The sequence below is a fragment of the Crassostrea angulata genome, chromosome 2, assembly GCF_025612915.1.
Source record: "Crassostrea angulata isolate pt1a10 chromosome 2, ASM2561291v2, whole genome shotgun sequence".
Classification (NCBI taxonomy): Eukaryota; Metazoa; Mollusca; class Bivalvia; order Ostreida; family Ostreidae; genus Magallana; species Magallana angulata.
The window spans coordinates 66,285,713-66,574,070 of record NC_069112.1 but is presented as its reverse complement, the minus strand read 5'-3'; the positions used below and the strand labels follow the sequence as shown (position 1 = coordinate 66,574,070).

General features: G+C 33.3%; 10 protein-coding genes, 3 long non-coding RNA genes and 8 pseudogenes across 13 annotated transcripts; 10 read left to right on the top strand and 11 right to left on the bottom strand.

The window, feature by feature from the left end:
• Nucleotides 1-4,634: 4,634 nt before the first annotated feature.
• On the top strand, nt 4,635-7,002 carry LOC128174754 (fucolectin-like). The gene is made up of 4 exons (XM_052840221.1): nt 4,635-4,638; nt 4,746-4,916; nt 5,512-5,736; nt 6,063-7,002. Exons 1-4 carry the CDS (start codon nt 4,635-4,637, stop codon nt 6,275-6,277), a joined length of 615 nt encoding a protein of 204 aa, XP_052696181.1. The 3' UTR covers nt 6,278-7,002.
• Nucleotides 7,003-11,650: 4,648 nt separating this feature from the next.
• On the bottom strand, nt 11,651-14,761 carry LOC128174753 (uncharacterized). Its single transcript, XM_052840220.1, has 2 exons — nt 14,721-14,761; nt 11,651-13,391 (listed from the first exon to the last, which is right to left on the bottom strand). The coding sequence occupies exons 1-2, from the start codon at nt 14,759-14,761 to the stop codon at nt 12,374-12,376; spliced, it is 1,059 nt and encodes a 352-aa protein (XP_052696180.1). The 3' UTR covers nt 11,651-12,373.
• Nucleotides 14,762-16,385: 1,624 nt separating this feature from the next.
• On the bottom strand, nt 16,386-24,014 carry LOC128174752 (uncharacterized). Its single transcript, XM_052840219.1, has 2 exons — nt 23,947-24,014; nt 16,386-18,126 (listed from the first exon to the last, which is right to left on the bottom strand). The coding sequence occupies exons 1-2, from the start codon at nt 24,012-24,014 to the stop codon at nt 17,109-17,111; spliced, it is 1,086 nt and encodes a 361-aa protein (XP_052696179.1). The 3' UTR covers nt 16,386-17,108.
• A 10,374-nt stretch (nt 24,015-34,388) lies between these two features.
• On the top strand, nt 34,389-37,929 carry LOC128174751 (uncharacterized; annotated as a pseudogene).
• Nucleotides 37,930-41,443: 3,514 nt separating this feature from the next.
• On the bottom strand, nt 41,444-53,402 carry LOC128174750 (uncharacterized; annotated as a pseudogene).
• Nucleotides 53,403-64,614: 11,212 nt separating this feature from the next.
• Nucleotides 64,615-65,911, top strand: LOC128174749 (uncharacterized; annotated as a pseudogene).
• A 12,026-nt stretch (nt 65,912-77,937) lies between these two features.
• On the top strand, nt 77,938-82,916 carry LOC128172640 (uncharacterized). The gene is made up of 6 exons (XM_052838416.1): nt 77,938-77,994; nt 78,312-78,779; nt 79,472-79,945; nt 80,327-80,453; nt 80,616-80,746; nt 80,914-82,916. Exons 1-6 carry the CDS (start codon nt 77,977-77,979, stop codon nt 81,466-81,468), a joined length of 1,773 nt encoding a protein of 590 aa, XP_052694376.1. The 5' UTR covers nt 77,938-77,976; the 3' UTR covers nt 81,469-82,916.
• Nucleotides 82,917-83,033: 117 nt separating this feature from the next.
• On the bottom strand, nt 83,034-86,620 carry LOC128174748 (uncharacterized; annotated as a pseudogene).
• Nucleotides 86,621-87,917: 1,297 nt separating this feature from the next.
• On the top strand, nt 87,918-88,590 carry LOC128172786 (uncharacterized). Its single transcript, XM_052838533.1, has 2 exons — nt 87,918-88,095; nt 88,284-88,590. The coding sequence occupies exons 1-2, from the start codon at nt 88,079-88,081 to the stop codon at nt 88,582-88,584; spliced, it is 318 nt and encodes a 105-aa protein (XP_052694493.1). The 5' UTR covers nt 87,918-88,078; the 3' UTR covers nt 88,585-88,590.
• Nucleotides 88,591-95,480: 6,890 nt separating this feature from the next.
• LOC128174747 (uncharacterized) lies at nt 95,481-96,359 on the bottom strand (annotated as a pseudogene).
• A 138-nt stretch (nt 96,360-96,497) lies between these two features.
• On the top strand, nt 96,498-105,691 carry LOC128172829 (uncharacterized). Its single transcript, XR_008242337.1, has 3 exons — nt 96,498-96,849; nt 101,426-101,595; nt 105,217-105,691. It is a non-coding gene; the product is annotated as an uncharacterized LOC128172829 (long non-coding RNA).
• A 19,907-nt stretch (nt 105,692-125,598) lies between these two features.
• LOC128172810 (uncharacterized) lies at nt 125,599-129,473 on the top strand. Its single transcript, XM_052838556.1, has 4 exons — nt 125,599-125,904; nt 126,700-126,796; nt 128,749-128,994; nt 129,259-129,473. Exons 1-4 carry the CDS (start codon nt 125,605-125,607, stop codon nt 129,471-129,473), a joined length of 858 nt encoding a protein of 285 aa, XP_052694516.1. The 5' UTR covers nt 125,599-125,604.
• A 5,091-nt stretch (nt 129,474-134,564) lies between these two features.
• Nucleotides 134,565-136,558, bottom strand: LOC128172847 (uncharacterized). Its single transcript, XR_008242359.1, has 4 exons — nt 136,215-136,558; nt 136,081-136,125; nt 135,048-135,168; nt 134,565-134,901 (listed from the first exon to the last, which is right to left on the bottom strand). It is a non-coding gene; the product is annotated as an uncharacterized LOC128172847 (long non-coding RNA).
• Nucleotides 136,559-151,187: 14,629 nt separating this feature from the next.
• Nucleotides 151,188-152,303, top strand: LOC128174746 (uncharacterized protein F54H12.2-like). The gene has a single exon (XM_052840217.1). It carries the CDS (start codon nt 151,188-151,190, stop codon nt 152,301-152,303), a length of 1,116 nt encoding a protein of 371 aa, XP_052696177.1.
• Nucleotides 152,304-155,150: 2,847 nt separating this feature from the next.
• Nucleotides 155,151-157,344, bottom strand: LOC128174744 (uncharacterized). The gene is made up of 2 exons (XM_052840216.1): nt 155,700-157,344; nt 155,151-155,314 (listed from the first exon to the last, which is right to left on the bottom strand). Exons 1-2 carry the CDS (start codon nt 157,342-157,344, stop codon nt 155,151-155,153), a joined length of 1,809 nt encoding a protein of 602 aa, XP_052696176.1.
• A 1,091-nt stretch (nt 157,345-158,435) lies between these two features.
• Nucleotides 158,436-161,088, bottom strand: LOC128174743 (uncharacterized). The gene is made up of 5 exons (XM_052840215.1): nt 161,032-161,088; nt 160,619-160,746; nt 160,388-160,394; nt 159,434-159,939; nt 158,436-158,457 (listed from the first exon to the last, which is right to left on the bottom strand). The coding sequence occupies exons 1-5, from the start codon at nt 161,086-161,088 to the stop codon at nt 158,436-158,438; spliced, it is 720 nt and encodes a 239-aa protein (XP_052696175.1).
• A 3,539-nt stretch (nt 161,089-164,627) lies between these two features.
• On the bottom strand, nt 164,628-166,575 carry LOC128174742 (putative nuclease HARBI1; annotated as a pseudogene).
• A 4,276-nt stretch (nt 166,576-170,851) lies between these two features.
• Nucleotides 170,852-223,084, top strand: LOC128172708 (fucolectin-like). The gene is made up of 4 exons (XM_052838471.1): nt 170,852-171,206; nt 208,747-208,801; nt 218,301-218,528; nt 222,597-223,084. Exons 1-4 carry the CDS (start codon nt 170,895-170,897, stop codon nt 222,809-222,811), a joined length of 810 nt encoding a protein of 269 aa, XP_052694431.1. The 5' UTR covers nt 170,852-170,894; the 3' UTR covers nt 222,812-223,084.
• Nucleotides 223,085-228,777: 5,693 nt separating this feature from the next.
• LOC128174741 (uncharacterized) lies at nt 228,778-249,536 on the bottom strand (annotated as a pseudogene).
• A 15,001-nt stretch (nt 249,537-264,537) lies between these two features.
• LOC128172848 (uncharacterized) lies at nt 264,538-265,424 on the top strand. The gene is made up of 2 exons (XR_008242360.1): nt 264,538-264,890; nt 265,124-265,424. It is a non-coding gene; the product is annotated as an uncharacterized LOC128172848 (long non-coding RNA).
• An 18,995-nt stretch (nt 265,425-284,419) lies between these two features.
• Nucleotides 284,420-285,490, bottom strand: LOC128174740 (uncharacterized; annotated as a pseudogene).
• Between the last annotated feature and the right edge of the window lie 2,868 nt (nt 285,491-288,358).

Genomic DNA, 288,358 nt, shown 5'->3' with positions numbered 1-288,358 from the left:
TCGGCTGTCTCCGTAAATCTGCGACAAGCAGAGAGGGGACTCTCTTACTTGTCGGATATTTACGGAGACAGCCGAGCGTCTAGTTAAACGAGACAAGAGTTCGATATCAATAGTGCTTGGATGCATACAGTTTTTAAAATTGTTTCGATAACTATGTCAAACTGTTGTATTAAGAATCAGACGAAAAGCCGCCTCAACAGGCCTGTCTATGAGTTTTAGTACTAACACTGCTCTCTGTAAAGACTATGTAGTCTATTCTTTATTGAAATCACGGCCGATCACTATTATGTCCATATAACACACCTCACAGCCTTATTAGCATAATCGGAGCCTTTCTGATTTTTATATTAACGAAAAAGTTAAAAAAAACCGGGAACGCCTAAATACGCCAATTAACGGGATTTTAACGAGACCAGTTGAAGACTTGCTAATCGCGAGAGGAGTTTAGATCGAAAAAGTAAGTAAAAGTTAATGTTTATTCCAGCGGCAAGCTTTTTAAATTATTTAAAGCTGCAGAACAATTGTTTATTAATGTGAAATCGAAGTTTGGGGTGATTAGTCTTATCTCGTTAAATATTGCTCAGCATTAAACCGCATGAAGAGCAGTTTTCGATTTTGTCAACAATCTGAAACGTGCTAGGGGGTAGCCATGTATCGGTAAGAACATACTTACTTACAATGTTAAACTAGATAAACAACTTTTTAAAAACCTGCAGTGCAATAATTCCACTGCATGTGTTACCAAAATGTAAATAATTAATGGTCGTTGTGAAATGTGACTTGAAAGACATGTTTTAGTATGAAATGTGTATGCAGGTGTATTATAGTCAGTTTTTACACATACTGGTACCTAGTATACGTTAAAAAAATAGTGTATGTTATTCCTAGAATATTGTGTTTGCGTCAATCATGCCTTCACTGGCTTCAGTCATTTCCATACAGAATTTCCTCGACACGTACATGTATAGTTTTGATACACGTATATCTCTTTCAACCTGTTAACTTTATGTCTTATTTATCTATTAACGATGAGAGTATTTATTAATCAAGGGTTTGTATTTGTTATGTAAATATAACTTATGCAATTGAGAGAATGGGAGAGAAATAGAGATAGACTGTGGTGTGTGTGTGTGTGAGAGAGAGAGAGAGAGAGAGGGAGGAGTATAAAATGACAAATTTAATAGTTACATATATATGTCATTTCCCACTCAATGAGTTGGTATGGCTGTTACTAGGGTAATGTTTTGACCCATGTCTCAGATACTGCATGTGCCCATAAAAAGTGTAATCTTGGACACACCTGTTGTTTTGATAATGACAGCATTTAGCTTTGTTATGATAGTGTGTCTTTTTTCTTCTAATCAACAGGTTTACCTGTGGCCTCCAGATGATCTGAAGATCTGAAGATCAGGAATATAGAAGATATTGTCAATTTGATATTGCTTATGACCCAGTCAAGTCTTCTGAAGCCCAGAAGGTACTTTCAACTTGTACTCATTATGTAGATATATATTTAGTTTAAGCTGATTAAAAGCCAAGCAAGGTCCTCTAAATAGCCACCATGTCTTGTGTAAAAGAAAAAGGTTTGTTTTGGCATCTTGTTGCAACACTGCATGATTATTGGTATTTGAAGTGGTGGGAAATTTTACCTCTGAAAGGAATACAAGGAGTTTGAAAATGTTATTTAAGCTTAAAGAAATGTCTTTCACACTCTCTGAGAGAATGGGATTTGCAGAAATCACATGAATTTCTTATGTTGTAAATATTTTTTTCAGATTAGTTTTTGTTATTGACACAATCTTTTTTTTGGTGTACATAGAATGTTGATAGTTGCAACTCATACAGACATTAATTTGTAACATAAGAGTTTATGACTGATCTTTGTTCAACATCTTTCTGTCCACTGGAAATCTAAATATCTTTGAAATTACACCAGTTGTTAACAAAGGCAGATGGTTTCTGGTGATTCTGTTTTAAATATTTGATTCATTACATTTTTCACATGTGTGCAGACTTGAATGACCCAAGTTTCCTGATTTTGTTGTACAAGTGATATTGCTTTAAAATGTATATCACTTGTGACTTTAATACTGGTATATTAGTACATATTTGATTTGTTTATACAAAATTTGAAAAATTAAAAGTGTTTTGTAGGACTAAAATGTTTTTATGGCTTTTAAAATTTCTGAAAGTACATGCACATGATGCAACTATCTTTTGACATTATATATATAATAAAAAGATAAAGAAACTGTCAGCTGGGTTTTTAATTAGCGGCAAAATGATGTAATACATGTATGTACAATATTAGAAAAGATTATATTGTCAGTATCACTTTATAGCACATTCTTGAAATAACTGCATTGAATATTTAAGTATTTGATGAGTACACAATGTTTGCAAAAATTAATTCTTTTAACAATTTGTTTATTCTATTTTAGTTTCCAGACCATGACATTAATGAATATTTCTAGAATGGAATACATGAAGATTAGAATGGGACCTTATTCTGCCTGTTTACCAACTAACACCACCTTTTCAAGATTCATGGAGCCAACCACAGAAGAATTTGTTCTATACACATCATTCATAACATTCTTATTTATGTTACATAAAAAAGGCATGGGCACTTTACATGTTACTGGACGAATTGTTTCAACAGTAAGAGTTCACATAATGAATACCAACAAACTTTTTATCGAGTGCACTTATTTTGTATTTTTCCTATACATCTAACATATGTTTTTATATAACATATTCATATAGTACATGTAACATTTTTGGAAACAGCTTTCTTTATTTAATTTAAATTTGGCATTACTATTTAATATAAGTTTTCTAATATACTCTTTTGTATACAAACAGAACAAAAATACTCAGTTACAATTGGAAATGGACATAATATACATAAAAATTGTCTGATAAATGTATAGGTCTTGTTCATGAACAGAAGAAATTGACAGAAAAATATTAAGTTATAGCCATCAAATACAAATATTAATATTTTTTAGAATATTATTTAATATAAGATGAAAAAGAATTAAAATATAATTTTTTCCCCCTTTAATCATATGTTTGGAAACAAAACCACTGTGTATTTTTTTTTCTCAATTTACATAATACAGTGTATTACTAGTACTACATTTGATAACGTACTTCTTTCATGCATTGTTCATGCCTTATACTCATTGTAATATGTATTATGTATAAATACCCTGAAAACTTTTCTGAATTTGTTTATTTTAATAAGATAAAGAAACAGACTATAGTCAATGCACGTTTTCAAGAGATGTCTCTCTTGGGGACAATAATGAATGCTCCCAAGGGTTCATGACCCTGAATATTGAGTAGGCTGTGAGGTGTGTATAAGGCATCCGGCAAATGCTTCCACGTGCGCACACATTCCGCTTGCATTAGTAGTTCTTATACAATTTGAAGCTTTGGTTTAGTATTTATATACCATTTACTCAGTTTATTCCCATTCATTTACCTTAAGTGATGCAAACAAACATTAAATACAGTTCTACCTGTTAATTCAAGAATGCACATTTTGTCTCACTCGTAAGAATTTCGATCGAAAGATTCATTCAGTAATGCAGTTGACCTCGATGAACTGACCTCGATCATAAGAAGATGCTCTATGAACTGACCTCGATCTATTGATGTTCCGTAATAGTAGCTAGGAAGACGGCTTGATTTATAAACAAGGGTACGTTATAATGCGACCTCAATAGCAAGTTATGATGGCATTCAATGTTTTTCAGTCGCATTAAATAATTTGAATACAACTCTTTCTTAGTATACGTGTTAATGCTCTTTAGAGAGCCCTACCTAGTGTTCTGAAGAAAAAGGTACATTAACATTTAATAATTACGTTAAAAATATGAAACAAGACAAGGAGTTTACGAACGGCTTTCCCAAAATTTATTTCAAAATTAAATTTGTTTACGGTTTATTATGATGGAAATATGGTGTACAGATTCAGAATATTCTATATGTTGTAAAAATACAGTTGTTTGAAGTATTTTACATCAAACTGCAAAACTGTTGATTGCTTCTAGCTATCTATAGATCATCATTGCCGATCATTCTTTTAAGAGGAGTACTTGTTTAATCTTGTCCATTTTGTACATTTCATCAGTTCAATTAAGCATAAACGTTACATTAAAAATATATTCGCTTTTAAAGTCACCCAAAAAAACTTAAGGCACGCAACGATTGCATGTGTAAAACAAAGAGGGAATGTTAATTTTAAAACAAAAGATTAGATAAAATATTTTTTCAGTGCAGATTTGTTTTTTGATTCAGGTTGCTTTGATCATAACAGTTGCATATGCAGGAAATCAAAGAAGCAAATGTAAAGGTATGACTGCAAACGTTTTTGCCATTCCTGGCTCTTCAGATAGTTTTGTACAAATGAGTTATATGTTACGTAGTAACGTCAATAGGTTAAAGTTCGGATTCGAAATTATGTTTGAAATATATATTTCAAAATATCATTTCTCGACCTTTGAGGTTATTCTGCAACATTCACGAAAACACTTTATTTCTTAAGAATTAACCTTTTAATGTTCTTTTTTCCGTTTTTACAAAGTCGCTGAAAAAACTGTCGAAAATAAATAAAAAAAGAAAACATGGGTCTGTTTTACCTATTATCGAGAAGCCCGTATTTCAAATTTAAACTTTTTGGTATTTGGAAATAAATAATAGGACACTGACTATCAAACAACCCTACTATTTTGGAGTTAAATGTTGCCCTCATCTCTTATCAAACACTTTATATTATCTTTTTATATTTTTAGACAAGAATCAATGTCTGGACAATCCATGTCAAAACGGAGGAACTTTCACACAAAACGACGAATGTTTCACGTGTTCGTGTACAGATGGATTTGTAGGGGCATACTGTACTGAAGGTAAACATATAATTATCTTTCCCCCTCTATTAAAGCAGATATCTTGCTCTTGTGTTTCTCTTTTTCATTGAATTATGAATTGATTTTTAATGTTTAAATATAATCTAAACAACAGTGACTTTCTTAATTTTAAAATATACTTATAATTTCCTAGTACTCGTCATACATCAGTATTCATCGCTAGCATTTCCCAAGACGTAACAGTTTTTCGGTACATTATGATTATGATGTTTCAGCAACCCCTTTTTATACGTTGAATTGACATTTTTGAATGAGAGTGACGAATCATGATTTTTGTAAGAATCACTAACAGTGAATTTGTTTTGGTTTGTGACCCCTTTCTCAGAACTCAGAATAATGTGTTTGGTAAAATGTTATGGATACAGGATCATAGAACGATAATTTTAAAAGTAGCAAAATTGCATTAAGTATTTTTTTAACATGAACAGAACGACAATTAGCAAACCGCCTACACATAGTAAAAATAATTTTTTGAATTATCAGCTTTTAATATAATTTCTATGTCTTTTATTTAAAAATATACGATAACTGTATTATATTGTATTTCTGAACCGTTTTGAAATATCATTCACAGTTCCGGTGGAACTTGCAAAAGGTAAACCTGCCGAACAGTCGTCAACGTATTTAACATATTCGGCCACACTTGCAGTAGATGGTAACAGAGGTACAAACGTCATCGCAGGCCTTTGTGCTTCCACGGGAGGGGGAGATATAAATCCTTGGTGGAGGGTGGATCTGCAGGCTGTCTATTCCATCACATCTGTCAGAATACTCAATAGAGGACCGGATCAGTATGCAGGTAAGCTTAAAAAGTGACGACAATGTAAATTGAAACACTGGATGGACACAAAAAGCTAAAATTTGCTGTAAATTTCAAAAATTTTGACTGAATTTTTCACACAAATCAAACGTTTTCAATAGCTACGGATTTCTTTTCAAGTACAATTTTACAATTATCAATATGATTTGATCGCAGATGGTTTCGTTGTGAAATGATTCATATTTAAATAAATAAAACATAGTAAGAGTAGTATTATGAAGACATAAAGTCAAATTTGAAAGTAACGCAGTTCTTTAAATGTCATTGTTATTTATTTCTAACAAATGTCATTTGACTGATTCTAGATGTGTCAAACCGACTGCGGGATGTTACCGTCACTGTTGGTCTGACAGAATCAGATGTCAACACTCCCTGTGGTGTCTTTGCTGGTCCTGGTACTCTGTCACAGCTGGTCGTCATCGACTGTCCGTCTGTACCAAAGGGGAGATTTGTCAAGATCTCCAAGACAACCGAGTATCTTACAATGTGTGAAGTTGAAGTGTTTGGATTCTCTGGTTGATATTATCATAACTAATGTCTTGGCTTTCGCGATACTGTTTACTGAGGGGTTAAAGTTTTAGTTTTCTGTAACAATTAAGTGGCAAATTTTCAATGTTTTTCATAATATTGAATTTTTGGAATGTATCATCGCTTAACATCACTTGCTGAAATGTGAAAGAAAGTTATTCAAATCAGTTCAAAATAAGATTTCACAAAAAGTTATTGATTGTCATTGTTTTATTTCAATACCAAAATATAGACAAAAAGGTTTAGACTGTTAATGGTCAGGTTACTTTTAGTCAAGTTTTGTACTATTTGATAAAAAAATAGGATGTAGAAAAAAGTTAAATTTAAACTTTGATGTCCCTTTAAAAATCTTTTTTGAAAAGTATTTGATTATCAAAGATTATATATTTTACTGTTTCAGAATCTCCAAATCTTTGCCTTATTTTGGACAGTTTGAAAATAAACAAATATTTTGACATTCAAAGGTTACTAGAATGAAAATTACGTATTTAGCCTAATTTTTTGAAAGTAAATAATAGTACTATTATAGTTGAACAAAATGTACTATGAGTCGTTTTCTTGTTTCTAATTGTTGAATTTCATCGACCCTGAGTAAACGTTATCCTTAAAATAGTTTCTAACATGAAATGGCTTAAGACAATAAAATTTCAATGAGCACGTGTTTTTTCATATTGACTTTATTTCTGACAATTGATTAGAAGTAAATTATTCACAGAATTAAAACAAAAAATGCAATCAAACAAATATACAATTATTTCAGGATTCTGATAGATATATGAAGATTTTCTCCCATGAAAAATCATACTTCCTGAGGGCAAATGACATTTTAGAATTTTTGCATTTGAGGAATTGAGCGCGTTGAGGTACACTTTTCTTCTTAACATCTAAGGAATTTCTTTAACAAAATCAATAGCTTTTATAATATATTTTGTTAAAAAAAAATACAATAACTAGTGAGTAGGTGAGTAAGAAAATATACCTATTATGCTCTCATATACTTTGGTCACTTTATAAAGTGGAGGAGGAGGGGGGAGGGGCGGCAGAACGAAAATATAGGGAATTGGAAGTTAACAGTGCTCCCCTACCAAATGTTTAGTTTGATATCTATTATTTTCTTATTCTTGGTTAAGGTGGCTTTATACATCCACAGTTTATTCCAATTTTCAAAAAAAGACCACAAACATATACTTATCAAATATTAAATTGACGATGGGGATACGATAAGTATTTTTTAAGGATTTTTAAGTTTTTTCGTATTTTTGAAAAATAATTTTTGAAAAATTAACTTTTAACTGAGAGAAAGTTTTTGGTCATATAATGGATATTTCCTTCGGACATCTAAAAAAACATACATCACTTCTTAACATTAAAAAACATTTTTTTTTAGTATTTTCCCAAAACATTATTGTTCTTATTTTCTTAATCATCTTAATCATCTGAAAAAGCTGTTTGATGTTATAAATGAATGCGACATCAAAAAAATTAATGAAAACTATTGCAAATAAACACAGAAAATATTTGAAAGTGCACTTAAGCTATAGAGAATGGGCCCTTTTTCAGTGCCGTTTATATGTAGAAAATATCAACAAATTCCTTTTTTCTCGTAATAGTTAAGCACTCATGGATATTTCTGATGTATATGCACGCTTAAAATTACCACAATTAGCATACAATTTAAAAAAATTGAGGATTTTTAAATGCCTATAAATAACCTAAATCCGGAACAACAAACCGAACCTACTTGAATTGTGTCTATTTAAATCAGAGGGAGGATACATTTAAATCAACATTGCTCTGTTGGTGGATCAATTGGCGCGTTTGCTGAATTATACTTTATGCCCATGCATTGATCTTAACAGTTACCAATAAAGCTTATTCCATTAATAGACTTAAATCTTTTTGTTCCATCTATGAACTGCAGCTTGTTAATTTTTTACCTTAAAAAACAACTAAATGGTCATTGACGAAATAATGTCATTTATTAATGACGAATCAAAAACTTGTACAAATAAACCACATCACAAACAGGGAGATCCCTGACAAAGTCAATACTTAAACTTATTAAAATGACTTATGTAACAGGTACTGTGGGATCTCCCTTATTAGTTAAAAAACACCTGAACAAATATTGAGATCACCCGGTAAAATATAACCAAAAATAGTAAACAACAATGGCAGGGTGATCTCCCTTAATATAAACATGTAAAAAATTAAGGTGGCATATACAAAGTTCTGCCATAAATCTAATAAAACCATGATGCACACAATGTAAACATTAGAATGGATTTCTGATATTGGCACAAGCTATTATGACTGTTTTAAATTATAAAATTATTTGGACGGTTAGATGGGGATGGTGGTGGGTTAAACTTTACAAAGCGATCAATATCTTAGATTACGGAAACACGTCTTTCTCACACTTGAGTTTAAAACAAAAGTTATATACACGTGATCGAAATACTCTCATTTCATTGGCTAATGACAAGGTACAAGCACAGGCATTTATAAATAGATACATGATGGACAAAGTAGCTAAAAATAACCAATAAAAACCGGAACTTAAATTAGAATTTCTAAAAATAGAATTAACCATACAATGATGACATAAAACATATTATTTGGCAATAATATTTCATTATGCCCATGCATTGATCTTAACAGTTACCAATAAAGCTTATTCCATTAATAGACTTAAATCTTTTTGTTCCATCTATGAACTGCAGCTTGTTAATTTTTTACCTTAAAAAACAACTAAATGGTCATTGACGAAATAATGTCATTTATTAATGACGAATCAAAAACTTGTACAAATAAACCACATCACAAACAGGGAGATCCCTGACAAAGTCAATACTTAAACTTATTAAAATGACTTATGTAACAGGTACTGTGGGATCTCCCTTATTAGTTAAAAAACACCTGAACAAATATTGAGATCACCCGGTAAAATATAACCAAAAATAGTAAACAACAATGGCAGGGTGATCTCCCTTAATATAAACATGTAAAAAATTAAGGTGGCATATACAAAGTTCTGCCATAAATCCAATACCCATTGGATTCCCGCCACCCAAAGGAAATAGATGGAACTGGAGACTTTAATAACTATATTATACATTGTTTTAGTAAAACTTAGAACAATGTGTAATAGTATGGCCTTCTGAAGATGTAATTATAATAATTGACATTTTTGATATGAAATATGATTAACTGATTTTGACGGATGGCCAGCAACATACCCTATTAAAACAAACACTAAAATACAATACTAAAAAACAAAACTATGTTTTCTAAGGACAGGGTGGTAGCAGACATTTCATCTGAACTACATGCAACAAAAAAAAGGGGGGGGGGGGGGTTACACTAACATATCTAATCTAGAACAATGAAAGCAGTGGGGAAAAGTAAATGCCATGATCTAATTCCAAGATGACAGACATAGTAGCAGACCTGATCTGAACTACTATCAATGTAAGTTGTATATATCATAATTATGGTAGCAGACTTGATCTGAACTCCAAACAATCCTACCACTTTGAAGAGGTAGTAATAAAAATCACTCACAGGCAAACAACAGAGCAGATCTATAGCAGACATCATCTGAACTAGTTATATAACGTTATTTTGCTGATAACAACTTATACCCAGGAATGATATAGATTAATTTTCTTAGTCAAGTGCAACATTAAATGAACCCAACCGAATGTATCGTTTAACAGCATCAGACTTCCATCTACCCATATTCTGAATCGCATTTTCCGAGAAACCAACCTTAGATGCATGAGTTGCAGCACCAATTCTGAAGCTGTGACCCTTATAATGTTTTGGATCCAAACCAATATTTTTGATCACTTCATTTAACTTTTTTGCCACAAAGGAATAAGGCACCGGACAACCATCTAAAAACTGGAAAAGGGGGCCACCAGAATGGCGATAATGTTTTAAATAGTAAAACAATGCATGTACTGGACATGACTTAGTGTTTTTTGATACTTCTAATGTAATAATCTTTGACTGTCCATAACTGACTGTTTTAAAATGTTTCAACACCACTTGCACCTGCTTTAGCTTTCCACGACCTGTCTCAAAATGGACATCCGATCTCTGAATGACCTTATCTGACTGAGTCTTTGATTTTATTACCAATTCCCCTAACCTGAAAAAACCATGAAATGCCATCAAAAACAATGCCTTAAGTAACAATGAATGTGCCCTAGTTGAGACAGATTGATCTAGTGAATTCACAAGTTTTTTTCAAAATTTCACCTGTAATTGGAAGACGGGTATCTACCGATGGATCTAATTTGTAACAACCTCTTAGCAGCTTTTGTACTAGGAAACACTGAGCGGGATCTTGCAATTTTAACATCTTATGAATATATGTTAAAGCCGAAATGTGGGATGCTATTGAGCTTGGTGAATAACCAATTTCGAATAAATGACCTATAAAATTACATATTGTAATGTAATGTACAGGTAAGGATATGGAGCCTACCCATTCAAGGAAAATATGCCATGAATGTAGATATGCTTTCCTTGTTGCAGGGGCTAAGGAAGCCTGTAGAATTCTTTTTGCAGAGTTTGTCAAATGTAAAGAAGATCCACTGGGATTTTTGTTTGTTGTCTGTGTAAATGAGGTGTTTCTTGAAAAGCTTCCTGAAATTTAAAACGGGATAATCTGTCAGCTGTTACATTCAACTTCCCAGGTATATGCTTTGCACGGAAATGAATATTAAAACGTAAGGACACTAAAACAAGACGACGTAACAATTTCATGAGAGCTTTATCTCGACACGATTTTTTATTGAGAACCTCAACGACAGCCATATTGTCTGATAAGAATAATACCTTTTTATTTTGAAAATGGCATGACCATAATTCCAATGCAAGGACAATTGGAAACAATTCTTTAATACAAATTTGATAATCTTCTAATTCCAATGGCCATTCCCTTGCAAACCAATCAGACCCTAAAACAGCTGAAAATCCCATTGAGCCAGAAGCATCTGTGTATAAACTAAGATGGTCTGATGACACCCAAACTCTACCCAGAAAAACTGACTTGCCATTGAAATGGTCAATAAAAGTAGCCCAAGTTTCTAAATCAGCCCTTGAGTCTTTATTCAATCTTATGTAGAATTTTGGGTTAGACAAACCACATCTTAGGTTGATCAAACGACAAAGAAATGTTCGACCTGGGACAACCACAGAACAATCAAAATTCAAAAGGCCTATGATTGACTGCATTTCTTTTAAAGTGACCTTTTTACACCTTTTGAACAAGTTAAGTTTGTCCTTTATTTTTTGGATCTTATCTACTGGAAGCCGACACTCCATTTTCACTGAATCAACTTCTATACCATAAATGACAATCTTTATTGGCACCCCAATTTTTTTACATAGAAATAAAAAAACTAGCAAGATCGTTTCTACAGGTTATTGAATTTGGGGGTCCCACAAAGAAAAAATCATCTAAAATATGGGACATACCCGAAGCATTGAAGACATTTTCCATGACCCATTGGAGAGCAGAACTAAATGATTCAAAGATTTGACAGCTACTACTCGCTCCCATAGGAAGACATTTGTCATAATAGTATTGACCTTCCCAAGTAAACCCTAGCAGGTAGTAATCAGCTGGATGAATAGGTATGATCCGGAAAGCATCTTCAATGTCAGTCTTTTCCATTAAACATTCACGCCCAAACTTTTGAACTAAATCAACCACCTGATCTATGGAATCGTACTGAACAGCTGAATTTTCTCTTGGTATATTGGAATTTACTGATTGATTTTAGGGAATGAAAGATCATGAATTACCCTAAATTTTCCTGTACTGCCTTTTGGCACTAAACCTAATGGGGATACCACAAATTGTTCAAAAGGTTTGTTTGAAAATGGACCTGCGATTCTTCCTTTGTTTAACCCTGTTTGTATATAGTCTTCTATAATGTCTGGGTGATCTAATGTGGATTTATGGTTTTGAGGTACACATGATGAAGGAGCAGAAGTACAACCTAATCTAAAACCATGAGTAAAGCCATTTATCAAGTACGAAGCCTGATCACTGTCATAATCAACTAAAAATTCACCTAAACTTTTTGGGTTGACTGGGGAAGGTAGTTGGCTGGGTGATTGTTGAGGACTTGGTGTCAGTGTTGGTATTTGTTGGTTTTTGTTTACGAAATCTACAATTGGCTCTTGCATGTGATCCTGAGCATGATTGACACCTGTGGGCAAATGAGCAGGGGTTATGAGTGCATTGTTCTCTATTGTTAAAGGCATAGCAGAATCTAATAGGCTTATTGCCTGTGTTTGCTCGAAAGGGCTGCTGAAATTGATAATTGCTAGAAGCAGCCTTGATTCTTAATTCTTTAACCGGTTTTTGCCACGGTAATTCAACAGTCTCTTTCAACATCCGAAAATTCTCATCATAGATTCTCCAGGCCTTATCTCCTAACATTTTGTTCATTTCCCTAACAAAATAGCAGTACTTTAGGAGATGGGGAGCCTGTTCTGGATATTTTTCAATAAAAATTCCCATAAAAATCAAAAAAGCATCAGTCCAATGCTGAATTGACATTGGCAATTTGGGCTTTGATGACCCTTGCTGTACAATAAGGGACCCAGAAGATATGTTTAACGAAATAGGATCCTCTCGACGCTGCAACAGCAAACCTAAATCAATAAATTGATTTGCCCAGATCTTAGCTTTTAATCGATGAGGTGTTGCAGCCCCAAGAGGAATCCCATCAGATAAATCAATAACATTTTTAAGATTGGCAGTTGCTGGCTCACCTTGACCGTCTTGTTGTAATAACGCACTAACTAAGTCTGCAATATTTTGCTGAGGCTGGTTGTCACTAACTGTTGATATTGTTGTTTGCTGACTTGCCATTGGATGAGCGTGGGCTTCGATATCACCCTGGTTTTGAACACGTGGCTGCAGGATATCCATGGTGGTATCACTCGAATTTGTCTGGTTTTGGGACAAAGTTTGGGATTGTCTTAAGATTGCTGCAGCTAATAGGTCGTAATTAATAGCATCACTCGACACTGGTTCTGCACGAGACACTGGTTCATCAGACACTGGTTCTGCTTGAAGACTTTACAAAGCGATCAATATCTTAGATTACGGAAACACGTCTTTCTCACACTTGAGTTTAAAACAAAAGTTATATACACGTGATCGAAATACTCTCATTTCATTGGCTAATGACAAGGTACAAGCACAGGCATTTATAAATAGATACATGATGGACAAAGTAGCTAAAAATAACCAATAAAAACCGGAACTTAAATTAGAATTTCTAAAAATAGAATTAACCATACAATGATGACATAAAACATATTATTTGGCAATAATATTTCATTATGCCCATGCATTGATCTTAACAGTTACCAATAAAGCTTATTCCATTAATAGACTTAAATCTTTTTGTTCCATCTATGAACTGCAGCTTGTTAATTTTTTACCTTAAAAAACAACTAAATGGTCATTGACGAAATAATGTCATTTATTAATGACGAATCAAAAACTTGTACAAATAAACCACATCACAAACAGGGAGATCCCTGACAAAGTCAATACTTAAACTTATTAAAATGACTTATGTAACAGGTACTGTGGGATCTCCCTTATTAGTTAAAAAACACCTGAACAAATATTGAGATCACCCGGTAAAATATAACCAAAAATAGTAAACAACAATGGCAGGGTGATCTCCCTTAATATAAACATGTAAAAAATTAAGGTGGCATATACAAAGTTCTGCCATAAATCCAATACCCATTGGATTCCCGCCACCCAAAGGAAATAGATGGAACTGGAGACTTTAATAACTATATTATACATTGTTTTAGTAAAACTTAGAACAATGTGTAATAGTATGGCCTTCTGAAGATGTAATTATAATAATTGACATTTTTGATATGAAATATGATTAACTGATTTTGACGGATGGCCAGCAACATACCCTATTAAAACAAACACTAAAATACAATACTAAAAAACAAAACTATGTTTTCTAAGGACAGGGTGGTAGCAGACATTTCATCTGAACTACATGCAACAAAAAAAAGGGGGGGGGGGGTTACACTAACATATCTAATCTAGAACAATGAAAGCAGTGGGGAAAAGTAAATGCCATGATCTAATTCCAAGATGACAGACATAGTAGCAGACCTGATCTGAACTACTATCAATGTAAGTTGTATATATCATAATTATGGTAGCAGACTTGATCTGAACTCCAAACAATCCTACCACTTTGAAGAGGTAGTAATAAAAATCACTCACAGGCAAACAACAGAGCAGATCTATAGCAGACATCATCTGAACTAGTTATATAACGTTATTTTGCTGATAACAACTTATACCCAGGAATGATATAGATTAATTTTCTTAGTCAAGTGCAACATTAAATGAACCCAACCGAATGTATCGTTTAACAGCATCAGACTTCCATCTACCCATATTCTGAATCGCATTTTCCGAGAAACCAACCTTAGATGCATGAGTTGCAGCACCAATTCTGAAGCTGTGACCCTTATAATGTTTTGGATCCAAACCAATATTTTTGATCACTTCATTTAACTTTTTTGCCACAAAGGAATAAGGCACCGGACAACCATCTAAAAACTGGAAAAGGGGGCCACCAGAATGGCGATAATGTTTTAAATAGTAAAACAATGCATGTACTGGACATGACTTAGTGTTTTTTGATACTTCTAATGTAATAATCTTTGACTGTCCATAACTGACTGTTTTAAAATGTTTCAACACCACTTGCACCTGCTTTAGCTTTCCACGACCTGTCTCAAAATGGACATCCGATCTCTGAATGACCTTATCTGACTGAGTCTTTGATTTTATTACCAATTCCCCTAACCTGAAAAAACCATGAAATGCCATCAAAAACAATGCCTTAAGTAACAATGAATGTGCCCTAGTTGAGACAGATTGATCTAGTGAATTCACAAGTTTTTTTCAAAATTTCACCTGTAATTGGAAGACGGGTATCTACCGATGGATCTAATTTGTAACAACCTCTTAGCAGCTTTTGTACTAGGAAACACTGAGCGGGATCTTGCAATTTTAACATCTTATGAATATATGTTAAAGCCGAAATGTGGGATGCTATTGAGCTTGGTGAATAACCAATTTCGAATAAATGACCTATAAAATTACATATTGTAATGTAATGTACAGGTAAGGATATGGAGCCTACCCATTCAAGGAAAATATGCCATGAATGTAGATATGCTTTCCTTGTTGCAGGGGCTAAGGAAGCCTGTAGAATTCTTTTTGCAGAGTTTGTCAAATGTAAAGAAGATCCACTGGGATTTTTGTTTGTTGTCTGTGTAAATGAGGTGTTTCTTGAAAAGCTTCCTGAAATTTAAAACGGGATAATCTGTCAGCTGTTACATTCAACTTCCCAGGTATATGCTTTGCACGGAAATGAATATTAAAACGTAAGGACACTAAAACAAGACGACGTAACAATTTCATGAGAGCTTTATCTCGACACGATTTTTTATTGAGAACCTCAACGACAGCCATATTGTCTGATAAGAATAATACCTTTTTATTTTGAAAATGGCATGACCATAATTCCAATGCAAGGACAATTGGAAACAATTCTTTAATACAAATTTGATAATCTTCTAATTCCAATGGCCATTCCCTTGCAAACCAATCAGACCCTAAAACAGCTGAAAATCCCATTGAGCCAGAAGCATCTGTGTATAAACTAAGATGGTCTGATGACACCCAAACTCTACCCAGAAAAACTGACTTGCCATTGAAATGGTCAATAAAAGTAGCCCAAGTTTCTAAATCAGCCCTTGAGTCTTTATTCAATCTTATGTAGAATTTTGGGTTAGACAAACCACATCTTAGGTTGATCAAACGACAAAGAAATGTTCGACCTGGGACAACCACAGAACAATCAAAATTCAAAAGGCCTATGATTGACTGCATTTCTTTTAAAGTGACCTTTTTACACCTTTTGAACAAGTTAAGTTTGTCCTTTATTTTTTGGATCTTATCTACTGGAAGCCGACACTCCATTTTCACTGAATCAACTTCTATACCATAAATGACAATCTTTATTGGCACCCCAATTTTTTTACATAGAAATAAAAAAACTAGCAAGATCGTTTCTACAGGTTATTGAATTTGGGGGTCCCACAAAGAAAAAATCATCTAAAATATGGGACATACCCGAAGCATTGAAGACATTTTCCATGACCCATTGGAGAGCAGAACTAAATGATTCAAAGATTTGACAGCTACTACTCGCTCCCATAGGAAGACATTTGTCATAATAGTATTGACCTTCCCAAGTAAACCCTAGCAGGTAGTAATCAGCTGGATGAATAGGTATGATCCGGAAAGCATCTTCAATGTCAGTCTTTTCCATTAAACATTCACGCCCAAACTTTTGAACTAAATCAACCACCTGATCTATGGAATCGTACTGAACAGCTGAATTTTCTCTTGGTATATTGGAATTTACTGATTGATTTTAGGGAATGAAAGATCATGAATTACCCTAAATTTTCCTGTACTGCCTTTTGGCACTAAACCTAATGGGGATACCACAAATTGTTCAAAAGGTTTGTTTGAAAATGGACCTGCGATTCTTCCTTTGTTTAACCCTGTTTGTATATAGTCTTCTATAATGTCTGGGTGATCTAATGTGGATTTATGGTTTTGAGGTACACATGATGAAGGAGCAGAAGTACAACCTAATCTAAAACCATGAGTAAAGCCATTTATCAAGTACGAAGCCTGATCACTGTCATAATCAACTAAAAATTCACCTAAACTTTTTGGGTTGACTGGGGAAGGTAGTTGGCTGGGTGATTGTTGAGGACTTGGTGTCAGTGTTGGTATTTGTTGGTTTTTGTTTACGAAATCTACAATTGGCTCTTGCATGTGATCCTGAGCATGATTGACACCTGTGGGCAAATGAGCAGGGGTTATGAGTGCATTGTTCTCTATTGTTAAAGGCATAGCAGAATCTAATAGGCTTATTGCCTGTGTTTGCTCGAAAGGGCTGCTGAAATTGATAATTGCTAGAAGCAGCCTTGATTCTTAATTCTTTAACCGGTTTTTGCCACGGTAATTCAACAGTCTCTTTCAACATCCGAAAATTCTCATCATAGATTCTCCAGGCCTTATCTCCTAACATTTTGTTCATTTCCCTAACAAAATAGCAGTACTTTAGGAGATGGGGAGCCTGTTCTGGATATTTTTCAATAAAAATTCCCATAAAAATCAAAAAAGCATCAGTCCAATGCTGAATTGACATTGGCAATTTGGGCTTTGATGACCCTTGCTGTACAATAAGGGACCCAGAAGATATGTTTAACGAAATAGGATCCTCTCGACGCTGCAACAGCAAACCTAAATCAATAAATTGATTTGCCCAGATCTTAGCTTTTAATCGATGAGGTGTTGCAGCCCCAAGAGGAATCCCATCAGATAAATCAATAACATTTTTAAGATTGGCAGTTGCTGGCTCACCTTGACCGTCTTGTTGTAATAACGCACTAACTAAGTCTGCAATATTTTGCTGAGGCTGGTTGTCACTAACTGTTGATATTGTTGTTTGCTGACTTGCCATTGGATGAGCGTGGGCTTCGATATCACCCTGGTTTTGAACACGTGGCTGCAGGATATCCATGGTGGTATCACTCGAATTTGTCTGGTTTTGGGACAAAGTTTGGGATTGTCTTAAGATTGCTGCAGCTAATAGGTCGTAATTAATAGCATCACTCGACACTGGTTCTGCACGAGACACTGGTTCATCAGACACTGGTTCTGCTTGAAGACTTTACAAAGCGATCAATATCTTAGATTACGGAAACACGTCTTTCTCACACTTGAGTTTAAAACAAAAGTTATATACACGTGATCGAAATACTCTCATTTCATTGGCTAATGACAAGGTACAAGCACAGGCATTTATAAATAGATACATGATGGACAAATTAGCTAAAAATGACCAATAAAAACCGGAACTTAAATTAGAATTTCTAAAAATAGAATTAACGATACAATGATGACATAAAACATATTATTTGGCAATAATATTTCATTATGCATTATTTTACGTCTGGAAAAAAAATCGAATGAAGCTTTGAAGTTGCATATTACCTTAGTGACAAAAAAACATTCCTGACCATACAAATATGATGGAAAGCGATCAAAACGTGTCAATGTTTTACAGTGAGCACATTTGACAAACGTTTACCTGGATAGAAACCACGTGCACGTGATTGTTTAAAATAATTTATTCCATGCGTGAGTTCAAACATGGGTCACGCAGGTAATAGCTTTCGCTTGCTATAGGAAAAACCTTGAAATTTTCATACGTTTTTTATTTTTTAGGTACCAGCCTAACCAAGTACAAACTTCTTACTTTCACAGGAGTTTACTAAATGTATAATGTGTATTTTGTCTTTTCCACAAGTTTGTACTCGGTTAGGCTGACAGTAAACAAAAGCTTTAAAATGAATGCCCGTCCTCGATTTACTATACAAAATCACGAATGTCTGCTGACCCCTACTATGTTTTAAAGCTTCGTGCTTTTTATAAACAATAAATTCAGCGATAAAACTTGTTAATTCTTATGGAATAGATATCAATAGATTATGTTAGGGGAAAAAATATGCTTAATTTGATTCTTCATTTTTTCACTTTTTACCGGGGCCCATAAGTGCACTCGTCCTTTATTGAAATAAAAGTTCTTCAGGTAAGAGTTATCGCTCCTGAGTCTCAAGCCCCAAACACCTTGGGGAATTTTTATTTCTGAGTTGAAGAAAATTTCCTAAATATTATGTTGGAATGATAAATACGTACCAATTTCACTTTAGTCCTATGTAAATGGTTATATTCGCTTAAATAAAAAAACTAAGTCAAATAAATAATGGGGAAAATAAACTAATAGGATTTATGTATCCTAACCTTAGATAAACTCAAAGCCACCCTTCCATCCCCTTAAGGTGGTAAGGAACATCTGTCGACATTAATTTGGATTAAAGAATATTATAATTGAAATACTTTCACAGGTGTAGAGTTTTCTTAAACAGTATTCAACCAAAAAATACGTTTTAGAACATTTTGGAAAATTAAAAATTTAGTCTTCAACTAGATTTTTTTTAAATTGATAATATGTCAAATCATGATATGAGAAAAATAGACAAAGTGGTTAAAAAAAGCAAAATTTTACTATCGCAGCATAAAATTAAAAATATTAAATTTAAATGAAAATAATATATGGTTAAATACCATGTCAATTCATATTACAAAACATAGTGAAGTGCTGCTTTTTAGATCAGAATAGCATTTTATTGTATAGGTTTGTAACAAAAATTCCTTAGAGCAGCTACAGTTACTTTTCTTTATCATAGACTATTGAAGGTTTTACATACACATTTTACATACAGTACATGATAATTTGCCACAGGTTCTAATTTTTCAGAATAGATTTTCTGTTTTTAAGTTTGGATAACATAATAGTAAATGAATCCATATCATTATGTTTTAAAAATGCTAAAAATGTAAACCGAAGCATTTTGTTATAACACAAAAGGAGATCAAATGAATGGTCTTCCAGTAATTGGTATCATCTCAATATAATGTTTGCATTTGTCTTGGTCACACTTTTCCCAATTATAATTCATTCACCTTTGTGAACAAGCTATAAATAAAGAAATAAAATTTTTCCATCCAAAATCTCCCAGGCCTAAAACAAATATGTACTGTTTATGTAGTGAACTAGATAAGAAAATTGAGTTATATTTTTAAATAAATTAATCCATTGTGGGAAGGGAGTAGGGATATACATGTTTATATTGCCTCATAAAAATTTGATCAATATGATTCGCTTCTTGCAATGTTTTGTGAAGATTTCCATACTTGTTTGCCCCCTGCTAAAAGTTGGAGTACAGTTCGTTCCGTTAATTTTTTTTCTTTATTGGAATTTAAATAAATATCGCATTCAAACATAAATTAGGGCCCAGCACCGCCTCCCTTGTTGCTACATGCTTTAATAATTGTGAGTTAACAGAAACAAAGTGAGCTATTTTTTCTAAAGGAGTTATCTCTCTTATCAGAGGGACATTACACCTTAAGTAGACATAAGAAGGAGGAAAATCGTACCAAGCTCAAAAATATTTATAGCCACCTAATCCTTGTCTTTTTGCATTTCATTTGTCAATAAGAAAGGTCTTTCAAATCAATTGCAATATCTTTTTTATACGCATAAGTGATCGCAAAAGGGGAGATGACTCTTTAATCAATATTTTTTTTAATTAGGCGCGGTGTCATTTTAGCATCTAACCCGGTTGTATTTTGAGATATATTTCATCACGGAAGTATTAAAATAATTATTTAAACATAGCGGTTCTGTTTTAAGTATTTAATGAGGAACAATATACTTACAATGCATGGCCCGCATTTCCTCTGCCGTATTTATAGATGTAAACAAAAACAGGTGTGAATCATATTTAGATACTGCGTGCGCAGAATTGGTGATTTCTTAATTTTTAGCTCACCTGAACCGAAGGTTCAAGTGAGCTTTTCTGATCATCCGTTGTCCGTCGTCCGTCCGTCCGTCTGTAAACTTTTCACATTTTCGACTTCTTCTTAAAAACTACTGAGCCAAATTTAACTAAATTTGGTACAAAGGGGATTATAAATTGGTAAAATAACGGGCACAGCCCTTTTCAAAAGGGAGATAATTGCGAAACAGTGAATATAGGGTGCGTGTCTTTACAAATCTTCTTCTTAAGAACCACTGCATCAGAAATGCCAATTTTTACACAAAAGCGTTAATATATAGTGAAGATTCTAAATTGTAAAAAATGAGACCCTCGGATTTAAACTAGGGCCCCAGGCGGGGTTCAAAACTTATCATAGAAATACATAGGAAAATGTTTTAAAAATCTTCTTCTCGAGAACCACTGTACCAGAAATGCAAATAATAACACAAAAGCTTGTATGTATAGTGAAGATTCTAAATTGTAACAATTGTGACCCCCGAACCCAAATTGAGCCCCAGGCGGGGTTCAAAGTTTAACATAGAAATACACAGGAAAATGTTTTAAAAATCTTCTCAAGAGCCACTGTGCCAGAAATGCCAATAATAACACAAAAGCTTGTATATATAGTGAAGATTCTAAATTGTAAAAATCGTGATCCCCGGACCAAAATTGGAGCCCAAGGCGGGGTTCAAAGTTTAACATAAAAATACGTAGGAAAAATGTTTACATGACTTTTGTTCCATTTATTCAACTAAATTGTGCACCAAAAAACCAAACTGTGTCACCCTGATCATTGACAAATCACTGCATAAGTATATAAGGTTGTTTAATCAAGAAATGACTGATGAAAACGATAAGGTGTAAAAAATCACTAAATATTATTTTAGTTCATCGCTTACATTTTATTTGGATACCGTGCCCGATAAAAATAAAAATTAATATATAAATTTATTTGTTATCGGGCACGGTCTCCAAGATAAATATAAGCAACCTTGGATAATGTAGGTTTGATATTTTTAAATTAGTGACCCCTGGACTAATACTGGGGACCCAAGCTGGACTAAAAATGAAATGTAGAAGTACGAGAGTTGTCCCAAAATAGGGTAGACAAGTGGCGTAATTCAGTTCATCGAAGACAAAGGAAGATAACATTTGTGCCTCAAAGGGTTTTAAGAAATTTGCATTCAAATAATGTTTAAAAATCTAATATTGTTTGAGATTAAATTAGTGAAATGGAAGCATGTTAGATCAGAAATTCGTCATGCGGCGCAATGTCAAAAACACAAATTTAAAATAAACATAATGAAATGAAAATTGCGAGGAAAAGTGTGAAAATTCAAATAAAACATACATTGATATTTGATAATAATTCTACTATTTAGTCAGAAAATGTTTTGGCTATAACAAAGCTTTTAAATATTTTATAGCGCGTATTGTGACAGGTTGAAAAGTTAACTCGTAATATAATGACGATATCAGCGTTTAAGGCGGCACAGCAGTAACTGATACAATTTTGTAAAGACCATGAAATAAATCTTAAGCGGCTTTGGAAGTTAATGAAATTAACAACATCGATGAGAAATGCGTTTTTTGAATAAGTAGTTAACCAAAAATATTTGAACAAGTATAATGAAAGGAACAAAAGAAACTCCGAACGATGTCAATGGACGTCAAAATGCTGAACGACACATTTCGGCAAGACGGACGTTACACAACAAGTAATACAGTGCAAGTTTGAAGCCGACAGATCGTTTGTACTTAGAAAATATTTTTTAAAAACCCAAAAACTATAAATTTATGTTGACTGTGCACTCAGGGTACATGTTCAAAGATAATATCTTTTCTAAGACATTTTCGGAAATAAAACGTAAATGTTATCGTAAACGATGTGGGGGGTTTAGCAACAATGTAAAACTGGAAATTTTCGAAGTTGCACATTGCGCCGCCTGACAAAACTTGGTTGTTACTAATTATTCATTTTCTCGAGAAATTGATAAAGTACAGATTTGAACTTTTCAGCATTGTTTGCCAAAGGGTCATTGAAGAAAACATAGAAGTCTAATGGAATTGCAGTGAACAGATTATAAATTATGTGTCTTATCTACATTATTTTGGGACATCCCTCGTATTTCTGAATGAAATTATTAGCAATGCCAGAAAATTTTACTTTCAACATTTGCTTGAAAGAATTGTTGATGACTTTATTTAGGCCCTAGCATTGCATAGCAATGTTCAATAGTTACGAAATTTTCTGTTTGCGTACTAAAATCACACATTTTTAGTTTGCATGTATTTGGACATCGCTGCTCTGTGGAATGACATAACACAGCGTCCGTTTGTGTCTCACGTTTTGTAGATTTGATCATTTCATAATTTGTTGACGGGTAGCTTAGATGGTGAATTAAGTTCTTCTGTAACAATCAAACATGTATTATCATTTGTTGCTGTTGGACCCAAATTCATCCGAATAACTTAACGGCGTCCGGGCTTGACATCTTTGTTGTATTCTAAATGTAGGAAAGAATCTTTGTGGGCCGCCCATCAAGAAAGTGAAAAGAGCATACCAATAAAATTAATATTTATTTGTAATTTCAATTCAAATGTGTTTCAGGTACTGAAGTCATATTCTGCCTGTCATGCTGTGATTATTGTGTCATACAGTAAAAACTTAAATTTTCTACATAATACTACAATTATTTATATTTACGCATTTTTATGAACACATTTTCAGAATATACTGGCTGTTATTTTGTCAGTAAACATTCCAGCGCGAAACAGTGTCGCGCATTGACCCCATAAACTGGTGAATACGATGTGTAAACTATGTATAGAGTACATATAATACAGGTCGGTGCTTTTTTTTTTTACTTCTCACTCAATTCAAATCAAACCTAACACCACTTCACAACTGTGTATAAATTGAACTCATAGAATACCTGATCTTTGGTTTTTGGATCGAAGTCTTTCCTGTTAATGGCAGGAATCCTTGCCCGGCGTCTCTCCTCGTCTTTTGGAATGTAATGCATTGAGAACAGTTGTAAACAAGGACAGTCTTCGTGTTTAAGTCCAGCATATTCATCTCAAAGGGCTTTTTTCCAGTCATACAGCCTTTTTTGGTTGTTGTGACACCCCACAATCACACGCCTTTTGCCCCCACCATTCTCATACGGCATTTTTATACCTGACTTGTCACAATCGTACCTACTCGGCCATTTCCGTACCGCAAACTCCTGACGAGGCGGGCTTAATACAATTCTGGAATGACATGTGCTATTTATACCGCCGAAACACTCTTAACTAGCTATGACATATAAGCAATTGACCAAATGTTTCATTAAGAATGTCGGGTTCTAGTAAGTTTAAGACATGTCTGGATGTTTGGATGCCGTCGGTTTTTTTGCACAAGCTTCTAATTGATTAATATAAACTATAGTTAAGGAAAACAAGAAAGCAAGTCGCGGAACTCCTGGGCTAGGGGGTGCAGCAATTCATCCAGTTTTTCATGTTTTCTGATATTTGGAAGGCGTGTCTGTATCTGTTTGAATTAAAACAAAAATTACATGGGGAGAAAACAACCCTGTATACAGAATACAGAATGTTCAAATAACAACAGTCTATATTTTCAATTTTCCTTACGAAAGATAATTACATTGGGTACCTCAAGTTTAATATTAGGACGGTCTGGATTTACAGTTATGGCAGTAGTGTCTGTGAAATGTAGGTCATCTACAAGTTCTTTGATAGCTGTTGGTGTCGCTGTTGCTGTCATAGCAAGATGCACAGTATCTGGTGTTGGAAAAATACATAACAACTCAGACAATATCTTGAATGAATTGCGAAATGACAGTCCCCTTAAAAAAAAAATTGTGGTATACATGAAAATTGGATTTTCTTTGCATGACATACTTATAAATTGTAATGCTTAAAATGTCAATTCCTTTAAAAAAAATAATTGTCCACTGCACAAAAAATTGCGTTTTATTCAAAATTAAGTCCCAGTTATAACCCAATTAAACGTCAGATTTAAACATATAATACGAATTTTATACAGACTTAAACGTAAAATTTAATTGGAGTTTACTTAAGTGTAAAATTTGTTGTAAACTCCAACGTTTAATGAGATTTATACTTAATTAAATCTCAATTATATATCACATAAAACTTCCAAAGTTTATTATTTTATGTGGAGTTTCATTATAAACCATAATTGTATATCAATTTTAGATGACGATTAATCATTTTATACATCAAATTTCTGATTTTATGTGGAATTTCACGTATAATCCTCTTATTACATTTCAACTTTTCATGACACCTAATTTTTTTATACACCAAGTTTTAATATTTTTTATGAAATTTCACGTAAAATTCATTATTTTATTTCACTTATACCTGACAATAAATATCTTTAAACACCAAGTTTACGTGGAATTTATGGTACCGTGTACTTTCCACTTGTTTACCTTTTCGTATTGTTTTTTATCATGTTTGTGATTTTAATTACTTTTCTGGAATTATTTATATATACGTCATTTCATTTGAAGATTCGATCCATACCAATTAATAATAAACATCTTATATCTCCATTTCACAGAGGTAACATTGTATATTCTTCTCTTGTTCATTCCTCTTGGCCAAGTGGTTGGTCATTAAGGCAACAGTGATCATCAGAGATCAGCATTGTTTATTAAATATGAACAACCAAAAAATTACAGAAAATCAGAGTCTTTTACTTTGATTAGTGTCATCTTAATGCTGGTTTATAATGCAACATTAACAATTCATAACAAAATACAATAAAGCAAATAAAATATGTATACAGCAAATTAAGATACATGAAGTGCTTTCCTGTATATACTGTATACATGTACATGTATGTGATAACTTACATGGATGCAGCAAAGCAAAGAATGGATGTTTTCGAATGCCATCATAATTATGCAAGTTATTTTTCTATGCATTTGAGTTTAAATGCAATGTTAATTTTGTGCAGGAAGGCATAAATCCAAAATACTGCTGGCTATACTAGATGTTGTTTCATTAAACTACCAAAGTTTAAATAACTGAACTTGTCTGCATTTATTTTTCCATTCTAAGTGAGTAAAGGTGATTTTAATTATTTAATAATTTATTGTTTTAGAGCATGTTTTTTCTAATTCTTAAATTTTACATACTCAAGATTTCTTTCACATGCCAAGTGTAAAGAGAGCCCTAAAAATATTAAAGTCTTTACATAATGCTAAAAAAAAACATCAGTAGTTAACACAGGTAAAAATCAAAGTACTGAGAGTACTGAAAGACGGGGTCTTGAAAGTGTCCTGGATTTTCTCGAATATGCTTCCAAAAATTATGAGTTTGAATTAGTTGTTTCAATCTAGTATGTTAAATTGGCTTTTTTGCAATTGTATGATACTTTGTCTAAATTTTACCCAATCCCAGCCTTCATAATTGTATAAAATTGACACAACGGTATTTTATGTAAAATAAGACCCCAAGGAAAATTTTTAAAAATTACTACTAAACGGGAAAATCAAAACAACCATATCAAGGTAGATAATTTAAATCATTAGATTTATTCAATTTTGTGATCCAAGAGAAAATTTACAAGTCGGACGGTATCCGTTATACAAGGTTTATGAAAACCCCGAACACTCTCAAACTGCTGAATTAATAAACAAAGTTTATATTTGTATACCGATAACAAACACAGGCACCTTACGTTAGAAATATTTCTTTTTACAATAATATTCCAAGTACTCTAACAATAAAAAGGTTTGTCACGGTCGTCATTTTGATTTTTCAGACCGACTAATCTGACACGATTTTCTTGCAGCAATTCATGCAAAATTTATAGATAAAAATGAATCCGATCGCCGATTACTACTTTTTTGTATAAACTCGCGCATCACCTACACGAATTACGATAAAACCGTTCCGTTCATTAAAAATCATACTCCGAAAATCAGAGACATAAATAACAGAGATTGGTATCTCCGCCATTAGCGTGTAAATGTTACAGGAGAACTACAAGTGCAACAGCAATCATGTATAAGTCATTAAATTTGAACCTGATAGTGAACATGACCCTGTAAATATGTTTAAGCATGTTTTATTTATAAAACATCTACAAAAAGTTTAACTCTTGATTTAGCTTTTGAATTACTTTTTTAAAACTTATTTACTTTTCACAAAGTAATGGTGATGGTAATGCATTACTTTACTCATGTAATGGTAATGTAATGCATTACGCAGCATTGTTAAGGCGTCCCGATGCTAAAATACGGCTGGAAAACGATATTATTTGAATCATGGCAAAATAATTTTACCGGGAGTATTTCTTTAAATCTATGTTACATTTATTGACATCGATGTTAAACATTATATTTGATGCATTTTTGTGACGTCATAGGTACTTCGTAATCACGTGACAGGCGAATCCTAATATTGCAAATGATCTAGTTAAAACGCATCGGCGCAGGTGATTAATGACATTAAATCATGCATATTTTTAAGAAAAATCATTTGTTAAGTCATAAACTTTGAAGTTCTTGCTTGGGAAAGAAATAGATATTTCGTTTATAAAAGATATTGTTGAAACATTCCACAAAATCATCAAAATAATGCACATTTTTACTAATCAAAAGCGATTTACACAAAATTGGGGTAAATCCGTAGGTTTCCGCAGCACGATTCACATTGGTACTTATATTCTCTACCAATTTTACGTAAAATATTCTAAAATTGTGTTGATCTTTCACCTGCGCCAAGCTGGTTTTTCATGCATTAAAATTTCTTCATTCAGTTGTTTACACGTAGCAGGGAGAGTCTCCAAACCACTAGTTTATAAATAGTCTTTTACTTAAAACGAAGCTTTAAAACTGCCGACTATTCGATACTGGTTTTTAATATGAATGAATTCTGTACGTCTAGAATTAACTGCAGCATCTATATAAAGGAAACATGCGGTATTATACTGGTTTGATATAATTCACTTTTAACGTTAAGATACATTCCCTGAGAACTATCGACAGGAATGCAGATCGTGACGTCAAAGTTAATTATGACGTCATATCGTATGAAGTACAGACAAGTGACTTTCTACATATCGCATCGGGAAGCCTTAACATGCCCGCGTACTTCAAGAAAATTAAGTAATGGTAATGGTAATTTAATGCCCTAATTCATGAAGAAATGATAATGTAATGCATTGCTTTACAATACAATTCACCCCAAGCCTGATTCCAACTAAGCAGGACAACATGAACATTAACATTTAACTTGGTTCTTTAATCGATAGGATTTGATCTATTGGTCACCCAAAATGTATCATCTATATAGAGTTTGCTTACAATGCATTGTTCAAAATTTAATTCAGTTTAATTGATTAAAGAGTCAATAAACGAGAAGGCAGATTCAGACTTTTTTATTTTCTATGCAAAAGAATTCCTTTAGAGACGAACAGCAGTCATACCGCAAGTAGACTGAAAGCCAATGAAACACCTATTTTTATGTAAGACATCTGTGTATAATCCGTCCTTTTTTTAACTTCGGCTTGCGCATAAAGTTCTGAAGTATTCAGGTGAAAGATTGTCAAATAAAATTAACAACTTCTTAAAAATGGCACATTGCGTTTGGGAACATTACATTTGATTCAACCGTTAAACTCTACTATTGATTAATGAGCTCGAACACCAACTGAAACGTCAACGGCGTTGTGCATTCAGTTACGTTACTCATTCCACATTTGAACCCGAGCAGGAATATTTTGATCAATAAAACTATTTGTTGATTTTCTAAATAGAATTTAGTTTATACACAGAGGACTTAAATAAGATTTAATGCGTGTTTTTATAATATATATTTACTGATATGCATGAAAACATTCTGCACTATTTTCTTACGCGTAGACTCAATTCATGTGTTCTACGTTTTCTTGCTTGGAAAGTCAAAAAAGTGTAAAAATTTGATAATTTCATTGCAACCCAATATGGCGGCAATGTAAGATGTACGTCCACACAAGTGAAAACTTTGTAGTGAAATAATTTGAACTGTTAAGAGGTCTGAGGCTTAAGTAGGGGTTGAAGGGATATTGGTGATGAAAGAATAATATGGCAGATAATGCCTTTTATGAGTGGTGTTCAGCTTTATGGAGCAAAAACCCATTCATGCTCCTTTTTCACGAGTGGTTTTGGTCTCCTTGATGGCTTATCCCCCTTAACTCTCTTCAATACCTGTCGTTTTGATCTGTTGGACCTATTTTGATCTATTTTGTGTCCAGTTCGTGTAATATTTTGGTATATTCTTCGGACCTCCAAATCAATGGTTTGGTCTTAAGAAATGTTTCATCATCAGAATTATTTTCCTCCTCCGAGGACATATAACTTAGCTCTAAAGCATTTGAGATGCGTCGTTTTTTTGCTTCGTCCCATCCCGTCTTTTTCTCGACCACTGCCATTCTCCATTGCAATTTCTATAAGCATTAAAAAAATGAAAAAATCATCATACAAAAGTACATAAACTGAGCAATATCTTTGAATGTTAACATTGTTGAATAAAAAAAAATCCTATTGAATATCAATTCATGCTTATACATCATAATATGTACCCTCATTCTCCTGCTGTAGTGGAGCATTTTTGCCTTGTGCTGCTAAATTATTCCCGTTTTTTCTTTGTGCTCCTTTTGAGCTCCTTTTGAGCTTTCAAACAAAAAAACCCAAATCTTCTCAATACATATATATTGAACTACTTAGTCAAAGCATCTGACAATGTAAGGTATTAAAATGATGGATATCATATTATTTTCATTGCAAACTGAATTTTGATTTACCCAGAATCATATTGTTTAGTTTGGATCTTATAACTGCTTTGAGCATTTCTGACATCGGCTGTTTTTATATTGGACTTTGACTGTATCTGTATACCAGTATTCATTTCTGTGAAGCTTTCATAAGGGTTGCTAAGCTGGTGTTGGAATGTAGCTGAAGATGGTGGATTGCTCACAGTTGTGTCTTGCTTTTTCTGGAGTTGAATGAATTGGTACCAATGTTTGAATGGCATTTCTTCGATTCATAGTGTCCAGTCTTGAAGCCTTAAATTTGAGTACATCACTACTGGCTCTAAAAAGTACTGAAAGTGCCATTTTTTACTGATAATTTCTGATATTTACTGATATTGTACTGTTTGTGCTGAGAATTGCTGATATTTACTGATAATTTTACTGCTGTTACTGATAATTGCTGTTGGTTCTGATATTTACTGATATTTACTGATGCTTTTGCTGTGAGCTCTGATAATTACTGAGATTTACTGAGATTTACTGTTGGTACTGAGAATTGCTGATAATTACTGAGAATTACAGGCAGGGGATTTTTAAGAGATTAATTTTTATTACTGTAACATGCAAATTATATTTATTTAAAATTATTGGTAAACAAATACCGGGCATTTTTTAAAAAGAAATATGTAAGATCTAACTAAAGTTTTATCAACAGTAACTTCTTTTTTACAACCACAAAAATTATATTTGATTATTCTTCTTATAATCTGCTTATTTATTTCAATGCATATTTTTTCTGTTTGTTCTTGTTCTAAGTTTTATTTTAGCTGATTAACACAATTCAGCACATAAATAAATGAATGTAGAAATTGCAGAAATGCTATATATCCCATCCCCGTGCGCCAATCCACTCGATACTACAGTGTTACATTGTATATATAGAACAATCCATAGTAAAGAAAATAATTATAAAGATTTTAACCACTTTATGTAATTGATAAACATCTATTTAATGATTCTTAATTTTGAGCGATCAACTCTTTAATTGAACCGTGTTAAATATTTATAATTATAAACTTAAGATGTTTTTATTCCGGCCATAATCACTAATTTTGTTTTCAAAATAAATTCAAACACTTTTGTTTCACATTGTATTTCCCGGCCATTTATATTTGTTTATTCTGAGGCTGCAAGACATATATACAGGTGGACAATTTTCACACCTTGTTACGGTCACTCTGTCGTGTATATATTTTGAGCGCTGTCTGTTAGTTCTGAGGGTTTCTTGATCCCAGACATACAAAAGAATCTTTTCAGCGACTGCCAGACATATACACAGGTGGTCAATTTTCACACCTTGCCGTGGTCACCCTGTCGTGTGTATAGTCTGAGTGCTCTCTGTTAGTTCTGAGGTTTTTCTTAATCCCAGACATACAAAATATTTGTTTCTGCTTGCTTTTAGGCGTGGAGATTAAATAATATCTAAGCGTTCATAGATTAAGGAAAATCAGTTAAATTGTGTGTCTTCTTTTCAAAATTATATAGCCGCTGGTCATATAACCGCATACAAGTGCATGAATAAAGTATTAATGAGAGAGAGAGAGAGAGAGAGAGAGAGAGAGAGAGAGGTTTTCAATCAAATCGATGTTGCAATCGGTGGTTATGATACTGTAATGGGACATAATCATACTTATGCCTTTCTGCATTGACGCCTCAAAATACGTTATAATAGATTATCTGAGAGAGAGAGAGAGAGAGAGAGAGAGAGAGAGAGAGAGAGAGAGGAGAGAGAGAGAGAATGAAAGCATGATAAGCCGTAACACTTTTTCACTATATTAAGCTGGTGTTCTTTGTAGTCTTAGAATAGTTTACACTCGAAATCTGTGTTTGAAATGGCGGTTGTGATGCTGAAATAGAACTTTATCGTGCTAATGCCGTTATGCCATTTTGACTCGGAAACTCAAATTTTAGGACTAGATAATATATGCGAGCAAGAGAGACAGAGAGAGAGAGAGAGAGAGAGAGAAGGGTGGGCAGATTTACAATACTAGAACTAGATCATGACAACATTACTTAGCCGTGCAACAGAAGATATATAACATATGTATTAAAAGAGAAAGAGTGAAAGGTCGGACAATAAAAATTATTCTTCGCCGATTGTTACCTATTTTGATTTCAGCAAATGGTAGGAGAGAGAGAGAGAGAGAGAGAAAGAGAGAGAGAGAGAGAGATTATTTATCCAACTTTTTTTTAATCAATTGAATGCGGAACAAATAAGATGATGAATATGAAAATCATTCTAATACGTTATTTATATTGTTGTCAATAAAAATAATACTTTTCTCTTTGAATAAATATTCTCAAGATCATGGATTCCTGTATACGGATATTACGTAATGTCATACACAAGGTGCCAGACTGACAATTTACAAGGTTGAATTGCGACATTCAAACCTCTTGATCTGCTGAAAGTATGTATACTATACACAGATACTGCCTCGCTAATCTTTCTGTGAAGTAAAACCTCAAAGACATTATAAAGTCCTGACCGGGTATCTCTCTATTTTGAAAAGAAAAATAATCATGTTAAGAATTATGGGGTTTTTCATTGTTGAAAAAAAAATGTCCACCGCATTAAGAAATTAAAATTTTTGTGGAGTCTGCCTTAAGTTTAAGTACCAATTTTTGACCGGCTTTGTAATATTGTCTAAAATGTGATCTGTGAGTTTCCGAAGTTCAAAAGAAGCTAAATATCAAATAAATAAAACTGAAGAATATATTATAATAATCAAATAAATTGTGTTAAATCTGAAATATGTGTTATTTAATGATTAAAAGACAATGTTTTGGGCCTTAAAATATTCTCAGTAATTATTAGCAATTCTCAGTACCAACAGTAAATCTCAGTAAATATCAGTAATTATCAGAGCTCACAGCAAAAGCATCAGTAAATATCAGTAAATATCAGAACCAACAGCAATTATCAGTAACAGCAGTAAAATTATCAGTAAATATCAGCAATTCTCAGCACTAACAGTACAATATCAGTAAATATCAGAAATTATCAGTAAAAAATGGCACTTTCAGTACTTTTTAGCGCTAGTAGTGCATATTGTGTGTATAAGTTTTCAATGTAAGGTGTCTCTTTAAACTTATAGAAATTAATAGATTTATTTATTGAAGTAAGACTTACATGTTTCTCCATCAATCTAGTGGATCTCCTAATAGAAGAGAATGGGACAGGCAAGATGGTTTTTCTCTTTGATGGGGTAAAGGGAGTTTCACGACATCTTGTTGAAAACGGCAAAAAAAATAAATACATGTAATGCATTTAGTTAAAAAAGCACTACATTATGATTACTTGATAATATGTTATATTATTTTTAACAACTACGGTAATTAATTTCAAACATAAACTCTTTCCTCAAGTCAACTAAAAAACAATAACATTGCTGGTATTATTTTTTCATGCATTTATAGTAAAAGGAACCATTTTCTTATATTTTTTAGAGGTGCCCCTCCCCCCCCCAAAGAAAACGACAACAAAAAACAAACATTTTGAATTGTTGTGGATTTGGAGACAATAGATCCTGATGTTGTGACATGTATGAAATTTGCAGCAGTAGACAAAATGTTGATAGAATAACTTCGTGTTGCTTCCTCGTGTTCATGCTGAAAACAGTTGATAAAAACAGTAGACAACCTATTCTTTCATGGTATCCATGCCTCTGTCCATGTTAAGTTTAGTTTAGTTTATTAGCTCAAAACCACATATACAAGTATTAACAAAGATATGCTAGCCGAAATATAATTTTCTTACACTTTTTTCCACAATAACCGTATCTTCATCTGGACCACTAAATGAAGGGCTTAATGATATGGTATGCTATGCTATGGTATGCTATGAGATTTGAACAAAAACGCCTCCATACACAGAAGAGTTCCACACATTTCGAAGTAAAATAACAAGAAGCCAAAGTTTGCCACAAATCTATTATGTAAACATTTATATTTTTTCATATAAAAACATTTAAAACCGAGTTAAAAGAATGTTGTATGCTATGCTATGGTATGATATGACAAATACGATTCTATAAGACTGTATGCTATGGTATGAGATTCCAATGCTATGCTATGAGATTTCAATGCTATGATATGAGATTTCAATGCTATGCTATGCTATGGTGTATGTTGTAAAAGATATGCTTGAACCGACTGTATGTCTGTGCATATTAATAATGAAAGTCTATCGAATCATTTGTGGTCTAAATTGTAAAAGTCAATTTGAAGCAAAAATAAGAAACATAAATGTTTTAAATTTAACACAATAAAATCGGGCTCGAAATTCGGAATTTTTAAACCACGCATTGTGTAAGAATTGCAAGCAAGCGCGGAAAATTATATTCAATTTGTTTTCACTGTTTAATTGGCAAAGCGCTTTTAATGACACATGCACTGGCCATGAGCAAAGATGTTGCTTGTGATTGCGATGCAGATGCATTTGGCGCGGCAGAGGTTGGTATAGGGGCTGTGTCAAGGACACCCCGTCCTCACCTTTGACCAGTTTACCGTGAAGGTGTTCTAGACCTTCGATGCGAGAACAGTCACACACGTGCTATTGACATCTTCGCTAACCAAGTTCCCAATTCGTTTTTTTCATCTCCCCCTTGTCATATTTAGCCGAATTTTAAAGCTTTTAAATCATCGCGCTTTGACTTTCCAAGGCATCCTATCAAATTGCGCCATACAAATATGTTCGGTAAGAGCAATGGCGGCGCCCAGTGACAATCCGTGTTGTCGACTTTGTCACGGTGTTTTGCCTAAAAACAAAGAAGAACAATTTTTGGTGAGACGTTCGGGGTTTATGATCAGCTGCTAGAGGTAATAGATTGTGTTCCACACCCAGGCGCCGATGGGAGTAACTATGTTTGCGGTAAGTGTTGGAATAAACTGAACAAACTGTCGAAACCTGAGCACGACATCAAAACAAAACTTGAATCCTTAAAAGCAGATAGGTTGGAATTAATTCGGACTTTAAGGCAGAAAAACCAAGGGGACTTTTCTTTGCATCAGCCTAGAATGTGGACACCAAAGTCCAAAAAACACAACATTAACCATTCGCCAACGCCTAGAAAAGTGAAACAACTGTTCGTTCCATCTAGTCAGTCAGATTTAACAGGGTCAAAAACAATCTCAAATAGCCAAGCGTCGTGCTCGAAGAAAACCCCAGAACACAGGAAAAGAAGGAAAAAAGAGCCAAAATTCAGTTGTTTTCCCACAGTAAAATCAAGGTATATAGATACATAATTACACCATAAACATATTCATAAAATAATGTACGAAGGTCAATCAAAATACGAAGACAATGTGGCTGTCTCTCATATTTTTCATGAAAGTCATACTTAACAAATTAATCTGTGCACAAACACTTATGTTATTGATATGCGAAGTTTTAGTCCATTTGATGAAACGGTATTTTTGTTATCCCTTTTTAAAAACAACATGTTTTGTCAACACGGCGCACGATACGTTCAAAACATGACGTCAAGCTTAAACATGCACAGTTTATAGATATACCCTATCTTTATATCACACTTAGTCTCTTGTGCCTTTCTCCTTACAATTTAAAATTGCACTGAACCACTTAACATATTATTTGCTAACATTTGTTCGGGAATCATAAGTGAGTTCTTCAAAGTTTTTATTTTCTAACCGTGTATCTCGTAGTTTACAGTAAGGAGAACCCTGAACGTCGGTTGACGCTACTTATTTTTGACCCAATACTTACAGATATTTTACTCTCTTTCGGACTGTTTTATATTCAAAATACAATCACCACCACCCCCACAAAATTTATTACAGCTAAACACAAATAATTGTTGACTTATTTTTTGCACCATTTAGCATTTTCCCATCATTATTTGGATCATAGAATACCAAGACAAAACTTAATTTGAGGTTTTAATATTATTTGGTTTTAAGCCCAATTTATAGAGATACATGTATTACTTTCAACATTATATGGTTTATTGTTGACATAACACAAATTTTGACCGTGCGCCGTGACCTCATATTTGCAGGATTAGATTCTAAATAATTCTTAGAAATAAAAGAATTTAACTTTTTTTCTTGCAAATTGTTTGAAACTATTGCTAAATTATGTCTACCAAATTATTAATGATATGACGTTAAGTAGCATAGTTATGACAAAAGTATTTTTATTTTTTGATTGACCCTCGTACACTATATAGAATTGCAAAGGTAACTGAGGTTGAAAGATTACTTTACTGAGACATCTACATTTTCGAGAGTGAAATTAAAAAGAATTTAATTAATTATTGAACCAACTTTTGAGTGTCATAACATTTAATACATCATATATTTCCGTCATATTTGTGGAAGCTGTTAGAAAGACGGGGAGAACAAATTTTCTGCTAATTTCGTCATTTTACTAAGTGATAAAAGTGTGGATTTTCAATTATGTTAGAAATGGTTTTTTATTTCCTAAACAAATGTTCACAGAAAAATACAATATAATATGTTGAACACAAGAATCACTCTATTTAGCTAGCTAATACCACCTCCAATATTATTTTTTTTTATATTTTTTTCCCCCTTCACCTGCAGGTTGTATTTAGAGGTAAAAGGAATCTGTTAAATCTAAAGTGATTCCAGCTTGGGTGTACCAGGACATCATAAGGGGAATGTCAAGAGGTGAATCCCACCAGAGAGTATCACAGCTTCTCTACAGTTCCAGTTTGAAAGAAAATATCTTCAACTCTGTTCTCAAAGATCTAAGAAAAGAGCTATCCAAACTTTCATCAACTAAGACTGGTTTATATCTAAGAAGAACATCAAGTAATGATTTGGCCACAGTGAACTTTGATACATGGAATTTATAGTTCCAACTGTTCTCTCCTTTCCTTTTCAAGATAATTTCTGGTGTCTTTGATGATCAAAAATATGAAGCCGTTGCTGTGATTTCTGCTATTATTCAGAAAAATATGCACATGTCTGCATTTCATCATGCAGTATCTCAAGTTTTAGATAATGGTGGTGCAACAGATGAGGTATTTACCAATAAAATTGTTACAGAATATTTGTGAAATGAGTTAAGAATTACATTATTATAAATTACATCAGATATTTAAAGTGCATGACATCCTGCTTTGTAACGTTGGAAAACAAAGTGAGTTTTGGTATAATTTGCTATATTTTGATTGCATGTATTATCTTCAGTGCATGTTTATGTTTCTTGTTTATTTCTTTAAATTAATATTTCAGTGCATAAATCTTCTGAACAAGCTTGGTCTTTGTGTGTCATCATCTGCTGCTGCAAAGAAGAAGACAGACTTCATATCAGAGAAGATAGTCCTTGAACAAAATACAGGTGATGATAAAGTACTATCTGATAAAATAGGAGATAATAGGAGTCCCTCTCATATGAGCAAAGATAAGCAACGACAAAGCTGGCATTGGTTCTTGTTGGTTGGTTTAAAACGGAGAGTTACAAACTTAGATTTAATCATTTATCTTTTTGTTGTGAATATTTATTTTAAAAAAGTACTAACACGAGTTGGTTTTATTAACTATCATTTATTTTAGGGTGATATTGGACACCTCCATATTGTTACGTACTTCATGTAAAAAATTAAAAATAGAACTAGAATAAAATTTTAAAATTCTTTCTTTCCTAGAACTGCGCGGAAACTGCATTCATTTATACAGTTTGGGGTCAGACGACATGTTCCTCGAACATATTTTTAGTATCTCCTCGTAATAAAGAGTTATACTATAATTTTTATAATTATTTTTAAAATGATTAAAATTTACTTGTAATTGGACCTGTGCCTAAATGGCCGAGTGGTAAGAGTCGTGGCAGCTCACTGCCAGGTGCGTAAGTTCTGCAGGTCGTACGTTCAAAGCCCGGGCGAGATAGAGCTACAATATAGTGGATTTTACTTTATTGTATATTTATTTTTATATCAGCAATTCAAATGCATTTTCAAAAAGATTATATAGGAAACTGCATACTCTAGTATTTTGCAGAAATGCCTGGTAAGTTATCCTAATTTTTTGCAAGAAAGTTGTTAACTATTAACAAATTCCTGGAAAAAGTTATAAAAAATTGAGAAACGTGTCGTCTGACTTTAATCAACCATGGGGATTTGAAATACTACTATTATATATTTAAACATGTGACCTGTTCCTAAACACTAAACCTCATTCAGGAACGGAAACGTTTGGTTCAGATTCAGCATCAACACACCTGGAACATGGCCTTGTTGAACTTTCTCTCTCGGCACATCTGATAGCGGACCCGCCTTACAAAATTTTTGACTTGTAAGTGTTAACAATAATGTTAATGTCCTATTCTGAGCTGATAGTACATCTAACACCTTTAACAATCTAACAAGTATTTTCTTTCCATCAAACCGTCCATTACAATTTATTATACCCCCCGCAAACAAAGTTTTTTTTTTTTTTTGGGGGGGGGGGGGTATAGGAATCACCCTGTCCGTCCGTCTGTCTGTGCAATCGTGTCCGGTCCATATCTTTCTTATGGAAAAACATTGGAAGTTCTTACCTCACACAAAGATTGCTTATGACCTAAGGGTGTGTCATGACCTTGACCCAAGGTCATTTGGGAAAGGTCAAGGTCACTGGCAGAAATAGTGCAAAATTCGTGTCTGGTCCATATCTTCCTTATGGAAAAGCATTAAATGTTCTTACCTCACACAAAGATTTCTAATGACCTAAGGGTGTGTCATGACCTTGAACCAAGGTCATTTGGGAAAGGTCAAGGTAACTGGCAGAAAAAAAAAATTCGTGTCCGGTCCATTTCTTTCTTATGGGGAAAGATTGGAAGTTTTTACTTCACACAAAGATTGCTTATGACTTAAGGGTGTGTCATGACATTGACCCAAGGTTATTTGAGGAAGTTCAAGGTCATTGTTTCAAAAATGCTTAATTCTGTCTGTATCATGTCTTGTATTAATGGAAATATTAGATGCTAAAATTTGACACAAAGCTTGCCTGTCTCAGGCCACATAAAACTACTTTAAGACTCTCATCCCCGTTTCTCTGAAAATGGCCTGCCCCGATGAATTTTTGTTTAGAAAAAAAAATATGTAGGAAAAATATTTCAGAAAAAATCCGGCTTAGTATACCAAGAATTCAAAATGTTTAAATATTAAATTTTTCTTAGCGGGGGGTATCAATTGTGAGCTTGCTCACAGTACCTCTAGTTATGCCTCCTGTCAGTTTGTTGCTATATATTCAGTACTCATCTACTTTCGCATAGTATACAAAGGATTTATATAGCGTAAGCATACTATTCCGAAAAAGAGCACGGCAAATATTTTCAACGAAAATCTTCTCACGACGCTAAAATCATTTCCGCTTAAAGCCCAATACCGCTACGCTTCATTAGCCGTTAATGTAGTTGTATATATATATATATATATATATATATATATATATATATATATATATATATATATATGTATATATATATATATATATTTATATATATGTATATATGTAATATATATTTAACGTTGATATATACGACTGGCATCAAGCAACTAAAATTATTAATCTTTTCAAAAACACTTCATTATTGACGGTAATTTTAAAAGTTACAGTTTCTGATAAACTTTTTAACAAATTGAATGAATTTTTTTTCACAGAAATTCCACAAAAACGCTTGTTTAAATGACGCTTCATAAAGAAGTACAAGAAAAAATTTCAATGAGATTTTGTCTGCTAAACATTTCGATTTTTCTCGGTAAGGGCAAACGTCTCTCATTTCTTAAAAAAAACATAAACCTTTGTTGACTTTTTATTGTACAACATTTTCAACTTGTTGATTAAATAAACAATCAAATAAATTTATTAATTTAAAAAAAAAACACCAAACGCTTGTTTTTCCATGGATTATTTTTAGGGACTAGTCGCCACTCAAACGTCACAGCTACTTATAGCTAGGCACGTAAGTATATTCAGCAGTCGGCATAAAAATAACAAAAGTGTTGTGTTGTGCATGTACTATGCCTAAATAGTAGTCAGGGTTTGATTACTCTTTAGGCCTAGTACATGCACAACACAACACTATTACATAATTAAAGCACCAAATTAACTCTACTCGGATGCAACTCAGTCTGAACAGACCCCTTTGATGCCCAAATGTTAAATGAAGTTGAGGCAGACACTATAATGCCAAAGGTTGTCAAGGAAGTTTAGACAGAAACAAAAGGTTAGTAACCGAGAATGGCCTTTTTTTTTACTGTCATAAACATGTAAAACATCTGCCTGATTTAAATTAATTTTGCAATTTTGCAACAGAAATGAGTATTACAATATAATATTATTTATATATTACAGCACCAAAATAACTCTGATTGCTATGGGTACATATTCTTCAACTGGGAGGTTTCTGATGCCTTTTTTACGTGATGAACGCGTACATTTAATTTTCAGTAGTATAGAAATGAATAACAAGCACTTTTATTTTGTTGTCATTAATATTTGTGGTGATCAGCGAAAGGAATTTATAATGAGTATATATCTGATTAACGTTACAATGTTATCAATACAGGTGTATGTACATTACTATTTTATGTAACCTCATCAGCACACACACAAAAAGCTTCAAAATGTCTTAATTTTGCAATCTAAACGACACAATCAGAAAAAAAATATATATGTATCTCTACTGTTCTATTCAAAAATAAAAAAACAAACCTTATTTGTTAATTAAAGTGGTATGAGACACCTCCATGCTATTACGTAGTGTTTATCACAATAAATAATAAAATGAAGTGTAATTATATAAGTTGTTTCTTTCCAAATATAGTCACCTGACAGCGTAGCACAGTTGGTTAGAGGGTTTAATGCGAATCTGTAAATCATGAGTTCGAATCCCGCTGTGGGTTTTAGATTTTTTACCTCTGTTATTTGCCTCTTATATTTTTATAAGCTATGTTTTGATTAATTATTGTAAATTTTGAAAATTCTAAACCGGTAAAAGTATTGTAATTATGATACACTCTTATCTACATTAATATCAATAGATGTCCGATACCATCTTAATGACTGCATAGTTATAAAACAAAATTTTATTGCAGATATGCTACATGCTAATTAGAATGTGTTTTTTTTCTCAAACGCTGTATAAAAATAAAGGTACACAGTTAAAATATATACTGCATGGACTATTACAAATGAAAAATACCAAAAGAAAGGAAATTCAATGAGCAACTTTTCAAAAATAATTGTCAATATTAAGACACAACTAGAACAATTAAATCTGACGCGATAAGAACATTTAATGGGGCAATGCCATAGTCTTCAGGATGCGCAAATTATAGAGATATACGGTAACATTAAGTATACGGTATCACACCGATAGGCGATCAATCAAAATGAACTTAGTCAATAGTAAATTCATATATACTTAAGAATTATTTTTTTACTTGACTAAATTTATAGATCTTACTTTACTCAATTTTAGAAAAATATGTTGTACCTCTGAGAAGGATATTTGCTGTATTTTGTTAAATGATGATCATTTCCAAAGGGACTACTTTTAACACAGGAAATCAGCTTTCTTTGGAGTGTAACGTCTGTTACAAACATACGGAAAGTAAGTCGTTTTGAGGTTTTTAGTCAGTTATTTTGAGAAAGTGCCGTTTTTTATGCCTCTTGTTTGGTGTCAGATGATGTGATACATGTAGGTAGCAAATAATATTTCCTATGAACATCTTTTCAAGAAAATACAAACTGATTTTAAAGACTTTTTTACCTTTATAGTGTTACATGTATATAGAGAAAACAATTACAGGTGTGTACCTTGAAACATAAATAATTATGATAGTTATACAGATACACCGAACACGTCAACTTCACACAGAGTGAGAATCGAGGTTGTCTTGGATATCTTTACGAATCTCCCCTGTGGTGACATCGGACAGTTGATGACGACCAGCTGTGACGCAGTACCGGGGCCAGCAAAGACACCACAGAGAGTGTTGACGTCTGATTCAATCAGCCCTACAGTGACGGTAACATCTTGTAGCCGGTTTGAAAAATCTAGAATATTGAAAAAACATCATAAAAATAAATACCAGAAATAACGTTTCAAGAAATGCATTTTTAGCTCACCTGAACCGAAGGTTCAAGTGAGCTTTTCTGATCACCCGTTGTCCGTCGTCCGTCTGTCTGTAAACTTTTTTTACATTTTTTACTTCTTCTCAAAAACAACTGAGCAAAATTTAACCAAATTCGGTACAAAGCATCCTGATGGAAAGGGGATTATAAATTGTAAAAAAAAGGGCACAACCCTTTTCAAAAGGGAGACAATTGCGAAACTGAGTTTAAGGTGCGTGTCTTTAAAAATCTTTCTCTCAGGAACCACTGCTCCAGAAATGTCAATTTTTATAAATAAGCTTGTATATATAGTGAAGATTCTAATTTTTAAAAATCGTGACCCTCGCATTAAAACTGGGGCCCCAGGCGGGGTTCAAAGTTTAACAAAGAAATACATAGGGAAAATGTTTACATGACTCTTGTTCCATTTATTCAACTAAATTGTGCATAAAAAAAAACCCAACTGTGTCTCTCTGATTATTGACAACTCCCTGCATAAGTATATAAGGTTGTTTTATAAAAAAAAATGACGGATGAATATGATAAGGTGTAAAAATTCACTAAGTATTATTTTAGTTCATCGCTTACATTTTATTTGGATACCGTGCCCGATAAAAATAAAAAATTAATATATAAATTTATTTGTTATCGGGCACGGTCTCCAAGATAAATATAAGCGATACATTTATCTTGTGATTTTGTTGCAAGATTGCAGCAAGTTTGGTTGAGCATTATAGATACGGCCGATCAACGCACGTGGTGTGGATTTATTTGCAAACAACCATACCATAGATAATCTTGTATAACACGGGAATTAAATTTGAAAATAAGTATGTTTTATTATAATTAGGGAAACACTGTTTATGTGTTACCCTCGTATACAAATGATGAACCCGTAAAATTTGTTCAAAGAGTGTTTAAAGCAGAAAGAAGATATTTTATTTATGAACTTTGAAATTTCTTCGATTTTTGTAACCATGATGAGTTATGATTCATTGTATTACAAATGCATCATTACGTATTTTATAAGGAAATATACTGAGTATACAATCACATGGTGATGTTAAAATTGCATATAAAAATATAGATGCATATTGTGGTATGTATGGACTTATTGTACGTACGACCTAACTCAGACAGCGCGTGCAGTTGTCAAATACCAGTATTTCACTGAAGGTTTACGTCAAAACATGGCTGAGGCAAAATAATTCCCGAATTTTCCTTTGAATTCGGGGCGTGTCCGCACGCGTCAGGGGCTGAATTTTTTATGAGATGAAAAACAATTTGTAAGAGGTCTAACTATTTCAGTTTTGTAATGCGAGGTCATTTGAATTTTTGATGCGTGTTGTTTCCGGAGGGGGGGGGGGGTAAAGACCCGGGCTTGATTTTCAGGCACATGTGTAACTTGGAGGTCTCACGCCTTGCTGGATGCACGTGTGTATTTTGCTAAAAATTTGTAAATGAAGCGTTGTTTAAAAAGATGTCAAGAGGATTTTTTCCAGAAGTTCGTTTTGAATTTGTAATCTGTATGTAAAGTTGTGCAATTTTGGTAAGAATATATAGTAAAATTTAATGCTGTAGTGACACCTACACGGATCTCCGCGGGCTCCTTGGGCGAGAACGGATGTGTCCCGGTGCACGGCGAGGGCTATTGTGAACTATTGTTGATGAACCCATGTTTTATGTGTATTTGTAAGTTGTCTGCTTGACAATAAATACTATAATATGTAAGAATTTAGTTACACAAAATATTTTTATTCTGATATTATATGATATACGACTATTGGTACAGCAATTTGAATTAATGAAACCTATCTCAAAGAAAATGTCAGCTCGAGGCCTTTAAGAGCGTTCCGGCAGTTGGTATGTATAGTAAAGACTCTAAATTTTAGAAATCATTACCCTCGACCAAAACTAGAGCCCCAGGCGGGGTTCAAAGTTTTTAGTGAAGATTCTAAATTGTGAAAATCGTGACCCCCGGACAAAAAGTGGGGCCCCAGGAGGGGTTTAAATTTTAACATATATAGGAAAATGTTTTAAAATCTTCTTCTCAAGAACTATAAACAGTTTGGGATAATACTATGCATACATGTACATCCTTAAATAATGTAGATTCTAATTTGTAAAAATCGTGACTCCCGGACAAATAATGGGGCACCAAAAGGGGTTCAAAATTTAAACATTTTAAAAAATATAAAGGAAACGTTTAAAAATGCTCTTCTCAAGAACTACAATGTTATATAGTTTTTGGAATTACTATGCATGCATCCCTGGCTTATGTAAATTTTTAATCGGTAAAACCGTGACCCCCCGGACCGATACTGGTGCCCCAAGAGGAGGTCAAAGTTTATTATAGAAATATAAATGTAACATGTTAAAAAATCTTCTCAAGAATTACAATGTTTCAATTTGTGAGATTACTAGCATGCATACAACCTTGGATAATGTAGGTTTGATAGTATAAAATAGTGACCCCTGGACTAATACTGGGGACCCAAGCTGGATTGAAAATTAAATGTAGAAGTATATATGGAAAATGTTTTAAAATCTTCTTCTCGAGAACTACAATGCCTCAATTTGTCAGATAACTATGTAAGCATTCTCAAATAGTTTAGATTCGAAATTGTAAAAGCCGTGACCCTCGATCTAATACTGGGCCTCAAGAGGTGTTCAGAGTTTAGCATAGAAGTATAGAGGAAAAACGTTTAAAAATCTTTTTCTAGGGAACTATAATGCTTCAGCTTGTGAGATTACTATGCAAGCATCGTTAGAGAATGTAGATTCCAAATAAATTAAGCTTTGGCACTGGACTTATACTGGGGCCCCAAGAGGGGTTCAAAGTTTAACATGAAAAGATATATTGAAAATGTTTTAAAAAGTTTTTCTCGAGAACTATTATGCTACAGTTTGCGAGATTACTATGCAAGGATCCTCGGATTGTGTAAACTCTAATGTAGTGGAACCAAGATTTTTTTTTCTTGATGTTGTTCTGTTTAGTCTGGAACCAAGAGTTATCTTTCTTGATATTGTTCTGTATAGTCTGAGAGTTATTCCTCTTGATATGGAACTCTTCTACGTTCAGTTTTTCAGGCTGTGTTCGTGCGGTCCCACCGCATTGCTTCCCATTTTCATTCCTATGTTACGATTTATGTCGTTAAAGCCAACTATAAACCTCGGACCAAACTGGGGCCCCAGAAAGGGGTTTAATGTTTAAAATAGAAAAAGCATATGCTACGAAATAGAATGTCACAAGGAACTGCTGTTCAAGTGAGCGATGTGGCCCATGGGCCTCTTGTTCAATTTTAATAATATTTTTTCTCATAATATTACTCTCATGCATGTTATATTAGAATAAGAATGACTTTACAACGAACATATTTGAAAACAAAATAAACTTGATAATAGAATCCTTCCTGCAAAGAAAACAAGAAAAAAAATAATAACATTTACTTTTAGGCTATAGATTCAATGATTTTGTCGAAATGATAGACCTTATGATTACTGCATAACTAATAAAACCACATTGTATCCATCCATTATACTTCTTTTTTACTATGCTGAGACTTTGTACCCTTACCTTCACTATGGTTTATTCCTCTGTCTATTCCTTTGTTAAGTATTCTGACAGTTGTGATGTTATACATGTACATATAAAAGGTATGGACATAAAAAGTAAAACCAAGACTTGCAATGTTGTTATTTTTTACACTTACCTAATCCGTATTTATCTATTCCTCTGTTAAGTATTCGGACAGATTTGATGGAATATACAGTCAGTAGATCCACCCTCCACCAGGGTTTTGTGTCGGCATCCTCTGTGTGTGTACACTTGTCTTGGAATATGTCTGTACCTCAGTTTCCGTCTACTGCATATTCAGCCCAATAAGACGAATATGTTGACGACTGTTCCGTATGTTTACCCAATGCAAGACCTAGCAGAACTGTCAAAGATATTACAGATATGTGGGAGTAGACATATGATTTTAAAATATTCGATGTATTAACACTATACATCCACCCCCACCCCAAAAGTCAAAACCCATACTTTGGTGGACATGAAATATACAATTTTGGTAGTGAGCTTCCTGGTCTACATAATTATAAATTTAGTAATTAGGTCTTTCCAACCTTTCATGTGAAAGACCTTTTGTATTTCTTTTTTACCCTATTGTTTCTGGGACAGCTTTTTTATTTCTAGATATATTGTAACATTTTTTTTTTCTTTATATCATTGACCATTAAATGTTATGGTACTAAATTACCCTTTGCTTGATTACTCCAATAACTTACAAAGGTATTGCCCTTGTGTACTAAAAGCTTGTTATTGCTACTCTTCTGAAACCATAAGTGATAGAGTCTTGGAAGACCAATATCTTCAGTACACTTAGAGGGTTCTTCAATCCTCATATCGGAAAAGATCTGAGACCCCCTTCTAGTAGTTAATGCCCCTGAAAGTATTTAGATTTCCATTTAATCACTTCTAACTTTTTTACTATCAATCATAGAGACTTCGGACCAGTAAAATGGAAGTGTCTTTCCCCGGCTGAAATAATGACATAAAAGTCAAGGTCATTGTTAAATATTTTAACTAATGAGTTTTTATATCTCCTGTGTATAGGTGATACAGAAAAACTTTTCGGTTGATGTAGTAGGACCTCCTTTGGCTCCTTCCTTAAATATAATTAGAGAGTTATCGGCTCTAATGTACGAAATTATTGTTATCGCTACTCCCCTGAAACCTAGCTGCAAAAATGTAGCCCTCTCCGATTTTTTTATATCTGATGTTTACCGGAGAGGGCTACAATTCCACAGGATCTCCGTAATGGTGCAAAATTATTTTTTTTAATGCGGCTGACTTCGGTCAGAAAAGATCGATTTTATATTTGACTTCCTTTAGATAATAGATTTTTTAATTCAGGTTGAACAAATTAACCGTACAAAAATCAAAACCAGATAAAACACATAAACATGTTTACCAGTCGTCTTCTTCAGCAGCCATGACCGTTCTCGCGTGATTGTATAGGATTTACGCTTGGAGTTTTGATGGGCTTGATAACGTGAATGACAGTGTAAATAATCGATCTTACCTCGTTCTTTCACTAGAATATCGTTTCAGGAAATGGTATATAATGGTAAATTCATATTTACCGCGTTAAGTATGTTTAAAATAGGAGAATTCCTATATTTAGTTCAAGATCCGCTCGTGAATTCTCATTGGCTGTCCCAAAATAAAACCGGTCAAGGTCAGTAAACATGGCGGACAAATTAAACTTGTGTTTTTGACATACACGACAAATAAGTGATATATGGGCTATACTTGATATTTGTGGATTAATTTATGCCATATACATCTACAATGTTTGAGTTCAGGTAAGAAATGCAAATGTTATTGTCATTTATATACGACTCGAGACGAAGTCGTTGCGGGAGTGAATCGATCCCGCACTTGCACCATTACGGAGATCCTATGGAGTTGTAGCCCTCTCCCCCAAAAAAGAAATCGGGAGAGTGCTACATTATTGCAGCTAGGGGGCACAGTGGGGGGGGGGGGGGGTCAAAGTTTTACATAGGAATATATAGAGTAAATCTTTGAAAATCTTTTTCTCAGAAACTAATCAGCCAGGAAAGCTAAAACTTGTGTGGAGGCATCCTCAGGAAGTGTAGATTCAAAGTTGTTAAAATCATGACCCCCGGATATAGGGTGGGGCCACAATGGGTGGGGTCAAAATCCTCTTTTCATAACAGCCAGATGATTTTTTATAATTTTTAAGACTTTGGCTCCAGGACAATTCTTCGGCCTCACAAGAAGGTTCGGAGTTTGATGTAGCTTTATATCCCATATATAAACAATTGTTAAGGATCTTTTTTAAAAACTGCAATACTCAACATGTGATTTGACCATAAAATTATCCTGTTAGAAAAGAGACGAATGATTATAAACATAAGAATATCCAGGGGGAAAATGGATTTTATTTATACAGGATCTACATGTATTATTGTACAATGTCCAGATAGTTTGAATTATGACTCCATTAAGGAGGCTGGGGGGTCAAAACAAAATTTCTCCAAAATTCACCAAATTTGCAGAAATGTTTCATATAATCTTAATTTACATTTTGATGTGAAAGACCAGATCACAATCGTCGTTAATTTTATCATTTATTGTATCTGAAAAAATTGCACATTATGCAAAAAAAAAATTATGAAAAATATATGAAATATTAATAAAGGCAAAAAACATACCAATACATCACAAAAAGTTAACACAATAACAAAAACTTAACATTATTTGTTATAAAGAAAAATATCACAATTTTACCAAAAATAAATTTGTCACACAAATGCAAATATGCGAAGAGGAAAAAAAAGTAGCCACAAAATTATTTCCAAATGTTAACATGATAATACGCGGCTATGTTAAGGCTGTCCGAAGCTAAATATATATCGAAAAATGATACTATTTTAATTATTGAAAAATGCTTTAACCGAGTGAGTTTCTTTAAACTTTTATTACATAAGTTAACAGTTGCATCCAACACTATATTTGATGTATTTTTGTGACGTCATATATTTTTCTTAAGCACGTGACGGGTGTATTCTAACACGGTAAATAATCTATAAAAATCGCATCGGCACAAGTGAATAATGACATTAAATCAAAAATATTTTTATAAAAAATTCTTCGATAAGTAATCTATTTTGCAGTTCTTGCTGGGGGGTCATATAAATATTTCGTTTATTTGAAATATTGTCAAAACATTTCGCACCGCCATCGAAATTAGACACATTTTTACCTTTTAGGCTCGATTTACACAAAATCGGGTCAATCGGTAGGTTTCCCCCAGCAAGATTCACAGTGGTACTTATTTTCTCTCCCGATTTCACGTAAAATATACAAAGATTGTTTTTATCTTTCACTTGTGCCAAGCCGTTTTTTATATGCACATACATATCACCATTCATTAGATTACACGTAGCAGGGGGAGTCTCAAAACCATTAGTTTATGAATAGTTATTTACCTATTACGAAGCTTTAAAACTCTTGATTTTTTTATACTCCATATCGGTGATATTGAATTAAGTATCACTAGTATTTACAACAGTCTATGTAAAGGAATGAAGCGGTTTTATTATGCACAATGAATATCACTTATTACGTTACGATACATTCCCTAAGAACGATCGAAAGGAATGCAGATCGTGACGTCAAAGTTAACTATGACGTCATATCTTATGAAGTACAGACAAGTGACTTTCTACATATCGCTGTGAAATTAATCGGGCAGCCTTAACATAGCCGCGTAATCAATACATGTGTAATAAAGATTAAGCATTAAAAAAGATTTTCGATGGTGAAATTTAAAAAAAAAAAAAAGAAAGAAAGAAAATATTTGAACAAAATATTTGGAGTTTTACAAGTTACCTCCCTTTGAAAAGTAAAAAAGGTGCTGAAAAACAGCTAAAATGATTTTTTGGCATCTTGTACCCCTTGGTCACCATCAATTGACTCTTTAAATAATGCTTCAATGCCATCATCTCCATTTTTTCAAAAGACAATTTCAGTACAATGTAAGAGTTATAGAACCTTAAAGTGAAAATCTTTTTTGTGTAGAGATCAAAACGCTTTAATATGGCAGCCACCCCCCCAGCCTCGTTAAGCTGATTTTATCATACCTATTGTTCCTCAGGTGAGCGATGTGGCCCATGGGCCTCTTGTTAATACATGTAATTTACTTTAGTGAGAAGTATGTCTCTTGTTCAAATTGATATGCAATATGTAGGTCCCTAATGAACATGAGAATCAGAGGTGAAATGCGAAACTTGCAGCAATGGCTACACAGTGAAATTGGAAGTGAAAGACGGAAGGTGAAATAAAACGAAAAGTTAGTGGATGGGACAAAGTATACTATACACCGGTAAATTTCTGACATGTGATGGTGCAACATGCACATGTTACCGAAGGTCAACTCTTTGCAGTGAATAAGCTTCATGAGGTCTATAAAGCTGACATGTCATAAAAAATGGGCAAACTATGAAAAGGCAGTAAACTCAAAGAAACCACTATGTAGAAAAACTTTTCTCATGCTAACTAGGTATTTTTCTCAGAAATTGGTGTTTGAGTGAATTAAGGTATTTCGATTGTTGCATGACGTCATCGGGAGCATTCCGGACTATTTTAACGTTATCGGCTTTATTATTAGTAAAATGTGAATATTGGTTTTGACAATATTTAATCATATTAGATATTTTTTATTAAATTTTAGGTTATATTTAATAATTTAAATAGTTGTTTTAGATGTAATCGCGGAATTCAATGAAAAACTGACAAAACCGTATGAAGCAGTCATCTTTGATCGGATATATAATAACTTACAAATGTAGCAATTTTGAGTGGGTTTGAACCATTATTAAAAAAAATTATAGAGATGCCAACATGTATTTTTCAAGGTTGAAAAATTGGTTTGAAATGCACTGCAAATGCCTAATATAAAAACTTGCAAGTTTTAATGGCCTTAAATTCATTATAAAAATACGAAAAAGGATTGTGATTAACTTCAGTAGGATTTGCTGTTATACATGTATATGGAAATCAGACAAAAGATCAGTTAAGTTGGGGAGCAGTTGTCGCAATAATTATTCTAATAGTGTTCCTGTATTGGCTCCCACAACATGGAAATTATATTTGCAACATATCCATATTTTAGTTCAATTGGATTGTTTACATATAACTCTTCAATTTTAAACAACAATTGCAAAGATTCAACCATAAAACATCAAGGGTGGAGAAACCTTAAATGTATTTGTGCTGAATTAAACAGATGAAATTCTAGTTATAGAGTTCCGAAGACACACATTCCCTGGCTACAGTGAATTGTATAATAAACTGGTTTCTGTATCAAATGATACAATTACTAAGTACTCTGACAAATATCTCTTATTATTGTACTTAACATAAATGTATTAAAACAGCTATATAGTAGTGTTATAAATATAATGTATTGATGGACAACTACTCAACCTACCTCGAATACAATGGACTTTCCTACTGGAGAGCGTCACACACAGATCGTCAGTAGAGCATGACAGGCATTCATCTGGAATTTGGCCAGTCTACAAGAGAATCACGGTGGATGATTTTTGGGGGGGAATGGATAAGAGAGGGACCTTGTTCAGATAGGCAGGTGCACTAAATATATCGTAAATATGTGCGAGCGCTCTCGAACATTTGCTCTACTGAGCTAGCCTTAGGTGTACATCATATACATGACATTGTTTGCTTTTGTTTAAGGCAGGAGCAGATCCAGGATTTTAAGCGAGAAGGGTGCCAGTTTTAGGAAGAGGGTTTTTGTAGGGTAAAAAAGGAGTATTCGGTGATATATCTTCTCGTGATTATACTTTAAATGTATAATAAAATCTATAATCTTTCAAGGTTTGTAGATAACAGACAACCAGTAATCCCTTCAAAACTCTGTGCCTTGCAGAAATATAAGATTTATTTTCTTGTTTTCGTCTTACATGTACGAGTAGCTGTACATGTACACTAGTCAGTAAAGAAACCGTTCAATGAGATGATTTTTAAGAAAGAAAAAAAAAAAACGCTAACTTGTACTTTAAAAAATGGAGGCGTCGTTAATAATGCTAGCTAGTATAGCCAATATTACTTAGAGGTGATTGAAAGGTCACATTTTAACCAAATGAAAGAAAACCATAACTTGATTGGGTTCATTTCACCGCTGAACATGTCTTATGTAAAGAAAATCACTGAGTGCATGCGTTCCCCTTCTTGGGTCCGCCATTATATTGTGTGTTTTTAATGACAACATCACTTAAAAATTGTAACATTTATTATATATATATATGACAACATCACTTAAAAACTGTTATATATATATATATATATATATATATATATATATATATATATATATATATATATATATATATATATATATATATATATGGGAATCTAGTCTATGCCTTTAGAGCTACTTTGTACTTTGTAATGATGACATAAACAAAAGGACTAAGTGCGATTTTATGCATTTTTTGCCCCCAAAATTAAAGTTTGAGAAAGAGCTTAAAAAATAAGGTGAAAGATAGTTAAAATCATGTTGGAAAAAAATGTGTAAAAGGTTATCACCACAGTGACGTCATAATGTAGTAATGATGTCATGAAGGTTGCATTATTTTGACAAATTGATGATTTGTGGCAAAATATAGGTGTTTTCCGATGGTTTTTCGACTAGGAAACATCGAGCGCAGGCTTGCTCAAGTACCATTTTTTAGTATAATGTGTATAACTATCTGAAGAAAAACATATGTTAAAATCGCACTTGAGCAGAACTGCGCTCTATACTTCCGAATGCAAAATATAGAGCAAAAATGAGAATATTTTCATTTGTTTGCAAATTTGCGGGAATTGGGTCATTTAGGTTACGTCATAGATAAACAGCGAATGAGCAATGATGACTAAAATCAACATCAAAGTTATAGGAATCCTCTATACAATGATTTGTGAAAATTTTATTTTTATACGATACAATTTAAAAATTGGTTGAAATCGGGGGCAGATATTTGACCATACCGCACATAGTCCTTTGTATAATCACAATAATTCCCATTTCCTTAACTAAATCAGAGACAGATACATAAGGGATAAAAACAATTTTTTGCAGATTAATTGAGCAAATAATGTGTAAAACTCCGGTTTGTTTAATGTGTTAAAGACTCTTTTAATAGAAGATTAAGAAAGAGAGAGAGAGAGAGAGAGAGAGAGAGATGTAAAGAATGAATTGCATGTACCTGATCGAGTTTAATTCTAACATAGTCAGATTTTGATTCCGTTTCGTTGATGGCCGACACGAGATCACACAGTAGTTCCTGTTTCTGGTAGTTGACTCCTCGACATAGCTTGGGTCTGTGTTTACATTCCCGGACACACTGCTGTTGTCCATTGATTCCAACCACCCGTACAAAAGGACCACGGTACCTCTCACCATGAACAACGGCAGCTGTCGCTCTTTCGTATAATGATACCAAACAAAGCAGTACTGTAGTAAATGTCACTTCATTCAAAGATTTACTAATCAGAGAGCTAACCATTATGTGCTTGTTCTAAAGAATGAAAACAGTTAAATAATATTTCTGTTTTCTTTGCTGACGAATTACAAAATTTGGTAAAAACCAAACGCGTATTGTCTTATAACTGGTAACTGTTATTGATTTTTTTCTTCGTGGCTTCTTATACAATTAATTATATATATATTAGGACGTTTTCTAAAGTTCATTGTAACTGTCGTTAAACGGTTCGGAATATCAGATCAGGAAGCCCATGACCGGAAATTTTCTTTAAGAATGATCAACGTTGTCAACAGGATGTGATACTTCATTCACTTGATTCATAGTCCTCTATTTCTTCTATGGGGATATTTTTCATTATATTATAATCCCTTTCTTTTAATCTAAACTCTTACATGTACCAAAGTACCTGCTTAATATTTGACTTTTGTGACTTGAACAGCAGCACTGGTGTTATATATATACTTTTAATCACTTGCTTTCCAGCTGGTCATCCATTTCCAAACCATTGCAGGTTCTACTCTAGACAACAATTTTGTATGCAACATACCACCATTTAAAAGCGAATTTGTTTTCATTTTCCGTTGCATATGCCAATTTTTATATACATTTACATAGATGGAGTTCAGAATATAAAATCAGAAGGAAAGACACATCTGTAACATCAAACATTAAAGCCCATGCGATGGTAAACACTTTAGCACATTAACAACAAATACTACTCTAGACATTATTAAACCAGTTGTTGGATTGTTATAACACTCTAAATAAGATATTTTTTCTCTCTTTTTCTTAAAAACATTTTTATGAACTGGTAAAAAGTGTTTTAAAAAATCATTTTACACCTTGCATTATTGACAAATGATAATAGCTATTGAGATATGACAAGAAAGAACATGCGAAATCATTAACAAATCAACAGATATAAATATAAGTGAACCACTTATATTGTCCCCATACCCCCCCCCCCCCCCCCCCGGGCATCCCACCCACCCCTTAATTACGAGGAATTAAGAGAACATTATCCTTCAACAAACCAGTTATAGTGCCGTCCATAGAAAAGTAGCCACAGCTGTATATCTTTGGTATAACAGCTAATTTATTTTGGTTGTCGAACAAATTACGTACGTGAACTTCAAATAAGTATTTACATAAGTTGGTATTTATATGTTCATCAGTTCAATTTTCTCTCTTATATATATATATATATATATATATATATATATATATATATATATATATATATATATATCTATATTAACAGTGATTGGGAAGGACCTGCGCCACGCGCCATAGTCGCATTTAAGAGAAAAATGGCGCATTAAATCAATTACTCTACGCGCCGAAGTGCGCATTCAAATTTCTCATCGGTTATAAAAGTTTTAGCGATGTCCGCTGGAAATTTACTCTGTACGACTTAGCTAATCGTCTTTTAATACATTTGTTTTAAAACATCAAATTTCATTGGTCGTGTTTGGTAAAACAGAAATAAACAACCAATAAAAACGTTTCCACTCTTTTATGCGTGGTAGATTATTCCAGAATTTCCTCCGAAAGAGAAGTTGAAGTCACCCAGTATTCTGAGTTCTCAATTATGTAAACTAACCCCAAATGCAGTAAAATGATGATTATCTAATTGAAAAGACGTTTTCACAGCCTCAATTAATCCCTGTTGTGATTATTAAAACTCATGACTGTCTTACCATGCTTATCGTTACTGTAGGGGTTATAAATACGGGTGATGCAACCACACTGCATTGAAAATTACAACCGATGTTTATTTATTTCAGTGTCGATACTACAATTAGTTGTAACTTGTAATTATTTAATAACTCGCAAAATTAATATTTAAATAATAAGAAAAACCGTTCCCTACAGTTATCTTCAAAGTTTGAAAGATTCTCTACATAACGGTAATAATTGGGTCAAAGGGTTTGACTAATACCTCCAAAAAACACAGAAGTACAGAGACTGATTTTATTTATCATTAAGCAAACACCATAACAAAAAATTGCATCAGTGAAATGTATAAACACATCAAATAAATGAAATTTAACCAGTTGGTTAAGTTTTTTTTAAATTTTATAGAAGTTGTTTTGCTCTAGGTTGGTCCTTGATAATTTCAATTTTACAGAATGGCCCCAATGAATAAATAGATGGCCCTTTCATTATGAAAATGGCCCATTAAAATTAATAACTGTGGGGCCATAGTCCCATTGACATTTTTGGCCTTCCCAATCACTGTATATATATATATATATATATATATATATATATATATATATATATATATATATATATATATATATATATATATATATATATATAAACACAGCAATTCTATAATACGAATATAACATGTTCTAAAATTCATATAATAATTACAAACCATAAACCGAGCTTATCATTGGTATAAAAACTATAATGTCTTTCATTCAGGTTATACTCTAAACTCAAACATAATATAATATCTTCATGAACAAATCATTTTGAAGCAGTCACATAAAAGAATATTTCTATTACTCCGAGTTCATTTTCTACTTTTCTTTTAGTCAAGCCAATAAGGCTATTCAATGAGAGAGAGAATACACCGCGGACTCGGGAAATGGCAATATTTACTTAATGCTTTAATTTTTGATCGTGACTTTTCAGTATGCAGAGAACATAACTTTTTTAAACGCGGCTATGTTGACGCTGCCCGATTAATTTCACAGCGATATTTAGAAAGTCACTTGTCTGTACTTCATAAGATATGACGTCATAGTTAACTTTCACGTCACGATCTGCATTCCTTTCTATCGTTCTTAGGGAATGTATCGTAACGTAATAAGTGATATTCATTGTGCATAATAAAACCGCTTCATTCCTTTACATAGACACTGTTGTAATTACTAGGGATACTAAATTCAATATCACCGATATGGAGTATAAAAAAAATCAACAGTTTTAAAGCTTCGTAATAGGTAAATAACTATTCATAAACTAATGGTTTTGAGACTCCCCCTGCTACGTGTAATTTAATGAATGGTGATATGTATGTGCATATAAAAAACGGCTTTGCACAAATGAAAAATAATAACAATCTTAGTATATTTAACGTGAAATCGGGAGAGAAAATAAGTACCACTGTGAATCTTGCTGGGGGAAACCTACCGATTGACCCGATTTTGAGTAAATCGAGCCTAAAAGGTAAAAATATGCCTAATTTCGATGGCGGTGCGAAATGTTTTGACAATATTTCAAATAAACGAAATATTTATATGAACCCCCAGCAAGAAGTGCAAAATACATTACTTATCGAAGGATTTTTCATAAAAATATTTTTGATTTAATGTCATTATTCACTTGTGCCGATGCGATTTTTATAGATTATTTACCGTGTTAGAATACACCCGTCACGTGCTTAAGAAAAATATATGACGTCACAAAAATACATCAAATATAGTGTTGGATGCCATTGTTAACTTATGTAATAAAAGTTTAAAGAAACTCACTCGGTTAAAGCATTTTTCGATAATTAAAATAGTATCATTTTTCGATATATATTTAGCTTCGGACAGCCTTAACATAGCCGCGAAATCTAAATTCAGGGTTTTTTTTCATGATAGTCATCTGCATCTTTATTGATTTTATTTAATTACATGAAAGAGTATTCTATGAGTAGATTATTTTAACCCCCATCAATCAAAAACACATCGGTTTACCAAACAAATTAGTTTCAGTGCAATTACTTGAACTAATCACTTTTCTTTACGGTAAAACATAACTTTTGCAAAGTTTTGATTGATGTACAAGTAATAACGTTTATAAATCAATATTGAAACCTATTAGTTTCATATATAATTCGTGGCTGCGGTGAACAAAATAATTTACGCCCACATTATTGAATGGTAATTTATCACCAACTAATCAATGATTTATTGTAATGGCTGGAAAATATAATTATGAGAATTGAAATATTTGTAAAAAAAATAGTTTTATGTCAATTTTGTTCTTTAAAGATCAATTTACGAGGCTGTGAATATTTAAGACTTTGTCGTAAATCCATTTGTGAAATTCAACCCAAGGCTTCTTTAATTACAACCAAAGCCGTGCTTCAGGGTGATTTATTTTATTGGATATACAGTCAGTTCAAGCATATCTTTTACAACATAGCATAGCATTGAAAGTTTATAGCATAGCAATGAAATATCATAGCATTGTAATCTCACTCCATCGCATACAATCTCATTCGTCATATCATACCATGGCATACCATAGCATAGCACACAACATGAATTTAACTAAGTTTTAAATGTTGTTTTTTTTTTTTTCGAAAGGATGAATGTTTAACTAAATTTTTAATGTTTTTATTTGAAAGAATAAATGTTCACATTGCAGATAAGTGGTACACATGTAAACTTCAGCTTTTCATCATTTCAATTCCAAATGTGTTGAACTCTTCTATGTATAGAGGGGTTTTTGTTCAAATCTTATAGCACACCATAGCATACAATATCATCAAGCCCTTTAATTTTAGTTTCTCATAGCAAAACATACAAATTTCATAGCATTGCATTGAAATTTTATAGCATATCATTAAAACCTCTTATCATAGCATAGCATACAATTGTAAAAGATAGGCATGAAATCACTGTACGGAAATAGTTACATTTTAAACAGTAGACAAATCATCTCTTGGAATATGTTTTAGGGTATCCTATAGATGCGCAATAAGGTTTCGGGATTTTCAATTTTGTCCTGGGGGTCAATTAATTGCTAAAAAAATGACGTTTTTTTCTACAAAAAACTGGTTTAAAAAATGTCATTTTCTTTTTGCAGTAGCCAAATGATCTTTTAGAATAGGATTTGGGGTGTCATATTGAAGTGTACATTTATTAAGGGGATCAGTGAGCAACAAAAAATGACGTTTTTTTGCAAAAAAAGTATGGTTCCCAGAATTCCTCTTACAACCTTTAGGGTAACTACGTCATCTCTTGGGATACAATTGGGGCTGTCTTATAGATGTGCAATAAGATTTTAAAAATCTAAATTTCATCCAGGGAGTCAAATAGTAGTAGAAAATTGACGTTTATCACTAAAAAAAAACCCACCATAGATCCCAGAACTACTCTTATGATTTAATGGATAGACACAGCATATCTTGGGATATGATAGGGACTGTCCTATAGATGTGCATTAAGGTTTTAGAAATTTAAATGTCAACTAGGGAGTCAAAAAGTAGCAGAAAATTGACGTTTATCACTTCAAAAAAAAGTAGATCCTAGAACTCCTTTTATGATTGAATGGATAGAAACATCGTATCTTGGGATGTGATGGGGACTAAATTTAACCCTGAGGCCCATTACCTACAAACCTTAATTTTGATGCCCTTTAAGGATCAAGAATATATATGGTTAAGGGGTGGGGATCTCAACCGTTTTCGAGATATTCGAGCACTTCCTGTTCGAGGTGGGTCATGAACACCCCTGGAGCCTATGACTTACATACAGTTTGATGCCCCTTGACACAAGAAACAAGAATATATATGGTTTAAGGTAGTCCTATACTCGGCACTAAATGGGCTCAATCATTAAAAGCTTAGCTTTAAATGATAAATATACATTCTAGCAATACATATACAAAAGAAAATATGTATGTTTACATGCTAGTTTGTTTGTTATCACCTCTCAGACGGGTGTACCCCCTTGCGAAAATTATTGACAATTATGAAATTTGGCAGACGTTCGTTTTTCCTAAAAATAATTACCAATTTTGGGAAAATTAGAACTGAACATACAAAATAGAGTATAAATATTTATTTAAGCCATATCTCATCAATAATTTTGCGTAAGTTATTGTAAGTAAGTACGCTTTATGGACCTGATGTATCAAAAGGGAATACAAAAAAATGCAATGCTAGTATCGCGTTTGGTAATTTTTTACTATTTTATGGACTCAAACTTAAGTTCATGGTGTTTATTCCCTAGATTGACATCTTAGAAAAAGATTTGGTAAAATAAATCATATGTTGACGGATTACTTTTCACGCTATAAGCTCTAAACCAAGTAGACCCTGACGAAAAAATCCGTAAAAATCACATTTTGCTACAGTTTTCTGCCTAAATCTGTCAGCAATGTTAGATATCATTGAAACATTAATTAATTGACAATTGATTAAATTCGAAATAGCTTCTGTCTCTAAATTTAAACCGGTTTTAGTAAAAGAAAAAGAAAAATTCTGGAGGGGGGGGGGGGGGGGTCAAAACAAAGAAGATATAAGCATACCTGAGATCCAGGTTAATCAGAAACTTCGTTTTTCATTTTACTTTAACAGAATCGAGTTTCTCAACATACATCATTTCTATCTCTCATAGAATACATATATTACCGTTCTAATTGCTTATTATTGCCATTGTTTACAACAGCGATGTAGAGCAAAATCAATACCGGGTATCTAAAACGCTTTGTAAAAGTCGAACCAATATTGTAAAATCCGTATTATGACGTAGTGCGATACTCGGACTACTTTAAGGGTGGGGATCTCAACTGTTTTGAAGATATTCAGGGACTTGCTGTTTGAGGGGGTCAGGACCACCCACAGGACCCATGACCTACATAACATTTGATGCCCCTTGACATCAGAAACATGAATATATATGGTTTAGGGATCATGATTATAACAGAGATATATGGTAATTTCAAATTCCTGGGGGTGGGGATGACCCCAGGGGTCAAATCTAATAAACCCTATATATTGCCAGTAACAGTCAATATATGATTATGAAAACCCTATATCATTATCTTTGTTCGTTTTCAAGTTACCATTCACAATAGAGTCTACGATTCTTCCTACAAGGTTCAATGTTAGATCCCACACCCTTTTAACCAACCCCCCCCCCCCCCCCCCCCCCCCCGAAAAGTGGTTGTCTAACCCAAAATGAGAAAAATCAAACCAGGGTGCACAACTAGATATGCAGGCCTATCATATCCTAGAGTTTTGTACAATTCTGTTCAGCCATCTCTGAGAAACAAATTCAGAGCAGGAAAGAAGAAAAAGAAGATGGAGAATAATAATACATGTATTAAGAACCGTACAAAAACTATAAGTCTCCAAATTTCATTCGAGAGACTTAATAATAAAGATTAAATAGAGATAGGATCATCAAACATCAATTATTTAAAGATAATTGACAATTTCTGATTCTAAGGGGGTCAGGATGACCCCTTAGGGTCATGACTTACATGCCATAATGATCTGATGCGCCTGCATGACCTAAGGAGGAATAATATCTGTGGATTAAGGTGGGGATTTCAATGGTTTTTATGATATTAAATAATTTCAGGAAGAGCACTTGGGATCATGACCTACATACCATCTTAAATGCCTTGAACAAAGAAACAATAATCATACCATCTTAAATGTCTTGAACAAAGAAACAATAACATAATATGTACATGATATATGATTCAATTTAAGAATCAGATATAGATATAGATCAATCATCTGTTTTATAATACTTCCTATGTACATATGTACATGTATTAGTTTGTGTTTTGTTCTATACTATTCATGTTCATGACTGTAGTATGGCTTAGTCTTATTTTAAGTACATTAAAAAATTGTCAAATATATGACTTGGAACCCCCATTCCCAAACAAACTCAAATATAAACTGTCCCCCACCCCCCCTATCGAATGATCTATTAAAATCAAAATATAATTTGGGTGTCTAAAAACTTTTATAAACTGGTAAAAAATGTTATTCTTAAAAAAAATTATATTACACCTTGCATACATTTGACAAATGATCTATTGAGATATGATCAGAGGTCATATTTCTAACTTGGGATCAATAAGTAGTATTCATTGACAAGTTAAAATTAATAACAATAAATGATTTAAATTATAAATAATTATACTCCACATTCACCCCCCCCCCCCAAATCTAACATGGTTATAAAGATTTAGTCTTCTTAATACATTCTTACATGTGTACAGTAGCAAATTTCAAATCATTTCTTGATTGCTTTTTCTCTCGTGATTCACATTAACATTTTGGAAATTGCTTAATTCAATTTTTAAGATTTATAAACAAAATGTTATATGCATCACTTCCATGCGTATTCGCCAATTTGGGGCAATTGTAAAGTCTCCTAAACAAAGCAGTGACATCATTAGGCTAAGAATTACTCACATGGATCAAACACTACTGTATAACATATGAATAAGATAAAATTCATTATTATTTCTAGTTCTAAAATGTCAGGGTGTCTCCAAGGGGGCATAATCTATATACAATTTTACGCGCAATGACACAAAGAGCAAAAATAAATTATATGGTTTAGGGATGAGGATCTCAGATCTCAGAAGTTAACAAAATATACAGTATATCATATATCATTTCCTATTTCATAAAGGCGGGGGGGGGGGGGGGGGGGTTAAAGACAACACCTGGGGGTCATTAATGTACTTTACACAATTTGATGCATCATACTGACATTAGAAGATATTTTGTATTTTACTGTTTCGTGGGGTCAGAACAGTCCCATAAGGTCATGACCTACATTGTATTTGATGCATTATAATACATTAAGAAAGAAATACTCCTTCCTTCCTATTATAACTCATATAAAAATGATAAGTGTCTACACCTACTTACATGTAATACACAAATTTAATAAGAAATTGTTTATACAGGGTCAATATGGGGTCAACTCAATAGTGCATGCAGTCTGACAAATGAAAAAAATAACTTTTGCAACTAAAATGACAGAAACTTTACAAATGCGATAGGATAGGTAACGATGATAAACTTATTTAAATATTGAAAGATGATGATACAGTATGCTGTTATCACATTTAGAAAGTAAAAGTAGAACTTATATTTGTATGCTGGCATCTCATTATATTGTGCTACTGCTACTACATGTATTATGCTTACCTAAATTGGTCAACATCATAATGATAATCCAAATAAAACACAATAATGAATTCCTTTAGCTGTTCTTAACTAATCCTTTTCTGCATACGGAAAACACAGACATGTATGTATGGGTGTTGCTAAAACGCGGAACGGAAAATGGAACGGAAAGCGGAACGGAATGGAAAATATCATCACGTTTATCGCTTAAAAAGGTATAGACTGGCCAGAAACGATTTACTTTGTATCTTTTATTTATATCTAATGAATGATTATTAACATGTTGTTATCTTATTAATATTCATATGAATGTCTATCAATTATAGCATTGTATTCATTCAGCTTTAATTGAGTACGAAACGGAAAAATCAAATGTATATGAATTATGAAACATTAACATGAATAAACGAGCAAATTAGCTATAACTTTTTACTTATTTTTCTTATATGGTATTGCTTGTATATCAGCGTAACGTACGCAGTTAGTGAAAGCGTTTTATGCTTGTTTTGAGTATTTTTATACATGTATATACTTACATCAAAATTGAAGTTTCGGTGTTCTAGACGATCTTTTATCATACAGACGATACAGTATCATTGAGATGAAAGAAAAAAACCCGTAGGACTGACGACATTAAAAATTAAAATACAGTAAACATTAAAATACCCGGTAATTTGTGAAACTAGTAATTTGTGAAACTAGTATTTTTAGCAATGCAATTTTGTTTACGTTTGCATTACTAAGCACTTGTTTTTTACAGCAGCTATATACATATGATCCGAATAGAGAGCTCTAGACGTTGCCTGGTTTGATTTTCCGATTATATAATGGGACTATAGTCCGTCGATCCCAAAATATTCATGCAGCACATTTGGACGATTTATAATGGAAACTTTTGACATCTTTTCTCCATTTGGAAGTCACTCAGAAGACCTTGCACAATTTTTCAACACTATCATCCGGGTCTGTTGAAATGCAAACCCCGTAGACTTCATTATTTTTAGCCGTGTATTTATACCAGCTGATAAGCTAGAGAGGACGTTTTAAAGAAAGAATAATGAGAATGTATAATGCTTCTAAAAGAGAATCGCTTGAACCCTGATGTATATATAAATATACAGCAAAAAGTGAATCGAGGATATTTTGGATCAGAATATAGTGGTCAATGCATGTACTGTTAATTTTGAGGAAATAAATATTCTTGAATAAATAATCTAATATTGCTAATCTTTCAAAAAAAAAAATTAAAAAGGTACATAAAGTATATCGTTTAAGCATGATTAACAAATCTATGAGGTAAATAACATTATTTGTATGACCTATTCTTCAAATCCACTTGCACTATTTAATTAGGTAAATGACAGCTTTAAGGTGGTGCAGGACACCTGCATATTGTGACGTACATGTATACTTTCTATTGAGATAAACAATAAAGTATATAAAATATTGATTAAATATTTACCCCCCAAATAATGTTACCTAACATTGAAGCGCAATGGGTTAGAGCGTTTACATGTCTGTAAGAGCATTGCATGGGGTCCAAAGTGTATTTTTGGTAATTTTACAATTGATATAAATGCAATTTCATGGGGAGAGGGGGGGGGGGGGTCTGGACCCCTCACTCCCACCCCTTCTCTAAATCTTTGCACACGATGATGTTCATGTAGGCACACAGAAGCAAATCTAAAACCGGCAACCGCCACGGGGAGGAGGCATAATTTAAATTTTAATTTTGTTTGTAATAATTATACAGACCATTATACTTTATATGACATAAACTGTTAAGATTATTGATTAACTGGAAATTCACTGCAAACAGTTCTACCCCAAATTGCACATAGAGTGTTGCTCATGTCACGATGTGTATTATCATATGGGTAGGGGTCTCATCCTTCAGTTATGAAAATTATAAATTTTAATTGCATTACCGGAGCTTGCATGTAGCCTTCATTTTTAATTAAACTGGTACAAAACAGTGTTATTTAGGAGCAAACACATGGTGCGGGTATTACTGTCTAATGACAGCATCTAGTTGATTTTAAACTTTATCTTCATTAATTGGTGGATAAAATGTGTTCTAGTAATAAATGTAACAATACAAAAAAGGTTTTTTTTCTGCTGTTGCGACAATAAACATGCGTAGTAGAGATCACCCCTTAGAATTAATTTCGATCCGCGCCTGACCTAGTAATAACATCAATAGTGGAACAGACTGTTCTATTCAATGCAGAATGTTCATTGAAAATGGCTCGATATACTAAGTTTTTATGCAAAAAATTCACCCATTATTTAAAAAAAAACATGGTATTGCACACCACAAGCATCAAACATGGCTATGATTTTATTAAGCTACCCAATGTTTATATTATCAACCACTTTTCACCTGGTTTAAACGAACGATAACTCTGTTCTGAATATCATCGTTTAATTTAAAAAACCGCTAGATGGTGATATAAGACATAAATCGTAAAATATGTTGATGTTTTAGCATAAATCCCAATAGGATATGATAAGAAAATCGACCAGTACTTACGTAATTTGAGAATATTTTCCGAACACTTATACTTCCGCTCGAAATATCACAGGAACTGAACAAATCTCGGTGAAGTCTCGTGAACTTTCATTCGAGCACCTCTAGATTTATTACATACTTGCAACGATAAAGAAAACATTCCGAACACATTTGCAGGGGTGAGTTTTGTAGAAATCATACCACGGGGTGGTTTGAGTCGGTCTTTTGCATGTTGTTTCGGTGTAAAACTTTCAAAGAAAATAAAAAAAAATATTAGTCTTATATACCTAGGCTTGTTTCTTTAAGGTCATATAAATGACTAGATGATAGCACTGGCAAAATTCACAAATTCCGATGAAGCTGTTAGAAAAACAAATGAGTTATAAATGCGTTATGTTTTTTTCCACTTTAATTATCCCGGATTATCATGAGTTTATACTCAATAAAGAACAACAATTAATTATTCCGATGTTAAAATGACTTTGATTCATTGTTTCATTCTCGGTTTGCCAGAGTGACTGCATAGGAGAGTTGATTAAAATCAACTCCCAAAAAATCGCAAAAATGTACTGATCTCCTTCAGAAGAAAAACGTTTTAAAAAGTATAGGAAGATGTCCATTTTTAATCAATTTGGATGCAATATACATACAGATTGGATTCTGGTGTAACGTAATGTACCAGAATGTGTTATATGTATATTTAATAACTTTTAAAAAAAATCTTTAGTCATTACATTTTCATATTGTTTAATTTCTAAACTATTAGCTAACTGATTTTTATGAAGTTAAATTAAATCTTTTGAACTTCAGAAAAAGCAGATTTAAATAATTTCGATAATTTAGTATGAACATAATAAAAAGTAAGTAAGTGTCTTTCACACTCTCTGGATCTCTTTAGACCCCTAAGTCCTACAGCAGAGAGCCAGGGTAACTGCGACACCTTTGCACCAGCTACTCGCCGGCACTCGATTCAAACTGCAGTGCTTTTGCGCCAGTTACATGTACCAGTAACTCCGAAAATAATAAGGGTCGATTTAGTCAGGCGGAAGTCTCCATTCTGACTACTTTGAGGTGATGAATGTTTAAACACATTAATTACAGGGTAATATTGAATCATCATCTTACTGATTACCATCGATGTTAATTCATTTACAAAAGGGTTATGAAAAAAATGTAATTGAATTACTTTTGCTAATTTCTATGTTATTAAAGGCATGGGTTCTTAAAACTGGCAAACCAATAATCACCAAATGTGGGATATAAATTAATTGAATATGGAATCTGACACTCTGTAACTAAGGTTGATTCTGATTCATTAACAGGCGAACAAATCCAGACGAGATGTGTAAATTGGAGAAGAGGATGAAGGAACAGAGCAAGCAATATGTCTTAGAACAAGTCGAAGTCTTAAAAGCCCTCCTGGCCAGAGTGACCTTGGATTGCAAGCAAATTAAAATTATCTTAAACTTTATAGAAGATAAGTTGTCTAAAGTAGATAGCGGTACCTCGGCTAAAAGGGTCAAGTTTACAACGCTCTAGTTGTTTGATTTGTTGTACACCATTTAGTGAAAGCCCGTGAGTATCCGTGTGAAATGTACATAATCCAATAATACTACCCTGAGCTCGCGATGATTGTGAACAGATCAAAATAATAACTTACTTAATTGTTTTAAAAAGTAAAGTTAATGTAACAAATTTTTTACAAGACATTGAGGGACATTTTGCTTTTAAAATTGATAAATGGTTAAATCCATTTTATATGTACTTGTAAACTTTGTTAACACTATACCACGCAATACTTTGTAACAGAAAATGTTATTTAAAACTTATGATTTGTACTATCTCTGTTGTCTTTGGATCTCCTGAGGCTTATAATAAAATTACTGTTTGTTTGGAATTGCCGCCCGCCTCATCTAAATAACCCCCGCTGAAAAAATTTTATTGGCAAAATATAAAGAACATTTTTTTTATTGTTTTGTTTCGTTGTACCAACAGGTTAATAAATAGTTCGTTCGTCAAACGTTTTTTTTTAAATCGGGTTCGATCTCCTCATAATATTCATTAACACTCTTGATCAATAAAACGTTTTCTTTGAAGTATTTCAAATATTGAGATTCGAAGGTTCTCGCAAATGCGCCGAAATGTCAAACCAGTGGTGGAAAACGTTCGAGTCCTGAAGACTCATCAACCATTCCGTTGTGCGTATCCATACAGTTGAACGGTGAACTTAAATTAATCAACAGAATATACCGTTTTGACAGCGATGACACGAGGAACAGAGGTTGCATTGGAGATGGACAAGACCGACATGTCACGATTGAAAACGGCCACGCGGGGGGATATATCAGTCCAGTTGTCATTAAAACTACATGGGTCAGAGATTTTTTATCCTGATATAGAAGAAGAAATAAACGTGGTCCGTCAGTTCGATAAATCCTTAAAATACGTCACATATAAAATCAATAGCAATACTGTTGATCCGGTACCCCCTCAACGTGCCAACGCATTCCACAACATCATGCAAACTCAGACATTGTGAACAAAATCAACTCCAAAGAAAGACACAAATGAAAAGATGTTTACAGGTGTGTACATTTACACATGAACACATAATATTAGAAACGTCTGACATATTGAATTCATATATCTTGACAACACAGACACTTAGTAAGAGACATAAATGTTATTTTTGTCTCTGACTTCGTGTAGAAACATTTAGACATATATTTTAATTGCTTTAACACTTATGACAGTTTTGGTTCACTGAATGTTATTTTTGAGCACTCTTTTGTGTGTGTTTTTCTTGTTGGACATGAACAAAGAAAAGTAATAAACGTTTCACTGTTTTTAATTGACATTTTAATTCTTCAACAATTATAAAATAAATTTCCAATTTGAAAAAAAAATAATAATTTACCTCCCTCCCTCCTGGGTCTGAAAACACCCAGGCGGCAATTCCAATCAAACATTTTTTTAAGGATGGCCTGATAACAAAAACGATTAAGAATCTTAAAACTTTGTTAAAGGATAATGACAGTTTACTTACTGTATATAGTTGATGAATGGTTCTTCTTCTGATGCAAAAAGAGTGAAGTAAAGAAATACTTCGAAATGTGCACTTTTTATACTGAATTTTGCCTTCTTATTAAAGGAGTGGTCCTACGAAAAAACCGCGTTTTTTAAACCATGCCTGGATACAATAGTTTGTTAGTTCTAAATTTAGCAATACTTTACACTGTAGCTATGGTTACAAATGACTAAGGAGACCCTGATAGTAGATATTTATGGTATCATCCTTCAACTGTTGCTTTGCTCTTCGTCATAAATCTACCCCCTGACGTCATTAACTGTGAATTACCCCCTGACTGTAGACTCCCCCCTGACTGTAGAATCCCACCTTGACCTCGTGTGACCTTTATGGGAAAAACTCATGACGTCATACTGACTGCAGAGTGACTGCTCTCTCCCCCTTACTACTCCTACAAATACTTACAATTTCACATTGATCTTTGCACACAGACAAATGATTTCTGAGCAAGACAACTAGAATTTTCTTTCCACAACCTTTGCACAATTCTTTTGGACAAAATTCTGATGGCTATGGAATATTAACAATTCAGATAGATAGTTTCAACATTTTAATAGCACAAATCCTCACCAGGTTTGCTTTTTTCATTGTTGTTTAGAACTTTAGAAATAAAATAAAAACATTTTTTAACTTCCAGCTTGCATCCACATCTTTTACCTCAATTGATCTATGACATTTTATATGTTATTTATGAATCAAAATTGTAAATGAAAAATCAGTTGAGACATTAGAGTTAAGATAACTTATTAAGGAACCTCACTTCTGTCTTCTACATCCACGGACAGTTGTCCTTGCAATGGTCTTATGTAGCATATTGCGGAGCCAAGTCCACTCTCATCGGACAAATAGTGAGTCGTATACCCATAACTTGGAATAGGAATCGTTTCCAATAGAGTTCTTGATGATGAACGCATCAACTCATATCCCCCAGCATCCTTTAGTTTTGGGTAATGCTCCAACAATGCATCTCTAAGATTTTCAGCATCCTTGTTCTTTGCTAGAACCAGTCTTTTTTCCCCGAGCCCTGCTTCAATAAGAATTCTCTTCATTGTTTGTCTGGTACCTCATCCCAAAAAAAATATTTAATACATTTAAAAGGGAAAAAAACAAAACAAATTCCATATTTTAATTGGTGTTATGAAATATCTCTGAATCTTGTTTTTTTATTTACACTTGGTAAGTAGAGTGCTGTACAGATGATTTGGAATCTATCTTAAAACATGTTTGATCCGACTCTATTGTAGGGGAAGGGGGAAAAATACTAAAATACTTTAAAAGGATCGAGGTTCAAGACTGATTTTGTTCATAATTCATAAATTTACCTCATCAGGACGTCCAAGACAACAACATTTGTGAGTCCAAGTGGTGTTTAACGCATGTCTTTGGAATTTCATATGCGGCCTTCTTAGTGCAATCAAGTTCATATTGTATGGGGCAAACATTGTTCGTATTGTGGTTGTTCAGATCCTGAACTCTTAATCTGTTACAACTGCAATATTTCGAGCCTTTCAGACAGAGCTCGAAAAAACAATTTAAATGTATTACCATATTAGAGGCTTACCCAATGTTGAACAGGTCCAGCACAATCTCTTGATTTAGCTATATAACTTAAAGGGGCATGGCCACGATTTTAGTCAAGTTTTATTTTTCTGTTTTTATTATTTACAATGCTTTAGGAATGCATTCCTAATGATCAAATGAAATTTGGGTGCCAGTGGATGATTTTTAAGCAAGATACAGGTCTCAAAATTCTTAGTCATGTAAACAAGGCTCATGCCCTGTAAAAAAAAAAATACATGTATAATGTCTGTATATTCACTGTGAGAGGTACATGTACTGAAATAAATTTATTTTTATACAGGAAAACTGTTCGTCAACAATCACGCCGCTGACAGTGAACGAGAAATCACGCTTCTGAAATCCAGTATCAGTCCAGAAGACATAACAGCAGGGTCAGTGATGCCCGACATTCTACCTCCCGGCGGGATGACCTCATAGAGGCAACGTTACATGTTCCGTGTTGTTCGCTCTTTCGTACGAGGTCCTTTTAAGGACACTACCTGTCCAGAGGCTGAAGAGTGATAATGATGATGATAAAATGAACGGTTTTAAATGCAAACATAATAATGTATTGTTAGGATTCATTTAATGACATTGAAAGTGTATTTATTTTTGTTTTCCAACACGTTTGAATTTTGTTTTATTGAATACTAACATTTTAAACAGTTAAAAATGTCAATTAGTTTAGTGAAATATATTTCTTCAGGACAAGAAATGACGTTGTTTCATTTTTTATGACATTGATATTCTATGCCGTTATGCAACGTTTTAATGACGTTATCTTGCATTAGTTAGTGCATTTCAAATACATTTTATCCAGTCTTTAATTGAGTATTTGATTGAACATTTGGCATCAAAATACGCAGAAAGACTTGCTTATTAATAAACCAGCAAAAATCCATTTTCCAAAATTTTGTCACGACGGCCTCTTTTCGTTTGACGCAACTCAAATACTTTTGTAATTAAATTATGTTCATCCACTAATATGAAAGTGTCCAGATTATCTCTTTTGAAACCTCCCCTCTACCGCTTTAGGTTTCAATACACATCCCGAAATTGAAAGTCTAAAGGGATTTTGCATTGCATCAGCCATTAATAAGCCCGGATAATAACGTTGAAAATTGTTCGAGGTGTCCCGAGTACTTCCGAATGGAGAAAAGATGTAAACATTCACCATTATAAATCTCCGTAAGATTTTTTTTTTCGTCCCTGTAAACTTTTATGAGAGAAAAGGGATAATTTGCCAATGAAAATATCCTCGATATTTTCCATTTCATTAATTACAACTGTACTTCTTTTACAGGTATGTGTATGTGTAAAAATCACGAACAAGTGATTGAAGCAAATTGGGACAGACTATAGCAATTGTATTTTATTTTTAAAAAATCCTATATATGAAAGAAGAAAAGTGTACCTCAATGCACCAGAATGAATGCGCTAAATTCCTCAAATTAAAAACATTGAAAAATGTAATAGGCCTTTTCCATTATAAACGATTATCGTGTACCAGGCATGAATAATTCGTATGACGTTTCATATCATTTAATATTTAATCGTTTGATGAGATATTGGCGCTTCTGATTGATCGAAAAATTTCTTTGATACCTGCATCAATAAAATTTTGCCGGATCTACTTTTCTAAACTGTTCTGATCTAACACTATTTATAGAACGGGAATTTCCAAAAAAAACACTGTCAATAAAATGTTAAGTTATGTCTGTTTTATTGTCAGCAGACAAAATAAAATTAGACAAAATACAATTTTATAAACATAAAAACATGAAAGTTTAACCTTCAAAAATAAACAAAACACATTATTTGATTCACGAAATAGAAAATTAAGCGTCTTCCCACGATTTCGTCTGCTTGAGATCAATCAACATTACTGCGAGGCTGGCTGTTCCTTTTCCAGAATATTTACAAAGAACATATAGGCCTATACACTTTCACGGTAACACTGCTGTTCAAATTTGGTAACGATGATTTTTAAATTTACACACGTACATGATTGGTCACCAGAATAAGCATCGTAAAGCAAAGCTAAGAGTAATGCATCAACTCCTCCGGCGCATTCCAAGCGGCAAATATACCATTTAAGTACATCACTGGCTAGCTAGTTACCACAACGTTTACGAAATGCGCTTATACATACTATTCTTTGTCGACATATCAACTATTTTCGTCCACGATCGCTTCTCCTTGGATGGTTATGTCCAGTTGCATATTGCAACGATCACAAATGAAATCTAGTTTTATTACGAATTTTTCAGCACAGTGAATGATATCACAAGCTATCGCATGTATTTTCCTTTTGTTTTCAATTCATCGGGTTCATATTTTAACTCACTATTTGTGTTTAATCGCACAAACGGTTTCTACATAATATAAAATCAAACTAGTTAATAAATGATAATAAACTTTTTCAACGATAATAAATTAGAATAAATTATATCGTATCTTTTCATAAATATAATATGTTTTAAGACTAGGAGATAATTTGAGAACTATTACTCTCAACTGTGTATATTCAAAGTCAATTTCCTGAAGAGGTAGTAGGTCTTCTCCAGTGTCTATGTTCTCATGTTGAATTCTAAAATTGATAGCAAAATTGTGTGCATTGAAATGGCAAACTTATTCTTTGCAACTGATAAAAAAAATTTGACATCAATATCATGATGGGAATTTACCTTGTTTTCCTTATACGCTGATACTGAAAATTTGTTTTGTTCTAATTTCTATTATTAATTCCTTTCAATGCCGTTATACATGTACAGTACTACATAGTGCTGTAAAACTATTAACCCGGTGAAGTCAATATTTAACTCTCGCAAACTAATTAGCTCTGTCTGGCTTTTTTCTTTAAAACTGCCTCAGTTTATTTCTCTTCAAATTTCTTTTTTCTCGGTTCATCCTATGGATATTTCTTTTCAGTTGGATTTCCTTGTTCTTGTTTCTTCTTAGTTGCTTCCTTTGACTTCATGCTCTTTATCTTGAGGTATGCTGTAATATAAATAGAAAATTTACAATATTGCTCAGAGCTAAAATCATTATGTACAACAGATTTTGAGAACTATTACTCACAACTGTGAATATTAAAAGTCAATGTCCTTAAAAGGTAGTAGGTATTATCCAGTTTCTATGTTCTCATTTTGAATCTTGACGATATCGACTTTGCAACACGCTATCCTGAAGCAGTGGCATTGTCTGGCAGAGAGACTGAGCGAGTAGCAGAAGCTCTATTTGACGTATTCAATCGTGTTGAAGTACCAAGAGAAACCTTAACAGACCAGGCAACACAGTTTACATCAGATGTAATGAAAGAAGTCAGCAGGCTACTGCCATGGAAACAAATTACGACAAATCCCTACCACCCTATGTGTAATGGTCTGGTGGAAAAATTCAACGGCACTCTTAAACGAATGATGGCAGGTGCCAATGAAAAGACAAAGTAAACAGCTCACGGCATTTACAACACAAGTCGGTTTATTCCAGTTTACAACCATGCCGTTTGGGTCGGTAAATGCCCCAGCAACATTCAGCAGACTTATGAGAAAGCTACTTCAAGACATGGATGTCGTAGACAACTTCATTGATGATATTATGGTGTTCACCGACACTTGTACGAATAAAATCCAAAAAGAGAACAGAATTACAAAATGCATTTTGAAGAAAAAAAATTAGAAGTCAATCCTATCCTATCCTATCTGGTTTATCCAAAAATGAGATTCAAAAGAATAAAACGACATGTTCACAGAATTTCCTCTTTGGAGAATAATAATACATATATATTGCTTATAATATACAAAAAAAAATAAAAGATAATCAAATGCCTCTTTTTCAAACAATTTAAGTCGAGTTCGGGCTGAAAAAAATTATTAAATCTAAACTCCGCACGCTTCTATTTTAAAGATGGCGCCGATGAGACAGGACGTAAAGGCGATTGCAGTGAAATTCAAACAAGAAGGACGCTCTATCGCGGAAATCCAGAAACTTCTCAGGACACATCATGGATGAAAAGTATCAATACAAGGACTCTATAAATTTTTGCAGCATGGGAGTATAAAAGGAGGAATTCGATGCAAAACCGTGGGAAAATTCGACATCTGCATCGGCGCTGTATTCATATGTCAATGTGTGAAAGCAATGAACTGACTACTTCCGAAATAAAGATGAAATTAAGGAATGTGTTTGGTTTAGATGTGTCCTTGTCGACAATCAACACCGTGTTGCGCATGTACTTTTCCCCGAGTGATTTGTGAAGTTGCCCTTTCAGCCTCCGGGTGCACACATCTCCTTTTTCATTGACTTCAATTTGTTTATTCCAAGTGCTTGGGTACCACATCTAATCTCAGGTCAAGGTAGAGGTCGTCGGTAAAAGATTCCAGTGTTGCCAAATGCTGTTAGGTACAGGTCGAATATAGTATATAAGCTTCTTTCACCTGTAATTAAACATTATAAATTGGGGAAAAGATAATTGATACCATAAAAAATACACAAACCATGCGCTGATCTAGAGATTTAGAGGGGGATGTAAGTAGTATAGGGAATAGCATTTCGTGCTGATCCTGAATGATCCTGAGCCGTTTAAAGATCCTGATCATACAGGTGATTTAAAGGGCTAGCATGAGAAGATCTGAAATAATCAGGATCCTGACTGCGATTTGTTCAAGGGGCGAACAGGTGAATCGGTCGGGTCCGAACAGGTGCGTGAAAGTCATTTACCAATTATGGGGAGAAGTTATTTGATTAAGAAATCGACATGCATCAATTATAATTAACTGTGTAAATGAGTTAAAACTAGTTCTGACATATTAAAGGCGTAATTAACTAACAACATATCGTTACTGATTAAGGGGGAGAACCATTTAAAAGGACGACAGTTTTAAGGTACGATTATTCTATGTTAAGAGACTACATCAAAATGTTGTCTACAGCTTTTTTATTCCACGCAGAGGAAGAAATTATGAAGATGTCCTTGAGAGCCCTAAATACTGTGGAGTCCGTTAAATATATACCATACTTTGTCTCGGGATTTTGCTTCCACCACTTTTTGCTTGATATTTCGATAATAATAAATACCTTTATGCTCAAACAAAGTTAATCAACTAATATGAGAGATGTCCATATTATCTGTTTTAAACGCCCCTCTACCGCTGCAGGTTTCAATACACAGACTACTGAGATTTTGAATTGCATCAGCCATAAATAAGCCCGGATGATAATGTTAAATTGCACGAGGTGTCTCTAGTACTTCCGACTGGAGAACAGATGTAAACATTTCCCATTATAAATATTTGTAAGAAATTTGCTTTCGTTCCTGTAAACTTTTATGAGTGAAAAAAATAATTTGTCAATGAAGTTGTCTTGGATATTTTCCATTTCATCGATCGATTTCAACTGTACTTCTTTCACAGGTATGTTTATTTTTAATAAAAATCATCAAAAAGCGATGTTAGCAATAACTTTGGACAGATTGGCTTTGTTACTTTATCGAATCCATTTTGCTAAAAATAGGATGTACACTTTGCTCATATAAAGTAGATTCAACATATACCGGTTATACCGAATTTAAACATTTCCATTAGCTTGTCATTGTAATAAGATTTTTTAAATTATCATAGAGTAAGGCAGTTTCCCAGCGTTTCCAGACAAGTGGATAAATGACTTAGAATATTTTCCTGCTACGAAGGACAACACCACTTACTTAAAGGACCAGCTTTGTACTTTTGATTTGAATGGTTGACGGGAAGAATAGAAACATTCGTTGAGAATATGAAGGTATCATTAACTGTATATTTTTTTCTTTTCCAAACAGTTTTCTTTGCTGTGTGGAGCGGACCTAAAAGTAGAGGTGTTTGTTTCTAAAAAGAACCGTAGCATGTAAATCATAGAAACGAACAGGAAACACAACCTGATTTCACATTTAAGATGTTTACATTGATAAACCCCATAAAAAGAAATCTAAAGGGTTGAGATAAGGTGAATGTGGTGGCCATTCAAACCTAGATATTATGCAATTATACAAAAGTTGTAGTCGCAAACATACCTGTAACAATGTAGTTGCACAGAAGAACAGTAATGAGGATATGCAGACAATGTTCCACAAATACGAAGTTACACCATTTGCATGGCAGCACTAAACATACACTATATGTAATTTCGGATCCAGATAAGGAAAATCAAACATTTCCGGAAAATACTTAAACGTAATTAACATATAAAGGGGAACTAACTATGATTAATAGCACACTTGTGCACACACACACACATATATATATAGGGGGGGTTATAGTGTTCATGCATTGACTGTTTAAAATCTTCTTCTCTATTCTCACACATCTATATGAACAGGCACGTAGCATCAAGGGGGGCCGGCCCCCCCCCCCCCGCCCCCCCCCCCCCCCCCACTTTTTCTCGCAGCAACTAATTTTTTAGAATATACATATAAAAAATTGAAGTATCATGGAGTTTGCCCCCCCACTTTTTTTGGTATGAAAAGAAGGAAAGTAGGATTGAAATTGAAGTTATATATTACGCCAGCGTAATTGGGGCGAAATTAAGAAATGTTGTCAGGACATGTTTTCTTAAACTCGCTTCCACGTTGACATTTAGGTATACAACTTTCACATACATACATACTATGAAACAGAGATAATTCTAGAGTCTACTCGGTGAATTGCTGAATTTCGTGTGCATAATCTTCTATAATAGCTTTAAATTTGGTCAGTTTTAATATCTTACTTTTAATTTTTTTACCATAAGCAAAAACTCCCAATTTTAAGTTTCGACGATAGTTTTGACCGCTGTAATGTGCCCCGCCATCATTTTCAAAATGGAGTCTAAATATGGTGAAATTCGTAACACAGCCGAGATAGATGAGGTACGAATATGCGGAGGTGTGCCGAATGACATAATTTTAAAATAAATTTTGGGAAAGCCGTTCGTAAACTCCTAATTTAGTTTTACATTTTTAACGTAATTATTAAATGTTTATGTATCTTCTTCTTCTTTTTCAGAATACTTGATAGGGGTCTTCAAAGAGCGTGAACACGTTTACAAAGAAAGAGTTGTATTAAAATAATTTAATATTCGACTGAAAAACATTGAATGCCATCAAAACTTGCTATTTAGGTCGCATTATAACGTAACCTTGTTTACAGTCTGATTAAAATCAAACCTTCCACTAGCTCCTTTATTTTGATGGTCGCGTGGAAGGTCTGAAGAAGCTGCATAAGGGTTCACATGCGAGTGACCTTAGGCTGTCAATTTTTTAAACCAATCAGGTATGCGTTTTCAAGATCCTGAAAATGAAGCGCCCTCTAAATATATTCACGATGCTTGAACATCATGGGTTATCTGCGCTTGTCGGAAGTTATCGGTTTTGTCGGGGTTCTTCGATAAAGCGAGCGTAAACTGGTTAGACTGGTTCACTGTCAATGATTATGGTGGGTAGCGAAAATGTTTTCAACCGATTTCACTGAGATATGTTATTAGCAACTGCATTTGAAGCGAGAATGGCGTCCACCGATATCCCCAACCCTTTGACACCAAGACGGGTGTACTATAATTCGAATATATGCACATTATGTGGATTTTCATTTATACAGACAGAAATAAGCGCCACGGGGAAAATGGAAGTGAAAAAGAATCTAAATAAGAAATTAAAACTTAACAAAGATCGCATAGAAAATATAAGACAAGTTGTGTATTGCTTTGAAACTGAAGTAACTTCTAGCAATAATGGTGTGTGCATTAAATGCTACAGAACTATAGAAAAGGTTATTCAAATGCAAAGTGACATGGTAAAAATCAAGTCCGATATAAATTCAGCCAGAAATGCTGTTTGTGAAAATTATAAATTGACATGCAGTATATCGGCAGAAAAAAGAAAAACAGAGAAGAGACTTCTTTATTCTCCATCATTGACGAAGCCTATGAAACATCAGAAACTATTTTCATCAGAAGTCTCTGTTGTGCATTTAGTTAATCTTCCAACTTTCCACGACATAATAGCCAAGAGTTCTTCTCCAGCACCACCAAATATGCCATTGGAAAAAACTGCTAGAAGATCCCTGGGTTTTTCTGAGACCAGTACAGCCAAACTTGGCAAAGAAACACCTCAAACACAAGGTTCTGATCTTGTAGGTGAAGTGAAGGTATGCTTATGATGAATTCATTGTCATTATGTTTAATTGTTATGATGTTATGAAATTTTGAGAATGTTAAACAAGGAGTGTTTTTTAGTTGTAAGTCCAGACCATAGATTGCTGTTATCCCTCCAAGCTTGCCTAAAAAAATATTCACATTTTTGACCCAAGCACAAATATCTCATTTATATTTCAAGATAGTAAACATGTATTTTGTTTATCCTGCAATATTATGTCCCAATTTACGACACAAACAAGTTATTTCTGATAAATTTTGGTACATATCTGGCATTAGCTGCAGTTGAAACCAAAAGGCTATGGCATAATTAAAGCAAAAAAGAAGTCACATTGAATTTGAACGTCGGATAAAATCCACAAGGCTATATTGGAGCATATACCAAATATAGCTTTTTTTAAGTATTTTAAAAAATGTTATGAACAAAAGTATAATTGTTGTAAATGAATGATTGAGGAAAACTGGTTTCTGTTTTTTATGCAAAATATACTACCTTGTTCAAACATTCTCATGAAATTGTTGAGTTAATATTTTTCTGTTCATACTAACAAAATAAGTATAACAGGATTGTATGGGATTTAATCTAATTCTGTGAATGAAAAGTTAGATGTAGTGGAGCAGATTATATACAATTATAATAACAATCTTTGAAACCTCACTCAGTGAATTTTACTGTAGAACAAAAATCTTCATAATAATTACTTTTTAAATAATTCATCAAAATGAAGAATAAATTCTACATGATCATATTGATTTCCTTAATAATTCAATCTTGTTCAGATAAATTAGGCATATAGAATGTTGGTATATATTAACAATGTTTTGTTGTTCTGTTACATTTAAAGTTGATTTTTATTTATTTCCACGTTTGTTTCTTTTTCTTACAGGACTTAAGTTTTTAGTTGATGTCTTTAATGATGCAGGTAATTGTTTAAAGTATTTTCACACTAACTTTTTACCAACTTTTGATTTAACACAAATAAAATGATCTGGAAAAAGAAATTTCATGTGTAATGTTTTCTGTGATTTGTACAACAAAGAGATTTTTAATCAGAAATTTATGACTATCAGATTATATGAACTATAAGCTTACAATGAAATGTACTAATAGCTTACAATGAGATGTACTGATATGTTAAATTTCCATGGGCTTTATTCCAATTTGAAAACACTGTGACATATATATGTAATACATGTATTGATCTTGTTAAATAAATGTTATATTTTCTGTTTTGAATAGCTATCCGTGTACTACAGTCATGGTGAAAGATCTGTATTTATTTCAAATGAATCTCACAAGAAAATTTGCCGTGTATTGTGTCGAGGACAAAATGTTGACAAGTGCATTCTAGACATTTTAAGCAATTCTGTTCCTGAGCTGGTTTCCTCTGCAGCCTCAAAGATTGTATCTAAAGAGTGCCAAAGACTTTGTAAGCGTGGATCGGGATCAATTTTACAGACAAAATCATATGACTCCATATTCAGGTTCACATGGGATGAGCTTAACAAAGAAATACAAATTAGAGCTCCAAACATGCTCCAGATAGTTTCATCTATTATCAGCGATACAGTCATTCCTCCTACAGAAAAGAAGTATGTGCACTTAATGAATACTGTTGCAACTGCTCTCCATGGCCGAAGTGACCAGATGTCATGCTTACAATATCAGGTCGGATTCATCTTGACTCACGGAGCTTGTAAACAAAGAGTAAGATTCGTTTAAAATATTTTACAAATTACATGTAATTTTCAGCTTTTTTCAAAACTGTCATTGTATTTTGGGGTACAGGGTGTTCTTAGATTTTGTGCTTTGATGTTATTGTGCATTTTGTTTCTGAAAATGAAACTGAATTATAGAAACAAATGTCAAGTTAAATGAATCTCCTTCAATTATTGTAACAAAATTGGAATTTATTAATAAGTAAATTGGGAAAATTTGGTTTATTTTTGAAATGGGGGTCCGTTTCTTAGACACAAACCAGGGAGATTGAGCTCTCTTTTGGCCTATCTGTCCCTCTGTCAGTGGATTCAGCAGGGTTCTTCAGTTAGTAGACCAAATGCTGTCTGATCATTATCTTTAATGTAAGAATGGGAATACATCATAATGTTATGATATCCTATTGAAAGTAAATGACTTCTATTGATTTTGAGGTCACAATATGAAGGGTCAAATTATTGTCCAGTGCCCTTTGCTTGACAAACATCAAACCTGATACACTGGCACCCACTTAGCAGTTGATGACCTAATAAATACATGTATTGATTTTGAGAGATTACAAAAAATCAAGAGTCAACTACTGGTACTCTGGATTTAAAAAGATGCTGTATATGTAACATGTTTGTAAAACATTTCTTATTTGAAATATTTAAACCTAAATAACATTTTGTTTATATTTACAGGATATTGACAGATTGGCTAAACTTGGATTGTGTACGACTTCAAAGTCCATTTCTAAGAAACTTTCATCATGGGAAGCGTTTCTAGATTCAGAAATACTTGATATCAAGAAGAATTGGAGTGAAGGCGGAGAATTGAAATACCAATTGATAGGTGATAATTGGGACAAGAATATTATCCCCACATACCGCACCTCCCAAAGCAAAACTATTTCATTACATCTCTTCAATGTGATAGCGGTTGTAGATAGGGTGATTCCAAGCACTTCATTGGAGGCTGATGAGGTGGCCCAGATGTCTGCAGTCAACTTTATTCCATCTTTAGATGATCAGGCTTTGCTCTTGGAAGAATTGACATTCCTAATGGCCACATCAGTAATTCAAAACTTGGACCAAATGCATGACATCTTTGAGCATATCTATCCAAAGCATTTGAAACATAGATACAGTGACTTTTCTGGCATTAAAACAAAGCAGGTGTGTCTTAAAATCTTTACCATTTTTATTTGCTTACTTGAACAGAAAGCTTAATCAAATTTAAATCACATGTGACTGTCACTAATATTCTGTTTACAAACTTGTCAGATTTTTATTTGTTTCTACAACTACTGTGTCAACTTTAATAATTCTATTTTGGCACAAATATTCTTGATTGGGGTTTCAAGTTTATTGCAGACACCATGCCCTATTACATGAACATGAATTTTAAGAAGCGATTGCAAATTAGCGAAAATATGGTGGGGTCATACAAATTTACATACTATTTACTTTTAGATCTTGAAAAGCTTAAAGTTTCCCTCTTGTCCAGTTCTCATTTTATTTTTATGAAGATATATCATAAGGTTTCTTATATTGCAGTACTCCATAGGATTGTTCGACTGCAACGAGAATAAGACTCAAGATGTTATCCAGTTATTGAAAGGCTTGACCGAGAAATATGTTCCCATGAAAGATGGAGAAATAGCAGAGGAAGTGTTTTTTGGAGGTTTGTTCAACTTTTTAGCAATTTTTTTTTATATATAATAATATACAACATCAATTAGTTTATATCTAATTCATGTACATGTGCCACTATGTATACCCAATAAATAATCCACAGATGTAATTGTGAAATTAATTATTTTAATGCATATTCTCATTCTTTTAGGAGATAGATTAACTGATGAGCGCATTCAAGGCGCACAGAATGCCATGTCAAATGCCGGGTCTGCAAAAGAAAGTCTCAAAGGATTCATTTCCAAAATAGAAGACTGGCACAGAATGATGAACTTTTTAGAGGTAGGTAACATATAATACATCATGGACTACAATTCTAATTTTAGGTGTTAATTACATCTATGTTTTACTTTGAAATGTGTATTATATATATATATATATATATATATATATATATATATATATATATATATATATATATATATATATATATATATATTGTTTTTCAGGCCATAGCAAAGCTAACCTATAGTACAGCATCACAAACGGACAGAGGAACATTGTATTATTTTCGGAATTTATTGAATGCTAGGAACGTGAAACATGATGTGAAAAACTCATTCCGAGCATATAAAATGCTTTACTATTCAGTATTTGATGCCATATGCTGCACCATGTTTTTGAAAGAATTTGGCAAGAGTGAATTTGATTCACAAATTGATTTACCAGAAGGGTTTCAAGATGAAAGTGACGACAAGAAAATAACGTGGATGAACGACTTGTGCCAAACGATAGTGAAAAAATGGTTTTTTGACAACAAAGATGACATATTTGAAGAGTTAAGAGCGATTTTGGAAGACCCTAATCACCCTGAGAACTATTGGTTAGATACTGATGAAGATGGTCATTTCAAATGTCACTTTTGTGACAAATCGTATGCATCTGTGGGAAGCTTGAAAGCTCATGAGACTATCAAACACCAGCATGTTGTCCCCACCCAAAAAAAAAGTCTTCACCAGCACCATGTAAAGATACAGATGAATTATTTAACTACATTGTATTAGTGTTTAAACTTACAGCTTTACTAAAGAATCTTGATACAGCAATTGACATGGGAGATGGAGCAAGATCTGTGCGATCAGCTAAATATGAAATGCCGATATTTAATAAAACAAACAAACTGAAATATGTTATTGGATGTGTACAATTGGTCGACATGAGTGAAAATCCCCATACTCTTACCAGTCAACAGAGGGAGCGCTTTATTGCCAACCGAACAATTAACCTGCAGGGAGGAAAAAACAACAATATCGCTTTGGACGAATATATTGAAATGATCAATCGTGACAGTAAGAACATTGTTTCAGGCCATCAAACCAAAGAGAACATTATTGAACGTTCCAAGCAATTTCCACATTTAATCAACTACGTTAAAAACTTCGATGTGATTTCTGAAATAAAAGGCCGAAAAGGGTTCCACAAACTTCCAAATTATAAAGTGGATGTTTCAAAGATAGCAAAAGAACTCTTGGAAATTAGATGTTTAGAATATCAGCCAAAGAGACAATTGCATTGTCGAGACCTTTCTGTGGACAAGGACCCGTACTCTAATTCGATCAAAGGATTGCCAATCATGATTCACAGACACAAACCGTCAACTCCATTTAGTCGTTTGCGCAATAGAAAGTACTAACTGCTTCCTTTTTAGGAAAATGCAACATTCCTTGATAATATATCAATTTTCTAATCTGTGATTTAATGTCCTTTCATCTGCACTTGCAAACAGTAATTGATTTATATTTCGAGACCAGATTTCAAGTTGGAATAAATTTTTGAACTTCTTCATAAACATGGGCTCAAACTTTACTTGAATATACAGTGTATAACGGTATTCTTTAAATATTAATTACAGGAATGGAAATGCATTCAATAATATTTCATTCTATATGCTCGGATATTTGTTTATATTTATTTTAATGTTTAAATACCATTCAAACGTATACAGTAAAGCATAATCAAAACAAAGCTATTTTCATTCCTATATTGCAAACTTGACATATAGAAGAAAACAAGCAAAATTGTCCAACCTTGGCACTTCATTGTAAATGTGTTTGTGAATGGAACAGTTCTTATCAGTCCTATTAAAATCAAACCTTTTATAATGTTGAATTAATGAGAAAATAAACAGATATGTTTTTTATTCATTAACAGTAAAAACTTTTCAATCAGACTATATAAGTTACTGTTCTTTCAAAGGAATTTTAAAGAAGTCCATATTATAAAAAAAAAAAACCTGATAGATTCCTGTATCTTGTATTATCAGTTTCATTTAAAGTCTTTTTTGGGGAGTTGATTTTAATCAGCTCTCCTATGCAGTTACTCCGGCAAACCGGAAGTGAAACAGTGTTTCCACTTAAGCACAAATCATAACCGCTGGCAAGACTTAGTACTTTAAAATAATTGATAAAATTAGTTAAATACCTTGAAAATAGTCAGATTTTAAAAGGTACGAACAATTCAGGTGATTTTGTAGTAGTATGATTCAGAATACAAGACTATATTGAACTCTGGCATAGGAATTATTCCTACGCCAGAGTTCATTTTAGTCTCGTTCAACCAGACGCTCGGCTCACTGCTTGTCGGAGATTTGTCCGTAAATCTCTGACAAGCAGAGAGACTCTCTGCTTGTCGGATATTTATGGAGACAGCCGAGCGTCTGGTTAAACAAGACAAGAGTTTATTATTGCTAGGATCCTTAAATAATCAAGAATTATTTCAATTACTGATACACGAGTACATAGCTTGAAAAAATTAATTTTATCTACACATATGAACACACACAACATGATTCATATGGGGTATTTTTGTTGGAAAAACCCTGAAATTCATGCCGGTATTAGAAAAATATGTGCGTAATTCTAATGGTGCCAAGAAACTACTTGCCATTCGAAATTACATATCATTGATTTTAAATCAAATAGTAATCCATAAAATCAACTCCCATCCGTACTTACGTACTTTGATTTTTTACTGTCACTGTATACAATGTTCAATTAATTTGGAGTTGTAAGAAAGAAATGAACATTAAAAATTGTAATTCTTTAATCAATAAATAAGATTTCAAAAACAGCTGCTGTCTTATAAACATTTTTAACTATCAGACAAACTAAAATCCATGTCTAGTTCATCAACATTCCAATCATAATCAATAGTATCATCACTGTCACTTGAGCAATTCAAACATTCATTATTAAACAATTTTTCAATATCTTACACAGAACAATGATTGCATTTGCACAATTCAGCACATAAATCACAGCATGTATGACATGTTTCGTCAGTAAATTTAAGTAAGTCAGTGTCGGATATGAAATTTTTCAACAATTCTTTTCGGCGGCAATTTTGACAAGAAATAAAAGATTTCACTTCTTTGTCTACATTTCGCAAATGGTGGGAATTGTAAATAATTAAAGCAACCGATGGTAAACCATCCCTTCCAACTCTGCCAACTGCTTGCACGAGATCTACAACTGATCGTGGAGGTCCATACAGAACTACTGAATTGCAATTCAGAACATCTACTCCCATTCCAAGAGCTGAAGTAGCAATCACTATTCGTACACAACTGTCTTTATTTCGTAATGCTGACACTATTTTCTCTTGTTTGTCCTCAGGAGTCTCTGAATGAAACATTTCAACTAGATTTGTACAGTTCTCAAGTTCTTTAACAACATGATTGTATAACTTAGAAACGTCTGATATGGAGTTGCAGTAAACAAGAGTTCTTGGAAATGATTCCCCAAGTAAACCAAGTGCATCTACTAGCCAGTAAATTGCAGTTTCAATTTCACTACTCACTTTCTTCACTACCAATTTGATATTTGGCTTATTTGGGGAAATAGAGATCTGGGTAGTATCATTTTCTCTTAATCCCATGACTTTCATGACACGTTTTTTTATCTTGTTGGTGCATGTAGCACTGAGGGCCAGAACTGGTGCCGATGGAAACAGGGATCTCAGTTCTCCTACATGACGGAACCACTTCCTAAAAACAAGATATTCATCGGAGTCGTCGTTCCCTCCCCTAAAAAAAAAATAGAACAAATCTTACTTAAAGAAACTATGATCCTTACCAGTCCTGTCTGTGTGACAAAGTCTCCCTCTATTATTGATAATGAATAGAAACTGTTAATATAGGAGGGGTAAGGTTTAAGGATAAGGTTTTTCACAATATATTAAATACATGTACTTTTAAGAAGGGTTTTCCACTCTTCTTTCATCTATTTACATTTTTAATAAATTGAAAACTGTTTCATTCACTGAAAGTAGACTTTCCTAGTAATTTGTGTATTCTTTCATATTTTTGCACAATTTTAATTTTTTACAATAATAAGATTGTTGGCAAATAATAATAAGGTTTCTTTATAAACACCAGCCATATTTATGGCTTTTTGTCTAGTATCAAACTGCTTTTTTTGAGAATAAATGATAAATCTATAAATACTTATTGGAAGAAACAACACAAGTAAAAATAAAAAGTAAAGGTAATTTAAATTCATATGATAAGTATTTGATTGCAAATTACCTAATATGAGTGTGGTAGAACTAGGCGAAACATCAGGTGGTGTTGAACCAGTAGAGGAGGGGTGGGTAGAATTACCTATTCTACCTGTAGACCTCGCCCCCGCCTCTACTGGTGTCGTGGCCTCCTCCTCCCGGCCTGGGTAGCGGTGGCGGCCCCCGGTGGTCTCCACACCGGCCTCCTCCTGTGGGCTGGAACTCCCTGGGGTGGTGGTGGTGGGCGTACCACTACTGGGTGTGGGGGTCCTCTGGAGGCCGGTGTGGAAGTGGCGGCCCCCGGTGGCCGCCACGCTCGTCGCTGAGGCCTCGCTGGTGGCTGGGGCCTCGCTGGTGGCTGGGGCCTCGCTCCTCTCTGAGGGCTCACTGGCATTCTGAATGGGGAGGGCGGTGGAGACAGGCTCACCGGAGGGGACGGGGTCCTCGGAGGGAGATGAACTACGATCATCCCCTCCGGTGGCGCTGGTCTCACTGGCTGTCGCCTCATAGGTCGCACGATGGCTATTTGACGGTTCTTCAAAACAAAAAAAATATATACATATTAAATATGCATTGCTTTAATATTTTTGCTCTTTTAAGTGAAATTGTTTTTTAATCATAAAAAATCTAAATATTCTGACATAGTGTGTGAAAATCATGGTGTGAATGTTTTTTATCGAAATTTGGCCCCCACGTGCGTAATCATGTTACCAAAAAAATCGATGATGAAATTCGAATGGTAAATCGAGTTGAGAAAAAATATGTAGGTATTTTTTATGACAAAACACAAGGTATTCTCTTCTTTATCTGTTAACTTTCTTCAGTCTATTCCTTTTCCCCACCCTTCAATGATGCAATGCATCAACTATAAAAAATGTGACCTCGTGTTCCGTAAATTAAATCGCGGGGTATGACAATTTGACAGGTAACCGTCGTCTGCAATCCGATCTTTTAATGGGAAAATAAATGGGTCGTGAGTTAAGTACATTAAACACCTTTCACAATCTAACAAGTATTTTCATTCCATCAAGCCCCCCATATTAAAATATAAAATTCTAAGTGTCGGGATGACAATCCACATGTCATATACCTACCATTTTGCTTCGAAGAATGCGCGCTCAATAAAGTTCAATAGTTGAAGAGGGATGACGTAAAACCCGACATTTTTCCGAAATAGTCTTCTCACCCCATAATTATTTTTTTTACTTATAAAATAGCATAGGTTTTTTTTGATTTTATACTTAATTTTAACATTTCTTTTATTTCAGATTTTTATTTGAGTCTTTTTGTAAACAGTTACAAATTCATAATCCTCACCCCCCCCCCCCTTTTTTTTGTAACTATTTTTTTTACATAAAAAATATGATGTCTTTGAATAAATATTGTCAAAAACATACCTTGACATGGCATCCTTGTAAAGACTGTGGAGCTCTGCTGATGGACAATTATTTTCTCTGAAGCAAATATTCTGTGGGTAGCGCGGCCAATGTCCACAATCTTGTTGTCTGCCACCCCGCACAGAGAAATACAGGAACATGGATCCCTCTTCAAGGCGCAATCAAACCCGCGAGCGGTTTCCCGACAACAACGGTTCACATTATTACATTGTTGGACCGACAGTCCAATAATTCCGAACAGGAGAAAAACAGCAAATTGCATTTTTACAATTCAACACGTAATAAAAGATACTCGGTGTGAAATGAAGTCAAAGTGCGGTACTGATAAAATTTTTACCTTTACTTATATAGTTTAATTGTGACCCTCATAACATTAGCGGGTCAAAAACGATAATGGAGAATCGGGTGTAGCAATTGATCCTATAATTGAAGAACCCCCAAAGTTTCAAAACTTGAAGAGAGCTGACCTATACATGATGACATAAAATGTGCCCTTTTTTTAGCAACAGTTCCTTGTATTAAGTGAAGTGTAGTAAATCTGTGTTAAAATAAATTGAACTAGCACAATTATTTGTCAACCGAAATCACTAATACAAAAATATTGAATAAAAGTAGAAATTAACTTGACCCATTAGGTCAAAAAAGTTTCTAATCGAGCTGGTTTTATTGTAAATGCAATTACTTTTATTAGGTCAAACCTTTCCAAAAGAAGTGAAAAAATACAAAGTCAGCAGCTTTGTGTCCTTTTACCAGAGTCAAAGCATATCACATCCATGGGTTGATTCATTCTTACAATTAATTGCAAAAAAGGGGGGGGTGAGGGGTGATTTGCACTTCTCATTCAATAATGTCATCCTATTTAAAAAGTATTTTACTTATTCAGCATTTTCTTAAATATACGCAAAAAAATTTAAACTAATGTTACAAAACCCATTACCAATGTATCAAGTATTGTATTCAATTTTTGAAAACTATGCGCTTCTCTTTCAATTTTTGAAATCGATGTCATCTTAACAAAAAAAAATTTTTCTCGTCACGTTACACATCATTATAAGTACAATCTTATCAAACTTTGAAAGGGTTACGGTATCAATTTTATCTACACCCGTAGGATAATATACATATCATTAACCTGTTTCAATACACTGTACCAGCTGCAAAGAACTCATTTTCTGCATCCAATCAGAAAAAGTAAAATAGTTTTTGGAGGGAAATTTAACATTTACAATGTATAACAAGACAGCGCTAATATCCAATCAGATAATCTTACGCTGTACTAATTGCAAAAAATTTGTTTTTTGTATCCAATGAGTAGGAGTAAAATAGGTTTTGGAGGGAAATTCAACATTCACAATATATAACAAAACCAAACCAATATCCAATCAGAAAAAACTTAAACAGTACTAAAAATTGGAGGGAAAATACATCTCTTTTTTATAAAAATCAAATTAAATTTTAAGAAAATCACCTTGCAATCTTAAACCCAATAGGACAAGTTCATTTTTTTCTGACCAGATCTGAACAATTCAATTCACCCTCCAAAAAAAAAATGGAAGTAATTATTATGTAAGTAGTTTTTTTTTAAATCTATGCAGATTTTATTTTATTTATTTTTGTCTTTATTCATCCTTTTAAATTTTTAATATTCATTTCTTCATTTTTTTTTAGAAATGACTTGACAGCTAATAACAGCATTACCATACAGTTTACAGAAAATACCATGCATTTCACATTCAGGTATGCATTTTATTTAAAACAAATGAAAAAAAGGATAATTTAATATAGAAAAAAATATTTAAAAAAACTTTTTATATAAAACAATTTTTTTTCTACCGAATGTTTTTCTTTGTTTAATTTTCACTTATTTTAAGCACAAAATATAAACTTATGTAACATTGACCCTCCTCTTTTTTATATAATTACAGTAACTCCAATCTCCCCTTAAAATCAACCAAAGAAGTAGGTACTTCTTGTGAAGGCCTACGGCAATTCAGAAATAAAGAAACACAACATCAAGAAACAGAAGAAAAAGAAGAAGAAGAAGAAGAGCAAACGGCAGAACAAATGGAAATTGACATTGACAGTGTTATATTGGAGAGGATGATTCATAGACAAGAAGAGTTAAAAGAAGAGAAAGAAGAAATTGAAAGACGCTTAACAGACTTACAATCGAGAGTTGATAACATTGAACAAGAACTTGAGGATATCATGTATTTAATGGATTAGCGGGAAATTTTCGCAGTGCTTGTATAGTTTGTAGAGTTACCTCTCTTTTCTCATCATTAAGTAATTTATCATGATTTAAAAACTTACCTTTTCCACTGATGTCTAGATGTGAAATGAAAAATACCTATATCTCAAAAAAGAATTTTGTCTTATATATATATATGTCTGTATTTATCATTTCTAAAAATATTCTTTGTAAAAAATACGTATAAGGGCATTATTATTTCATCACGTTTATGCAATACCATTCACTTATTTTTTTTTAGACATTATAACAAATGATAGCAATTATGTTCTATATATAAAACCTATTCTTATAAAAATTATGTTTTTTTTAAAAAAAAATGTTATATAAAAAATATTGAACATAATTTTAATTTGTTTTCTTCTTAAAAAGCATATAATTTCCGTTATTTTTTTTTCAATTTTCTTGCTTCCTACAGTTATTTATCACAAACTTAACTGATTAAGCATATGAAAAAATTAACTGTAGGTTGTCAAGAAAAAATCTTTCATTATACAGTACATTCGGTGGGAAAAAAAAACCTTTTCACCTACTGTACTCGAATAATACTTTTCCTCTAATGCACACGTTTCATTGTATTAGATACATCTTTTCGAAAAATTTGGTGGCCGTTAAAACGACCGTTGAAATATTTGAGTTTCAAAGAAGCTACTGTTCTTTTCTCTTGTCTTCTTCTTCCTTCTTCTCCTTTACTTCTTCTTTCTCTTCTACTTCTTCTTCTTCTTCTGCTACTTCTTCTTTTTCTTCTTCTTCTTCTTCTTTTCTTCTTTTTCTTCTTTTTGGTCTTGTAGATTTTGTAAGTACTGTTCGTACTTATAATCAAACATATACACTAGTCTGCCATCAATGTCTCTTAACCTCCCAGAAGGATAGGGATCCATTGCTATTTCCCAATCCCAGTCTTCATGCTCAGGGATTGGTAAAGCAGTATCCAGCCCGTTTGGTGTTAAGGGCATTTTGAAAAATGATAAAAAATTGTTTTTTCATGTAATTTTTTTTATTAAAATATCTCTCTCTGTGCACAGGTAAGTACACCTTATTTTCACTGTTTGCTCAAAATAGGTCATCCAAATCGATCTATTTTTTCTAAATAAAATTCACGTATTGCTTAATATCATCTATTTTACGTTATCGATACTACAGCGCATGCTCTCAAACCATAGAATCATCTTATGGTTTCGTCATAACCTAAAACCTCCTACTTTTTTTACACATGCTCACTAAATCTGTATATTCAACCTCCCTTTCTAAAAGCAACCAATGAGAACACGACCTCTATAAATTTACTGTTCTAAAAAGTCCCCCTCTATAGGGCCTCAATAGTAACTACGTCATCACCTCTATATCCAGTCCACCAATGAGAACACGACCTCTATATTGCTACCTTTTCTAAAAATACCCTCTAGGTGACCCTAATAATTACGTCATCGCCTATACCTCCACCTCTATATCACTATATATGCTGCTAATAAATATTGACAAATTTTTAACTTTTTTAATATTTAGTTTTTAAGATCTGTGTACAAACATAGAATTGTGAGCATATCTCTGTATCTTGCTTATAATTCGAAGCTTAACACTCAAATATGGTTAGTAAATAGAAATTGTAAACAATTAAACACAAGAAACATGCACAATAACAAATAAAGAACACAATTTATTTTTTCGAAATTAATCATATATACATGTATATACCTACATATTTCTGTCAGCGAACTCAAACTCTATTTAAACTGAATAAACTCGAGAAAATGCCGAGTATCTCAACAAAACCTATTGCATTAATCTACCATTACGCAAAAGATAATGCCGAATGACCGATAGAATGAATTGTATTTCAGTACTTTTTTGATACATCAGATTTTGCTTAATTTGCGCAGGTAAACAGTTAACTGTTTGATTTACCGAAGTCTCTGTTTGATTTGATACGTAAAAATCACGAAATACAGACGATAGTTCCCAGGTTACAAAGCATAAATAATGAAAACGAAACGAAAATCAGAACAAGCTAACACCAACGTCATGTGTGAAAACGCAATGAAATATTTAGGCTCAATTTACTTCACAAAATCGGCACCAATATATTTTACATGTTTCAAAAAAAAATTCCCTTCATACGCGAACTGTTGCATAACAAGCAAATTCATCATAGTCAGATCGACCCTTTTTCGTGTAATGTCATGGCTGCTTTAAACAAAGAACCTCGTTTTAGAAGTATGGAATACGAGTCTAGGTAAAATGGGCATGCAAACCCGGGCCGTGGCAAAATAAAAGCCGGGGCAGATCGGCAATCGTCAATTTCAATTACGCATTATTTTGCAGCAATATTTACAGCGAATACAAATATACTGGTCCATCAAATATCCAGAAATTTTAATCAGATTGGCAGATTAATAACTGCCAATCTTTTGTTTTGCCAAGGCCAAGTCTTGCCTACCCATTTTACCGGATGCCGAAGCTGAAACACGCCTTTCCTTTATTATTATTTTCATAATAACTCAGGTTTGAAACAGTATTAGCCCTTAATTTTTGCAATTTATATTTTCCTTCCCATAAGGATGATTTATGCTAAACTACGTTGAATTGGACTCAGTAGTTCTTGAGAAGACGGTTTTTTTTATGCACCCCTCTTTTTCTACAGTTTCAAGGTTTTCTCCGCTTTGAATACAGATTGGACCTTTATTTCTGCAATTTATATTTGCCCTCCCATAAGGATGCTTTGTGCCAAATTTGGTTGAAATTGGATAAGCGGTTTTAGAGAAGAAGTTCAAAATGTAAAAAGTTTACAGACGGACGGACGGACGGACAGACAGACGGACGACGGACAAAATGTGATCAGAATAGCTCACTTGAGCTTTCAGCTAAAAAAAAAACATAAATAGGGCGAAGCGATGAATAGGGCGAGGTCCACGTGCCATGAAAAAAAGTATCGACCTGATTTCCGAAAAATACAAAGTTTGCATCTTACATTATGCACATGAATTACGTGCCCAAGATTTGTTTTAAACCTTCATTTGAATATGCATGCACTTGTCATGCTTCTAAGTAATGTTTTCATCATTTACACAAGCATTGCAACACAAGTTTGCTCTCATATCAGCCTTTTACGTTGTGTAGACACAGTTATCCAAGGTATTCCTTAATTACGAACAAGGACAACATTTCGCGCAATAAATGTTGCACAATTGCCACAACAATTATGTGTGTCTGTGTTTTTGTTTGTTTGGTTTTTTTTAAATTCAAATGTATAGAGAAAACTTGTTTTAGTTCAATTATACATTTATACAAAAACAACGCAGATTTGAATTTTTTATTTATTTTTTATCACAAAGTTGAATTAACACAACAAATTTAAGAATGAAGCAATTATAATACATTAAATCATATGCAGTCATTTGTTAAAAACTTTAATTTATCGTCTTATTAAAAACACACACACTCAACAATGTTCAACACGTCAGATCACAGGTGCTTGTGGACTGGACCGTGCACTACCCCCCCCCCCCCTTTTTCAATTTTTTTTTCAATTTTTTTTTAATTTCTTTTATTAATTATCATTAACAACCCCTTATATATGTCTCCAGCCGAAAAATAAAAGAAATATCACGACTTGGTAGCATTTTATAATCACACTCGTTTCCCCTATATATATAAAGAGAGAAGGTAAGCAACTCCCGTTTGTTTACATTGAGGTACCACCTGGGAAATTCAAACGATTACTATATCAAAAATCGCTATACCTTTGGTGTCATCTATTTTTCTCACTTCCACACATATCCTTCTATCTGAAAACTTATATAAATTAGCACGCTGAACCGTAATCTATCCAATTAATAATCATTTGTCACTCGCGACCACGATAATTTGAAACGTTCCAAGTAGAAGCTACGGAAGTTAGCTGCAAAGCGACATCTATGCTAAGAACGATAACTCGTCTCGTGTTCCGAATGTCATTGACTTAATGGTAACGCACGAGAGGCCCGAAAAAAAGTTCGGGAAAAGTTTTAGATTAAATGCAAAATTTCAGCATTTGAATATCTGCCGTCTTCTATGCCAGCCCACCTATGAAGTGTCTGGGCTTTCAAATCCTGGTAATGTGTTGCTGCAATGCCTGTAGAGCAAACTATTGATACCTTCTTTTTTTTTAGTATACCTAATGTGTTTTGCAATTTTTTTGTTATGTATGTTTTGCCTGTCCCAGCTTGGCCAGTGATGACCAAGTTATGGCCATTAATTACTGCTTGAAAGGTAAACAATTGATCTACATCCATTTTCTTAAATATTGCGCTAAAACTTTTCCCGAACTTTTTTTGGCCTCTCGTGCGTTACCGTTAAGTCAATGACATTCGGAACACGAGACGAGTTATCGTTCTTAGCATAGATGTCGCTTTGCAGCTAACTTCCGTAGCTTCTAATTGGAACGTTTCAAATTATCGTGGTCGCGAGTGACAAATGTTTATTAATTGGATAGATTACGGTTCAGCGTGCTAATTTATATGTGTCTTCAAGTAGAAGGATATGTGTGGAAGTGAGAAAAATAGAAGACACCAAAGGTATAGCGATTTTTGATATAGTAATCGTTTGAATTTCCCAGGTGGTACCTTAATGTAAACAAACGGGAGTTGCTTACCTTCTCTCTTTATATATAAAGGGGAAACGAGTGTGATTATAAAATGCTACCAAGTCGTGATATTTCTTTTATTTTTCGACTGGAGACATATATAAGGGGTTGTTAATGATAATTAATAAAAGAAATAAAAAAAAATTTTGAAAAAAAAATATAAAAAAAGGGGGGGGGGGGTAGTGCACGGTCCAGTCCACAAGCACCTGTGGTCAGATGAGTTTATAATGCCGTTGTGGGGATTCCATTTCCTTTATGAAACTCGCAAGTACGTACATTTCTATTCATGCTAAAGTCGAAAGGAAACAAACAAACGCCGGACTCGATAAAAGTATCTCTTCATTCCCGATGCACTATCTAATCCGACCGTTCCCAAATGCACTAAATCGCCATGGAAATCCCGTGGATACTTAATGTCTTTGAAGACCACGGATTGATGACCAAGTTGACTCTTCAGGAGGGTGTTGATTTTTTTTCTTTTCTTATCGAATATGACCTTGGTCAAATCCTTGTCAGGAGATCGGCTAAAATCACCTCTTGTCAGAAGCTCATAATTACGATCTATTATTTAAATAACTCATTAATTACAGGTTTTTATCGTAGTGAAATTATATATTTCCATTGCGATTAAATTTTCGCTTTGATACTGTTTAATGAAAACATATTCAGTGTTTTAAGAAGCTAAAACTGTGTTTAATTATTAATAATAAATATTAACAGTCAGATGTAATAAAAGAGTCAATTTATTTAATACAAAAACTCAGTATTGTACAAAGCAGAGTGAAACTACGGTACCAAGGATTGTAAAGTTTCTATTGACCAAATAATGTATTTCTTCTCATATTTCTTGTAAACATCGGGCGGATATTTAAATAAAAAACGACAAGAAATATAATTTAGAAATTTAGAAAAATTTGAAACATAAACTCAGTTTATTTCATTGTCGCTGGGAATATATACACATCGGGCTCGGTATATTCATAATTTCGAATCAGGAACTTTTAATTCTGACTGAGTTACATGTAGCAATTCGATTAAACGTTTACTATGCGACCCCCTAATGTCATGAATAAAGAAACCGTACAACGGTTTACCTCTTCAAGCTTTATTATGCCGTATATCTACAAGAAAAGCTTTAATATGGTATGCATGACGAGCATAATTTTCCGGTATATCAAATTCAAATTCATTTGGTTCTGCTTATCTACATGCTACAAAGCTGCAAAGAAAACGTCGGTGATATTGCAAACTCATTTATGGCCAAATACTGTATTTAAGCAAACAATACCAGAGTTTATGTGTTAAAAAAAGAATTAGTTACAAAATACAAATTAAGGTCTTTTGACTATTGTTAGCACTTAGTGTATTCACAAACAATGATATACCACAGATTGTGTTAGATAAATGTTCTATCGTTAAAATTGCGATGTCCTACAGAGACATCTAAAAACAAAGACACCTCGGTCCATGGAAGTTGAACCTCAACCGTGACAGGTCGGCCCAAATTTATTGACACATCCTCCCATGTATTAGACATTTCGCCCAAATGAAAATTTCCTGTTAATACATTTATTCATGTGTATATAATATATAATGTAGTCTTAAGCATTTTTTTTAGTTCAAATACACCATTTGTAGCTTTCAAGATAGCCGGTCCATCCATAATAACTATCATATTTCATATCTAATAGATTGCAAAATTGATGAATAAAATCTCAGTGTGATTTTGAGGTGTTTATGAATTGATAAAATTTCACCTTTGAATTTTGTTGGTAATTTCAGCGTTCATGATCATTGGAAGGGAATGTATATACATCAGTGATTATCGCCTCATAATTAAGCCTGCTCGTAATTAAATCCTTATTGTCACCAGTGACACTAGTTTGAGAGTTTGTTTGTTTAACTATTGAGTACTTGATTATTGATTTTTCATAATTTACTTTCTTGTTCCTTTAATTTAACATCAAGAACTTAATTGTCTTCCATTTTTCCATTAATTCAGTTTTTATATACTGATTTATTTTAGTTGCAAAAAAAGTGATTTGACTGAAATTTTATTTTCGGAAAAATATTAAACTCAAGGCTTTGTTAAGTCGTATCAAGAATCATTCGGATTATAAGGTTTAAGGTTCTTCAAATGGTTGTTTAAAAGTTTCAAACATAAAATGATTTACAATCTAATTGACGGTAATATTTTTTAGGAACGGTTAATGTCTTAGGATATGATCATCTTTTCTTATTTATAATTCATTACCTTTCAAAAGATACGCTCTCTACCACTCCTTCGAAGTCCTGAACTTCGAGGGCTTCTTCAATGATCTAAAGGAAGTAAATCATGTTGAATATTATTAAAAATATCATGTTGAAATAAAATGATTAAAAAATATTAATGAGTTTTCATGGGAGAAATAATGAATAAGATGTTAGATATATACATTTGTTTAAATATACAGATTAATGTATTATAAACCTACCAAACATAATGACAAATCAAAGAGAAATCTTATAATCTCAAAGAATGCTATAAATACTGCATGTAAACAGTTGAAACAAATACTAAGGGTTTATTCATTAGCGTGCCAGCTAGTTTTCAATAAATACTATTTAAGTTGTCTTCGATTTTATTTTCGACTGATTTTTTTTAGACACAGAATTCTTAGATAATGAATTGTGAATCAAAAAGGTCATGTATATTTAGAATTAACTTTCCTGATTAAATATTAACTGTTTATAACAGTAGTAACATTCAAAATTTGAATTACTTCAAAGGTGGTGTCCGGTGTGGAATTGTAACAGCGTTGATGGTTAAATTCGTGTGTGGGGACGATGCATTTTATTGTGTAGAGTTTCTGAGGCTAAAATTGATGGCCTTGTCTCCCCATAACGTTAAGACACACGTCCGTTTCTCATAGGAGAGACGGAGCTCTCTCCGCTGAGCCCCGTAGGATGTTGTTGACGCCTCTCCCACCTGAGGATGCACAAAGGTTTACGTTTAATAATGAAATGCAATATTATAAGTCTTATAAACAGCAAAAAAAAATGTAATGCAATTACAGTCGTTATGGCAACTGGAGAGAGTGCTATTCGTATCCCATTTGATATCGAGGCGGTGTCCTCCATGCTCAGCATGGGTGGGTTTGTAAAGCTATTGCGGAGGGCCTCCTCTGCCTCAGAGAGAGAAAAGTTTGTGTCCATAATCTACAATATATATATATATATATATATATATATATATATATATGTGTGTGTGTGTGTGTGTTTGTAAGCCCTGTGAAGTTGGCCGAATACCAAGTTTACACACCAATCAACTTATCACCTGAAAATCAAATGGACACCCGAACTCAGGTGTTCAGTTGAAATAACGTCATTTTCGTGTTCCTCTCACTAAATTTCATCAGAAAAAATAAAAAAAATATGAGTGTTTCTTTGACACCAATTTCCTAATTTTTTTTACACAGTGTGTGTGAAATTTTATGCTCCATTTTCCCCCTTTACACAGAAAAATCTGCGCATGCGCAAATGTCATATCGGATGTTGTTTATAATGGCGGAAGTGAAATATGTTGTGACTTACAAGTGACCTCTTCCTTGAATATTTGATGTCACAGTGCTGTTTAAAGGTAAGTTTTTGAATTCTATGATTTAGTTTCGAATGATGGCTTTAAGAAATCAATTAATGATACACGTGTATCGCTTCTAAAGTCGTTTTAACAACAAATCACGAATGCATTTCCTTTTCTAAACTACGAGCTGGATAGATTCTATCTATTAACAAAATATTTACATTGTAAAACATTTATAATAGATAACTTTTGTACTAAAATCTTCATCATTTATTCCCACTTGCTTAAAACAACGACTTTACTTATATTGTAATATCGATAATGTGCTTTCATTATATCGTGTTTGTTTATTTAGACGATGTTAATAATTATCTACATTTAGATATATAAACATTGAAAAAAATGGGGATTATATAAGACCAAGGCGAAAGATAAAAATATATATATAAATACATGTATAACACTAGATCTAGACTCATTTGTTTATATTCATATGATTAACTTCTTCGGTTTCCAATGGAAACTTTCTACGGTCTGAAAGTAAGGAGAAAAAATTAAATTAGGAAAATATATACTAGGTATGTTTTAACAATGAGTTACAGGATTATTCTCGTAAAACTATGCTTCAATATAAAGTGTAAGTGTACGGTGATTTTGCCTGGTCAACCTATACAGCAAAACCATTCTATTGAAGTAATGTAATAATTATTCTATTTTGCATTTGTGTTTTCTTTTATGAACACCGCTTTACTATATGTCTAGTTCTTGAAGAAAATGAGCAATGTAGATATTTTTTTAAACAATGGATGAAAATCGATAGAGTACTTTCAAAATAGGTAACGGGTGCTTTCGTCCCTTGTGAATTTGCTACTAACTATTTTTGTTACAATACAATGTGCTTGTTTATTGGTCAAAAGAAGTTTTGGTGAACGTGTTCAAAGATCAGACAATTATAGAATATGAAAAATAAACAATGATATAAACATGAGACAGATACAAACAAGACAATGTTGTTATTTAATATAATCATTTTGAAGCAATGGATTCACTCACTCTGACTCTAAGTCTCGCTGATTATAAATCATATACATGCTGTGGAAACATGTAACACCAAATTTGTACATGTATCTCCACGTCATTCATAACAATTCATCAGCTTTATCTTTGAATAATGTAGTTCATATAGTAAATAGTATTTTTTTTTTTTTGGGAGTGGGGTGGGGCTGAAGTTGTTGTTGTTAAAACACAAATAATGATAAGAATTTAAATTTTAGCATTTCATTAATCATATTTTTGAAGAAGGCAGAAGCTGTATTGCTTTAATATAAAAACAAAATTTTAAAGAAGCTCTAGAACAAAGTTATAGTAAACACGGTCAAATTGATATGTGTAGGTTTATTCATAGAGATATATATGCTAACACATGTACATACATGCCAGATTTACATGTAATTAACTACATCTGGACATGTCATACTAAGTTTTACTTTCTTGTTGTTTGACTACAAGTTTACTTTGTAAATTAAACAAAATTTAAAACGGAACAAAAAATTTAAATAGATATATATACACATATACATTGTACTTGTATATAAATTATAAACATCAAATGCAATGTTGTGTAACAATATACCAAGTTTTATCTCAACTTTACTTCTAAACAGCACTAAAATTGCAAAATATGAGAACAGAAGCTATTTTCCTCATCTAGTGTTTAATTTTATGGAATAAATATCATATTCGCTCTGAATAGAGACATAACTAACATAATATTATGCCTCTGTGTACATGTACAATTCTTCCATGCACTCTTAGAAAAAGGTAAGATGTAAAACGAAATTCTGAGCGTATATGAATAAATCACATCACGAAACTGATACCACCGCGATAATGTACAAGTAAGTATACATCAAAATAGTTAGGACAAAATGACCCGGGGCGAATCAGCCATTGGTCAAGACACCGTAAAACCTATATTTTCGAAGGAAGTCATGTGTTCGGAGATCATATATCAAATTAAGAGTCTGAGACAGTTGTTTTTCAGTGGTGAGTACATGATTCCTATTATAAGGGGGTCGTTCGTGTTTATAAATGTACAACACGTTGACAAAATTGCCTACAGCTGTTATTGTTAATTGTTCGAATTTTCTCCACAAGCTGTCACTTTGTTGTGGAACTCAAAGGATATAATTCTTATGTAATCTTGACCATGTTGACAAGATGCTACTTTTGTATGTTTAATATACGTGTAAATCATGCTAGGCCCGATAATTAAATGTAATTTAGTCTTTAATTTATTCAGTTAATAGTTTGTTTATACACGCAGGTGTTCTTGAAAATCCAATCTGTGGAAAGATGCATCTTTTGTTGATTATTAAAACAAGCACTGTCGCAGATACTGCTCAGTATTTTTCATCCTGATCCTATAAGTTGTGATATATTTTACATGTACCTTTTAGGACATTTAGGAAATAATTTCATGCATCTTTACATATAATTGATAAATAAATAAATAAATAATACTTTTCACTATCTTTACAGAAATAACTTGTGAAATTTTTTAAAAACTCTACTGACGTGCAACCAGTTCTTGCCAGTACATTGTGATGTTATTTTTCGTATATGATTTTATATGTTGATAAAGGACATCACAATGTAATGGCAAGAAATGATACTCGATGAGAACTGGTTGCACGCCAGTATACATGTATTTGCCGATATCAGAGAAATAAATCTAAACATGCAGTGTCACTGACATACCAGTATGTCGTAGCATAACAAATATCTTCCCTCTTCCAGTCAAATAAAATCAGTCAGTACTAGTAGAATAAGGAGCACTCCAAATCAGTTATGCATTGGATTAGATAATTGTATAATCATTTTAGTATAATTAATGTATTAATCATATCAGTATATTCATCTCACATCTTCGCAAGCCAAGGATTTATGATAAACCATTGCCTTGTGAAAAGGAGTAGAGACTGGATCACAAATCCTTGACTTGAGAAGATGTCATCTCAAGGCATTTGTTTTTTTAATAATTATAATCTTTGATTGGCATGGGACAATGACATAACATGAAACAGGTAACATTTGATTTGCCTAAGATGATATGGACAGACCTCAATTATGTATAAGCATCAGATTTAAAAAAAGGTATAAAGAGCTATGACATTTGCTAATGAATATTTTCATAACAATAACTTTTCAACTTATTTGAAATCATGCATCCGATGCGAATCTGCGAATAAGCAGAGTTTTTATAATTAATGCTTTTGAGTTTATTACATGGTGTTACTGTATGTGACATATATTACGCCTCCTGTCAGTTTGTCGCTATATATATATGACATTTATTTTCGCTTAGTATACAAAAGATTTATACAGCGTCAACATACTATTCCAAAATAGAGTACGGTATTGAACGCCATCGCTGCCTTATAGCATTAAACTTTAGGTGCATTATGGCGTTCCATAGCACGACAAATGTTTTCAATGAAAAATTTTCAAGCGCGACAGCAGATTTCGAAACACAACGCTGCAATCATTCCAGCTTGAAGTCCAACGCATCACCGCCACGCTATATTAGCCGATAATGAATGGACGGTGTCTATATATATAAAACGTAGATATATACGACTGACATCAAGCAATTAAAATTGTTAATCTTTCTAAAAACACTTCATTATTGACAGTAATTTTATAGTTAAAGTTTCTGATAAACTTTTGAACAAATTGATTGAACATTTGTCAAAGAAATTCTACATAGGGATCCCAAAAACGCTTTTTTAGATGACGCTTGATAATGAATGTATAAGAAAAAAATTCAATGAGATTTCGTCTGCTAAACATTTCGAGTTTTTTTTACTAAGGTCAACTGCTCTCATTTCTTGAAAAGAACATATTAACCTTGGTTGACTTTTAATTGTACAACAACTTGTTGATTAAATAAACATTAATTGTACAACAACTTGTTGATTAAATAAACAATCAAATCAATTGATTAATTTGAAAAAACAAACGCTTACTTTTCCGGTGATTATTTTTAGGGACTAGTCAACACTCAAACGTCACAGCTACTTATAGCAAAGCACGTCGGTACATTTAACAGTCGGCATAATAATAACAATATAAGTATTGTGTTGTGCATGTATATACTTTGCCTAAAGAGTAATCAGGGTTTGATAGATAGTGCACGAGCCGGAGTCTACTTATTATATAAGTAGCATTATTTGATTTGAAAAGAGCCCACACAGTTTCAAATAAATATACGAGTACTTAACCATTGCTCGACTTAATTGCTCCAATGAATCAACTAAGCCAACCGAGTAAAATGAACATCCCTAAGACATATAAATCATTTATTACCTTTACCTGCATTTTACATTTTTAGAATTCTACCCTCAAAATCTGTATAACATATACCCGGTACTACAAAATAAGACATTCTGAAAAATACTTCAATATAAGTTAATTACTTACACATTTATTTTGAAGTTAATGTTTCAAATATGTTTGAAATAGGAATTACACAAAAAATCTGTTTTAATTTAATTATTTTTTTAAAAATTTAATTAAATGGTAAGGGAAAAAGTTTCAATGTTGACATGTATCCATTTATTTATTTGAACAGATTCATCAGTATGTGATATTTGCCCAAAGATGGATCTTAATACCCACATACTTGGACAAAGAATAGAGATTTTCATGGGATTTATCTCCAGAGGTCTAATGCAGAATAAAAATTAAGAGTCTGGACAGAAGCGAATATGTGTATCAATGGACTAAACCTATCTTGAGCTGGTAAGTCAATTTCCAGAAATAGATTAAAACAAAGTTTTGATTAGAGTATTAATAGACATATATTATATGTAAGTACCGGTAAAGCAATATGTAGTCTTACTCTCTCAGTTTGTATGTCTGTCTGTCCATTAATGGCTCCCCCCCTCTCTCTCTCTCTCTCTCTCTCTCTCTCTCTCTCTCTCTCTCTCTCGTTAGCTTCCAATCAGAGAGCTTCAAAGCATTTCAATTTGTATAGCAGGTTTATGTAAACACTTTGAAAGTAATTTTCAACCAGTTACCTATAACTAGCATTTCAATTACAAACAGACTGATTAAGGAATTTTGAATTTCTCAGCATGCAACATTTTAATTAGTTTTCATATTTTTGATGCCCCCCCCCCCCCCCAAAAAAAAAAAAAAACTTTAATAAAGTACTTGTTAATTTTTATCAGCTAGATCAGCCTTATTTGAGTGCACCCAAGTGAACCCTGCAAGTTTTGTTTGCTATGACATGTACTTTTGTAAATTTTAAAAGAACTCTAAGATTTGGTATTTATATAAAATAATTAAAAATCAAAACTAATCTTAACTATAATTTTTTTTTTCAAACTCATTTAAAATGTGGCAATCTTTTGTACACTACCTGTCCCCAACATTGATTTTTTTTTCAAAATAAACAATTTGAATTGGAAGTGAGAGGAAAAAATAGATTGATAATAAAGTAAGATAGGGAATATGCATAAATGGATAAAATAGCTTTTCAGAGTAAAATAATAAACATGTCATTTTGTTAAATTATTCTTAAAATTAATCACATTAATGCATTAAATTTAATTACTGTAACAGTCAAACTTCGTTATCTCAAACTAGATGGGACTGTTTAGATAGTTCTAGATATCCGAGTATTTGAGATATCGAGGGTGAAATACTTCAAAAAGTGGTTGGGACTTAAAAATTACTTCGACATATCCATTGTATTTGAAATATCAGTGTTTGACATACAGAAGTTTAACTGTATTAGCAAAATATACAAAGCTGAATTTTGATAAACACATGCACCTTTTTTATAATGTGATTATTTATTGAATGATTGATGATAAATTGATGATTTTGAGCAATCAAACTATAAGCATTGCATGTATAATATAAGTATTTGACAGAAGAAAACAACCTGTTAAAATAAAAAATTGTTATCAGCTTAAATGCTCAACCAATCACAGAACAGCTTGGTTTAACATCAGTTGTGTATGTACATGTATGTTTAATTATCAATGCTATGAAATCCACATATTGTCCAAAATTTGAAATGCTGCTTCCTAACATAATTCCCAAGAGAGAGAGAGAGAGAGAGAGAGAGAGAGAGAGAGAGAGAGAGAGAGAATATGACTGACATGTACAAAAACAGATAGGGGACTATAAACGCAGGTATGTTAAGGCTTCCGGATTTAACGTAGCTCTCGGGTTTGCTGATGTCACAATAGAATTTAACGTAAAGTGTTGACCATCAATCGGTCATAGCAAACCCATACATTTTTTTTTTTAAATGACAAATGATCCTTAAAAACATAAAAGGAAATATCTCAAAAAGCTTTCATGTAGTTCATATAAACATTTATAATTATCACATGCTAACAATTTAAAGAGGTGACATACATTGTTACATTTTGTTTAATAAGGTATAACTCTTCTATTTAAAATCATATTTTATAGACAAGAAAATAAATTGAATCATATGCATAAGCTTCGCTTCTTTTACAAGTATAACTTCTGTATTTTCAACCACTGATCTAACTAGAGGTTCTATTAAAATTTATTTGGCTTTAGCTAATTAATGTATGCGATTACAAACTGATTATGACAAGAGTTGTATGGTAATTAATTTTGCATTTATTGACTCGGAGTATTATGAAAAGAAAAATAGCCATTGTTGATTTGTTCTTCTCTTCACAACCTTACATCATATATAATTGCATATGTGCATTCAATAAAATCATAGTAATGTCCAATTAGTATTTATATGTTCTGATGATGAGTAAATAAGTTAGTCTTTTCAATCAACTCATTTTTATTTTTTGGTTCTCGGACGTAAGAAAATGATGACTTCGGGCTTACGTTATGATGATAATATAGGGTTTTGCGAAATCTTTTCAATCTTTGAAGTTGTTTTGCAAAAAATTGGCCGAGATCACATATTGATTATTGTTTATGAATTGATTCAACATTATCTCTTCTGTTGTTGGGTTGAGAAAAATTAAGTTTGTCTAAACCGTTTAAAAGTTTGAATCGTAGTTCTGAAATGTGTTTTCTGTTTAAGATATGCAATTTACTATATATTTCATTGAAATGACATTGCTTGATTTTATCACGGACACTGTGTTTGAAACATTATAACCATGCAGGCAAATCTTAGATAAATTTTAGAAATTAAAAATTATGAAACCAATGGATCATGCAGACAAATTTTTAGGGAAGGCTTTCTCACAAGCAGTAAACCTGCGAGCTACGTACCTGAAGTCACTTGTATGTACTTCATACGATATGATGTCATAGTTAACTTTTAAACGTCACGATCTGCATTCCTTTTGATAGTTCTCATGGATTTAATGTATTAATAGTTACAAACTTATAATAGAATCATATATTATTAAGTGAAATATATTGTGACAATAATAAAACCACTGATTTCCTTTACACAGACGCTGTTGTTGATACTGATGATATTATCAATATTTATTATGCATGATTTTTATTGATTTCACATGTAGAAATGCACAAAAAGTGTATCATACAATCCACAGCAGTCAACTATAGCCTCTGCATTCTTATTCATTCACAACAAAATTTATGACAACCTTATGATAAATAATATTTCACAATATTTAACCAGAAAACAATTTTTTAAAATTTTGGAAATGTTTAAAATTTAAAAGCCACAGAAAGATTTGAACTCATGACTTACAGGTTAGTAGTTAATGCTCTAACTAATTGCACTATGCTGTTAGATAACAATTTCGGGGGGGAAGAATCTTACTTAATTTATTGTTCATTTTGATCAGAAATATGCCAGATTAAAGGAGGTGTCCCATACCACCTTACGGTGTTATTGGACATCTGTCAGTATTAAAAGTATATAATTATAATACTTTCACCGGTTTAGAATTTTCAAATTTTATGATATTTAACCAAAATATATGTTTTAAAAAAGTTAACCATCTAACCGCCCACTACGCTATGCTGTTAGGTGGCAATTTGGGAAAAAACTATATAAAAAGTACATCACAACATGAAAGTGTCCCATACCACCTTAAGTCTTGATTTACATCGGATGTAGAGTAAATACTACATGTACAAGTGTACAGCTTTTTTATGAAAGAGGCTGCTTATACCTCTAGCTATTTTAAAAGTTGGCAGTTCTGTACTGATTTGTATGCAGCTTGGTATATACATATAGTCTTATATTTACTTGTATATATATAACATGTTATAAAGCAAATTTAAGTGTACTGTCTTTCATGTACATGTACCACTTAGTACATAAAAATAACATTTTAAGAACTATTAAATGCATGTACAATAATGCAATATGTTTGTGAAATACTGATTGATTATAATATTGATTTTTGTAATTTTTTTATGTTCTAGGTACCGGTTTTCTAAGCAACAATGTTGGTAGGCGACATTGGCCCACTGTCTCAGTTTTGCCACAGTCCAGGGTCAGCACCAAGCTACATGTATAGGACTCCTACCTAATTACTAAAATTATCTTTATGAAGAAAATTTACAAGACTTCTTGATGACTGGGAAGACATATTAAATCTGATTGAATTTACACACTTGATTGATTAGCTTTGTCAACACAATAGCCAAATATAAACTAGTATACTATTTTAGCATTATTTAACAAGTATAAGTCAGACAGTTTAGAATTTTATGATCCTATAGTAAAGGAAAAATTACAGTGTTTAGATATATTCAATTCATCTCAGTTGTTCTTAATGCATATGCATGTACATGTATAAATACATGTATATGACTTTTTTTAATAAAGTATACATATATAGCTGATGTAATGACATTGATATAATCAGAATTGATATGTGTATAGGTATTCTGTATTGCTTTATCTAGGTTGGATCTTGAAAGCATGTGTATGGTACACTGTATCATAAAGATGATTTTTTCATTCTTTGTTTACAGTTATTGTCATAAAGGGCATATGAACAGATTTTTTTCTTTGACTCCTTTTACTTATATATATATATATATATATATATATATATATATATATATATATATATATATATATATATATATATATATATATTGTAGTCTCCTGGGGCCATAATACAAACACCTAGTAACAATATTGTTTGAATTATATATACCGTAGATGGGTTTCTGTGTGCACTGATTTACTTGTACTCATCCATGTACATGTACAAATACAATTGCATTTTGTATATGTTTGTGCATTTGCTGATAATTTCAAGCACCATAAAATCTGTTGTATTAATTCATTTTGTAAACTGCAGCATATTTTGACAGGTGGGGTATCGTTACATAATTATGTACTAGAAAAATGTAAATGTATACGGTATATCCCATTTCATTTTCTTGAGCGGAAGGGGGGGGGGGTCAGTGCCTATATGCACATAACTATTCTACGTTAATAAGTTTGCATTTTACACTTACCCTACAGACTACCACCCCTCTGTAATTATTTTTGTTCATGATCGAATATTAATTCATATACATGTACCAATTGATTCAATAAATGTAAATGATACTTGCTATCTTTGTTATTGCTATACATGTGTATATATAGGAGGTAGTTTGCTCTGTGGTCCTGGATACAAAGCAAAGGTTGAGAGGTGTACATGGAAGCATTTGAAAAAAAGAAGGAGGCACTAATCAAATAGTTTACTAATGTTTTGCAAAAAGATACTAGTGGATTAACGATAAACTCTCTGAGTTTACATGGACTATAGTATAGGATAGATTTGATGTGAGAGACTGAGAGATGACACGAAGCAAATTTATAAAAAATTCAAGCTTCCTTTTATCGCAAAAAAACCCAGAACGGAATAGAGGGGGTGAAAATACTTAATATCGTAGACTCTTTTCGTTAAGAATTAAAAATCAAAGGGGATTCAACATTTCGCATTGAAAAAATAGTTTGTATCTCCTCTCTTATAGGATATAAAAAGTAGAAGGTTCTCGATATATCGCAAACATAATTTTTTCAAAAGACATTCTACAGCAGGAATTGAATCCTACATGTAAAACGGACATTTTTTTTAAATCTCAAAATTCAATATTTGATTTGATGGTTCAATATTTCAAGCGATATTACTGTTGGATTCATATGCAATGTATATGCCACTAGCAGTGCGTTCCTTATGTGTAGGTCTCAAACGTACATGTACATATCCAGTGAAGGGGGCACATGTAGCGGTAAATATCACAACCTCTGAAACAAATCGGCAGTACATGTATCAAGGTTGCATATTGTTTGGAGCATTATCCTGTCTGAATATGTCCTGTTAAATATTAAGTAGGTGTATATGTTTCAGCTCTTGTATGTTGATGGAATTTCATAATGAGGACGGACTATTTTTAAAATTAAATTGAACTAGGAATTTTAATAAGCAATATTAATGGGCCCTTACATGTACATGTTTATCGGTTCCAAGAGGTATCAATTATCTTCCACATGATCTTTTTATAAAAGTAAAGATTACATGCAATTTTTTTTTTAGTTTTCTAGGTTTTCAAGGTATATCATACATACATACATACATACATACATACATACATACATACATATATACATACATACATACATACATACATACATACATACATACATACATACATACATGTACATGTATATACAATGTATCCTGGTGGTGTACTCTGTCAAATGACCAGACGAGACATCAAACACAACCGCATTAACACTGGTATGATTTCATCAAAAGACGGATTTAATTCCTCTGTATAACTTATCTGACCAAATTTGGAATGCGTATGCATCTTTGCGATTTTCTTTCGACGTGTTAATCTAGCGTTCAACAGTTATTTTACGAGTGGGGATCGCATCAGCTTTTTATTTTGCTTATGCAAATTAGTGTGTGGTTGAGAGAATGTATAGATGATCAGTTGAACGTGTGTAAAAGACTAGCATATTTGGGGTGTTTATGTAGCCGTTGAAGTCAAATTGAAAACAATAACAACATGATTTAACGGGTTTTACTCTTACGATGTTTTTTAAAGGCTGAGTATCACATTTAATTTGAAATAAAATAACGATACTTCATGATATTTTGAAACAAGATATCGATGATCATGATATACATGATATACATGTATCAAGTTCTTATTACACTGTGTGTTAAGTTTCCCGTAACTTTCTTTTCATTTAAAAGGAGAAAATGTTTACTATAACAATAATATCCTTTGTAACATATCTAACTGTCTAGCTCATAGGAAAGCAAAAGCGTCGGAACCGAGGGGAGCCCCCCCCCCCCCCCCCACACACACACTTTTTTTGCCAAGTTTGACATAACTATCAGGCACGTAGCATCAGGGAGGTGCTAAAGTATCACAAATCTGCTCGCCTCCCCCACAGTTTTGGTAGCATGTAAGGAATAGAGGTGAAAATAAGGAAATTAAGAGTGATATTGAAAATGGCTGTGATAGTTGAACTACCCCCCCCCCCCCCCCCCCCCCACATACACGGATTAGAAATTTAATGATTTGGGGATACTTTTAAATTTAACGTGTTAAAATATTTTTGCTTCTGATGAAAAGTAAAGTCCCCCTTTCAATTTGTTTCCGACGCCACTGGAAAATTGAAGCAAATCTAATTTATTTGTGTTATTTCTTATAAACGTTGTTGTTCAATGCTTTAAAAATTCTGCTTAATCCTTATAACACTCGTGCTTAATACATACGGAAAATATCGAAGAAATCAAATAATAAATGTATCAATGTAGATAATCAACTCCGTTTGAATTACAATCCTTAAAACGCAATTACTCTCATATGTTTGATTTAGCTCACAATTCGCTCATCGTGCGAATTATTTGCCGTGCGCTCAAGCGCGTTCAACTTCCGCTTTTTGTGCTCTTTGCTTTAATTGCGCTCACATACACCTGGTGTTGAAATACATGTATATTTTAATAAGTAAAATGTCGTTAATGTACTACAAAAATAACATCGTCGTGGATTGAATAAAAAAGCTGGTAGCCCGTACAAGTCATTTCCTCATGCTTTTGTAAAGGTACCGACTGTCAACCACGCCTGTGAACACAGGTACACAGAACTGGACTATTGTATTTTTACCAAAAAAATTGGGAATTTTTTTCGTTGTTACATGTTACATTAAATTGTTTCTAATATATTTACATATACTTCATTGTTTATTCTAACCTATGAAACTTACATTGGACATAAAAAGCGATAATTGCATGCACTGGCGGAAATTGACCCCGACCAATACATGTATTACATCTGCGGCCCTATGCTCCCCAAGGAGCGAACAGGAATAAGTCAATAAGTCAAGTCAGTCAATACATGTATTTTGCATAATTAAGAATTACAATAAGGAAAATTATTTAGACCAGGAAAGCGTGTAATTTTATTAACTCTGTTTTAATTTTTATGCCTATAATTGCGGCTAATTTTCCCGATGCTATGGTATTTATTCTAATAATGATAGCACGTTTCTTAATCAATATAAAAAGGTTTGATATCTTAAGAAGGTATGGAAATAAGGCGAACAAATTACCTACAGTGAATAAGATACTGTAAAACAAGAATATCAACGAACTGATAATTCTTTCAAATATTCGCATTTAAGTTTGCGCTTGCGTTTGCGCTCAGTTCGCCCTTCACCGTATTCCAACAATGTTTCAAGAGGTCTTTAACGGTATGGAAAATTATCAAATCTTTGAGTTGTTCATAAATCAGAGATCGTTAAACGATTTGTTATTGAAGTTTTAAGTTGTGTGTGGGTTTGAGAAATTGAATTGATGATTGTGTTAATGGTGTTTAATTGAACGTGTGTAAAAGAAGGCTCATTTGAAAGTGTAACTTTATTTTCGAAATTTGCGCAGTCAGATGGATGTTCATGTACCTGACAATAGTATGACCGAAATTTTATTCATTAAATCTAAAGCTCATATTTTTGCTAAAATATGCAAATGAATGAAGACAACCCCAAAAGCTTTAACATGTATTATTGTCAATATACAAGATGGGGATAACTTCCGATTCCGAAATAGTCGGTACAAACCTGTCATCTTCAATTCAATATGCGTTCACGGTTCACTTTGCACTTGCGATTGCGCTCCATGCGCGGATCTAGAGGGGGCCGGGGGGGGGGGGTGTCTAGGTATACTACGCCTCCACCCCTCCTACAGATTAGGAATTTCATGATTTTGGGAATAAGTTTCTTTTTAGTTTTTTTTTTTTTGGCTTGATGAGTAGTGTAGCTCCCAAGTTTCAATTCGGACCCCCCCTACCTGGAAAAAATTTCTGGATCCGCGCATGCGCTCAGTTCAGAGTCTGCATTCAATCGCCATTCATTATCAACGCTTTTCATATTCTGTTCAGTCATCGGTCACCGATCGCTCTGCATTCGCTCATCGATACTCACCGTTTGCTCAAAGTGCAAGTGGGAACGTGGAACATTTCACGGGATGTATACGGTACATAGGCGTCAGGACACCGAGGGAGGGGCTGGGGAGAGGGCTCCCCCCAACCATATTTTTGCAAAGTTATACCTAACCAGAACCAAAGACCATTTTGTTTGCTTGTCAAGATTTTTGTATAGGTCTATCCTCCTTTCAATTTGCTTACGACGCCACCGTGGTAGATGCATTGCTCTTTGGTTCGTAACACAAAGTGGATTCAAACAATTGTTTAGGTTAATCATCGATATTGTTTTTTAGCGTGAGATATTTCAAAATATGTCTTGTACTGGAATTGTGGGTTATTAGTGTTCAGTTGAAAGTGTGTAAAAGAGGTGCTCATTTGGAAGTGGTAATTTGTCTCATAATTTACCCAAAACAACTTGGAATATTTAGATTTTGCATGTACCGGTAAACAATTCACAGTCTGGTATAGACAATGAAATAGATAATCCAGATTATTACTTAAATCAAAGGCTTTTTAATAAGATTGCATGCATTTAAACGATGTTTGGCTGAACGTGTGTAAACGTGGTGCTTTTTTCATAATTTACCCAAGTCAAAGTCAAAATAGAAACATTTTGTATTTGCATTATATTCATATGTCTTAGATATGCTTTTTATAACGTGAGAAAATCTGAAAACGACTCACAGTCTAAAATGAGCAATCGATTGGATAAACCTGGATATGGCCGATTTTTTTTCATTAAAATCCAAAACCCATATTCTTGTTTAATTCCGTAAATAAAACAAAACACAACACACTGTTTTATCTCTTTTCTTGTTTTATTGCAGTCTTAGAATAATACCCGAATTATTTTGAACAATTTCGCTTATCTTGCATTCTCTGTGCAATAAAGGATTACTTTGCCGTGCGTTTGCGCTTAGTTCACGGTCTGCCTTCGTTACCGTTTACCAACTGCTCATTAAATTCAGTTAAGCGTTTAAACATTGTGTGCTCACTGTAAGTTTAAAGTTTGTTCAATACTGCTTACAGCTCAAATGGGCAAGTACAAGCTCATTAAATGTTTATTTACGGAACGGCCTTCGATATTTGGTTCAAAACTGAGCATCTATCGTTTCATATTTGATTGATACATTTGTTTAATAAAATATCATCGATATTTAAAATGAAATATTATAATGGTAGGGAAATATTTTGGAACGTTAATTCGTTCAATGAAAGTAGCGAGTTTAGTTTTGCTCCCCAATATCTTCAAATCCCATGTATCTATCATCTATTAGTAATCAATAATTGCTTCATTTTTTCTTAAAGCAACAAACATCATTTGATAAAAGTAGCAAGTAGCGAAATGTTCTTATTATTTTGTTTTAAAGATATTCAATATTGGATGATACATCTATCAAATGAAAAGCAAGTGTGGCAAACAAAAATTGTCAATGATTTATTGGAGAGAATACTGACGCATTCTCATATGTAATATATGTAATGAGGCAGCGATATTTATCTGTTCACATGGTTACATGTGTTTGCATATAAAACGAATATTTTCAGGCATCTTATGAGTTTGTGTGGAGCTTAAAGCAGTGGATTATTTAGCTATATAATTTCTGTCATGCAATTTCAATGATTTCATTGATGATGAATAGGTTTGATGTTGAAGTGTTCAGTTGTGAGCGTGTACCTGAGGACTGTGTGTGAGGTGATCAGTTGAACGTGTGTAAAAGAGGTGCTCATTTGGAAGTGTAAATTTATTTTGTCATTTTCCCAAAGTTAATTGGGAACTTTGCATTATATTCACATGCAATGAGTATGGTTAAGTCGGTACACGATACCCAGTCTAATTTGAACAATTAATCCTGATTATTATTGAAGTCAGAAGTATTTTTATTACACTGCAAATGAATGGTGTTCAGTTGTACGTGCATAAAAGTGATGCCCATTTGAAAGTGTAACTTTGTTCACAATTCACTCAAGTCTGAGTCAAAATAGACACAGTTTGTATTAAATTTTGCATTACATCAATATGCCTCGAATATCCTTTTCCAACTTAAGAAAATCAATCTGCGAACGACGCAGTCTATATGAACATTCGAATGGATAAATTTGGGTTAGCCGAATTTCATTTATTAACTCAAAAACACATTTTCTCGTTTAATTCCGTAAATAAAACAAAACGAAACTTAAGTTTTATCTGTTTTCTTGATAAATAATTGTAATCTGGAAATAATTCCCGAATTATTATGAACAAATCACTCATCTTGTTTTATTCACTGTGCGTTAGAGGTTCACTTTGCGCTTACATGTACATTTGCGCTTAGTTCACAGTCTGACTTCGGTCACCGTTTACCAACCTCTCATCAAATTCCGTTCATCGTTTAAGAATTGTGTGCTCATCGTAAGTTTAAAGTTTGTTCACTGCTGCTCACAGCTCAAATGGGCAAGTAAAATGTTTTAGGGACTGCACATGTCTACGACACGGCCATCGATGATTGGTTTTATACATCTTTAGTTTTATATTTGATTGATACAATTGTTTAGTAATATCATCGATATTTAAAATGAAATATTATAATGGTAGGGAAATGTTTTGTTACGTTAATTCGTTCAATTAAAGTAGCGAGTTTAGTATCTCTCCCCAGTATCTTTAAATTCTATCTGAATCAACTAATCAGGATTTGCTTTATCTTTTTCAAGGCAACAAACTTCATTTGATAAAAGTAGCGAAATGTTCTTAATATTTTGTTTTAAAGATATTCAATATTGGATGATACATCTATCAAATGAAAAAAAAACCATACATGACAAAAACAAACATATGTCAATAATCTTTTTGAGGAATTACTCATTCCCATATGTAATGAGGCAGCGATATTAATCTGTTCACATGGTTACATGTGTTTGCATATAAAACGAATATTTTCGGACATCTTATGAGTTTGTGTGGAGCTTAAAGCAGTGGATTATTTAGCTATATAATATATGTCATGCAATTTCAATGATTTCATTGATGATGAATAGGTTTGATGTTGAAGTGTTCAATTGTGAGCGTGTACCTGAGGACTGTGTGTGAGGTGATCAGTTGAACGTGTGTAAAAGAGGTGTAAATTTATTTTGTCATTTTCCCAAAGTTAATTGGGAATTTTGCATTATATTCACATGCAATGAGTATGGTTAAGTCGGTACACGATTCCTAGTCTAATTTGAAAATCTGAATGGATTATCCTTATAATCATAATAGTCAGAAGCATTTTAATTACACTGCAAATGAATAGTGTTCAGATGAACGTGTGTAAAAGTGATGCCCATTTGAAAGTGTAACTTTGTTCACAATTCACTCAAGTCAAAGTCAACATAGGAATATTTTGTATTTGCATTACATCAATATATCATTACTGTAATGAAAAAACCCTGAGACTATAAAAAAAACCTGAGGAAACCCTGAGTGGCACTGAGAAAACCCTGAGAGACCCTGAGGTCGGCACTGAGAATACTGCTGTAACCCTGAGAGACCCTGAGGTAGGCACTGAGGGTACTGAGGAAGAGCTGAGAGACCCTGAGGTCGGCACTGAGGGTACTGAGAAAACCCTGAGAAACCCTGAGGTCGGCACTTAATACGAAAATTTAAAAAATCCTTCATTATTCAACAATTGGCGTAATCATAGTTAAAAATAAATATAAACATTAGTAACATTGCATTCGTTTGGTATAATTTTTTTTTAAATGATGCAATTGCATATGATCAGACTTTCTCATTTAAAAAGCATCTTTAATTAATTGTAAACAGAAAGGATGAGTATGTATTCTGTACTAATTCTATGTACATTGTATACTGGTTAACATGCCAAAAGCAAGGGACCTCATGTTTTAATTAAATACTAGTAAATTTATCCTTTAAAAATTTAAAAAAGCCGCTTACATTTAAAGTATTCTTCCGAAATGAAATAGTAGTCGGCCGTAAAATGTAATGTTTTTAAAATAAAAAATCGTGTCCATTTTTATTCATTTTATTAACTATTTTAGTCGCCCTAACAGAACATAATTGACTAAAGAGCATTCATAGGTTCAATTACCGGTATTTCTAATTTGAAACAAGACAGCGTAGATGTATTTTGATATATATCATATTTAACATATTCTTGTACAGTATGGGGGAAAAATAGATCGGTAAACTATTTTAATGCTTAGACAGTAAAATGGTGTGAGGTGTTAAAAATAACTCTCTCTCTCTCTCTCTCTCTCTCTCTCGTAGGTAGGGAAAACGAAATAGAACTTCATTTACAAACCCGAATAAAATATGGAATGAACTGATTTTGATCGCTATTACAATACATATTTCCTAAATCCCGATTTTGAGCGATCACTTTATAAATGTAGTCCTTGTTCAAAATTCATATCCTTTACTATGATTTGATTTCCATGTAGACCCGGGCGAAATCACTTTTTATATTTACATAAAATCTCAAACTCCTTTGTTTTACGGTGTAATTCCGGTGAACCGTAATTCCCCGCCGTTTGCAGCTGTTTATTTTGATACTACAAGACATATACACAGGTGGCCAATATTCACACCTCGCCGCGATCACTCTGTCGCGTGTATTGTCTAAGCCTTGTCTGTTATTTCCGAGGTTTTTCTTGATCCCAGAAAAACAAAAGAATGTGTTCTGTACTTATACACAAAGGAGACAATACATCGTATATCATACACAGTACTTTATATCATGGACTTCGTATCAGAGACAAGACAATCAATGATCAATAAAAATTGAAATACACGATTTTAAACACTGGCAATATTACCGCATGCTACATTTAGAAGTACTTAACATATATAAAGTATTTGTACGAGAGAGAGAGAGAGAGAGAGAGAGAGAGAGAGAGAGAGAGAGAGAGAGCGTTGTAAGGTACTTCGTATTGGGGCGGCGAATTATTTAGTCGAAGACCTGGGGGGGGGGGGGGGGCTTGGGTTAACCGGATTTGACTTGAAATGAAGAATTTTTACGATGTGTCTAATTTACTAATTCTTACAACACTCCCTTTCATTGTACAACACTTGCATATAGACGCAAGATATATCGCAAGATTCGATGCATTTATATCGCTCAACGGTCGCTCCGAATCGTTCGTATTTCATAGAGTACTTTTTCATATGCGATTAGTTTGGCTAACTATATCTATTTTTTGGGTCGCTTGAATATTTTGTCGCTTCAGATCGTGCGCCAACTGTGAAAGGGGCTTTAATTTTGAAGGTTTAATTTTTTAGGGGCCTTACAGGTATACGGAATGGCCATCAATGTTCTATTCATTTTCTTTATTTTTCCATATTAGGTTGATACATTTGTTTAATGTTATCATTGATATTTAAATTGAGATATTAATTTGCAAATGTTTTTAAAAAGTTACATAATATAGTAAATGAAAGTGAATTCTATCATGTATCAAATTCTTTGTGAAAGGAGACAAATGTTTATATACAGATGTTGCTAATGAAAAACAAATACATTTTCTAAGACTACATGTATGTAGGGAGCATGAACGAGTACACATACATATAGTCAGCTCTTAATGTTGTTAATGCAATATTTGACTTTCCAAGAAGCGCAGTTGACAATGCACTTGCTTATCACCGCTGCGACCTGAGTTCGATCCCCATGATCGACAGTGTTTGGACGTGAAAGGGTATGACGGTCGCCCGCTTGGACATGTAGGTTTTCTCTGGGCACTCCGGCTTCCTCCCACGTCAATTATCTACTCATGCTTACATCCGTGCCAACAGATAATGATATAAATTGTTTATCAATTGTTGTAAAATAAATAAAGTTCATTTTAATGCAATACTCTGGAATATATGTGATATAGAGATTTTGGACGAGTTTTAATGGGGTGTTCAATTGAATGGGTGTGTATGGATTTGTGGAGTTGTATTGAAAGTGTGTATAAAAGATGTTCACTTGAACGTGTGTTTAAGAGGTGTTCAATTGGATGTGTAAATCTAGTGTTTATTTAGCAGGCGCCAAGTCAAGGTAAAGAAAAGTAAAAATAGAAGAAATAGCAACCGATAATAACAATCCTGAAACAAAAATGAGTTCAATGGTGTTTTTCGTTTTTAATTTGAGTGAGTACAAATGATAGTGTCCATTTGGAGGGTGGGGAATGCAGGTGTTGGATTGGCACCGCTTACACGTATGTGTGTGTGTGTGTGTGTGTGTGTGTGTGTGTGTGCTATAATATAGTTTTAAAAATGTTGAAATAAAATTTTTCCATTTAAATACTTTCAGGGTATGTAAAAATATTTGTCATTGATCTGCTATTTACCTGCAATTATCGTATTGATTGAAGATACTAATTTTACAGAGGTAAGAAATATGTTAACATAACGTTACACACCGTGGTATCCGCCTTGAGCTCAAATCCATAGGTTTGATGGTACGTTGCGTTAAATATTTTAAAACACTATGGGAAAGAGTTTTTCAATGGATTGTTTTTTGAAAGATGAAACATTTGCTATTGTCTTTTCCCCCTGGACAATAGCTTTACCGATCCAAGCTGACCTTGACCTTTGACCTTGACCTTTGGTGCAGCCAAAAAGTTCCTCGAAGCCATCGCCAGTGGTTTCGCGGCTCTACCTTTAGTCGTTACATTTTTTTTTCATGAAAATTAAAAAATTGGAGAGGCAGTCGTTCTAAGAGGAGACTGCAAAACCTTCTGTCTTTCAGAGAGATTCAACTACACTTCAGACCGACATCATCCGCGAAGGTTTGCAACTTGCAAGTGTCGCGGCTTCAGAGGAGTAGCGATAACAAACTTTTACGTGCACGCGTCAATGGTATCTAAACGCGAGGTGTTTTTAAGACGCAGGGTCAAATGCCCTCATCATTTTCCGAAAGCAGTAAGACGTGAATGAAAGCGTTTCGATAAGTCGCGAAACAAAAAATCATTTTTGCTTACGGAAGAAAAATAAAAATAAAAAGAAACAGAACAATATCAATAGGCCTTTACACTGTGGTGTTTTCTACATTATGGTCTATTTGTATTAATTAACATTTTTCTATTGCATAATGCTAATAGTAATGATATAGAACATTAATAAAGAGCTAAATCTAATTCAAAGACTTCTCTTAAGCGCTGTACATTATTAGGAATTGACATCATATGAAATATACTTTAAGAACAGTAGATAAACAATAACAATTTATATTTAAAAAGATAAAGAATAAGTGTTGTGGAGTAAGCAAGTCCGGGGGGAAATGTTCCTGTTAAACAAGAATGAAATGCAATTAAAAAGTTACATGTATTTTATAAAAGTGTGTTTCTAAAGGGGCATGGTAACGATTTCATCTTAAGCATAAATAAACAGCTCCTACCGTTTAACACATTCATTTTAGGTATAAAGCTTGAATTTATTCTTCAACATTCAAAATGTAAACAAAAGCAATGTTTACATAGCAAAGAATTATCAGCTCTGTAACTCGCTTATCACTCAACGAATCATACTCAAATTTTGGTTGCCTATTAAAAATGCCTTAATGAAGCATTGTAAACATTAATCAAACAAATAATTTTTGACCAAAATCGTGACCATGCCCCTTTAGAGGTCAAACATTTTTTTTCGATTTTAATGTTTACAATGCTTAAGTAAGGCATTTTTAATAGGCAACCAAAATTTGAAAATCGTTAGGAACTGTTTATTTATGCTTTAAATGAATAATAAGATAGACAAACCAGCTTTAAAAAGATTTTTTACTGGTATATGGAACCTATGTAAACAAAAACAGGGCAGCGTTTACATGACGAAGAATTGTGAGCCCTGTATCTTGCTTAAAACTCAACGACTGGCACCCAAATTTCATTTGATCATTAGAAATGCATTCCTAAAGCATTGCAAATAATAACAATTAGAGGTCTTTCCACCTTAATATTTTTAATGAATTGCTAGATTGCTCAATAAGGTATACAAAAAATTATCACACCTATGATACATGTTGTGCTATAAAATGGGAAAACCGCAAAGCCATAAAATGATAAATGATTTTTAAAGAGATTTTTTTAAATTTTCAAGCCATTTTTAAGAATTCCATGTTGTATATATCGTTAATATTTATTGAATTACTTTTCTGAATTTTTTCCACTATGAACAAAACTGAGCCTAGGTGATATTTTTTACACAATCATATAAACAGTAAAACTAACAATAGAAGAGAGTGTTCTACAGGCTAACAAGTTCCACTTGAGTAACCACCAGGACTTCCTTTGATACCTGGCTGACCCAATTGAATACCTTATTGCGCAATCCAGCAAGCTATTGAAACCATTATTATAATTCTGTATATTAAATTATATGAAAATTCATTCATTAACCGACATCCAAATGACCATAACCTTTGACCTTTATGTCATTTTGTTCGGCCAAGGTAGACGCTTCTATTCCAAGTGGTCAGAACTCTCTATGATAGACAATAAAAAAGTATAAAGTGATTATATTAAAGTTTCAATACTTTCAGGGGCAATAACTGCTAGAAGGGGGCCTTAGATCTTTTGAGTATGCATAGATTGAAGAACCCCCTAAGTGTAATGAAGACATTGGTAAAAATTCCAAATATCTATCTCTTATGGTTTCAGAGGAGTAGCGATAACAAGCATTTCCTTCTCAAAGGGCAATAACTCTGTAAGTTCTGGGAGTTCTTTGACACAGGGTCAATTGCTATCATAACTTTTAATGAGCAATTACATAAAATTTAAATTGTTTGGATAACTCTAATAACAAAAGAAGAAGAAGAAAAATAAAAAACATAAAGAAAACAAGAGGTCTTTCACCTGAAAGGTGGAAAGACCTAAAAACAGAAAAATAAAATTTGACCAAAATCGTGACCATGCCCCTTTAAGTGTTTTTAAAGATGTTCAGATAGAGCCTGTTTAATTTCGTCAGGAGATCATTCCACAAGTGCTAAGCTGGCGTTCTCCGTACGTCTTTGTCCGAATTAAGGAGGCACACATCGCAGTGATCTGATGGGGTTTATATTCAAATTTAAAGTTCTTGGTATATGATGGAGCTAGTCCGTGCAGCGATTTGTATGAATACGTAAGTATTTTGAACTGCGTGCGAAAGTACAGATTGGCCAATAGAGATCTGCCAGGATAGAGGGTGATAGATGTCTGTTCTCGTAACAATGACTGCTGCGGTGTGGACACGTTGTATTCTCCCGAGTGTATGAAGGTAGCAGACCCATAGTCCAATCTTGCAGTGATTTCAGCGTTGAATATGGTTTTGCAGGTTTCTTTTGGGAGGAAACGCCGTATACGCCCAATGTTGCATATCTGAAAGTGACACGAACATTATGATTGAATACGTTATTATATGTCGTTATATTACTAGTACAATGCATGGTTATGAATTACCTTTCTTTTTGAATTAATAAAGTAATTCAAAAACCAATGTTAACTGTAGTATAAGTTTCAAGTAGAGGTTGTGAACACTTGCTATGGCATATGTAGAGACTTATTTGTAAAACAATATACCGACACATACGTTGATTTGCCTCGGCTACTCGTTGAAAAAACACATTTTAATTTAAGCGACAGTAGGGCGCATCTTATCAAAAATCCGACTTAAAAAAAATTTCCAATCGGTTGCAGTATTTTTGTACTACAAATTACAAAGTTCTCCATGAAATAAATCTAATTATTTCATTAAAGTTAATAATTATGTATAACCTATCACATATTTACATCGCAACGTGTTCCTGAGTCAGCCTTCTATACTATTACGCACGCGCATTTACTGTAAACAAAACACTTGCAGGGCTCGCGAATGTTCTCCTGTACATGTTTGTTGATAAAAATATGTCTTTTCTACTTCTTCCAGGTAATAATTGTTCAAAGTTTTTAAAATACCACAATTGCTATTTTGTAAGCATGTATTTTGCGTGTTTATCATAGGAGTTGATTACAACCTAAATTCATTTTTGTAAGTGAGGCCCATTGATGGGTTATTTGGCACATTTATGTCTGTTCATTTTAAAATGATCCGAAATTGGTAAACCATTAATAGATTATCGAGAAAGTGATTATGTGTTCCGTTTAAAGAGAATGTGTAAATCTGAAGTTATTCACACATGTGTTTTAGCTGTACTGTCTCTTTAACAGCTAGTCAAGTAAATGGTATTTCTTTTATAAACGGTGTATATTATATAAATAGTGCCTGTTTGGGAGGGTAACTGTTGAAATTGACACCCCTCGAAAACCACTGTCAACCGCTTTGCGTCGGTTATAATCTATTATTGACAAATGTTAAGTAATAGAAAACTTTGTATTTAAGTGCATAAAGGTCAAATATGATGTGCTATACATAAAAGTGTTTCTATTTTTAATTTAACAATAAATATATATATATAAGGTCTTTGATACAAATACAGAACTGTTCATGGGATACTATTATCAATGCAAATATAAGCCAACTCATCATATAAGGTACATTGATCTGTCCTAGGTTACATGTACTATCTTGTAAAATGTGCCATGGATTTGATGAGGACTTCAGCAGACATTAACAACTAAGGAAATTGCATTATTTGCAAGCAAATGTTATGTAATCATTGAATCATATAAATATTAAAAAACAACATTTATTTCAAGTTTTTAAAAGTCAAAGGAATCATTCGACAACCCTTGATTATGGTCCTTTTTTTACCCCCCCCCCCCCATACTTTGGACTGTGAATAGTTAACTCCTTAGGTAGCCAAATGAAAACATGTTCAGTTTTATATTGTAGTAAAAACTCCACAATTGTGTAATGTGCACCTAGGTATCAATTTATTAAAAAGTTTTTAATTTAATTTATTTCGAATATTTGAGAAGAAAGCGAATTTTATCGCCACTAAGGGCATAAACTTTAAATAACGGCATAATTTTGCATGTCATCTTTCTTTCCGGGTATCTCAAAAACTATTAGTGATACAAAGATAATATTACTATGTATAGAAAGCCCATGTCCTAGAGAGTATTTGGACCAAAATTTGTTAACCTCTGAAAATAGGCCAAATATGACCCTAAGCGTACCTTGTTCTTAAACGAGAAACGATTATTGAATACTAAATCATATCTGATGAGTATAAAAATAGATAATGAGATTTTAAAATATCTTAGTTAAAAAAAACACCATTTATTTATTATTTTTCCGTAATCAGTTAATGGCCCTTTTTGATATCGTTCAAATATTTAATTACATCAGCAGTAATTAATGAGCGCCGTGGCGCATATGGTAGCGCATTGGCCAACGGACCCAAGGGTCGTGGGTTCGGATCTCACGGCCGGCAATGATTTTTCTCCAAATTTTCTTTCTGTAAAATGCCACAAAAATTAAAATAATATTAATCCAGTAACAGTTAATTCTCGGCTCGATACAAATTTGACAACAATAAATCAAGCATGCATTGATAGTTTTATTTATTTTATGTGAACATAATCTCATGGATGCAATTAGAAATATTGTTAAGTTCAAGATAATTTTGCAGCTTAATTTTATCCTTAATTTCCTATTTTTTATACATTTTATCTATGCTAAGGGGAAATAACTCTTTTTCTGACTGTTCTCTCAGTTGTATGTCTAAATGCTATAAATTTTCTTATCCCAACAATTAATTTTAAAATCTTTTTGTAGTTTTACTTTCCTGACACAGTTGAAAATAAAATTAAACAAGATAAACAAATTTCTGCCAACAAATATTTTACTTTTAACAAAAAAAGGACGGTTTTCTGATGCTAAATTATGCTTTAGTTCATGTTTATCTGACATCTCAAAAAGTGTGATGACATGTATATTTTTTCTTATAATTGATGAAATTTAAGTCTATTAAACTGAAATCAGTTCTGTTTTTCAACTTTCATCAGAGGGTTTTACGAGTATGGAGTTACCTTAAAAGAACTTTAAATGATTGTAAACAAAAACAGGACATGAACCTTGTTTTCATAACAAAGCATTGTGAGCTCTGTATTTTGCTTCTAACTCTACAATTGATACTCAAATAGGAGGTGCTTTTCTAAAGCAATGTGAAAAATGAAAATAAAAGTAACTAAATTGGACCAAAATCGTGACCATGTCCCTTTAATCTAAAGCTTAAGAATATTTGGAGGGAAAAATTCAAATCGTTTTATAGACTGCCAAAGAACTCGTGACCGTTTTGTAGACTGCCAGGGTACCAGATGAATGTCTAGCGTGCTCTACATGTACTGACGATCTGTGTGTGACGCTCTCCAGTAAGAAAGTATACTGTATTCGAGGTGGGTTATCTAGTTGCATAACATTACAACCATGGATTATTTAGAATTTTACTCAGCAATCAGAAAAACTGATGTAGTGAGATATACCTGCATGTGAATATATTTGCAGCTGTATTGATTTAGTTATAAAACCAATTGTGTCTCTAGATCACTTATCACTACATGTATGTATTATGTAAATCATTGAAAAGCATTTACTTGTAAGTGCCTTTGTTCAACCACAGAAAATGTATATTGATTAGACTTTAATAGAAACGACACAATTTTCTGTGTATTTATCAAATATTCCTTTTACCTTTTAATGCTTACTAGCGAAGGGAAGTGAAGCTCAACAAATTAAAAGCATCAGGTTTGGAGCTTCAATTGACAAGGACTGATAATACTAAAATATTAATTGTCTGTAACTTTTTATACTGATGTTATTCGGCCTGCATCAACTCTTTATGAGTTCGCAGAATTTGACATATGGCAACTGTGGTGCTTTTAAAGCTTTTTTCAATATGTTTAAATTGTGTGTCATGTAAGTATAGTACCAAAAAGTTCGAAAAGAATTAACAGAAATCATGCAGAATTATTTTGACTGATACAAACATTTTGACTTTTTTTTAGTACTGCCACTGAAGTTTTGAAATAAAGACAATAAAAAAATAGATCGAATGTCCTCCGTTTTGCTATGGGTTTATTTTTGTTTCTGCTTAAAGCGAAAAAAATGCAAAATAATATCGATATCATTTTCATTTTGTTAATATTTTGTGCAAAACAGGAAACTACTTCTTTAATATTTGCTGCAAAAATCGGTGTGAGTTTAATCGCATGATATTTCAGTATTAGCTATTTATAATGAAAAGTAGCTAAATTTTCCAGTAATTATAGTCAAATTAGTTGTTACATAAATACCAAAGGCAGCATTTTATAATGAAATTAAATTTTTGAAATTCACTTACAGAAACACAATTTGGCATTGTAGACATTGAATGAAAGTACATCTATAATGAACAGTTATCTTTTTATTGTCATAAACAGTCACTTTTCTATCTTTTAATATTCTGTTGGATCTCTGTCACCGTAATAAGATTTTGCGAATTCTGCGACGTCCCTCCGGCTTTGAATTTGTCATTTTTGGCAAAATATTGCATATAGGGTACCCTCATGGTACGGATAACTCCTCCTACAGTTTGCAAGATAGGAAATTGTTCTTATGCAGATCAATTGTAGATTTATTAGAGGTGTGCATATTGTTAGAATTTGGATTTCTGATAATTTATGAAAAAAATACCAGCTTTTAAACTATTTTGGCAAAACATTGCATATACTGTGGTTTCATTAATATTCGAGGGTATCAATTTTTTGTGGAAAAAGTGAAAATCACAGTTTCAAGGATACGTAAATTCGTGGCCAATGATCCTATCAATACAAAATGTAAATAGAAACTGCACCTCAATGAACACTTAAATTCCTTAATCAGCTTAATAATGAAATCCATAAACATTGGTATTCAACGAATATTGATGAAACCACAGTAGGATACCCTCATTGTACGGATAACTCCTCGTACAGTTTTCAAGATAGGAAAATGTTCTTATGCAGATCAATTGAACTTATATCGGAAGTGTGCATATTGCTAGGATTTTGATTTCCGATAATTTAGAAAAAAAATACCAGCTTTTGAACTTAGTCATTTTTTTGGGCCAAATATTGCATAAAGGGTACTCCACTTCACTGGATACGGTAGATAGTGTTTATCAATTCAGGGTTGACATGGATTTTGGATACAGTTCATATACAAAAAAACACGGTTTGATGTCACATTGACAGCTTCTCACTAATGTTTTCAATTTTTCCGGACATCGTCCTTGAATGTTTAGTAACTTGCAGGAAAACTTGGTGAAATCTGTGTCACATTTGGAAAATTAAAACAAACTGTGATTTGTTTGACAGTTGAATGAGAAAAAAAAATCACGTCTATTCACCGATGAATATGTAGATTGAATATTGTCATAGTTGTTCGTTGATTCTAAAATAAAGACGACTAAACACAAAAATATAATAAAGATATTACTTCATAGGCTTGAAGTCAGGAGTGAACGATATTCTTCAATTTCTTTTTTGAATCATTTAATGAGATTTTTTTTTCATTGTTAAAATGGTTAATTGATATTACTGATTTGACTTTATTGTAACAAAAAAAAACTCATTTAGATTTAAAACTAACATAAATAATTGTCATTTAAAAAAGGCAGTATATCATGAATGCTTATTGAACTCTGATTTTTAATACATCCGCGTATCTTTAAGGTTGGGTTGGGGGTTATTCAAATTTCTTCAATTTTCCTTTAAAAAAATTCTGATTCTGCGTTGGTAAAAATAAATTCGCCGAAAAATAGTAGCTTGTTCTTTTGTAAGAAATAAGCGGGAATGCAAAACACAAAAACAAAATTTAAAAAATCCAGGTTTTGGTATCAACTATGGACTTAGAAAGAATCAAAGTTTCAGTTATCTTTTACAGATCATTTAAATACATGTACTAGATGCAGTGGGTAACAGAACAATGCAACGTTTGTCAAAATCTCGTACAGTAGGGTGCAGTGCTGGTCAGTGGGTAGGAACAGTGCTGTCCAGTAGAGTACAGTGCCTCTGTACAATGAATTAACAGAGGGGAACAGTCATTGTACCGAAGATGGCAACGAAATACCAACAGGTTTTTAATTCAGAAGTTAAAAGAGCAGCTATAAAGGAAATTGATTTTAAATGGTTAAAAAATATCATAAAGAACGAAGTAACATGAAAAACTATATCACATTCTATTTATGACGTAATCATTCTTTGAACTTGGCTTCTGGTCGACTACTTCCTGATCTAAAATTTCAATGATTCCATTGTTCAAAGACGACTATTCTAGAGAATCTTTTATTATATATTATTGATTTCTTTAAAAGCTTTTCGAGGAAAATTCATTTTTAATTTATATTTTTGCAGCTATAAAGAATTACGTAATAGGCTGCTGGTATATATAACAAAGTGTAATTGTTTCAGCAAAGCAAAGAAAAACTAAAGGCAATCATTTAACTCTATACACAAGTTTGAAAAAAACACAGAATGGTCCACCTTTTGATTGGTAAATATTTGAATGAAGTGACATTTACAACAGTACTCCTGTGTGTTGTATCTTTGTACGAGGGAGTGACATCTACGGTTGTTCCCGGTGAGAGGTATCGTGGTCCCGTTGTCCGAGTGTTGGAGATCATTGGACAACAGCAGTGTGTCCGGGAATGTAGACACAGGCCCAAGCTGTGTCGGGGAGTCAACTACCGGAAAGAGGATTTGTTGTGTGAACTCGTGTCGTCCATCGACAAAACGGAAACCAATCCTGGCTGTGTTAGAATTGAACTCAATCAGGTATGTTTTTATCTCTTCTGTTTTTGACTGGTCATTTATACGTAAGAAATGCTCATAACACGAGTTATCAATAACATTATATTGAAGATCAAACATTTTTAATATTGCTTGTTTTATTATACGTCCTTAGGTATTTAAGTTTGGTAAAAAAAGTGGCTCCTCATTATTTAGGGGGAATAATAAATAATTGTTGTAAAAAATATTCAAGAGAATGATTTGGTCAAAACAGCTGTATCTTGTGTGTAAGAACTCTCAGATAGTTTAGAGGCTAGTTTGTTCAAATCAAAGCGTTTTAGATATCCGTTAATAATTTTTCTCTAATTTGTACATAATGTAATAAGTAATAAGGACGGTTATGTATATATTGAGTGAGAAATATAACTATCATAGAAATGAATGAAGTTAAGAAACGCTATTTTGCAAAATAAACATCAAAAACGAAATTTCTCAGGGTTAAAATGCACTGATTAACCAAAATCCCAGGTACGCTTTGTTACACCTCCAATTTAAGACCTACATGTACTGTATAATTCATCGCTCGCAAATTGAAGCCAGTAAAACGAGGAATAAATAAATGAAAATTTGTTCTTACTGTTGAGTATTGGTGAGTTTTATCAAGAGCAACATACAATACATTGCAGGAACATCTTTTAATGAAATATATGCAATTGAAAATCGGAACATTTGTTATTAGAAAACAAAACCAAACCTAACAAACAGTCACATATAATGTAAATGTCTACGTTAACCAAAGTAACGTACATGCTTTTATAATCAACCGTGACCGTCTTGTAGACTGTAAATGTACCAGAAATGAACCAGGAATGTCTGGCGTGCTCTTCAGACGATCAGTGCGTGACGCTGTCCAGTCAAAAAGTCCATTGTATTCGAGGTGGGTTAAATGTCGATTTTTTTTTATACAGACAATGCAAATCTGTTCACATAATATAAAATGAAAATGATAAAACAGTGATCCCCATTTCTTAAAATGATCAATATATTTGTTTCATTGATTTGTCTTTTGCTGCAACACAAAGAATCGGCGCATGCATGTATTTTATTTCAAGATCAATAAAAACAAATCCCCATTAAGTTAAAAAGAAACAGGCATAAGTGTAGTTTATTACAACAAAAAAGCAATAGTCACTTTAGTACCATAACGTCTACAAATATTTGTCGAGGAGTCTCATATATGCATTAATTCAAGTTTCATAATGGAGTAGAATAATCATAATATTGTAATGACGACCACCTCTCTGCAAAAAATATTTTCAAACAGGACTAAGAGGCCTACAATTTTAGCAAAAAATTAAAGACCGTAATGAAGTGCATGGTTAGCCAAATAATACTTTTCTATTAACAGGTCTATTTGTTTATTTAGAAATTACAAAAAATGTTGAACTTTGTTCATAGAACTTCCTAATTCATTTTATTAAATCTATACTACTATGTTAAAATAATAGACTCGTTTTTTTAGACTATTATACCAAGAAATCGGAAGAGTACTGTCTTTTGTTTTATATAGTTTAAACATCACTGGTACATGAAGCTTTAAGATTACCAATTTGTTTTTGTTTTTCTCAACCAAGCTTCACTTATTAATAATCAAGGACGATTCCTTTAAAATATTCGGAAATCATCTGGATTTCTTTTATTTAACAATCTTGCACATGCGCATTACATTTACGCTAAATCACGGGAGGCTCTTTAGTTTATGATTTCACAATATCATGTTTGCATGGATAAACTCAGATACGATATTACAAATACATGTATATTTTCATAGAAAAGTTGTCATATATTTAGTTCATCAAAGGAAATACGGGAGATAACTGTCACTCAGTGCATTTAATATGAAAAATCCGCGAGAGTTTCGAATATCAACATGGTGTGTAAATTCGAAGCGAGTAAAAAATGTTGGTTAAAAAGTGTTGAATTCTTCATTAATATGAATTAAATTTATAGGTGAGAGATATTTTCAGCCTCAAAATGGTTTGTTATGAATAATTTAACTGTTATTTTCAATGCAAGTTTGGAGCGATTCTGCAATTGTTTGCTACATTACGGGCATGTGGGAGGCATTTTAACTGTGGCGATGGCCTGTCCCGAGACACAGTTAGATTATTTAAACTAAGCAGAGTGTAATGAAATAATAACATTAGTGTAGGCTTGAAGCTTGGTTATGTAAATGTCAACAATACGGTGTGTTGATGTTTCTATTTAGTAAATATCAGATATCATATGCAATGTCAACCCGTGCACGCACGGGTCCAAGTCTAGTGATTAATAACTAAATATGAACAAGCAAATGCAGACTCCATTATCTGGTTATACTTATTTTAATATAACGGGAATTTTTTTTTCTTTGGAATTATTTGCATCTTACTTTAAACCGATTCCAATACATTTACTGTTTTAATAAAATGGAATGTTTGCCTTATTTTTAATTCCTTTAACATTAAACTCTAAAATAATAAGATAATGTGTTCTTGTTGCTTTTATCACACAATCTTAGTGTTGAGTAATAAGCCATGTATACATGTTTTTGAAATTATTGTCTAATTACATTGTTTTTGATTATATATCTGATAAATGTTTTAAAAGCTAAATTTATAATATTTTCAAGTTGATCATTGCTAAAATCTCTCTTTTCTTCGTTAATATTTGTTAGTCAGTTCTACATCATATTCAAAATTACACTTTAAAACAACAAGGTCCTCATTTTTTTAGTACTTTTGAGAAACACTTATCAAAGCCGTTGATTTTTTTATATTAACGGTCAATCTATTGTATTTCCTTTAAATTATCAATATATATCTGCATTTTTTGTAATATTGTTGACAGTTGTTTCCAACCTTGCGTTGCATAAGCCTGCAACACAATCATCAACGCTTACATGGACAGAAGCTGGACTGACTTACTCTGCCAATTTGGCAGTTGATGGCAACAACGGTACAGACCATGCCGTAGACAAGTGTTCCAGCACCGAGGGTGGAGACACAAATCCGTGGTGGCTGGTGGATCTGAAAGCTGTGTATTCCATCACATCTGTCAGAATATTCAATAGAGGAATGGACAAGTGGGGAGAAGGTAAGGGTACAAAGTAACACTGTACAACGAAGTACCGGTATAGTCTACAAGTAACGACATCATAAACCAAAGTAGAGTAGTGTAGTACAGCTTTGATCACATCCGTGAAAATAAAACGGGAAAAACCTCTTTATCTCTTACTATTTTACTTTTAGCAAGGAGAAAAAAAACCAAAATATACAAAGAAAAAAATGGAATTTATGCAGTCTTCTGTATTATTAGTTTACAATTTCACAATAATATATGTGGACTGTTTTTGCATAGATGTGTCAAACCGGCTGCGGAATGTTACCGTCACTGTAGGGGTGACAGAGTCAGATGTCAACACTTCCTGTGGTTTCTTTGCTGGTCCCGGTACTCTGTCACAGCTGGTGGTCATCGACTGTCCGACATTACCACAGGGGAGATTCGTAAAGATCTCCATAACCACCGAGTTTCTCACTCTATGCGAAGTTGAAGTGTTTGGATACTCTGTCTAATTATAATTGCTGATGTCTTTTATCTAAATGATTCTCTTTCCGACCAATCAATTACTGTGTATTTCTAAATAAACGCAAGCATATTTTAAATCTCGCTTGTTTTATATGTGAGTTGAGTACTAAAGGATTAAGATAAAAATTCAGTGTCGTGATTTTAAATTCCCGCGATTTGAACTAAAAAGACGGGATCGCAAAATTACGTACTCGCATAAAATAAGGAATTCACAGAATGTGTATGTTGAAGTGAGGTTTTTAATAGCTTAATGTTCAGTTTTGTGACAAAATTCTATTCATAATTGCTTAAAGTGTTTGTTTTTTTTATAGAACTGCATGCAGTTGATATAAAAAATGTGAAACGTTTTATAAACTATTATATTTGATTAAAAATTTAGTAATTAACTCTGAACAGTATGTGTTACGTTTTATTCTGTTCTGTTCTCTTTGGTTCAATAAAAAAATCAGCATTTATGTTGTTTTCTTTTTTAATTGCATTGTCCGATTTTTTTGGCTATAACAGTATTAAATTTTTTCCATAGAAACCAATAACTTTAGAAAGTTATATACTTTTGCCAATTTAAACCTGCAGAATCGGTCTCCTTTTAACTTTAAAGGAAATAGAAATAGTTTCATTTTCGCCCCCCCCCCCTAATGTTTGGGTTTATTTTGCCCACAAGGTATGTATCATCAGGTCTCATTGACCCTCTGATATTATTTTTATTATATATAATTTTAATGTAATATATCATTTCTCAAACTTATTCAAAAATAGTTCTTTTTGGTTAAATACCTTTTATTACAATTCTTGACTAAGTCTCTGTTTAACTTGTGTCAAGCGTTAACAATATCTTTTATTCAATAAATAAGACACGATAAGAAGTTAGGTACATATTAACACCATTCGATGCCATGAGGAATTTTGGATAATTTGCTAACAAACAACTTTTACATAATCACATGACAATCAATTAAGAAAGCCTTTTGATGTCCCCTTTACTCAATTACAGATGTAGCAATAATCCAAATTTTAAAAATATATTTGATTAAATAAATGCAAAATCGTAATCATTGTAATTCGGAATTTTTAATTTTGTTCGGCGGTTTCTGTCGTAGCATACCAGACGACAAGTTCGACAATCGCTATGAATAGATTGAATGAATGACAAAGCAGTGATTGGCGGAACTGTGTTCATTATCGATACGTAGACATATTCAACACAACTGGTGTACCACTGTGCGATTGTATTAGGTAAGGATTGATTGGCGATCTTAGGAACACAATGCTTGTTAATCCGAGATTCCTCTGACTTGGAACCCTGACCCGACGCCGCTAATTATTTTGGCGTGTGATATGGAGATATGGATAAAAATCAAACAAACTAGTTGTCACTGTATAAAGATATGTCATTTTGCACGTCTCTTTCACCAGAGACATAAATAACGTCTCTGCTTTCATGTAATAGGCCTATCTGCTTTTGGAAATATGATAAAAAAAAAATTTCTGTAGGCCCAGTGATGCTATTTTGCATGTGTATTTATGAATATATTCATGCAAAACTATCAGAAGTGAAAGCATGTATTAAGGCATATGTGGCATGTTTCTGCTAGGAATAATGGAAACTGCCCAACCACATATGCAGTAGCCAAATCAAGACTATTACATGTAACTTTGATCAGAATAATAAAATATGACGATCTACAGATGCGTACTATCGATATTAATTGATCGCATGATTGTGAGGGAGATTCAACGATTTATTCATCCATGTTATTAATAAATTGTAGTGTTTTGGGGGTATTTTTGGTTTGTTTTTTTTTGGTTTTTTTTTCATTTTTGATGAATGTCGAAACAAATTGTTAACATAATAAAAACAATAATTGACCTATTTTAACCATTATGCATTTGTAAAATAAATACCTGAACAATCGAAAGTTTTCCCGTTTCTTTGCATTATTATTTCCTCAACTTGATCGGTGCAGAGTCTTTTAAAGTTTTCTATGTCATCACATTCTCCATTAATCATTAATTGTTGCACCGTAAAATCTGACTCTAAAACAAGTTGATTGGTTTGACACTCTATCTGAACGATCTGTACATTTACTGGACATACACGTACGTAAGGACAGTTCGCTATGCCCATTATGTTATTACATACACACGGGGGAGTGTCTAGAGACAGACTCATAAATGATTATTAAAATCATTATTAATAACAATTACACGCGGTAGAGATCTATTGAAACCAAAGGTAGAACTAGAATAGTCTGCCACCAAATTTTTACCGGTGTCATTCGACTTTGATATTTGACTTTCAGCAATGTCTATATTATAAACTCAATTTATGACATTTACTCGCATGCCCCTATCACTCAATTAGATAACAATACCCCATTGGTTTCTGTACCTTGATGACCTAAATATTGTTATGGAAAAAGAAAGCTTATTAACCCCTACATCAATGACACTCTGACCTTTGCTTTAAAAAAAAACACAACCCGACAGTTTGACTAGCAGTTGAAGGAGAGAGAGAGAGAGAGAGAGAGAGAGAGAGAGAGAAACTCAGAGGTCCCATACACCATTAGACAATCTACTATTGACACCACTTCAATATTTTCAAAGTAAGACATACTTCTATTACAAACTTCTTTAATGATTTAGAGAAAAAAACGCGGGGGGGGGGGGGGGGGTACCATTCGGTGTCGTCAACAAAAATCAATAAAATGACTACATTAATTTTTTGTGTAGGGTGGATCCTCCGAATCCCTCTCTTTGTTGTTTACCGTATTCCCCCTCCCCCAGCATTCATGCTCGTTTCGTTCATTATACTTTTTAACCAATCAATTTTTTCGCATAATTCTGTCTTTAAAAAAAAACGGATATAAAAATGAAAGATTTGGAAAAACTTCACCTTATTTCTTAATCGGAATTATTATTACCATGGCAAGGACAGTAATTTTTTGATTCGTTTTACTTATGACTACAATATTATTCCTATTTACTACAGATTAAAGATAATTTTAATTAAAATATTTTAATTCCTGCATTTGCAGCAAGAAAATTGAACTTGTAGAACTTTTACAACAAGCTCTACAATTGGTGGACATGTGTCCATGCCCGTAAGTAATGTTTTTTACATAATTAGAGAAAATATTTTTTGCTAATAAACAATCGTTGTTGTTTTAAACAAGTGTTTTACTTTATTTAAAAAAAAGTTTGTTCATTTACTTAAATTTCTGTTGACCTTTTTTTAAAGCCACAGCAGCTAGACGAGGTGCAAGAACTTCGTAAACACCCGCACTGTAGGTTTCAATATCTTTTTATATCGTTATTTCAAAATTTCTTCAATTTGACAGTTCGATCATGACTAGATTTTGAGTTAAATGAATAAAAATCATCCTTTTTTGTTTCATTTAGATCAACACCCATTAATGGTAAAAATGACGGGTCGGTAATCCTAATTTTTTTACATTCTTAATATCAATTATATGAATAACATTAATAATTAAAAATGAAATCTCTTTAAAATCATTAATTTAATATTTTTTAAAGATCCCAAACAACACCCATTGCCCCCAAAAGAGATTGGTAAGTGTAATATCAATTAGAATAATTATTTCATTAGGGAAAAGGAGTAGTCTGATATCAAAGCAAATATATCTAACGCGTTCACTATCTATGAATTGTCTCTCTTTTCTCAGTAAACCAAGAAGACTCATCAGAGGAGAAGATGGGTCCTTCTTTTCTCCCATTGGGTTAGATTTTATTTTTTATTTTTTTATCGCTCACACACCATTTTTAATTCAAAATGTTAAAATTTTAAAAAGGTAATTTCAATTATTTCATAAAACTTATATATATATATCAATATACTGTTGTTTTTTACAGTAGAGTCCACCGTCTACTTTGACTCGTCGTAGGTTTTAGACTTCTTTATTTCTTTCGGATAGACTATCGATTTTTTTATTCTAACAGAATTCGAGTGAAAAAAAAATCACTAATATTTTTCACTACTATTTTTTTTTCTCAGTTTGGAAGTTCTAGCGATTCCGATGTAAGTTTTTTTTTGTATACACTACCTAAATTATTTAAAAAAATATATATTATTTCTTAGAATTCGTTCTCGTTTCTAATATAAAACTTCTTTTATTTCATCGCAATGATAGCGACCTCTCCCAGTCTACCGAGGAGACACCAGTGTAACTTCATTCACTTACATGTACATATTGTCTCTCATTTCATAATTGTTTTGGAGGGACGCCTTTTTTATATAACAATTTATATTTCAGATCACAGGAGGACGGCGTGGAAAAAGAAAAAGAATCATTGTTGAATTTAAATCTAATAAATTGTATATGTGCTCTTTTTTTAAAAAAAATGTGTTGGTTTTTTTCCCATGTCATATATTAATTTTTCAATACGAGAAAATTTGATAAACTTTACTAAGAGAGTACTGTAAACATATTATATTTAGTGTGTATGATATTTGGCGGAAAGGAGTTTTTGAACAAGTAGGCGTGGATTTGATTTAGCTTATTCCTGAATATTCCTATTTATTTACATGTGTGCATGACATTTAGCAATGAACTTGATTTAGCGGAAGCTACCATGTACACTACGTCAAAAATTCCAATAAAAATACAAGGGGCCAAATATAATACGTTTACGGTAATTACTCTATAATTTTACGACTTGCGGACATGTCACTGAACAACAGCCATGCGCGGATTTAGAAAGAGGGAGGGGGTGAGTCAAGGATCCCCTGCAAAATTCTATTTTTCTTATATTAAATTACATTATAAAATTTCCAAAAATATGCCTCGTACACCCGGACAAGTTCAAATAACCGTCAGACTAGCCTACCCCCCCCCCGGATTTTTTTTTGGATCCGCCCATGTCATTCCTTTCTGTTCATATTTAAATAAAAAAAAGAAAGTACCGAAACAACGTAAACATTTTTTAATTGTATTAAACACAGACGTTCAGGGTACATGAAAAAAAGTGTCGAATCTACAAAAAATAAATATAAAATATTTATATTAATACAAATTAAAAATATAGTTTATCAAAAGACATATAAACGATGTTGGGGGTGGCTGACATTTTATACCATCTTGTTATAATTGATTATGAAAAAATTAAAATTAAAAATATAATTCGTCATATTTGAAAAAGAAATGTTAAGACCTTGTTCATGTTATCATGTAAAAAATACATTGCTATTAAAAAAAACAGAGATTACCTCTTTGCGGGGCGGAGATTATATCTCCGCGCTGGAGGCGCCCGCGGTGGTTGCTGTGGTAGAGACCTAGCTGGAGGCGCCCGCGGTGGTGGTTGTTGCAGAGACCTAGCTTGGGGTGGCGGTGGTGGCGTTGGCCTTTTGGTGCCTGCCTGGGGCTTTGGGACGGTCACTGGACGGGTTTCCATTTCAAACTATGTATAAAACAAAAGACAAAAGTATGTTTCTATGCTACAAAAATTTTACTGGGAAACTTTACATGCAAACTGAATTTAATATGACTCAGAATAAATGATTTAAGATTTTCAAAAATATTAATATAAAACAAATAAGTACACACACGTTCTTTTGGAACTGTTTCCAACGTCTTCCTCTTAACTCGGGCGCAACGACTATGGAACTTCTTCATTCTCACCCGAACAGGAGGGCCAGCGCAATCGATACAATACTGATCTCTAAAGCTTTAATTTAAAAACAATGACATTTGATATATTTTCTTGTTGAAACCAATACAGTAATGTATTTTAATATTATAAGAATATCAATACACTTTTTTTAATCGTTGAGTGACTTATGTCTTACATACACAAAACTTTCAGTGTCAGGTATTAATATATCATGTGAAAAAGGAAAAATTCTTGAACAGGTATAATTATAACATGATGGAATTAATTGAAAGAATAAAACCATGCAAAACTAATTATTAATCAGATAAATATAAGTTTTAAAAAAGATTAACATAATTACTTTGATTACTGAATGGAATAGTGTTCCTGAAGGTTGATGTCTGGCTGTTAATCTGAGTAGTGGGAAAGAGGATGGGGAGGGGTAGTATGTGTTCTTACCAAAGTAGTAAGGGGGGGGGGGGGGGTTCTAGCACAAGTAGTTTTGCGGGTGGGGCGAGGGTAGTATGAGTACTAGCCTGAGTAGTTAGGGGGGTGGTAGTGTGTATAGTAGACTATGTAGTCTTAAGGGTGTAATAGTGTGTGTGCTGACCTGAGTATAAAGGACAATGGAACGATGTTCACGAGACTGGGAATAGATTGATGTTTGTGGTTATGCTAGGGGTGAATGCTCAAGTACATAACAGGGTAGTAACCAGGGGTTTGATTAACACGTTTGTCCGTTCACTGTCAATCGTTTAATATGCTCGTCGAAGTTGAACGATGAGGGATTGTATCTGAAGTAAACGAACAACTAGAAACAATATACATGAGCAAAAATACCAAAGTACTATTCTTCGGCGTTTGTAATGAAAATAACAAGAAAAAAAAAACAAAAAAAAACAAGAAAACAAATAAAACGAATAAATAACAAGAACACAAATAAATAACAATGTCAATACAAAACCAACTCAACAAACAATGACTTACATTCATCGGACTCCTGGTCCCGCATTCTTGGAGTGATAAAATGCACTGAAAATAAAACAGAATCATAAATATTTCATCAAAAAATATATGACCGTATTATCATTTCGAACACATGTAATGAAACCGTTATTTACCTGGCGGGCACACAGCACGGCCGTTAATTAGGCGACAGTTCGTATCCATGCTGGTCCGATCGAGTTGCTGGTTAGAAAATGAAATTGTCGAAGTTACATTCCTTGTAGTCAGCAGTATTTTACGATATTGCGATTGGTCGAGATTGCTTCAAACTGACAGGGGGCGGTGTTTTCTCACGCAGTAGAGTTCCTCAGGATTAACCACCTGTTAAAGAATGAAAGAAAAGATAGACAGAAAAAACATTCCTTGTAGCTAGCAGCATTTTCTACAATATTACACTTGGTCGAGATTGCTTCAAACTGACAGAAGGTGGAATTTTCTCACGCAACCGTGTCCCTTAGGTTAAAACACGATAGAGAATGAAAGAAAAAATCTCCATTGTGTTGTGGGGTTAAAAATCTCCATTGTCTTGTGGGGTTATAAATCTCCATTGTTGTGTGGGGTTAAAAATCTTAGGGGGACAGGTGGGACAGGTACAGATACTCCCCATTGTTCTCCTATTGTTCTTTTTTAAACAATAGCCCATTGTTTTGTGGGGTTAAACAGACGCCTATACTACTCATGATTATATAATGTAGATGCATGTTGTATTGAATAAGGTTTCTTTTTAAAGGTGGTTGAACAACAATTATCCCCTAAAAGGTCAGGTAAAGATGTTTTACTATGGAGAACCCTGTAAATCTGTGTTTACCAATGGAAATTGGAAATGAGGGGTTCACTTAAATGGCCATATTTTGATTAAACCTCAATGGAATTTGCAATATGTGGCATTCTTTTTTCTCAGAATTGCAATAGCTTTTTTATTCTAAGACAAACCGTCTTTTCATAAAATGTTGGTGTACTAAGTTAAAGGTACGAGGAACAGTTTCGGATAAAGAACCGTCAATATTTTTGTAAAAATTGATAGTGACTGTACTTGAAGATTTACCAGTGTTGCGTAGATTCATGAAATGAATTTTAATGTTTATAAATAGTTTATGGATTTCTCTTGTTTATTTTTAGCTTAAATTTTCAAACAAATTTTTGTCAAAAATTTCTCGGCACCTATTAATAGCAGAGGCTTAAAATTTTAACCTCTTTGTGTAGGCATGCCGTATGATGGGATCCATTTTGAAAAAAATAACGTCAACTCCCTGTTAAATATCGACTGCTTATTTTGTATATTCAGATCAGAGCGGGGGTATCACTTTTGAGTATTTGCTCACAGGTATCTTGTTTGTTTGTAATGAATTGACCTTTCAATTATGTTTCTTTTTAAAAAAAACCCTGATATTTGTTGTTACCAAGAATAATTGCATGATGTAACCTGTACATCCCTATAGAAAAGATCTGTGTTGCAAAATGTGACATACTGCAAATAACTTGATGCCTTTTATATTAAGGGGCATGGTCACGATTTGGCTCAATTTTTTTTTCTCTTTTTAATGTTTACAATGACTTAAATAGGCATTTCTAATAATCAACCAAAAATTTGAGTGTCAGTCGTGGAGTTATAAGCGAAATATAGAGCTCACAATTTTGATAATGTAACCAAAGCTGAGGTCATGATTTTGTTTACATTTTAAATGTTGAGGAAAATGTTCAGGTTTAGACCAAAAATGAATGTTACAAATGCTAGGAACTGTTTCTTCAAGTTAAAAACGAATTAGTAATTAGAAAACTCAGCTTGAAAAAGAACCTTTATCGGTATATTGAACTTATGTAAACAAAAACATGGCACGAGCCTTATTTCCATTATATTTTATTGAAAATGACTGTTTGAAACATGATTTTTCATAGTGTTCACCAAAAGTTTGGCCCCACCACACCGAATCAAACAAAGCTGTTTTTATGAAGCATCAATAAAAATATTTATATCTTGAATTTCATAATCCTGTAGGCACCTTGCATGTACAAAATCTTGATCTTAAAGAAGCTTTGTTTAATATTCTAGATTTTAAAGTAAGTTATGATAATGTCGTGTGTTGTAAAAGGTGCATAGAATAAATTTAAACAAAACCATTGAATTATTGTGAAATTGTCTACAGAAGAATTGAATAAAATAACTCTGAGTAAAAGGACATTTATTTAAGTAATGATGTAAACTTATGTATTAGATTACTAGTTTGATGAAACAACTCATCAATTTTCTGAATTTGATCCTATGAAATATTTTAAAAAAGTTAAAGTATTAAAAATTAATTGATGCACTGAAGATGAATAATATTTTTGTTCTGAACTTGCTTATAAGAATTTAAGTCTTAATTTGTTAAATGAGTAACTATATTAGATTGTAATGATATTTGCATTACATTTATCTATAGAAGATTATGCGAGAATGAATTACTTTTATGATCATACGATTCCTAACTTTAAATGGATGTTTAATTTAAAACTTGATTGTTTTCTGAACATCATATTATTTAGTTTTAACACAGTCTTGCTCAACAAAAAGTGCAAAGTGTTGAAAAAAAAGTTTGGTTAAGAATCACTTTGTAACTGACAGACTGCATTATATTTTGCTGAATTAAAAATTCAGCTTTGAGCTTTGATTGAATGTAGACTGGTCATTCAAGGGAGAATGAAAGACATTGACTAAAATGTTCCACATTGTTGTAATTCTCTTTGACTTTTGCTCAAGAATTTTTGAAAACAGTACAATTAATGTTTTAATTTCTATGTTGTTTTTCTTTTTGTTATTAATTTCAGGTAGCAAGAGCTGTAAGCATTGTACAACGCTTGCCAACATTGATTCTGATTCACCTGCCTCAGAATTGTTGAAAACAATGACCAGTGATCGATACAAAGCGTAAGATGATAAATACTACTGGTGTATGTAAACTCATTTGTAAACATTGAATGAATAGAACAAATGTTTTAATCTTAAAATGTATTCCTTTTTTTAGAAAGACTTTGTTTGAGGTAGAAATCGACATTTTTTTGGTGGGAAAAGGGGAGGAAGTAAAAGAATCAATTCATGACTTCAATGGAGAAATTCATTTAACGCATCCCTTAAATGATGGCAAATTTGTTCAGTAACAACGTGCTTTGGTCAGAGGGCAGATGATTCATTCAAAATCATATCGAAAGGTGACTCAGAGGAATAGCTACACTACTCTGTATAACAATGATGGTGAAGACCAATTTGGTGAGGTGCTGTGTTTTGGTGTTATCGAAGATTTCTGTACCAAAAATAGTCACAATTATACCTTTGTTCTACCTTTCCATGAGGTTAACATCAACATTGTAAAGGACAACACAACAGGCAAATGTTGAGTCACGTTATGTCCGCCGTCACGATATGTGCGGCACTTATTTGAAAAAATCGTCACGTTATGTCTGCCATCACGAAATGTCCGCCACTTTTTTTTAACACCGTCACATTATGACCGCCTCCGTATAAATTTCATTATTTTTATTTTTAATCGCCATTTAAGTTCGATGTTACGAAATATTCGTCTATCTTAAACAAAATTACTCATTATGTCCGCCGTCACTGAACTTATTTGTTTGCTTATTCGGTCAGTATGTGTTAATTCAATCGCGACCGAAAATCTTGTGTCGCTTCTCAGAACATATGTAATTGAGTAACAGTTGGAAAGGTGCTTTTATAAACAATAAGACTATTATTCGAAGTCAAAAATCTTCACATTGAAGATGTGAAATCGTAACCTGAGAATGTGGCTAATAAATTAACCTGTTAAACACGCTAAACTTCTATAGTTATGAACAGAATAATTCATTATGTATTATAATTAAAAGTTTGAAGTCAAAGGAAATTTTGTTCTTGGGAAATACGACTACATTATGAAATGCAGTCGATCGCCATAGAAATCATCAAAGTACTGCAAGTGTCGACAGATTTCTTATTTCTTTGAAAGACCATGATAATTCACTTGACTTGCAGACTATAATATAGCGATATATCTGCCTCTCAAAAATATATGCGCTTCTTAAAGTTACACTTAAGGGAGATATATGTGCGCTATTGGGGATTGTATTTATTGCTAATTGTATGAAAATTGATAAAAAAAAACAACTTTTAAATGAAGTTGTGTATTATGAGGTTGTAATGCAACTTAATTTACTTACAAGGTTAGCTACAGCCAGTGGAATACTAATTTTAGTAATAATTAATTAATACCCAATATATTAAATACAAGATAAATAGTTTCCAGAACTATAATACTATGCATGTGTATATGAAGGTTGCACCCTGATTTGTATGGCTGTAGGTGGGGAGGTAAAGGTGTATCGATGTACATACAATGTATGTCTGCATTTACGGATTCCGAACCATGGCTACATAAACAGCACCATCTGGTGTAAAATTTAGATGCTCGCTTTTGCATCAATTCTCCCGCTGATCTTTTTTTTAGCTGATTATATATCATTTTGAATGCCCAAGTCTACTCGTATCATTAAATTATATCAGACGACACACATTTCCCTGTAGAAAAAGTTCAAAGAGGCCATCAATTTTGACTAATTACTTAATTTTGTCAGCACGTAACAATTCTAAACTTGCACATAGTCTTCAAAAATTTAGGAAGATTTAAATAAAGAAGTTATCCCAGAGAAAAAGTTACGTGTTTTGTAGGCGGATTCGGTTTTTAAAAAAAAATAAACAATTCCTGATATGAATCATGAGTACATACTGTTTATAACAATGCTTGCTACCCTTTGAAAATTTAAGTAGCCATTAAACATCTCATTTTTTAAAGAATGTTTGAAACGATTACACAAACTGTGTTCAACAAATAGTTTTCATAAAACATTTTCTTCCTTTCTTTTTCAAAACACGTTTTATATACAGGCTTTCAATCACAACACGTTTTTATAACAAAAGCAGAACTGAAAGTATAGTCATTATAATCGTTTGACACCATATCACATATATTTTCAACCCGCAGCAACAACGGAAGACCTACTCGTGGTTTTGCCACGAGCTCTGCTCTAGTTACATTACTGTTCATAAGCATTGCAGCTATCAAGAAGTTAGGTTTACTGTTTATATAAACTTATCAAACACTGAAGTTGGACCCAAGCATTGTCCAGGAACCCTAGTCAAAACAATTGAGTTTTAAAGAATATTTTTGGTCTTTGTTTTTTCCTGTTGATCTGGCTTAAATCTTATTGTGTACATTGTAACCGTCTTTACAAGATTTTAAACTGGACTTAAATAATATAAATAATCTTATTGTCTCTGTAACATTTTGCAATGGACCTTTTCTTTTTGTCGGCAGAAAGTCTTTGTTGACGAGATACCTGGACCTCTGGCAGTGAGTTAGTTGGGGGTAAGTTTGGGAGGTTGTTGTTGATATATCTAACTCATTACTTATATTCTGTGTCCATTGTCACAACAATACGGCGAGCTTAACATATTGAAATGCTCAAAATGTTAGCTTTGGGGTCAAAAGATCATTACAAAGTTGCAGAGAAGATAATTTAAACATGGGGAATTTCAAAGAGCTTCTCGATTTTCGAGCATCTTGTGGTGACAACCTGTTGGACGATCATTTGAGATCCTGTAAAAAAAATGCGACATACGTATCAAAAGCATCACAAAATGAACTACTTTTCTGTATTAAGAAGTTCATACAAGATACAATTGTGCAGGAGGTTCGAGATCAGCCGATAGGTCCATACTTTGGCTATCAGTGTGATGAGGTGACTGACGCCGGTAACTGGGAACAGCTCGGTGTTGTAATTCGGTATGTTGTCAATGGGAAGCCTATTGAACGGCTTATAGAATTTATAGAGTGTGAGGAAATCACTGGAATGCAAATATGTGAATCCTTTATCTCGTGTATGAATGCAGTTGGTCTGGATCCGAACTCATGTCGTTCCCAAACAATGGATGGTGCTGGAAATATGTCTGGAAAACATTCAGGGTGTGCAGCACGATTTAAAGACCAATATCCTAAAGTTGTATATCATTATTGTAGCTGTCATGATCTGAATCTTGCCATCAGTAAAAGCTGTTTAGACACATTAAAGAAGCAGGGTATATTCTTTAAATATTCACCAAAGCGCACGCGAAGGCTGGAAAGGGCTGTTGATGAAATCAACGATGAAAGAACTGAAAACAAAATTGACAAGAAGTTTAATGTTTTTTTCAGAGACCAGATGGGCAGAGAAACACATCGCCCTGCAAACATTTTAAGAGATGTATCAGCCAATTTTGCTATGTTTAGAAGCAATTTCGTTAAGAGAAAGAAACTAGGATGCAAAGGCGGTTGTGGAAGCAAATGGTCTCGTAGCAAAATTGTCAGATTCACAATGTATTGCCTCCTTTCAAACAATCCGGAATTTCTTTAAATACATGTCTGGACTTAGTAAGAAATTACAAGGAAGCAGCTTGGATGTATTGGAGGGATACAGAATGGTCGCACATGTGCGCGAGGTTATATCAGGGTTGATAATGAATATGACAATGTCTTCCATCGCATGGAGGAGATTGCTCAATAAACAGACGGTGGGTGTCATGATTTTTTAATACAACAACTCGACTTTCGGTTTTCAACCTTGGCTCAACAAAGTGCTCAAGCATTGTGTCTGGTGCCCTCAATTCTCTCTCGTTTGAACCAGGAAGTTTTACATGCTATAGAAACCAGCTTTGGGTCAGACATGCCAGACCAATCTTCATTTCTGCAAGAGTTATGGAAGCAAATGTGGAGTCATCAAACAGATCAGCCAGAAACACTTTCAAAGACACTTCTGGACGATAGAACATGCCGAACCATGTTTCCAAACATCACCAAAGTTATTCATTTACTACTTTTAACGTCAGTAACATCCAGTTCTGTGGAGCGGGCCAATTCATCTTTACGATTTATTAAGAGTTATCTGCGCTCTACGATGGGAGGAGAGCGATTTAATGCTCTTATGCTTTTGTTTATACATAAAGACATCAAGGTAGATGCCAGTAAAATCATTGACATATTTATTTTCAGAAATCCAAGACGGATGTTGCTTGAAAATCCAACTGGTGATTAAAAGAAATGAAAACTTTATCTTGTTTGTTTATTTTCATTGCTTATTTCATCTTTTAAAAGTGTACATTACTAAAAAAAATACCTCTATTTTGAGCCTGGTTTTACCTTCAAAATACACGAAAACCCAGGAGATTACAGGGCTCTCGCAGGTATGATAAGGCAACTGTCAGCGATCAAATTCCTCTGATCGATATGACGTCACAATAAGCAGCATGATGTCATATTTGACTCAGAAACATGTCGATTTTAACTTTATCTCTGGTTTAAATTATAAAAATTACAGGCATAAAATATCACTAGAAACTCTTCTAACTGAATATAGCATCGATTTCTCTCTATTGCGTATAATTATCATTGATGACGTCACAAGCATGTTTAATAGAGAAGATCATGTCGGTAGACAAATCATCGGAATGCAGTGTAAACAATGCCAAAATAAGACCTATTTAATACAGATACCTAAGATTTAGATGAGTGTCAGTTAGGATATAATCAGGATAATACAAGCATGGATATTTTGTTTTATCAGCGAGTGTTATCCACATGAATGTGTCGCATAATACCAATATATCAATTTACCATATTACCATATGTTAAGGGGACTGTACATAAAGAAGGAGAAAAAGTCCCAATTTCTATCAAAACGTCGTTTTTTTTCAAATTCATTGGCCCTGGCCCCAGTACCAAAAATGGGTGTGAGAGGCCTGAATCAGCAGATGCTGATTCCTTATTCGATCACTAATACGACGCCATGCCAAATTTTGAATCATTCTTAAGCCGTCCTATCCTGTTTGTAACTTTTACAGTTAAAAAAAACCATACCCAATGTCATAATAAAAAAAATTCTCTGTTTACACCCAATGCATGTAAAGTTTAGTTTTCCTGCAGGTTCTAAACAATTTGCAATTTTGAACTATCATACTATAATTGTTTCATGCAGTGGACATATTTACTGTACTATAAACAATGGTAGTTATCATGGTAAATACTTATAGTATGAACAAAGCGCTTGGGGATAATTTTCGAACAAAAAAATCCTAACAGCTCAACAGCTACTAGAACATGTAGAACCAGGCACACTAAGTTGACTAACAAAAGAAAATCGTCACATCCTAGTTTTCAGTAACTTCTAAAAACTTACTTGTCATAATCCACTACTAAGGGGTTTTCTACATCTTCTTTCAGCTTTCTGATGACTTGCCTTACAGCTCTCTATAAGTAAAAACAATTCGTTAATCGCTGGGTTTGTCTACAAGACCCAGTCTACACCGGATATAATGTGAATTAAACTATAAAGTGTAAAATCGGATGCCGTTTATTTCCGAACAAAGTTGACGATATATTTAATGGTGATCTGATAGACTGATACGATGTTTTAAAAATCGATTTAAACAGGTATCAAAAGATTATTGTTGCCAATAGTCGCTAATATACTCATCATGAGACGAAATGCGACTGAAAAGCACATGAGAAAATGGCGCCAAGTCTTTGATGTTTGAACGATCGGCAATATGCCGAGGAAATCAGTACATTTGATGTTTGTTCACAATTTTTAGAATTGCAAAATATCAATGTTGTTCTTATGATAATAAATTTATCGATTCTTGTTCCATTTACCGAGTTTTAAGCAGTAACTTTTTAAAACTGAAATCAAACAAACCAATGGCGCCATTTTTTTCTCCAGCCGATCTAGCTACTTTAAAACTTACTTGAATTCCGTCGGGCATCTTGAGGGCCTTCTTGCTCTTGGACGAAAACATTTCCCTCAGATGAGCCAGCTCAGACAAAACACGATCAGCGGTTCTCTGGTCCATTTCTAACGTCGTACAACTTTGAGTTTAAATTAACGAGTAACTGGGCTCTGAAACTGGACCCGAAGATGGACCTGCGAAAACGAACAGCCAATCAGAGCTCAGTAAAGGAATTGTGGGATTGCTTCATTTATGTATTTTTTCATTATGTTTTTTTTTAATGTAGAATTCTAACTGTATTTATGATCTTTAATTTTGATAATATGATATATTTTTAACAGTTTCAATATTTTGAATTAAAGTCTGGCAAGCAACAATTTGCCAATTATCATTATTTATATCAAATTGTTCATAAATACATTATTATTTTACTCTAATGTGTACCAGTTGCATGGAACTCTATATATTCTATTTTACAATCATTTCGTATCGTCTAAGTAAATTAAAGGTTATCGTAAATATGCAGTGGCAACGGAAACAAATTGAAAGTGGGGACTGGACTAATCCTCTGAAATCTTGACAAGCAAAAAAAAAGAAGAAGAAAAAACATAAAAAAACCCTAATCTTCAAAATCATGAAAATCCTAATCGGGGGGGGGGGGGGGGGGGGGGGGGGGGGGGGGGGGGGGGCTTATATACCTACGACTCAAACTTCTCAATATTTCAATCTTTTCAAGGGTAAATTTAGGAGCTCTATTATATCTCTGCTGCGAGAAAAAAATTGGGGGGGGGGTGGGGGGTGGGGCTGAACTCTCTATGATGCTACGTGCCCAATAGTTGGGTCTAACTTTGCAGAAAAAGTGAGGGACGGTGTTAAGCACCCCCCCCCCAGCCCTCGGTTCCGACGCCTATGATATGAACGGCTATCTAAGCGCTGATTCATTAAAATATATAAACCATAATTTTGAGGGTATCGAAGTTTACAACAAACTTAATTTTTGCAGATACATATATAACAGTATATACGTTCCTGATTTTTGGAAATAATCGGGATTTTTTTCCACAACAATCGATTTAAAATATCTTCAAATGAATGTTAATAACAAAAACAGAAATTTCTTTTGCGCTATTTAAAACTAATAACAAAGACAATCTTTATTTTGTACCAATCCAAACCAAACACATCCCTATGATTTTCTTCTGTTTTGCTTTGGAAAAAAGGTGTAAATGAAATTAAGTTCGTTTTCTTGCATAAAAAATGAACACAATAAAGATACTGCTTTAAACACGATAATTGTAATGTAGCCTACATTTTTTCAACGCAAACTGGGCATGAAAGGATTAGACCATTTCATCTTTTTTTTAATTAAAAAATGTTGTTGTTTTTTTAAAATAATTATCTGTGTATATGAAGGGTATTTTATTTCATATATTTATTTATAATTATTTTTTTTTCCTTTCTTTTTTCAGCTTGCATTATTTTCTGTATTGCCCCGATAGGAGGTGGTGAATATATTGTTCTTTGATCGTATTGTTACCTGTTAGTTACCTGTGTATTCTATGTGGATTGCAGGGTTTTTTTCGATTTAAGAATCAATAGAGCTGATTAACCAGCGAATTCGGAAATTGCACACAGGGGCACATCTGTCCTCCAAGAAGCACAGGTGTTTCACACCTGTTCTTTCTCTCTCTCTCTCTCTCTCTCTCTCTCTCTCTCTCTCTCAAATCTACAGTAAACTGTTCTACAAATGGATCTCGAGATTTTTATGTTGTTTTTTCCCCTATAATTCAAAAATATAATATCTCAGCAGAAGGGAAAGGAACACATCGTTAGATATATATGTGCATAATTTATTTGCCGCAATTAAAAATGACTTATTTATTTCGTTCATTTTATGCATGAAAATTTAAACACAAACATAAGAATAGTATTCATATTAATCAGTATATTAGTGGATGGTCTATAATATCATATAATAAATTGCATGCACTGTACGTACATTGTTCGTATAAATCAAACGCACCTGAAATGGCTACATCCGGTTTTATTTTTAGGTTAGATCTTGATATTTTAATATTGTGTGGTTTTATAATAATATTTACACGTACTGTACGATACTATGCATCATCACGGTAACTCTAGACTATTCTGGGTAAAAAATTCTTGAATTATACCGGGGAAGGGGAGAAAGGGGGTGATGGGGGAGAAAGGGGGTGATGGGGGGGGGGGGGGTAAAGTTAAGTTACATATAACATAATTTAATTATTAACTCATGCAGAGTTTTCTTGAATTCACAAAACAATGTACTTAATTAATGACTAATAAATCAAAACAGTTAAAGTGTCTTGGTAATTCAAACAAACACAACCTATACACTATTGCTAACAGTTAGTAATTATTTATAGTTTTTTAGATTAATTGATTGAAGGAGTAAAATACAACTACATAAGGATATATATATCATTTCAAACTTCAATGTTCATTTTTTATACATAATAATGCATGCTGATACCTCAGATTAAACATGATAGTAAGAGAAATAATTAAGTGTTTCACTATGTAAATGTTTCAAAGTATGATATTTATACTCAATAGGCCTAGGTAATGTTATGGCAATGGCAGATAGGTGGAGTGGAAAATCTGAATCATTCATATTTTTAAAAAAGGAATATGGCTATAAGTTTAACTGTCAAGATCCTGCATGTTCCTTCAGACAAAAGTTAAATTTAGCACGCGCAGCAACTTTAGTGAATGTATCTTCATGATTGAAATCTATCTCAAATGTGATGCATTGAAGCAAAATATATCATTAAATGTCACCTTTTTAACACTAGTAGTAGTAAAATTTGTAAAATTTTGATATTATGAGCTACACGTTACTTATAAACATTATACTATTATGTAACTGTTTTGAAAAAAAAAGATTTATTCTAATAATAATAGATTCATATGTAACTCAAATTAAACACTTGTTTACGCATTTCAGTAAATTTAAAACTTAAGAGCCAATAGGAAATTATATTCTTATATTTATTATTAAGGTTATATGCATATGTTCATCTCTTGTTTAAGGGCTAAACATATATTGATACTGAGTATTAGATAATACAGTATTTAGATTGTATGTCTGTCATATTGAAATGTCTTCAAAACATATTATTACCCCCTTTTTGACAGTGATGTAGACTTTTCTTGCATATATTGGAGGATATTTTTCTTAGGATTGAAGGCGACTGATCAAGTCTAAAATAGGATAAATTGAAAAACTTTTCACAGATTTCAGAATAAATTTTTTTCATTCAGGCATAAAGTGAGCTGAAATTTGCTGTGTGTGTTTATATCTTAATGCTTTAGAAGGATAGGGTTTAGATTTTACTCTAAGGACCAACTTAAAACAATTTATGACCCTTGGTGTTTGGAATTTTTGACATTAATAAAAGTCAATCTTTTAATTCTTATCTTTGTCATGCATCCTAGTTTTAATGAATATGTTTTAGTTCACTAGATAGGGTGTTTTATATTGCTACCATATCTAAATAAGGAATACTGTCATACTGACAAAGATTTAATAAGCCTTTTTTGGGGCTTATTAGTTCCAGTAGGTTTACTCGTGCGTAAACTACTTGTAAACCATTCCATATATTGATTATATATTCACTTTTCCAATTAGTTTACGTAGTGCGTAAACCATTTATAAACCATATTAAGAGTTTCCGCAAATGGAAACCATTTGGAAACCATATAATAGTTTCCGTAATGCGTAAACTATTGGGGAAACATCAACTTCAGGTTTCCGCATAGTTTCCATATAGTTTCGCGGAAACTGGACTTTTCATCCAGTGAAGCAATAAACAAATTGTAAATAAAGGTTATTTTAACATTTGAAGTTTTGAAGAAATAGCAACATTTACATGCATGGTGAGATTATAGTGACATATAGCTTGACTTTGATTCTGTGTTTTGAACAGAATAAATTCTAAAAATATTTATTACTGAAATATCTTATTGATCTTATAAATGACCATTTTAATCAAATATCTGATCATCATAAAATTCTTATTTACCATTGATTTGAAAATCAATTAATACTAAAAAAAAATAAACTAAACATTGATCTTTATAATCAACACTGTATTTCATATTTTTAAAAAACACAATCTTTTCATTCCAATTCATTCATACTCATTAGTTTGTGATCATGTACATCATGGGGGACATCATTGCCCATGCAGCGAAAATTTACGAAAGAGCATTAAAAAGAAAAAGTCATCAGAAAAACGGTAACTTCTTCAAATACATGTTTGTTTGTTAAATGAACTCATCGACCATTTTTGAATGTCAACTTTAAAGTTATTGTCGCTGAACGCACGCGGACTGAATGATTACTGTAAAAGGCAAACTTTATATGACTGGCTTAGAGATAGTAAGTGCCAAATTGTATTCCTACAAGAAACCCATTGTATAAATGGAAAAGAAAATATTTACAATGCACGATGGCATGGTTCAAGCTAATATTGTTTTTCTACCTCGGCGCATAGTAGAGGTGTTTCTATTTTATTTCAAAAAAATTATCTCTTATTATACATAATGTACATAAATCAGATGATGGAAGAATATTGTTAATCAATATTGTATGTAATAGAAGCTTTAAAAGGGATTTTTGCTAATGGAAGAAAACCCAAAGTATTTAGAACCGATAAAGGAAGTGAATTTAAAAATCGGTGGGTGTCCTCTTTTTTGGAAAAAGAAGGCGTACACCAAACTTTTACGGAAAATGAAACAAAAAGTAATTTTGCAGAAAGGAGCATTCAAAATTTGGAAAACAGATTGCAGCGCATGTTTACTCATAATCAATCTTACGAATTTTTGAGTAAGCTACAGGCAGTTACTGATAGCATTAATAACACTCCTTCCCGTCCTTTAGGGGGAATTGCTCCTACATCTGTGACTAAAGAGAATGAAGAGGAGGTCCGTTATAGAGCTTATTTACAAAGGAACAAAAGCCCCGGTGTTGTGTCAGAAAAAATTAAAAACTCTTAAATAGCAGGAAAAAAGAAACCTTATAAATTCAAAGTAGGTGATAAAGTTAGAATATCTCATTTGCGACGGACATTTCAGAGAGAATACGACCAAAAATGGACGGGAGAAATTTTTAAGGTTAGTCGGAGATACCGTAGTCAGGGTTTGCCCGTCTACAAGTTAAAAGACTTTGCTGAAGAACCTATAACTGGTACTTTTTATTCACAGGAACTTCAGAAAGTACGCACAAGTGACAATTCTATCTGGAAGATCGATAAAATTCTAAAAGAACGAAAAAGAAAAGGAACAATAGAGATCCTGGTGTCCTGGCACCAATGGCCTGCTAAATTTAACTCTTGGATAAAAAAAAATCCGACATGCAAAACGTATAAATAGGACTGATCACTTTTATGACATTCATTATTTTCAAACATGAGCATCAGATTGGTTCTAAGATCGACTGATAGTCAACAGATTTATAGTGGTAATACGTCTTACGACTTTATAGTTCATCTACCCAAGTCATTGTATCTACAAGGACATTGGACTGTTTCTCTGTTGGAGTTTAATTTGTCTACGGCATCCACTCAACCAGAATTATACGTCTGTAGCAATTTATGCCAAGATACTGTAGTGGGGGAGCGAGAATTACCTCTCTTGCGACTGGTAAATTATAAAAAAGCGGAAAATATCATTTATAATTTTCCTTACGAAATACCTTTGCGATTGGGGGAATTTCAAGACGTGAGGGTGTATATAAGAGACTCAAATAATCAACCCGCTTCATATTTGAAAGGTACGACCACTATTACACTACTGTTGAAAAAGCGTTTATTTGAAATACAGTAATGGGTTCCACGTACGTGTCAGATCCTAGGGTGTGGAAAACGTTTTATCAAAATATGTTCGAGGGAGGGTTTAAACCTAGTAAATACAGAGGTCGGCAGACAGGTGGTGGAATATGGGGTATGTTTTCCAAGAAACCGTACATGATTCCAGTCAACCCACATTTATCCCAGAAGGAACCGGTAGATCAAGTTGTGGGAAAACACGTGACACCTATGGCAGCCGTAGAAGAGAGAGCCAAAGAAGAAATGAAAGAAGCCATCAAAGAGAAGATTCCTCACGTGTCGGAGAAGACTATAAAAACACAAAAAAGGCAACCTGTTATCAAACCTAAGCCAACACTCAAAAAGAAAACACCTCAGAAAGGACTGAAGAGAAAACGAGACACAGGAGACAGTATTTTTAGCGGAGCCGAGAAAAAAGTCAAGCATCAATAAGAATGGCCTTTTTAAGTGACAAAATTACAGACATTGGACTTCCGGCAGAATTGGCTTTATTTACCGTTCCACCCAATCAAGTAGCGGTGGATAAAATTTATTTCAGTGAATGCAGACCTGTAAGTTCCTTCGATACGGAGGACGCTCCGATCGAGATATCGGTGCCTGGGCAGGGTAATGAGTACATAGAATTAAGAAGAAGCCGCCTGTACGTAAAATGTAAGATTGTTAAAACCGACGGTGCAGCCTTGGCATCACAGGAAAAAACGGGGATCATTAATTTGCCACTGCAAACCATGTGGTCTCAGATAGACACTTATATGAACGGAAAACTTGTGTCCCTCAATACTAGCTACTATGCTTGGAAAGCCTACCTAAAACTTCTCCTTTCGAGCGGCAGTGATGTCTCTCAATCCCAGTTACAGTCCCAACTGTACTATCCAGACGACGACGACATGGACAATCCGGATACATACGGAGGCAACAACGGGGGCCTTAACAATCGCTATGCATTTACTCAAAACAGCCAAATATTTGACATGGAAGGTCCATTGTATGAGGATATATTCAGAACTGATAAATACTTGATCAATGGGGTAGATTTACACTTGAAACTGTTTAGAAACCCCGCTGCCTTTGTCTTGATGAGCAAAGAAGCCTCCCCTAGCTACAAGTTGCAGTTACTAGACGTGTCCTTTAAAGCATGCATGATTAAGGTGGACAGTGGAATTTTGATCAACCATGCTGAAATCTTGAAAGAGAAGACGGCCAAATACCCCCTGACTAGAACCGAAGTAAAAATGAGCACCTGTCCTAAAGGTTCTGGATCGTTTATTTGGCAGAACGTTTGGTCCAACACTTTACCAACCAAAGCTGCATTCTGTTTCATTCTTCAGAAAGCCGTTAATGGAAATTATGAGAAGAACCCATTCAACTTTCAGAACTTGGCAGAAGAAATTGCACTTTACGTAAACGGGGAAAGCATGCCAGCCCGACCCATGAAAATCGACGTAGGGGCCAATCAAAATTACGTGACACTTTTTGTCAATTTATTTGAAGCGGCTGAGAAATGGAACAAAGATGCCGGCTTGGAAGTCACAAGAAGCCAGTTTGGCTAAGGATATGCCATATATGCCTTTAAGTTGGCAACAAGTGACCTGGGTGAAGAGTATTTAAACCTGGTGAGACAAGGAAACGTTAGACTCGAAGTCAAATTTGCTGCCGATACAACGGAAACCTTGAACTGTCTGGCTTATGCAGAATTTCCGGCCCTTTTGGAAGTGGACCAATCACGGGACATCAAATACACTAAAGTATGAATTCATCAGACATTGTGTGCATTGCTAAAGGACACGAGTTGCTTAGCAAATTTTTCAGAGGCGTTTTTTCACCGGATACCTTACCAGAAAGAGTCCAAGCCTACCCTTCGGCCTACGTTTGTAATACAGATCCCTCTCATTTACCAGGGTCCCACTGGATAGTCTTGTGGATAGACGGCTTCCGAACAGCGGAATTTTTTGACAGTTTTGGTCGATTTCCTGAACATTACGATATGCGAATCAAAAACTTTTTAAATCATAATTCGAAAAAAATAAATTGTAATGAAATTCCAATTCAGAAAAAAAAATGCCTTGACTTGTGGTTATCATGTACTATTTTATTTAATGATGAAATGTCAAAATTATACAATGAATGACATTGTACATATTCTTAAAATGCAGGATGATCCTGATGTTTTTGTGTATCAAACTATATCTCAACAAACGGAGTGCATTTAACCTTTGTATTTATCTTATATATGCATACGTTTTGTGAATAAAAAAAATGATGTAATCTATTTTTTTTTATTCTATAAAAATAGCATGTATTGTAAAAATAAAATCAGTCTTAACTGAGGAATCAATGAACATGGAAGCTTGGTGGAAAGAGAGATCACTCTTACCCTTTAATTCACCCTCCACTGTTATGATCGTGGGGCCTACCATGAGTGGGAAAACCTCTTTTGTTTATGAAATATTAAAACATGCAGATGGTATGTTTCAAACCCCACCCGAGAGAATAGTGATTGCTTATACCGAATATCAGCCTTTGTTTGAAGAAATGGAAAAAAAACATCGATAGATTGATTTTGCATCAAGGGTTACCCTCTAAAGACCAGATCGATGAATGGAGCGAGGGTGTACAGCACACTGTCTTGGTGTTAAATGACATGATGATGCAAGTCGCCAAGAGCGAGGAATCTCTTAATTTATTTTGCGTGACGGCACACCATCGTCGAGTTAGTGTGTTCATGTTAGCTCAGAATCTATACATGCCTGGAAAGTTTGCCAGAACTATTTCTTTAAATTGTCATTATGTCATTCTCTTTCGTAATGTACGCGATTCTAGGCAGGTCTTTACTTTTGGATCTCAGGTTTTTCCTTTAAGGTTGAAATATTTTAAAGAGGCTTACGACAAGGCCACATCTATACCCTTTGGATATTTGGTAGTAGACATGAGTCCTAGGACTGAGGACAAGTACAGATTGCGCACGCGCATCTTACCTAACGAAGATACCATTGTTTATCTGCCTAAATAAATTAATTGTCTTTTTTGATTATTTATCATTATTTCACAATGAACCGAACAGTAAAAACGCATTTATCATTTCTAGAATTGTTAAACGCTACGAACACGAAACAGCGACGAGCACTGTTGTCGACCATGACACCCTCTCAAATGCAGACTTTGTGTGAGGTGATGTTTAACGTTTACAAGGAGACCATTCCGGTCTCTAAGCAGTACATAAAAACTCTGTATCCGTACAAAAATGTCATAAGTACCCTTGTAAGCAGAACAGTGAACAAGTCTCAACGTAAAAAGTTTTTGTTAAAGCATCAGAGTATCATACCACGTCTGATCAAACCTACGCTACATCTTTTTCAAAATGGCTCAAGAACTAGTTCTCGTTCCAAAAGAAAAATACCAAAAACTGACGCAAACAGAGAATCATCCCCCGAAGAGCATGGAGACAATCTTGAAACCGACGAAGGACCCACCCACTGACGAAGATATTCCCACTCAGATGCACGTTCTCGAAATCTTGGAACACGTTATTCCAAATAAATTTCAGAATAAAGCCAAAGGATTGCTTAAATTCTTATCTCAGTATGGTGGTGACGTACTCTCTTGGAAAGATAATGGAAATTTGATTTACAAAGACAATGTCATTGAAGGCTCGCATATTACAGATTTGATCAAACATGCACTAACTCCTAATTCAAGAGGAACTCCTACCGGATATCAACAATTTTATGAAGCCTTAAAGGACATTCAAACCCCTACTTCATTCATCCACAATAAAGAAATGATGAAGCCCTCTGGAGAACAGACTGGCAGTGGTTTAGTGGTTAAAAAACATACAAGCGGAGCACCTCCTAATTACAATCCTCAAAAGAGAAAGAGACTGATCAAGACAAAAATAAAGTGGTTAAAATTTTAATGAAACAATGCATCAATAAAAGATTACAAATGTACATATTTGATAATATATTGTTGTACAGACAACTGTATGTTTTTTAATAAACGTTTATAAAAAAATCGTTTTTAGTGATTTCTTTAAAAAAAACAAATTGAATAATATCAATTTATTCAAATTACATTTTTTCAATATGATGTAAAAAATTAATTTTAAACAATATAATTGTACTGTTCACATAATTTTGTTCACTACTACAATTACAATCAATATCCGTATGGTAAGGTGTCCCAAGTGTCACCTTGAATCACTCTTTTGTCAAACACAATTTTGTATTTTTTTTCTTCATTTCGATTGTAAATAATATGCTGTTGCTTATATCGCATAATTCTGTGTGGATTAACAATCGTTGTACATGAACCTGTTGAATCGGAATGTTGACCCTGATCCGGCCTGAGTACCAAATCCAGCATGGAAGCAAAATTAAGTTTTAAACTGTTAACATAGTTTAGGGTAAATCCTTTGATTTTGCATACTTCTTTTCCTTCTGAAGTCCTGTATGCGTAATTATTAGGTCCTCCCGAATCAAATTCTGTAATGTATTCTTTGGGTTGTAACTCACTGGTAAGTTGACCAAGAAATGACCCGACTTTTGGTTCCTGATCTCCAGGTCTGCTGACGAAAATGACTGAATCCGTATCGAAATATAAGACTCTTCTATCCAGCATCTGTAACATTTCATACAGTTTAAGGCGGGCCCAGCAAGTTGTAAAAGTAGCAAATTATACGTTTGTTTGGTAATCTTCTTTAGTAAAATTTTCTTTTTGCTGCCACGAAACTTGAATAATTTCTTTACTGACAATGTGAAATTTCGAGACTTCTTTGGAAGGATCCGATAATAGCTGAAAAAATTTGTCAGCCTCTCTTTCGTGAAAAAATGTCGTCTGCTGCATGTTGAGTCGTTGGCCAAACTTTCCCCAAAACGAATTCAGCAGTAGTTTAGCAATCGATCTCAGAGCAGGGTTTTTGGTAATGTTCTCTCGTTCGAGTTGAATACCTTCTCGAAGAGCGTATTCTTCCATGTACTTCACTGCGTCTTCCTCGGTATGCACCCACTCAGGCCAGCCGCTGGCTTCTTGTTTGATCTTTAAAAATAGGTTGATATATTCGCCAAACAGACCATTGCTTTCAGTCTCTGCATTGTACTGTGAAGTTTCATCCCAATGATAGACCTCGTATATCTGTAGAATTTGGTAACCGCATTCTATGGCTTTTTCAATTTCTGGTGTACAAAATACTCCTGTATTTGCTCGGTCTTCGTATCTGCACTGACATGGATTTTGTTGTTGTTGCTCCGAGCAGGTACGACACAGAGCAAAAGTTAATTTTCCGTTAATTTTTTGAGGCAACACAGGGTGATACAATTGTCTAGGAGGTAAAATTTTGACTTTGACCAACCCAAAATAGTCTGTAATTTCCGTAAAATTGCTTGTAATGATTTTTGGTTCTTTAATGGGATATCTACCATACTTGTTGACCGAGGGGTAAAGAGAACAAAAATCAAGATAGTGGATTTTTTCACCTTCCTTGACCTGGTAGTACATTTTAACAGCATTTGTTCTTCCTCCAAAGAAAGATTTTCTAGGGTCTAACCTTTCTTGCAGGTTTAGGGAATGAACATAATCAGATGCGTCTTGGTTCTGTTTCAGGAAGTTTTCAAAATCATGCTCCCAAATGTAGACATATTTCATACCCAACGATTGAATGTATTCTCTCTTTTTTAAGGTCATGGTCAGTAACTCGTTCATGGAGTGTTTGGTTGTTATATGTTTAAGTTGCTGACGCTGAGTAGGAAAACATGTGGGACATCCGTGCCAGTAACACCCATGAAATTCGTATGCAGTGTTGGTTTCGGGGCAATATCCATCTAATAAGTATTTGGTACCCGGCAGTCGAAATTCACCCTCATTTAAGGCATGCTGTATGTAGAGCCGGTGCCCTGTCTTTTTGAAATGATCTTCTTGTATCCATGAGAGCCACTGTATCGATACGCAACTATATTGTCCGAGAAAAGGGGCATAACCCGTGGAAGGGATTTGTGAAATAGATGAACTAACAAATTCAGATTCTTCTATTACGTATTCTTGATTCTGTAACTCTTCACCCGTAACCCAATGTTCCTTGAATAAAATGGAAAAGTCCCCTTGCAGTCGGAGGGCCTGTAGCCAATCACTTATTCCATCATTGCCTCTAACTTTGACACGCCATTCTTCTTGAAGAAATTTGCTTTTAAACACTTCCATGCAAACCCCAGCAATGGTCGTGCATTGAAAAGGATCCACGCCTCCAATTAATTTTTTCTCTGGCATTTCATCCTCAAATACCACTTCTTCTTTTCCTGTGATTTTCATAAGAATTTCTCTGAATTTCAAACAAGCTTGTCTGAGTATGTCCACATCACTACGGCAGTAATCTAAAATTTCTCGATCAAAGTCAAAGATCATGTTTTTCTCCAATTTATCCTGATGCCAGATTAGAAAGTCTTTGCGTTCTTTAGCATTCATCATGTCATTTCCGTAAAAATGAGCTGCAGGGTAGGATCCAACATAGTAGGCATTTTCTTTAGTGTTAAAGAAATGAGGGAAGTACCCTTTCTTTAGCTCTCGTAAACCGAATGCCTTGGGTAGTTCAGCCAATCTCATGGGAAGAAAATTGAGGGAATCTAATATTTTTATATTAAGCCCTCTTTGAACATGTAAGTACATGATTTTTGATCCAGCATAGATAATTTTTCGAATGAATGAATTGACTAATAGATACTCTAGTAAAAAATATCCATCATAGCCCTTCATGTTGTGAGCAATAGCTGTAAAGTCTTTGTGAGTTTCAGTGAACAACCACAAACCAAAGGCATTTGCAGTTTGATCTCCTCGAAATACTATTTCTCGAAATCCGCATGTATTTTTACATGGTGGGTTAATAAAAGTCTGTTTGTTTTTCTTATTACATTTTTTGCACCTAGTTCCACAGTTATCGCATTTAGAATTTGGTTCTTGACTGAAGCATTCCTCACACACTGTTTGAGCCACTACCAAGTTGGGTTTGTGCTGAGATTTTCCACACCAAGACTGATGACAGTTTACACATTTACAGCATTCCATGCAGGGTTCGGGGCTGTTACTGCATTGAACACATTCATCATTTCTTTTCATTGAGTATGCATCTTTACAATGCAAAAGATCCTCTTGTATACATTCAAAGTCAAAAAAGATATATCTGGGTTTTTTCTCTTTACATTCTCTGGACCTAATGTAGCACAAATGAGGCCCTGTTACAAATCGTTTACATGCTTCACACTGCCATTCTCCGCAAATATGATCCTCTGGTTTTCTTTTGCATCTATCTAAAGTTTTTGTAACAAACCACACATTTCCACCATCGATCACACTGAGATGATTTTGACTTCCCACTTTTTATCTTATGAGAATTAAAACAGTCCAGAGATCTACAAACCATGTGACAATTTCGACAACTTAATTCGTGTTTTACAAAACAAGGTTTTTTTCTTTTACACACAATGCAGCTTGATTGACACTGATGCAGTTTTTGATAGGGTTTCAAACATTCATGGCAAAATTTGGATTGAATAAAGAACCCACAGACATTAACAATAGTATCAAAATGTGCATTTCCATTTTGCTCAGAATGATATAAAAAAATACGATCTTTTTTCGGAATTTCTAACCCTTGCTCATCTTCACTTACATCTTTTGGAACAGTTCGTATGAATTTGTTACCAGTAGTGGCACTGACAACTAGAATATCAACATTCAATACGTTCTCAAAAGCATAAATGTCTTGAATGGACAGACGTCTCTCACTGCTTACATTGGCTTTCCGGCATAACCAAATGATTTCCGATAATTTATCGAAAAAATACCAGCTTTTGAACTTAGTCATTTTTTGGCAAAATATTGCATATAGGGTACCCTCATTGTACGGATAACTCCTCCTACAGTTTTCAAGATAGGAAGTTGTTCTTTTGCAGATCAATTGTACATATATCAGAGGTGTGCATAATGCTAGGATTTTGATTTCTGATAATTTATCGAAAAAATACCAGCTTTTGAACTTAGTCATTTTTTGGCAAAATATTGCATATAGGGTACCCTCATTGTACGGATAACTCCTCCTACAGTTCTCAAGATAGGAAGTTGTGCTTTTGCAGATCAAATGTACATATATCAGAGGTGTGCATATTGCTAGGATTTTGATTTCCGATAATTTATCTAAAAAATACCAGCTTTTGAACTTAGTCATTTTTTGGCAAAATGTTGCATATACATGTAGGGTACTCCATTTCACTGGATAAGGGTTGACATGGATTATGGATACAGTTTACATAAAAGAAAACCCGGTTTGCTGTCACATTGACAGCTTTTCACTTGTTCTTCTATTGTTCCTTTGTCACTTTGGTGTACTAATTTCTGCCATTCAAATGTTGGAATTTGATGTAATTTGAGAAACCCCATGCAAATGCTTCGAGCAAGGCATAATTCATCTGTGTTTTGAATTTTGATACATGATCTTTTGATTCTGAGAGAATCATTGCTGCCACCAACTTTGTTAATATTTTTGCTTGCTATACCGCCCTTTGGAACTTTAATAAACCCCACATTTAAATAAAAACTTTTATCTAGAGAAATATTTTCATGGCTGTTTAAGACATTTTGTAAGTTCTCCAGCACACTTCTTCCAGTAAGATCTTTCAAGGGTCTTAGTGGTACATACACAGGATTGTACAATCCCATGTGATGAATGATGACTCGTCCAAGATCCAAAAAAAGGTCAAGTCGTCGAGCTGTTTCATTGAGAATGTTGTCAAACATATCTTCTAATTCACGAAGCAGATCAGTCAGCCTCATTCCTTGTTCAGGGTTTTCTGCATTTAATCGAATATTGTAGTTTATATCGATAGCATTATTTTTCATTATAGTTCGTTCTCCTACTTTTTGAATGGTATATGGTATTTTTTTCACACCGCCAAAACCAATCTGATATGTGTTGGTTCTTGTAGAGGTTGATGCTTCATCGGTTTCCATGGAATCAGGAGTCATTTCTTGATCTGCAACATGATCCTCTTCCATAGGTTCACATGTTGAATTGGGAATCAACGGGGACCATGGACCTTTACCGCTGTAATCCATTTGATCCAAATCATGAGCTAATTCGTGACACATCAGGTCTTGTTCATTGCTCATTACTTTATCACAGTGGTGGCAATGATGTTCTTGATCCTACAAAACACAGTTTAAAATTTTTATAATAAAATGTTTTATTTGTAAAATTGTTCTTGTCTTTATGTGCAATGTATTAATTTGTATTACAAAGAATAAAGGGTGAGTTTACCATGCATTGTACAATCTTAAACAGTAGAGGATTAAAAAAAATTCTTATTTTTATGCAAAAATTTAGAAGTTCAGAAAAATAAAATTCATTAAATTACTGTTTTTGATTTGTTTTAAGGTTACAGTCTGGAATTTAGACTAGTGTCTTTGTAATGAATATTTTGTCAGTGAGAGAATCTTTTATCGTGCCAACACTTACAGGAATTTTGGATTTAAAAAAATGTTCTATCTTCAAACATGTACAGCTCGATCAACAAAAAAGTGGTTGTATCAATTATTTTTAAAAAAAATATTGTACTTTGTACACATGTTGAGGTATAACGCATGGAATGTGTACCTTGTTACTTATAAGAGAACAAAAACCATGCACTGAAACTTCTCCAATGCATGGTTAATTTGTGTCCATTGCTTGATAAACTCACTCCTGCAATTCTTTTTTTTTTTTAGTGTGACTCAATTATAAACGAGGGTGTGTGTATTTGCTTTGAAATATGCAATGTAATAATATTCCATTCTTCTTTAATGTTGCACGTTATCAATAAAAAAAAGCAAGTAAAAAAATAATAACTTTTTTGAGTGGGATGTTGCCCCCTTTACACCGTCATGATGAAGTCCGTGTTCACTCTCGTGTCTTTGACCTTCGTTGTCATCGTCAAACAATAATCCACAGTATCCGCATAAGAAGAAGGTGTTTATCTAGTTTAAAAATATTGATGTGTAATCAGAAAATGAACATGTAATTTAATCTAAATAGTGTAATGGTCTTTTTTTATGATTTTACTACTTACTTCGTCTTTCTTGATTAATCCGGAAACAATAAATCGATTATAATTTTAAAATTGAAAACGTTTAAGGATGCGATACTTCCGTAATTCATAGTCAGATGAAATCGTTGATTTTTATAATTAATATTCTTAACTGAGTAAAAATGTATGATTATGTAATTAAGATTAGTTACTGATAACAATTATATATCATTACCGAGTCATCATCATCATTATTCGATAGCATTAGACGGTTATGTCCATCTTCATGCATTTGACCTTCAAGGTGATTCTTAGATATTAAACCGCAGTACTTGCATAGGAAATCTGACATCTATATAAAAAAAAGATGAAAATATTCTGATTCTTTTTTTTGCTTTTCAAATATTTATGTCTTTTTTCTTAAGGTACTTCACTACACCGAGACTTATACTTTTTAAGACACTACGTCACAAGATGGGGATTTAAATGTTTTGTTAAACTGTTTGTATCAATCGATTCAGATGTATAACGTCATAGCTCAGTGGTTAAAGTATCAGGCTTGTGAACCGCAGGTAATGAGTTCGAATCCACCTGGGGCTTTTGTTCATGTTTACTGAATGACATTTTTGAAAATATCAATTTTTATCTAAAATTGTACATTTTCTCGCCTCTTTGATATATATAATTCTTATCTATCATTCTTTCTTTCATAATCAAGTAAATTTCTGCTGATTTGAGAAAATATTTCAAGGTGTAGTGAGGTACCTTAAACCCATCATTGTCTGTTGGTTTTTTCCCTTTTTATCACTGCAAAAAGAACGATAACTCTACAGCCTGGCTTTTCAAATTATCTTTCCCTTCTCCATAGAACAACAGAAAAAAAGATTGTTTTTTTTTTTACAAAATTTATTAAAGGATGACACTGCATCGTATGAATAAAATAAAAAATATACATATGATATTATACTACAGTAACAGTAAAATGGTATCTTAAGAAATTAATTACATAATATAAAATTACACCTTATATTTTGAAAATAGTTTTATAAAGTTTGGTAAAATTGTTTTTGTAAACTACAGATTGTAAAAATAAGATCCTAACATGTTATATTTTTTTGGTTAATAAAAAATTAGTCGTTATACATTTTTATTTCAAAAAAAAAATCTAAAATAGATAATTATCCATAGACCTACATGTTATTTTTAAATTAATAAAAAATTCACTCTTTACAAAAAATATTACAAAAATTTAGTTTACCTACCTTGTTACACAGAATTGTGAATATACCTTTAAACACCTAAATGTTGATTTCATAAAAAAAATAATTAAAATGTTTTACAGCAATAAGGATAATATTATTAATATAAAAACCTGACCTAAAAAAATTGTACAATGTAAAATATGTATACACAAAGCACTATTGATATGACTAGAACAAGGTAATGACTTTTGTATGATAAAGTGTTCTATTTAATACATGTTAGCACTAAAAATAAGACGAATTAATAAATGGTACATACTGTAGTAAAATATCATATTTTTAAAGTAATAATTAAAAAACAATTTTGCACATCAATATGCAAATGTAAAATTTGTAAACAAAATTAAAAAAACATTAAAAAAAATCAATTTAACATAATGACACCTGATGTTTCGCCTAGTTTTTACAAATAAGTCACGTCATTTATTTTGTTTGAAAAAAACACATCACCATGTATAATTATATACATTTTTTAAACTTTAGTAAAACATAAAGTGGTGTGTAATTACATAGCACAACCATACAAATAAACTCAACTGTTATCTACCATGTATACATGATATATTAAAGTTCAACTTATTTTATAATTATTAATAAAAGAAGATCGCCAGCCACAGGCTCTTGGAATGTCTTCATCCGGTAAGCATCAAATCGCTTGTTAGTTCAACAATCATATTTTAAAGTTTGATTGTATTTCTGAACTTCAGGCCAAATTTAGAAAAGTTTTAAGTCTTAAAAGACTCCCCGACAGCTCTGTTTATGGGCTATGGAAACTCAGGTGGCCAATAAGGCCTAGCTGTGGTAATCTTGTTTAATTCCTCCCATTCTTTTATTGAGTAAAAAGGAGCTTGAATATGAATTCTTTAAGTTTTTGAAATGCTAAAGATTCTGTATACATGTTAATGTATGAAGGTGACAGTGCTAAGAGGAGAAGAACAGTGCCAGTAAACAACGCCTCATAAGAAAACAGTAAGGAATTGAAATAAATGATTGATACTTGCTACAGTAAAACATGGTTATACATGTAGCAAACACACTTACAATTAATTGATGCTTATAGGAAGGTGATTGTCAGTCTCCAAGTGACTTCATTACAATCGCTGTAATCTTGACGGATATAACAAATTACACTTATAGAGAAGTAAAATCGCCCATCCCTGGCACTTTGTTATAAACATGTTTTATTGTACCCTCTTCTATGCATGGCACATATATTACAATTAATGTCTAAATCTTTTTTTACTATGCATTTCAGTTTCACTCCAACAGAGAATAGTACAGATTGAGGAGGAAAAGTTGGAAGTCATGAGATGCAATTTGCAAGTTGAGAAGCGCAAGCTGGAGCTCATGGAGCAGTATGTCCATTGGAGGATGGAGTCAAGGGCAGAGTACAGTACACCATCAGTGTCACCAGTCATAAGAGGACTTTTTGCATCTTGATTTTAAATATCTAAACCATAAATGTCTGTCATATTTTAAATTTGAAGTATATATTCATAATTGGGTGGGTGTAAATACAACATTTACAATGTGGTTTTATTTTAGCATTAAATGCATATTTTTGGATATCATCAATTCTATATAACATACCAGGCTATGCTGACAAATTGAATACCATGCTGTATTCAATTTGTCTGCACGGCCTTGTGTGTTATAGGACCGAGGAAACTTTGCTGGTAAAATTCTTCTTAAAATCTTTACTTCCTCTCCAGAACCATTGTGCCAAAATTGCCAATCTACATTTACATTCAAATTGTTTTTATGTATTCTCAAACCTATAATATATGGAATTTTTGCAAGTTTACCTCCCCTTGGCTCGAGCCAACATGAGCCAATATGAATGTTGCTGATCACATTTTGTTTGGTCTTTGTTTGTCTGTCTGTCTGCACATTTTTCAAATTTTTTGCTGCTTTTCTAGAAGCACAGTACTGGGTCAATTTCAACCACACTTGGCATATGGCGTTTTTTTCATAAATTAGAACACAAACACTATGGAACAATTAAACTTTGTATTACCAATAGGTATTAATTAAAATCAAATATGCAATTAATTTTGTACAAACATATTGAATTGTATATACTCCTGTACTGAAATTGTACATAATGAGCGAGTAATACCGATAATTTAGTCATACATGTATTTAAAATACTTGTGCATAGAACTTTTTTTCATGTGCTTCAAAGTTGGAATATGTTTTGTTAAAGAAGCATATGTACAACATCTCATCATATTCACATGCATTGATTATATACCTGTGTTCATTCGTTGTTATGTTTGACATTAGATATTTATTGTTAAGAATGTTTTTAATTTACCTACTCAAAAGACAGTCATTATGTAGATAAAATACACTATTTGATAAAATTGACACTAGCTAATAGTCTGATTTCATACAAATTTGCAAACTTATGTGCAAATCAATATACATGCTTTCTCTTTAATGTAAAAAATGATATAATCATAATTGTAGGCATATCCATACTTATTTGTGGCAGTAAAAACAGAATTTACAACAAGACAATTGATTTTGTATTTACCGCCAACCGGTAAATTCGAAATTTATAACATATACGTGAAAATTGATAAAATTGATTTATTTTATTAATTTTGTTCAGATTAAATTCAATACCTTGTTTCCATATGGGTTTTCAGTGCGGAGTTTGAAAACATGAACGCATCGTTGGTTGACCCAGGCCATTTGCAAACTAGATTGGTAAACCTTGAAATTAAAAATAATGCGAATTTCAATTACAGATTTTCTCGGTATTCATTTAATGTAATATAATATTGTAGTTCTGTTGAATGAAAGAAAGAAAAGAGAAGAATGATCACCTTAAAGAAGCGTCAGCAACCACTTGTACGTTCATAGCGTGGAAGCCCTTCCGACAGACGTACTCTGGTTCATTGTCTTTGGGTGCTATGATAGGAATTTAAGGCGCCATCAACGGCGCCGAGGACGTTTGGAAATTCTGCAATCTGATAAAATTCATGTTTTGTACGAATTGCATCATTGCCTACAACGGTAAACATGCTGATTTTAAAGAGCGTCCCATTCATGTAGATATATATATATATACAAAGATGTACTAAAATTCAATAGATGTAATAATTATATTTAATACATCCGAAATCAATGATATCTATACATGAATAGCGGTACATGTTCTAGAAATTTTAACTTGTACACACCAGTTGGAAAATTGATGTTATGGAGCCTATTGCAAATGCTTTTGGTCACGTTATCGATTGCTCTAGAAACACTAGCTCTAGAAATCCCGTGTAGGTCACCGCACTCAGAGAAAAAAGCTGCCTTCGACAAGTATCTTACTGTCACTAGAACCTGAAAAAAAGTGTACCTACCATAAATAATTGAACCTCTATTTCATACGTGTGTCTGAGAGAGAGAGAGAGAGAGAGAGAGAGAGAGAGAGAGAACTTGCCATACATTAACATGTAGATGTAGATAGGGGTGGGGTGTTGGAAGAGAATCAAGACCTTGGTTTCGTTGTAATTACTATTCAAACATAGATTCACTTACAGCAAATATTCACAATGTCTTTTATATATAATAATAAGCCCGGTATTTACATTATTTTCAGTACAAACTTGAAAGACGGCGTTCAACCAAAATGAATGAATTCATTTTTATTGTGCACTACGATACTTTATAACATATAGTATACAATAATTTTTCATGGGGTTATGGTTTATAATGGTTCAAATATACTTATATGAATACGTATGTAACTTTCTATTGTATTCTCATCAATTTACTATATGCATCTTTAAACACCAGAAAATGCCAAGTTATTGCTGTCGTTTTATACTAATTTTTTTTAAAAAAGCAAGTTACTTATTAGTGTTACCGGTGTAATTTGCATTTTACTTGATATATATTAACAAAATTTTACATAATATTAAAATGTTCTTATATTTAAAAAGATGCTATATCGTTTGCGAAATCGTATCTAGGCCTACATAAACTCTCTCTCTCTCTCTTTCTCTCTCTCTCTCTCTTTACTGCACACCTAATCATACAGCGAACATTGTCAATGTGTAATTTAATAAAAAAGGTTGAAAAAAAGTTAAAAGTATATAGATTTTATAGTATAAAAGTTTTATAGTAAGGTCTTTGTATTATAGTAGTTGACACTAACACATTTCTGTGACTGCATGTTGTATTTTCCCTCCGTGTGTACATGTACCATTCATTAAATGAAATATATAACGGCAGATAACTCTAAATAAACATAGTTCAAGTTGGACTCGGTCTTCGGTAAATTTATTCACCTGTGTGAAAGCTGAGAGTGCATGGCTCCTGTTGGTGTCCAGCTCAACGTCCTCCCTGACAATATCTATGAAGCGGAAAAGAAATTCCCTTGGTAGACGATACCGCTCGATCACCTCCGTGTCATTCAAAAAGTCTAAGGGGTTTGTTCTGTCTCGAAAAACACGTTCTCTTCTTATTAGTTTTCTCTGCTCGTCGTCTGCTAATAAAAACACGGCGGCCATTTTTATTTGTTTACATGCACGTAAATCAATTTAAGAGTGCCCCTGACTGCTCGTAGACTTAAGAGCAACTTCCATCGTAACTCGCAACTCGCAACTCTTAGTGAAACGCACTTACGTGCAACGTTCACGTTTACGTCTACGTTAATGATCTACGATACGTTAGTGAAACGGTCGCCAGTAATTGAAATATCATAATTATCGGAAAGTAATGTTATCGGAACCATTTCGAGATTTTCAATCGTACATTTCATTTTCTTGTCAAAACTATTCATCATCAATTGTCGGTAAAAAAAAATCTATTTTGAGTGTTTATGCATAATAGAAATGTGAGACGTTTACTATGTTCCAAAAGTAACGTATCTAATTTGTATTCATTCAGCAGTCAACATTGCTCATCAGTTCCTTCATAGCTTTATTCAGTATATCACAAACAACTGTAAGCTTTTTGGGAAAAAAAGTAAAAGGAAAAACCCCTTAAGCAAACCTGCCCCCTAATGTTACAATACAAGTTACTCTATTTTCCTTACTGCTATCAGATCAGATATGAGAGGACGCATCGTATTTTAACCTGATAAGGTTTGGATTGAGTAATTTGTCAGAAATTGATTTGGTTTGTTTAACTACCAAATTGGTAAAAAATTTATAGCTTTTAATCTTTATTCTAATATCAAACGAAACATCGATAAAACACATTTAATATTTAATATTTCGTGGAAATTTACGATAAGATAAATTCATCAAGATAATTTTGACAAAAGTAGAGCTAAAGTCGTTGTGAAGCAACGAGTATGTTTTCAGCTGCAGATGAGAGTCGAAAAAACAAGTTATAATGAATAATTAAAGGGGCATGGTCACGATTTGGGTCAAATTTTATATTTCTGTTTTTATTATTTACAATGCTTTATAAATGCATTTCTAATGATCGAATGAAATTTGGGTGCTCGTGGATGAGTTTTAAGCAAGATACAGGGCTCACATTTCTTCGTCATGTAAACAAGGCTCGTGTTCTGTTTTTATTTACATAGGTTCAATATACCAGTAAAATATTTTTTTCAATATGATTTGTCAATATTCTTATTCATTTAAAGCCTAAATGAACAGTTCCTAATGATTAACACATTCATTTAAGGTATAAAACTGGAGTTTTTACTTCAACATTCAAAATGTAAACAAAAGCTTTGTTTACATAGCGAGGAATTGTTAGCTCTGTAACTCGCTTGTAACTAAACAAATGACACTCAAATTTTGGTTGCCTTTTAAAAATGCCTTTCTGAAGCATTATAAACATTAAAATCGAAAAAAATAATTGTTGACCAAAATCGTGACCATGCCCCTTTAACATGTGTGTTTTTTACTTTTACAATAAATAAACCAAGCTTATATTAAATAGCAATATGCCTTACGTCAACTACAACAGCGCAGGATATTAAATTGACGTTTAATCTCTAACAATTTCAGAAGATGTAAATAAAATATGGACATAATTATCTAAGTAATTTCTAAAAAGATAACAAAAGGTAAATATAATGGTTAATTTGTTGCACACCAGTCCTCCATAATTTGTCGTTTTGATAAATTATAATTAGGCTTTGTACGATCTGTCTATGCTTTGCTTCCAAGTGCGCTGTTACAATACCTTTATAAAAAATAATAATAATAAATAACCAAGGACTTCAAAGGGTCTTTGTTAATATATATATATATTTCATTACGTACATGTATCACACTTGACCTTGTCAAAGTTGAGTAAAACCTGGAATTTGAATTTCATGAAACCAGTACATGTGAATGCGAAAAAGCAGTTGAAATTTTTAAACAAATACTCTTTAAAGTCCTCATTTATGATTTTGTACTGTATAAACGTATCATAACAGCGCACTTGGAAGCAAAGCATAGACAGATCGTACGAAGCCTTATTATAATTTATCAAAACGACAAATTAAGGAGGACTGGAGTGCAACAAATTAACCATTATATTTACCTTTTATTATCTTTTTAGAAATTACTTAGATAATTATGTCCCCATTTTATTTACATCTTCTGCAATTGTTAGAGATTAAACGTCAATTAAATATTGTGCGCTGTTGTAGTTGACGTAAGGCATATTGCTATTTAATATAAGCTTGGTTTATTTATTGTGAAAGTAATAAACACATATGTTAATTAATCATTACAACTTGTTTTGTCGACTCTCATCTGCAGCTGAAAACATACTCGTTGCTTCACAACGACTTAAGCTCTACTTTTTTTTCAAAATTATCGTGATCAATTTATCTTATCGTAAATTTCCACGAAATATTAAAAATTAAATGTGTTTTATCGATGTTCGTTTTATATTAGAAAAAAAGATTAAAAAGCTATAAATTTTTTACCAATTCGGTTATTACACAAACAAAATCAATTTCCGACAAATTACTCAATCCAAACCTTATCGGGTTAACATACGATGCGTCCTCTCATATCTGATCTGATAGCAGTAAGGAATACAGAGTCACTTGTATTGTAACAATAGGGGGCAGTTTTGTTTATGGGGGTTTTTCTCTTACTTTTTTCCCCAAAAGCTTACAGTTCTTCGTGATATACTGAATAAAGCTAGGAAGAAACTGACGAGCAATGTTGACTGCTGAATGAATACAAATTATATACGTTACTTTTGGAACATAGTAAACGTCTCACATTTCTATTATGCATAAACACTCAAAATAGAATAATTTTACTGACAATTGATGATAAATAGTTTTGACAAGAAAATAAAATGTACGATTGATAATCTCGAGATGGTTCCGATAACAATACTTTTCGATAATTATAATATTTCAATTACTGAACTTTCATTACTGAAATGTCAATCAACGAAAATTTAGAACGATCAAAGTTACATCAAAGAAATAAAAAACAATCTGGTCCAATTAAAGCTAAAAAAAAAATAACACTTATGCCTTGTTATTAACGGCGCACTTAGCATTGCGCCAGTTTTTGACTTAATAACCTCATTTCCTGAAATTTTCTGTAGATTTACTTATTTTAAAAAAATTATTCAGTCAGGTCGTACTAGTATTGTCGCTTTACTATGCTAAGCCAATCATTTAAAAACGTACGACCTCGTAATCCATATAGTGTAAAACTGTAGTAGGATGTTACAAACATAGTAGAACATATAAACTATATATTGTAGTTTGGTGTAGCTGTAAACAAAACAAAATAAATTGGATATTGCCTAATAACTTTGTAAAAAGCAAATAATATCAAAACTTCATCTTTGATATCTTAACAGAAAATAAATAATCAGAAAAATCGATATCAAGTTTTTAAAGAAGTTTTATGCTATAATTTGTCAATGATAGATACATGTAAGCTAGCACCAATTTTGTCTAGGAAAATTGAGCCACCATAAAATCTATTGATTCCACACTATTTATGTAGGGTTAATACCTACTATGTTTGACGTCATATCATCCCTATATTCACACATTGTTTGTCACCAGCCCCAGTCATAGGCTTTCCCAAAAATTTTATTTTTACTTTTTTGTCCCTATACTATATTTACGTGGTAGAATGAAACTTGTATACATCGATTTAGGTGGAAGCGTTTTTAAATTACAACGATTTAACAAATAATACTCTATAGACAATAGAACCGAACTTCAACTGTTCATCTATATTTTACTTCCTCTTATAACTAAACATCCTTTCATCTTTACAAAAAGGTCAAGATGAAAAATAATAACAATGTCGTTTTAAAATAATCAGGGTTGTGATTAGTCCGTCAGAAGCAGAAAAAAACCCAATACAAATAATTATGCCTCTTTTATTATCACTAGTCTCTACAAGCTAACTCGTGAGTAAATAGGAAACAGCTAAAGGATGTCAAACTGAAAAAAAGCCCGTCTGTACATGTTTTAACAGTGCCAAAATATTATATTCAAGTTTATCGAGATATATTTTAATATCATACTTAAAATTTGAGTAGAAAAATCATACTAAGGATGTATAGGGAAAAAATCATCATTAAATGAAAAAGAAGTTGTTTTTACTTATTACCTGTATGTAAAGATTTATAATAATAAGTGAAATGGTTTTCTTGCTTTGACATTAGTCCTGCATGAAACCGAATTTACATAGGCAATAAAAGCGAATCAATGGACCATCGATTTTGTATAATAAATTTTTTAAACATATTGATATGAATAGGGCAAATGTTTACTGATTGGTTGATCCTGAAGAGTGAATGTCTGAACTGCTGTATAAATTCTAAGTTCATGTCAAATTCATTATCAATATATGAGTAACCATTAGGTAACTGTAGATGACAAGGACGTAAAATGAAATTCTTGGCAGTGATTTTATGTATTCAGTATTTTACATTGGTATATTCTTCTGGACAATATTTACTTTCTTCTTCGTACTTTATTAAACAAGGGCATGTTTCCGAAACCACGGATCTAGATGTTTTCGCGGTTCACAAACTCGAAATTCCGTCTGTTGTAGAGTGTGCATTGCAGTGTGGAATGAACTTCCTTTGTAACGCCTTTGACCTTTGCTTTCTTAAAGGTTTCTACATTTGTCGATTCCGCAGTGGACACGCAAACCTTACAAACGCCACTACACAATGTGAACTTTTTGAAAATACAACTGTAAGTACAGGTTTTTTTTTAAGAACTTTAAACCTGTTTTTTTAAATATAAAACGAGCAGAATCCTGCTTCAAAATTTGGCCAAATAATTTTCTTTCAGTGTAAAGTTTCTAAATAAATCATTTTTGGTCATTTAAAAATATTCATTGACAAATGAATTTCAAACTTTAAAAGAAAGAAATTCAATGAAAATTCAGTAGGATTTACAGTCTTATTTTCTTATCATAAGTTAATATTAGGTATATTCCGGCCCTATTTTTAAGAAGAAATCAAAGTACTGAGAGTACTGAAAGACGGGGTTTTGAAAGTTTGAATTTGTAATTGTCCTGGATTTCCTCGAATATGCTTCCAAAATTTATGAGTTTGAATTAGTGGTTACAATCAATGTTAATTCGGCTTTTTTGCAATTGTCTGATACTTTGTCTAAATTGTACTCAATCCCGGCCTTCATAATCATAAATTGACACAAAGGTATATTATGTAAAAAAAAAAAAGACCCAAAAGAAATATTTTTAAAATTAATACTAACCGGGAAAATCAAACAACTATATCAAAGTAGATAACTTTAATCATTTGATTTATTCAATCCACAAGTCGGACGGTATCCGTAATAAAAGTTTTATGAAAACCCCAAAAACTCTAAAACTGCTGAATAAACAAACAAAGTTAACATTTGTATACCGATAACAAACACAGGCACCTGACGTTAGAAATATTTTTTTTTTCAATAAGATTCCAAGAACTTTGGCAATAAAAAGATTTGTCACGGTCGCCATTTTGATCTTTAAGACCGACTTATCTGACACGATTTTCTTCATTTGCGATACATGCAAAATTAATAGGTAAAAATAAATCCATTCGCCACTCACTACTTTTTTGTGTAAACTCGTGCATCACCTACACGAATTACGATACAACCGTTCCTTTAATTAAAAATCATACTCCGATAATCAGAGACAAAAATAACAGAGATTGTCAACTCCGCCATTAGCGTGTACATGTTACGGGACCAACCTTACTTTGAGAACTACAAGTGCAGCAGCAATCTTGTGTGTAAGTCATTAAATTTGAACCTGATAGGGAACATGACCATGAACCTGGAAATATTTTAAGCATGTTTTACCGGTATTTATGAAATATGTACAAAACCTCTTTATTTAGTTTTTAAATTACTTTTTTAAAACTTATTGACTTTTCACAAAGTAATGGTAATGCATAACTTAACTGATGTAATGGTAATGTAATGCATTACTTCAAGAAAATAAAGTAATGGTAATGGTTATTTAATGCCCTAATTCATGAAGTAATGATAATGTAATGCATTATTTTACAATGTAATTCACCCAAAGTCTGATTCCAACTAAGCTGGAAAACATGAACATTAACATTAAACTTGGTTCTTCAATCGATAAGATTGTATATATGATATGATGTATAAGTCTTCAAAAATGTATAATCTATTATAGATTTTGTTTACAATGCATTGTTTTAAAATTAAATTCAGTTTAATCAACTAAAGAGCCAACGAACGAGAAGGCAAATTCAGACTTGTTTTTATTTTCTTCCTTTAGAGACGAACAGCAGTCATACCGCAAGTAGACTGGAAGCCAATGAAACCCCTATTTGATTTGTAAAACATCTATGTATAACCCGTCCCGATTTTAACTTCGGCTTGCGCATGAAGTTTCGTGGTATTAAAGTGAAAGATTGTCAAAATAAAATTCACAACTTTTCAAATATTGGCACATTGCGTTTGGGAACTTTATATTTCGATTCCACCATAGACCTCTTTTATTGATTAATGAGGTCGTGCACCAACTGAATGTCAACGGCGCTGTGCATTCAGTTACGTAACCCATTCCACATTTGAACCCGAGCAAGAATATTTCAATCAATAAAACTAATTGTTTATATAACTAAATAGAATTTTGTTTATACACAGAGGACTAAATAAAGGGTTTATGCGTGTTTTTATAATACATATTTACTGAAATACATGAACACTTTCTGCACTATTTTCTTACGCGTAGACTCAATTCATGTGTTCTACGCGTGCCTTCCAGTTTGAGACTTCGGCTGACAGTAAACCAATAGACGGGGTCACGTGACCCTGTCTAAAAATGATAAAAAGACTTTACACTAAAAATCTAAACATTTTCTCTTTAATGTCTAAATATAATTGTATTGTATACAAGCTTTTTAATACCTTACTCACAAGTTTTAAGATCAATTCTATGTAAGAATTAAAATTCGATGGCCAAGCATAGTTACAGAATTTCTTCATACTTGACAATTTGATACACTTAAGTGAGTAAAAAGCCTAACATCATTTGTTTGTTGCTATGTGGTCCCGTTGCCATGGTAACCAAGGGTAAAGATGTAAAAATGGCATTTTAATTCTTATTTGAGAACATATTGTGAGTTATGTGCAGAACTTGGGATTTCCAGGGTAGAAATATTTAACATTTTCCCATTTCGACTTATTGAAAAACCACACAAAACTGATTTCAAAACTTTGTAACGGTTTCCATAATTACATTTTAAAAGTATTGGTTTTTTCATCAATTTTCTGATATATTTAAATCATTGAAAATAGGACAAAGGCTGTTTTATGTCTTCGATAGTTTACATTAGTGGGGAAACCCTTTTAATATGGCTTCAAAGTAGGTAAGTTTTGCTATTTTTCCATCTTAAGCCTCGATTTCTTATGGCAACGGTTTCCCCTAGCAACTAACTTTTAGTGGCGTTTTTGGCGTTTTACACTTAAGTGTGTCCATGAATGAAATATAAGGAAAATTGGTGACTTTGCATGGCCAGACCCTTTTATAAATTTTTGATTCTTACATAGAATTGATCTTAAAGGGAAAAACAAACTGGTTAAGTTTGATATCCTTGCCAAACCTTGTTCGAAAGGGGGAAGGGGGTAACAGAAAAAAATGGAAAAGATATCTCATGGAAGTTTCTTTATAACTTAAAAGAAAATGTTATCAAATACAGTTTGTTACATTTTAAAGATTATAACGAGTGATAAATTATAAATTAAATATTTAAAATGTCATCCAAATGGGGATAAATAAGTGCCTTTCTTTTCTTCTTGATATAAAACATTCAAATCATATTTTTGTGTTTAACGTCACAACCGCCATTGAAATGTAATCCATAGTAAAACAAGTATGCTCTGTATAGAGATTTTTTTTCGTTCTAGTGTTAAAATAAGGGAAAAACTACAGTACTGATTAGACCAAACCTAACAAAAAGTAAACCCCAACTGAACACTGGGTTTACTTTCTGGGTTTAGTCTGGGTTTACTAAAGTGGACCCAGAGTAAACCCCAAGTAAACCTAGTGTGGACACAGCGAGTAATCCCCGATCAGAAGTATCAGACGCTACATGTGTATTCGGAATATACAAGGGACCAGAAACACAGGCTGTAGAATATTAACATAAAATACAGGTCTGCTTCACACTTCATTGCGTACAGTAGACCTAAAAAGCAAATCTCAAGTAAACACAAAGTAAACCCCAAGTGGACCCAAATTTTCAAAAAGTAAACCCAAAGTTAACCCAGAAAGTAAACCAGGGGTTTAGTTGCAGTTTACTTTGGTGTTAGGATGGGTCTGATCGGTACTGTATATTCAATTTAAAAGGACATGGTCACGATTTTGGTCAAAAATCTCTTTTTTTTCGATTTGAATGTTTACATTGCTCCGGTAATGTATTTTTGATAGGCAACCAAAAATTGAGTGTCATTTGTTGAGTTATAAGCGAGTTACAGAGCTTAAAATTCTTTCCTATGTAAACAAAGCTTTTGTTAACATTTTGAAATTGAAGTAAATATTCCAGTGTAAGTCCTCAAATGAATGTGTTAATCGTTAGGAACTGTTTATTTCTGCTTGCAATGAATGAGAAGATAGACACATCAGCTTGAAAAATATTTTTACTGGTATATTGAACTTATGTTAACAAAAAAACAGGGTACGAGCCTTGTTTACATGATGAAGAATTGTGAGCCCTGTATCTTGCTAAAAACTTATCGACTGGCACCCAACTTTTATTTGATCGTTAGAAAGGCATTTCTAAAGCATTGTAACAAATAAAAACAGAAAAATACTTGACGTATTCTACTCAAAATTTTTAAAAATGTTCTTATATTAATATAAATTTCATGGCAATGTATTTTATGTTGGTGTCTGAACTACAACTAAAATCAGTGATTTAAACTAATCACGAACACTGGAAAGCGGAGCATCCCCTCACGAAATGAAATATTGTGGAGAGGGGGGATGCATTATTTAGGATAAATTATTGATGTAATTAAAGAGACCATATATTTACACTGTATCTTCTTTTAAAAAACTCTTTAAATTATTTTGTTTATTCCTATCCCCATGCCAATCCGGATTGTATCTATGGAAGGGGAGAGGGTCATTAACGTGATTGTACAAATTCTCCCATTACTAGCGAAAACACACAATAAATGTTTACAACTTTAGTAAGTAGTAGTTTAATTCGGTTTATTCAGTGATATACATTAGGCATTCAGACAATTAGTTAGGCTAATTTAAGTTCCATAATGAATATGAAATATAGCTAAGATATAGCGATTTGTAGTATGTCTTATGGAAACATTCGAGTTAGTATGTCCGAATTTGTACTCCAGTTTATGTAGTAGAGTGAAATTTTATAGGTTTTTAATATTTTAATTTCAGAATATTGATTTCTTCATTATTATTGACATGTTCAAATCAATTTGTTACTTTTTAGGAATTTTACTATTGCAGACTTCGATTTATAAATTACATAGCAGAAAATGATTTATCAGTGGTGAATAAATTAACTTTTTAGTTGAATTATTTAAATTGATATTTTGTGTTTGTTTTTATTTACATTGGTTACTCCTCATTGGAGTACACCCGTACACTCTATTTATAGCATTTATTTGAGCGGTCACTTAGATCTGGTAATGTGATTATAGGAGTACTTGTATTTGTTCATTCTGATTACTAAATTTCATGCCGAGAGGGTAGACATGCGGTTTTAACTGCCATATTCGAATTTTGAAGTTGCTCTATATTTTATGCACGTTTGAAGTATTTTCCTGCACCTAGAAGGTTAGTTCTTTTAGTGTATTACAGTGTACTTGGGTTAACAATTTGTTTAATTATTTATTTATCTATTTCCTTTTCTTTTCCCACTTTGAATGAATGTTGGAATGTTTGAGATATAATGAGAAGAGAGTGAATCGCCTATGTGTGTTTGTATTTGTGTGAATGCGGTCAATAATTAAAGTAATCTTCAAATTAAGTTTATCATGTTTTAATAATTGTGTTTTTCTTAATAAGTCTAAAAGCTAGGAGAAAGATTGTGAGTGCATTATAATTATAAGAGGTATAGCACTTTTTCCCGTTATTTCGCCTACACCTGTGTTTCGACGGAAAATACCGGTTACAAAAAATAACTTCAGGTACCTCGCTGTCGCAATATATGATTTTTGAAACCGGAATAAACGTTAATGATTTTATAATGGTGTCTGTAACAACTGATTTTTCATAAATTCGGGAAACGTTGTATAACAGTAGTTGACATTCTGAACCGTGATAAGTTCAAGCAAAGTGAAATGGATCTAAGTGTAAGTAGAGTACATGTACAGTTTTAATGAAGAGAACTATTTTTATTTCGTGTACTCATACTGAGTTAAACAGGATAATCTCTTTTTAAAAAACCAGAAGATTATCTCTCTATTCTGTTCATGTTTCAATTGAACAGTTTAAGTGAAAAAAATACTACTTAGTGGATTAGATCCAGCGACCACAAAATCAAAAAACATCTCCGCCTTACCACTAGGGCACGCATCTAACACTTTCAACAAATGCATTTTCAATATATATGGCTATAAACATGAACAAAGACCACGTTAAACCAAACCTAATTCAATGTAAACGTGTACTACAATACCTGTAGAACATAATTTTAATCGGATGTCTTTGGTTTAGAGTGGTTCAAATAGTCAAATAACCAATCTTTTATCGTATACTAGCTACTTTCCTATATTTCCATAACAAAACCTGAATATTTTAATGATGTCGTATAAGATTATTAATACTCTTAGAGCATGGTGATTGTGCTATTTGCGTTTCTTTGAATATATTTAAACTAAATATTGTTTAAAATTGAAAAATGCCTGATGTCTGCAAAAGGCTATATTTGAGGCCAAATCGTATATTAAGTGCGCTATACCTCTTCTACAGTTTTATGATGCTTAAATATAAATATCCATACATTTCAAAATCATATTTTTTTTCACATTAAGTTTTGACATACACTTAAATTCCACGACCTACATGTAACTGGTAGAAATTTGCATGACCTTCGCACCTCATGGGAGGTATGACATGTTATTATATGTATATATAATATATCTGTTAATATGAATATATTTTCTTCCCATTGTTGAAAAATATATATAAAACGGGCAGAACTATTGCTACATTTGAAAAAAATGTTAACCAAAGAATTCGAGTTTATATGCATAACTTGGGTATATGTTTTGTTCATGTAGTTCAATTGATTTGCATGAGTCATTTGATATTTAAAATTTATTCGATTTGTGTGAAACAAAAACTTTATTTGAGTTAAGCATATTTATAATAAGCTAATAAGAAAGTAAAGTGTTAATTGGAATTTGCGTTTAAACTTTAGAAAATTGTTTGGTTTAATTTTATCATAAATTCAATACAAGGTCATCGATGCAAAATTTGCATCAATAGTTATCGTTCTTGTATTTACTGTATTTTAGTATATTCCAGGGGAGTTTTATTCTGTTATTTTGATGTCATGCAGAAATAAACCCACAATAAAACAACGAATGGGGTTCCTGTCATTATTCCACTCGGTTTCATTTATTTAACAGAGTAACATACCTACATAGAAAACCATGAAATTAATCCACGGTTAATATGTTTTACGGTGCGACCGTTTGGGCGAGCACAGCATGTGATCAAACAATGAATTATAATAAATTAAAATAAAATTAACAACGTGAAATTTGAATGCCAAAAAATAAAACATACCTATTTTTCAGTAAATTTTCATTATTCATAGTTTATAAGATTTGTTATAGTTTATTTATTTATATGTAGAACAATAGTTTAATCTCAGATACAATGTTGTTAAATAATAAAGATTTTAATATATAAATATTCATTGCACTGCATCTCCTCTTTTAAAGTGATTGTGATTATGATTGATTGATTGATTTCCCCCTTTTTTTTTGCAGTAGACATTTTTTCTTAAACTTAAATATTAAACTTGACTCATCATAGAGCTCCCCCCATGCTAAATTTTTTTTTCATTTTTGTCAATTTATACATAGAAAATCGACTTACCATGGATTTGCCCCTCCACTTAAAAAAAAATTATTAATGTTTAATTTTATTTTTAATTTACGCTTAAAAATATTTGCTTATCATGTTAAAAGAACATGGTGTTGTCCCCCCCCCCACGCATGTAATAAATGGAAGTGAAAATAAAGAAACCATTGAACTGCTAAAGAGCTGAAGGATTAGAATTTTCATGATTTATTTTTCTTTTTGCTTGCAAAGATTTTTTTGGATGAGGCTGCCATGCATCCACCCACCCACCCCCTTTAAAAAAAGGCGCTGCTACGTATAACGTTACGTTTCAGGAAATTACCGTAATTATAGTGAATAAAATATTTGTGAGCATTCATCCAAATTAGTGCAATTTACAACTGTTTCCTGTATCTGAAGAAATGTCCTTATTCGTCAGCTGTTCTTTATCTTAGCCTTTGCAAGACTTTAAGAGGATTTTGGTCATTTCAGCAGATTTACAATAACTTCAATTAGAGTAATTTCCCCTTATCAGTGCTTATTGTGACGTCAAAGCTGACGTTGGTTAAGTGTCGTCTTACTCTTTAAAACTCCCCTGAGAAATAAAAGTATGCGAAGTATACTGTTTTATTTACTTAAAAGCATGATGTTCTTAAAATTACACATCTTATAAGCTTTTTCAAAGGTTTTACTTTGATTCTCGGGAGAACGTGATGTTGGAACGTGAGGTTGGAAACCATTGGTACTATGAATTGTGGGTCAAAATTAACTGACTCCGAAAAAATATATCGGATCAATGTGTAAACGTTTGTGACGTCACACGATTATTTTTGATTGAAAGTGTACTGAGGTGAACTTTAGAGGTAACATTGACTGTATGTCGCTTACATCGTTATTGTTTTTACTGTCTAAATTTGATTGCTGATTCTCGTGAGTGTGAAGTGATAAAAATTGCCATGATTACAGGGAACTACTGGGACGATTAAAACGATGCATTACTGGTCCGATTTACTGACGCCAAAAAAATCCGTTGAATGAATGTGCAACTAGTCCGAATTTTCTATTCACACACGCCTTGCCGGTAGAGCTCGCTTCGCGCCGGCGCTGCGCGCCGGCGAGCTGCGCTCGCTAATAATTTTGACGTACTTTGTCAAAGTGTCTTCTGAATTATAAACCTGTTCTTTTCTTTAGTAATTCGGGAAATATAATCCAAAATCCGACTCAAACGGCTGCTTGTTTTGAATCAATTGGGATAAACTTAATATTCTACTCTGACTTCAGTTTTTTTTTCTTTGGACATCTTTCGAACTCCCCATTTCTATAAACCGTTTGTTTCTTACCTTTACAAGGCCTAAATCCAACAAAATATAAAGTTGTTGATTTGAAGTGTTATCTTTCATGAAGCGGAAATGATTAATGTCAAGTTGTACATAAAAAATTATTTTAAGTGTTAATTTTTACGATATTTTAATAAATACTTCACATAATTACTTGCAAATGGATAGTGTTTGTCCTGACAGCCTGCTTATAAAGTGTAGAAAATTTGATAAATATGCATGCGCGAGTTATCTTTTAATTTTGCTGAAAATACTGAAATGGACACACATACATACACACACACAAAGCAGCGATGCTATATCCCCTTCACAACTGGTTGCGCGAGGACATACATATACCATAAGTGTTACATTCAAGATTGCCGAGCGAATTCTTCAACTAAAAGGAAGATACTCCATTTTGTATAATGATAAATATTCTAACATTTGTTCATGTCATTACACTGGATGCGTTTTCTGAGCTCTGTCGGAGAGTGTTCGACAGGATCGATTCATAAATATGTCGTTCAAATTCAATACGTAATGTTGACGCACACAAACAAATTACCTTTACATGGACTGTTTCTAATATATTTTCAAAAATTTCACAGCTACATTGTTTTAGCTTGTTTAATAAATACAAAGGTCTATGTCATAATTTATGATTAAATTAATATAAATCACTCCCGCACTTGAGCGTTATGGACATCTAATGGATGTGTAGCCCTCTCACAATAATGGAATAATTGCAGCTAAGATGATTTATTATAAAGATATCAATAGTTGTTTTTCTGTCTCTTACAGTTTACTCAATTGTATTCTTGATGTAATTTTACTCGACTGATTTTTTCTTTAACTGTTACCTATTTTAGCCTTTTTTAAATTATGACATTTACAAATAATTAGTTTTGATTTGTGTTACATTGTTTCTTGTCTAAGTTACATTAGTATAGTAGTAAAATTTGAAATTAATCCACTGAGTTCCATTTCACTTGTTAATAACTTCTGCTTAATATATATCCCTTAATATGGTCACCATATCATCAATTTATAATTATACCCGCACTTTCTAAAGAAAGTTCGGGTATATTGTTGTTACCCTGTTCCGTCCGTCCGTCCGTCCGTCCGTTCCTCCGTCTGTCACGTTTTACTTTCTCAAACTGCTCTTACATCTTATAAACCAGATAACAGAACTCTTGGAGTTTGATTTGGGGTATCATGTTGTTTTGTAAAAAGGTTTCAAAAATTCTCTGTCAGTCCTGGGGGTCAAATAATTGGTAAAAAATGACGTTTTTTCACAAAAAACCTTCTTCCTCGAACTCCTCCTACATTTCAAAAGTAGACAAATCATCTTTTGGAATATGTTTTAGGGTATCCTATAGATGCGCAATAAGGTTTCGGAATTTTTAATTTTGTCCTGGGGGTCATTTAATGGCTAAAAAATGACGTTTTTTTTTTTACAAAAAAACTGGTTTAAAAAACGTCATTTTTTTTAGCAGTAGCCAAATGATCTTCTAGAATATGATTGGGGGTGTCATATTGAGGCATGATTAGGTTCCAGAATTTTTTTTTAATTAAGGGGATCAGTGGGCAACAAAAAATGACGTTTTTTGGCAAAAAAAATATGGTTCCCAGAACTCCTCTTACAACTTTTGGAGTAGCTACGTCATCTCTTGGGATATAATTGGGGCTGTCCTATAGATGTGCAATAAGGTTTTAAAAATTTAAATTTCATCCTGGGAGTCAAATAGTAGCAGAAAATTGACGTTTATCACTAAAAAAACAAACATTGATCCAAGAGCTCCTCTTATGATTTAATGGATAGACAGTCATATCTTGGGATATGATAGGGACTGTTCTGTAGATGTGCAGTAAGGTTTTCAAAATTTAAATTTCATCCAGGGAGTCAAAATGTAGCAGAATATTGACGTTTATCACTTTAAAAAAACATAGATCCTAGAACTCCTTTTATGATTTAATGGATAGACACATCATATCTTGGGATATGAAAGGAACTGTTCCATAGATGTGCATTACGGTTTTGAAAAATTAAATTTAACCCTGAGGCCCATTACCTACCGGTACATACCTTTTGATGCCCTTTAAGGATCAAGAATATATATGGTTAAGGGGTGGGGATCTCAACCGTTTTCGAGATATTCGTGCACTTCCTGTTCAAGGGGGGTCATGACCACCCCCGGGGCCCATGACCTACATACCGTTTGATGCCCCTTGACACAAGGAACAAGAATATATATGGTTTAAGTGTGGGGATCTCAACTGTTTTTAAGATATTAAGGGACTTGCTGTTTGAGGGCGTCAGGACCACCCACAGGGCCCATGACCTACATAACATTTGATGCCCCTTGACATCAGAAACATGAATATATATGCTTTAGGGGTCATGATTATAACAGTTTCTGAGATATATGGTAATTTCAAATTCCTGGGGGGTGGAGATGACCCCAGGGATCAGATCTAATAAACCTTATATATTGCCAGTAATAGCCAATATATGATTATGAAAACCCTATATTATTATCTTTGTCCGTTTTCAAGTTACCATTTACAATAGAGTCTATGATTCTTCCTACAAGGTTCAATGTTAGACCCCACACCCTTTTGACACCCCCCCCCCCCCCTCCCCCGAAAAGTGGTTGTCTAACCCAAATTGAGAAAAATCAAAGCAGGGTGCACAACTAGATTTGCAGGCCTATCATATCCTAGAGTTTTGTACAATTATGTTCAGCCATCTCTGAGAAACAAGTTCAGAGCGGGAAAGAAGAAAAAGATGAAGAATATATACATGTATTAAGAACCGTACAAAAACAATAAGTCTCCAAACTTCATTCAGGAGACTTAATAATTAATAAAGATTAAATAGAGATAGGATCATCAAACATCAATAATTTAAAGATAATTGACAATTTCTGATTCTAAGGGGGTCAGGATGACCCCTTAGGGTCATGAATTACATGCCATAATGATTTGATGCGCCTGCATGACCTAAGGAGGAATAATATCTTTGGATTAAGGTGGGGATCTCAATGGTTTTTATGATATTTGATAATTTCAGGAAGAACACTTGGGATCATGACCTACATACCATCTTAAATGCCTTGAACAAAGAAACAATAATATAATATGTACATGATATATGATTCAATTTAAGAACCAAGATATAGATCAATCATCTGTTTTGTAATACTTCCTATGTATATATACATGTACATGTATTAGTTTGTGTTTTGTTCTATACTATTCATGTTCATGACTGTAGTATGGCTTAGTCTTATTTTAAATTACATTAAAAAATTGTCAAATATATGACTTGGAACCCCCACTCCCAAACAAACTCAAATATAAACTGTTCTCCCCCCCCCTTCCTTGTCGAATAATCTATTAAAATCAAAATATAATTTGGGTGTCTAAAAATTTTTATAAACTGGTAAAAAATGTTATTCTTAAAAAAAATTACATTACACCTTGCATAATTGACAAATGATCTATTGAGATACGATCAGAGGTCATATTTCTACCTTGGGATCAATAAGTAGTATTCATTGACAAGTTAAAATTAATTAATAACAATAAATGATTCAAATTATAAATGTTTATACTCCACATTTATCCCCCCCCCCCAATCTAACCTGCTTATAAAGATTCAGTCTTCTTAATACATTCTTACATGTGTACAGTAGCAAATTTTAAATCATTTCTTGATTGCTTTTTCTCTCGTGATTCACATTAACATTTTGGAAATTGCTTAATTCAATTTTTAATAGATTTATAAACAAAATGTTATATGCATCACTGCCATGTGTATTCACCTATTTGGGGCAATTGTAAAGTCTCCTAAACAAAGAAGTGACATCATTAGCCTAGGAATTACCCACATGGATCAAACACTACTGTATAACATATGAATAAGATAAAATACATTATTATTTCTAGTACTAAAATGTCAGGGTGTCTCCAAGGGGGCATAATCTTACAATACAATTTTATGCGCAATGACACAAAGAGCAAAAATAAATTAAACTAGACACGATCTCGTTGCGAGCAACGAGGAGGTCTTCCGTCTGATTTTAGAAATTGAGATTTATGTTCGATCTTGATTTTGCTATTTAACAGCTATACATGATTTAAAACAGGAAAAGAGGATCTTCAATTTAAGTGCCTGATACTATTTTGTTTCAGGTGTAAAAGTTTTGTTCAACAAGTGTTTAAAAATTCGTCACCGTTCTTGAGATATCTCAGAAAGAATATTTTAGGGGCCGGACCTTATCTCCTTATTGGGGCCGCTGAAAAAAAATTGTAAGGTTGCATGTTATTAGGTACATTATTTTGAGCATCTTTTCTTTTATACTGCATTTCAAAATATTTTTTCTTTTTGAGATATAGGTTATTACATTTTTGGACTTTTGACCCCTAAAAATCCTTAATTACGTAACACATGAGAAAAATCATTATAATGTTAGGCTACACAACTGTTAGATAAACATATTTGCTTCTATAATCTATTACGAAATACCCCTCGGTAAAGAACTATAGGAAAAGACTTTAGAGCCCTCTAGGTCCCTAATATTAGGGGCTAGCCCCTTTTTCATGGTATCAAATGAAAGGTCATTTGATTATAAAGAAATTTTGTTCAACAAGTGTTCAGAAATCCGTTACCATTCTTGAGATATCTCAGAAAGAATATTTTAGGGGCCGGTCCCTTATCTCCTTATTTGGGCCGCTGAACCAAATTTTTTAGGCTGCATGTTGTTAAGGACATCATTTTGAGCATCTTTTCTTTTATACTGCATTTCAAAATATTTTTCCGTTTTGAGATATAGGTGAGCAAAGTTTTGGACTTCTGATCCCTAATAATCCCTAATTACGTAACATATGACAAAATCGTTATACTGCTTGGCTTCATAACTGTAAGATAAACATATTTGCTTCGTAATTTATTACAAAATATCCCTCAGTAAAGAACTATAGTAAAAAGACTTTAGAGCCCTCTAGGTCCCTAATATTAGGGGCCAGCCCCTTTTTCATGGTATCAAATGAAAGGTCATTTAATTATAAAGACATTTTGTTCAACAAGTGTTCAGAAATTCGTTACCATTCTTGAGATATCTGAGAAAGAATGTTTTAGGGGCCGGTCCCTTATCTCCTTATTGGGGCCGCTGAACCAAATTTTTTAGGTTGCATGGTGTTAAATATATCATTTTGAGCATCATTTCTTTTATACTGCATTTCAAAATATTTTTCCGTTTTGAGATATAGGTGGTCAAAGTTTTGGACTTTTGACCCCTAAAAATCCCTAATTACGTAACATATGAGAAAATCGTTATACTGCTTGGCTTCATATCTGTAAGATAAACATATTTGCTTCTATAATTTATTACAAAATATCACTCGGTAAAGAGTTATAGTATAGGACTTTAGAGCCCTCTAGGACCCTTATTTGAGGGGCCAGCCCCTTTTTCTTGATATCACCAGAAAGGTCTTGTAAATATAAACTTTTTTTACATTACATGTTTTAACAAAATATTTTCCAGAAAAGAGATAAAGAGAGAAAAGCACAAAAATTCACGACGCTTTTTTAATGTCAATTTTCGAGCCATAGCGAGCTTTGGCGCCAGTAGTGCTAAACATACAAAACAACAATCATGCAAAACTTCAATCTTTCCTCTACCTACCGTAAAAATTTAAGCTTAATATCTCTTATAGTTTAGGAGAACAACAGAAGACAAAATACCCCTATAAAAATTAGAAAAATCTCAATATCTCAAAAACGGATATGACGTCATCAATACAAAAAATTTCCTATCAAGTTCAGACCACTATCTATCACATCCTAAAATTTGATTGAAATCGGCCGAGCCGTTTCTGAGAAATCGCGTGCACAAAAAAAGGCAGAAAAATAATAATAACTAGACACGATCTCGTTGCGAGCAACGAGGAGGTCTTCCGTCTGATTTAAGAAATTGAGATTTATGTTTGATCTTGATTTTGCTATTTAACAGCTATACATGATTTAAAACAGGAAAACAGGATCTTTATTTAAAGTCCCTGATACTAATTGTTTCAGGTGTAAGAGTTTTGTTCAACAAGTGTTTAGAAATTCGTCACCGTTCTTGAGATATATCAGAAAGAATATTTTAGGGGCCGGACCTTATCTCCTAATTGGGGCCGCTGAACAAAAATTGTAAGGTTGCATGTTATTAGGTACATTATTTTGAGCATCTTTTCTTTTATACTGCATTTCAAAATATTTTTTCTTTTGGAGATATAGGTTATCAAATTTTTGGACTTTTGACCCCTAAAAATCCTTAATTACGTAACACATGAGAAAAATCATTATAATGTTAGGCTACATAACTGTTAGATAAACATATTTGCTTCTATAATCTATTACGAAATACCCCTCGGTAAAGAACTATAGGAAAAAGACTTTAGAGCACTCTAGGTCCCTAATATTAGGGGCCAGCCCCTTTTTCATGGTATCAAATGAAAGGTCATTTGATTATAAAGACATTTTGTTCAACAAGTGTTCAGAAATCCGTTACCATTCTTGAGATATCTCAGAAAGAATATTTTAGGGGCCGGTCCCTTATCTCTTTTTGGGGCCGCTGAACCAAATTTTTTAGGCTGCATGTTTTTAGGGACATCATTTTGAGCATCTTTTCTTTTATACTGCATTTCAAAATAGTTTTCCTTTTTGAGATATAGGTGAGCAAAGTTTTGGACTTCTGACCCCTAAAAACCCCTAATTACGTAACATATGAGAAAATCGTTATACTGTTTGGCTTCATAACTGTTAGATAAACATATTTGCTTCTATAAATTATTACAAAATATCCCTCAGTAAAGAACTATAGTAAAAAGAGTTTAGAGCCCACTAGGTCACTAATATTAGGGGCCAGCCCCTTTTTCTTGGTATCAAATGAAAGGTCATTTAATTATAAAGACATTTTGTTCAACAAGTGTTCAGAAATTCGTTACCATTCTTGAGATATCTGAGAAAGAATGTTTTAGGGGCCGGTCCCTTATCTCCTTATTGGGGCCGCTGAACCAAATTTTTTAGGTTGCATGGTGTTGAGTACATCATTTTGAGCATCTTTTCTTCTATACTGCATTTCAAAATATTTTTCCGTTTTGAGATATAGGTGGTCAAAGTTTTGGACTTCTGACCCCTAAAAATCCCTAATTACATAACATATGAGAAAATCGTTATACTGCTTGGCTTCATATCTGTAAGATAAACATATTTGCTTCTATAATTTATTACAAAATATCCCTCGGTAAAGAGTTATGGGTAAAAGACTTTAGAGCCCTCTAGGTCCCTTATTTGAGGGGCCAGCCCCTTTTTCCTGATATCAGCAGAAAGGTCTTGTAAATATAAACTTTTTTTACATTACATGTTTTAACAAAATATTTTCCAGAAAAGAGATAAAGAGAGAAAAGCACAAAAATTCACGACGCTTTTTTAATGTCAATTTTCGAGCCATAGCGAGCTTTGGCGCCAGTAGTGCTAAACATACAAAACAACAATCATGCAAAACTTCAATCTTTCGTTTACCAACCGTAGAAATTTGAGCTTAATATCTCTTATAGTCTAGGAGAACAACAGAAGACAAAATACCCATATAAAAATTAGAAAAATCTCAATATCTCAAAAACGGATGTGACGTCATCAATACAAAAAATCTCCAATCAAGTTCAGACCACTATCTATCACATCCTAAAATTTGATTAAGATCAGCCGAGCCGTTTCTGAGAAATCGCGTGCACAAAAAAAGGAAGAAAAAAAAATAATAATAACTAGACACGATCTCGTTGCGAGCAACGAGGAGGTCTTCCGTCTGGTTTAGAATTTGAGAGATATGTTCGATCTTGAATTTGCTATTTAACAGCTAAACATGATTTAGAATAGAAAAACAGGGTCTACATTCTAAGGGCCAGATACTATTTTGTTTCAGGGATAAGAGCTTTGTTCAACAAATGTTTTGAAATTCGTCACCGTTCCTGAGATATCTGAGATAAAAAAGTTTTAGAAGCCAGTCCCTTATCTCCTTATTGGAGCCACAGAACCAAATTTTGAAGGTTGCATTTTGTAAAGTACATCATTTTGAGCATCTTTTCTTCTATACTGCATTTCAAAATATTTTTCCTTTTTGAGATATATGTAATCAAAATTCTGGACTTTTGGCCCCTAAAAACCCCTAATTACGTAACACATGATAAAATCATTACATTGCTTGGATACATAACTGTGAGATAAACATATTTGCTTCTATAACCGTTCACAAAATATCCCTCAGTAAAGGGCTACAAATAAAAGACTTTAGAGCCCTTTGGTCCCCTAATTTAAGGGGCCAGCCCCTTTTTCTTCATATCAAATAAAAGGTCATTTAAATCTCAACACATTTTGTTCAACAACTGTTTAGAAATTCGTTACCGTTCTTGAGATATATGGGAAAGAACATTTTAGGGGCCGATCCCTTAACTCCTTATAGGGGCCGTTTAACGAAATTTTGAAAACTGCATATGATTTAATACATCATTCTGAGCATCTTTTTTTCTATACTGCTTTTAAAAATAGTTTTCCTTTCTGAGATATATGTGATCAAAATTCTAGACTTTTGGCCCCTAAAAACCCCTAATTACGTAACACATGATAAAATCATTACATTGCTTGGATACATAACTGTGAGATAAACATATTTGCTTCTATAACCGTTCACAAAATATCCCTCAGTAAAGGGTTACAAATAAAAGACTTTAGAGCCCTTCGGTCCCCTAATTTTAGGGGCCAGCCCCTTTTTCTTCATATCAAATAAAAGGTCATTTAAATCTCAACACATTTTGTTCAACAACTGTTTAGAAATTCGTTACCGTTCTTGAGATATATGGGAAAGAACATTTTAGGGGCCGATCCCTTAACTCCTTATAGGGGCCGTTTAACGAAATTTTGAAAACTGCATATGATTTAATACATCATTCTGAGCATCTTTTTTTCTATACTGCATTTCAAAATAGTTTTCCTTTCTGAGATATATGTGATCAAAATTCTAGACTTTTGGCCCCTAAAAACCCCTAATTACGTAACACATGATAAAATCATTACATTGCTTGGATACATAACTGTGAGATAAACATATTTGCTTCTATAACCGTTCACAAAATATCCCTCAGTAAAGGGCTACAAATAAAAGACTTTAGAGCCCTTCGGTCCCTTATTTTAGGGGCCAGCCCCTTTTTCTTCATATCAAATAAAAGGTCATTTAAATCTCAACACATTTTGTTCAACAACTGTTTAGAAATTCGTTACCGTTCTTGAGATAAATGGGAAAGAACATTTTAGGGGCCGATCCCTTAACTCCTTATAGGGGCCGTTTAACGAAATTTTGAAAACTGCATATGATTTAATACATCATTCTGAGCATCTTTTCTTTTGTACTGCATTTCAAAATAGTTATCCTTTCTGAGATATATGTAATCAAAATTCTGGACTTTTGGCCCCTAAAAACCCCTAATTACGTAACACATGATAAAATCATTACATTGCTTGGATACATAACTGTGAGAAAAACATATTTGCTTCTATAACCGTTCACAAAATATCCCTCAGTAAAGGGCTACAAATAAAAGACTTTAGAGCCCTTCGGTCCCCTAATTTTAGGGGCCAGCCCCTTTTTCTTCATATCAAATAAAAGGTCATTTAAATCTCAACACATTTTGTTCAACAACTGTTTAGAAATTCGTTACCGTTCTTGAGATATATGGGAAAGAACATTTTAGGGGCCGATCCCTTAACTCCTTATAGGGGCCGTTTAACGAAATTTTGAAAACTGCATATGATTTAATACATCATTCTGAGCATCTTTTTTTCTATACTGCATTTCAAAATAGTTTTCCTTTCTGAGATATATGTGATCAAAATATTAGACTTTTGGCCCCTAAAAACCCCTAATTACGTAACACATGATAAAATCATTACATTGCTTGGATACATAACTGTGAGATAAACATATTTGCTTCTATAACCGTTCACAAAATATCCCTCAGTAAAGGGCTACAAATAAAAGACTTTAGAGCCCTTCGGTCCCCTAATTTTAGGGGCCAGCCCCTTTTTCTTCATATCAAATAAAAGGTCATTTAAATCTCAACACATTTTGTTCAACAACTGTTTAGAAATTCGTTACCGTTCTTGAGATAAATGGGAAAGAACATTTTAGGGGCCGATCCCTTAACTCCTTATAGGGGCCGTTTAACGAAATTTTGAAAACTGCATATGATTTAATACATCATTCTGAGCATCTTTTCTTTTGTACTGCATTTCAAAATAGTTATCCATTCTGAGATATATGTAATCAAAATTCTGGACTTTTTGCCCCTAAACACCCCTAATTACGTAACACATGATAAAATCATTACATTGCTTGGATACATAACTGTGAGATAAACATATTTGCTTCTATAACCGTTCACAAAATATCCCTCAGTAAAGGGCTACAAATAAAAGACTTTAGAGCCCTTTGGTCCCCTAATTTTAGGGGCCAGCCCCTTTTTCTTCATATCAAATAAAAGGTCATTTAAATCTCAACACATTTTGTTCAACAACTGTTTAGAAATTCGTTACCGTTCTTGAGATATATGGGAAAGAACATTTTAGGGGCCGATCCCTTAACTCCTTATAGGGGCCGTTTAACAAAATTTTGAAAACTGCATATGATTTAATACATCATTCTGAGCATCTTTTCTTCTATACTGCATTTCAAAATATTTCCTTTTTGAGATATATGTGATCAAAATTCTGGACTTTTGGTCCCTAAAAACCCCTAATTACGTAACACATGATAAAATCATTACATTGCTTGGATACATAACTGTGAGATAAACATATTTGCTTCTATAACCGTTCACAAAATATCCCTCAGTAAAGGGCTACAAATAAAAGACTTTAGAGCCCTTTGGTCCCCTAATTTTAGGGGCCAGTCCCTTTTTCTTCATATCAAATAAAAGGTCATTTAAATCTCAACACATTTTGTTCAACAACTGTTTAGAAATTCGTTACCGTTCTTGAGATATATGGGAAAGAACATTTTAGGGGCCGATCCCTTAACTCCTTATAGGGGCCGTTTAACGAAATTTTGAAAACTGCATATGATTTAATACATCATTCTGAGCATCTTTTCTTCTGTACTGCATTTCAAAATAGTTTTCCTTTCTGAGATATATGTAATCAAAACTCTGGACTTTTGGCCCCTAAAAAACCCCTAATTACGTAACACATGATAAAATCATTACATTGCTTGGATACATTACTGTGAGATAAACATATTTGCTTCTATAACTGTTCACAAAATATCCCTCAGTAAAGGGCTACAGGTGAAAGACTTTAGAGCCCTTCGGTCCCCTAATTTTAGGGGCCAGCCGCTTGTTCCCGATATCAAATGAAAGGTCTTGTAAATATAAACCTTTTTTGCATTACATGTGTTAACAAAATATTTTTCAGAAAAGAGATAAACTAAGAAAACCATGAAAAATTATGACGTTTTTTTAGTCTCAATTTTCGGGACCAGGCGAGCTTTAACACCTTTTGAGCATGACAAATATGAATGCCAAATTGCACATCTACAATCTCTTGTCTACAATCCCTGAAAGTTTGAACTCAATATCTTTTACCGTTTAGGAGGAGATCCCTGGACAAGCCGACCCTCTGAAAATCGCTAAAACGTCATTTTCTTAACAACGGAAATGACGTCATCAAAATGAAAAAATGTATATTAAGTTCGGACTAATATCTAATAGATCTGAAAGTTTCACGAAAATCGGTTCAGCCATTTCCGAGAAATCGCCTGCACAAATTTTGTAAGAAAAAAAAAAATAACTAGACACGATCTCGTTGCGAGCAACGAGGAGGTCTTCCGTCCGATTTTTTAGAAGGAAATATGACATCATCGACTTTGAATTTTGACAACAAAACATGATATGGTAAAAAAGAGTGAAGTACTAATGCTTTTTTGTACCGCTTTTTATAAGTTCTCTTATATTGCTTTATTAAATACTAGCATTTCTTCCAATTAAGATAAAAAAGATTAAATTTCTTTACCTCTGGTCCCTAAAAACCCTAATTGGGTAACACAAGAGAAAATCGTTATATTGTTAGTATATAATAACGTATTATACCTATCTTTAATAACCTTTCACAAAATGGCTCTCTTGAAAGGGCTACAGATAAAAGATTTTAGAGCCCTTTGATCCGCTAATTTAAGGGACCAGCCCCTTTTTCTGATATTAAATGAAAGGACATTTAAATCTAAACACATTTTGTCAACAAATTTTCAAAAATTCGTTACCGTTTTGGAGATATATGAGAAAAGAGGTTTTAGGGGCCGATCCCATTTCTCCTTTAAGGGGCCCTTTAACGAAATTTTAAAGGTTACATATTGTTAAGAACATCATTCTGAACAACTATTCTTCTGTACTGCATTTCAAAATAGTTTTCCTTTCTGAGATATGGGTGTCCAAAATTTTGGAATTTTGGTCCCTAAAAACCCTACGTAGCACATGAAAAAATCATTACATTGCTTGGATACATTATAACTGTGGGTTAAACATATTTGCTTCTATAACCTTTCACAAAATATCTCTCAGTAAAAAGTTATCATTAAAAGACTTTAGGCCCCCTCAGCCCCTTATTTAAAGGGCCAGCCTCTTTTTCAAGATTTCAAATAAAAACTCTAATCAATTAAAACATTTTTTGTTCAATAAGTAATCACAAATTTTGTACCATTCTTGAGATATCTTGAGAGGGTCGTTTTAGAAGCCGACCCTTAACTCCCTTAAAGGACCACATAACAAAGAAATAATGGTTGATTTTTGTTAAGCTCAATATTTTGAGCATCTTTTGTTCAATATTGCTTTTCAAAATTTTCCTCCATTTTGAGATATTGAGCATCAAAGTTTTGGACTTCTGGCCCCTTAGAATCCCTAATTACGTAACATAGGAGGGAATGATTACCATGTATATGTGGATAACGTTAGAATGAACATAATTGCTTCTATAACGTATCACAAAATATTTCACAGTAAAAAGTTATCATTAAAAGACTTTAGAGCCCCCTCAGCCCCTTATGTGAAGGGCCAGCCCCTTTTTCATGATTTTAAATGAAAGCTCTAATCAATTCAAACACATTTTGTTCAACATGTGTTTACAAATTTTGTACCGTTCTCGAGATATTTTGAGAGGGTCGTTTTAGGGGCCGACCCTGTAACTCCTTTTAGGGACCGCATAACAAAGAAATAATGGTTAATTATTGTTAAGCTTAATATTTTGAGCATCTTTTGTTCAATATTGCTTTTCAAAATTTTCCTCCATTTTGAGATATTTAGCATGAAAGTTTTGGACTTTTGGCCCCTTAAAATCCCTTATTACGTAACATAGGAGTAAATAATTGCCATGTGTAGGTGGATAGCGTTAGAATGAACATAATTGCTTCTATGACGTATCACAAAATATTTCACGGTAACAAGTTATCATTTAAAGACTTTAGAGCCCCCTCAGCCCCTTATTTGAAGGGTCAGCCCCTTTTTTTTGATGTCACCTAAAAGCTCTTGACTTTATAAAGATTTTTTGTTCTACATGTTATAACAAAATACTATCGAGGAAAGAGATATTGAAAGAAAACCACGAAAAATCACGACGCTTTTTTAACTGTAATTTTCGAGCTCGGGCGAGCTTCGGCGCTTTTGGTCACAGGAAAATATATATACCACATGTCAGATCTACAACCTTTTGTCTACAATCCCTGAAATTTTGAACTTAATATCTTAAATCGTTTAGGAGTTTACCCCTGGACAAGCCGACCCTCTGAAAATCGTTAAATTGTAAATAACTCAAAATCGGAAGTGACGTCATCATTAAAAAAAATTTCCAATAAGGTTCAGATCATTATCTATCAGACCTGAAAGTTTCATGTAAATCGGTCGGGTAGATTCAGAGAAATCGCGTACACAAAATTGGTTGGAAAAAAAAAGAAAAAAAATAATAATAATAGGGAAAAAGAAACCGAACGAAAACAATAAGGTCTTCCGTTGGAAACGGAAGACCTTAATAATAATAGGGAAAAAGAAACCGAACGAAAACAATAAGGTCTTCCGTTGGAAAACGGAAGACCTTAATAATAGGGAAAAAGAAACCGAAGAATAACAAGAAGGTCTTCCGTTGGAAACGGAAGACCTTAACTAGACACGATCTCGTTGCGAGCAACGAGGAGGTCTTCCGTTCGATTTTTAGAAGATGAAATGACGTCATCGACTTTAATTTTCGATAACAAAACATGATATGGAAATAGGAGTGAAGTACTAATGCCTTCCTGTAATGCTTTTTTATAAGTTCTCTTACGTTGCCTTTTTAAATACCTGCATTTCTTCCAATTACAATAGAAAAGATTAAACTTTTTTACCCCTGGCCCCTAATATCCCTAGTTAGGTAACGCATGAGAAAATCATTATATTGTAAGGATATATAAACGTATTATACCTAAAGTCTGTCCCAAGATATTTTTGCCACACATTTTCTTTAATTATTCGATATTTGTTAATATCTCTTGATTCAAACGATGTTCATTCGATAGTATGAAAAAATCAAAAGATTTCCTTTTTGTAACGCCCCCTCGGATGATAACGTTGAAAAAGTGTGTGAGATATTCCGAGAGACTTCCGAATTGAGAAAAGATGTTAACATTCCCCATTATAAATCTCTGTAGGAAATCTGTATTCGATCCTATGAATGTTTACGAAGGAAAAATGGTAATTTGTGAATGAAGTTTGACCCCTAAAAACGTTATTACCTAATTACGTAACACATGATAAAATCAATAGATTTCTTGGATACATAACAGTTGAGATCTACACAAAATTTAAAATTGTGTTTAATTCATGTGATTTTGAATGACAGCAGTTGTGAATGGACATGCACATGACAAATAAAGTGTCTTACACATGTAAATCTTAATGTTAAAGCTGCTTGGTCCGATTTTCAATAAAATAATTGTACGCTTTTAAACGATGGTTATGCTAAGTATGTGTGCAATAAAATACGTTGCAGTAGTTTTCCCGGTCATAAGCCATATTCCAATGACAAAATTATGTACATGTTGAAACTCTTTGAATCCGGATGTTGTGTATTACGGCATGCTGCCCAATCCTGCGACATTATTCAGCCCCTTGACATTTTCCCATCATTTTTGTTTTAAAAAATTTGTGCAATCCGGAACCTGTCTATTCTGTAAACCGGCGCAATGAAAAAGCCTACTGCTTATAATTAGTGAGAGTTATCTCCCGTAGTCCGTCCACTTATCGATCGATCGACCTTCTGTGAGATATTACTGCTCTATTATCAACAACTTTTTCTGTCGTTGCTATTGATTTAAACAACTGCAAATATAGATCCACAGTAGCAACTTATTTCAGTTAATACCGTAAAGTCTTGTTATGAATTGCAAAAATTTGATAATTAGATTATACAAATGTAGTTCACCCAATTTTTTTAGGCCGTGATTCAGGATACTGTGAGAGTAAGACTGCCGATATCGTTTGTTATCCCTGTTGTATGGCTACACGTACAGAGTTGCATATTATTCTGTCAAAATGCTCAATTTTTTTAAAAATAAAATTCTCATTTATGTTAATATTTATCCATTGTTTCCCTGCATCAAAACAGTTCTCGCCAGCAGGTATTTCAGCCACCTGTTGACTTTTTAATGTTCTGTTTAACAATGTACGGTTTAGCGTGCACTTTTCAGGTAAATCGGATGTTTGAAAAATTATCAATAACGATGATTGATTCAATAAGTATTTCCATCGTATGTATTCCGTTATGGATTTATTGTTTCAAAAAAAAAAAAAGGAAATGAAAATTGGAACCGTAAATAAGATCGATGAAATCTAATATATTTCAGAACAATAGAAAATTTTGCAAGAATACACGATCAAGACCTACTGCATTAAATACTAAAATTAATTTGCAACAATGTCCTCTAAACTGGATGTTGCCTAATCCGGCCATTTTTTTCAGAACCCCCCTCCGCCGGATTAGACAAGTTTTGCTGTATATTCACAAAATAATCGACATAAAAGAGTTTGGCGTTATTAAACTGGCCCCTTACGTCGAAGCTAGTATGATCGTATTACGACTTTGACATCTGTCTTTTTAATATAATCTATTATAACATAAAATATACGGCATGACTTTTTAAACAAAATTAAAGCAGTGTACATTTGTTCATTAATAGTTTTGATGTCTACGTTGTTAATAATTATTGCAAAACATGCAATATGAATAAATCCAATCATTCGGAGGATAAAACCCAACGGTTTCCTTTTTTAAACATTCCAATGATGTATTTTTTTCGGGGGGGGGGGGGGGTTGTATGCCCAAATTTTATTTTCATTTACTTTGAATATTTCTAACGTTGAAAGGAGAGCAATTCCGTGTAAATACGTCTATAACTTTCATTTCATTCATTTGGTTTGCAAGGAAAATTAGTTGATACTGTAATGGCCGACAATTCGGAACATGCAGCTTAAAGAAATTTCTCAACTTATTATACCTCGAAACGTTATTTCAAACCAGGCATCAATCAATGAAGGGAAATGGAAATATTCGGCGGATCCAAATGTTAAAATATTCTTATGATAAAAATTTGTATTTATGGCAAACATAGATTAATCATTTTTTATCTCCTACAAGATATAATCGCACCTGTGTTTTGTGTCCATCCCTTTTTAAACTCTTTGTAGCCAAATTTGTCAATTTTTTGCTGAAAATTCACAATCATAGCGCTGTTGAATGAAAGACTCGACTAGAACAACTTGCTGCATGGGCCGTCTAACATTATTTATTTTAATGAAGAATTCAGAAACTATTAGATTTCAAAAAGTGTCATTTTTTGTTAAATTACAGGAACATTGTTATTCATGCACATAAAATTTGTACAAAATAAGTTATGTTATTTAACCAGTGTTTGCAATTTGAGACCGTTCTTGAAATATCTGGGAAAGAAATTTTAGGGGTCATCCTTTCATCTTCTTTTCGGGCCCGTGTAACAAAATTTGAGCCATTTCCGAATAAATGTGTGCACAAAAATCGTTAATAAAAGAATGCAGGTAACGGGAGCTTTTAACAGGGGAGCAGGGAATGCTTTAAAATTCATATTTACATGTATTAATTTACCTTGTAAAATTATCAATCATAGGCATTAGATAACTGCTATTGCCTGATTGGTGAATTTGATTTGCCTATTGACTCCATGACATCTACGATTTCGCTTCGTTAAACGTACACATTTTTAAAAAATGTATATAAGCATGTACTCCAATCAGGTGTTGTACTTTACAGAACGTTTTTTACGCGATCGCAGAGCGCTTCTTTTTGGGGAAGAACAGTCCTAATGAGACTGCAAACACATAATACAGCATACAGACGTTTATATTAATATAATTATATATAATTTATGTATTAACTATTTAAGTGTGCTTGAATATGCAAATTTTAAAGCCAATTCGATTTGTATTAAAGAATTAATCTACTAAGTACATGTATTTTTCACCATGTGTTCGCTACTCGATCTTCACAGCTGTCCGAATACAATCAAAACTTTTACAATGAATGTACATTTACATAACATTTTGAAAGCTCACATATTCTTTCAGAATCAAAAAAAAAATTAATTAGTAAATGAATAAATTCAGCAATGAGTATGCTTTTTAATGAATCTGACTACCATTGAGAAGAGGTTATACCAATATTGTGACCCTTATTATTTTACGGCGTGAATAAATAAAACTTCAACTTGTTTAAAAATGGTTAGTTTTATTGTGCCCGTACCTACCGCAAGCATGTAACATTGTACTTCTTAAGCTGCTTTATCTCAAACGCTTTTTAAATATATTTCAACTTTTACTTACTACATCCTGCTTAACTCTCTCTCTCTCTCTCTCTCTCTCTCTCTCTCTCTCTCTCTAATATTTTGTTAGCCAAATGGAGTAACACATTATCATAGATTACAGATATTTATGTGAATATCGCCTATATTTTGTTGAAATTGGTAGTGTAATGCATTTAATTCTCAGCAGCAAAATGTCACAAACGGACACAAGTGAATTTATTTACATTTCAAATCGTACGACTGTAAAACGTATTATATTCATTGGTGGCAGCTTTTTCCTTTATTATACGAACTATGATTTAAATCAATGGTTTGATGCATCGTTAACCAATATAATTGGAAATGAAAATAACAACGAATCAATGAGCATTGGAATGTGTGAAAACGTATAAACACGAGAAGCATGTGTCCTACAGCTAATCGGCTGTCCACTAGCGCGGCATCTCCTCGGCCCGTGTTATGAAATTGTACACTCAACGTGGTGGGTTTGAAATGTTTGCAGTTTGATAACTGAATTTTATTTTCCAACAAACAAACTATTTCATGACATAGACAAGATCACAGAGAAAGCCCTTTTTTCAATGACAGTCATACTATCTATTATTTTTTTTTTAATTACGAGAGCAAAACAGCAAAACTTCGTAGGTAATGATATAATCCTTTTTCATTTACTCTTTTATATCGTTAAAATCTGATGTCTTTGTGTTTGCAGCTACATAAATAAACCCCTGTGTGCATTACAGCAAGGCGCATATCTTATGTATTGGATAACGGTAGACCGCTCGCTAGTCCAGCCGCGACCCATTTCCTTGGCCGCTGGCAAGGATCGGATACGTATAATTGTTTACATACACAGCTCTGAATTCAGCTAGATTTTAAATGCGACTCAAATGCATTGCATAGAAGCAGTTATTTTACCCATAATTTGTTTCCCTAGAGAAGAATTAAACTGTTTAAACACTTTCCGACCGCAAGCTAGTATACTTGTCTATGGTAGTGGGTAAAGGTTTAATCTTTTTTATTTACTATTAAAATCATTAAAATCGGAATTTTAGAGTTTGCAGCTACATAAATAAAACCCATGTGTGCATTACAGACAGACGCAAATCTTGTGTATTAGATAACGGCAGGCCGCTCGCTAGTCCAGCCGCGACCTATTTCCTCGGCCGCGGGCAATAGATCGGATACGTAATTGTTCACATACACAGCTTGGAATTCAGCCAGATTTTAAATGTGTCTCAAATGCATTGCATAGAAGCAGTTCTTTTATCCATAATGTGTTTCACTATAAAATAACTAAAATGTTTATACACTTTCCGTATGTAAACTGGTATCCGTTATGCCAGTTATACGCACAAATACCCCGTTTATTTGCCAAATAAAACACAAATACATGGTAACAAGTTTAGCTTTTTGCACTCACATTACGCAATACACGAACAAAATATTATTGTTACGACATTAATAAGATCATAATGAACATATTTTGCAGCGACAGCCATATTGAAATCTTAACCGCTTTTGAGTTATAGAGCTAATACTTTCAAGAACTCTAGGTCCCTAATTTGAGGGGCCAGCCCCTTTTTCTTGATGTCAAATGAAAGATCTTTTAAACATAAATCTTTTTTGTTCTACGTGTCTTAACAAAATATTTCCGGACAAAAAGATAGATTAAGAAAACCATGCAAAATCACAACGCTTTTTTATCTCATTTTTGGAGCCCCACCGAGCTTCGGCGCTTTTTGCGCTGAAAAATTATAAATGCCCTATTGCAAATCTACATTCTTTGGACTATCATTCCTGAAATTTTGAACTCAATATCTTTTTTAGTTTTTGAGATCCTTCGTGGACAAGCCGACCCTATAAAAATCGTTGAATTGTTAATCTCTGAAAACCGGAAGTGACGTCACCATTAAAAAAAATTTCCAATAAGGTTCAGAGTAATATCGATCAGATCTGAAAGTTTCATGTTAATCGACCGGGTAGTTTCTGAGAAATCGCCTGCACAAAATATGTAAGAAAAATAAGAATAGGGAACTAGAGCAAAGCTCGTTGCAAAGCAACGAGTGGGTCTTCCGTTAATGTCGGAAGTAAAGCTGGAAGTTCCTGTAGGAAGCAGAGCTCTTGAACCAATAACAAGAGTAACTAAAATAAAAAGATGAAAAAATCGAATCATTCCTGGTACGACTTAACAAAATCCGAATGATTTTAAGTACGACTTAACAAAAACCTTCCTGATTTCAAGAACGACTTAACAAAAAAAATCCGAATGTGTTCAAGTACGACTTAACAGTTATTTTTGGTACGAGTTAACTTTACTTTGAACATTACGCTAATTTTTAAACCAAGGACGCGGAAACAAAATTTCCGGAAAAATCAATTTTTAAACCCCGATATCTCTTTAATGCATTGTCCGATTTTAAAACGGATTTCAGTGTTAGATCCAGCTTGATAAGCTTCATAAAACATATATTCATTTTTGATTTGATCAGAAAATTCATTTTTTCGAAAAATTTGTTTCACTTCCGGTTTCGACCGGAAGTGACGGATTTTTATTTCCAGCCTTATTGCACATGTAAATTGCCAAATTCAAAACCACAGAAAATTTCAAGACTCTATCTTAAAGCGTTTTTGAGAAATGTCGCGGACAAAATGACTTTTTTTAAAGTTTAAAAATGACGTAACGTCAAAACAAAAGTGACGTCGTTATGGAAACTTTAACATCTTTTAGGCATTATAATTGCACAAAATCCCTGAAAGTTTCCTTTAAATAAGTTGAAAACTTTTTGAGTTATGAAGCCGAAAAAGAGTCAGAAAAAAAAGAAAAAGAAACTAGAGCAAAGCTCGTTGCAAAGCAACGAGTGGGTCTTCCGTTAATGTTGGAAGTAAAGCTGTAGTTCCTGTAAGAAGCAGAGCTCTTAAACCAACAACAAGAGTAAAAGAAAAAAATGAAAAAAATCGAATTATTCCTGGTACGACTTAATAAAAAACGAATGATTTTAAGTACGACTTAACAAAAACCTTTCCGATTTTAAGAACGACTTAACAAAAAAAAACCGAATGTGTTTAAGTACGACTTAGCAATTATTTTTGGTACGAGTTAATTTTACTTTGAACATTACGCTATTTTTTAAACCAAGGACGCGGAAAGAAAATTTCCGGAAAAATCAATTTTCAAACCCCGATATCTCTATAATGCATCTTCCGATTTTTAAACGGATTTCAGTTTCGTATTCAGCATGACCAACTCTACAAACCTCATAAACATTTGAAATTGAAACAAAAAATTCGAAAATTCGAAAATTTTAAAACACTTCCGGTTTGGACCGGAAGTGTCGGAAACTAAATTCCAGCCTTATGTCCAAATAAAAACGATCAATGCTTCAACACAGAAAATTCCAAGTCTTTATCTTTAAGCGTTTTTGAAAAACGCCCTGGACAAAATCACTTTTTTAAAATTTAAAAATTGACGTAACGTAGAAACGGAAGTGACGTTGTACTTAAAAAATTAACATCTTTTAGGGACAGTGATTTGCCATAATCCCTGAAAGTTTTATGTAAATCCATTGAAAACTTTTTGAGATATTAAGCTTTAAAAAAGTCAGAAAAATAAAGAAAAAGAATAATAATAATAACTAGAGCAAAGCTCGTTGCAAAGCAACGAGTGGGTCTTCCGTTAATGTCGGAAGTAAAGCTGGAAGTTCCTGTTGGAAGCAGACCTCTAAAACCAATAACAAGAAAGATGAAAAATATCGAATCATTCCTGGTACGAATTACCAAAATCCGAATGATTTTAAGTACGACTTAACAAAAACCTTTCCGATTTCAAGAACGACTTAACAAGAAAAATCCGAATGTATTCAAGTACGACTTAGCAATTATTTTTGGTACGAGTTAATTTTACTTTGAACATTATGCTATTTTTTAAACCAAGGACGCGGAATCAAAATTTCCGGAAAAATCAATTTTTAAACCCCGATATCTCTGTAATGCATCGTCCGATTTTCAAACGGATTTCAGTTTCGTATTCAGCATGACCAGCTCTACAAACCTCGTAAACATTTGAAATTAAAACGAAAACTTCGAAAATTCAAAAATTTTAAAACGCTTCCGGTTTGGACCGGAAGTGACAGAAACTAAATTCCAACCTTATGTCCAAATAAAAACGATCAATGCTTCAACACAGAAAATTCCCAGTCTTTATCTTAAAGCGTTTTTGAAAAACGCCCTGGACAAATTCACTTTTTTTAAATTTAAAAATTGACGTAACGTAAAAACGGATGTGACGTTGTACTTAAAAAGTTAACATCTTTGAGGCACAATAATGCTACATCATCCCTGAAAGTTTCATGTAAATCCGTTGAAAACTATTGGAGATATTAAGCTTTAAAAAAGTCAGAAAAATAAAGAAAAAGAAAAAAAATAATAATAAAAAGAAACAATAGAATAACAAGAGGGTCTTCCGTTCAAAAACGGAAGACCCTAACTAGAGCAAAGCTCGTTGCAAAGCAACGAGTGGGTCTTCCGTTAATATCGGAAGTAAAGCTAGAAGCTCCTGCAAGAAGCAGAGCTCTTAAACCAATAACAAGAGTAACTAAAATAAAAAGATGAAAAAATCGAATTATTCCTGGTACGACTTAACAAAATACGAATGATTTTAAGTACGACTTAACAAACACCTTTCTGATTTCAATAACGACTTAACCAAAAAAATTCCGAATGTGTTCAAATACGACTTAACAATTATTTTTGGTACGAGTTAATTTTACTTTGAACATAACGCTATTTTTTAAACCAAGGACGCGGAAACAAAATTTCCGGAAAAATCAATTTTTAAACCCCGATATTTCTTTAATGCATCGTCCGATTTTAAAACGGCTTTCAGTGTTAGATTCAGCTTGGTAAGCTCTACAAAACAGATATTTATTTTTAATTTGATCAGAAAATTTATTTTTTCGAAAAATTTGTTTCACTTCCGGTTTCGACCGGAAGTGACAAAATAATTTTTTCTGTACATTTGCCATAAGTAAATCCGCAGATTTTCAATCACAGAACATTTCAAGTCTTTATAAACAACCGTTTAGGAGAAAAGTGCTGGACAAAATCACTTTTTGAAAATTTTTAAAATGACGTAACTAGAAAACGGAAGTGACTAAATGACTGAAAGTTTAAAAGCTTCAAGGGACAATAATTTAAAATAATCCCTGAAAATTTCTTGCAAATCGGTTGAATAGTTTTTGAGATATAAAGCAAAAAAGAAGTCAGAAGGAAAAACAAGAAGAATAATAATAATAAACTAGAGCAAAGCTCGTTGCAAAGCAACGAGTGGGTCTTCCGTTAATGTCGGATGTTAAGCTGGAAGTTCCTGTAAGAAGCAGAGCTCCTAAACCAATAACAAGAGTAACTAAAATAAAAAGATGAAAACAATCGAATTATTCCTGGTACGACTTAACAATATCCGAATCATTTTAAGTACGACTTAACAAAAACCTTTCTGATTTCAAGAACGACTTAACAAAAAAAAATCCGAATGTGTTTAAGTACGACTTAGCAATTATTTTTGGTACGAGTTAATTTCACTTTAAACAAAACGCTATTTTTTAAACCAAGGACGTGGAATCAAAATTTCCGGAAAAATCAATTTTTAAACCCCGATATCTCTGTAATGCATCGTCCGATTTAAAAACGGATTTCAGTTTTGAACTCAGCATGAAAATTACTGTAAGATACGTACGTAACATTTTTAAAATTGAAAAACTTGAAAATTCAAAAAAATTGGTTTTGCTTCCGGTTTCGACCGGAAGTGTCAGAATTGAGTTTCCAGCCTTATGTCATAGGTAAAACGATAGTTCTACCTTCTCTGTAAATCTCATAGCTTTATCTTAAATCAAAAATGAGAAAAACTCCGGACAAAATCACTTTTTTAAACGTGAAAAACGTCAATATCTGACGAAATTGATGACGTCATCAAATAATTTTTTCATATCATAGAGATCTTTTTGATACACATTACACCTGTAAATTTCAAAACAATCGATGCAAGCGTTTTTGAAATATTTGAGTTGGAAAAAAAATAAAAAGAATAATAATAATAAGAATAAGAAAAAAAAGAAACCGTAGAAAAACAAAAGGGTCTTCCGTTGAAAACGGAAGACCCTAAAAAAAACAATAGAATAACAAGAGGGTCTTCCGTTGAAAACGGAAGACCCTAATAATAAAAAGAAACAATAGAATAACAAGAGGGTCTTCCGTTGGAAACGGAAGACCCTAATAATAAAAAGAAACAATAGAATAACAAGAGGGTCTTCCGTTGGAAACGGAAGACCCTAAAAAAATAATAATAACTAGAGCAAAGCTCGTTGCAAAGCAACAAGTGGGTCTTCCGTTAATGTCGGAAGTAAAGCTGGAAGTTCCTGCAAGAAGCAGAGCTCTTAAACCAATAACAAGTGTATCTAAAGTAATAAAATCAATTTTTGAACCCCGATATCTCTGTAATGCATCGTCCGATTTTTAAATGGATTGCAGTGTTAGATTCAGCTTGATAAGGTCTACAAAACACATATTCATTTTTGATTTGATCAGAAAATTCATTTTTTCGAAAAATTTGTTTCTTTTCCGGTTTCGACCGGAAGTGACAGATTTTAATTTCGAGCCTTATTACAGAGGTTAATCAACCAAATCATAACCATTGACAATTTCAAGCCTCTATCTTAAAGCGTTTTCGAGAAAAGTCCGGGACAAAATGACTTTTTTAAATTTTTAAAATTGACGTCACGTCAAAACGGACGTGACGTTCTCTTTAAAATTTTAATACTTTTGAGGGACGCCAACTTGCAAAAATCTCTGAAAATTTCATCAAAATCGGTTAAAAACCTTTTGAGTTATGAAGCAAAAAAGGAGTCAGAAGAAAAGAAAAAGAATAATAACTAGAGCAAAGCTCGTTGCAAAGCAACGAGTGGGTCTTCCGTTAATGTCGGAAGTTAAGCTGGAAGTTCCTGTAAGAAGCAGAGCTCTTAAACCATTAACAAGCGTAACTAAAATAAAAAGATGAAAAAATCGAATTATTCCTGGTACGACTTAATAAAATCCGAATGATTTTAAGTACGACTTAACAAACACCTTTCCGATTTCAAGAACAACTTAACAAAAAAATCCGAATTGTTCAAGTACGACTTAACAATTATTTTTGGTACGAGTTAATTTTACTTTGAACATTACGCTATTTTTTAAACCAAGGACACGGCTACAAAATTTCCGGAAAATCAATTTTTAAACCCCGATATCTCTTTAATGAATCGTCCGATTTTAAAACGGCTTTCAGTGTTGGATTCAGCTTGATAAGCTCTATTAAACACATATTCATTTTTGATTTGATCAGAAAATTCATTTTTTCAAAAAATTTGATTCGCTTCCAGTTTCGACCGGAAGTGACAGATTTTTATTATATAGCTTCATTACAGAGGTAAATTGACCAAATCATAAAAATTGATATATTTCAAGCCTCTATCTTAAAGCGTTTTTGAGAAAAGTCCCGGACAAAATGACTTTTTTAAAATTTTAAAAATAACGTCACGTCAAAATGGAAATGACGTTGTCTTTTAAACTTTAACTTCATTGAGGGACGATAACTTGCTAAAATCTCTGGAAGTTTCATTGAAATCGGTTAAAAACTTTTTGAGTTATGAAGCAAAAAACGAGTCAGAAAAAAAAGAAAAAGTATAATAATAATAAAAAGAAACCGAAGAAAAACAAAAGGGTCTTCCGTTGGAAAACGGAAGACCCTAATAAAAATAATAAAAAGAAACCGAAGAATAACAAGAGGGTCTTCCGTTGAAAACGGAAGACCCTAAAAAGAAACCGAAGAATAACAAGAGGGTCTTCCGTTGGAAACGGAAGACCCTAAAAAGAAACCGAACGAAAACAATAAGGTCTTCCGTTGGAAACGGAAGACCTTAATAATAGGGAAAAAGAAACAAAGCAATAACAATAAGGTCTTCCGTTGGAAACGAAAGACCTTAAATAAACGGTTTAGGGATGAGGATCTCAGATCTCAGAAGTTAACAAAATATACAGTGTATCATATCATTTCCTATTTCATAAAGGCGGGGGGGGGGGGGGGGGTTAAAGACAACACCTGGGGGTCATTAATGTACTTTACACCAGTTGATGCATCATAATGACTTTAGAAGATATTATGTATTTTCCTGTTTCGTGGGGTCAGAACAGTCCCATAAGGTCATGACCTACATTGTATTTGATGCATTATAATACATTAAGAAAGAAATACTCCTTCCTTCCTATTATTACTCATATAAAAAATATAAGTGTCTACACTTACTTACATATGTAATACACAAATTTAATAAGAAATTGTTTATACAGGGTCAATATCGGGTCAACTCAACAGTGCATGCAGTCTGACAAATGAAAAAAAAAATAACTTTTGCAACTAAAATGACAGAAACTTTACAAATGCGATAGGATAGGTAACGATGATAAGCTTATTTAAATATTAAAAGATGATGATACACTGATACAGTATGCTGTCAAAGGGAGATTACATTTAGAAAGTGAAAGTAGAACTTATATACATGTGTATGTATGCTGGCAGGAATCCCATGCTGGCATCTTATTATATTGTGCTACTGCTACTACATGTATTATGCTTACCTAAATTGGTCAACATCATAATGATAATCCAATTAAAACACAATAATGAATTCCTTTAGCTGATCTTAACTACCGTAATCCTTTTCTGCATACGGAAAACACAGACATATTTGTATGGGTGTTGCTAAAACGCGGAACGGAAAACGGAACGGAATGGAAAATATCATCACGTTTACCGCTTAAAAAGGGTATAGACTGGCCAGAAGCGATTTACTTTGTATCTTTTATTTATATCTAATGAATGATTATCAACATGTTGCTATCTTATTAATATTCATATGAATGTCTATCAATTATAGCATTGTATTCATTCGGCTTTAGTTGAGTACGGAAAAATCAAATGTATACGAATTGTGAAACATTAACATGATTAAACGAGCAAATTAGCTATAACTTTTTACTTATTTCTCTTATATGGTATTGCTGGCATATTAGCGTAACGTACGCAGTTAGTGAAAGCGTTTTATGCGTGTTTTGAGTATTTTTATATTATTTTCAAATATGATATACATGTATATACTTACATCAAAATTGAATTTTCGGTGTTCTAGACGATCTTTTATCTGACAGACGATACAGTATCATTGAGATGGAAGAAAAAAACTGTAGGACTGACGACATTAAAAAATTAAAATACAGTAAACATTAAAATACCCGGTAATTTGTGAAACTAGTATTTTTAGCAATGCAATTTTGTTTACGTTTGCATTACAAAGCATGCAGTTGTTTATTCCAGCAGCTATATACATATGATCCGAATAGAGAGCTCTAGACGTTGCCTGGTTTGATTTTCCGATTATATATTGGGACTATAGTCTGTCGATCCCAAAATATTCATGCAGCACATTTGGACGATTTATAATGGAAAATGTTGACATCTTTTCTCCATTTGGAAGTCACTCAGAAGACCTTGCACAATTTTTCAACACTATCATCCGGGTCTGTTAAAATGCAAAACCCCGTAGACTTCTTTATTTTTAGCCGTGTATATATACCAGCTGATAAGCTAGAGAGGACGTTTTAAAGAAAGAATAATGAGAATGTTTAATGCTTCTAAAAGAGAATCGCTTGAACCCTGAGGTATATATAAATATACAGCAAAAAGTGAATCGAGGATATTTTGGGACAGAATATAGTGGTCAATGCATGTACTGTTAATTGTGAGGAAATAAATATTCTTGAATAAATAATCTAATATTGCTAGTCTTTCAAAAAAAATCAAAAAGGTACATAAAGTATATCGTTTTAGCATACTTAACAAATCTATGAGGTAAATAACATTAGATAAGATTTTCCGTTTTCCTTCCGTTCCGTTTTCCGTTCCGCGATTTAGCAACACCCATGTATGTATACACGTGAACCCATCTAATCGAAGAGCTGGGTAAAACTAGTACCCGCTAATGAGACATGCAAACCTGTGTTGTGTACGTAACTTCAGACAAAGATCAGTCATTTGTAACATGCATGTATTTTTATGACCTATTCTTCAAATCCACTTGCACTATTTTATTAGGTAAATAACAGCTTTAAGGTGGTGCAGGACACCTGCATATTGTGATGTACATGTATACTTCCTATTGAGATAAACAATAAAGTATGTTGAATATTGATTAAATATTTACCCCCCAAATAATGTTACCTAACATTGAAGCGCAATGGGTTAGAGCGTTAACATGTCTGTAAGAGCATTGGGGTCCAAGGTGTATTTTTGGTAATTTACGAATTTTCATGGGGAGGGGGGGGGGGGGGGTCTGGACCCCTCACTCCCACCCCTTCTCTAAATCTGTGCACACCATGATGTTCATGTAGGCACACAGAAGCAAATCTAAAACCGGTAACCGCCACTGGGAGGGGGCATAATTTAATTTTTAATTTTGTTTGTAATAATTATATAGACCATTATACTTCCTATGACATAAAATGTTAAGATTATTGATTAACTGAAAATTCACTGCAAACAGTTCTACCCCAAATTGCACATAAAGTGCTGCTCATGTCACGATGTGTATTATCATATGGGCAGGGATCTCATCCTTCAGTTATGAAAATTATAATTTTTAAATTTATTACCGGAGTTTGCATGTAGCCTTCATTTTTAATTAAACTGGTACAAAACAGTGTTATTTAGGGGCAAACACATGGTGCGGGTATTACTGTCTAATGACAGCATCTAGTATTTTATTTGTCATGAACTCATTCGTTCATATTGTTTTGTTCTTCTGTAAATTATTATGTTTTTTTCTTATTTGCAGAACATAAACTGCCACAATGGAGCACTCTTTGGAGCTCAAGGACCGTGTGAAATCAGTAAGTTGATGTCACAAGGTAACGGCATCATAATAAAACTATGTGTCTGTATTCTTTAGGTGAAGATATATTTCAACTCAATAAAAACTATGTGTCTGTATTTTATAAGGTTAAGATATATCTTTACTAAAAAATAAACTTTATTATACCTCAATATGATTATTTTATATAACGCAACATCTGATTGGTTCTAGACAATCACGTGACCGGGCGACAAAACGTCATGTCTCCCGGGGAAAAATATCATGTCACACCTCTTCCTAAATCTCGGGTTTTTTCATCCCAAAGGTATGAAAAAGCCAATATAAGCATACGATGTTAACAAATATGGTGAAAATCAAAAATATTTAATCATTTTTTTTAAATTCTCTGTACGCTACAAAAATCAAATTTTACTATTTTTGATTTGAATCTGTGAAAACAAAGATAGACAATCAGAAAACAAAAACAAAAATCACAACGTTTTTGATTTCGACAAGTCGAAAAATTATCAAAAATCGACGTATGTTGTATTATCATTTGTTGTTTGGTATAATAAAACTTTTATTGCATGAATGTTCTGGAAATATGAAGATTTATTCACCAAAAAAAATTATATTTCCCTCTGGAAATTTTACTTTTTATTGGGTATACCTTGCCAGTTTAGTGATGTCATATTTGTCTATGTTTGATTGTCTTTCTGTCAATATATATGCCTTGCTCTTCTGTTTCTGTCTTTCTTTCCGACTCTCTTAATTTAAGATGATGTTTATCAACTCTTTGATTGTTATTTCTGTGTATTTGCCTTCCTCTCTTAAGTTTGTCATTACCTCTCTAAATCGATACTTATCTATACAGTTTCCTACTTGTAAACACTGTCATATTATTTCAACTTTTTTTTCTATTTGAGAAAAGAAATAAACTGTTCAATGGAGCTTCTGTTTGTAGGATATAGTATCAAGTATAGGATATTAGATCAATACAGGGATGTGTGACGTTGCCTTTTTTTGTAAAGAAGAAGTCAGATCTAATTTTGAAAGTTGAACAAATGTCTTGTTTACAAAGCAAAGAATTGTTAGCTCTGTAACTAGCTTATAGGTCAATAAATTGCACTTAAATTCTGGTTGCCTATTAAAGATGCCTTACTGAAGCATTGTAAACATTAAAATCAGAAAAATAATTTTTGACCAAAATCGTGACCATGCACCTTTAACATTTGCCCATTTATTACTTCATATTGAAAATTACTTAGGCCATTTCCATTAAAATGTGACATTATGCATCATAAATTATAAATTTTATGACTCTTTGGTAAAATTGCATATGGGCAGGACCAAATTTTGATCATTTTTTATAATATTTTACTTTTTTCTGCGTATCTAAGAAATTCTACTAAAAATATAATGCATTCATATTTCTACCAAATTTGTAAATTCCATGTGTTTAAGGGTTTTAAAGGTCGATGCAAAAAGCTAGTTTAGTACCGTTGCATATAATGATAAAAATCCTTTTTTCACGTGCTGACACTGAGTAGGAACTGACTGTTTATCAAGAAAAACTATAAGGTTTTTTACTTAAATTATAACATTTTATGACCTCTGGGTACAAGGTTAATAATCCAGGAAAGGGGCATATGGTGATATAGATATGGTGATATAGAATGAGTTTATACAAACATGTATTAAATGTTCAAAAAATCGTTCTTTTTCTGCTGACACTAACTAGAAACTGACATTATATCAAGAAAGACTATACAGCAATCATGACAATTATAAACTTGATTATCCTTGGGATAGGGATTCTAATTCCGGGGCAGGGCTAATATGAAGATAAGGTTAATGTAAACAATGCTTATTTTTTTACATTACGTTTGCGTTTTTAATATACTTTATAATTAGAAATACCATAAAGCCCTTAACCTTAATTGTCAAAATCATTACCCCTTGTCAAATGGTTCTGAATGCGATGCAAAAATAATCTTTTAGTAAAATGTTATATAATATTAATAAATAATCGTTTTTACCTCTGCTGTCACTACATTGATAAATCCTTAGCCACAGTATTTTTTCATCTTAATGTTTTTTTATTTTTCCTTCACACTTTATAACTGAAATTGAAATAAAAAGTATATAAATGGTACTATAAGCATTTTAGAAATTTTTTGCAATTTTCTCAATGGATATAATGCCATTAAAAAAAAGACATTGTACATAAATGCATCGGCGGCTCGGATCCCTTTATCAATTTGTAGTAGATCTCCGTGGAACAACTGCCAATCATTTCGTTGAATTACTAATCGTATTATGTACACTAGAATACTAACAAAGTCTGTCTATATAAAAGGCAGATTTATGGCACAAATGAAAACAATCTGGATAATTAAGGGTTTTCGAACATGGGTAGAATCAAAGACCGTTACAGTCCCTGAAACGTTCTACTTTCCCACTTGAACGGTGGATGAACAGTTAGCTCACTCTGAGCGCACGGTAAGCGCACGGTAAACGGAATTTGGTGAGCACTAATAACGGTGAACAATGAGCGAACGCAAAGTGCAAACGGAGCGCAAGGGAACGGTGGACGTTATGTTATTAACGCTTTGTGAAAGCAAGATGAACAATTTTTTCGGAGTGCCTCGTGGGTATCCTTATATTGCATCTCGTCGGTAATCAGGAAAACTATGAGTACAGTGCTGCTACATGTATCTTGTTGACAAAACAATCCTATCATATCCTATATCTTACATCTTATCCTGCAAATAATATCTATCCTACTTTATCTTATACCATGATACCATTTATGTTTAGGAATAAAAAAGTAAAATAAAACCAAATTTAAGACAATAATAATTTAATCAACGAATAATCGAGTAATGTTATTATAAAAATGTTTAATTACTACTATTTTGAACGAGGTAACTTAAATGCCTGTACATCAGAAATATTAAATCGTACGCGGAGTGTAAACCATTAGGTAAATTAACAAAAAAGCGATTACATAATACATATGTATTATAACAAATAAAGCAGTTAAAGAACTTTTCTTTATATTTTAAACAAACATTTACATCATTTTTTCATTAATTTATAGTAATTAAATGAGTTTAATGGTAATCGGCTGATTCGTTCGGCGAAATATGTAAACACGATTCGAGGAAATTATAATTACCTTATAAATCATTTTAAACACATTGCATTTACAGATAAATCGTTTGGATTTATTGCTAATCTAAACAATTACACGCATCTTTAGTAAGCTTACAATTGTTAAATTGATCTGTTTAGTTTATTGTCGAGAATGGATACGTTTGTGTTCGGACATCGGAGGAATTAAATGAAAGTACACAAATACAACGCCCGTTTCTTATTCATAATTTTGTCTATTTATATATGTATCGAATAATTCGTTGATTGAATTCTTCCGTTTTAAACGACTGAAGCTTTTAAATGAATCAATTAATATATTTGTGTAGTAATTTATCGATGTATTGTGTAACTTTTTAATGAAAATTTTTACAGTAACTGTCTACATACATACGCCATTTTAAAACGTGCCTTTTTTATCATTTATTCGCATCATATTTCTTCAAACATATATTAAATGACTTCTTTATAGGAATGATAAAAAACATATTACGGTATTAATTCTTGAAGTCATAAAAAATAACAACTTAAAACGGACATTGCCTGCTCAGAAATGTGTACTTTAAATCAAATTCTACGGACTAAATTCTTCTTTAAAATGATGTTTTATGTCTAATGTAAGTTTCCACCTTTTCGCTCGGGTTCTTTTCTCATTTGCTGTGACTATCAAAGACCGATCCTATCATTTTGGAGTTCCGATTGAGAATAAATGGAAACGGACTGCCCGATAAGTGAACGCACAGTAAGCGCAAGGTGAGCGTTTTGTGAACGGTGAGCGCGAACGGAGCAGAGCGCTAGTGAACGCGCGGTGAGCGCACTCTAAACGCACAAAAATTGGGGAAGTAGAACGTAATCAACAACACAGTGTAATCAACAACACAGAAGGCAATTAAATTGTTTTAACACAAATCTTGTCAACACATGAATTTAATTACTTGAGACTAATTTGACCCTCACTTTGACCTCTACGGAGATTATTCGCTCTATAATTTTTTTCAATCATTTGATCTAAAACTTCAAACTATTTATCAATTTTGTTCAATTGTTTCCTTAATTAACTGTCATGCATAATTTTTATTATAAGTACACATGTATTTAAACTGAACACATTTTATTATAACCCGGGCTTTGTTAAAATAATATGGAGGGTAATCGTGTTCAAAAATCCAGACATGTAATCTTGGAAATCCGAATATGCAATCGTGTTGGTGTGTGAACCTGAGTATGAATGTGTATAATTCTAATCGTGTAACCTTTAAAACTCGGACATAAACACATGTAAGATTTGACTCGGTTCCTTCGTATGATGCACATTTCGCAGCTTTATTGTTTTCATTAGTTAATTAAACCTTTAACTCTGCACACATTTAATCCGTAGTTTCTGCATTTGAAACTTCATGCTTGGCAATAGCACATCAGACGTGATACAAGTTGAAAATGTAAAGTCTACAAGTTTGTCGAATTTTGACATAACCGTACATGGCATTTGCCTTGCTGCGGGGAAAAGGCATGCCGTAATCGCCAGAATGGACGAAAAATAAACATGATATTCAGCTAAACTTTTGCACTAAGTTATTAATGAACGACAATTCTTCTATTGAAAATACCGGCATCATTTTTAGAAAATATTTGAGGTATAATTAAAACTGAACCAAACAAGAAGAGGTTCATGTATATAAAATTCGTTTCCGATGTGACGAATGTGCTGATTTCTGTACTATAATTATCATGGTATTGTACGATAGGGGTTAAAAAGAAATCTCTAATATCTTATATCTTTAAAAAAAATTGACATGTAAACTTGAATATTATATTTTGCTGTTTTTTAGGTCAATACGATGATTTAGCTATCCGAGAAGTACAATATTCACCGAGCCCGAGTACGATATTCACCGAGCCGGAGGCAAGGTGAATATTGTACTTCTCGGGTAGCTAAATCATCGTGTTAATCGAAAAAAACGAGCAATAATTATTTTTTATATAATTCATCGACGAATTGATACAGACATATATTAATTGAATGTCATCAAGCAAAGTTCTAGTTTAAAGCCAAAGCAGAACAAATTGAGAAATGCGATGTTTCATTGGGCTATCTTTTTTAGTCCAATGTAGAGAAAATGAAATGTTATATTGACCTCCTTGGCTACGTGCAGGTGAAATAACGTTTTGTTTTCTCGATAAAGTTGGATATGAGCCAATCAAAAAGCTAGGAATTAATCAATTATATAACAAACGTTAATGTGTACTCCTTTCTAGAGATGAGACGGATCAATAGGTTTCATAAGGGGGTGAAATGTTTTCATCGGCATGGGGTGCGGAGACCGCCGTGAGGTCCCATGTAGCTCGATTGCTTCTACTGTGTTCTAAGAATTTTGAGAGAAAATTTTTAACTCGGTGTTCCGGCTATTAAAAAAGTGAAAACGGCGGGCGGGGGAGAGGCTGCCATAAAGGTATCCTTATTGTATCGATAACTCGTCGTACAGGATAACTCGTCGTACAGGATAACTTCTCGTACAGGATAACTCCTTGTACAGGAAGCTGTTTAAAAGCCTCCGTATATTGTGATTGGCTTGCCCGTGACGTCAAATAATGAGGATTCCTTAAGCACCATCTAGTGGTGGACGAAATAATGAATAATTATAAGATTCGATGAATAAACATGGTGTGCTTCTTTGTCTCTGTCGTATATCGTTTGCATATTATCAATTATTATCCCGCGGAGACGTATCTCTCGTTACAGCCCCCCCCCCCCCAACCGAAAGTGATTTGGGAAGTCAGTGTGATTTACAGGCTGATAAGAGTGTTGCGCATGAAAAAAACCCAGATAGAATTGACAATAAAATCTTTTATATGATGCAAACAATCGCCGTAGTATATATCATTAAAACTGGTACCTTATAACTGAACTTGAGTTCTCCGCAAATTCAAAATACATAGCAAAATAAAGTACGTATGTTTATTGTGTCCATAGTCTTAACGAACGAACGAGAGAGAGAGAGAGAGAGAGAGAGAGAGAGAGAGAGAGAGAGAGAGAGAGAGTTCTGTTGAGAAAAAAGAAGTATACGAACTAAACTTCACAAACACAGAATATCAATCTTTAGATCAAACATCATAAACAGTGTATAATACGTCATTGTTAAGTATGCTTCCTTTCTCTTATTTGAAATCAAACATCAGAACAGTGTAGAATACATGTACTTCATTGTTATACATACTTTTTTTTCTCTTTGCTAGAAATCAAACATCACAAACAGTGTAGAATACCTATACTTCATTGTTAGGCATGCTTCCTTTCTCTTTACTTGAAATCAAACATCACAAACAGTGTAGAATACCTATACTTCATTGATAGGCATGCTTCCTTTCTCTTTACTTGAAATCAAACATCACAAACATTGTAGAATACATGTACTTCATTGTTAGGCATGCTTCCTTTCCCTTTATTGAAATCAAACATCACAAACAGTGTATAATACTTCATTGTTATGCATACTTTTGTTCTCCTTACTTGAAATGAAAACTATTAGAACGAAAGTTTTTTCCCTTTCTTGGAAGGAACACGTGTTGCACCTCGCGTGTTGATATGATTAACAGGGGTAAAACTTGGAATCGGACTGAAACTGCATGCTGGATTAAATCACATTGTACTATATTCTTTTGTGGATACTAATTTATAAATATGAAATATTACTATATTTCAAATGAATGTACGTAAAATTATGCCTTTATCGCGCGCTCTCGCTCTCTCTCATAACGATCATATTAAGATAATATATAGATCGACGACACTCATTAATCAAGAAACCCCTTCTGTAGGATAAAAAAGGAGAGGGGGGTGTACAGTTAGACAAAATAGTTTGCAATTTAGAGGTTATCTTTTGTCTTGAACAGGTGTGGAAACCTCTAGGATATGGCGTTTTCTACCTTGGGTTTGCAAATCATTATACACAGGAAATAATTTCAACTTAAACTAAATATACACAAGAAAAGAAATGTGTACATAAATAGTTTGCATTGTATTTTTAAGTTCGATTTTAGGCATTTAATAACATGTACAGTTTCCCATTTTGTTTTTGTGATGCAAAATAATTTCCTCATTCATTTTTTGTAAAGAATAAACACCTTTAAGTAGTAATATAACAAGCTTATAAGGTTAAAATGAGAGAACCGCACTAAATATTTCAATTTATCTACCTAACTCTGATGTCAACCTGAAAAATATCGTCGCGACCTTAAATTGCCATAATACTAAACCGCTTCGCGTATATTCCAACATGAGAAGCGGTATGCGCGCTGTTTTTCCTTAGATAAAAAAAAAATCATATACATTTTCATTAGTTTAATTTCCTCCGAAATGATGCCTCCGTCTATCAGTACTTTCAGTACTTTGATTAAGATAGGAAGTTGTTCTTTTGCATATCAATTAAACACATATCAGAGGTATGCAGAATGCTAGGATTATGAAAAAATATCAGCTGTTTAACTTGGTCACTTTTGGCAAAAACATTGCATATAGAGTACCCCATTTTTCTGAATAGGTAGTTTGTATCAATTCAGTATGGACAAATGGATTATGGATACTGTTCACACAAAATTAAAACCCGGTTTGCTGTCACATTGACAGTTTTTCTCTTGTTTTAACTAATAACTAAACGACTTGCAAAGACTTGGTAATTTTTCGCTGAAAACGTTATGTATAACTATACATGTATTTATACTTTTTTAAATATCAAAATGATTTTGTTGTGCAAGTGAATGATAGATAATAAAACAATCTAAAACTGTAAAAAATAGAAGTTTTATATTAGTTAATTAAAGCTCAAAGTACTACTACTAGCATGTTTACGTTTTTGTAATGATGATTTTGTTTTCTTCGGAAATTAGATTTCTAAAAGTATGGAACGGGGTTGGTCAGATGAGTTTGAGCGTATATGAACTGGTAGAGTTTTAATTATAAGATATTTTAAAATATATACTGTATTGACGATATTTTACAAAATTCAGTAGCTGCTTTATGTTAAACAGTTCACGTTCACAAGTGGCTGTAAAGTTGTATTATAAAAGCTCTCCGAAAATGGGGGGGGGGGGGGTCTTGTTTCAACTTTGTGTTAGCGATTAGAAGCTTTGGAGATATTTTCTTAATTCAACCTAGCTCTAGACTTTAACAATTTGTTGAATGTTTTTATATCTATATACATGTATAGTCAAACAAAGTCATTATATGTAGTTTTTTTCCAGTTCTTAGAAGATATCAGAAGCCGATCGAATTCTTTACTCGCATTTTTTATACATTCTCTTGTTAAAATGTACACCAAGCTCATAATTTATTTTTCCGAAAAATCATACTTCCTACGAAAGGTTGTTATCCAGAGATGATACGATTTTAGGCCTACCTAATATATATATTTTTTATTTATTCCGTCCCCATTCCGGCGATAACAGCATGCCTTTACCTGCAGCTAGCCTTTTCTATCGTTGACGTCACTGTTTCCAAATATGGTCATGTAAATATTCGACAAACTTGTAGACTTTACATTTGTTGATTTGTAACATGTCAGCCGTGCTATTTCGGAAAATTGATATACAAATGCAGAGACTACAGATAGAAAGTGTGTATTATAGTGGCAGGTTTCATGTAAATAACAGACAGCATTTTATAGCTGTAATTAAGCATAAGGAAACATTCGATTGAAGGCCTGCGGGGTCAACTCTAAAGTGTTTTTTCTTGTGTTTTATAGGTGACACGATCAAAATTGCACTCATTCATACTCAGGCTTACACACCAACACGATTGCATATACGGATTTACAAGTTTACATGTCTGGACATTTGAACACAATTACCCTCCGTTAAAAAAACAGATTCATAAATTTTTCACTCTAATGCCAGTAAATTTTTGAATAGATGTTGACAAAGTTTGGATGCTAAATAATTTTGTATGTGTATTTTAATAATGTCTTAAGTCATATTTAATATGGAGTCATTTATAAAAGACTATAGTCTATAGCTTGATATTTCAAAAGAAATGAAATGAAACAAAATTTTGCAGATCGGCTTCATTTTTGATTAACAAACTGTTTTTTCATTCCATATTTAAATTGTATTGTATTTTCGTTACGTAATCACTAGACATCGGCATTTTTCTCTGTTTTATTGTCAATAGTTCTACCGACCATCGCATTAGTTAAACCTGCCGAACAGTCGTCATCTTGCTATTTAATATATGGACCCATTGCGGCAGTAAATGGCTTAAATATTACATTTACAGTTCAGTTTAATAACTTAATAACAACTATCACAGCTATTTCTCTATTGTAGTTAATTATATCCTCATATCTTTATAACGCAAATATTATTATTTATTGTAATATCGTTGACAGTTCTGCTGAACATCGCATTAGGTAAACCTGCCACACAGTCAACAACATTTAAAGACTATAACGCCACGCATGCAGTGGATGGCAACAGAGGAACAGATATTATTGTAGACAAGTGTACAGCTACAGGTAGTGGCGACAGATATCCGTGGTGGAGGGTGGATCTGCAGGCTGTGTATAACATCACATCTGTCAGAATACTCAACAGAGGAATAGACCAATTCGGAACAGGTAAGTGTAAAAAGAAACAACATTGCAAGGCTTGTTTTTTTTTATATCCAAACTTTATATATGTATAACATCACAACTGTCAGAATACTTAACAAAGGAATAGACCAATAAGGAACAGGTAAGTGTAAAAAGAAACAACATTGCAAGGCTTGTTTTATTTTATATCCAAACTTTATATATGTATAACATCACAACTGTCAGAATACTGTTAAACAGTTAAACACAGGTAAGCGTTTATAACATGAACATTACAGAATCGAAGTATAGCAAATGTAGAGGAAACTGTTGTTTAAATTCTAGTTAATTGCTTCATAGCTTCGATCGAATGAAGACCCCCCAAAAATTGATTTACTATTTTGTTATATCCGAAACTCTTTAAATTCCTCTTTTATTTTACACAGTATCTAAATCATGATAAGGGTGTCCTATAGATGTGCAATAAGGTTTGAAAATTTAATTTTCATCCAAGGGGTCAATTAGATGCTGAAAAGTGACGTTTATGTTGTTTTACAAAACGTGTGGTTCCAATAATTCTTTATGCATAAGCCAAATCAACTACTGGCATATAATTGGAGGCGTCCTGTTAATGTATAAGGTCTTAGAAATTTTATTTTAATCCTGAGGGTCAAAAAGGTTGTTTTTTTACACAAGAAATGGTTCCAAAAACTCTTAAAACAATTTTCACTAAAAACTTAATTTTCTCTGGAATTATGAAATGGGATTTCGGTTAGATGCACAAAAACCTCTTGAAAAATTGCCATTCTGGTGGGTAAATAGTAGCTTAAATGACATTAGTTCCCCCAACAAAAAGTTTCTTGAGTTTAACTAGACGGGCAAAAAGGTTTTAGATGTTGTTAAATTGGATTACTTAAGTGGTTGTAACCTCCCCCCCCCCCCCCAACACACACACACACAAATAAAAAAACCGAAAAAACAAACAACGACAAAAAATCCTAACATTCATATTTAACCTAATGGTCAAAAATCTAAGAAAAGAATGGTGGTCTTAAAATAATATTAACTGGTGAAAATCAGTAACATATACTCAAATTATATTTATTGACTATATACGGTTAGAATGATGTACCTTTATTCCCACCCTACAGTATCGATCAGACCAAACCTAACAGAAAGTAAACCCTAACTAAACCCTGGGTTAACTTTCTGGGATTACTCCGGGTTTTCTAGAGTGGACCCAGAGTAAACCCATAGTGAACACAGAATGTAATCCCCGATCACAAGTATACCCCTGAAAACATGTGTATTCAAAATATACATGTACAAGGGCGGGAATTACAGGCAGTAGGTTAGTTAGATTAAAGACGGGTCTGCTTCACACTTCAGCACGTTCAGTTGACCCCAAATGCAAGTCCCGAGTAAACCCTAAGTGGACACAAATTCTTAAGAAGTAAACCTATAGTAAACAAAAGGAAAACCTCAAATGAAACCCGGGGTTCAGATGGGGTTTACTCTGGTGTTAGGTTGTGTCAATTCAATACTGTAGGCTTTTTTTCTTCTATAAAATTATTTTAGTTGCAAAACCATCTCTTGGAATATGATTGGTATTTTCATACCCCTGCTTCAAATGGGATTGGGAGTATACTCCATATACTTCTCTGTCTGTCTGTTTGAATGTATTTGTGTTTGTCTGTCTGTCTGTCTATAACACAATTGTGTTCTACTTTTTTCCGTAATTTGATGCTTGACATTTTAAGTCTTTGTTTAGGTATGCCATATGGTGGGCTTCATTTTTGTCATTGTCAATCTGAAGAATCAATATTAAAATATGAGTAAACACAGATTAATAGAGATGTGGATCTACATAAAAATTAAAATATTTTATCATTTTCTCTTTGGCAACTCCTCGGGGTCATATACTTAACTCCTCGGGGTCATATACTTTAATCTATTTGATGCCACCGACACCAAAAAACACACGAATATATTTGGCTACAGTGTAAGTGGAAAGATGAATCTCAAAAAGTTTAAAGATATTTAGCCTTTTCCGTTTCATGGGGGTCAGAACAATCCACAGGATCATGATCTACAAAGCAATTGATCTGCCAACACAGAAAAAAAAATATAATGGATTATGGATGAAGAATGCATGTTTTTTTTGAAGATACTAAATCTTTTCTTGTTTTTGGGGGGTTAGATGGAGGGTGAGGTGATGACCCCAGGTTTAGGGGCTAGGTCTGAATTGCGTCTTGACATGATATATGGGTAAGGGATAGATGTGGATACATAAACCATTTAAAATATTTTAAATAAATCGTAAAAATTAATATATAGGGTGTGGAAGTGATCCCTGAGCCACAATAAATGTTACAATTATGAATCCATTTCAAGTCAGCTTCACGGCCCTTTTATTTGGTGATAGATGAAGGGGAATTATCCACTACTGTTTGATCTGCAGACAGTTTCCACCTCTGTATACAGAGATCACTCTTGCGCGGTTGTTTGATAATAAATTTATTGGCTACTAGGCAATGCAAGTAAAAAATCAGTAAAATTTTAATACATTGTCACAATATATTAGAACTTTATATCGCTGGTGGGTTTGCAGCAGAAAGTCAGGTCCCACAATTTAAAGGGTAAGGTAATTTTCAATTTGAAATACAGTTAGAATTATTAGGTGAAAATAAAATCAGGTTTATCACGATCCCTTATTTTATAAAATGCGATGCAAATAAACGCTATTAGTTATAGGTTTTAAGGCTGTTATTACACAGTAGTTTTATTAATATGACCTATTCAAATCTATTTTTTGCAAATTATTAAAATATAAAAGCGTCACGTTTAGGTTGTTTTCAACGATGGTCATAGAAACATTACATATAATATCTGAAATATTTAAATTTTTTTTAGAGAACTTTGACCTTAACCCTTGATTTAAGCAACTCAGTTTATGCATTTAGTTTCTTTTTAAAAAACAAGCATTATATATTGGTGTAGTATACAGGAAGTAAGTCAAGAAGAGGAATATGCAGTAAGCTTTCACTTAGAAACTTGACGTAAAGTCACCGCAAAGAATATAATAGAGCGATTACTATAGGGCTAATACATAGTGGGGCCTCAATTAAACTAGTACTGATAATAGTAACAAAAGTCTACTACACAATTAACGTTTTCCCTTGTCATCACGATAGTTGTAAATAACATGTGATGTCAATCATTTACAACAAAAATGATATACTTACATCCACTAAGCATGATTCCTTCTATTTCTTGTGAAAACTTATAGTAAATGCATAGCTCTATAGAAACAACAATACTGAAATCTACACGCCCCGTTCATCGATTGGTCAAAACCTACATGTACAGCAGCCTACATAATACCACGGACTGCACAAAACAATCATGATGACGTCAGACTCAAATTCCAATAGGAGACGATCTGGCTGTTACTTTTAGATAACGTACTAATGTACATAATGTACATTAACAGCACTTAAGTGGATTTTACCAACTTTTTACAATCAATTTATTATTTGTTAAAAGATAGATGTAAATATGCATGTGTCATAATATAAAATCTTTTTTTAAGACTCATGCGGGTTCCTAAGGTAGCCATCATTGCAGAAAAAAAAGTTAACCCGCTAGAGAAAATGAATTAGCATACTTATTCCTGCCACATCCTACAATTAAGCTGCTTCACATATATTAACTTTCAACAATTTATTTGTCAATATTAGGTACATTCATTGTAATTATGACCCGTAACAATATTAGAATCGCCAAAGCAAGATCTCGTCAAAGTTTAATCATAATTATTGGTCACATTTTTCTTGAAAAATTATCACAGAAAATTTCAACCTTTTCTTTTTACGTTAAAAACAAAATAATCATAATTTGCTTAATATGAGCCTTTTATTATGAGTTAATCATGCAAAAAAATAAAAATTAAAACAAGTACAGGGAAGTGTAATATAGGGGAAACACTTCGGTAAGGTTTTTCCTGTGTTATATTTATATATAAATATATTGTGCATATTTTTATGACAATTAGGCCTATAAAACAAATGATAACGGCATATAGTTAACACCTGTTGTTTGACTTTTATTTAGATTTGTCATCCCGGCTACGTGATGTTACCGTCACTGTAGGGCTGAAAGAATCAGTTTTAAACACTCCTTGTGGTTTCTTTGCTGGTCCCGGTACCGCGTCACAGCTGGTAGTCATCGACTGTTCGACGTCACCACAAGGAAGATTCGTTAAGATCTCCAAGACAACTGAATTTCTCACTCTTTGTGAGGTTGATGTGTTTGGCGTCCTTGTCTAATATCTATTAAAGCCGATGACTAAGCTGAATTGTTGCCGACTTCAGATACATGTATATGTTTGCGCATCCTGAAGAATTGATTATCTGTTCCTATATAATGTGACTTTTCAAATCGCTTCAAGTTAAAATTCTACAGCTGTTGCCCTATTTATACCTATACATGTATATGTTTTTGCTTTTAATGTTACATGTCTGACTTATTAATAATGCTACTTACATTGGATATAACTGTGAAGCTTGTTAATGTACCTTTATATATTTAATTCAACATTTTTGAAATAACTTTGATCAGTATGTATCGGTTTTATTTCTGTTTAATTACTGTGGTGGCAATAAATTGCATTTATGGTATATTTTGTTTTCTTTTAATAGAACATTAATTAGGGCATGGTAATTATTTACACAACAAAATATTCAATAACTTTTTTCTAATGGAGTCTTTTAGATTTGAAATCATTGAAGACATTTTGAAACCAGAACTTATTTTGATTGTTCTGTGCAGATAATATAACATTTAAATAATGTAAACTAAAATATAAACAATTTTGAATTCGGTACAACCCGTCGCTAACCCAAGGCTTTTTAAAGCTGAACACCGCTCGTAAACAGGCACTGCCATATTTCTTTTTCATCACTGCTGTCCCTACAACCCCTATATAAGGCACAGACCTCTAAACAGTTCAAAGTATTTTGCTGTAGCGGTCTCACCTGTGTTGACATACATCCTCGCCGTGCTACTCGTACGCAATGAAATTATCAAATTTTACACACAGGAGAATACTTACATCAAATTAATCGGTCAATTTATTATTTACAAACAGAATATGCACATGAATAAGAAATAAATGCATTATATCCAAAGACCACGAAAGGAATACCAGTGGTCGGCCACGAATTTCAGGTGTGCAGTCGGGTGTAACGAAATCGAAGGATTTATATACAAGGTACCTATGTGCCGGTGCCTATTTATGAGCGGTGTTCAGTAATAAAGTAAATTCGGATAAAGAAATGGTACACTTACTTTGCAATATATTTACTTTTTTATTTTGCAAATATATCTATACCAGATAGAACTATCGGACGATATCATAGCATCATACTCTATCATTTCATTGGAAACATTAACTCATTATTCTTTGAAGAATAAGGAATGTATTATTTTACTTCATTCCCATATACAATCGTAATTACTTTGATTTATTTCTCTAAGCAAAATCATCATAAGTATAAGATTCTGTATCAGATGAACTATGGTCACTAAATTCAACAGGATTTTGCACGTATGCCGTTAAAATCCCCTTTTCTTATATCTCATTCACTTTTGAACATAATAATTCAAAATTTAAAAAGAATAAATAAGCAAAACCAAAAAAAAAAATAAAAAATAAAAAACTGACGCAAATAAAAAGTACACATTTCTTCTATGTTCGCAAAAAGTTTTACACCCAAAAATAATTAAATATTGGATATGTTCCAAATCTCAGACTTTTTAAGAGTCTTAAACCCAACTTAATTATGAAATGAGATATATTTAAAACAATGTTGGATCAACTGATTTCAGTTAGTTATATTACGAATGTTTTAAAATAACAAAGGATGAGGCTGATCTATTGTTATTTTAAATTCTGAGTTCGTTCAAACCTAGGAAAATAGTCAGTGTGCATTAAAACTTAACAATATAAAACTGGTTCACATTATTACATGATTTAAGGCTATGAGGTATGTTTCAAAGACACTTTCTTAAAGGGTGTCGTAATCGCAAGTGGTATCTCCTTCATATATTTAGTCCGGCTGATTGATGCAAAATTGCTCACTTAATGAAGCTAGCATCAACTTTTGCATGGTGGTACATGTATATTTCACTGTCCTAAGCATAATTAACAATGGACCAACTCTCAAAAATCAATATGGTCGCCGTTTTCAGGATGGCCGCAACAAAGCTTATCGTTTTGTAACTTTGTTCGAAAGAACAAATTTTTTGATCCTACGAGTTCAAATTTAACACAGTTGATAGGTTGTGGATGCTTTAGATGTTTTAACATTCAAAATGAAAAAAAATATTAATATGACCGCCATATTAAAAATGGCTGCCAAGTAAATTATCTGTTACATTTCGGTTTTCATACCCCCGCTCCGAAGGAGAGGGGGTATACTGTTTTACCCTTGTGTGTCTGTCTGTCCGTCCGTAACACAAATTTCTGTCGCATTTATCTCAGCAACTATTTATCGCAGATGCTTGAAATTTTTACACAGTGTTTTCAACTTCCTGTTAAATGACGACTTTGCTTATTCTATTACCACAATTTTCAAACAAATTTTCGTCAAAGATTTCTCAGCAACTATTAATCGCAGATGCTTGAACTTTTACACAACATTTGTATAGGCTTGCCATATCGTTGGATCAATTCAACAGGATTCACCATAAAACGTTTCTCTATAGGGGTCAAATCATGTGTCCCACAGTCACACTTGTCGGCACAGAGATCACAGCTTAAATGTGATATTGTCTTACTCTTTTCCTTTAAAAGTTGGCCCTCTGAAAGAAAGGGCGCCAACATAGACTAACGTCTGCAGTCTTTGAGGTGAAAACGTCCTTTTCCTCAGTGTCAACTACCCTCAGGTGGTAGGAATTAAAGAGCAGAAGGGCTATGTAAAACTACATCTAACCATCGACATTGAGTTGTTGGGTGAAGGTTGCGTCTTTGTAATCATTACAACAGGATGTGGCATCTTCTGCAATTTTCTTCACTAAACATACCAGAATCAATTTCTTCTAAAAAAAAAGTCATTAAGGTATTCCCTGATCGTAATTTTCTTCTGTTTACAGAAATTCTCCTCTGCATAGAAAGCACAAACATTGCTAATATATGTAGAATTCTGGAAAAAAAGTACACCATGTTCTATGATGGCTTCAGTTCCACTCTTTCTTTGTGTTTTTAACCATCGTTTTTAAACACAACAAAATCCTTCCCTTTGGAGTAGGTGCCCTGCTCCTTCTAGCTGCACTGCTTCTTTTTGGGTGGCATTTATCACCTATTTTAAAGTTATATGCATAAATTATTAATTTCTATCCTACCTACTCTCTCTATGGTGTCCGGATAGGGCCATTTGCGTTAGCGCGACATCGCGTTCAGATAAACGAGACATCGCGCTAACACACAACACGCCGTCGCGCCAACGCAACTTTGCACAACACGCCGTCGCGCTAACACACAACACGCCGTCGCGCTAACGCAACTTTGCACAACACCCCGTCGCGCTAACACACAACACGCCGTCGCGCTAACACAACTTTGCATAACACGCCGTCGCGCAAACACACAACACGCCGTCGCGCAAACATACAACACGCCGTCGCGCTAACACAACTTTGCACAACACGCCGTCGCGCTAACACAACTTTGCACAACACGCCGTCGCGCCAACGCAACTTTGCAAGTTTCACAGTCTAGTAGGAAGTCGTGTCCGGAAATATTTGACTGCGCATGCTGAAATTTGTAGGCATGCATGCAAGCATGGATGAAAAATAAATAAAATGTACTTTGAAATACATATGTACATATATTATTTTCAATTATTATCAATACATATGAATAAAAATATAGTTACTAGTATGTCACTGTATAAGGATATGCTAGAGTGCATATAAATTATTAATAAATCTACCAATTGATAAATTTAGCTTAAATATTTGATGTAATTAATTAATTCAGCAATGATATGTTTATAACATGTACATGTCACAAATTCATATAAGGTGCTCTGTATACTACCAAAGCAAAGAAATTTTAAAATGTAAAATTACAGGTATATAACATGTCACACTGGCGTCGGAAGCAAATTGAAAGTTGGGGGCTAGACTGATCCTCAGAAATACTGAGAGAAAAAAACCTAATTCCCAAAATCATGAAAATCCTAATCCGTGGGGGTGGGGGGTTATGCCTTTTACTCCAACTTCTAAATATTTCAAGTAGTACGTTACGGAACAATTATGTTTCCTGCGATAAAAAGTGTGTGTGGGGGGGGGGGGGGCTGAACCCTTTATTCTGCTATGTTCCTAATGGTTAAGTAAAACTTATCAAAAAAAGAGGGGCCTATGTGTCATGAATTTATTATTGTTGATTTAATGAATTTTATTAAATATTTAAGGTAAATGTATCAATTGGTAGATTTTATAATAATTCATATCCTTATACAGTGACACACTAGTAACTATATTTTAATTCATGTGCATTGATAATAAATGAAAATAATATATATATTTCAAAGTACATTTTGTTTATTTTTCATCCATGCTTGCGTGCATGCCTACATATTTAAGCATGCGCAGTCTGATATTTCCGGACACGACTTCCTACTAGACTGTGAAACTTGCAAAGTTGCGTTAGCGCGACGGCGTGTTGTGCAAAGTTGTGTTAGCGCGACGGCGTGTTGTGTGTTAGCGCGACGGCGTGTTATGCAAAGTTGTGTTAGCGCGACGGCGTGTTGTGTGTTAGCGCGACGGCGTGTTGTGCAAAGTTGCGTTAGCGCGACGGCGTGTTGTGTGTTAGCGCGACGGCGTGTTGTGCAAAGTTGCGTTAGCGCGACGGCGTGTTGTGTGTTAGCGCGACGGCGTGTTTGCAAAGTTGCGTTAGCGCGACGGCGTGTTGTGTGTTAGCGCGATGTCTCGTTTATCTGAACGCGATGTCGCGCTAACGCAAATGGCCCTATCCGGACACCATATCTCTCTCTCTCTCACACACACATACACAACCACTCTCACTTTTTAAAGAGAACGTTGATAGTGTCTTTCATTTGTACAAACCCATTTTGAAATGGAACTAGAATTATAAAGTATTAAAATTTCACTATATTTTACCAATAAACCACAAAATGAAATATAAAATTTGTATTTTTTTAAATAAATGTTAGAATATTAGGAAAAGACGTTGAATGTGTCATGTATTTGTACAAAACGTATTTATAGAATTAACTGTTTATCTTTGTAATGCGTGTCTGAGGCAATTTTATGCAGCAAGTGGTCTATCAGAATATCTTATTGAAAACAAGCACACACTGAACGACTTGCTTTATGAGACGATGCGAACTTTTATCCGAAACTGCTTTTAATTGGATGATCAAAAAGTAACATGCTTTCGGTATAAATGTCGATGAGTGAAGCGGTCCGTCAAACAGAATGTTCCGTACAGAGAAGTTTGTGAACGGTAAAATAACTATTATCTCGCTAAAAGAGCATTAAAATGGCATGAAACTGAACAAGGTGATTAATCTGGTAAATATAAATATGTTGAGAACAGATATTTTGTATTTAATCGATCTAATTACGGGTTAAAACATAAATTGATCTCGTAAAAATGTAAACAAAGTACGGGGGTAGTGTCAAAACACGAACGATAATTCAGGACATGTAAACAATAATATTTTGGTGAATCATGCCTATTACAGGTTTTTGACAGGTAAACAATAAATAACTGAACATGATACCAGGCATTTTAACTAAAATTGCATGTCTGATGTGATACACAATGAAATATTAATAGAAAACTTAATTGATCATAGATGATCATATTACACCACCCCCACGTAAAAAAATGAAATTCTCCTGAATTGAGGACAGTCTAAGTGAAACATTTTTAGCATTGATAATATTAATGACAGAGTCCATGGGGTGTTTCCTCTGCAGGAAAGCAGCATCGAGCATCACAATGAACAGATTGTCGTCCATGAAGTGAACTCCTTTTCTCGCAAGAGAACACAGCTTTTTGTAGTTATAAAATCTAAGCTTCCTGTCTGTCTCTTCTTATTTGATCATTATATGCTTGGCTGACCCAGGAAGACGAAGGAGGTTGTATTTACAGAGAAGGGCAGATCTGGATGAGGTCAGGTATGAAGAATTGATGACACAACCCGTCTCAAGGGAGAGGGCCGTGAACTCCCACGCCTGCAGCTTCTGGAGTCATGGTTTCTCAGCCTGAGGGTGACCAAGTGAGTTTGGGTCTATCTGGTGAAATGGGAAATGGTGCAACTTCCGACAAGTTTCTCCTTGCTGGGGGCAGCAATGGAATGCTTGCAGTAGTGTTGGGAACAGCTGGAGCAATCGCATCGGCATGGAAACTGGCTGGCTCGCTTCGCTGGCTGTCTCGTCCCGTGCAAAGGGCTGGTACGTTGAGGGAGGCCAGGGTTTCTGGATCTGCCAATTCTACCAGAATGGTTTTACTGGGAATGCTGGCTGGCTCGTCGGCAGGAGTGTCCTTGGAAATTTAAGGTGACGCTCGGAAATCAACAGGAATGGCAAAAATTGGCTGGCCTGAGAGTATAACCAGATGTTCATTGGCGGGGTGTGGGGGTCTGGCTGGCTGTCAATGGCAGGGGGCGTCTGGCTTGCTATCAATGATAGGGGGCCCTCTGGCTGGCTGTCAATGGCAGAGGGCCTTCTGGCTGGCTGTCGATGGAGAAGGGATCCTCGGGTTTGCATGGAATGGCGGAGCACCTGATTGACCTGGGATGGGAGGAGGATCCTGAGGATGGCATGCACTGGACATCTTAGATGATACATAGGCTGGGGGCAATTTCCCTTCCTGATGCTCTGAAAGTGCTCTGGACCAACAGCAAAGACAATGGACAGCGCTTTCTTTACGGATGGAGAGGCCACAAGAGTCATGGAGGACGGTGTCTGGGAAATCTACAGGACTTGATATCATAGTAACGTTTCTGGCGCTCTGCACTGGTCTTGAGATTCTGCCTGGCTAGTTCATGAATAGAATGGAGCTTGGTTTGGTAATACATGTAATAACATCTGGTTCTGTTTCATTTTCTGTAGATGGGGAGCAAACTACAGCTTGTAGAGGTATATCTTTAGGAGTCCATTAGGGGTCAATTTTAGGACCATTATTTTTTATTCTATATATAAATGACTATTCAAAATGTCTCAAACACTCTTCGATTACAATGTATTCAGACGACACATCACAGGACGTAAGTGACAAATCTATAGATACGATAGAAAAAAAACTCCAAGAAGACCTCGAGCTAAGTACGGAATGGATGATTAAAAATAAACTTAGTATAGATCTTCAAAAGACGCAGCGTGTGCTTATTGGCTCATCCAAAAGGTTGCAAAAATGTAGAAATTTGAACATAAATTTTAGTGGTGTGCCAATTGAATTTGTGAAACAGGCTAAATTCTGGGGGGTTTAAATAGCATTGTGTTTCCACATTTTACTTATTGTTGTACTGCCTGGTGTAATGTAAACAACCAACTGTATTTAGATAGAAAAAAGGCCGCAAGAATATTGTTAAATGTACGTAATATTTTAACTCCTACTAGTTTTGTATTTTCTTGTTTATCATGGACGCTAGTTAAGGATTATTTTATGTTTAGACAAGTGATCGTTTTGTACAAGGTTTTACACAACCAAATGTCCGATTATCTTAGTGTGTGTCGATATACGAGATGTTAATTGTCGCCAAACCAGATCAAATGATTTTATGTCAAACCTTTTATATTTACCACGTCCAAAAACAGAAAATTACAGACGTTCCAATAGTTACTCGTCGACATTTCTTTGGAACAAACTTTCTCAAAATATCCGAAACTCTACTTCAGTAAGTAATTTTTAATCTGTGTATCTTCAGGAGTATTTTCACAGAGCTAATATTTAGCTATAATAGTCCTTTTATAACTCACTTTTTAATATATGTATATTGTAACAGTAACATGTATATTACCATGTACTAAGACAATAATGTGCTTGTATTTTTGATATATGTGTGAGTTTATATTTAGATGCTAATTGTATCATTGTAATGTGTATGATTGTAAATATGTTTTAATGCAGGACCCCTTTAAAGGGGCATGGCCAAGACTTTGGGCAACAATTATATTTCCGATTTTAATGTTTACAATGCTTCAATAATGTTTTTTTAATAAGCGACATAATACCAATCATACAAAACTGTGTATGTTCAGTCATGAGCTTGATTAAATCAAATTATTAAATGGATGCACAGATACATTTCAATGCAGTTCTGAGAATTAAAAAAAAAAAATTGTATTTTGTTTATTTATAGTGTGCGACTATTTCAACAGACCATACTGATTTCATGCTGTGTTGAAATCGGACCACGGCCCAGGGATACTCCATTTTGAAACTGTCATAACTAACATTGGGGACGGTTACAGTCAACACACAGGCTTCTTTACGCCAGAGACGAACGGCACGTTTGTTTTTACCTGGAATATCGAATCGTATAACGAGCATTGGAAGTAAATGGGGAAGAGATAATACAAACTCATACAGCTCAAAAGTATCGATTACATTACAGTGGAAGTTCGTTTGCCATTTTAAACCTGCATCAAGGCGATAATGTTTACTTAAAATTGATTGAAGGAATAACGAAGAGAACATTTACAATGTTTTCTGGATGGAAACAACATTCGGGTAAACTTTTCAGCTTTTAATTATCAAACAGTTTGTTTTTTGGGGTTTTTTTTTCAGTAAATGGGCATATTCTGTCTCTTAACAGCTTCAAAAGCAAAATGTGTTGTTTTTTCAGACATTTTAGTATTTAGTTACTATTTGAGGAAAATTTGTGTTACGCATTATCTCTTTCAGACTTACTTCCTACATTTTATGCAGTTTGCCCATCTGGTGGATGTTCAAACGATATGCAGATAATTACTAACAACTTTGTGTATGATAATATATCAAACATCATTAATATTGAAGCTGGATTTTATCTACCGATGAAAAATAGAAACGAACAGCTGGAGTATAGCGTTCCAATCTGGACACACAGAACGACAGACAATTATACTAATTTTTATTATCTCAATGCCTCCGGTTATATTTTCTTACCCAACTTTGGTACGTTATATCTTCTATTTCATTTTTATTACATATAAAGGAACTGACAAGAGGTTTATATGCAATAACGGTCACCCGAGTACTATGGCCGTCTGATAGTTCAATCATTGCATAATTTTAAGCTTTATTGTAGAGTTTTAACCCTAATCGGTACCTCCTCTGACTGTTGCCAGTACTTTTTTTTTGTTTGTTCACATCATTTCATTAATGGGAGGGGGAGAAAATCAGAAGATTCGAATAACCTACTTGCATACCTGTAGTTTACGGGCAAAAATGTAAATGTTTGGTGAAAGTACGCGTGCAGGTCTAAAATTAGCAATCTTATTTTGACAGTTTCATGTACAATACATACAATGAAAATAATTCATACAACATGCATACAGTTAATTGCTATGCGCATACAGTGCAAAAAAATAGTTTTAAAACTACATGTAAAGATAAAAATATAAAACTGTTACGGAAAACAAATGACTGGTGTAGGTTACCCGATAGAATACAATTACTTGAAATACCTGCCTAATTTGATATTCCTACCTAGAAAAGGCTTAACCAATGCCATATTAGCAGTGATGGTTTTTTTTTTCAATTTCAAAAGCGGGCATTGTGGACATTATAACAATATATTTAGTTTATCTTATATTTAAAACACTTATTAAGATATTCATTTTTACTATGTGGCCTGTCCCCTGAGCATTTGTTCGTTAATTTCACAATTTGAATTGCATCACAAAAATGAATATAATTTTTAACAAATATTTTAAGATTTAAAATATTTTTACAATAAAGTCTGTGGAAACTCACTTATATTATGCACTTATATATAGAAAACTTCATTTTTCCATAAAATAATAATACATGTTGATTTACAAATTTAAAATCAAGGTAACTACCAAAAATGCATATATATATATATATATATATATATATATATATATATATATATATATATATATATATATATATATATATATATATATATATAAATTTTAAGAAAATAATATAAAATTTTTTATTTTATTTGGAAAAAGTAATCAAATCTTTTTCATGTGAAATTATTACATTATATTTTATAGATTAACTAAACTTTGACCAGTGCATGCACGGGTTGATATTTGATATGATATCGGATATTTACGACTGAAATAGACACATCGACATGTGCACTACGTATGTTGACATTTACACAACTAAGCTTTAAGCCTACAATAATGCTTTTAATTTCACTACACTCTGCTTTGTTAGCATAATCTAAGTGTGTCTCGAAACAGACCTTCACCACAGATAAAACTTGCAGAACCGCTCCGAAAACGATTTTTGAAATATTAATGAAGCCGCATCGAAAATAACAGTTACAATATTCATAACAAATGATTTCAGGCTGTAAATGTAAATACCTTTCACCTAAAAAAATTATTCATATTAATGAAGAATTCAACACTTTATCACCAACGTTTTCTACTCGCTTCGAATTTACACACCATGTTGACAATCGGAACTTTCAGGATATTTCATATTAAATGCTAGAGTTAGAGTTATCTCCCGTATTTCCTTTGATGAACAGAATATATGACAAATTTTAAATGAAAATTTACACGTGTTTGTAATATCATTTCTGAGTTAATCCATGCAAATGTGATTTTGTGAAAACATAAACTAGATAGCCTCCCGTGATTTAACGTGAATATAATGCGCATGCGCAAGATTGTAAAATCCAAAAAATCCAGATGATTTTCGGATTTTTTAAAGGAACTTTCGTTGATTGTTATATAGCGAAGCTTGACTGAGAAAAAATAAAAACAAATTGGTAATCTGCAGGTTCCAATGATGTTTAAGATATATTAAAAAATAGACAATACTCTTCCGATTTCTCGGTATTAAAGCCCAAAAATTCGAGTCTATTATTTTAATATAAGAGTATAGATTTTTAGCATCAGCTTTATCACCCCTGCGAATGTGTTCGGAATGTTTTCTTTATCGTTGCTAAGTATGTAATAAATCCAGAGGTGCTCGAATAAAAGTTCACGAGACTTCACCGAGATTTGTTTAGTTCCTGTGAAATTTCGAGCGGAAGTATAAGTGTTCGGATAATATTCTCAAAATACGTAAGTACTGGTAAATTTTTATATCATATCCTACTTTGATTTATGTTAAAACATCAAAATCTTTTAAGATGTATGTCTTATTTCACCATCTACCGGTTATTTAAATTTAACGATGATATTCAGAACAGGGTTATCCTTCGTGTTCATCCACGTGTAGAGTGGTTGAAAATATAAAAATTGGGTTGCTAAATAAAATCAAATCCATGTTTGATGCTTGTGGTGTGCAATACTGTGTTTTTTTAAAAAATAATGGGTGAATGTTTTGCATAAAAACTTAGTATATCGAGGCATTTTCAAGGAAAATTCTGCATGAAATAGTAATAATAGTCTCTTTCACTATTAATGTTATTACTAGGTCAGGCGCGGATCGAAAATTAATTCCTAGGGGGGGATCTCTACTACGCATGTTAATTTTTGCAACAGCAGAAAAAAACCTATTTTTTGTATTGTCACATTTATTTCTAGAACACATGCATTTTATCCACCAATTAATGAAAAATAAGTTTAAAAATCAATATACGTCTAGAATTTATTTTTGACAACAAGTACCTAAATTCTATAAAATAGACTATGAACACGAGGCACGGTTTTTACTGCGAAACTGAAAGGGTCAAATAAAACCACGTGGTCTAAAATTTAAATGACAATAACATTCGCAGGGGTGTTTATAAGCATCAGCTTATCAACAAAAATTTTGTATTAAATTATGTTACTGACATTTTGTGTATTTGCAGTTATTAGTAAAACCCTTAAAATTGATTAACATCAATTTGAGCAAAGTGCGTTAAATTTGGAACGTTAAAGAAAGTTAACCCACTTTGAAAAAAAAATTCAAAGTGCGTTATGAAGGTACATAAACATTTTTTAGTATCGAGACACTTAACGCACTTCGAAAAAATGTTTTTAAATCACTAATTCTGGAATTTATTTCCTAATTTGTTGATAGTACAATGATTTGTTAACACTTATGAATCTGATTTACCGTCTATTGAGAGTGGGCATTGGGTAGGTGTTGGGGTTAACCAAAGATGCAGGTCAGTTACTAGTATATCATTTCATTGATTACAGACAGGAGGTCCCCTACCCCTCTTTTTCCTTCCAAAACGTATATTCAGCAACATGGAGTAATTGTTTATAAGATCAAAAAAAAAGAAATACACTTTGTTGTATATAAAGTGGCGTAGCAGAATGCATTAAATAAGAAGTAATTTTTTTGCATACACAAAAAAGAAAAATGCAGTTGCTAGGCAATGCAGTTTATGTCATTTTGGATAATTCAAATCGCCCCGAGTTGTTCTTTATGTAAATTGTCAAACTACGTAAGCATAAAAGAAAAACAATCTAATGGAGTAACTGTTTGTCTAGGTAGCTGAGAATAAACTGGGTTCTTTTTAAATTATATCTCATTAAGCTAAACAGGGTTAAAACAATCATTTATTGTATATAAATTATATATTATTTCGACTAAATATCGACGATATTCACGCAATTTGATTTTTTTTTAAAGTGCGTTGACGTGGTAGCTGAGAATACATTGGGTTCTTTTTAAATTATATCTCATTAAGCTAAACAAGGTTAAAACAATCATTTATTGTATATAAATTATATATTATTTCGACTAAATATCGACGATGTTCACGCAATTTGATTTTTTTTAAAAGAGCGTTGACGTGGTCCCAAAATTAACGCACTTTGAATTTTTTTCAAAGAGCGTTATCTTTCAAAGTGCAATGTAACAATTGTGATATCGGATCAACCTTAGGACCTGAGTCCCTGACCCAAGGCCCATAAACTTCAAAATAAATGTAAAGGGCTTTATGGACAATTTCACCTTTTTTTCAAAGATATATGATAAGAAAAAAAGATGATGTTAGCTTTTATACATATTTACGATATAGCCGTTTGGCTTGAGTTAGGTCCTGAACTCTTTTCCTTAGGGTCATCAATTTCAAAATTTTGGAAGAGGACTTAATGACATCATTACCATTAAAGTAGAATATTCCCCACGTGTGGGAGTAGAAAAGAATACTTTTGAATATTTTTAGATTGTTTTTGCATATTTTGCCCTGCCCATGCTGCCACAGGGGAAATAAAATAAAATAAAAACTCGATTCACATTATTCTGGAGATGCTTCAAACTCAAAATGGTTACAACTTGCTTAATGATTTTCAAGAAATCTTAAAGAATAATTATATAAATTAGTGTTTCAGTCCTAAGCATTATTTCTATTTTTTCTACTTTTAGATGAGACTTCCTGCAATGTCCTGGAACAGGTACCAGAACTAGAACAAAGTATTCGTGACAACACCGTTCTCAAAGAAAGGTCTTTGCATTACTACCTTTGTTTATATCATGTTTTCCCGATCGATCCATATTCAAGCGATGTTTTGAAGTTTTCTATAAAGCAAACAGGGTTGTTTGTCTTAGCAATCCATGTCAATGTTTATTGGGAAAATGTGGTATTTTCTCTGAAAGTAAACAATGTAGAAATGTTTCAAATGTCAGTTAGAGCCTCTGATTATGATGGATATCCTTATGGAAATTCTGAAGGATCGATGTTTGCAGTCCTTAAGTTGGAAATGAACGATAAAATATCTTTTAGAAACGTATCTGGAAGCTATGAAAGGGGATCATTTGCTAGTTGGCTTATTGTTTAAGAGTAAAGATTAAAATACCAAGTTACGTACGATGATTCTTTACTCTTTCCTAACAGTCGTTTTCTTTATGTCAAACAGAAATATCGTTTCATTATTACAGTCTGTGTACAAACTTTCAAAAATGATATATTGTTAATTGAACTATTTATGATCTACGATTGGTGTCTACGTTTAGTGCAATATTGCAGGGAATAAATGAAAAACCAAATCTCATGTTTGTGTTTCTTTTTGAAAACTGCGTAGGTCTTTTATACCTTATGGTCCTACGTATACATAGACATGTTAGATAGATAAGAAAAATACAAAAGTGCACTCAATCAAATGTTTCCTTGCATTCATTATGTATACACTTATCGTTTAAACAATTCAACCAGTAATATTTAAAGTACCTTATTTAACATAAATTAGAAAGTTATGATCAAATTCGTTTGTGGTTGTGTCTTCAAAAGGTTGTGTGATTTAGACAAAAGGCAGTATAAGAAATCGTCATAGTCTTGTACTTCTTTCAAAAAATAGTTATTATATCATAAGCAGCAACTAATATAAAAAAGACAAAGTGTTAACTTAATCAATTTTTGCAACAATTGAGCATTCATTAAGCATATTTAATGTATTAACATTGCTGATATCCTGAGAGTTATGGATAGGATAGGATGCAGGAAAACTGATAAAAAAAATAAAGTCAAACACTGTCCTATCCTATCCTGCATTCTGTAGCCAATCAAATTCTAGTATAAACTTCAGAGTGGTTTTGCAAAACGAAAATGAATTTAGAAATATATTTACATCATTAATCTAATTCTTTTACAAAGTAAAACAGTAACAACAAATATTAATACAAAGTGGTAAAGAAAATTCATATAATAATTAATGTGAATGAAATATCCAGACGTTACTTCGATGTAAACAACGAGGATGAAAAAGTCAATTTTTGAAGTACTTTCTCTAAGAACCGGAAGTAACGCCGTGCCGAACAAAACATTTTAAATATTTCTGCAATTATAAGTCAATCTTTCCTCAAAGTTTGTTTGTTTATGTCTCTGCTAAATCCGAGATCTCGTTGAAACACGGTTTTTGTCTCGGGACAGGAAACAGACGAACTGAAGTGAATGATGAGAAAGAGGCTGGAATTTCTTGTACATTTGTTCAGTGTACATATTTTTTTATTAGGTTAGATGAAACACCAAAGAAAGTCAGTTAATTTGTTTAAAATATGACTTATTTGAACTCTTACGCTGTTAACCGGAAGTGACAGTTGATAAAATATAACCCGTGAAACACATCATCAATCAAATGTCTATCATTCATACAAGTAATGTATCTCATTTACTTATAGTGAATAAATTCTCGCTGTCAAATTTGTAAAAAAAGTAAGCTACCTTAGATATATGAGATGTCTCACCGGAGGTAAAATTTGTGTGCTTTTAATATTGTATTGATATATTCATTCCATGTAAAATAAATATAACTAGAGCAGAGTTCGTTGCAAAGCAACGAGTAGGTCTTCCTTTGTTGTTGCGAGTTGAAAATATATATGATTTAGTGTAAAACGATTATAATCAATAACCTTTCAGTTCGGCTTTCGTTATGAAAAAGTGTTGTGATTAAAAGGGAAGTTTAAAGGCGAGCATACATTTTATCAAAACTAACAAGGGTCTATACGCTGCGACCGATGGACTGATGCTTTGAGTGACGACGCTACTGATTGTAACAGGTTAACAATTTGCATTGCGAGTTGCAGTTCATAAAACAAGCATTTTGATTGGTCGTTTAGTACCCGCCCACTCAGACCTGCTTACGTGGTATTAATAATTTTTGCACCAACTGCCAGCAGTGTCGTTGAAAAAACTTTAAATCATGACTGCAACAATCGGCTCTTGTTTTTTGATGAAAAAATTGTTTAAAACACATTGATTAAACAGGTTCCCCATTTAATTTTTCAGCATTATACTTCACCGAGAAATGTTATCATTTTCAACGCTTCAGTGTAAGTTTAGGCAGTATTTTTTTGTAGCTTATTCCAAAGAATTCATCCCAGACACTGACAAGAAATATTACATAATTACATGTTATTGAACTTCAACCGATCAATACGAAAGCCGAGAAGGATCATTCGAGATTCGAAATACAAGATTCGAAATTCCAGATTCGAAATTCCAGATTCGATATTCGAGATTCAATATCTAAATTAACCAATCAAATCATGGATCTGAAACCTGTATCCTAGCAACATCAAACTCGAAGTGTATTCGCCCCAACTGTGTAAAAATCGGCTCGGGAAGAAAGATCTGTTTAATCTAAATGTTTTAGCTATGAAACAAAACACAAAAAAATAATCGACATGTCAAAATATAGGTTATGATAAAGTTTTAAACCATAGAAGATATAATGATTTACAACCTCAAAGACAAAAATCCAGATAAGAATAGTGTATTGTAGGGTATGGCAATGCCATTGTCGATATAAAAGAGAGAGAGAGAGACAGAGACAGACAGACAGACAGACAGACACAGAGAGAGTTTTGTTAGTGTCAAATTCAGTTTGATTTAGAATTTGAAATTGATTGGATTTGTTACAAGCATATATAGACAATAATTAAGCCTCTAAAACGAGAAAAGAGAGGAGGTAGCTAGGGTAGGGCAGACCAACTAGCAAGCTTTAATTTTAACGGTGTTAACGCACCTGTGATTTACATCGACTATCTCTCTCTCTCTCTCTCTCTCTCTCTCTCTCTCTCTCTCTCTCTCTCTCTCTCTCTCTCATCACTTAGCATTTCCTTTTCCGTGAGGGGGCTTGGGGTATTTGTGATGTCTTACATTAGCTAGCGAAAATGATAAAAAAACATGAAATTTTCTTTAAATGGTGTGCGGATGTTGTACGCCAATAATCTGTTTTCAGTATATACATTTCAAGAGGGGGGGGGGGCGGCTATATAGTCCTAATTTAATTTGTCAGTTATTATGTCCCCACTTTGTTTTCTCTACGTTTTCCAGGGTTTTTTTTATTTGGCTCGGCAAATTAATATAAAACTTTCTGTGTAGCTCCATAACGATGCATTGTAGATAAATTATGAGTAGTTTTACTTTTGATAAACAGGTAAAAAATCCGTACTTGATTTTTAATTTGACTCTTACAATCGGATTTAATATTCCAATAATTATAGGGTAGGAAAGAGTAGACGGGACTTTTTTACCCTATAATCCTACTGTACCATTCATTCAACACAGGTATTAGCACTCATTGAGTTCGACTTGCTTTCCTTTTCTTTCATCCACTGGATTTAAAGCTATTATTTTTTGAAAATATTTTGAATTTATGGCCTGATGATATATAAATTAGAGCTGCGCTGGTGCATATATTTACCCAAATGGACCAAAATATAACCAAGTGAATCTAAAAGCTTTGACAAAATTAGTTTTAAATGTACCACTCTTTATTTCAATTCTAATCGGGTATGTCCTTTAGAAAAATCTTGAACCACACACATTTTAGCAAAAAAAACGACAATTGTTTCATTTTTTTATGGGGAGGGAGGTGGTGCCGGTAAAGGACATGTATTGCTTGTGGCAGTTGTGCTATACTCTCATTTGTTATAATAGGTAATACTACATATTTATGGAACGCCTCAACTGCCTTATGTAGATAATCTTCATAATATGATGATACTTCAACATTACATGATGGTACTTTAACATTATGTGATGGTACTTTAACATAACGTGCTGATACTTCAACATTACATGCTGATACTTCATTATATGATGGTACTTCACTATGCGGTAGTTCTAAAAATAGGGTTAGGGAAGCGTCGCCTAGGGAACGAAATACGCTAAAACTCAGAACACGTGGATGCCTGTAAAGTTTTTAACACTGGGCTGTTTCTCTGTTTCAGAGATTGATCAGATTGGACTAAGGTCCACTAAAACTAGTTTAGATCGAGATACTCAACAAATGCTACTATTTGATTAATCTGTCTTTTAAATGGATCATTCTAAATTTTAAAGAATTTCATTGGGGCTCAGCGCATAAAAATCAGGGGGTACCAAAAGTCCTTCAGGGAATTTTGGTCAAAAAATGTGCATCAGAACCCAATCTTTTGGTGCTTAGTCAGAGCGAACAGCTAATTTTTTTTTCTAAAAAGCACCTAAACAAATACTTCTGTCATTCATGTTACATGTAGATTATACTTATGGGGATTAATGGGTTCTTCCTGGAGATCCACGTAAAAGAGTGGGCAATGAAAGCACTGATTTGTTCAACAGTACAGTTACTGCTAAAATCAGATTCAACAGCAATGCAATGCTTTATCCTTTGCATGATCTTCTAAGTTGCATGTGTGGTTGTCGTTTGCCTAAATACATTGCACCAAAACAAATCGTATGTTTCGACAATATTTTTATTCAGTAGAGATCCTCTCACATGAGCTGTAGTGTATTGTGTACTTCTTCAGTTCTAGCTTTTTTAAAAAATTTTGTTTACACATAAATCCACATACACACATATTTCAGACATACATTCATACATTTCAAGATTCCACATATTGTAATATCTTATAAATCTAAAGGAAATAGATTATCCGTGTAGTGTGAAAACGTGTTTTCTTGCAAAAAATATATAGATAAACAAATAGCAGTAAATGAAAAGAGAAAAAGGGAGATATAGAAGATAAAAAAAATTACAATAGAAAAGGGGGTACATGTATCAAAATATTTGTTCACAAGTCAATATAATTTTTAAAAAAGGAGAATAGTTTAAGCAATCACATATGTCATAAAACTTGTTATAATTTCTCACAAATTGTTTGCAGTGGTTTTCATAATTTGAGTATCTACAGTTTTTCAATAACATATATTTTCAAGCAGAATGTTTTTTTTTATTATTTGTAGTTCCAGCTTTTTGACATGATCCAAACTAGTTTCAGTGGACTTTAGTCCTATATCAATCTCTGAAACAGAGAAACAGCCCAATGTTAAACTTCCCTATTTTTAGAACTACCGCATAGTGAAGTATCATCATATAATGAAATATCAGCATGTAATGTTGAACTATCAGCACGTACTGTTAAAGTACTATCATGTAATGTTAAAGTATCAGCATGTAATGTTAAAGTATCAGCACGTAATGTTTAAGTACCATCACGTAGTGTTAAAGTACCATCACATAATGTTGAAGTATCAGCATGTTATGTTAAAGTACCATCATGTAAAGTTGAAGTATCAGCACGTAATGTTAAAGTACCACCATGTAATGTTAAAATATCAGTATGTAATGTTGAAGTACCATCATGTAATGTTGAAGTATCATCATATTATGAAGATTACCCACATGAGGCAGTTGAGGCATTCCATACATATTGATATAATTTAATTCTGGTTGTAACGCGGTTTCTGATTGGCTAAAAAAAATATTTTATATCGTATAAAGAATGTTGCCTACGTCATAGTAAGACTAACGTCAAAAACGTATCCATACGCCTGACGTTACGTTTGAATTTTGTAAAATTTTACGTCATTTTAAAGTTCAAATGACCGTTTTTATCTACAATGAAGAGTAAAAAAATTAAATTATAAGTAATGAATTCAATATTTATTAGTTTTTTACGATATAAAATGGTTTGAAACAGTTTACGCTTTTTTATAAACCGCTTCGAAGTATCATCATATAATGAAATATCAGCATGTAATGTTGAACTATCAGCATGTACTGTTAAAGTACTATCATGTAATGTTAAAGTATCAGCATGTAATGTTAAAGTATCAGCACGTAATGTTTAAGTACCATCACGTAATGTTAAAGTACCATCACATAATGTTGAAGTATCAGCATGTAATGTTAAAGTACCATCATGTAATGTTGAAGTATCAGCACGTAATGTTAAAGTACCACCATGTAATGTCAAAATATCAGTATGTAATGTTGAAGTACCATCATGTAATGTTGAAGTATCATCATATTATGAAGATTACCCACATGAGGCAGTTGAGGCATTCCATACATATTGATATAATTTAATTCTGGTTGTAACGCGGTTTCTGATTGGCTAAAAAAATTATTTTATATCGTATAAAGAATGTTGCCTACGTCATAGTAAGACTAACGTCAAAAACGTATCCATACGCCTGACGTTACGTTTGAATTTTGTAAAAGTTTACGTCATTTTAAAGTTCAAATGACCGTTTTTATCTACAATGAAGAGTAAAAAAATTAAATTATAAGTAATGAATTCAATATTTATTAGTTTTTTACGATATAAAATGGTTTGAAACAGTTTACGCTTTTTTATAAACCGCTTCGAAGTATCATAATCGCGGTTTATAAAGCGTAAACTGCCCCAAACCATTTTATATCGTATAAAACAAATAAATATTGAATTCATTCCTTAAAGTAGATCCAGTGTTCTGTGACGTCACACATTTTTGTAAAACTTTGAATTCTTTAAAAATTGTGCATGATAGTTTTATTTATTTTATGTGAATATAATCCCATGGATGTAATTAGAATTATTGGTAGGTAAAAGATATTTCCGCACTTAATTTTACACTTAATTTCCAAATTTTTATATATTTTATCTATGCAAAGGGGAAATAACTCTTTTTCTGACTTTTCTCTCAGTTGTATGTCTAAATGCTATAGTTTTTCTTATTCCAACGATTAATTTTGAAATATATTTGTAATTTTAGTTTTCTGATAAAGTTGACATTAAAATTAAACAAGAAAAACAAATTTCTGCCTACAAGATTTTACTTTTAACAGAAAAAATACATTTTTCTAATGCTTAAATATGCTTTAGTTTGTGTTTATCTGGCATCTCAAAAAGTGTGATGACATGTATATTTTTTCTAACAGTTGATGACATTTAAGTCTATTAAGTAGAAATCAGTTCGGTTTTTCAACTTTCCTCAGAGAATTTTACGAGTATGGAGCTACCTTAAATAAAATGAAAGTTTCCAATTACACTGTGCATAGCTTCTATCACGCATTTTGACCCGTGCGATAGTATTAAACCATTTTCAAAGCATTTAATGTAATTCAACCGATCATTTTTGAAATTTAATTTTCTGGATCCCCGCCTGATACGTCCGCCTTCTTGTATATTAGAATTACATGTACATTGACCATATGTACACATTAACTTAATCGGCTATGTTGTGGGACGATAACATTTTTTATCAATGTTTTTGCACGATATGTAACAAATAACAGCCTATTTGTGGGATTTTGCACTGATTATTTGAGATAATTTGCCGCCATCTTTTATGCATTCCACACACCACTCACAGTTTCTTTATTTGGTGTTCTGTGTGTATGGCGACAAATTGGTAAATTTGCACCACTCGCCCCTTGTAGCTTCATCCTGATTACATTTTATCTGGCTAAGTGTAATGTAGTAGTATATTAAATACACACATCTTTGTTTGCAGTGCTTATTTACATCTTTAGAGATTTACTTACAAAAAAAAGTAAACATTTGTATGACTTATATGTAATTATTGTCAATTTTGGTGCGGTGGGGGGTAGGGGGGTAGGAAACTACAGAGAAACTTAACTTAGCTGTGAAACATATGCTTTTATTCTTTCTTGTTGATATATCAATGAATGAATTATAACAAAATATATGTACAACAATTAATTTTGAAATATTCATGCACAATCAAATAAAGTGTTTTACTGTTCTCTGCACAAGAAATCGGCAATGTGAACAAATTGGTACCCTATCATCCCTACCTTTAATTGTAGAGAGTAGGTATCCTTCTATATTGAAAACAATTCCAAAAGTAAGACTCATTATAAGTTGTTTACTGAGGAAAAGGAAAAAAAATTGTATTTATTAATAATTCCGTATGATGTGATAATATCTCAATGATTTGTTTATAATCATAGTACTAGTGTATCACTGTATGCATACATAAAAACGATAAGTAATGCTTAGATTTATTAGTGAAACAGGACAGATTATTTATATTTAGATTATTTAGATACATGTACTAATCTTCATGCGGGGATCTAGAAAGAAGGGGGTCAGGGGATCTGGACCCCCTCCTCGGGAAAATTGGAGCTTATTAAATTTACATAGTAAAATTTTTTTAAATTGGCCTAGGACCCCCTACAGAAAAAATTAGCTACGCTTATGAAGTTCTCTACCATAACCGCATGTTTACACAAAAGGGGTGAATAAACCCGGGTTTTAAACTATTACTGGTGGTGAAATACCTTAGGGTTCAAACGCATCAGATGGAAATGCACCAGGGCAAACAAAAATCACTTAGATCCGCGAACCACACTGCATTATTACTAGTCTACTTAGATATTCTGTGTAAAAGTAAATACAAATAATTATTTAGTTAGGTAGAGAGAAGTGAACATAGCACTTATTTGTATATAAGAGCATGTACGTATGAATTTTATTTAGAACAGTTTGATGTCGCTAGGATACCTATTTTCAGATCCTTGATTTGATTGGTTAATTTAGATATTGAATCTCGAATTTCGAATCTCGAATCTCGTATTTCGAATCTCGTATTTCGAATCACGAATCTCGAATGATCCTTCTCGGCTTTCGTAGATCAATGACACACTTCTTTCTACAATTGTGTATGAGTTTTCAAACATATCTAAAACTTGAAACTTACGCACAAACGTGTTTAATTTTAGACTGATCTCTGTAATTAAACTGATTTTTTAGCTTATAATCTGTGAGACAATAATGTTATTCCATGTTCCTCAATAGTCATCAGACAATATTTATTACACTACTAAGTCAAAAAAGTACTGACATTCCCATTTTTTACTAATAAACTTAGCCATTTACTGACAATGTACTGACATTACTGATAAACATAGAAAAGTACTGACGTTTTTACTGACGGTACTGAGAAACTTAGAAAAGTACTGACAAACTTAAGACAGTACTGATAAACTTAAAGAAGTACTGACACTTTTTACTGAAGTTACTGAAAAAACTTAGAGAAGTACTGACAAGTACTGATAATTACTGACGCCATTGTTCCTACTCCCGCTAGAGCTTAAAAGGTTTGAAATTGTATTAAATAATGTATTTTGAATTATAATAGAGAAAATAAAAAAATAAAAAATTATTAAACTTTTTAATAACATTTTCGTTGAATAAAAATGTCAATTGTATATGTAATTTTATAAGTGAAGGAGAAATTGAACCCCCTTTTTTTAAAAAAACCGGCGGATTTTACAATATCTATGTTGTTACCATTAGGTTTGATAGGTTCAAATTCTGTTTTCTTTACTTGAAAAACTGCGGGGGGGGGGGGGGGGGGGGGGTATTAAGGGGTGTTAAAACAACATATTGCATAATTGTTTAGCATTACCGAGCATGCAGATCTTAAGACGTTTGTGTAGGACGTTTGTGTATATACAAGCACACGTGTGTCTGTCACCTCATTGTTCCAGATCTCGCTACCGTGCACTGCAAATTGTCAAGATGGGTTGTGTACAGTAGCTTTTATATAATCACTTACTGGCCATACAGATCTTAGGAAGTGTGTGTATATATACAGGCACACGTGTGCCTGTCACCTCATTGTTCTCAATCTCGCTACCGTGCACTGCAAATTGTCAAGAAGGGCTATGTACAGTAGCTATTATATAACCGCTGACCGAGTAAAAAAATGTTAAATCTCCTTTAAAAACTTTAACTTCAATCAACCAGTTGTTAAACATGTGTTTTCATAATCTTTGATCAATTGATCTGGTGTAAAATGAAACATTGATGGATAAAACTACTACATTTTCATATATGTCGTGTATGTTCTTACCAGGGCCACGGAATGATAAAAAAATGGTAATGAAATAAGGATTGCCAGTTAACTTATTAGGAAATAAATTCACGGGTAAACTATTACATGTAGTAAATTTAATTCAATTTCTCTCTCTCTCTCTCTCTCTCTCTCTCTCTCTGTACAAACTGTACAAATGTTGGTATATTAAAGTTAACACAATTTCTTTACCATGTCACCATAAACCTTGTAATAGTTGATATTTTTTAGCGCGATAGGTCTGACTACCGACTAGCCTTACGTTGTATCCCGCATCAAATTTTATATACAAATGATTGTTTTTACATGTGATTGGCTGCATATGTAACATTGAATTAAAACATTGAGATGTTTTACGTCTGAAAATAAAAATAACCGTTGATTCCTCCATTCCTTTTCTTAAGCATTGTCTTGTGATCCATGCAGTTGCTCTCTCATACGGGAACAACCATCGACCATGCATGGGTCCATAGCGTGAAAGGTCATCAACAATGTGGTGGATGAGGTGTGTGGTAAGATTCTAAATTCAAAAAAGTAATTAAGTCATTGAAAATAACTCTGAATCACACAGAATGAAATGCAAGTTAGGGTCTAACACTGCATTTTACAAAAAAACTAATTCAATTTACAATAGACTTACGACCAAATCAATGACAGTTTAAAATTCACAAACTACTTAGTTAAGGAAATTCACAAACTACTTGGTTAAGGTAATCAAAGAAGCTGTGAATAGATGGTTTTATATAAATCTTGTTAAATAAAATATTACCACAATAATGAAAATATTTATGACTTTGTTGCAAAACGCATTGTAACTCATGCAATCAAAATCAATTCCCAACTCTAACTTGTACTAGTGAATTTAGTTGAGTAAAATGTTTGAATAGAGAAAAACAGATAGGTTGTCAATCTTTTTTAAAAAACTTTTACATGTACAGAGTATTAGATTATGATAAAACTTGCAGATGACATCCTGAAATCTTCAATTCAAGATCAAGACCAGTTTTATTTGTATTTTGATTAATTTTCTACAAACAAATAATATTCCTTGCAGAATCTAATATAGAAATATTACTAAATATATCATGTATGTAAACAAGGAAAGTCTATGTATGTATAATTTACCTGCATAGAGAGTGGAAAATCTCTTTCAAACAATGCAAGTGCCTCATGGGTATCTGCTTGAAGACTTGGAAGGTCAGCAATGAAGAGTTGAGGAGACGTGATTCTCTTGATCACATTACACAGCTTACTCAGTGTGTCTCCTGCTGAGGAGGAAGTATACCTTTAATGCACCACTCAAAGGCTCCTGAAGTCACAAACTGAAAAAAAGATCACAATTAATAAAATAATCTTGTAATGAATCTAGACACAATTCATTATACCGGTAAAATGTTCACTAACTAAACAACATTGGATGTTGAAACTATTATAGCAATATGTAGCCATGACAAAAAAAACGGTATCAATCAATTTACAATTTCATTAATTACATGTTCTTCATCAATGCTAATCAAAAAGGAAGTTCGAATAAAGATAGCTGATTTGATTTCTTTTAAATTGAACTAGATTTTTTAAAAGAAAAACTAACCTGCAGTTTAGAATTCATTGTTCTTAGTGTCCAAGGTTTTGTGAAATGTGGTCCAGGGGTGATTTCTTGCAAGTTGGTGTACACTATACTGGATGCTCTTTCATTTGCAATGGACAGTTGTTCTTTAGAAAGTGACCATGGGGTGCTACTTGTGGACAAATTTGACACTTCCTTGTTATCGTCTCTTTTCCTTTTCTTCTTTGGTTGAACACTGTGTTTGTCTGGTTGACCCTCTTCATGTACTTCTTCACTTGGCCAAACCTCTTCAAAGCGACTGAATGCGTTTTCACATGCTTTTAATTTTATGGTGTTTTGTTTGCCACCTAGCATATCAATTACATGGCTTATGAAGTCAGCTATGGTATGCATTCCATCAGGTGACATCTGCTGCATCTTATTGTGATATGGAAGTTGCTGCAATACGTACTTTCCTTTCACTCCAGTCTGTTTTTGCTGTTTTGCCCTCTGAGAATTGTTTGGTTTTTCTTCATACTGCTTACGGAATGCATGTTCTTCTTCCAAAGTGTATGGTGTTGGAGTTCTTTCTTCTTTCTCTCCATTCGCAAATCCAACACATTGCCTTAGGTCATGGTCAAGAGGAAGGAATTGTCTGTTTGACATATGTATAGTTTTACATAGATTTTTACAATAGTGTCCCACTTCTCTACAGTAAGGGCAAGATCTAAGGCAACCATGTCCTGACAAATGCATCACTTTGGAGTAAGCTGGAATGTCACATAAGTACTGAAGTAAAGCAACTTTTATGTCCATCGGAGCTGATCGATAGGAGTCATACACAGGAAATTCGGTGAGGCTCAGCAACTCATCAACTAAAATGGAGAGATAAGGATCCAAAGATTTGGGCTCAGAACCTTTTTTACCACTAGGAATAATTCCCATCAGCAGCATTGGACCAAGGAGCTGTCTAACTGACAGGGGAAGCGTAATCCAGGTCAGAATGACTGGCCACATTGATTTTTGACACACAATATTCCTGTTAGGATTTACTCCGTCAGTGAACAGTGAGAGGGGCACACACAACTCTCTGTCTTTTCCCCCAAATACTTGTCCAGGTTCGAACCATGATTGAAATAGTTTGCCGTCTGTGAAGTCATCCAGCACACCTTTTTCGGACACATCTATTTTATTAGCATAAAGTAATTTACACAAGTTGAATGTGCCATACCATCTTGCCAACCGTGGTCCAAGTGGCATGTAAGTATAGAACTTTCTGGTTTTTCTTGGTTCGTTGCACACCGGACACTCATTCAGATTGTAGTACTGATATTGGTCAGTATCTCTGTACACAATGCAGTCATTGATGCATGCATCATACTTTTCAACTGGCATCAGGAGAGGAGAAATAAAAGATTTGGCCTCTTTGTACGATGCAGGTAGAATGATTGGCTGAGGTAAGGATGCTTTCTCACACTGAAGAGAGTCGTTAAGGGCAGTCTTTGACATTCCATAGTTCATAGAGAATATGTACAGGTGTCTGGTGATGGCCTCCAAAACACTGGTTTCTGACCCCTGGAACAGTGGTTGTGTGTACTTTTCATCTTCGAAAATTTCAGTATTCCAGTCAAACTTGGGTATACAAGCACATTTAAAGCTGTTAGTCAACTTAATCTGATGATCATAAAAGGCACGCTTTGAGATCCAAGATCCCTTGCACTCTTTGCACTTACAGAACCGTTGAGAACCTAAAATAAGAGATAAAAAAAAATAATTTTAATTCCATTAGTACACTTATAGATTTTAAACATATAGTACTTTAAGTAAAAAAAAAATGAAAAAAATAAGGCAGCTTCCGGGTAGGCCTCTTTCATGCAGGTTTTTTTAAGGTAATTAAAAAATTGAATTACAAGAGATTTAGGCCCAAGCCAAGACGTTTATGCCCCTGTAAAGATGTTTAGGCCCTAAGATTTAATAGTGCCTTAATAGTTGAAACTTTTGAGTAGTTCTAAGCAAATAAATGCATTATTGTTAATTTGGAGTAAATTAATTATGTAAACAGGGGGTTGTCTGCCATTATGGAAGTTAGCAAATATATATAAAAGAACACTGATACCGGTAATTTTCAGATTGCAGCTGATTTATGAAATACGAATCAAATCCTTAAAACAACTGTCTACCCAAACACAAGTTTATAAGTATAACTTAATTACTATTGCAAGCAAATCAAGTATATATCATTATCAAATATTGGCAATGCATAGAATACAGATATCTTCTTTTGGTTCATTCATTCATTTTTTGTGATATTTCTTACTGACAAATATCATATTCATAAGAGAGAGAAAATAAAATGTTTAAAGGATCAACTCTGACTCGTAAATACCAATGGGGTTCTAACCCAAGTACCATTTTTTTTGTAATAAAAGCGCATTTGGAGACCAGTCTCCTTATAGTTTACTTCCAATGTGAGGCGTGAAACCCTTATTGAATTCCATTTTATTCTCCTAATTAGCACCTATCTATAGAGATGGAGCAACTTATATGATAAAGGGAGGGGGTGTTGTTGTTTTAACAATTAATATCTATTCATATCATACCAGTGTAAAGCATTAAGGATCATTATTATTTCGCTGTGATATAACCGCTTGTTTTGAATAAAATACATGTATAAAAAAATTAAACATTCTATATTAGAAAATTGTTTGACATTTAATTCAAAATAAAACACATAGCATGGATTTTTTAATGAAATTAAGATTGTTTTTTTTTTTAATTATCTAAAAAATATAAATGCTTTAAAATTCATAAAAAAAAACATGAAGGAATTTACAAATAGCGTTAAGAAATATATATCTATTTGTCAATTATGTAAACTAAATTTAAAAAAAAAAAGAGAGAAAGATTTCAGTGCCTAAACATCTTAATATAGGAAGGTGCTTTAAATTGGAAAACATCTCCTGGCCTTCTTTCAGATTTGTAGCCTAGCTAGTATTCTACCACAATCTTTCTGCTTAGAATTTCATTATATTCCAATTCATTTAAATTTTATGAAGTTTTTGTAATTATAAAAAAACATCATTCTTCATAGTGCTCATTTCAAATGTAATGAACTTGATGAGTGAGATACCCTAAAATATCAATGTTTTTTGTAAACCAATAGGTGTCTCTGATACAAAAATAAGATCACCACCAAAAACATATAATTTCAATATGATAGGCTATGTAGCTTTTTATGAGCTGGATCTGAGGCTGTGTTATTAAAGTATTTAACACAATATTTGGGCTTAGATGATCACCTTGTTTCAGTCCTCAATATGCTTAAAAATGTTCAGGCATATCTTAATAGACTAATTGACTTTTTATCAGTTGTAATAGCTAGGTAATTGTATAAAAAATCAAAATAAAATCATACTACAACAATTATCAATGAAAGTAACTATACCATTTTGTGCATTAATATCCTCCATAATGGCATATTTGCTCACATGTTGAGTAAAATAAAGGATGAAAGCAGCAACAACATTTTGCTTTCACAATAGCTCTGACACGCTTCTATTAATCAGTAATCAACAGCGTAATGATTAGGTTATCTGTCTATGAATTCGCAACATCATTGCACAACCATCAGAAGTTGTGTATATATAGCTGTGTATGTGTACAGTAGTCCCATCAATGAAGCATATATAGTATATATTTGAATCTTTCAAGTGTCCATCAAAGTATATGAACTGGCCATGTTTACTTGACCATGGATGAATAGTGTATATCATTATAAGATTAAAATTTTTAAAAAGATGTTTCAACATTGACCTTCATTATATATATTGGATTTAAATAAAATGCTTATCTATCTGTTTATTTGTTTTAACAGCTAATTTAGTTGAACATGTAGTTAATTATCTATTTAAAGTTTTGTTTTATATATATAAATCAGGCCAGTAACTAAATTATATCATAATCAAGTAGCAAGTCAGCTGATTAATAAAAAAATAAGTTTTTTTAATTGAATAAAGACAAATTTATTTATTTTTTACCAAAATTGCAACCCCTTTTGAAATATTTTTATTATCTAATTTTTATTAAACAGTAAGTATATTTGATCTATATATTTATTTGTGATAATTAGAAAAACATCATAATTAATGGTTAATTATGTTTTTCTTGTATACTTGGTATGATTAATTGTATAAACATATGAACCATCAAAGATAAGATAATCAAAGAATAACAGGGACTCCCAGGGTTTAAATTACCAATTTAAAAAGATAATTATGAGACCTTAATTACATACTCATACATGTCATAAAAGCTGGTTGTTTTGGTCCTCGATGTGGCTCAAACTGGTAAGGTTGAACTATTAACTGGATTCCGTCGGGGTTCACGTCGATTCCAGCCATGATAACGATAAAATTAACGCTGTTTTCGCCTTCGTACACGATTGTCTAGTTTGGGTTATGGTAGATATGACGTCACAGGTTAAACGACCAATCAGATCGCTCCAAATCAGACACACCTCCTCTTTCTATTTTTTGATACCTTTCGAGTTTGTACAGGTTATTCATACCGCGTGTAGTCGAGATAAGTTCAATTTTTATTGCCGGTGACATTTAAAGCTGAACACCGCTCGTAAATAGGCACTGTCCGCGATGTTTCTCTTTCAGCACCGCTCTTCCTACACCCCTATATAAGCCATAGACCTCTTAACAGTTCAAAGTACTTCGCTGTAGAGGTCTCACCTGTACATGTGTGGACGTACATCTTGCCTCGCCGTGTTACTCGGTCGCGATGAAATTGTCAAGTTTTACGCACTTTTTTCAAACCAGGAGAGTACTAACATCAAATGAACTGGTCATTGCATTATTTACAGACATAATGTGCACATAAATAACAATTAAATGCATAAAAATCCAAAGACAACGAAAGTAACACTACACGTCGGCCACGAGTTTCAGATGTGCAATCGGGTGTAACGAAATCGAAGGGTTTATATACCAGGTACCTGTGTGACGGTTCCTATTTACGAGCGGTGTTCAGCTTTAAGTAAAGTAGTTTCAATGTAATAAGAGTAAGACCTTTGAGACTCTCAAAGTTTGGTCAATCTAGGGACATTTTAGCAATGAAAAAGAACTATTCATAAATATGACGTATAATTTATGGAAAAAAGTAATTAAGTTATCCAAAGTAAATTGCAATCAAAACTATTTTGTTGATCTATATCTTTTCTAACGATTTCATTTATACAGATGGATTAATTGCCGACTTATATGTTATATTGCTGAGGCGAAGTCTGTGCATTTGTATATATCATAATTATTGTCTGATTAATGTACGTGATTATATATATAATACACAGGCAACAAATAATAGAAATGTTCTGGGGACCCAATTCTGCTTGTCCGGGGTTCAGTGTTTTAATGACGTCACAATGAGTACCGCACATGCAATATTGTTAACGTAAAAACACCATTAATGATTCCGAACGATTTGCCATTCTCAAATGCAAATACATACATGTTTAAGTAATATTCAACAGCAATGTAAAATGTTCTCTAGGATATGAACTTGGTTGGTATATTGTGATCAAATCTTCTAAGAAGCCCTTTGGACTTCACAGGATTTGATGACGTGACCAACGAAGTTCATATCCCAGTGAACATTTTAACATTGCTGTTTATTTCTGAAATATTTCTCTGTAATTATTTTTGCATTAAACTTTGAACCCTTCTTGATAGACGGGTAACTTGTGATCAGTAAAACTCACTTTATCATTCGATTCAGGTGGGCTAGATTAAACTTTTTCTAATAGATATTGGTTTTTAATGTGTGTACCTGCTAATTGCATTTGGGCACAATGCCTTGGTTGCCATCTTTTACTGACATTTGTAGAGGTGTCATCAATGAAAAGGTTTACAGGAACTGAAATTTGTGGAATATTCAAGTTCTGTTATTCAAGTAAATTAAATATACATGATCAAGTTTAATCAATATCCCAAAAACGTTTTCAACATACATATTCAGTACGTGTACAGTAGCTATTATGGGGAAAGATGGATGAGTACAGTAATCAAACTGATGCTGTTTAATAAGCTACATTATCATGTGAGTAGGATATTGGACACAAACAAACCTCCTTTGGTTTTTTCACAAGTTGACCTGATGTTGTCATTGATTCATTGATGATTGATGGTTCCACGTCTTTTGATAATTCAATAAAGGTACTGTCATCAATCTCCTTCTCTCAATCAAGCAGCAAAAAAAATATTTATATATTAAATTCACTTCTGCTTATTGACATCACAATGTTGGCATACAGTCAAATTGAAATCAAAAGACAGATCGACAAAAGAATATCATAACATAAAGGCTAAGAATAACAACATCATTATGATCGATGAATTCATTTCGTACAAACTTTGCTACAATTGGTCGGGGACGGCCCTGGGTTTTCCTTCCTATTCTGTGAACTCTGTGGAACTGAGGTTATATTCATCTCTGACTTGAGAAACTCCGTCAGGATTTCTTCTGTATTTTCTTCTTGGGTTTAAAGAATCCCTTCAAATATCAGGTTGTCCCTCATCGATCGCATCTAGTGGTCAAGGTGGCGTTCATTTAAGTTCTCAAAATCTGATCTCATAGAATTCAGTTCCTTCATCATGGGATTGTTAGCATTCGTAATATCTGAGACATTTTTTGTGATATCCGAGATTTCATTCCTTTGGTCCTCATACTGTTTATTGATGAATGACATACTGCTCTCAATTCCATCGACCTTCACCTTCATTTCTTTTAGTTCTGTATTTACACTCGTGGAATTCCGTTCCAGATCAGTGAGTCTTGTTTTCAATGGTATCAAGTTTGTTAAGTTAAGCAAACATTTGATCAATATTTCTTGACATGGACCTAAGGGCTTGCATGATATCTATGTTTTGTGGTTGTTGCTGTTGTTGTTGGCCATGTATTGGCAATAGAAATCCAGCCAAATGACTTATGGGACCTTAGGGCCCATAGGGGGCGAAAGAGTTACACATAACACCACTGTTTTGCTGCTTCGTTGCAGTATGAGGCGTGGAATGCTGTGCTTGTTGTGCAATAAAACTGTTATAAATACTGCTGTTTATCATAGATTCCATACCATGGAGACTTGGGACAACAGAGGTTTGAGGATTACTCATGTGAATCTTTTGCGATCTCTCACCACTCACGTTGACCGTCTTATTTTTCTGTTTTTGTTTATTCGAGCGTGTCATTTGACCGGCACAGGTTGTTTCATAAGTATGTTGAGAATTTCGAACACAGACTAGTACATATTTAGTGCATATTTTACAAAATACATAGAAAAATCACTCCCTGTAGTTTGTACCTGTCGCCTTTCTCACGCATGCGCATTCCCAATTGTAAAAATACATCGTCAAGAAGCATTGATGAATGATTTTAAACACTCTATAAATTTAACATTTTAAATATATATATCGTATATTATTCTAGATAGTTCCATTGAATAAAATGATATAATTATACATGTAGTGTAGTGTAGCTGACAATTATTTTTTAGTCGAGGGAGTTAACTCGCGTTTCAGTTCAATACCTTTGTTCACCTGTAATTTATCATCAAGACAGCGGCGGTGTTGATTTGCTGGACAACTCTAGCACGGGGGTACGCGGTTTTACCTGAGACACCTGTTTTAAACCGCGTTGCAATTTGGACCGCGGGGGTGCACGGAATATACGGGATCCGCGTTCACGGTACTGTATATTTATGAATAGATAACTGTTACTCAAATTTCACTCCATGATAGCACGATAAAAGAATATCCTGAATTGAGGCATTCGATGATTATTTTAAAGAATATTCACATGAGTTTTAAACAACCTTAGATTAGATTCTATCGGTCACATATTGATCACATCTGTAGTTTTTCTACATGGTCGTCCGTTTCATTGTGGAAGCGAACTCATTGCTGCGTCCCCCTCTCCTCCCGCCCCGCTGACAGGTGCTCGCGCTGGATTTTTTTTAATTGGCGAAAAGATATCCAGATCTGTCGAAAATCATTTTTGGTGACTTCTTCTTATGTGTAAAATTTTGTTTCTATTTCCCACCTGTTTGTTTATTTGGTCAGTCTGTGTCAATTCAATCGCCACGTGCGACCAAGAATCTTGTGTCGCTTCAGCGCACACAGCTCAGAACATTTATTGCCCCAGGTCATCTTTTGTTATGTAATTGAGTAACAGTTGGAAGGGTGCTTTTACTACATAAAATGATAAAATCATCCAGAAAAAACTTACCTTAACTCAATAGTCAATACCTAAAATAAAATCCGCATGATTACAAACTGAAATCGGTTTTTCAGCATTCGGCGGGATTTGATTTTTCTTCTAACATTAGTACTTTTATTGGTTTCAGAGAATACGATGTAAAAAGACAAACAGTAAATAAATCTCATATTATTTACATCGATAATGTTGAAAAATATTTAAAATTAAATTATTCACATTCGTTAGAAAAAAATGTTATACTAACAACCGAAAATTTTTTTCCTATGTCGTATCATTCGCGTAAATAAATATGTTCTGTACATATTCATGTACCTCAGAAAAAATTAAAATGATTAAACAAAAAAGAGATTTGTAATTACAATTTCGGATTTTTTATTTCAAAGTTATTTAACAGAGTATTAAAAGAACAAGAAATAAAAATGATTTAAATTTTTGACTCAATATTCGTATATATTACCGGCGCTCCGTATAACGGCGTGTAGTGTATATATTATCATAATCTATTTGAATTAAGTACCATGGGTATAGATTCCAATTATAGTTACATGTAATTACACTGCTGTGTACATTGTAGGAAAATCCCTGTGTGTTAATGTCTTCCAAGACTTCTTGTTTTCCGTTTACATTGGTTTAAATAATTAAAATAACTAGAGCAGAGCTCGTGGCAAAGCCCCGAGTAGGTCTTCCGTTGTTGCTGCGAGTTGAAAATATATGTTATATGGTGTCAAACGATTATAATGACTATATTTTCTGTTCTGCTTTTGTTATAAAAACGTGTTGTGATTGAAAGCCTGTATATAAAACGTGTTTTGAAAAAAGAAAGGAAGAAAATATTTTAGGAAAACTATTTGTCGAGCAGAGTTTATGTAATTGTTTCAAACATTCTTTAAAAAATGAGATGTTTAATGGCTAGTTAAATTTTCAAAGGGTAGCAAGCATTGTTATAAACAGTATGTACTCGTGATTCATGTCAGGAATTGTATTTCTTTTTTAAACTAAACGTGCCTACAAAACACGTAAACTTTTCACAAAGATAACTTCTATATTAAAATATTTCTAAATTTTTGAAGACTATGTGCAAGTTTAGAATTGCGTGCTGACAAAATTTACAGACCCTAAAACGTACTACTACACCAAAAAAGCGTGCGGCCTACGTGCGAGAAACGTTTCGTGTTAACCTTTCAGAGTTTCGTGTAAACCGTTTAGCGTTTCGGGCAAAGCGTGCGAGAACCGTGTGAAACGTTCATCAGATTTCATTCGGAACTCCCTGACAAGTTAATTGTTTCAAAATGGCGCCCGTGTTTTACATTACTTTAACAAAATTGAACGAATTTTTAACAAACAAAAGAAAGGTATATGTATTGGTTTGAACATATTTTATTGTATAAACATATACAAATGGTTCGAACACAAGTTCTTACAACTTACGAGGTTCTTACCAAGTATAACAATTTACAACTGTATAGTAGTTTACAATGGAAAGTACATAGAAATGGATATTACTAATATAGTTAAGTTATTGAACAAACGTACATGTATAAAAAGTTCTGTTGAATTTGGTTTAGGCAGTAAAATTGAAGTTACACGAATCTGCCACAATCTCTTATAAATCTCTGAACAGCTAAAAAAATATGTTGGTTTAAATTGACACTCAGAGATTCGTCTCCCCACAAAAGTAAATGACAATTAATAATATTAATTTGATTTAAGTTCAAAAGGTTTGAAAACAATTCATTTCGTGCATTGATATAATTTTTACAGCCAAAAAACAAATGATAAGAATCTTCTGGTAATCCGCATTGGCAATTAGGGCTTTCAATAATATTTTTTCTGAAAAGGTCGAAGTTTAAGATACAGTTATGTCTAAGTTTTGTGTGTATGATGTTAAGTCGTCTCTTGCCGAAGCAAAAATAGGACGGAGGTTTAATTTGGTTTAATTGAATACTGCTTTTGAAACTTGTAAAGGAGGAATTGTTTCTGATAAGTAAACTTAAACTATTCCATTTATTGATCGTGTCAGGAACAAACGATTTCTTGAATATTTCTAGTCTACATTTTGGAATAGTATAGTCTTCTCTATTACGTGTATTGTAATTCGATTCTAAAGTCCTGATAGAAGGGAAAATTTCTTTTAAATAATCCGGTACCAAATTATTATGAATTTTATACATTGTGCTCAATTTTGTTAATTTTCGTCTCTCGGAAAGAGGCGTCCAACCTGTTTCTAAATAAAGGGACTCTCTTGAAGATAATATGGGTAAGCCAGTGATGATTCTTGCTGCACAGAGTTGAACTTTTTCTAATTTTTCGACATCTTGTAACGAACAACCATCCCAAACAACAGAGCAGTATTCAATTAAAGGTCGAATAAAAGTCATGTACATTTTTGATAAAGTATTTCTTCCTATGCTAAATTTGAGCTTCTTCAACAAGCCAAGTCTTTGGTATGCATTTTTAACAATATTATCGATATACTCTGACCAGCAAAGGTTCTGACAAAAAAGTAATCCTAAGTGTTTATGTGATGAAACATATTCTAATCGACTATTTTGGAATTGGAGTTTGGGAGAGTAAAAATTTGTTTTGAGTGTAAAAAATATTGCTTTTGTTTTGGATGGATTAAATTTTAACAGCCAAGTGGATGACCAGTTTTCTAGAACTTTCAGATCATGATTCAGGACATCTTCAATATTGGCAACATTGTATGAAGAAGATTGTAAAGAGTTATCATCAGCGAACAGTCTACACAGTGAAAGCATATTTTCTGACACATCGTTAACATAAATCAAAAATAGAAGAGGGCCAAGAACTGAGCCCTGTGGTACACCAGCAATGACACCTCTACAGGAGGATAATATGTCCTTGTACATAACTTTTTGTTTACGATTACATAAGTAGCTTTCAAACCAATTAAGAATATTGCCACATATACCATATGTTTGTAATTTAAAAAGTAGACCTTTGTGCCACACTCTGTCAAAAGCTTTCGACAAATCCAAAAAAACCATGCAACAAAATTTCCCTTCATCTATAGCTTTAACAATACTGTGATATGTTTCTAGTAATTGATATAAAGTTGAGTGGCCAGGCAAAAAACCAGCTTGATATTTATAAAATAGGTTATTTTTAATAAAATAATTGTAGACATGTTTGAAAATAATTCTTTCCATAATTTTGCTAACACAGCTCAAAAGTGATACAGGTCTGTAGTTTGTTGCTACAGAAGGATCGTCCTTTTTAAACAATGGTAAGACATGAGCAATTTTCCAATCATTTGGATACACATTATCAGTCAAAGATTTGTTGAATAACAAACATAGTGGTTTGGCGACAGATTGTAAAGTAGATTTTAACATTTTGTGACTTATTGCATCGGGACCAATGGCTTTGTTAACAGGGAGTATTTTTATTATATCAATAACTTCTTGCTCCTCAATAGTTACATTGTTTAATTTGTCATTACATATGTGATACAATTGAGGTAGTTGGCTTAAAGAGTCATCAACGTTTGAAACAGATGAAAAATATTTGTTTAATACATCAACTTTTTCTGTATCGGTAAAAGCAATATTAAATCCACCCGTATCAGACGTATACTGTATCGGTGGTATGTCTTTCGTTGGTTTTGCATGAAAAGCGTCTTTAATTAACTTCCAGTATAATTTGTTATTATTATTCGAGCTCGCGTCCGACAATTGTAAGTCAATACTATCATAATAATTACAAAGTGCATGTTTTTTCATGTTGTTAACTTTGTTTCTGTGTTTACGATAATTTATCCAATCAGATTCATTCTTTGTTTTTAATGCTTTGTTTCGAAGCCGGTTGCGTATTCTAATGGTTTTTCTAAGCGTTGAGTCAAACCATGGTTTGTCCTTGGGCCGGATAGTGACCGATTTTTCTGGTATACATTCACGTACAAGCTTTAAATATTGTGAAGTAAAGTGTTCAGTTGCAATATTGACATTTTCTGCGTTGCTTATTATGTTGCGCCAGTCGCAGTCATTAATTAGTTTGTTAAGTTTGTCAAAATCCGCATCTTTGTATCGCCAGACATTACGTTTGTATGAACGATTAATTTTGTAATTCATAGTAACGCACACATAGGTTGCCTTGTGATCGCTAAGCCGCGCCTCTACGTTTAAAGTTCCGGATTCAGTTACGTCAATGTGTTCACTTGTAAAAATTGGGTGTTGGATATTACATCGTACAAAATATGTGTGTTAGGAATAGTAAGAAGGTCGACGTTTATATCACCAACTACTATGAGTTTGTCGGAAATTTCACTGGCTTTGTCTAAAGACCACGAGAAGTTTCTCCAAAAAGCGGAATCGGCATGCGGTGGACGGTAAACACAACATAAGAGTAGTCGCGAGGTGAGATTATCAATTTCTATCCAAATACATTCAGTATTACCTGGTTCGAGATCAATACGTCTTCGAGATCGAATATTGTTACTAGTATAAATAATGACCCCACCCCCATAAGAATTTCGATCTTTACGAAAAATGGTATCAAAACCGTTTAGTAGTATGTCATTATCTGAAATTTTGTGGTCCAGATGCGTTTCAGTAAAACACGCAATATCGAAATCACTAACTATGGCGTTAATCTATCTTGTTTCTAATACTTCGAACGTTTAAATGAATAATTTCAACTACACTTTCATAAGAAGGGCCGGGATTGGTTTCAATATCACCTGATAGTATTAGAACTAAAGCAAAAAAGTACATGGAAAAAATAATGTATGAAACGATACCATAAACTCTATGAAAGCTACTAAAATCACACATTTTCATCAACATATTAATAAACGACAAAATATGTTGTAATTTGAAAATAACGAAAATTTCTGAACGAATAAGCTGCCTACACGTAGAGTAAAAATTACCTATTGCGGCTCGATATTGCTCAGTGCTGTTACCCATTATCTAGTGTCTTTGATTCATTAATGACTTTATCGCCGCAACAAGGAAATTTGTGAAAAACATGTACATAATATTCTTGAACTAATTCCAAATAAACCAAAAACTGATGACAGTTGCCGTTATGAATATAACTAGAATAAGCAAAAAAGAGCAAAATAATGAAAAATATTGAGAGTATGGAATAACACAAAAACAGATCAAAAAATATTTTACAAGTGTCGCAAAGTGGGTAAAAGGTATTGCTTGTCCTCAAAACAAGTGAAAGTAGGACATCAGTACCAAAAGCAATGAAAAAAGTATTAAATGAACAAGAGATAATAGAGATCACATGCAATATATTGAGCATATACAAGTAAACAGGTATGTACAAGAGAGACGTATTTTGTATAAACACGTACATGTACCTCTTATATGAAAAAGTAAAGAGGTAAGCACACATGTGATACACAACAAATACAAAAGCACACGTGTTTGGCATTGTAGGAACATCTAAGAAAAACATGATTGAATGCTGTACAATTTTTATATATATAAAAAAAAAAAACACCAAGCAAACTGATTGGCTCTGAACTTGGTTTGGTTGACATAGCAAGGGAGACATAATAATAATTGTTTGATATTTACACAGACTGTCCGAAGACAAAGCGCGCACTAGTCAGCGTTGCAAGCTGCAGCGGCTGCATAGCTTGGATGGCGGGATTTACCTGTTGCCGAAAGTTTATCTACATCTTCTTCGGAACGAATGGTGATTTTCTTGTCATTGTTAAGTTTAACAATTATTTTCCCGTCATTAGTCCAGCAGGAAGATGCATGGCCTGTTTTGACAGCTGCACGGGCCTTCTTAAACAGCAGGGCCCTGCGTCTTGTTAGAGCCTCATTAACGAATATTTTGTAATTGTTCGTCGGGTTTGTGTTGAAGCTCTTTAAGTTCTTCTTATTCTTGAAAACAGCGTCACGGTCTCGATATCTTGTGAAGCGCACAATGATGTCCCTAGGTCGAGACTTTGAACCTTGTGGAGGTCCCAAACGATGTGAATTGCTAATCGAGTATCGATCGAGGGTAATTTTAGTGGATTTCAAAATGTAGTTGTTGACAGTGTTTAGAACGACTTGGTCAGTATCTTCATTGTGTTGCTCAGGAATTCCAGAAAATTTCAAGCAGTTTTTCCGACTGTATTGTTCGAGGTCGTCTACTCGGGTTTCAAGATAATTAATCTTTTGCTCAAGATCACCGATTCTAGCCGCAAGCCTGTCAACAATGTTGTTTTTGAAAGCTGAGTTTTTAAGAATGATACTTGTCGCTTGTTGTAGGGTTTCCTCGTCATTTGACAGGTTTTCTAATAAGGAACTTAAGTCTGACAGGTCCTGAGTCAAGTTTTGCGAGGAATCTGTATCAGAGTTTGGCCTCTGACGTTTGTTTGATTGGGACATTGTTTGGGACCTTGATTCGTCTCGTGATGACGAGTGGGGTTTGTTTTGATTATGTCCACCCATGTTCATTAACTAGATAACTGGATATTGGATGTGGTGATTTCGAATTTTAACGGAAACAGGCGAGCTGAATTTTTCGTTGTTGAATATTGTCAGAGAGTAAACATTTATTACTCAAGCATTACCACGATTCAAACACAGGACATCACAGACAAAATTTAGACAGTGATACACTAGTAACACTAGTGACGTTGATTGTTTTGAATAGTGAAAAGAGTTCATACCACCATAATGTCTATCGCCCTTGTCCCTATATGTTGTTTATCTTTACTATTTCAACAGATAATGGTTAATGGTTAAATACAGGCTCTTGAGCATAATGCATACAAAATACCTATTTACGCTGCGAGAATTTCAAGCTCCAGTCTTTTGAAGTGTACATTTTGGGCAAAAAAGTCAGAGCCTCCGAAAACCACCTACTGCGCCATGACTGGTCACGTGTAGTTTTGTATTAAAAGACGACTAGTTACAGAGTACATGTATATTTAACGTTTCATGCGATGTTTCAGTACTGAAACAATATTAAAATTCGCTATACATAAAAAATATTAAATACAGTTAGTGAAACATGATTTCTATTGGAACAAACCTAAATCAACTTTAACTTGCACGATCATGTTTTGACAGGCATGTATTTTTATTATTTATTTACATCGATAACTCTTACTGATAACTCTTACTGAGACCATTCGGCTGTGTACAAGCAGCACACATAACCTCGGACATCGGGTGAGACCTGCACCTGGCTGAACCTGTCAATCAAACTCTGTGTATTTGTTTTCATTGGATGGTCAGGCGTCTCTCTTTTGTCAAAAGCCAATGGAAAATTAATGACTTCAAGGTAATCGGAATCAGTATTTGATGAAGCACACAATTTAAATGATAGAAAATTTATTAATTATTTGAACAAAATTAAATGTAAACATAGAAAGGAAATAAAAAAATTAATTATTATGGGAATCTATACGCATGATACTCAATTCAAATAGATTATATTATGATTTTATTATTTTATGTAGCAAAATCACCCTTCCAACTGTTACTCAATTACATAACAATTGATGACCTGGGGCTATAAATGTTCTGAGCTGTGTGCGCTGAAGCGACACCCCAGATAGCATGACTACGTTGGGCCAACGTTGGTAATTGGTTGTACCGATGGTCGATGGTTGGCGTTGGGCACACAATGTTGGCCCAACGTTGAGCCAACATTATAACACATCTTTCATTGCACATTGATTGCTTTGTTGGCATGACAACGTCGGGCCAACGTTGGGCCAACATAAGTAAAACATGTGATCTCTATTTGTTGGTAATGCACAGTTGGCCCAACGTTGGGCCAACATCTTACCATGCCATGAATTTCGACTAAGTGTTTGCTGGTGTAACAATGTTGAGCCAACATTGGGCCAACAAAAGTAAAACATATGATCTATATTTGTTGGTGATGCGCAGTTGGCCCAACGTTGGGCCAACATCTAAATATGCTATGAATTCCAACTAAGTGTTTGTTGGCGTAACATTGTTGGGCCATGGGTGGGCCAACGTAGGTAAAACATGTGATCTCATTTAATTGTCTGTAATGCGCAGTTGGGCCAACATTGGGTCATTATTTTTACATGCTACGAATTATGACAGAGTTAAAACAAACAAACAGATAACATAAACACAACCACAAAAATTTAAGGTATAGGTTGGTAAATAATAAGTGATTTGCTCTGTTAATTTTGATTGCAATTATAAGGAATTTATAGTGTCTTAATTATGTTTGAACACATGAAAATGTTGATTAAAAAGTTTGTATGTATAACTAGTTGAGTTTAATCTATTTCTCTTACTTTGGAATACATAACATATGATACATTGTATGCATATAGATCTCAGTAATTTGGGATGAAAAATAGTTAATATATGTTATTGATTCAAAAAGTTTTAAACTGTCAAACATTGGCCCAACGTTGGTTCGTTGTTAGATTTTAAACCCGACAATGAATTTTTTTATTTTTAGAGAAATTTAGTGGAGGATTGTAAATTGTATTGGGCTTAAGTATTTAAAACTGTTGGGTCATAGATATTGGCCATTGTTGCTCTGTTGAGGGATGTTTATTGTTTATATAAATCTGATGAGCTGTATGTACATGTGTAGCTGGAGCGCCTATTGCATAACGAATCTTAAAGTGTCGAAATTAAGAGGCAGACGGAGCTCCTTTACTGCCCAAGTATCTGGGTCAGTGCTTCTCACAGCATGGGTCTGGCCAGTTTCCTTGGAGATCGGTCATCTGATATAACCAGGATGGTCAAAACTGCCACTTTTTATTTCAAATATATTGCAACCGTTGTGCGTGTACACCTATAGTAAATAGTGCTTTTTCTACTGTACAAATTATACATTAGAAGATTTGGGATATATATGCTACAAAAAGTAAGTACATGAAAAATTATTATATTAACTTATGTAAGTAATGATTTTCTTTCAAGAAATCGAATGCTTGTGCAATGTTTCTTTATATTAATTATATAATGTTTGAATTGTCAGTGAGTTAAATTAAAACAATATAGAAGTATTCATAATCATATTATACATTCCTTTACAGTATAACAGATTACGTTGATTCATATTGCACAATCAAAATAACAACTAAAATACATTTTCAGCCGCAGTAAGAAAAAACAGACTGTGTGCCTCTGCAACAGATGTAGAGATAGGGAATTAGGACAGGTTCCGTTTTTCAAAGACCGTGAAGGTGAAGGGAAAAAAGGGAAGAAAGAAAAAAAGCAAGGAGGTAACCCAAGCCACTGAAGCCAGTGACCCGGACAGTGATCAGACCCTACAGTTCGATTGTTACTAAGGAATTTACATAGACAAAGAAATATGCTAGCGATTCTTTTTAATTCTAAAAAGTGTTTAAATGTATTGTAAATTTTTACTAAGAAAGAATAAAATCTGTATACTATGTTTTCGTTGCATAGAATATTTGAACTCCTGCATCTTAATAGCCAAAAAGCAACAGGAATTAATTGGGACATGAGTGTTGAATTTAAATTGGGATTACATTGAATAAGTGCCGACATGCTACGTTTAGCCATTGGAAGTTTGATCGTTGTCACTACGTTAGCCCTCACCTGTTTACTAGGATGGACCAACGTTGACAGAGGACGTTGGGCCAATGTAATTTTCCTCGTAATATTTACGTTGGGCCAACGTTGACCCTCAGTTGTTAACTAAGTTGGACCAATGTTGGCGGGCTACGTTGGGCCAATGTAAATTTGCTCATCGGCCCTACGTTGGTCTAACATGTTGGACCAACGTAGGCCCAACATGTTGGGCCAACAAAGGGCCACAGTGCACTTATACATTGCGCCAATGTTATCTTGCCAACGTTGGGCCAACAAAGTGTGTTACATTGGGCCAACGTTGTCCCAACATATGCATGCTATCTGGGACAAGATTCTCGGTCGCATGCGGCAATTAAATTAACACAGACTGGCCGAATAAACAAAGGGGTGGGAAAGTGAAACAAAATGTTACACATAAGAAGAAACCACCAAAAATGATTTTTGACAGATCTTGCTATCTTTTCTCCAATTCAAAAAAAAAAATCCAGCGCGAGCACCTGTCAGCGGGGCGGGTGGAGCTGGGGGGGGGGGGGGGGGCAGCAATGAGTTCGTTTCCACAATGAAACTACAGAAGTGATTAATATGTGACCGATAGAACCTAATCTAAAGTTGTTTAAACTCATGTGAATAAATTTTAAAATAATCATCGAATGCCTCAATTCAGGGCATTCCTTTATCGTGCTAGCACCTACCGCAAACATGGAACTTTGATTATAATTTGATTTCATTTTTAAACTATCTTGTACGCTATCGTATAAATCAATGCTTAATCAACTGTACAAGTAAAATAAATTTATCTTTTCATCTTAAACCAATATAATAGTTGAAAACATAATAAAATATAGTTGTGTCCGTGCAAAATATGAAACATAAACGCGTCATAAGGAACATGTACAAAAACACGAACCGACCGCGGATCACTTATCCACTCGCGCCGGATCTCCTCAGCCATGTGCGAGGGATGATCATCATTTAAAGGTTTAATATTTGAGGGGGGTTGTTGATTTAAAACATTAATTGTACAGTTTTTAAAGTACTTTACCTAAACAAACCAACCATTAGTTGTCTAACGATTTTTCCGATTTGGAGTAATATCGTTCGTTAATATTCATTTACACTCAAATATTTAATTAAATATATATACAAGTAGGACAAACTTTTATAACATAAAATTAAAACAGTTCTTGTATATACGGCTATATTAACTCAAACACGTTCATATGCATGTAAGTGTAAGTCGCGGTGTGCGAATCTTGTGTATTAAATAACCGCTTTTGCCTTACCGCTAAGTAATGCAGCCGTGGCTGATCTCCTCGGCCGTGGGCGAAGAATAGATTACGTAAAGGTACAACGCGCAGAAACGCACAGCTCAGAACCAAGGAAGATTTGAAAAGTTTGCAGTATAATGACCTTATTCTATCAAATAGAAGTTATATATTTTAAACTTAAACCCCACAATTGATCTATGTCTATTATTGCTTTAGAGAATGACATTGCTTTTATTAATTAAATGAACTATTTCTTACTTGACATCCAATCGTTTAATCCACAAAAGATTCTGTGTAATCAAAACTAAAACAATTCTTGAGTTCGCGGCTAAATAAACTCATGTATGAGAGACGCAATTCTCGTGTATTAGATAACCGCTGACCGCTAGGAAGTCCAGCCGCGAGCATGGTAACCGATTTTCTCGGCCGAGGGCAAGGGAGAGCTTACATAATGGTACAGACACATGCAGCTCTGATTCAAAGTAGATTTTAAATGCATGGAGTTAATAACTAAAATATAATGCATAGAGTTTTTTAATTCCATATTTTGTGGTTTACTAGAAAAGAAAAAGAATGTTTTGTTTTCCAATTGCCGTTTTTAATGATTGTGCACTATAAGAACTTAACAACAATGACTTTAACTCCTAAAGGAAAAGCTTATACTCCAACAACAACAAAATTCTTATGAATTAATGCCTCCTGTATAAACCAGCATACTTTCTGCGGCAACTTTATGCCAGTTGTACGCACAAAGACTTTCGTTAACTTGTCAAATGACAACAGGTACATGTCAACATGTAAAGCATTTTACACTCATACTACACAAATCACTTATAAAATAACATTGTTACGACCTTTATGAGATCCCAACAAACAACTTTTTCAGCGACAGCCATACCAAAATCCTAACCGTTTTTGAGTTATTAAGCAAAAACTTTTAGGGGCTATTGGCCCTTAATTTAAGGGGCCAGCCCTTTTTATTGGTGTTAAATGAAAGCCCTTGATATTCTGCACAACTTTTATTCAACATGTTTTAACAAAATATTTTTCGTTAAAAAGATATAAAGGAAAATATGTCTAAATTTTTGCACTTTTTGGAATCCTGTTTTTTGACCCCCTACCTTTTCCTAAATAAAAAACGTAATCTAAAAACAAAAACTTATGTGCACCACTACAATGTCTCTGCTATTCAAATTCGTTGGATTCCCATTCCCTGCTATCATAGTCTCGGAGCCTTTGTCTGGAAACCAAAGGCCCTAAAAAATTTTAAAAGGGGAATAACTCGTTACCGGAAAGGGAATTCTAACTTTTATGAATTGAGGAAGATAGTGTTTTGTAAAGTCCATTAGCCCTGAAAAATTGAGCAAAAACCGTTCACAAATGAGCACGATATGAAGCCTCAAAGTTCGCGTCTAGGAAGAAAAAAAGAAAAAAGAAAAATAAGAACTAGACACGATCTCGTTGCGAGCAACGAGGAGGTCTTCCGTCTGATTTTAGAATTTGAGATATATGTTCGATCTTGATTTTGCTATTTAACAGCTAAACATGATTTAAAATAGAAAAACAGGGTCTACATTCTAAGGGCCAGATACTATTATGTTTCAGGGATAAGAGCTTTGCTCAACAAATGTTTTGAAATTCGTCACCGTTCTTGAGATATCTGAGAAAAAAAAGTTTTAGGGGCCAGTCCATTATCTCCTTATTGGAGCCGCTGAACCAAATTTTGAAGGTTGCATTTTGTAAAGTACATCATTTTGAGCATCTTTTCTTCTATACTGCATTTCAAAAAATTTTACTTTTTGAGATTTAGGTGGTCATAGTTTATGGACTCTTGACCCCTAAAATATCATTATTACATAACACATGAATAAATCATTACATTACTTGGATACAGAACTGTAAAATAAACGTATTTGCTTTTATAGCCTTTCATTTAATTTCCCTCAGTAAAGAGCTACAGATAAAAGATTTTAGAGCCCTTAAGTTCTCTAATTTGAGAGGCCAGCCCCCTTTTTTGATATCAAATAAAATGTCATTTAAATCTGAACACATTTTGTTCAACAACTGTTTAGAAATTCGTTACCGTTCTTGAGATATATAGGAAAGAACATTTTAGGGGCTGATCCCTAAACTCCTTATAGGGACAGCTTAACGAAATTTTGGAAATTGTATATAATTCAATACATCATTTTGAGCATATTTTCTTCTATACTGCATTTCAAAATATTTTTCCTCTCTGAGATATATGTGATCAAAATTCTTGACTTTTGGCCCCTAAAAACCCCTAATTACGTAACACATGATAAAATCATTACATTGCTTGGATACATAACTGTAAGATAAACATATTTGCTTCTATAACCGTTCTCAAAATACCCCTCAGTAAAAGGCTACAAATAAAAGACTTTAGATCCCTTTGGACCCCTAATTTTAGGGGCCAGCCCCTTTTTCTTGATATTTAATAAAAGGTCATTTAAATCTGAACACATTTTGTTCAACAACTGTTTAGAAATTCGTTACCGTTCTTGAGATATATGGGAAAGAACATTTTAGGGGCCGATCCCTTAACTCCTTATAGGGGCCGTTTAACGAAATTTTGAAAATTACATATGATTTAATACATCATTTTGAGCATCTTTTCTTCTATACTGCATTTCAAAATAGTTTTCCTTTCTGAGATATATGTAATCAAAATTCTGGCCTTTTGGCCCCTGAAAACCCCTAATTACGTAACACATGATAAAATCATTACATTGCTTGGATACATATCTGTGAGATAAACATATTTGCTTCTATAACCGTTCACAAAATACCCCTCAGTAAAAGGCTACAAATAAAAGACTTTAGAGCCCTTTGGACCCCTAATTTAAGGGGCCAGCCCCTTTTTCTTGATATCTAATAAAAGGTCATTTAAATCTGAACACATTTTGTTCAACAACTGCTTAGAAATTCGTTACCGTTCTTGAGATATATGGGAAAGAACATTTTAGGGGCCGATCCCTTAACTCCTTATAGGGGCCGTTTAACGAAATTTTGAAAATTACATATGATTTAATACATCATTTTGAGCATCTTTTCTTCTATACTGCATTTCAAAATAGTTTTCCTTTCTGAGATAAATGTAATCAAAATTCTGGACTTTTGGCCCCTAAAAACCCCTAATTACGTAACACATGATAAAATCATTACATTGCTTGGATACATAACTGTAAAATAAACATATTTGCTTCTATAACTGTTCACAAAATATCCCTCAGTAAAGGGCTACAGATCAAAGTCTTTAGAGCCCATTGGTCCCCTAATTTTAGGGGCCAGCCCCTTTTTCTCGATATCAAATGAAAGGTCTTGTAAAGATAAACTTTTTTTGCATTACATGTGTTAACAAAATATTTTTCAGAAAAGAGATAAACCAAGAAAACCATGAAAAATTACGACGTTTTTTTAGTCTCAATTTTCGGGACCAGGCGAGCTTTAACGCCTTTTGAGCATGACAAATTTGAATGCCAAATTGCACATCTACAATCTCTTGTCTACAATCCCTGAAAGTCTGAACTCAATATCTTTTACCGTTTAGGAGGAGATCCCTGGACAAGCCGACCCTCTGAAAATTACTAAAACGTCATTTTCTCAAGAACGGAAATGACGTCATCAAAATAAAAAAATGTATATTAAGTTCGGACTAATATCTATTAGATCTGAAAGTTTCACGAAAATCGGTTAAGCCATTTCCGAGAAATCGCCTGCACAAATTTTGTAAGAAAAAAAAAATAATAATAATAGGGAAAAAGAAACCGAACGAAAACAATAAGGTCTTCCGTTGGAAATAATCTTAACCAGCACAATAATAGAAAGGTCTTCCGTTGGAAACGGAAGACCTTAATTACCTGTAAAAATAGCTATAAACTGGATTCCAAAGAACTTACTTCCTGCAATTCATGAAAATGAACAGTATATTCTCTTTCTATGTTTAGATTTAATTTTGTTCAAATAATTAATAAATTTTCTATCATTTAAATTGTGTGCTTCATCAGATACTGATTCCGATTACCTTGAGGTCAGTAATTGTCCATTGGCTATTGACAAAATAGAGACGCTTGACCATCCAATGAAAACAAATACACAGAGTTTGATTGACAGGTACAGACAGGTGCAGGTCTCACCCGATGTCAGAGGTTATGTGTGCTGCTTGTTCACAGCCTAATGGTCTCAGTAAGACTTATCGATGTAAATAAATAAAAAAAAAATACATGCTTATCAAAACATGATCGTGTAAGTTAAAGTTTATTTAGATTTGTTCCAATAGATATCATGTTTTGCTAACTGTATTTTAAATTTTTTTATGTATAGCGAATTTTAATATTGTACCAGTACAAACATCGTATAAAAACGTTATATATACATGTAGTATGTATCTAGTCGTATTTTAATACATATACACTTCTTTTTTTGTTTGTTAAAAAATTATTCAATTTTGTAAAAAGATAAGACTAGTATATCATTTCTTCTAGATTTTTTTTAATGAAAATACCTACAAAAGAGTTTTGCCAATCACAAACAGTTTAAAGTAATGCAAAACACGGGCGCCATATTGAAACAATTAAATTGTCAGAGAGTTCCGAATGAAATCTGATGAACGTTTAACACGGTTCTTGCACGATTTACTCGAAACGATTTACACGCTTTGCCTGAAACTCTGCACGCTTTGCCCGAAACGCTAAACAGTTTACACGAAATGCTTCACGATTCACAAGAAACGCTAAACGGTTTACTCGAAACGTTTCTCGCACGTAATTTGCAGCTTTTTGGTGTAGTAGTAGGTTTCTGGGTCTGTAAACTTTGTCAGCACGCAACTGTTCTAAACTTGCACGTACATGCAGTTTTCAAAAATTTAGAATGATTTAAATAAAGAAGTTATCTTAGAGAAAAGGTTACGTGTTTAGTAGGCGGGTTCGGTTTTTAAAAAATACAATTCCTGACATGAATCATGAGTACATACTGTTTATAACAATGCTTGCTACCTTTTGAAAATTTAACTTGCCATTAAACATCTCATTTTTTAAAGAATGTTTGAAACGATTACAACGTGTTCGAGAAATAGTTTTCCTAACACATTTTCTTCCTTTCTTTTTCAAAACAGGTTTTATATACAGGCTTTCAATCACGTTTTTAAAACAAAAGCAGAACTAAAAGTTTAGACATTACTGTAGCATTGAGTCATGCTTTTTTTAAGTATACAGTCTTATAATTGCAGCGGAGTGTGCATACAAATTGAGTAACTCGCGTTAGCGCGTTATGAAAATTTGTATGCAAACATCGCTGCAGTTATGAGACTGTATACTTAAAAAAATCATAATTTCATGCTTATATTTACATTATTTTAACTTCATGCCTTGTCTGCAAATGTGATTTATACCTTAAAATTCCTATCTTATCCTAAGGGTAAGTTCATATAAATGGAAGAGCCACAGTAACAGCCGCAAGCGTGAACTTTGATTTTCGCTTGTGACGTTGCAGTTAACAGCGTTCAACGTTTGTGACGTCATAATAAAACTCGTCATTTTAACCTTTGGGTACCCTGTGTGCATTACAGTGTTATAACTGCCGAAGCTTTAAACACACTTTGCAATTAAAAAATACTTGGAATATAAATAAAATCGTTTGACACCATATCACATATATTTTTAACTCGCAGCAAGAACGGAAGACCTACTCGTGGCTTTGCCACGAGCTCTGCTCTAGTTACTTTCACTGGCTCTCCCACATGAAAGTGTGTGTTATTTACTGATGCCTAGGGAGAGATAATTTCACGCAGTCTAGTCCCATCTCTTTGTGATTCTGAAGAAAAAATTATTTATATCAACATGCATATAATTAGTTGAGTTATTATAGATAGCCCCTTTTTGTTTACATAAGTTATACAAAGCATTTGATTGGTTAATTTGGTAATATTTATCCAATGAAAACAAAGTCGCTTGCTATTTTTAGAGTTGGTTTCCCCCTTTCATCACTGTGAAATAAAGCCACTTCGATTACGGGATTTTAGTAAGCTGTATTATACTATAGTCCTGACAGTAGTTATATCATGTGATCATCGACATAAATGTATATATATTTACCTCAATATCGTCGCTTTCCAGTTCGTTGTTCTCTTTTCCGTTAAAGAACAGCACATCCCCATGATCGATGGGTGGTGGATTCTGACTTTGTTCGGTCTCGGCAGGGGTATCCTCTGCAGGCAAAACGAATTGCAACTTTTGATCGCCGCTCGTTTTCCCTCTCAATAAACTGTGGAATTCGTTATTAATTAGATGTTTTTTTGTTAAGATGTGTCTTTGTAAATGATTTATCAAAAGAAACCCCGCAGACGATACAGGGAAACGCCATCAGAAAAGTAGACACACGTGCGTCGATGTTTTCGACACGCTTTTATCTTCTCTTGATATTTTACGTTTGGAATAAACGTTGGTGTAACAAAGATTATTCGGCTGCAGACGATATTTGACAGCTGTTAAAATGGATTTCCTAGCAATAAGTTCTGTTTCCTCGGCCATAAAAAAGAGCATAAAAAACCTTGTTTTTGGTATTATCATTATATGACGATCTGTAAGGCAATTGCAATTATTACTCAATAGTCACAAGAGTTATCAGCAGGTATAATTGAAGTTTATTACAAATACAAAGTAATAAAATAGATCGTATAGCTTTAACAAAAATGAAATGAAATTATCTCGGCGTTGTGTTCTATGATTAACTAAATTAAACTACAACTAGAAAACTGACGAGTCAGGAAGGGCCCCGCAATGTCGGTTCACAAGAAGGCGCTGAACCCCTGTCACCGTTGACTGTTACAGCACCAACGCCGGCAATGTCTCAAGCGCAGGGTGAAAAAATTATGCTGATGCTGGCAGATATTTGTAAGCAAAATATACTCAATATTTTATTCAAATGCGTTAACCGTACAGTACGCGTAGTTGCAATTATTTTTATCCATACGCACATGATATAAACTCTCAAAATTATAATATATAATTTACAAGAACAACAGTGATTAATGCTTTTGTGTTATTGTTTGTTTTAAATAATAATTTTTATTTTGAAATCGTCCTTAAACATTATTAAAGAGATGTCCCTTGTTGTTATAAGGTATTAGCCCTTTTTTTGTTTACATCGATTTTTCAAAGCATTTGGTTGGTGAATTTGGTTAATTATCCAATGAAAAACGAAGCCGCTTGCTATTTTTAGAGTTTGTTTCCCCCTTTTTCCTCTTGAATACTTTTACCCAAATAATGCATCAAACGTTTAACAGTGATCTAAACACAAAATTGACGCTAGCTTGCAAATCATGTAGGAAATATAGGAGAAAGGACAGCTAGGTATACCCTAAAAATGAATGCTTCTTACAACGTTTAAACACAATAATTGAGAGAGACAGAGAGAGAGAGAGAGAGAGAGAGAGAGAGAGAGAGATCACAATAAATCGTCATGCATTCTTAAAACTGTTGCTTTTTTATCTAGTGAAAGGAACAGAAAGCTCTCAAAGAGGAAGTGAAGAAATTGACTGGACAAGGACAGCAGAAAAATGTGTCCAAGAACATTTCAATTGAAGGATCCCCAATTGAGGTATAATTTAAACATACACTGTCTGTTACATTAACAATTGTTATGATACATTTGAAGAAGAAATATACATCATTACGTAACCATATTTGGTATTCAAATATGAGGTTCCACCTGATGACTTCACTTGGTTGTTACATACTTTCGATATAACAATGTTAGTTTAAATCATTCTGTCCTTGTGTTAAACCCCTGTCACACCGGAGTTGTGTCCTCAAGGCGATCCCGCTACGTCCTTATGTATTTGCAATATATTGCAATGTATCGCAATATTCAGAGTATGATATTGCAATATGGCTTCCACTGCCAACACCCAACTGTTCATTAACCTAACTGTAGCAAATACGTTTCAATATAAATGTTTGTAATGGAGGTTAATTATAATTTAAATCTCAACAAGAGTTTAAAATTTGTTTCCATTAATATGCAGAACATAAATGAATAAAGAAAACAATCTACTTGAAAACACACTTTTTTATCACCCTTTTCTGTATTAAATTTATTATTAGTGCCGACAAGTTGACAAATACAACACTGTATATTTGACACAATTTTACATTGCGCTATCAGTAGTACTTCAAAAATCAATAATAGTTAAACTCCCAAAAATGAACCATGAAAACAATTAATGTTAATCTTGAGTAGATATTGAATTTGTGTTTGCTTAGATAACAAACTTTATGGAGACTAAAACATCAAAACGCAGAATCATTACCTTATCAGACCAAACAGGGTCAGTGGGAGTCTTACATCAACAATGTTACCTGTTAAAATGATGTAACTACCTTATGTTTTACAGTGGATGCCTATATAGGAAGAGTTTCGTTGAACTCCAACATCCACGACACTGCAGGTATTTATAAAAACCAGGAAACATGTCAGTTAAAGGTACGAATATCAGATCCTTAAAATAATATTTCAATACAATATCCCTGCAGAAAAGCACTGATTATTCTAGCTTCTTACTAAATATTTCCTCCAAACTATTCTTTTATAACCCTTTTAAACTTTTTAAAAAACCAAACATTGTGCTTTGAACTCTTCCTACATTTTCAAGAGTACACAAAACATACCTTTGAAAATGCTTTTGATTGTCCTATAGATGTGCAATAACTTCCATAAATTTCAATTTTGTCCCTGATTTACATAAAAACAGTTCAAATCCAAATTTTATATAAACGGCCGCTCGTGTATAATACACAATACAATATCCATGGAAGATAAAATTCAGAAATAAAAATCTCCTCTCAAGGAAAAGGAGAAAGAGCTTCATGATGTAAAGAAAAAACCTAAAGAAACGGAGAGAGAGTTGGAAACTTTAAAGTCTACTTCATATACCTGTACATCAAGCCAACCTGGTAAGGAGTGTTTTAAATGGTTATAATTCTTATCTATAGCAATGACTTTTTGTTTTATCTTTGAATCATATCTTAATATTCACAAATTATAGAATACAAAATTATAAAATATTGTGAACTTTTCATTTTCATAACATTCAATCAACAATTTAAAAAAGTTTTAAAATTAATTATGCTTGTTTTTAAACTTAGATCACACCCTCGATTTCAAAACACCAGTAGAAGACATTGAAATGTTACAAAGCATTTGTCAATGAAATTCCAATTATATTGTATATTAGATTTTTATTATCAGATGCTGTGTTTGGTTACTGTTTGACACTGCATGTCTTTAGAGCAGGTATAAGGAGGAACAACTCCGATTCAATAGCACCGATCGATAACGCTTGAGTGTGCTAAATATAACCAGATCCCACAATGCATTGCGCGCGACGCCATACTTTCGGACAATAACAATGGAGGTGCAAAGTATCTCATGTATCAGCAGTTAATATAAGTGAAAAACACGGGCGTAGAGGTGCAACTAAGCATTGTGTTTATGGTCTATGTAAAAGTGACTCTAAATACATGGATAGACCAGGTATGGAAGGCGTTTACTTTATTCGCTTTCCACAATTTCATCGGGAACCGGAGAAATGTACTCGATGGGCCAATGCATGTCGACGAGAGCACTTTACTGCTTTATCAGTAAAGAAGGATACCTACATATGTAGTTTGCATTTTAAGGGCGGTAGAGGCCCCACGGAAGAATATCCTGACCAAATTCCGGCAACAGCTACCAAATATGAGGTAAACAGAGCTGACCTACATGTAACAACTTTTTTTACAAGACATGTAAAAGACCGCCTTGTCAAATGAATGTTTAATATCAGCTGTTTATCATATGATATAATATTCATTAGTCTAAACTATCACACTAAGATTATTGGTAGATATAGGTTAAATTACCCCTGCGAGATGATCATGAACAATTCATGATTTTCCCTTGAATGATTCATGAATTATATTCATGAAATGTTCATGAAAAGTTCATGAGGATCCCATGAACTTATTATTGGACATTTAAAGTCATGAATTTTTGTTCATGATAAAATGTTGATGAATATTCATGAACATACTTTTTCATGAATAATTCATGAACAGTTATATTCATGAAGCTTCATCATTTGATGAATGTCCAATAATAAGTTCATCGGATCTTCATGAACTGTTCATGAATAAGTTTAATGAATCTTCATGAACTGTTCATGAATATCATTATGAATTTTATTGATGAATAATTCATTAATAAAATTCATGAACTATTCATGAAAATTCTTACCTTCTTCATTTTGTATATAAAAAGGTAAAATCTCCTTAAAAATCAAATATAAAATACTTTATTATAATAAATTGAAGAATAATGAGACAATATCTTAAGTATCACATAATTCTTATGTACTTATCACTTTAAATAATCAGCAAGTTTAATAAAGTTTGCAAAGCAACAGGCAATGATATCAATACTAACTCATTAGCTTTAAAGGAATGTTACAATATTAGAATTGACATACCAATATGCAATGATTTGATATATAAGCGACATCAGAATATGATAACTAGTTGATAACTATCAATATGTTCTTTATGAAATCTTCCTTTGTTGCATCTTCCTTGCCTTTGCTCATGTTGATTTCACTTGTATTCCATATATTGCAATGTGCATTTACTGCATGGAAGGTAAAATGCTCCATCCTTTAAATAACTTTTCTACAAACCCAGAGTGTCTTGGTGACAATACTTCTTGGTGGCAATTCTTCAGGCTTCACATATAGCCCCTTCGGTGGCTCTGAAGAGTTGTACCTCTGTACTGTACAAAAATAATATGACAAATAGCAGTATAATTATGACGTCGTTTAAAACATTCGGAACATCAACTAATCATTCAATCATCTCATTTAGTTTTTATTTCAAATATTTTTATCAAGTAAGATAAAGCTGAAATTGCACTAGAGCTTAAGAATGAGAGTGCTTATTCTAGAAAAAAGTGATATCGCAGAAAAATATAACAAGATGAAACAAGATAAAAAATTCAGGAGAAAACATAAATAGGCATTATGCCTGCTGTTCAATCCATTTCAATGTATCTATATACTTGATTAAAATACTTCTTGTATTAATAGACCAATCCACACTTTACAAAAGTTATGTCCCTTGGTCGCCATCTTTGGGGAATATATTTCTAACAGTAGCCTTTCTAGTTTAGAGGGTTGTAACTTCGCCATTTGGTATTAGAAATCTGTTTCCGCTATGAATTTTTATTGCCCAAATTTGGGGCAACCCACACATCGAATGAATAAATTGAATTCAAAGAGGTTTCTTCACAGGACGCCTAAATAGTTGGTTGCATAAAGAAGGGAAAAGTTGTTTTTTCCCTTTTGACATTTGGGTTGACCCCGCAAAGGGGAACAACTTTTGCAAAGTGTGGATTAGACTATTACGATGAAACTATAACTGTTTTCAAATTTGTAAATGATACTGGCCATTCTATTAGAAATTTTCAATTACTTGCAATAGCATTGATTTATTATTTACTGAATTTATGTTCCATGATCACTATCTTTAGGGCTGTCCAATATTCTGGTTTCACTGCATAATTCTAGAGTAAAAAAAATTGTATTAACTCAAATGACATTAGCATATAACTTTACCCTGTAATTGCACCGATTTAGGTACTGTAAAACGAGAAAATTTGGCGCATACGTATTTTAGCGCAAATGCAAGTGCCAGTACATTAGCGCAATTATATTTTAGCGCATGCATCTCAAATAAGAATACAAAAAATGTTGTTGTTTGATAAACGATCACGCCCAAAATTTAGTTCTGTGTTCACTCAAGCACGTGAACACAACAACTTTAATTTCTATCTCGCATGCACGATAAACTGTGGTTGAGAACAATACACTTACTTTTGTGTAAATCGTCAGTAGATAGATATGAAAACTTCATTTATTGGCGATGATGTGTAAATTTTGTTGGTAAACAAATTTTAGTTATCAGACTTTGAATTTAACGTGTCGACATGGATAACACTAGAAGAGTCCCGAAACTAAAAGTGAAATCGAATGCTACATTTACCATGAGTTTTGATCACCATAAGAGAATCTTTTTCACAGTAATTTTACATTTAAAAAACACAAAAATAGGTATCGTCTTGTTATCTTTATATCCACTAATCAGAGATCAAAGAAATTATGATCAATCATGTATTGTCAGCGTTAACGATCGCACGCTTAATCACATTTTCACCTGATGCGCTAAATGGAATTGGCATGGGGAGAAGCCCGATTTTCAAGGCGCTAATTAGAGATATTAAAAAGCAATTAAAACTAAATTAATTAATCCATGTTTAGGCACTTATACCCGATAACCCATACCATTTACCTGGTTAATTGTTTAAACAAACAGAACCGACAGCATCTGATATTTAAATGAACACTTCTATATAGCCTTAAAAATGGACTGACGTTATTGTTCTGCAACTTGAAGAAATTTAATACATATGGAAAATCGTTGGCGCACTCTTAATTTTAGCGCTCAGAAGCAGTTGCGCCAAAGGCGCTAAAATTTGTAGTGCGCCATATTTTCTCGTTTTACAGTATATAAAATGTGTAATTTATTATCAATTATGTAGTTAAAACTTATAAGTTAGTAAAAAAAGAATTTCACTACAAATTAAAAATCGCCATTCAAACGAATCTTACGGTTTGACTTCCTTATAACATAAAAGTTATTTTAATATATACATACTATATATATTACCTTTAATACCATTACTTTGAACTACATCTGCTGCATTATCTTCTTGCATGTTCCATGCTTATAATCCATCGCTCATGTTGAAGATCCGTCTGCTTTCATTCAAAATTCGTAATCACTGGGCGGAAGTGGCGTAATGGAATCAAAACAACTCGCTGACTGTCAAATAATATCTTTAAATGAAACTAATTATAAAATGCTGAAGTTTTCATTATTATATTTTCGAAGAAGCGTACGATTTAATATCATTCAGTTTACACAAGTTGTGTCTGTTAAATTTCAACCCCTTCCGTTTTTGAACCCTCAAGGTTTTGGATCTTAAAAAAAAAATTTACACTCAATTAAATATTCTTTCATACTTTATTTCTATAATTTTGCATTAATGTTTTAAAGTAATATTTTCATTATTGCTTAACATTAAGTTAATTGACAAATTGAAGTTCAGTGTGTTTTTGTAACGGAGGCGAATCGACATGACACCTCATAAACAATGGCGGACTCCTTCAAACTCGGAGTGTAGTAACGGTAGTTGTCTGAGTTTATACAGCTAATCATAAATGCATTGTTGGAAGTTTCAACGGAATATTTACGTAACGGATTTGTAACTTCTTAGAATGAATCGCTTTCAAATGTGTGCAACAGTAATGCCTTTCACAAAGAAACCGCAAAGGTTATAAACTCGACGGGGTCCAAATTTCAACCGAATGTGCTCGGAACATTTTCTCTGTCGTTCTCCCAGGAACAGACGCACTTCGTCTTGTGTGTATTTATGCTTCTATGATAGACCGACAACCGACCACGTCTTCAATAAACTTGATATACTTCAAACAAGTTGGAAATCAACGTACATGTATACTAAACCTTTTTTCCAAAGAAATATGCAAATTTTTAAATTATTTCACTTTTTCAGTTTAGTTTACAAGATTTTTAACAACATAAAACAGCCATAGTGTATCATCTGCAAAGACTGATTATTCACTGATAAATTATGTCATTTTTTAAAATATAAATTGAACAATGAAGAAATTAAGCGTCAAATTTAGGATTTAGTGATGACCATTTGATCATGATGTCCGAGACCATCGTTGTTGTCAATGAATTTACACGTTTCTTAGAATTGAATAAATAATGAAGCTATAATATATCACATCTTTCTTTTTCAAAATTAAAGATGCCACATTTATATAGATCATGAATGTTCATGAAGACTGTTTTAATATTAATATTTTAAGATGTATAATTTTTTTTTAAAAAGATAATGTTCTGAATACTAGAGTGAACTATGTTATTTATAAAAGTATTTGAAATTAATTATATATTTCGTAAATTAGAACTTCATGAAAATTCATGAATGTTCAATACCTAGAACTACTGAATACCAGGTATTTCCTGTATTCTTGTATATTCATAATTTGTTCATGAATTACATTTTAAGAATATATTCATGAATAAAATTCATGAACCACCTTTATGAACCAGTTATGAACCAGTCATGAATACATCATGAAACTTCATGAACGGTTCATTAAAGTTCTTAAAATCATGAATTTCATCTCGCAGGGGAACTAACAAATGCTACAACACTATACACATATATATCTTATTTCCTATCATATGCCAATAGCAATAAGGATGTTGAAATATATGTCATTGTGTAATTATATATGTGCTATTCTAATGACATACCACTGTTATAAGTAAAGTGTGGCATTTTATCATAATTTTAAATTATGATAAATCATAATGATATCATAGTATCATTAATATGCCAAATTATATACTTATCTGGAAAATGTGAATTCTTATTGATATATTTGTTTTAGCTTGACAAATTTGTCAGAAGCAAAAAAAGGCCGTTAATGCGGAAAAGTTTGACAAGGTCCCCAGAACCCAAACGCAAAAAAAGTGATTTGGTGGATAAAAATTTTGTTGAAATGAAGGCTGCTGTTGTACCACCGTATATGGATCATCACATTTCTAATCATGATGCAGTCCAGGCAGCAGAGGCATTATTAATATTGCAGAATTCGGAAAATGAACGAGTGAGTTAAACTTAGGGGTTTTGGAAATTTTCTAAATTCATATCAACAGGTTGCTATCTTGTGTCTATGGTGTATATTTTTTAAGAGGGGGCATGTCTGGTCAAATGTGTTGTGCCTTTTCCATCTAAATAACAATATTTTTTACACTTTCACCCACTCTGTTAAAAATTTAGATAAGATAAAAGAACTTAAAACATCAAAATGATTTCATTGATGCTGCATTACTCAGTAAATTGGTAAGTTAGTTGCAATAGTTGTAGAAAAATATGCATGTTATGCAGTTTTTCTACAATGCCTGCAACTGATTAGCCTACATTATTCAACAAAGAAATCATTTAACATTCAATTAATCCTGATCAGGTAGGTTAATGTTAAATGCAAGGTATTTCACCTCAAGTTCTTTATACTTGTAAAAGTTTTCACTGGTTAACACTAAGCACGTACCAATTTTTTGAAAAGAAATTGATTTTGAAAGAGTAAGAGTCAAACTTATTTTATTTTTCAGGTAAACATCGTTTCTGATGGGCAGAAAGGACCAAATATCCAGGACCAACATTCGATGTTAAAGAATTCATGTGATGAAGAAACACAAACATCATCTTGTTGCTTAACCTTGAATGAATCTTTAGCACTGAAATTAGAAAATTTTCAATTAATTCAAGATTTCTGAACTCGTAAAAAAATGTATACAGTCAAAAGCGTTGTCCATTGATGACGTGAAAACCGATGACAAGAAAATGGCATTTTACACGGGGCAAACTTATGGGCAGTTTATGTGCTTGTGGAAATTTCTGGGACCAGCCACTAGAAATCTTTCTCGAATAAATTTTTCCAGGAAACTTGAGCTTACACCATCTAAGTCAAGGGGACCGAAGAGAAAATTGTCACCAGAAGATGAACTTTTCCTTACACTGGTTAGACTTCGTCTCGGATTATTGCACACCGACCTAGCCTATCGTTTTAGTGTTTCAGTTAGTACTGTCAATGACATAACTTCAACATGGATACAGTTCTTTTATTTACAGTTTAATAGACTACGTAGTGCTATGTTTCCATCTAGAAGGATAATTACCAAGCATTTACCAAAGTCTTTTAGAAAGTATAGAAATGTACGTGTAATATTAGATGCTACTGAGTTTTTTACACAAGTGCCTAGAAATTATGAGCAGCAGGGCAATCTTTACTCTTCTTATAAAAATCATTGTACTTGCAAAGTTCTGATAGGAATAACACCTTCAGGTGCAATATCATTTGTATCTGATGTGTATGAAGGGGCAATTTCTGATAAAGAAATTTTTAAAAAGAGCAAAATTATGGATAAAATCAATCCAGGTGATCTGGTAATGGTAGGTCGGGGATTTAATGTTCGAGACATTTTGTTGCAGAAAGGTGCAGATATTGTAATACCACCATTTTTGGGCAATAGAACCAATTTGTCACAAGAAGAAGCGCAGACTCGTGTTATCGCAGAATTACGAATTCATGTTGAGAGGGTAATAGAGCGCATAAAAAAATATAAAATTTGTAAGAAAATTGTACCCTTGAACACACTGTCAACTTTCTCCCAAACAGTCTTTATTGTTGCATGTTTGGTAAACTTTCAGAAACCAATAGTGAAATAAATATGATGAAAATTTTCTGCTTTCAATGTAGATTTTGAAACTGAGTAAATTTATTAGTAGAAATTAATTAATTTAATGTTTACTTTTTCAGTTGCAATTTCAGAATTTTCTTGTTCTTGAGGGTTTCGTCTTACCTGAAAGATTACCTGTATGTACTTGTTAACTTACCTGTGAATTTGCAAAATAAAAACAGTATGCAAGAATATGAATGAAAACTTGATGTTTTATTTTGTACAAATGTAAATTAATACTTGAACTGTACAATTTCAAGTTCACGAGGAAGTCGCATGAGGAAATATTCTGGAACAAGATATTCTCTATGGAAAGCTTCAAGTTGAGGACACATGTAAGACCACAAGTCATTATTGACAAATATTCTCTCCACTGACATACCCTTAGGAGACCAGACAACAAAGTCACAAAATTTTAATTCACACAAAGCTAACTGCGTTTGAATCTGATAATAGTATTTGTGATTTCTTTTGCGTCTCAATTTTCCTTGATTATCTTTAACACAACAAAAATTTCTACATTGCTTTGTTGACAAATTTTCTATGAAGTTCAAGGGATTGCAATTTCTAAGTATATATGGGCATTTAATCTCAACTAGACCCTTTGTTTCATTTAATTTATCAATGAATATTCCATCAGGACTACATCCAAGAGTAGGGTGTTTGGGGTTCAACCACAAACCAGTTTCCTGCACACTGTAGTTTGGATGTTGCTGTTTGTAATGTGAAAGAGCATTAGATTCATGTTCACGCCCATACAGTAGGGCTGCTGTTACAGGGGTATCTGACCACATAAGTCTATTTACTATACTCGTCATACCTGTTCTGACACATTTAATAACTTTTGCATTTGATGCTGTTACCCTGCATCATCTATTTACCTGCCAGTCCAGAGATGATGCCTGACCTACTGTGTTATCAACTACAAATGGGGAGCATTTGTCAGAACACATATCTTTTAAATTATCAATAAATTGTCTACATTGAATCTTTAGAATATCTACACCATATTCATATATACTGAAATTTTTATAATAAAAATCTAATAAATTTGTCCATCCACATTCTTGTCCATTTAAGACTAAATTTGATAGAAATTCATTTTTCTGTTCATTTGATTATTCATCCTCCCTCAGCTCTTCAGGTCTTGGATCAGAGTTTAGAATATTTTTCACTGAGGTTTTTTGACGCTTAAGAGTTTTTTTCATGGACTTGTATTCCTTGTTGAAAATCGTCTCATGATTCTTTTTTTTTCTTCTACCTTTGTTCCACTGAAGTAGTTTGTCTGTGCATGTAGGCAAGTCAGTCCCAAATTCAATCGTGTAGTCTTCCAATGCAAACAACAGAGCTGCAACATAAGAACATCTACCCATGCCAGAAGCAGAGCAAGTACATGTTCCCTCTAATATTGATCCAGATGATTCGGATAATGTTACTGTACAGTTGTAGGAATGTTGTGAGTAGGAATCCAACACTGATGCTTTGACAAAATAGTGTCCTTTACAACTGACATCATGTATGTTTTTCACATGACCACTCCTAAAGAGATTCATACCCTTAGTAAATGGTTTGCTAGTGTGTACATTATCTTCACAGTCATCATCAGAGCTGTTTGAGTCACACTCTACTGATGCTACTGATTCCACAAGGTAATAGTAGATATACCCATGATTAAAATGTTTTGGTATAGATACAGATGGAAACTTCTTCCAGCCTTGAATTGGAACTTAGGGAAGTTGGGATTCAGCAGGCGTTGGATTCTTTTTAAGATTCAGCCATTTACCATCGTCAACTTTTAGATCAATTTTCACGTTGTTGTTTACAGCATTCTGACATCTGTATAATATTATAAAAATCGTTAATTTTACTGGCCAAAAGGTCAAAACATGTGTTTTTGTAGATGCAATCATGTATCCATTTAACTGACACGAAACATTACTGAGATTATTATTTTAAATATTTCATTGTTTACGTTATTGTTTCATTCGTGATAGCCATGACTTGTGTTGTTTACATAAAACGTAATCAGACTTTGGGTACCTTTCTATTAAATCCGGTCGTTTTCCAGAAGTAGGAAGACCCCGACATTTCAACCACCTTTTTAACTGAATATTTGTGTGTTCCTCTACAGAGGCGTGAACAAACTTTGCCCCGGGAACGTCCTCCTCTAACAACAAATTGGCCGCCATCGTAACTTTTGTCCGAACCGACCGCAGCGCCTCTAGAAACTTATTTTAATTTATGCGCATAAATTATGACGTAAATGTCTGTCGATGCTATAGATTTCAAGACTGCCTTGACAAGTTTATTATATTTTAAATGTAACAGTTAATACCCTCTTTCTTCTGATCTGCATGGAATTTTTTAAAACTGTTTAAATTTGTCTTGATCAAGAGACTTAAACAGTTTTGTCCATTATGAAATTTCAGTCATTTCAGAATAAACTGGATACAACTGTTTGTACAAAAGGCAGATAAAAACTCTATATTTACATTCTACTGTGTTTTTTCATAAAATGCTCTGGTCTTCAAATGCCTCTAAATGCAACAAGTAGTCAAAGGTCAAATTGACGAGTTTTATTATGACGTCACAAACGTTGAACGCTGTAAACTGCAACGTCACAAGCGAAAATCAAAGTTCACGCTTGTGGCTGTTACTGTGGCTCTTCCATCAATATTAACTTACCCTTAGAATAAGATAGGAATTTTAAGGTATAAATCACATTTGCAGACAAGGCAAGAAGTTAAAAATGGTAAATATAAGCATTAAATCATAATTTTTGGAAGTATACAAGTTACTCAATTTGTATGCACACACCGCTTCAGTTATGAGAGTGTATACTTCCAAAAATCATGATTCAATGCTATAGTATTTATCATATTTATTTTTAAATTTAATTCTATGCTGCTTTCCTGCTATAAATTCATTCATTGAGTATATGAAATTAAGAACACCGGCAATTATAGTTTGATATATATGATCATTTTGTTCAAATCTGTCCCTGCCAACTAAATAACACTGGATAGAAATTCACACAACAAAATGCAGGTATATCATGGCTTTTTCATGATCTACCATATTAATACACAACATCTTACTGTTTGATGCCTGATCGTCTTCAAATTCTACATTTTCTTCTTCAATGCATGCAGGCTGGGTCTGTGTTGCCGGTCCACAATCTTCTAAGTTTCTGCGTATATGTTGAAGCAATACTTCATCTGTAAGCAAAAGCGTTTGTAATTTGTATCATTTTTAATGCATGTAAATACATTGTACCAAAAAATAAAAGCTGAAATTAGGTAGCCTGAATTATGTACATCATGATTGATTCCTACAATAAATTAATAGCAATTAAATGAATACTGCAGTTAAGAGGCATTTGATTCTGAGGGGAGTAAAATTGGCAAAATTACTCAAGTCAGATTATTTATTTATTTAATTATTTTCATGCCAGTGAAGGACATAGTATTCTTTTCAACATTTTCAAGTAAAAATTATTTTTTCCCAAATCTACACCCCCCCCCCACCCAAAGAAATGGTTGCTCTCCTATATACACTTGGAAAATGAAGTATGCTAATTTCACATTCAGTTCAAACATGTAAATAAACTACACTACACCACTTTGCAGGGTTGTAATGCAGCTGTTTAAAAGAATATCAGAGCAGAGTAAAGTGAGTAAAATTTACCAGATGTAAATTGTTTTTGGAAATGAATGGTACAATATTATAATTATTTTACAGCTACCCATTAAATTACTTTAGTTCATTATCATTTAAAGTACTAATGTAAATGAAAAACCTATGTAAATCTTAACCTTAATTAATTTATTTTATTTTATTTTATCAGCTATAAAAAAGACCTACCTCCATTCTCTAGCCTCCTAATTGTTGGGGCATCCAGTACTTGAACAATTTCGAGTCCATCAGAATACTTCAAGTGAACTTGTGTCAAGTGAACTTGTGTCCAGTACCTACATAAAAATATACTTTAAATTTTTTAAACGGGATCGAACGTTGACACAGGCAGCTGACAGACTATCACATGAGATCTTTACATGTACTAACATATACAAACGGGCTTAAAAAGTAAATACATTTAAATACAACCGTGCCTTAATTGTGAGATGATACAACCTCCTGGGTAGCCAATCGTGGCCAACTGATACCTCATTACATGTGCACATATATCAGCTGCCTTAGTGACACACGGATATAAATGAAGCCGTCGAACCTGAGTTTGCGCATATAGTGCATACAGGCTTTCATTTTTATTGCAAATTAATATATCTTTAACGCTACTAAGGTTTATTTAAGATCAACATGATGCAAACAAAATTAACAGAAAAACAACAAACAGATTCTGTACTCACGACTTATGCTCAGCCATGTTGAACTTGTCACGTGGTAATACTAATCGCGCTGTTTTCTCTGATGAGATTCGTTCTCAACGTTTTTTTTTTATTTCTCATCAGAAAATTCCAGTCGAATATAAATAGATGTCATCATTTTTCCGTTTCTTCACAAAATCAACCAGTCGAATAGACCATATGTCTTGCAATACTCAGAAAACACTTGTACATGCATGAAGACCACAGAGGATTATTTGCAGCATGTGACTAAATTTTCATGAATTTCTGAATTATGAAATACCGACTTCATTCAATGTACAAACAAGCAATTCTGAGAAATTACATATCCCATCAAACCTTTATAATCTTGATGATCTATGAGACTTAGCCCCAGGAAAAAATAAGAATTTCACAGTATGCGCACAAACACGTAGTTATAATATGATTCTCTTCTTATATAACAATAATCATAACTGACTTTTAACCCTTAAACATGATTTAATTTTAATACAGTAAGTAAAACTGCATTGCATCTCATCTTACAAAAATCCTACCAGAGACACTGTCAAAGGATCCAACCAACCAGCATTGACACTGACTGTCAGTTCATTTGTACCCTCACTCCTGAAAATGTCCCAAACAAGTCATAATTTGAGTAAAATAATATGAGATTTATTTTTTAACACTATGCATTTTAGCTCTGATGAA

Excerpts from the sequence above, each read along its gene's own strand:
- LOC128174754 (XM_052840221.1), top strand. Across the intron at positions 4,917-5,511 it reads AGGGGCATACTGTACTGAAG|TTCCGGTGGAACTTGCAAAA; the intron begins GTAAACATATAA and ends TATCATTCACAG. Across the intron at positions 5,737-6,062 it reads AGGACCGGATCAGTATGCAG|ATGTGTCAAACCGACTGCGG; the intron begins GTAAGCTTAAAA and ends GACTGATTCTAG.
- LOC128174753 (XM_052840220.1), bottom strand. The coding sequence starts at position 14,761 with ATGGGTAGATGGAAGTCTGATGCTGTTAAACGATACATTCG. Across the intron at positions 13,392-14,720 it reads GCTGTTAAACGATACATTCG|TCTTCAAGCAGAACCAGTGT; the intron begins GTTGGGTTCATT and ends CGCTTTGTAAAG.
- LOC128174752 (XM_052840219.1), bottom strand. The coding sequence starts at position 24,014 with ATGCCGTATGAGAATGGTGGGGGCAAAAGGCGTGTGATTGTGGGGTGT. Across the intron at positions 18,127-23,946 it reads CACAACAACCAAAAAAGGCT|TCTTCAAGCAGAACCAGTGT; the intron begins GTATGACTGGAA and ends CGCTTTGTAAAG.
- LOC128172640 (XM_052838416.1), top strand. Across the intron at positions 80,454-80,615 it reads AGAGGAAGTGTTTTTTGGAG|GAGATAGATTAACTGATGAG; the intron begins GTTTGTTCAACT and ends TCATTCTTTTAG. Across the intron at positions 80,747-80,913 it reads GAATGATGAACTTTTTAGAG|GCCATAGCAAAGCTAACCTA; the intron begins GTAGGTAACATA and ends ATTGTTTTTCAG.
- LOC128172810 (XM_052838556.1), top strand. The coding sequence starts at position 125,605 with ATGGTCCACCTTTTGATTGGTAAATATTTGAATGAAGTGACATTTACA. Across the intron at positions 126,797-128,748 it reads AAAAGTCCATTGTATTCGAG|TTGTTTCCAACCTTGCGTTG; the intron begins GTGGGTTAAATG and ends TATTGTTGACAG. Across the intron at positions 128,995-129,258 it reads AATGGACAAGTGGGGAGAAG|ATGTGTCAAACCGGCTGCGG; the intron begins GTAAGGGTACAA and ends GTTTTTGCATAG.
- LOC128174746 (XM_052840217.1), top strand. The coding sequence starts at position 151,188 with ATGGCCTTTTTAAGTGACAAAATTACAGACATTGGACTTCCGGCAGAA.
- LOC128174744 (XM_052840216.1), bottom strand. The coding sequence starts at position 157,344 with ATGAGATTGGCTGAACTACCCAAGGCATTCGGTTTACGAGAGCTAAAG. Across the intron at positions 155,315-155,699 it reads AGAATACGCTCTTCGAGAAG|ACCTGGAGATCAGGAACCAA; the intron begins GTATTCAACTCG and ends TTTCGTCAGCAG.
- LOC128174743 (XM_052840215.1), bottom strand. The coding sequence starts at position 161,088 with ATGCATGAAGATGGACATAACCGTCTAATGCTATCGAATAATGATGAT. Across the intron at positions 160,747-161,031 it reads ATAATGATGATGATGACTCG|ATAAACACCTTCTTCTTATG; the intron begins GTAATGATATAT and ends TTTTTAAACTAG. Across the intron at positions 158,458-159,433 it reads ATGGGATTGTACAATCCTGT|TTGTCAGTGCCACTACTGGT; the intron begins GTATGTACCACT and ends TTGATATTCTAG.
- LOC128172708 (XM_052838471.1), top strand. The coding sequence starts at position 170,895 with ATGAAATTCTTGGCAGTGATTTTATGTATTCAGTATTTTACATTGGTA. Across the intron at positions 171,207-208,746 it reads AACTTTTTGAAAATACAACT|AACATAAACTGCCACAATGG; the intron begins GTAAGTACAGGT and ends TCTTATTTGCAG. Across the intron at positions 218,529-222,596 it reads AATAGACCAATTCGGAACAG|ATTTGTCATCCCGGCTACGT; the intron begins GTAAGTGTAAAA and ends ACTTTTATTTAG.